Genomic DNA, 288,358 nt, shown 5'->3' with positions numbered 1-288,358 from the left:
GCCCATCCTACGTTGTAGTTTTGATCTGGACAAAAGCCACAGTCACTCTGATCGCCGTGGGTTATCTTGATTCTGGTGCCAAAGTCCTTGAGGCCCTTTCATTCCGTTGCTGCGACCGCCAACTACAGTTGTGAGATTCTCTGCGCCAAGATGTCACAAGTGCTAAAGACTGCAAGATCCATTTGGGGACTTTATGAGTGCTTCATCATCCCAAGCACTTTGGCTTGTATGCATGCCCCAAAGGCATCAGGGTCTAAAGGCCTCTCCACATGGCCTAGCTGTGCAGATGATTCAGTGGGCAGCAGCAAACGGTTTCCAGTTCTTCCTGACTCAGCTCCTCGCAGTCCTATTTTTCTAGGTAGTATCTTCCTAATGCAAGCGTACCCCCAGCATGGCCCTAGCGTACCCCCAGCACTCTTCTTCAGCAGTCAGTCCACTTTTCCCCTCAGGGAAAACTCAAGGCAGCTTTTCTACTAGCAGGTTGCAGAACTTTTTCCAGGTTCCTGGTCCCAAACCTGACAAAGGGAAGTTGGCACACATGGACCACAACCGTGGCACACAAAAGAGTTTCTGTACTGCTGCGGGCCCCAACCTCATGTAGAGGAGCCTTAGCACATTGGCACAGTTTCAGCCCCATACTTATACCAAGTTTGCAGACTGAGGGGCCTATTTGCAAGCCCCTTGCGCCGCTACTGGTCACTTTTATCACATAAAAAGTTATGCAACAGCGGCGCAGGGGGCTTGTAAATAAGCCCAAGAGTTTGTGTATTCCACAGGTCCAGCTTTGGGACCGGCTACAGGCAGTTCCTGCCTTTAGTGTATTCCTCCCAGACTGGTGGAGGCATAATCATTAGGAAGGAAGGTGTGATAGAGCGCGCAGGTCACCCGACTAACAATTTTACCATTTTGCACACTTGGGCCCATATATTTTCAATTCACCATATTTATTAATCGGGTAACCTTACACTCTACTACCAGTAACCCTGTTCCTTCCTATTTATTTCCAATGTACCCAACTTACCAATCCACTGTTACGGGTACCTATGATCACAATGGATCAGGGAGCTAGCTGTAAAAGAAAGGCAGACACCAAAAAAAAAAAAAAATACAAAATACCATTTACTCTATTTGCACTCATATAATAACCACAGACTCAGGAAGTTTTAAAACCTTTATCTAGAATTCATCAGATTCAGAAAGCATAAGGTTCACAGCAAGTAAACTGTCAATAACTAAGATTATAAAGAGCACATATCCATATAGGAAGTAAATAAGACCAACCATTTATGAGTCTAAAGGAAGGTAAGAACAGGGAACATACTAGTAAGAAATTTTAGAATTCAGACTTGGTCAGGAATAACTAAAGGACAGGAAAAATAAGGAACAATACTAGAATATCACAGTGAAGTATTACCCCTTGAAGAGGGTAGGGAAATAGAACTTTAATCTGTACTACTGAAATTTTGAGATACCATGTAGCTAAAGGGAAAGGTAAGAATGGAACACACTAATAAGTCGGTGTAATCACTTTAAATTGACTAAAGGATGAGTAAAGAAAACGGAACATCTATATTTTATGAACAGTATGTAGGACAGTACTTATAGGATGGGGAAAATTGGAACATGCTAGTATAACAACTACAATGTAGGACTTTATCATTTGTCAGCAAAGGGAGGGTAAGAAAAGGAATAAAAGGCAAGTACGAATTTTATTCAAAGCAAAGAAATGGAGAATGCAAAACGGGTTCCGTCAGATTTATATTTACCTAGAACGGTGTGGAGACCAACCCTGGCCACGGGTCAGTTAAGGACAGGAGAAACCCCAAGGAAGGATAGTCGCCAGTAGGCCACCAGGTGTAGAATGGAACCCCAGGACAGGACAGGAAGACCAGATTAGGATCAGGACAGGACCTCCAAGGTAAGACCAGCACCCGCAGTTCGGTAGCAACGCCTGCGCTCCACCCTCTTTGCAGCTATCAGTCAGAACCCCGATTGGGCTATCGAATTTCCCAGCAAAGTGCTCCCCCAGCACTTAAGGTTTCCCAAAACCCCGCTTGGGTCTATGGAAATTACGGACAGAGTGCTCCGCAACTCTCTGTATCAGTCACATATTGAGTGCGTTGGGTCAGTGACAGGTCAGCTATTCGGACAAGTCGGACAATTTCTCTAGCTAAACCTAGGCTAGTTATACTGTTTTCGGGTCAGTGTACCACCCCCCAAATGTTGCAAGTGTAAGAATCCCCAATTTCGATTGGTCCAAAGAAAGGACAGGTCAACACACCAACCAGGATTTGACTTTCTCAAGCCCCAATTTACATCTTTTGGGACCGCCTATTGAATTTGGGGTTCCCATGACATCTACAGTTCACCTAACAATGGAATATACATATTTTATTACAATTGTTTCAAATGCAGTACATTTCAGCTCAGTTAGCTGGGCTACAGGTCGATTCCCAGGAGCATCTTGACTGTGGCTGCCAGCTGGCTGGATTCCACTGGTACAAGGTTTTCTTCCCTCTGCCAGGGTGACATGCGCAGTAGGGACTTCTAAGATGGAGTTTCAAACACCTCCCAGGCCCAAAAGATTCGCCACATGAAAAGTAAAGGAAAACAATTTAGAACACAGAAATAAAAGAGTCCACTGTATACCAGGAATCCCTATATGACTCCCCTTACTTTATACTAACTATAGCATTAATATTTGTGCAAAACGAACAGCAGTGCAAAAGCTGCACGGCAAGCATCGGACATGTGAGAACATAAAGCGGCCATTTTAAAGCTAGTGCGCAAGCGCAAAGATTTCCCACCAGAACTGCGAGTACGTCACGTCACGTGAGTGTGACCAACGCATGCGCAGAAGAAATTCCCGCTAAGCAGCGGCCATTTTAGAGGCAAGCGTTTTTAGGATAAGTAAACACATAAGCAAGCGTTACTAGGACACCCCGTGTAATGTAGAAAAGTGCAATATTAATAATACAGACATATTGATTACAGTTATTAACGTTATTTGAGGTTCTTGATACAAGCAAGTCGCTTTACGTGCGAATCCTTGCTCCATCAATCCCCTCTTTGATGATATTTTATATCATCACAAATTCATGGAACCAGATGCCAACTTTTCACATTTTCCCCAATTCAATCTCTTCAAACATTCGATTCAGTTTCTCTTTAGTCTCTTTATTAGGGTGAGAATTTTTCACCCTTTTATAAATCTGATTATTCAGTTCTTCTAATTCCAGTTCATCCACATTTCTCTTCACTCCTCTCTTGTTCACAGTGTATTTCTTTTGGTGCTTTCGACATTTACAACAAATGAATACGATGAATACTACTAAACCTATTCCCGCAATTGGCATCAGTACTTTAATCAAAAAACCTTTACCTAAGTTAGCAAACCAATGACCTACGGCGGAGAGACCATCAGTGAGTCTCTTCCAGGCACTGTGAACCTCAAGTGGTTTGAGCTCTTTTCCCAAATTTGTAATGTTCCTCACATACTCTTTGATTTCCACACTTTTATCAGGTATGTAAGTGCAACAATGTTGCGCTTTCAACATTCTGCAGACTCCGCCCTCTTTTGCCAATAGGGTATCAAGAGCAAGTCTATTCTGTAAAATCATTGATCTGACCGCAACCATTCGGTATTGACCATCAGGAAACCTCCAGCAGTGTCAGTAGACAACTGATCCACTACAATTTGCAAATTCTGTGTGTATTCAGAACCACTCCCACTGTAGGTATCAGTGCACTAAAAATATCTCCTACAATTTCACCAGCACTTTCTCTTTTAGTGCGTACTAATTGATTAGTCTTTTCAGTGCTTCCAGTGATTTTCCCCACATGGTATATCTTCAGGAAGACAATATCAAAATAGCAGCTCCCGTACCAATGGTCGGGCAATTTGAAGTAAGCCTTATTTCCACATATAAAATAAATTCCTGGAAACACAGGCTCTGTCCCATCTTTGAAACCCCAACCTCCAATTACCTTGTAATTATGTTCGCATTCACTGGAACCAATAAAAATATTATTATAATAACTAGTCATTTCTCTTTTAAGACAAAGTTTCCCCTTCTTTTCGAAATCCAGCAACATCACAGCGTTAGCTCCACCATTTGAGGTGCTCCCTATACTCTCTGCCCATTTAGGAACTTTGTGGTTTTTATCTTTGGCTTTCTTTTCGAAACTTTCTCTTCTCTTTTCTACCATATCCAGAAATTATTTCTCTTTTTCATGTAAAGAACATGTCAAGTTATTTTTGTGTGCGTCATCTATATTTATTTTTCCTACCGTTAGAAAATATTCACTCATGTATTTAGCTACATCTCTAGTCGTATGTACAGGGTTCAGGTTTCTTCGAACAGGAAGTTCGGAGAATGTCACATCAGAATTTGAATAATAATACTGTAAAGGTCCTCTTTTATAAAATAAACTAGTTAGTATACTACAGGAAATTCCATAGGTTAAGGGCAAGTGGTGATAAGTCACACCTTCAGCCACAGAAGAAGGTAGCTTCATGCAGACATAACAGTCGTCTATTTCCATAGTTTCTACATAATGTACTAACAGGTTTGCGAAAACATTTAAATGAGTCTTGTTCTTTATTTTGTTAAAGTGTAATCCTTCCTCATCTGGTGCTTCTAAATCTATGCTTGTTTGTTTCAGGGTAAGTGGTTTGTCCAATGCGTCTACTCTTCGTGGTGTAATTCTAGTGTGTGTTTCTACAGTGTCATCAGGTAGGTTATTATTTGGGTACAGACTTGTGTTTTTACTCATTATAGAAGGAATAGTTATTGATAGTCCTATCCAAAGGATCAGTACTACTGCTACACTACATAAACATACTTGCCAGCATGTTTTACAACAAATTCGTCTCGGTCTCCCATTCTCAGAAGAATCAGAAATTTTGGCTCAAAAGAAGCTTCAACCCCTCTTTGTAACTCTGCACAGCTTGCTTACTCGAGTAACTTTTTCAGGGTGGTTCTGCTTCTTCTTCGATCTGTTCAACAATCAATTGTTCATCACTTTCATTGCTTTTGTCACTTATTTCCAAATTCTCAAATTCCTCCAATACAAAGTAAGTCCATTCAGGACTCGCGTATTTGTTGTTAAGCTTCTTGATACGAGCACTTCTTATCTTTTGCTTTGTCACCACTGGGTCAGTTTGACTCGAGACCTCATTTATTTGTTCAGGCTCCTCGGTTATCGTCTTCAGACGCAATCTCAGCCTTTTCACAAATCTAGGTACTGAGTCACCTTTCTTTAGTCTTTTAACTGGCACTGTGTCTTGGCCTTCTTCAAACACCCTTTTGTTTTTGTTCAGTTGTGGCACATTGGGATCAAGTTCGTCCTCTGTATTGTTCCCTAACTGACTAGGTCCAGGTCTTTCATCTGTTTCTTCTGCCTGGTCCCTAAACTGGCCTTGTTCAGGTATATGCTGATTTTGGCTTTGATCTGTTTCGATCTCTTCTTCCTGAACACAATTGTCTAATCCTACCTGTTCCTGTTCAAGCTCTTCGAGCTCTTGATTTTCTTCCGCTTGAACTTCCGCCCTAATTTCTTTCTGTCCCTCTTCAGGTGCAGGTGTCCTTGGTGAAGTGTCAATTACCTGCTCTTTCCCTATCTGGTCCTCCTCAGAATCAGATTTAATGTGGATTTCGATGATCTGAGTAGCTTCTTCTTCACCTGTCTCGTCCTCACTATCCCACTGTCTATCTAAATGGGCTTGACTTCTAGTTCGTATAGGGTCGATTGTCAGACCGATTATTGGGACCCAATCTTCTTGACTGGAGCTCGGTTGTTCTTCTTCAGCTATTTCAGGACCGATATCTTGGGATCCTTCAGCTGCGCAACCTTCAGCCTCAGTTTCGTCAGGTTCAGTCACTTTCTTCGTGTGGCTGGCATGGATCCAGCGAGGTACTCCTGCACAGTTTACAGCTGTGGTGGTTACCAGGATCACCTGTCGTGGCTTTCCCCACCTGGGTTCAAGGCAACTTTTCCGAGTGTGCTTCTTTATTACGACCCAGTCACCTGGATTCAGGGCATGTGCTGGAGTCGTTGGCCTGGTGACGTCTTCTCCCCCAACCTGGCGAGAGATAGAACGTACTTGGTCAGCCAGCTCTTTACAGTATTCTAGTACCAAATCATCAGATATGCTTATTATTTTGTATCCTGGCACCCATGCTTGCCGCATTGCTCTTCCCATCAGGATTTCATGTGGACTCAAGCCCGTGTTCCGGTCTGGAATACTTCTGAGTCCTATCAACACAAGAGGCAGAGCATCTGGCCATTCCAGCTGAGTGTATTCACACATCTTTCCCAATCTTGATTTGATTGTGCCATTTATTTGTTCTACCACCCCAGAAGCCTCTGGACGATATGCACAGTGCAGTTTTTGCGTGATTTTGAATGCTTCACAGATTTGCTTTATTATTTAATTCTGGAAATGACTTCCTCTGTCAGACTCAATTAAGACTGGGAAACCGTAACGAGGTATAAGTTCCCTAAGCAATAGTTTTGCTACTGTAATGCTGTTATTTCTACGTGCAGGGAAAGCTTTCACCCATTTTGAAAACAGGCAGACAATGACAAGAAGGTATTTCATTCCTTGACAAGGGGGCAACTGAATGAAGTCAAGTTGTAGTCTGATAAAAGGGCCTTCTGCCTTTCCAATTTTCCCTGGTAACACTATAGTTTTCTTTCCAGGGTTAAATTGTTGGCAGGTCAAACACCTCTGGCAGAGTGCTTCTGCTACGCTTCTGAAATTTCGAATTGAACCATGTTTGGCGGAACATGCGAATCATCGCATCTCTGCCCACATGTGTGTCTCCATGGATTAGCCTAGCCATAGGAGCAAGCATACAGTCTGGCAACACAGGCACATCATCAAGGTAAACAATGACACCATCTGCACTTCTCCTTCGACAACCGAAGTTTCTCCATCTTTGTTTTTCCTGTGGCTCTGCTGCTTCCTGTAAGTCTCTCACTTCCTCACATGTATTCACTCCCTCTAGCATCAAAAGTTGGCCGCTGTTTCCGTTTCCCCCAACCTTTATATTGATTGAAATTCGGTATTTTGCACAATGTTGGGCTAACTGGTCAGCATATCGATTACCTGCTGTCACTTTGTCATCGCCAGATTTGTGAGCAGCACACTTGACCACAGCCAATTCTTTTGGTAACTGGATTGATTCTAGTAAATCCTGCACGTATTTTCCATTTCTGATAGGGGTGCCTGAAGAAGTCAGGAACTCTCTTTGTAGCCACAACTGGCCAAAGTCATGCACAACCCCATAACCATACTGGCTATCAGTGTATATGGTTATTTTCAAATTCCTCCCAAATTTACAAGCTTTTGTCAATGCAACCAATTCAGCTATTTGTGCAGACTTGACTCCATATAAATAGGATGCTTCCACTGGACGCTCTAGAGTGCATACGGAGTAGGCAGCGCTTAGGCCACCTTCCTCATGTCTCAGGCACGATCCATCTACGAATAACTCATAATCTTCACTAAACAGGGGGTTCTCTTTTATGTCTGGGCGTGGTTTGGTACTGAACTCAGTCAAATCAATGCAATCATGTGCAAATTCTTCCCTTACTTCTGCTGCGAATGAGCTAGGTAGTAAGGTAGCTGGATTCAAAATGTTACATCGTTCAAGGGTCACGTTTCCTGCACCTACAAGGATTCTCTCATACTTAGTCAGCCGACTAGGTGTGAGATACTGGGTCTTTGTTCGTGTCAGCAGAATTACAACAGAATGGGGAACATACACAGTTACCGGATGTCCCATAACAATGGACTCACTCTGTTCAAGACTCATGCATGTCGCAGCTACAGCTTTCAAACATCCAGGTAATCCAGCTGCTACTGGGTCCAATGTGGAAGAAAAGTATGCCACTGGACGTCGAGTCAAACCATGAATTTGGGTCAGGACTGAAAGTGCACAGTTATCTCGTGTGTCACAGAACAGTGCAAAATCTTTTGAATAGTCAGGCATTCCTAATGCAGGAGCAGTACACAGACATTCTCGTAATTTTGTAAAAGCTGTCATGCTTTGGTCATCCCACTCTACTGGGTCACTTGCTCCTTTCTTTGTCATGTTTATCAATGGTTTTGCTAGGACTGCAAATCCCACAATCCACTGCCTACAGTACCCTACAACTCCAAGGAACATTCTAATTTCCTTCTGGGTATTTGGCAATTCCATGTTACGAATTATCCTGATTCTTTGGTGGTGACTTTCCTGATACCTCTCTCTATCCGATGCCCCATATATTTTACTGATGTGGTACAGAATTGCAGCTTTTCTGGTGATACTTTATGTCCTCCTTCACCTAAATGGTTCAGTAAGGCAATTGTGTCAGTTACATAGTCTCTTCAACTTTTAGACGCCACCAAGAGGTTGTCTATATATTGCACCAAAACTGATTTTCCGGGCAATATTAGGGTTTCAAAGCACTTTTTCAGAATCTGATTAAAAATTGAGGGGCTTTCTGTGTACCCCTGATGGACGCTATTCCAGACGTATACGTGACTGTCGAACTCAAATGAGAAAAGAAATTTGCTGTCTGGATGCAATGTAATTGAAAAGAATGCATGACATAAGTCAATGATGGTAAACCATCCAGCATTCCATGGAATTTGGTATAGAATCACAGCAGGGTTTGGCACGACAGGACAACAAGGAACCACAATTTTGTTAACCTTGCGCAGGTCCTGTACTACCCTGTACTTACCACTAGGTTTCTTGATTCCAATTATGGGCGAATTACATGGGCTGCTCATCACTTCTTGTATGATTTTTGCTTCTAACAATCTTTTTATTTCAGTGGCAACCCCCGCTTTTACTTCTGCACTCATTTTGTACTGTTTAATATTTGGGTATACTGCATTTTCCTTTATGGCTATTTTAATTGGGTCAACATTTTCCATTAATCCTACATCCTTTCCAGTAAAATCCCATACTTCTGGTTTAACTGTTTCTTGGAGCTCTTCAGGTAAGTCTTTTATTGTCAGTCTTTTAATTTCTGAGTCGGGTCTAGCTAACATTAATTTGTATATTCCATCTTCGTCTGGGGTCTGAATTTCGACGCCATTTGGTGTGCAAAAGATAGTACAATTCATTTTACACAACAAATCCCGTCCTAACAGGTTTACAGGACTGCAATCACAGACAACGAATCTATGCATTTCCTTAAAATTCCCAATTTTAATCTCCATAGGTTTTGGAACTGTGGTACTAATTAGCTGATTAGAAATGCCAACTACCTGGATTGCTTCTCCCGAGAGGGGTAGGTTTGGAGCCTCTGCTGTTCTCACAGTAGAACGGGTAGCACCAGTGTCCAACAGAAAGGTGACATCATTTCCTTCAACCTTTCCTTCAATGTATGGCCCTGTCTGGTCCACTCGTCCTCCCCCCTCAGGCACCGTCAGTAGGTGTCATCACAGAGAAACGTGTCATTTAACAGAAATTGTGAAGTATGTGGTATATAAATAAATAATACCGGATCTATTTTTGAGTGAATGAATGAATAACAGAATAGCTCAATAAATAAGAGTCAAGATTCGAGGTAGTAGGAGTATTGCAGGTTTAATACAGCATAAGGACAGGAACAGGACAACCTGCATAGGAATAGGATGACAGGGCCCAGCAGCTGCTGGGGCTGGGTCTGGGATGAGCGCGCGCTGACTTTTAATAACAATACATGAGCATATATACATAGCGCAAACACATAGCATTACATTGCAGTAGGCGTAGCAGTGGGTGGAGCAGAAGGCGTGACGCGTAGCAGTCGCGAAAGATAAGAGTAAAAAGAAGGTGTAACTCAGACATGTGATGCAAACGTAACAGAATATGTCATGAATGGGCGGAAACATAGGAGGGGGCTACCTAAGGAGCCGGGACCTCTAACCTGGTGGTGCGCGCAAACTGGTAATGACGTGTTACGAGGAGAAGCTGGGGGCTATGAACTCTATGCTAGGAGCAGAGACTAAAGTCTGGAGGGTCGGAGCGACATGTACCTAAACCCTATCTAGTATCTGATGTTTAGGGAACATGTTGATATAAACTAGAAGTCATGAGGGGAAAAGCTAACTGACTCTAAGACTGGAGCATGCATTTATTCTACATATAGTGCGTGATGAAGAATATTAAATGACCATTGAATACAGTATTTCTCTTAACATGGAGCCGCATAGGCTAGACAATGACGGAAACTATTGATGTAGTTCAGTAGCTTAGGAATGCAGAGAAGGAGGACTAAACTGATAGCTGGAATCATAACATAGTCTTGGCAGACTCAGAGGCTGAGCCAAGCTGCACCGGGCACTGCGAGGCAGGAAGTAAGTGAAAGGTCGAGGATACAGGTGGGGGCTGTATCGCTCCTCAGCGAGGGCTCAGGGGACAGGAGCTGAATCTGATGTCCGGGCCCTGTTGAGGCCTGGAAACGGGGACTTTATAATGAAATAACGTACATACTGAGAAACGTGGCAACGTAACTTTACATAGGCCTGATATTCGTAGTATTCACGAGGACTGGAAACTGGCATACTAGAGGAGGACACAACTATAATTGCGTCTTTAATCGGACATGGGGAATAACATATGCATATTGGTCATGCACACATAACATATGATGGATGACACGTAGGGACACAGAACATGGCAAAATTTACTTTTCCACATTCCCTCCTTGTCACTACGTTTCCATCAGGAAACATCAATATTCATGATACCATCTATCATTTCATACAGTACCATTTGTTCATCTCGAATTGTCTTGGAACGGGATTTAGAACGGGGCTTGGGACTAGGAATACAAGAGGTAGCACACATGCCGCAAATCGCAGGGCCACATTGTATACAGAGGCAGCAGCTGAATATGATCGCTACTGCGATACCTAGAAAGGACAGGACTTTCCATCCCCAGGCGGAAATTATATTCCAGAACCAACCGGACCATGTCCAGGTGCCTGGATCTTGGTGTAATAGATGGGCAATTTTATGGAGTCTGGTTATAGCTGAATAAACAGACGGCGCGTTATTTGGAATAAAAATGCAGCAACTAGATCCGATGACTCTACAGGCCCCGCCCCTATCGGCCAGTATGACGTCAAGGACGAGACGATTCTGGAGCACAACAATTCTCATAAAGGATTGCTCTTCGGTTAAGTTACCTAGAGCGGAGGCAGTCTCATCTACTACTGCTTCAAGGGTTCTTGTTAACCTACGGATTAGCTTACTGTTTACAACTGTACCTAAATAAGGGAACACACCTTTATCAATATCAATGAATTGCTCTGCAGCAGTTTCAGTATAATCGACAATCGGGAGGTTTCTCTTGTGTCTAGTATGTACTAGGAAGGAATTCCTATGGTAGTCAGGTGGGGCTAGGAAAACAGGTGGCAGTAGGAAGGCAATGTAACAGGTTCCCTCCCAATCGAGGGGCAGACGAACATATGCAGTTTGACCACAAACAAAATAAGAATGACGTGAAGCTTTAAAAATAGATTTCCCACTGTCACTATACTGGATAATAGTAGTACAATCACTATGTCCTACGTGTACAGAACCATAATTACGGATACATAATTCGCCTTTGACTGGTAATACTGAAATAGCAGGTGAGTCTGGAGTAGTATCAGACTGAACATTCAGGACCATGAAATTCGACGAATAGTTACCTAAATTGTACACTTCATTTTCTAGATCTAAACCTGTTCTGTGGGGGAGACCTTGCTTGTCTGGGAAACATGTACTGTTAAGAAAAGACATATCTGTTGAGGATGACGTTAACGTGGACCATGCTCCACACGAACCATTATGGGAAAAAGGATAAGGAAAGAGTGGCAGAACTCCCTTCGGTGTCTGGAAAGGGGGGAGTCGACCACACACCCAACAATTAGTGGCATTGCTGGTCTGGTGTGAATAATGTAACATGCGGATAAATGAGTTATTGCGCATAGCGAGGCGGTAGGACAGTTCATGAGGAGGCAGATCACTAAACGTGTGCTCTACTGTAGCATTAGCATGCTTATTTACATGAGGAACTGGGAAACACAGGAAAAATGCGTAACTAGTGCAGGAAATCATTATGCTGAGAAATAATATGAAACTTAGAAAAACGATACATCGGTTTGAGTTTTGACTAACTCTCTCACTATGGGGGTCTATTTTATACATGTCAGAAACAGTCTAACCGTTTCACCTAGGGGAGGACTTAGACAATCAAACTGACTGACTTATTTTATTAGACCTTAGCTTTTGCTTATACTCCTGCTGCGGAGTTTTCTCTAACAGGGGAGGGGTTGTATCAATGTCATTTGCGGGACAGTCCTTAGGAACAATGTTTTGACAAGTCTTGATATCCTGGGAAATGTTTTTAAAGACCGGCTTTAATCCGTAGAATTTCTTGACGTGCGAAAGGTGCACCCAGCCGCGGCGTCCTTCCAATTTCACAGCTGTACGGGTGGTGAGGAGGACCTGACGGGGCTCCTTCCAACGTGGCTGCAGCGGACTTGATCTGTCAAAGTTCCGGACGAGCACCATCGAACCTGGAACGATCTCATGCGGTGCCACCTCGGTATTGTCTGGAAATGCGGCGGCAACCTGTGAACGACATGAGTTGAGGGCAGACATCAAGGAAGCTAGGTAATCTGTCAGCATATTACATGAAACATCAGTAATACTTCGGGGTCTAGGAGTACCCCACATGTTAGGGGGGCGGCCGAATACGACCTCATACGGGGACAGACCTGATCTGGAATGTGCGACCATGCGCATATAAAACAAAGCAACTGGCAGAGCTACTAGCCAGTCCACACCCTTGTCTTTACATATTTTAGCAATTCGGATTTTCAGAGTCTGATTATGTCTCTCGACTAGACCGGCTGCTTCAGGATGGCGTACACAATGAAACTTCCACTGGTACCCCAACAACAGGGAAACGTGCTTCATCAGTTCAGATGAGAATGGCTGACCGTTATCAGAATATACGACTCTAGGGAGTCCATATCGAGGGAAGAATTCACGAACCAACTGCTTGGCAGTGGTCGCGGCTGTGTAATCTGGGACTGGATATGCTTCTGTCCATCTGGACAAAGCGCATACAACTACAAGGACATACTTGAAACCTCGACATCGCTCCATCTGAATATAATCCATCTGGAGGACTTCAAAAGGGTGGTCAGGAGGCTGGAATCCCCCTTGTTCCACCGGGACACTTTTACCTGGATTAAACTGACAACATATCATACAGGTACGGACTTTCTGCTTGGCTGCAGCTCGTAAATGCTTGTTAAACCAAATGTTCTGGATACTGTCTAACATTGCTTTTTCTCCTAAATGTGCTGGACTATGTGCGGTATTAATGATGACTTGAACCATAGAGTCGGGGAGAAACCATGTGGTTCTACCCTTTGTTAACCATCCTTGATCTGTCTGGACCCCTCCTTGTTCAGACCACTTCTTGATTTCATCGGGAGTAGCATGTAACTGGATATCTATGACATCTTGAGTAGGGTCCTTAGCTGTCATACATGTAGTCGGATCTGGAGTATGTGTCATGTTAACTGGACTGTCTAGAGCCTGGGCTGTAAGCTTGGCTGTGCGATCTGCTAGATCATTACCTTGAGAAATAATGTCAGTAACTTTCGTATGTGCTTTGCATTTCATGATAGCAATGGATGTCGGTAAATGTATTGCATCTAACAGAGCTTGGATAAGGATACCATGCTGAATCTTGGTTCCATGAGAAGTCATGAAACCTCTCTCCTGCCAGAGCACTCCAAAGTCGTGTACAACTCCAAATGCGTAACGTGAATCTGTGTAAACATTAACTTTCAGGTTCTTGGCGTGTATACAGGCTTGTGTCAGAGCAACTAGCTCTGCTGCTTGAGCGGACAGGGTATCAATGCGGTGTGTTTCAATAACTTCAGTGTCAGTAGTCACTGCATACGCGGCGACTAGTTCTCCTGTACTAGTTCTCATACATGAACCATCCACATAAAGTGTCAGGTCAGGATCTGGTAACGGAATGTCTGTCAGGTCTTGTCTTGGCTTTGTCGTAATGTTGACTACTTCCACGCAATCATGTGTGGCTGGATTTGAAGTAACTGATGGTAACAATGTAGCAGGGTTCAGGACGTTGCAGCGCCTAATTTCTATGTGTGGCTGAAACAGTGTCAATTCATAACCTGTTAAACGTGCAATTGTCAAGTGCTGTGTTTGTGTTCGGTTTAAAAGAACTTCCACGGAGTGTGGGACTTGTACTGTCAAGGTATGTCCTAAAACTATGGAATCACTTTGTCTGATAGCTAGTGCTGTGGCTGCCACTGACTTGAGGCACGCAGGCAGAGCCTGGGCTACAGGATCTAGTGTGCTTGAAAAGTAAGCACAAGGCTTGTTTTGTCCTGCTTGATCTTGTGTGAGAACAGATAATGCTGTACCTTCACGTTCTGTGACGAAAAGTGTAAAAGGCTTACTGTAGTTCGGTGTAGCTAGAACTGGAGCTTGGCATAAAGCTTTCTTTAACTCGTTGAAACTAAGTGTATGTTCAGATGTCCAAGGGAGAACAGTCGATACGGCTGCCTCCTGTGTCGTTAACTGTATCAGTGGCTTGGCTAGAAATGCATACTGAGGAATCCATTGTCTGCAATAAGAAGTAAGGCCAATAAAGGCACGTACCTCCTTCTGGGTTTTGGGCTGAGGAAGACTCGCTATTAACTGGATACGGTCTGGTGTCAACTGCCTACCCCTCTTGGACAGTAAGTGTCCTAAGTAGACCACTTGCTGGACACAGAATTGAAGCTTCGAAGGGGACACCTTGTGCCCCATCTCGGCTAGGAAATACAGAACCGTCAGTGACGCTCGCTCGCAGTCACGTTCAGAACGGGCTGTGATCAGTAGATCATCGACATACTGGAGCAGGGCAGTGTCAGTTGGCATGTGAATATTGTCTAGTTGTCTCTTGAGTGCTTGACTGTAAATACTAGGACTTTCTGTGAAACCTTGAGGAGCGCGTGTGAACATATAGCTCCTTCCATTTAAACAGAATCCGAAAAGAAACTGGCTGTCTGGATGAATTGGAACACTAAAAAATGCGTTCTTGAGGTCTATGACAGTGAAGAACGTGGCTTCGGAATCAATAGCAGTTAATAGGGAAGAGATATCTGGGACAACTGGGTACTGAGGAATAATACATTTGTTAAGTTCTCGTAAATCAATCACTAATCGATATACTGGGGGTGCATTTGGATCAGTACGTTTCATGACTGGAATGATCGGAGAATTGCATACATTGGAGTCAGTTTCTACAACTACTCCTTGAGCCATGAGCTCGTCAATAATTTTGGATAAGGCTGCTACAGCCTCAGGTGGCAATCTGTACTGTCTGATTCGTGGTAACACTACACCTGGTTTCAGGGTCACACGATGGGGTGTGATTTGCATGTAACCTACATCAGTTGGACCTTGCGCCCATAAATGCTGCGGAACATTAGACAGTCTTGAATCAAAATCTCGTAATACATAGTGACCCTTAAAGTCACGTAGGAACAATCGTATTCCCTCTGGGGAACAACATATAACGGCACCTAACTCTTTCAGTGTTTTAATGCCTAATAGATTTTCTGGACATGACTTAGTAAGTAACAGATCAGTAGTGCGGGACAATGGACCTACTTCTAGAGTAACTGGCTTTGAAATCTCATTAACGATAGGCTTTCCTGAAAATCCAAGGGAAACATTTCTTGAGCCTGAGAGCGGAGCCCCTGGAACTTCGGCATGACTAATTGTGGTCCTACTTGCCCCTGTATCAATCAAAAACTTTCTGTCCTTCCCTAATACTTGACTGTGAACATAGGGACCTTCTTGATCTACAGGTATCTCGATGAGAGGCAAGCCTACCTCCCTCTCTAGGCTGTTTCATGAATATGGCTGGTACTCTGGATACTCAGACTGTGCATACTGGTACATCTGTGATGTAACATGCTGGGTTGCAGCAATAGGCTGCGGTGCTGTAACTGTCTGTGGTGCATTCTGTGACTGAGGAGTCTGTGAAACTTGTTCCTGTCTAGGCGGACGTGGTCTTTCTTTAGTCTTACCAGTAGCTATGTTATGTTTCAGAACTGCACACTCATTTATAAAATGACCTGGCTGTTTACAATAATTGCAGTTCCCTTTAACGGGAGCTGCAGGATGACTGGCTTGATTCGGACCCCTCTTCTGACTGTCTTGAGGAACAGATTGTGCAACTAGCACTTTCATTTTCGTGTCTTTCATACGTTTTCTCTCGTGTTCTTGCTCTTCCCTGATTCTATTCTGGTGATACTGGAGCATCTGGAGCATCTGGGACGGAGTATTTGCTTGCCAGGTGCTTTCGACTTTCAGAACTCGGTTTCTAACTTGTGGGCTTGAATTCTCGACTAATTTAGTAACAAACAGGTGAGGGTATGACTCACTACTTGTCTTGAGGCCACTGTTGATACTAAAGCACTTTTCAAACCTAGAATAAAAATCACTAATATCTTCATCTTGTTTCTGTTTACAGGCTGAGATTGCATCCCAGTCTTCTTTTCTAGTTGTCAATAATCTGGGTAAAACTTGAATCAATAATTCTGGTAATTCTTTACATTTCTCTCCTAGACCAGTACCTGGTACTCGTATCTTATCTTCTGCTTCTAGGACTGCCCAATCTATCTTTTTCTCTCCCACCTCCCATTCTTTTTCCTTTAACTTTTCATACACCCCTGCGGGCAGCAGGACCTTTAACATTTTAATGATATCTGGGTAAGTGTATTCTCCCATACGGAGCATGTCTTTTAATTCTCTATGGAACCCTGCTGGATCTTTGTCATGACAGGGAATTAATTTCTTCATTTCGAGAAGTTCCATCTTTGTGATCGGAGTGTATACAAACACTCGTTGCATTTCGCCACCCGCTCCTCTGACTGGGTGGACTTCTCGTAACGGATTCTGTCTGTCTATGTAGAATGATTTACTTTCTGGGGGTGAGACATGAACAAAATGCGGGTTCAAGAATGTTCTATATTTGTGACGCTGTTCTAGAATTACACTAATTAAATCGGTACCTAGACCTCTCCATCTGTATTGGAGTAACTCGTTCAGGATATCATGTAACGGACCTGGATCAGAGTGCTGACCCTCATACAGAGTAATGAGGTGCTGGATCATATACATACCCACCAGTCGCTGCTCGGCTGGGGGCATTTTCAGGAACATTTGTGCCACTATTTCGTCCGGAAAAGTGGTAGGATCAGTAATCCATCTGACTGCTGACCGGACTATTTCTTGTTCATGCATAGTACTTAACTCACTATAACCGATTCGTGATCTCAGAATGTGATCGGTAGCTTGAAACACTTGTTCTAGGGAACCTTGTTCTGGTGCTGAATGATGGAAAATAGACTTGGGTTCTAGACGTAAATGGCGATCTGGAAATCTAGGTTTTCCTACATACGCTATTCTGGCAGTATTCTCATCGTCTTCCTCTTCAGGATCAGAGATACTTTCTTTCTCGCTTACTTGTGCTGCTTTACGCTGTTCGTGTATCTTTATTATCTCTCTACGAATTTTCTTGTACATACTCTCCATGGCACCAATGGTATTGTGCTTTCCTTCGGCTATATTATCACTCCACTTTGTCAGAGTTTTCATCTCTTCCGGGTCTTTAGACGGGTAATCCTGTTCTCTTATTAGACAGTTAATTAGGAACTTTAATATCATACGCTGGATCTCAGCTTTCCTTTGAGACATGGCATCACTAATACTTTGTGGGTCATCCCCTGTACGGATGAAACGATATATTCTGTCTAGATCTTCTTTCATATTGGGCAGGGTGACTAGATACTCGGTCACTCTCCTTACGCGTACGGAATATAAAACCATATTAAACTCGCCTGGAACTGGGTCATAGACACATTCGCCAAGGGTTTGCCTGATTTCTGCAACAGACTTATTACTTTTAGGAGTACGCTGTGATGCTTGAGCATGTAATTCGAGTGCTGATAAACGTTTGTATGGCGGCGGGGTTTGAGGAAGACCTCCTCCTGCAGCCCCTAAACTGGAATCATCAACTGATGCTTTCCGTCCTGGCAGGGTCGGTAATTGTAACGTGGGCTGGACTTGTATGGCGGGCTGACCCGGGGGGGCTGTTAAGGGCACCCCGGTGTCTGGAGGAGCAGGAATTACCTGGTTTACAGGGACTGGCGGAGTGCGAACAGGATTTGCATATTCGGGGACTGTGTCGTCCAGATAGGACGAAATAAAAATATCAGCTGCGGTCGGTTTGTGACGTAGCTTGGTCGGAACTAATGGTGGCGGGAAATTACTGGATGCCTCTGGGGTCGCTTTTGGCAAGCCCTCAGCAAGAAGAGGATACATACCCTTGATGAGGGCATTCCTCTGTCTGTCTAATTGCTCAGTTCTAACTCGTTCACCTATCTCGATTAATTCTCTTTCTTGGGCTCGTTCTTGGGATTCTCTACTTAGTTCTGACTTTCTGATTTCTTTTTCGGTTCTTTTATGAGCTTCTTTGCGCCATAACTCGATGGCATCTTTCTGTGATTGTCTGGCTTTCTTTCTCCATAATGCTTCCTCTACTCGCATGATGCATTCGGCATCCCATGTACCCGATACGGGCCACCTATACTTTTCTTCTAACTGTTTGGTATACTCTACCCATAAATCTAGATACAATATGGCGCTTATGCCATGTTTCTGATACATAAAGTGACCTGGACTGTCCCTGGGCGGGACGGGAACTGCTGCTTCCAGCAGACCCTTTCTAGTTTTTAACTGACATAACTTGGAAAATATGGGCATGACTGAACTGTAATCTAGACACAATACAATACACAATAAACACGATACTTATTTCCCATTCATACCACGACATTAGAATACATGAAAAACATTTAAAATAACAGTTCGGACAGAATACTACCTGGAAATACTGAGAACAGAACACGTGAATTTTCTCGAGAACAGAAACTGACTAGAACAGAAACTAGATGCACTGCTGAAACAGTACGAAACTTACCGGTCTCTTAAAGAGACACGTCAGGACCCGTATCCACCGAAGTGAACACTTCGTTTGTGGGACTGTGTACCACCAACCCACAGACCAGAGTCAATTAAATTGACCCTGTCTAGATACTACCTCAGTAACGGTACTCACCGGGCAGCAAGAACGGAAGGCCTCGGACTGGACTGGACTGCTACGACGACGAACTTCGGACTTCGGACTTCAGTTACGGGTGGACCTCCGGATACCTCGGACCTTGGACTCTTGGCTTGGGCTCTGGTCGGGACTCGCCGCGTTCCTCCACCGTCTCGTCTGGATGCTGGACCGCCTCCTCCGTCTCCTCCGTGGGCCTGAGGGATACTTGAGCAGAAATATCTGCCACTGCGCAGAAGAGTTCCGTCACGACTGCAGAGGGTCAGGGGGTCGGCGTGGCTTCACCGACGCGTGGGGAAAGGGCAAGTCCCTGTTCGGGCGCCATTATGTGGTATATAAATAAATAATACCGGATCTATTTTTGAGTGAATGAATGAATAACAGAATAGCTCAATAAATAAGAGTCAAGATTCGAGGTAGTAGGAGTATTGCAGGTTTAATACAGCATAAGGACAGGAACAGGACAACCTGCATAGGAATAGGATGACAGGGCCCAGCAGCTGCTGGGGCTGGGTCTGGGATGAGCGCGCGCTGACTTTTAATAACAATACATGAGCATATATACATAGCGCAAACACATAGCATTACATTGCAGTAGGCGTAGCAGTGGGTGGAGCAGAAGGCGTGACGCGTAGCAGTCGCGAAAGATAAGAGTAAAAAGAAGGTGTAACTCAGACATGTGATGCAAACGTAACAGAATATGTCATGAATGGGCGGAAACATAGGAGGGGGCTACCTAAGGAGCCGGGACCTCTAACCTGGTGGTGCGCGCAAACTGGTAATGACGTGTTACGAGGAGAAGCTGGGGGCTATGAACTCTATGCTAGGAGCAGAGACTAAAGTCTGGAGGGTCGGAGCGACATGTACCTAAACCCTATCTAGTATCTGATGTTTAGGGAACATGTTGATATAAACTAGAAGTCATGAGGGGAAAAGCTAACTGACTCTAAGACTGGAGCATGCATTTATTCTACATATAGTGCGTGATGAAGAATATTAAATGACCATTGAATACAGTATTTCTCTTAACATGGAGCCGCATAGGCTAGACAATGACGGAAACTATTGATGTAGTTCAGTAGCTTAGGAATGCAGAGAAGGAGGACTAAACTGATAGCTGGAATCATAACATAGTCTTGGCAGACTCAGAGGCTGAGCCAAGCTGCACCGGGCACTGCGAGGCAGGAAGTAAGTGAAAGGTCGAGGATACAGGTGGGGGCTGTATCGCTCCTCAGCGAGGGCTCAGGGGACAGGAGCTGAATCTGATGTCCGGGTCCTGTTGAGGCCTGGAAACGGGGACTTTATAATGAAATAACGTACATACTGAGAAACGTGGCAACGTAACTTTACATAGGCCTGATATTCGTAGTATTCACGAGGACTGGAAACTGGCATACTAGAGGAGGACACAACTATAATTGCGTCTTTAATCGGACATGGGGAATAACATATGCATATTGGTCATGCACACATAACATATGATGGATGACACGTAGGGACACAGAACATGGCAAAATTTACTTTTCCACAAGTTGCTGTATTCTTATTCTCCCTTACTTCCCACACTTCGGTGTCTTCACCCTGTTGTGCTTTGCTCCTATAATTTTGTCTAGGTGCACGAGGCAACTTATTCTGCTTTACCTGTTGCTGGGTCTTCCATGGTTTCTCATTCTGCGTCTGTGGATTTAAATAATTTATTTGCACATTACCATTCTGTACAGCTGGACACTCGTCTCTCCAGTGACCTATTTGTCCGCACCCGTGACATGGAAAATTCTTTTTGGCCTCCTCTCGGCTCATTTTTACTCTGGGCTTTCCCCCACCCCCGGGGCCTTGATTCTGATTACTGGTCAATTTATTTAGCTGCTGTTCTTGGTGTTCTGCTAATTTTACCTGAGCCCACATGACTTTTTCTTTTAACTCTTTACGTTTATCTGCCAATTCATCCTCGCAATATTTAGCATACTTCAGGACTTCATCAATCGGTTTAGATTGCCAGCAGATTTTATTGTCTTTGATCCACTGCGAAATCTCAGGTCTTAATCCTAGCACAAATCTATAAATGAAGTGGGTCATGTCTTTCATCTCGATGTTGTCCAGACCACTGTACGTTTTGAACACCTGTAACAGTCGTTCATAATAGGAATGCACAGTTTCATCTCTATTCTGGGTAGTTCTGTCTATTCGGGTCCAATCAGTTTCCTTTGCAGGCACTTTTCCTTTTAGATGTAATATTACCTGATTGTACTTTTTCATTACTTCTGCTGAAGGAGCCCCTGTGTTTGGGTCTCTCGGGTAATCCTCACTAGGCCAATCAATAGCAATTTTACATTCTGTCCACAAATCTACGGGAACTACAATGTCAAAGAACCCATCTAAATCTTTCCAGAGACACTTTTGCACTTTCAAGAATCTCTCAACCTGTCGGTACCAATCTACAGGTTTTTCTCGTAATTTTGGGAAGTCATTGGTAAAAGACACAATTTTCTGTTGGGACCATGGAACATGTACATACTTTCCACCTGGCACTTCTCGCATAGGATATCATTTTTCTGCCTTGTCTGCTTCTTGCAACACGTATTCAGATGTCATTTGCTTTGATCTATTATCTTCTTTTTTCCTGGCCCACCTGGCTTTCCATTTTTCTAAGTCTCCCCGTTTTTGTAACAGGTTTAGCAATTCTCTGATCTGTACCTTTTTCCCTGACACATTCATGTTTTCCAAATCTCTGTCTGAGAATTCTGCTCTGTAGGGTTTTTGCAACACTTTTGATTTGCTAATATCTATTCCCATACTAGCCGCAGTGTCCATTAATTTTTCATGGTACACTCTGGTATTTCGGGTTAAACTTTTACAAATGAATAGCAATTCTTCATCCGTCAGGGTGTTCAGTCTGTCCAACCCCACATTTCCAGCTATCAGTTCTTCCAATTCTATTCTCAATTTGTAAATATCTAATGGTTTCGGCAGAGGATTTTGTTTTTCTAATTCTCGGCTCCATCTTTCAATTTCTTCAGGAGTCACTACTGTGGCACTTCTAGTACCAGAAGCTGACTCAATCTGCACATCTCTCGAACTGAAAGGAGTGTTCTTTCTCTGTGAACCCCTTTCTGGCTCCCTTACTGGTAAATCCATCAAGGAAATCACAGATTCACATTCACTTGCCTGATCATCTACAATTAAGGGCTCTTTTCTCGGCTGTACTACCGATGGGGTAATAATTGGAGTCTTTGGACTTCCCTGTTTATCCCCGTACAGAGGAACAACTGGTCCAATAGTTACTGGAATTGTCAAGGCTTCAGGACTTGTATTTAGTTGGGAGATTTTCTGAATTAATTCTTTTCTTTGTTTAACTAGAGCTTCTGGTTCTCTTTCCTACAGTACCCTTTCGATATTAGTTTCATGCACTATTTGCGGAGTTAGGGTGGGAACATAATTCGGGGCAGTTGGATGCGTCATACTTGGTCCTTCACCATAATTAGGTTTTAGGAAGGGGTTTCCTGTACTCAAAGGTCTTGCCTCCTCCCGTAAGGAGGTCGTAGACAGGTATCTCTCGCATCTAAGGATCTTGATCCCTCCTGGTAAGCTGGTCTTAGACAGGTATCTCCTACACTTGAGGATCTGGGTCCCTCATTATAAGGCGGTGGATTCTTCATTAATAATTCCTCCAAATAATCACCATCTGAATCCCCACAGGTCATCAAATGCTTTGTTTTGTCTGTCTTTTTCTCTCCCAGGGGTGCTTCTAGGGCTATTACAGGGTACAATCCTTCTACCATCATATCCTGTCTCCATTTTTTCATTCTGTTTTCTCGGGTCTCTTTATTTACTTTTGGGTACCATTTTGTCAACCCCTTGTCCATTCTGGGCCTGAACTCGCTCAAAAGCCTTTATCTCCCATTCTTCTAAGGCCTCATATTGCGTTAGTCTGGGTCTGGGATGTAAATCAGTCATTCGGGTCCTCAAGTTGAACAGAATCCTGCTATTGAATGTACCATCTAACAGAAATGCCAAGATCCCGTCATCTTTAGTATATTCCACCCAATTTTCCAACCACACACAAGCATGGTAGCCTCTGTCAAACATCATAAATGATGCGGGAGTATTAGGTGGTGGAATGACAACTCCTTCTCTAGTTTTTATAGGCTTGTCTTTCTTAAAGTAATTCTTCACCTTGTTTACTAAGGTCATTTTCCTCTTATTTCCGTACATAATGTTGTATTTACGACCTTTCCACTGATCTTTTCCAAACCCTAGATATCTTGGATCGGGTCTAGTTTCTGGATTATATGTATGCCACATATACTTTTCCGCAAGTTACTTTGTTTACAAAAATCACTTCCAATCCAAATGCGTTTCTTATTTTTCTGCAACTAATCAAATGCGCGATTTCAAAATAATTCAACCAATGGGTGCGCGGCGTTTCTCAGAAACGAGTTCTCACGCTCTTGTGCTCACCCCTCCTTTACAATTCCGCCTCAGCTACACACCCGCTGTCTCAACCAATACCAGCGCGGCACTGAGTGACGTCAGCGCAGCTCCGCAACTGACTCCCTCCTTCGCAAGGTAAGAAACACTTCGATTTCTACCTTTTAAAGTGCAAGTGCTCTGTTAAATTCACAACGTAAACACATTCGCCACTGTACTCGAGTGTCTAGAAAGAAAAGATTTGCTTCACTGCAAGTAAACTTCTTTTATTTACTTTTCAATTACTACGAGTAGATCCCTTCTGCCTACTCTTCACACAAGCATTAGTGAACCTGCTACTCCTTCGACTCATCCACTTTGGGATATATACTAAGCCAAAAGTTTCACTAGTGAACTCCTTTGCCAGAAATCAAGCTTAGACGAACCTGCTACTCCTTCCGTGTGACCCTTACTAGGTTATATCACAATAGAAGTTTTGCCAGCGAACTCTTTGCTACCATTTATTCATACATTTATACAGAAAACCCTAATTAGTGCTTCCAGTTCTACCTAACCTGCACCAATTTTCCTTTGGTAAGTGACCTCACTTGCGACGTGGATTCTCCTCACCACTCGCTATTCTGCCCCCGGGGATTCCAGACAAACATATAACAATCACTAACGAGTTTTGTTAAAACATATATCAATATATCAGCAAGAAAAACAATTTAAAGCATTTCATAATTTTTCAAAGCAATAAAACATCAATTGTACATTTGATCGATCGATACTTTTAGCAGCAAATAACATTTTTCACTGTTAGCAGCAAATAACCTACCTACCTATCCTAACTAGTCCTACCTACCTTTAACTAGTCCCTAACCATCATTCTGCTACCAGAAAATTACTGATAGAGCGCGCAGGTCACCCGACTAACAATTTTACCATTTCGCACACTTGGGCCCATATATTTTCAATTCACCATATTTATTAATCGGGTAACCTTACACTCGCTACCAGTAACCCTGTTCCTTCCTATTTATTTCCAATGTACCCAACTTACCAATCCACTGTTACGGGTACCTATGATCACAATGGATCAGGGAGCTAGCTGTAAAAGAAAGGCAGACACCAAAAAAAAAATATACAAAATACCATTTACTCTATTTGCACTCATATAATAACCACAGACTCAGGAAGTTTTAAAACCTTTATCTAGAATTCATCAGATTCAGAAAGCATAAGGTTCACAGCAAGTAAACTGTCAATAACTAAGATTATAAAGAGCACATATCCATATAGGAAGTAAATAAGACCAACCATTTATGAGTCTAAAGGAAGGTAAGAACAGGGAACATACTAGTAAGACATTTTAGAATTCAGACTTGGTCAGGAATAACTAAAGGACAGGAAAAATAAGGAACAATACTAGAATATCACAGTGAAGTATTACCCCTTGAAGAGGGTAGTGAAATAGAACTTTAATTTGTACTACGGAAATTTTGAGATACCATGTAGCTATAGGAAAGGTAAGAATGGAACACACTAATAAGTCGGTGTAATCACTTTAAATTGACTAAAGGATGAGTAAAGAAAACGGAACATCTATATTTTATGAACAGTATGTAGGACAGTACTTATAGGATGGGGAAAATTGGAACATGCTAGTATAACAACTACAATGTAGGACTTTATCATTTGTCAGCAAAGGGAGGGTAAGAAAAGGAATAAAAGGCAAGTACGAATTTTATTCAAAGCAAAGAAATGGAGAATGCAAAACGGGTTCCCTCAGATTTATATTTACCTAGAACGGTGCGGAGACCAACCCTGGCCACGGGTCAGTTAAGGACAGGAGAAACCCCAAGGAAGGATAGTCGCCAATAGGCCACCAGGTGTAGAATGGAACCCCAGGACAGGACAGGAAGACCAGATTAGGATCAGGACAGGACCTCCAAGGTAAGACCAACACCTGCAGTTCGGTAGCAACGCCTGCGCTCCACCCTCTCTGCAGCTATCAGTCAGAACCCCGATTGGGTTATCGAATTTCCCAGCAAAGTGCTCCGCCAGCACTTAAGGTTTCCCAAAACCCCGCTTGGGTCTATGGAAATTACGGACAGAGTGCTCCGCAGCTCTCTGTATCAGTCACCTATTGAGTGCGTTGGGTCAGTGACAGGTCAGCTATTCGGACAAGTCAGACAATTTCTCTAGCTAAACCTAGGCTAGTTATACTGTTTTCGGGTCAGTGTACCACCCCCCAAATGTTGCAAGTGTAAGAATCCCCAATTTCGATTGGTCCAAAGAAAGGACAGGTCAACACACCAACCAGGATTTGACTTTCTCAAGCCCCAATTTACATCTTTTGGGACCGCCTATTGAATTTGGGGTTCCCATGACATCTACAGTTCACCTAACAATGGAATATACAAATTTTATTCCAATTGTTTCAAATGCAGTACATTTCAGCTCAGTTAGCTGGGCTACAGGTCGATTCCCAGGAGCATCTTGACTGTGGCTGCCAGCTGGCTGGATTCCACTGGTACAAGGTTTTCTTCCCTCTGCCAGGTTGACATGCGCAGTAGGGACTTCTAAGATGGAGTTTCAAACACCTCCCAGGCCCAAAAGATTCGCCACATGAAAAGTAAAGGAAAACAATTTAGAACACAGAAATAAAAGAGTACACTGTATACCAGGAATCCCTATATGACTCCCCTTACTTTATACTAACTATAGCATTAATATTTGTGCAAAACGAACAGCAGTGCAAAAGCTGCACGGCAAGCATCGGACATGTGAGAACATAAAGCGGCCATTTTAAAGCTAGTGCGCAAGCTCAAAGATTTCCCACCAGAACTGCGAGTACGTCACGTCACATGAGTGTGACCAACGCATGCGCAGAAGAAATTCCCGCTAAGCAGCGGCCATTTTAGAGGCAAGCGTTTTTAGGATAAGTAAACACATAAGCAAGCGTTACTAGGACACCCCGTGTAATGTAGAAAAGTGCAATATTAATAATACGGACATATTGATTAGTTATTAACGTTATTTGAGGTTCTTGATACAAGCAAGTCGCTTTACGTGCGAATCCTTGCTCCATCAGGTGGAATTGGGAGTCTTCTGTCAGGCAGACCTAGAGCAAAGCTCCAAAGGTAGAAGAGGCTTCCCAGTTTAACAACCACTTAACCTGCTGGGATTAACATTTCTAGGGTACTGTGAGCCTGGAGGGGGCTGGGAGTTTTTTCCTACCTTCAAAAATTGGCTCTTTTCTCTCTCTCCTTTCCTCTGCAGGACATACAGTCCGCCTCAATGGCCCCCAGGAGAGGTTGGAGCAGTCCTGCAATTCATGCTGCTGTCTCGGGCTCTCTCCAGTCTCCATTTTATGGACCTGAATCCCTGCATCACCAGAGTCACATGCAGCACACTTGATCCACACATTCTACTCAACAGGTATACATTTCACAAACATGTGTCATGCATGTCCTAAATCAATGGAGTCAAGGGCTCTGTTGCAAAGGACTGACAGACCAATTTAATATAAGAGAGGCCAAATGGTGACTCCACAAGTCAGGCGACATGTAAATTGGGCTGTCCTACTACTAGAATCTGTTGCTACCCCCTACCCACTGTTGGTCTCTTCTAGCCCAGCCAGCTGATGATTTTTCAGGCTCAGAAAAGGACGTTCTAAATAAATAAAATAAATAAATGGTGCCCATGCTATATCCCTCCAGACCACAGAGACAGGCTCTGGGTCTCATACCATGTGACAGGAAACCCTAAAGGCTCAAGCATGATTGTCATGTATGTTAGGGGTAAAAATCAAGAACACAGGTAACTTTCTTTTTTTGAAAAAAATTGTATCTAGGCAAATTTCTCAACACTGGAAACTTTCAATGGTAAACTCAAGGCAGAGGTGCATGCCATACTCAAGCCTGAGCCATGCAGGGATCTTTTACGTTCCAATGCCTTGGATACTTTGCACTTTTTGAACGTTTGATCTTTTTACCTGTACATTGTACACATTTGTGTGATCTTTTATTGCAACACTATTTTGGACTGAGAGCATGTGCGCATACATTAGTGGGTATATGTTTGGATTCTTTTGTAGATTATAGGTTTACTCATGATCTCGACTCCTCCTGTGTGTTGCCATTATTCACGGTTGCATCTCCTGCTATGCAGAGTGGTACTTGGAAGCTCTCTGAAATTTGTGGACCACTAATTAAAAAAATCTCAATAAACAAATAAACCCACGAGTTCACACTTCAGACTAGTTGTGGTCATCCCCCTGCAGTGGAAACAGTGACTGGGGTTGTCCATCGGTCCCTGCACTAAAGAGACACTCTGACACAGACCTTTGACACAGACCTTCGACCCTGCTTGCAGGCAGGTAGCCCCCACACCGCCACTCGTCACCTGTTAGCCGGATTGCCTGGTTCCTCTGCCCCTTGCTGCCTGCCGCCTGGTTCCTGGGCCTTCCCTCGCCCTGCGTGCCAGTTTCCCCCCCTGACCCCCACCGCTCCCGACCCGCCACTGCCTTCCTGCGGCCCCGCCCCCCAGCACACCCATTGGCCTCCCCGCTCCCACCTCCCAGCTGCTCCTCCCTCCCAAGCCTCCTCATATGCAGGCTGAGAAGCGGCCACGCGCCGCTGGCGCGCCTAAGGCAAGCCCGTCTGCGCCCGTCCGCGCCTGGACCGCGCCCAGTGCCAGAACCCCTGAACCCCGCGAACGCCACAACACCAGAATCCACTATGACGCCAGCACCATCCACGCACTCAACACCAGCCGAAACCACACCTGCTTCCAGGCCGCCCCAAAACTGACCCACGGACCCTTCTCCTGCCGCACCTGCAGCTTCACCTGCGATAGAAACACCAAACCTCCAAGGACTGGACCCAACCACCTCCGCTGCATACTCCTCAACACCCGCTCTGTAAGCAAACACGCCGTTGAGCTCTGGGATCTGCTCGACACCTCCGCCCCAGATGTGGCCTTCCTGACCGAGACCTGGTGGAACGACTCCTTGGCGCCCGACATCGCCATAGCCAGCCCGGATGGCTACAAGATCACCGGCAGGGATCACGCCAACGGAATCGGAGGAGGAATAGCCGTTATCCACAAGTCAACCCTCAGAGTCGCCATCCACGCAGACACCCTCAACACCGCCAAACACATGCACTTCCGTATACACACCGACCCCAACACCACCCTCAGAGGAACACTAATCTACAGACCACCCGGACCCCGGACTCAGTTTAGTGACTCCATCGGCGACCTCGCCAGCACCCACGCACTCGCCTCCATGGACTACATCCTCCTCGGGGACCTGAACTTCCACCTCGAGAACAACAACGACGCCAACTCCTCCACCCTGATCAACAACCTCGCCAACCTTGGCCTCAGACAACTAGTCACCACACCTACCCACACCCCGACCACACGCTAGACCCCATCTTCTCCACAGGCTCCCACGTTGCCTTCGAACTCCACTGGACCGACCACCGCTGCCTCCACTTCACCTTCAAGAAACCAACCACGCACCATCGCACCCAACAGCTGCCTCGCCGCTGCTGAAGCAAAGTCACCGAAGACCAGCTGCACATCTCCCTCGCCAAGATCCCACCCACTGACCCCACCAACTCTGACGCCACAGCCCGCAACCTCAGACAGTGGATCGACAACTGCGCCAACACCCTCGCCCCGCTCAAGAAACCCTCCAACAGCGACACCAGCAAGAGAGCCACATGGTTCACCAACAAGCTCCAGGCCTCCAAACGTGCATGCCGAAAACTGGAGAAGACATGGCTACACGAACGCACACCGGACAACCACGCAGCCCACAAGGACACCACACGCAGACACCACCACCTCATCAGACTAGCCAAGAGATCCTCCTTCAAAGACCGCTTGGACAACAACACACACAACAACAAAGAGCTCTTCAGCATCGTAAAGGAACTCTCCAACCCCAGCGCCAACGCCAACGACATCCCACCCTCACAAGAACTGTGTGACTCACTAGCCATCTTCTTCCACCGCAAGATCGCGGACATCCACGACAGCTTCAACACCACGACCGCCCCGACTACGCCAGACTCCACCTCCCCTGTGAAGACCACCAGCGCCAACCTCCTGACCTCCTGGTCCAACGACAACGAGACACGCAAGGTCATAAACTCCATCCACTACCGATCTCCGTCTGACCCGTGCCCACACCACGTATTCAACAAAGCAGACGCCGCCATCGCACCCCAACTACGGAAGGTCATCAACATCTCCTTTGAAACAGTGACATTACCGGAAAGCTGGAAGCACGCCAAAATCAACACCCTCCTCAAGAAACCCAAAGCAGACCCCAAGGAACTCAAGAACTTCCAGCCCATCTCCCTGCTCCCATTCCTGGCAAAGGTCATCGAGAAAATCATCAACATGCAACTGACCCGCCACCTGGAAGACAACAACATCTTGGACCCGTCCCAGTCCGGATTCAGCCGAAACCACAGCACCGAGACAGCCCTTATTGCCGCCACAGACAACATCAGACGCCAACTAGACAACGGCGAAACATCAGTCCTCATCCTCCTGGACCTGTCATCGACACGGTCTGCCATCACACTCCTAGAAGCCGGAATCCAAGAGAAGGCCCTTGACTGGACCACGTCCTTCCTCACCGGCAGAACCCAGAGCATCCGCCTTCCACCCTTCCGTTCCGAAAGCCACCAACATCATCTGCGGCGTCCCCCTGGGCGCATCCCTCAGCCCGACGCTATTCAACATCTACATGGCCCCCCTCGCACTAGTGGCCCGCCATCATGACCTCAACATCATCTCCTACGCCGACGACACCCAGCTCATCCTCTCCCTCACCAAGGACCTACACACCAAAATCAACTGTGGTATCTTCCATCCTGATTAGCCATCACCCTCCTGTCCCCTAACGCGCCTTGGAACGCTCCGTGGTGACATCACTTAGAATGTCACCACTGCGAGGGTTCCAAGGTGAGCGCCTGGAGAGAGTCCTGACCGGGAGCTTCGCGGCCGGACTCCAGCTGTGGCTGAGGTCGTGTACTGATTATCTACTACTTGTCTGTGAGCTTATTAAATGTTTTGAGACTACCATCCACGTCTCTGTGCCTGCTTTGCTGCCCACTACACTGGCGGCGAGGACGGAGAAGAAGGCACACACAACCTCAACACGAGAGACTTGCGAAGAGTAATACAGGTGAAGTCGAGAGAGAGCACAGCGTATCCTGACGGAAGAAAATATACTCGCAACATCAAGAGTGAGCTACTATCCGTGAGTAACGAGTGACACGGAATCAGCGTGCGAGCGAGTGGCAGAGGAGATGACCCACAGCGAGTGTAGTCGTGGGAGTGAACTTCAAGTAGTGCTGTGTGACTGCCTGTACGATTGGCGGAAAAACCGATAGGAATACCGCAGTCACGTGTAATCTCTCTGAACCTTAGTATTTAGCAACGTAAAGGAATTGCGAAGTGGATTGTAATGGAAGTTGTGTGGCATCGGGGATAGAAGTGAGCAAAAACAGGCGGCCACGAAGTGCGGCAGAGGAAGAGTACTGCGGGGGAAGCGAGAAAATTGTGCTGCCTCATAGTGTGATTGCGAGCGTAGCGTCGGAGGCCACCTCAGGAGTGCGACGTGGGAGGCGGAGAGCACGAAAAGAAACGAGACTGAACTTAGCTTATGTGTGGAACTGTCGGAGCGAACAGAAGATTGGCCCTAATGCTAAAGTTCATTCAGAAGCTCACCGCAATAGGCCATTGTTGTGTTAAACCACCGCGTGTACCTTTGGACAGGCTTTTCGGCCGTAGTCAAGTGAGGTGAGGAATTACCCTGAGATCACGCACTGTGTCTGTTTGAAGTTAGAGAAGTTCCCCTCATCTCAGTTAGGGCATTTCCTGTCGACTGTTCAATAACATTGAGCAATAGTAGGGAGTCTGACAAAAAGAGGAATTTTAGAACAACAGTGCCACCTTGTGGGCTCCAGAATACAGTGTCTCTTTCCTTCATATTTCATGTCAAAAATGTGTTTGGTTATTTGGTAAAGATGTTTTCTGTTTGTATATAGCGCAACCTCTTTCTTGCCATAGCCATCATATCTCTACCTAGATATCTCAGTGGGAAATATGCAAAGTGTAACGCCACCCCCCAGTTTTTAATGAATCCAGGGGACCCTGCAATACAATGGAAGAAATGGGAACAAAAAATCATGAACTATGCTGTTGTTTGCGGGCCAAATCTGGGATTAGAGAGGAAGGTAACCTTGTTAGCATAATATTTGGGGGCGGAAGGTGAAGAAGTCTTAGAGCATCTTCCAGAGCTAGGTGCACATGAGGCTAGAGGACTTAATGAGTTCGAGATAAGCATTAAAAAACTGGACCTACACTTCCTCCCTAAGACTAGCACCATCATGGAAAGGTACCACTTTGGGAAGAGAGGACAGAAGGAAGGGGAATCTATCGAAGACTTTGTGTCTGACTTGCGTAAACTTGCTGCAACATGCAAATTTTGGGGTTCAAGTGAAGAGAGAATCAGAGACCAGTTTGTGTTAGCGTGCAGAACGGAACTGGTACGGGAGGAGTTGTGGCTAAAGGATGACCCTCCACTAAGAGAAGTACTCATTGTTGCAAAACAGGTAGAAAACATGATGCAATGTTTGAGTGAGATAAAGCAAGACAGTGAGGGCAAAGAGAGCGAGGGGAAGGTCAAGGTGAGTGAGGTAGTGGCAGAAGGGGAGAGCGTAATGGAAATTAAAGGACAGAAGTTGGGTCATAAAGAGCAGAAGGAAGGCAAAGTGGGATGGTCCTTTAAAGGGAATTGTTATAGGTGTGGCAAGCTAGGTCACATGGCGAATGACAAAGATTGCCCCGCGCTCAAGTACACATGTAACAAGTGTGGTAGGAAGGGCCATTTCCGACAGTATTGCAGGAGTGGTCAGGGCTTTAAGAAGCAGACAAGAGACAACATGAACAGAGTGTGTGATGAAATCGTCCTACAAGTTGAGAGTGGTCAAGTCAACAGTCCCAAAGACAGTATTATGATTGAGGGGACCGGCATTGAGGCCATGTTCGACTCATGCCCCAAAATCACGATCATTGATGCCAAAGAGTTTGAAAGGGTGGCCAAGGGCAAGATTAGGTTGAGCAGAATGGACGTTAGACCAGGGGGTTACAGTGGGCAACCCATTAGCATGAAAGGCTACTTCTGGGGAACGATAGAGTATAAAGATAGACTCACAGTGGCGAAAGTGTACGTATCCTCCAAGGGAGACAACATCCTCGGGTGGCAAGCACAAAAGGAGTTAGGCACATACCTTGATCCTAACAAAACCCCACAAATCTTGGTACAAGAAGTGAAAGGAACCAGGGACAGCATTGAGACGGAATTCAAGGAGATGTTCAACGACGAATTGGGGTGCCTGAAGAACTACTCCCACAGGATAAAACTGGAGGAAAATGCTGTACCGGTGGTAGCCAAGGTGAGGAACCTTCCGTTAGCCATTCAAGAAACAGTCAGAGGTGAACTAGAAAAACTATGCAACCTGGGGGTCATAGCGCCAGTGGAAGCAACGGAACGGCTCGCGCCGATCGTTGCAGCAAGAAAAAAGGATGGATCGGTCCGCCTATGCATCGATCTCAGGGCATTGAACAAGGAGGTGGTCGGGGACAAGTTCCCCCTGCCAAACATCACGCAAATGATGAGTATGCTGGAAGGAGCAAGGGTATTCTCAGCATTGGATCTAACCTCGGCCTATTTCCAGATCAAACTCCACGAAGACTCACAAGAACTTACTTCGTTTGTGACTCCCATGGGTGCATTTAAATTCAAGAGAATGCCTTTTGGGTTGGTCTCCGCAGCGGCGGTTTTCCAGAGAATCATGGGGAGCATACTTAGAGGTAATCCCGGTGTCTTATGTTACCAGGACGACGTACTCGTGTTTGGCAGAGACAACGAACAACATGACAGAAGGTTGAGGCAAGTACTGTCGAGATTTAAGGACCAAGGCCTCACTGTGAAAAGGGAAAAGTGCAGTATTGGGTGCAAGGAGCTAGACTTTCTGGGGCACAAGGTGACGCCAGATGGGATCCGCCCGAAAGCCGAGTTGCAGAACACCATAACAAACTTGATGCCTCCAAAGAGCAAGGAGGAAATAAAGTCATTCATGGGAATGCTGGAATTCTACAGTAAGTTCATAAGGAACTTCGCAGGCAGAACATTTGCAATACGACGCCTGCTCAAGAAAGATGTAGTGTTCGATTGGGATGAAGAGTGTCAGAAAGAGTTTGAAGAGGTAAAGAGAGCACTGGCAGAAGCACCTAGCCTGAAAGCGTTTGTTCCAAACAGAAAGACTGTGGTAACCACTGATGCGAGTTCGAAAGGACTAGGAGCTGTCCTTTCTCAAGTAGGGGCGAGAGGAGAAGAAACAATAGTCTTCGCATTTAGATCACTACAGAAGTCCGAGACTAACTACTCAGTGATCGAGAAAGAAGCGTTGCCGGCACACTGGGCCATGAGCAAATTCAGAGACTTCATCTGGGGTACTAAGTTCACCCTGCGTACAGATCACAAGCCTCTGGTTGAAGTGTTTAACAGGAAGGGACTTGACGCGATATCGAGGAGAATCAGGCGATGGGTGGTAAACCTGCAGGAATACACATTCTGTGTTGAATATGTACCTGGAACGAAGAATCTTGCGGCAGACTGCCTCTCGCGACTGGTAGAAGCACAGGCGGAAGACGTGTCCAAAGACAAGAGTAGTGAAGACAAGGAAGACTTCCAAACAGAGAATGTGTGTGTGATCACTCAAGGGGTCATAAGTGAAGAATCTTGGAAAGAGGCCCTGGAGGCAGACGACCTATTGATGAGAGTATGTGAGAGAGTAAAAGGAACATGGGGACACGAAGATAAGCGAAGCGAAACACTACGCCCGTTTTGGATGGTCAGGGAAGAACTGTGTGAGGTTGACGGATGTCTCTTCAGAGGAACAAGGCTGATCCCACCCAGAGCGGTGAGAGAACAATTGGTGGATTTAGCGCATGACAGACATTTGGGCATCACCAAGACCTAACAGAGAATGCGAGAGGACTACTGGTGGCCGTGCATGGACCATGAAATCGAAAGAAAATTGAGCGATTGCATCCCTAGCACGGTTAGCGACAAAGTTTTGAAACAACACACACCGCCTAAGGTTTGCAGGCCACCCCCCTCGGGACCGTGGGACGAAGTGGCACTGGACATAATAGGCCCGCAGACTGGAGAATTACGCAAACCATACATCCTTGGCCTAGTGGACTTGTACTCAAGGTGGCCAGAGGTGAAGAAAGTACCGGAAATCACCACTAAAACTGTTGTTGAGTTCTTGCGGGAGCTATTCCTCAGGGAAGGATCACCTAGCAGCTTACTGACAGACAATGGAGTGCAGCTGTGCTCAAGGGAGATGAAGGACTTCCTCGAGAGTTATGGGATTGTACACAAGCGCTGTGAGCTTTACCACCCTGAAACCAACGGAATGGTAGAACGATTCAATAGGACCCTGAAAGATAGCATCCAGCCAGCCAAGACTAATGGCCTGAACTGGAAAGAAGAAATCATGAAACGTCTGGAAGCCTACCGTCTGACCCCACACCAGACGATGGGAGCAACCCCTTTTGAATTGCTCAGAGCGAGAAGACCTAACACCAAACTTTCACCTGGGTGGATGGGTTGGCACAAAGGATGGACTGATCACTCTAGAGAGGCTAAAGCGCTAGACAGACAGGGCAAAGCCATGTTGGAAAGGAAGGAAAGGTTCGATAGATTGCACTCCACCCGTGATGCGGGGTTCAGGCTGAGAGATGACATAAAAATCAGAGCACCCACAGGGAGGGCGAGTTGGTCGGAGTTCAGCAGACCTACAAAGATTGTTAAATTATTCAGGAACGCAGTGAAGACCCAGGAGGGAAAAATTTGGAACTTGGGAAGAGTAGTGAGGTATCATCCCCCAAAGGAAGTCTCTGTAAAGGGGGAAGTGAGAGTGGATAAGCCCCTGGTGCAAGGTGAACTGCCCCCTAGGAAGCGGTCTGTAATAGCTCATCCTGCCGGCAGGACTAGCCAAAGAGTGGTTAAACCGCCCAGACATCAGGAGCAATATGTGACCTAATATGCGGGATATGTTCTGATAATACTCTTGTGTTATCCTTTGTAGTTTGATGTGTAGGGAAGGGGGATGTGTGGTATCTTCCATCCTGATTAGCCATCACCCTCCTGTCCCCTAACGCGCCTTGGAACGCTCCGTGGTGACATCACTTAGAATGTCACCACTGCGAGGGTTCCAAGGTGAGCGCCTGGAGAGAGTCCTGACCGGGAGCTTCGCGGCCGGACTCCAGCTGTGGCTGAGGTCGTGTACTGATTATCTACTACTTGTCTGTGAGCTTATTAAATGTTTTGAGACTACCATCCACGTCTCTGTGCCTACTTTGCTGCCCACTACACCAACCTCCACGAGGGAATAAAGGCCGTCGCCGACTGGATGAGGAGAAGCCGTCTGAAGCTGAACTCGGTCAAGACGGAGGTCCTCATCCTCGGATCCACCCCCTCAGACTGGCACGACTCCTGGTGGTCGACCACACTGGGAACAGCACCAACACCCACCGACCATCCACGCAATCTAGGATTCTTCCTCAACTCCTCCCTCTCCATGTCTAAGCAGGTCAATGCCGTCTCCTTCTCCTGCTACAACACCCTCTGCATGCTCCGCAGGATCTACAAGTGGATCCCAACCGAAACAAGAAGAACGGTGACACAGGCCCTCGTCAGCAGCAGACTGGACTACGGCAACGAACTCTACGCAGAAATCCCAGCCAAACACCTACGACGACTACAACGCATCCAAAACGCCTCCGCCCGACTGATCGTCAACGTCCCCCGCCGCAGCCACATCACCCCCACCTGAGAGACCTACACTAGCTCCCCGTCAACAAGAGGATCACCTTCAAGCTCCTCACCCATGCACACAAAGCACTCCACAACGCCAGACCAGCCTACCTGAAAAGCAGACTCAGCTTCCACACCCCCACCCGCCAGCTCCGCCAGCCTCGCCCTCGCCGCTGTCCCTCGCATCCAACGAACGACCGCCGGTGGTAGATCCTTCTCCTACCTCGTCGCCAAGACCTGGAACACCCTCCCTACCCACATACGGCAGACCCAAGACCTACACACCTTGAGAAGACACCTCAAGATCTGGCTCTTCAAGCTGTAGCAGCACCCCCCTCCCAACCGTCCCCTCAGCGCCTTGGGACCCTCACAAGTAAGTAGCAGGCTCTACAAGTACTCTAATTGATTGATTGATTGATTGATTGATTGACTTCTACGCATGGACCAAGATTTCTAATGCACTAAATTAATGGCGCATACAGGGCAGCCTAACTGCGAACTCAGGTCAGTACTCAAGATCCTCTCAATACTCTACTGTTGAGTTTCAGATGGAACAGAAGCTGCCCTGTTTCACTGCCTTGACATGTCTATTGCCAAACCAAGGTCAAGTCCTATGAGTGGAATATGCCATCTAGAGTAATAGTCAAATACATATGCATCGTTGCATTCTTTGGGGGTCCTGGTCGAGGACTTGGGATTGATGTTCGTGCTATACGCCCCCTCGCAGTTCTGATCCCAATAAACCTCCACCCGCTGGTTGTGCAAGTGAGGGATGCTGACAGGTGACAGTTACCCCTGTCTCCTGATATCATGGTGGCCTTTACAATGGTTTGGGGCCAGGACTGCTGCCAGCTGCTGCAGCCGAGCTCCACATGTGCAAACAGAGGACGGAGTAGGGTCGGTGTACCCTGACAGCTGTAAGGGTCTCTGCGGCAGAACAAAATGTGCTCTGACATCCAACCCTCTCCTGCAAAGCAAATACTCCACAATCCATAGAAGCCTTTCGGGAAAATACAAACCTATGGCGACCAAGCACCCCCTCAAAGGAAATAATTTAGAAAAAGCTGCAGATGATTGCTCTTTTCTACATCTGTTTGCTGACAGTGGACAGATATATGTTTCTGTCTTGAACGCACTGCCGTGTGATGTGACTGGAGAGCAGTACAGTAACCTTTTATTTACAATTAAAGCATATAAGGGTGATGAAGCAAAGCTTCGCATTTGCGACTTGCTTTTGTCATGAACCTCGCTCATGTGTAACCAAGTAATAATTTGTACGTCTTACTAACCTTTATTGCATGTTTAAACGAGGTAAATGAAGCTTGCACATGTGTATTTCTAATACGATTAATTTGAGTCCGTAAAATGGCCGCTGCTTTGAAATAGCTTCTGCGCATGCGTCAGTCACACTCACGTGTCCTGGCGTGTTTGCAGGTTTGGAGGGAAATAGTTGCGCATGCGTAATACATAGCTTTGCCAGTAACGTGGTACTGCTCGTGCCATTGCTCTCGTGCCTGTGTATATGTAGCTAACATTTAGACTGCATAAGTATATTTTTAGTGATAAGTTGAAAGTACAAAACCAATGATGTGTTTTCATATCGTTATTTCTATGTATTAATTTGTTCTCGCTTACTTTTCATGTACCGCGGGAAATGGGGGTCTGACTGAGCCGAAAGCCATCTTGGAGGTCCTTACTGCGCAGGACCGTCCGCCTGGGGGGAAGTCAACCTTGGCTGGTGGAACTCAGCCAGCTGGCAGGGATGGGCAAGATGCTCCTGAGAAACTGACCTGCGAACTCAGCAGGACGGAGTCATGTGTCCCCATTCTGAAACAATGTAAACTTGTCATTGTATTTCCCTGGACTTTCTCATGAGAACCCCAATCTCGCTAGGCGGTACCCAGAGATGCAAAGTAGGCATCCAAATAGTGTGTTCTGATTGGTGTGTTACCCAAATCCTACCTTAGGACCAATCCAAATTGAGGGATTCTGACACTTTGCAACATTGGGGGGTGGTACACTGTCCCCAAACTGTATATCTACCCTGGGTTCACCTAGGGAAATCGTCCGACTTGCCTGGTTTAGCTGACCTGTCACTGACCCATCGCACTCAATAGGTGACTGAAGATACAGAGAGCTGCGGAGCACTCTGTCCGAAATTGACCATAGACTAAGGTTTTACTGAACCTTAAAGTGCTGGCGAAGCACTTTGCTGGGAGTTCGCTGACCCAATCGGGGTCTTGATCGATAGCTGCAGAGAGGGTGGAGCGCAGGCGTTGCTTCCGAACTGCGGGTGCTGGTCCTGTCCTGAGGGTTTCCTGTCCTGTCCTGAGGTCCTGTCCTGATTCCTAATCTGAGGGTTTCCTGTCCTGTCCTGGGTGTCCATTCTGCACCTGCTGTCCATTGAGGGGTATCCTTCCTTGAGGGTTTCCTGTCCTTAACTGACCCGTGGCCAGGGTTTGGTTTCCACACCAGTCTAGGTAAATATCGCTCTAAATTCTTTAAACTTGCACCTTTCTATTTTTCTGTCTTTTGCTTCAATAAAGACACACCTTTGCATATGTTGATTTTTTCCATGCTTTTGCCGCAATCATTGAAACGTAAAGACATTGCATATTTTCATAACGTGTTCCCATGTTACCCTACCTTTTAGAAATCATATTTTGCATTGCAGTTTGTCATTTTCTGATATGGTCTAGAACGGCCTTACTTAAACTGTCCAAAGAACTTTTGCCCTAAATGCATAGCGTTTCCTGTTGCATCCCATATTAGCATTTCCATGATTACCCTGACTTTATTTCTCTATAGTTATGTACTTTTCATTATCTTGATTATTGATTGTCTTATTCTTGTAAATCTAATGCTTACTAAGAACGAACTTTAGATAAAGACTTTAAAACTTCCAGTTGTCCGTGGTCATTTTACAAAGTATTGAATGTCATTTTGAGTTGTATTTGCTGCCTTTCCTTTTACAGCTAGCTCCCTGATCCATTGTGGTCATAGGTACCCGTGTCGGTGGATGGTAAGTCGGGTACGCTGAGTAACAACAGTAGGGAATTCACACAAATTGGTAGCAGCCCGTGAAGTCACCCGGTCAATGTATATGGTGAATTGAAATATATGGGCCCGAAGCCGGAAGCGGCGAAATTATTGGTTGGGTGACCTCGCGCACTCTATCAGTTTTTCTGGTAGCAGAGGTATGGTTAGGGACTAGCTAAAGGTTAGGTAGGACTAGTTAGTCTAGTCAAGTCGGTAGCTGCTAGTATATTAATGCTGCTACAAGAGCGGCCGTTCCGAGGGACCTGATCATTCTCTTGAGAATACGCTGCTTTGAAATTTATGAATTGTTTTATCATTGTTATTCTTGTTCTTATATTGTTATATGTATTAATCCATGCATTTGTAAACCGTCTCGTTCAATGTTGTCCGAACTCCCCGGGGAATTGAATGGCAAAGTGGTGAATAGAATCCATTTGCCTTGAGGTCGCAGGCTCAAGGAAAGTTAGGTGCAGGTTAGGTACAACCGGGAAGCACTAACTAGGGTTTTTCTGAATACGTGTGTGAATAAATGTCAGTAACGAGGTTCAGTGGCAAAATTCCAATAGTGGCGTAACCTAGTAAGGGTCACATCGGAAGAGTAGCAGGTTCATCGGAGCTTGGGTGAAAGCAGAGGGGTCCGCTGGGAAACCTTAGACTCGGATATATCCCGGAGAAGTGGATGAGTTTAGGGAAGTAACAGGTTCACCGATGCTAGAGTGAAGGGTAGGCGGAAGAGATCTACCCGCAGCGTGTGAAAAGTAAATGGAAGTAGTTTACTTGCAGTAAAATAACTCTTTCTCTGTCTAGACACTTGAGCACTGTGGCGAATGTGTATTCGTTGTAAAATAACCAAGCACTAGCACTTTAGAAAGAAAGAAAGTTTCCGTTACCTTGTGAAGGGAGGGAGTCAGCCGCGAAGCGTCTCTGACGTCACTCCGTGCCGCGCTGGGATTGGTAGAAACAGCGGGCGGGTAGCGGGGCTGGAATTGTGAAGGAGGGGTGAGCGCCGAAGAGTGAGAACTGTCTCACGAAGGGGCCGCGCACCCATTGTTCGAAACCATTTGAACACGTGCACCCCATTGGTCGCACGGAATTGCAAGACGCGTTCTGATTGGAGGTAACTTTGTAAACAAAGTTAAGCGTAGAAATCGTATGTGGCACTCGTATAGTCCAGAGACTAGACCCGATCCAAGAAACCAAGGGTTTGAAAGGGATCAGTGGAAAGCCAATAGATACAATATTATGTACGGAACTAAGAGAAAAATGTCCCTTGTAAATAAGGTAAAGAATTACTTCAAAACGGACAAACCGATTAAATCCAGAGAGGGCGTTATTGTCCCACCACCCAATACCCCCGCCTCTTTCATGATGTTTGATCGAGGGTACAATACCTGTGTGTGGTTGGAAAATTGGGTAAAGTATACAAAAGATGACGGAATATTGGCTTTTCCGTTAGACGGTACTTTCAATGGCAGGATTTTATTTAATTTGAGAACCCGAATGAATGAATTGCATCCCAGACCAAGACTAACGCAGTATGAGGCATTAGAGGAATGGGAGATTGAGGCTTTTGAAAGAGAGAAACCCCGGATGGACAAAGGTCTGACCAAGTGGTACCCAAGGCTGAAACAAGAGACCAGGGACAAAAAGATGAAACAGTGGAGACAGAGTATGATTGTTGAGGGTCTGTTTCCCATGATGCCAGCGTGTACCCCTTCTGCGGGAGAGAAAAAGACAGAAAAGAGTAAGCATTGGGGAGCTCTTGGGGAGTCAGACGATGAATTATTAGATGACATTTTTACGCGAAGCCCGCCCCCTTATAATGAGGGAGCCCGACCTTCCAGTTCAGGAGAGAATCCCCAGCGTCCATCTATTAAGGAAGAGGACAGATCCCTAAGTAGGGGGGGAGGTTGTCAGATACCGCCCTATTTTGAGAATCCCGGACCCGCGGAGGTAAGAGATATATATCCTAGAGTGCCCGTGAGCCCGGAGGAAAAATATTCCAGCAAGAGAGTCTTTTTCCCCAGACCTCTTTATGAAAACGAAGAAAAACCATTAAGTTCAGGAATGCCCTTTTTACAGCCTCCATATGAGGAAGACAAAAAGGTCATTTGGCACGGGAACTTTGTTCCCAAAACCAAATTATGGTGGAGGACCAAGTGAAACGCATCCTACTGCCCCGAGTTTTACCCCTCACTTGACCCCACAGATAATACCTGACAGAACATTAGGAAGGGTACTGGATGAAAGGGAGCAAGAGGCCCTAGCTAAACAGAGAACAGAAATAATTCAGAAAATCTCCTAGTTAAATATCAGTCCTGAGGCTTTGACTATTCCGGTAACAATTGGACCCGTGGTTCCGTTATATGGGAATAATCAGGGAAGTCCAAACCCTCCAGTTATTAACCCAATCATGGCCCCACCAAGGCAGGAGCCCCTACTGATAGACGATCAGTCCAGTGAGTGCGAGTCCGAAGTTGTGTTCTTGGACCTGCCAAACAAACAGACCGGGAAGGGAGTGCAGAAGAGGCATAATCCTTTTAATGCGAAAGAAATTAAATTAGAATCAACGACAGGTACTAGGAGTGTCTCTCTGGTAACTCCGGAAGAAATTGAAAATTGGAGTTGTGAATTAGAAAAACAGACTCCGCAGACGAAACCTTTAGACCTCTACAAACTGAGGGTAGAAATAGAGGAATTAATGGCAGGAAATGTGGGATTAGACAGATTAAATACCTATTCTGAAGAAGAGTTGCTGTTTATGTGTAAAAGCCTTACCAGAAGTACCAGGGTGCTCCACGAAAAGTTGACAGACACTGCAGCTAGTATGGGGGTAGATATTTCAAGATCCAAGCCCTTGCAAAAACCTTACAGAGCTGAATTCTCAGACAAGGATATAGAGAACTTGAATGTGTCAGGGAAAAAGTTGCAGATTAAGGAGTTGCTAGCAATTTTGCAAAAATGGGGAGACGTGGAAAAATGGAAAAGCAGGTGGGCACGAAAGAAAGATGAGGCTCGATCCAGACAAGCGACCCCTGAGTTCGCTTTGAGAGAAGTAGACAAGCCCGAACAGTTATGCCCCATGCGTGAAGTACCAGGTGGGAGGTATGTGCACGTTCCATGGTCCAGACAGGATATTGTGTCCTTTACTAACGATTTCCCGAAATTGCGCGAAAAGCCAGTTGACTGGTACCGGCAAGTGGAAAGGTTCGTAAAGGTGCAAAAATGCCTGTGGAAAGACCTGGATGGATTTTTCGATATCGTGGTCCCGGTAGATCTATGGACTGAGTGTAAAATAGCCATAGCCTGGCCTAGTGAGGAGTACCCGAGGGACTCTAACACAGGGGAGCCGTCGATTGAAGTGATGAAAAAATACGAACAAGTAATTCAGCATTTGAAAATTAAGGTGCCCGCAAAGGAAACTGATTGGACCCGGATAGATAGAACCACGCAGGAAAGAGACGAGACAGTACACTCCTATTATGAAAGGCTGTTGCAGGTGTTTAAAACATACAGTGGTATAGATAACATCGAGATGAAGGATATGACGCATTTCATTTACAGGTTTGTAAACGGTTTAAGACCCGAAATTTGTCAGTGGATAAAGGATAATAAGATCTGTTGGCATACCAAAAAGGTAGACGAGGTCCTGCGGTACGCAAAGTACTGCGAGGACGAGATGGCAGAAAAGAAGAAGGCTCTCAAAGAGAAGGTTATGTGGGCTCAAGTGAAGCTCGCAGAACAGCAGGAAAAACAATTGAGTAACATGACCAAAAACACTCAGAACCAAGGTCCCGGGGGTGGGGGAGGAGGTAAGCCCCGGCCCAAAATGAGCAGAGAAGAGGCTATGAAGAAATTTCCCTGTCACCAGTGCGGAGAAATTGGACACTGGCATAACGAGTGTCCTTATTTGCCTGACGATAACCCCAAAACACCTGATTTAACTCCACAGACGCAGAAAGAAAGACCAAGAAAGACTCAACCACAGGTAAAAACGATTCAGGTGCCCCGAGCTCCAAAGCAAGTATATAAGGGAAAATCCACAGAGGGTGATGAGATAGAAGTCTGGGAAAGCAATGAGAACAGAAATGCAGCAACTTCGCAGTATTTGTTAAATGATACCTTCCTTTGTGATGACCAGTACTGACGGGGCCTGAGAGGGGAGGACGAGGAGTGCGTACTTGGCGCCTCCTTGCCGGTAGACCAGTCCGGACCATACATTGAAGGAAAGGTTGACGGAAATGATGTCACTTTTCTGTTGGACACTGGCGCTACCCGTTCTACTGTGAGAACAGTGGACGTTCCAAACCTACCCCTCTCGGGAGAAGCCATCCAAGTAGTGGGTGTATCTAATCAATTGATTAGTACTCCTGTTACCAAGCCCATGGAGATCTCAATTGGAAACTTTAAGGAAATGCATAGATTTGTCGTTTGTGACACCAGTCCAGTGAACTTGCTGGGACGTGATTTGCTGTGCAAAATGAACTGTACCATCTTTTGCACACCAAAGGGTGTTGAAATTCAGACCCCAGATGAAGATGGCATTTATAAATTAATGTTAATCAGACCTGACTCAGAAATTAAACGAATGACCATGCAGGATTTGCCCAAAGAACTTCAAGAAGCAGTGAAGCCAGAGGTATGGGACTTTACTGGGAAAGATGTAGGGTTAATGAAAAACGTGGACCCCATACAGATAGCAATCAAGGACAATGCAGTATACCCCAATACTAAACCCTACAGAATGAATGCAGAAGTGAGAGCAGGTGTCACTCTGGAAATACAGAAATTGCTAGAAGGAAACATCATACAGGAAGTATTGAGTAGCCCATGTAACTCACCGATTATGGGCATCAAGAAGCCTAGTGGCAAGTACAGAGTAGTGCAGGACCTACGAAAAGTCAACAAGATAGTGGTCCCCTGCTGCCCTATTGTCCCGAACCCAGCAGTGATTCTGTATCAGATTCCCTGGGATGCTGAGTGGTTCACTGTGATAGACCTATGTCATGCATTCTTTTCCATTCCCTTGCATCCAGATAGCAAATTTCTTTTCTCATTTGCCTTCAATGGTCACGTGTATGTCTGGAACAGGGTCCCTCAAGGGTACACAGAGAGCTCCTCTATCTTTAATCAGATCTTGAAAAGATGTTTGGAAACTTTGGTCTTACCTGGGAACTCTGTCCTAGTGCAATACATTGACGACCTCTTGGTGGCGTCTAAAAGTCATAGGGATTGTGTGATTGACACCATTGCCCTACTGAATCACCTGAGTGAGAAGGGACATAAAGTGGCCCCTGACAAATTACAGTTCTGTGCAAAATCAGTGAAATATCTGGGGCACCAGATAGAGAAAGGTGTCAGGAAAGTGACATCAGAAAGGGTGAGAATAATTCAAAAGATGCAGTTACCCCGTACTCAGAAAGAGATCAGAATGTTCCTGGGAGTGATAGGATACTGCAGGCAATGGATTCTGGGGTTTGCAGTCCTAGCTAGGCCCTTGATAAAAATGACCAAGAGAGGAACACCGGATATTGTACAATGGGATGATGAAAGCTTAACAGCCTTCACCAAACTACGAGATTGTCTGTGTACAGCCCCTGCGTTGGGAATGCCAGACTATACTAAGGAATTTGCCCTATTCTGTGACACTCGCGATAATTGCGCGTTGTCAGTCCTAACTCAAGAACATGGCACAACCAGAAGGCCTGTGGCATATTTCTCTGCCACCCTGGATCCAGTGGCTGCTGGATTACCAGGATGTCTGAAAGCAGTAGCTGCTACCTGCGCAAGTTTAGAGCAGAGTGAGTCCATTGTCATGGGACATCCTGTAACTGTGTATGTTCCACATGGAGTGGTAATTTTACTGACCAGGACGAAGACTCAGTATCTCACCCCTAGTCGGCTGACTAAATACGAGAGGATTCTTGTGGGTGCTGCAAATGTAAACATTGTTAGGTGCAGTATTCTGAACCCCGCCACTTTGCTCCCCGATCCAATGGATATGCAAGAGGGGGTGGATGATGAGCATAATTGTATTGATTTAACAGAATTCAGCACCAAACCACGTCCAGACATTAAAGAAACACCATTGCCTGTGCATGACAAGGAATTGTTTGTGGATGGTTCATGTCTAAGACATGAACAAGGAGGCCTGAGTGCTGCCTATGCGGTAGTCTCCTTAACCAAAATTGAGGAAGCAGGTTATCTATTTGACGTAAAGTCTGCATAAGTAGCCAAATTGATCGCTATGATAAAAGCTTGCAAAATTGGGAAAAACCTACGCATAACAGTGTATACTGACAGTCAGTACTGTTATGGGGTTGTGCATGACTTTGGCCAGTTGTGGCTACAGAGGGAGTTCCTGACTTCATCAGGTACCCCTATTCGAAATGGAAAAGTTGTTCAAGACCTTTTAGAGGCAATCCAGTTACCAAAGGAACTGGCAGTGGTAAAATGTGTTGCTCATAAGAAGGGCATGGACACTGTATCACTGGGAAATGATTTTGCTGATCGAGTGGCCCAATGGTGCGCCAGAGATCGATATATCATAAATCCAAAACGAGGGGGGCCCGGAACCAGCTGCCAACTTCAAGTGTTTGAAGAAGTGCCTACATGGGATGAAGTGAAAGAGTGGCAGCAGGCGGCACCTTGGCAAGAGAGAGAGAAGTGGAAGGAAGATGGGTGTAGACCAAGACGTGTGGATGGTGTCATCTTGGGCCCAACCGGTATGCCTGTGTTACCTAGACACTTACTTAGCACAATGGCGAGATTGATACATGAAGGATCACACATTGGTAGGGACGCCATGATTCTAGTGTTCCAACAGACTTGGTACAGTAAAAAGTTCAGGAAAGTAGCAGAGTCCCTCTGCCAGAGGTGCCTGCCATGTCAAAGGATGAACGCAGGCAAAAGAAGTGCGGTGGAACTGGGAAAAATTGGGAGGTCAGGGGGTCCCTTTGTAAGAATACAGGTTGATTTTATCACCATGCCACGTTGTGAAGGGAAGCGATATGTCCTTGTCATGGTCTGTTTATTTTCGAAGTGGGTGGAAGCTTTCCCTACTCCCCAAAATGACGCAATGACAGTAGCTAAGTGTTTACTGAAAGAACTGATACCTAGGTTCGGGGTTCCAGTCACTATTGAATCAGATAGAGGCCGACATTTTCAGAATGAGGTGATCGACGAACTCTGTAAGGCCTTTGGAATCACACAAAAGCTTCACTGTGCGTACCGTCCAGAGGCTTCTGGAATAGTGGAACAAATAAATGGAACTATCAAAAACAGACTAGCAAAACTGTGTGATGCATCTGGTATGACCTGGGTGAAGGCCCTGCCCTTGGTCCTGATGGGACTCCGAAGTGTTCCTGACCGCAAGACAGGCCTAAGTCCCCATGAAATCCTGATGGGAAGAGTGATGAGACAAGCATGGGTGCCAGGAAGCAAACTGTTGAGTATTACTGATGATTTGGTGCTTGAATACTGCAAGAGATTAGGTGACCAAGTGCGTTCTATCTCTCGCCAGATCGGAGAAGACGCCATCCTCAATCCAACGACTCCTCTCCACAAACTGGTCCCGGGGGACTGGGTCAAGATAAAGAAGCATACTCGGAAGAGCTGCCTGGAGTCAAGGTGGGGAGAGAAGCGTCAGGTGATCCTGGTAACAACCACAGCAGTAAAGTGTGCAGGGGTTCCACATTGGATACATGCCAGCCACACCCAGAAGGTATTACCAGACGAAGAGCCTGAAGAAGAAGGGCGTCCAGCAGAGGACTCTGCAGGAGCCAGACCAGAAGTAGCTGACGACGTACAGCCCAGTACCAGTCAAGCTGCGGGATCAGCAGACGTTGGCCCAGGAATAGTTGATAACGAACTACCAAGAGCCCAGCCTGCTGAAGGGGTCCAAGAAGCTGAGCCAGAAGTAGCTGAAGACGAGCTGCCGAGCATATGGCCAGAGGAGTGGATACCATTGATTGATCTCACCGAAGACCCCATCAGAACAAGTGAGCGACTTTGGGAAGGTAGAGAGTGGACTAGAGAGGAAAAGCAAGGCACAGGCGAAGAACCTCAGGATCTTGAGATTCACATCAAAACTGAGGAAGGAGAAGGTCAGACAGGGACAGAACAAGTGATTGATACTCCTCCACTGACTCCTGATGTCGAGAAGGGACAGACTAGACATAGCGTAATAGTTCGAGCAGAAGAAAGTCCAGAGATCGAAGTGCTTGAACAGGATCAGATAGGATTAGAAGAACGTGTTCAGGAAACAGAAACAGAGACATTTGAAAAACAAACGCAAAACTGTCCTGAACAAGGCCAGATTAGTAACCAGGCAGAAGAAATAGATGTTAGCCCTGGAACTAGTCAGATAGAAGGGGAAGAAACTGAAACAGAATTGCCACAAACTAATGAGAACAAGAGGGCAAGAGAAGAAAACGAAGTCCAAGTGCCAACTAAAAGACTTAAGAAAAGAAAGCACATTGAGCCTGGCTTTGTAAAGAAATTGAGGCTAAGAATAAAAACGGTGGAAGAAAAACGTGCAGAAGAAAGGAGAAGTGCTCGCATAGCTGAGCAACAAGAAGGTACCTCCAAAAGAAGGAGTGATCGAATAAAGAGACAAAACAAAAAGTACAAGTCTCCTGAATGGACGCTCGTTTTGGAAGAATTTGAAGATCTTGATATAACTGACGAAAGCGATGGAGAACCCGTCCCTGAGTACCCTGCCGAAGAAGAAGACGAGCCACCGTGAATTTGCACAAAGTAAGCTACTTGTGTAAGGTCACAAAGAGGGGTCGAGAAACTTCTTCTGAGCCAAAATGTCTGATTCAAGCGTGAATGGTAGACCTAGTCGCAGTTGTTGCAAAACATGCTGCAAGGTATGTGTATGTAGTATAGTTATACTGATATTAGTTTGGATAGGACTAACAGTGTTCATTCCCTTTGCAGTGAGCAAAAATACTAATATTTACCCTACTGAAATTGTAAATACTGACAGTGAGGAGCTGACAACACAGACTGTAGCAAGACATGAGAGAGCACTGAAACAAACAAAACAAGACTTAGAAGCATCAGATGAGGGAGGACTACATTATCATGGAGTTAAGAACAGGACACATTTAAATGTTTTCGCAAACTTGTTAATACACTATGTAGAGACTATGGAAATTGAAGATTGCTATGTCTGCATGAAGCTACCTACCTCTGTAGCTGAAGGCGTGACATACCATCACCTGCCCCTGACATATGGAATCTCCTGTAGCATTTTAGCCAGTTTATTTTACAAAAGAGGACCGTTACAGTACTATTACTCTAACAATTACGTGATCTTTTCTGAACTTCCTATACGTGGGAACTTGAATCCTGTACATACCAAAAGTGACGTTACTCGCTATATGGGCGAATACTTTCTGACTATAGGTAATATCGACATAGGTGACGCACACAGAGATAACTTGACTTGTTCTTTGCGTGAGCAGGAAAAGATGTTCCTGAGCATGGCAGAGAAAAGGAGAATAAAAATACAAAGAAAGGCAGATGACGAAAGACAGAAAAGGCCAAGATGGGCAGAGAACATGGAAGGCACCTCAACTGGTGGGGCGGGTCCTGCTCTGTTGCTGTATTTTGAAAAGAAAGGCAAGCTATGTCTTCACCGCGAGAAGACTAGCTATTATAATAACATTTTCATTGGTTCCAGTGAATGCGAACATAATTACAAGGTAATTGGAGGTTGGGGGTTCAAAAATGGGTCAGAGCCTGTGTTTCCTGGAATTTATTATATTTGTGGGGACAAGGCTTATTTCAAATTGCCGGATCACTGGTATGGAAGCTGCTATTTTGGCATTGTCTTCCCGAAAATATACCATGTGAATGGAGTTGCTGGAAGCAGTGAAAATACTAATGGCTTAGTGCGTAGTAAAAGAGAAAGCGTAGGTGAAATAATGGGTAGTATTTTCAGTGCACTGATACCTGGAGTGGGAGTGGTTCTGAACACTCACAGAATTTGCAAATTGTCCACTATAGTGGATGTGTTGTCTACTGACACAGCTCATGGATTCCTGCTGGTCAATACCGAAATGGTTGCGATCAGATCAATGGTTTTACAGAACAGACTTGCTCTTGACACCTTATTAGCGAAAGAGGGCGGAGTCTGCCGGATGTTAAAGGCGCAACATTGTTGCACTTATATTCCGGACAAAAGTGTACAGCTCAAAAGATACGTGAAAAACATTACTAATTTGGAAAGGGAACTCAAACCACTCGAGGTTGACAGTGCCTGGAAGAGACTGGTAGATGGTCTCTCAAATGTAGGTCATTGGCTTGCTAGCTTAGGTAAAGGCTTATTGTTCAAGGTACTGATGCCAATTGGAATTATAGGTCTCATCCTATTCTTCATATTTGTCTGTTGCAAATGCCGTAAGCACACCAGAAAGCATCAAGTGAATGCGAGAGGAGTGAAACGAAGTGTGGATGAGCTTGAACTGGAGGAAATAAATAATCAGATATACAAAAGGGTGAAGAATTCTCACCCTACCAAAAATGAGAAAGAGAAGTTGAACAGATTGTTGGAAGAGATAGAGCTGTATAAAGTGTGAGAAGTTGGCATCTGGTTCCATCTATTTTGTGATGATAGTAAATATCATCAAAGAGGGGATTGATGAAGCAAAGCTTCGCATTTGCGACTTGCTTTTGTCATGAACCTCGCTCATGTGTAACCAAGTAATAATTTGTACGTCTTACTAACCTTTATTGCATGTTTAAACGAGGTAAATGAAGCTTGCACATGTGTATTTCTAATACGATTAATTCGAGTCCGTAAAATGGCCGCTGCTTTGAAATAGCTTCTGCGCATGCGTCAGTCACACTCACGTGTCCTGGCGTGTTTGCAGGTTTGGAGGGAAATAGTTGCGCATGCGTAATACATAGCTTTGCCAGTAACGTGGTACTGCTCGTGCCATTGCTCTCGTGCCTGTGTATATGTAGCTAACATTTAGACTGCATAAGTATATTTTTAGTGATAAGTTGAAAGTACAAAACCAATGATGTGTTTTCATATCGTTATTTCTATGTATTAATTTGTTCTCGCTTACTTTTCATGTACCGCGGGAAATGGGGGTCTGACTGAGCCGAAAGCCATCTTGGAGGTCCTTACTGCGCAGGACCGTCCGCCTGGGGAGAAGTCAACCTTGGCTGGTGGAACTCAGCCAGCTGGCAGGGATGGGCAAGATGCTCCTGAGAAACTGACCTGCGAGCTCAGCAGGACGGAGTCATGTGTCCCCATTCTGAAACAATGTAAACTTGTCATTGTATTTCCCTGGACTTTCTCATGAGAACCCCAATCTCGCTAGGCGGTACCCAGAGATGCAAAGTAGGCATCCAAATAGTGTGTTCTGATTGGTGTGTTACCCAAATCCTACCTTAGGACCAATCCAAATTGAGGGATTCTGACACTTTGCAACATTGGGGGGTGGTACACTGTCCCCAAACTGTATATCTACCCTGGGTTCACCTAGGGAAATCGTCCGACTTGTCTGGTTTAGCTGACCTGTCACTGACCCATCGCACTCAATAGGTGACTGAAGATACAGAGAGCTGCGGAGCACTCTGTCCGAAATTGACCATAGACTAAGGTTTTACTGAACCTTAAAGTGCTGGCGAAGCACTTTGCTGGGAGTTCGCTGACCCAATCGGGGTCTTGATCGATAGCTGCAGAGAGGGTGGAGCGCAGGCGTTGCTTCCGAACTGCGGGTGCTGGTCCTGTCCTGAGGGTTTCCTGTCCTGTCCTGAGGTCCTGTCCTGATTCCTAATCTGAGGGTTTCCTGTCCTGTCCTGGGTGTCCATTCTGCACCTGCTGTCCATTGAGGGGTATCCTTCCTTGAGGGTTTCCTGTCCTTAACTGACCCGTGGCCAGGGTTTGGTTTCCACACCAGTCTAGGTAAATATCGCTCTAAATTCTTTAAACTTGCACCTTTCTATTTTTCTGTCTTTTGCTTCAATAAAGACACACCTTTGCATATGTTGATTTTTTCCATGCTTTTGCCGCAATCATTGAAACGTAAAGACATTGCATATTTTCATAACGTGTTCCCATGTTACCCTACCTTTTAGAAATCATATTTTGCATTGCAGTTTGTCATTTTCTGATATGGTCTAGAACGGCCTTACTTAAACTGTCCAAAGAACTTTTGCCCTAAATGCATAGCGTTTCCTGTTGCATCCCATATTAGCATTTCCATGATTACCCTGACTTTATTTCTCTATAGTTATGTACTTTTCATTATCTTGATTATTGATTGTCTTATTCTTGTAAATCTAATGCTTACTGAGAACGAACTTTAGATAAAGACTTTAAAACTTCCAGTTGTCCGTGGTCATTTTACAAAGTATTGAATGTCATTTTGAGTTGTATTTGCTGCCTTTCCTTTTACAGTTAGCTCCCTGATCCATTGTGGTCATAGGTACCCGTGTCGGTGGATGGTAAGTCGGGTACGCTGAGTAACAACAGTAGGGAATTCACACAAATTGGTAGCAGCCCGTGAAGTCACCCGGTCAATGTATATGGTGAATTGAAATATATGGGCCCGAAGCCGGAAGCGGCGAAATTATTGGTTGGGTGACCTCGCGCGCTCTATCAAGGGTATGTTTAGCACTGCATTGAAATGCAGAAGCCTCTCTGATCTGTAACTGTAGATGGCATCAGAAATGACATCATCGGGTACATACGTTGACTTACACCTCACGTCACTGTTGACATCTTCAATGATATAAATCAAGTCACATGCAGCATCAATTGCTGTTGTCTCCACAAATTTGCTGACAGTGGACAGACATCTTGGCTTCATTGTCTTCATTACCAAGGCTTCACGGTGGTGTGTAGCCTTCGAACTACAGATGCTCTGTATAAGGACGTGTACTGCAAGTGGATGGAATTGCAGCAGTCTTTATTTCATCATTAGACTGATGCTGCCAGTAATGAAATCAGTGATGACATCACTGGTGATGCTGATGAAGCAAAGCTTCGCATATTTTGCGGCTTGCCAAAGTCAAGAACCTCGTTTATGTGTAATAAGGTAACAAATGTATGTTTTACTAACGTTTATGTTAAGTTTGAACATAGATAGTGAAGCTTGCACATGTGTTTTACTAAAATAATTTACCCAAGTCACCTAAAATGGCCGCCGCTTGTATTTAGTTACTGCGCATGCGTCAGCCACACTCACGTGTCCTGACGCGTCTGCAGAAGTGGAGGGAAAGTTATGCGCATGCGTAATTCATAGCTGTGCTTATCATGTGGTACTGCTCGTGCCACTGCTCTTGTGACTGTGTCAATGTAGCTAACATTTTAATGCAATAGTTTTATTTCTTGATGATGAGTCAAAAGTACAAATCCTGTGATGTATTTTCATAATGACATTATTATGTATTAATTTGTTTTTCGCTTACTTTTTATGTACCGCGGGGAATGGGGTTTGTCTGTGCCGAGAACCATTTTGGAGGTCCTTCTGCGCCTGCGCGACCTGCCAAGCCAGAGCAGACCTTGAATGATGGAACTCAGCCAGTTGGCAGTGATGAGCAAGATGCTCCTGAGAACGACCCGAAAACTCGGCTGAACCAATCACATGTGCTCACAGAGCAACAATGTTAAAGTTGCCATTGTATTTCTGCACCAGTTCTCATGAGAACCCCAATCTAGTTAGGCGGTACCCTATTATGCAAATGTAGGCTTGAAACTCTATGTCGTGATTGGTGTGCTACCCAAATCCTACCTTAGGACCAATCCAAATTGAAGGATTCTGACACTTTGCAACATTGGGGGGTGGTACACTGACCCCAAACTGTATATCTACCCTGGGTTCACCTAGTGAACCGTCCGACTTGTCTGGTTTAGCTGACCTGTCACTGACCCAACGCACTCAATAGGTGACTGAAGATACAGAGCGCTGCGAAGCACTCTGTCCGAATTTGACCATAGACTGAGGTTCTACTGAACCTTAAAGTGCTGGCAAGCACTTAGCTGGGAGTTCGCTGACCCAATCGGGGTCTTGATCGATAGCTGCAGAACGGGTGGAGCGCAGGCGTTGCTTCCGAACTGTGGGTTCCGGTCCTGTCCTGAAGAGGGTCCTGTCCTGAGGGTTTGCTGTCCTGTCCTGAGGGTTTGCTGTCCTGTCCTGAGGGTCCTGTCCTGATTCCTATTCCGAGGGTATCCTGTCCTGTCCTGGGTGTCCATTCTGCACCTGCTGTCCTTTGAGGGGTATCCTTCCTTGAGGGTTTCCTGTCCTTAACTAACCCGTGGCCAGGGTTTGGTTTCCACACCTTTCTAGGTAAATATTGCTCTGAAAACTCTTTAAAATCTTGCACCTTCTGAATTTCTGACTTTTGCTTTAATAAAGTTCATCATTGCATATGTTATATTTTCCATGCCTTTCCGCAACTATTGAAAGTCAATTACATGTTTTCCATAAGGTTTTGTTCCTATGTCTTCTCACTGGTTAGAAATTATATTTTGCATTGCAGTCTGTAATTTTATGATATGGTCTAGAACTTCATTGCCTAGATTGTTCAAAGGCCCATTCACCTTAAGTGAAGCGTGTTACTCTTTATAGGCCCTCCCATAGTTATTCATGCATAAACTGTCCATGCTTAAACATTTCTGAGATTTTATAGTATTTTCCATCTGCATTTCATATTACATTTGAATGATTACCCTGTCATTATTTCTTTATGCCTATATAATTTACGTTATCTTGGTTATTGATTGCCTTATTTTACTGTACCTCATGCAATGAAATATTGAATTTAGATAAACATTTTAAAACTTCCAGTTGTCCGTGGTCATTTAAACAGTATTTGAATGATATTGTTTGGGTTTGCATTTTGCTGCCTTTCTTTTACAGCTAGCTCCCTGATTCATTGTGGTCATTAGGTACCCGCATTCGGTGGATGGTAAGTCGGGTGCACTGAAAATTATTAGCAGGGAACACACACACACATCAACTTGGTAGAGCTCGTGAAGTCACCCGATCGATGTATATGGTGGTTTGAAAGTATATGGGCCCTGAAGCCGGAAACGGCGAAAACTATTGGTCGGGTGGCCTCGCGCGCTCTATCAGTTTTTCTGGTAGCTAGAGGATGGTTAGGGACTAGTTGAGAGTAAGGCAGGGATTAGTTGGACTAGTTGAGTCGGAAGCTGCTATTATATTGATGCTGCTAGAAGAGCGGCTGTTCTAAGAGACCTGATCATTCTCTTGTGAATACGCCGCTGAAACTCATGAATTTTTGCATTTTATTATTCTTGTTCTTATATTGTTATATGTACTAATCCATGCATTTGTCAATCGTTTAGTTTCATGTTGTCCGAACTCCCCGGGGAATTGAAAGGGCAAGTGGTGAATAGAATCCATTGTCCTGAGGTCACAGGTTCGAGGAAAGTTAGGTGCAGGTTAAGATAACCGGGAAGCACTAACTAGGGTTTTCTGAATACATGTGTGAATAAATGACAGTAACGGGGTTCATTGGCAAAATTCCCATAGTGGCGTAACCTAGTAAGGGTCACATCGGAAGAGTAGCAGGTTCCTCGGAGCTAGCGTGAAAGCAGAGGGGTCCGCTGAGAAACCTTAAACTCGGAATATATCCCGGAAAGAAGTGGATGAGTTTAGGGGAATAACAGGTTCACCGATGCTAGAGTGAAGGGTAGGCGGAAGAGATCTGCCCGCAGCGAGTGAAAAGTAAATGGAAGTAGTTTACTTGCAGTAAAACAATCCTTTCTCTGTCTAGACACTTGAGCACTGTGGCGAATGTGTATTTGTTGTAAAATAACCAAGCACTGAGCACTTTAAAAGAAAGAAAGTTTCCGTTACCTTGTGAAGGGAGGGAGTCAGTCGCGAAGCGCCTCTGACGTCACTCTGTGCCGCGCTGGGATTGGTAGAAGCAGCGGGCGGGTAGCGGAGCTGGAATTGTAAAGGAGGGGTGAGCGCCGGAGCGTGGGAACTGTCTCACGAAGGGGCCGCGCACCCATTGGCGGAGCTTATTTAGTGTCGCGCACCCATTGGTTGCACGAATTTCTGAAGCGCGTTCTGATTGGAGGTAGTTTGTAAACAAAGTTTAGCGCAGAAGTCGTATGTGGCACTCGCAGACTACAGGAACTCGACCTGATCCAAGGCACCTAGGGTTTGAAAGGGATCAGTGGAAGACTAATAGATACGATATTATGTACGGAACAAAGAGAAAAATGTCACTTATAAGTAAGGTGAAAAATTATTTTAAAACGGACAAACCGATTAAATCTAGGGAAGGTGTTCTTGTCCCACCACCTAATACTCCTGCCTCATTCATGATGTTTGACCGAGGGTACAATACCTGTGTGTGGTTGGAGAATTGGGTGAAATACACAAAAGATGACGGAGTATTGGCTTTTCCGTTAGATGGTACTTTCAATGGTAGGATCCTATTTAATTTAAGGACTCGGATGAACGAATTGCATCCCAGACCGAGACTAACGCAGTATGAGGCATTAGAGGAATGGGAGATTGAGGCTTTTGAAAGAGAAAGACCCCGAATGGACAAGGGTTTGACCAAGTGGTACCCCAGGCAGAAACAGGAGTCCAGGGACAAAAGGATGAAACAGTGGAGGCAGAGCATGATTGTTGAGGGTCTGTTTCCCATGATGCCGGCATGTCATAACATTGGAGCGGGTGAGAAAAGTACTGAAAAATGTAAGCATTGGGGGGCCCTGGGGGAATCAGATGATGAACTAATAGATGACATCTGTACCAGAAGTCCGCCACCTTACAATGAGGGAACCCGACCTTCCAGTGTAGGAGATGTTCCCCGACGCCACTTCCTAAAGGAAGAAGACAGGTCCCTGGGACTGGGAGGGGGTGGTCAAGTATTGCCCTATCCTGAAAAACCCGAACCGACGGAAACAAGGGATATATATCCCAAAGTGCCCGCGAGCCAGGAAGAAAAATATTCACGTACGAAAATCTTTTTTCCCAGACCCTTGTATGAAAACGAAGAGAAACCATCGAATTCAGGACTGCCTTTTGTTCAACCTCCATATGGGGAAGAGCGCAGGTCCTTTAATACTGGAACTTTATTCCCGAAACCAAATTATGGGGGAGGACCAAGTGAAACGCATCCTACTGCCCCGAGTTTTACTCCTCCGTTGACCCCACAGATATTACATGACACAACTTTAAGAAGGGTACTAGTGGAAAAGGAGCAAGAGGCTCTAGCTAGACAAAGGACAGAAATAATTCAGAAAATTTCCCAGTTAAATACCAGTCCTGAGGCATTGACTATTCCAGTAACTATTGGACCGGTGGTCCCGTTATACGGAAATGGTCAGGGAAATCCGATTACTCCAGTTATGAACCCAGTCATGGCAACCCCGAGACAGGAACCGATCATCATAGATGATCAGTCCAGTGAGTGCGAGTCTGAAGTTGCGTTCTTGGAATTACCAAACAAACAGACTGGAAAGGGAATACAGCAGAGGCATAACCCTTTTAATACAAAAGAAATTAAATTAGAGACAGCAACAGGTACTAGGAATGTCTCTCTGGTAACTCCGGATGAAATTGAGAGTGGGAGTCGTGAATTAGAGAAACAGACTCCGCAAACAAAACCTTTAGACCTCTACAAGCTGAGGGTCGAAATAGAAGAATTAATGGCAGGAAATGTGGGGTTGGATCGATTGAATACCTACTCTGAAGAAGAATTGTCGTTCATATGTAAAAGCTTTACAAGGAACACCAGAGTGCTCCACGAAAAACTGACCGAAACAGCAGTTAATATGGGGGTAGATATCTCAAAATCCAAGCCCTTACAGAAACCGTACAGAGCAGACTTCTCAGACAAAGATATAGAACACCTGAATGTGGCAGGGAAGAAGTTGCAGATTAAAGAATTAATGGGGGTACTGCAGAAATGGGGAGATGTGGAAAGATGGAGAAGCAGGTGGGCGAAAAAGAGGGAAGAGGTTCGCTCCCGACAAGTGACTCCTGAGTTTGCTTTAAGGGAGGTAGAAAAACCTGAGCAGTTATGCCCCATGCGCGAAGTTCCAGGAGGGAAATATGTGCATGTCCCCTGGTCTAGGCAGGATATTGTGTCCTTCACGAACGATTTTCCAAAATTACGAGAGAAACCAGTTGACTGGTACAGGCAGGTGGAGAGGTTCGTGAAGGTACAGAAATGTCTGTGGAAAGACCTGGATGGGTTTTTCGACATTGTGGTTCCAGTAGATTTATGGACCCAGTGTAAAATAGCCATAGACTGGCCCAGTGAGGAGTATCCCAGAAACAAGGAAACTGGGGAGCCATCAAAGGATGTCATGCGAAAATATGAGCAGGTAATTCAGCATTTGAAAGAAAAGGTGCCCGCAAAAGAAACTGATTGGACAAAAATAGATAGAACAACTCAGGAAAGGGACGAGACAGTGCACTCCTTCTATGAGAGGTTATTGCAGGTATTTAAAACATACAGTGGTATTGATAACATCGATTTGAAGGACATGACGCACTTTATTTACAGGTTTGTAAATGGTTTAAGACCTGAAATTTGTCAGTGGATAAAAGATAATAAAATCTGTTGGCATACTAAGAAAATGGATGAGGTCCTGCGGTACGCTAAGTACTGCGAGGACGAGATGGCAGAGAAGAAAAAGGCCCTTAAGGAAAAGGTGATGTGGGCTCAGGTGAAGCTCGCAGAACAGCAGGAAAAACAATTGAGTAACATGGTTAAGAATGCTGAGAACAAAAGTCCTGGGGGAGGGGGTGGAGGAAAGCCCCGGCCCAAATTTAGCAGGGAAGAGGCTATGAAGAAATTTCCCTGCCATCAGTGCGGCGAAATTGGACACTGGCGAAACGAGTGTCCCCAATTAGTAGATGCTAATGAAAAAACTCCTGATTTAACTCCACAGACGCAGAAAGAAAGACCAAGAAAGACTCAACCCCAGGTAAAAACAGTCCAGGTGCCTCGAGCACCCAAGCAGGTATACAGGGGAAGACAGGCAGAAGATGAAGCGATAGAGGTTTGGGAAAGCGGGGAGAACAGAAATACAGCAACTTCGCAGTATCTGCTAAATGATACCTTCCTTTGTAATGATCAGGACTGACGGGGCCTGAGAGGGGAGGACGAGGAGTGCGTACTTGGCGCTTCCTTGCCGGTAGACCAGTCTGGACCATATATTGAAGGAAAGGTTGACGGAAATGATGTCACCTTTCTGTTGGACACTGGCGCTACCCGTTCTACTGTAAGAACAGTGGACGTTCCAAACCTACCCCTCTCGGGAGAAAATATCCAAGTAGTGGGTGTATCTAATCAATTGATTAGTACTCCTGTTACCGAACCAATGGAGATTTCAATTGGAAATTTTAAACAGATGCATAGATTTGTCGTCTGTGACACCAGTCCAGTGAATCTACTGGGTCGTGATTTGCTGTGCAAAATGAACTGTACCATCTTTTGCACACCAAAAGGTGTTGAAATACAGACCCCAGATGAAGATGGCATTTATAAATTATTGTTACTTAGACCTGACTCAGAAATTAAAAGATTGACCCTGCAGGACTTGCCCCAAGAACTTCAGGAAGCCGTAAAGCCAGAGGTGTGGGATTTCACGGGAAAAGATGTGGGGTTGATGAAAGATGTGGACCCCATACAGATAGCCATCAAGGACAATGCAGTATATCCTAACACTAGGCCCTACCGAATGAATGCTGAAGTGAAAGCAGGTGTCACTCTGGAAATACAAAAATTATTAGAAGGAGACATCATACAGGAAGTGATGAGCAGCCCATGCAACTCACCGATTATGGGCATCAAAAAGCCTAGTGGCAAGTATAGGGTAGTGCAGGACCTGAGAAAGGTTAACAAAATTGTAGTTCCTTGCTGCCCTATTGTCCCGAACCCTGCAGTGATATTGTACCAGATTCCTTGGGATGCTGAATGGTTCACTGTGATTGATTTATGTCATGCATTCTTTTCGATACCCCTGCACCCCGACAGCAAATTTCTTTTCTCATTTGCCTTCGAAGGTCACGTGTATTGTTGGAACCGGGTCCCTCAAGGGTATACAGAGAGCCCCTCTATCTTTAATCAGATCTTGAAAAAATGTCTAGAGACTTTGATCTTACCTGGGAACTCTGTGTTAGTGCAATACATAGACGACCTTCTACTGGCGTCTAAAAGTCATAGGGACTGTGTAGTTGACACCATTGCCCTCTTAAATCATCTGTGTGAGAAAGGGCATAAAGTGGCCCCTGACAAACTACAGTTCTGTGCGAAATCAGTGAAATATCTGGGACACCAAATAGAAAAGGGTGTCAGAAAAGTCACATCAGAGAGAGTGAGAATAATTCAAAAGATGCAGTTGCCCCGTACTCAAAAAGATGTCAGAATGTTCCTGGGTGTATTAGGGTACTGCAGGCAGTGGATTCTGGGATTTGCAGCCTTAGCCAGGCCCTTGATAAAAATGACCACGAGAGGAATGCCAGATGTTGTAGAGTGGGACGATGAAAGCCTAATGGCTTTCACAAGACTGAAAAACTGTCTGTGTACAGCCCCTGCGTTGGGAATGCCAGATTATTCCAAAGAGTTTGCCCTATTCTGTGACACTCGCGATAATTGTGCATTGTCAGTCCTGACTCAAGAACATGGCACGACCAGAAGGCCTGTGGCCTATTTCTCTGCCACTTTGGACCCAGTAGCTGCTGGGTTACCAGGCTGTCTGAAAGCAGTAGCTGCTACCTGCGCAAGTTTGGAACAGAGTGAGTCCATTGTCATGGGACATCCTGTGACCGTGTATGTTTCACATGGAGTGGTAATTCTATTGACCAGAACTAAAACACAGTATCTCACCCCTAGTCGGCTGACTAAATACGAGAGGATTCTTGTGGGTGCAGCAAATGTAAGCATTGTTAGGTGCGGTATTCTGAACCCTGCCACTTTACTCCCCGACCCCTTGGAAATAGAAGGTGGGGATGATGATGAACATGATTGTATTGACCTGACAGAGTTCAGTACTAAACCACGCCCAGACATAAAAGAAGTGCCATTGCCTGAACATGATAAAGAACTATTTGTGGATGGTTCCTGTCTAAGACATGAACTCGGAGGCTTGAGTGCTGCTTATGCAGTAGTCTCTTTCACAAAAATTGAAGAAGCAGGTTACCTATATAACATCAAGTCTGCACAAGTAGCCGAATTAATAGCTATGATAAAAGCTTGCAAAATTGGGAAGGACTTACGCATAACAGTGTATACTGACAGTCAGTACTGTTATGGAGTTGTGCATGACTTTGGCCAATTGTGGCTGCAGAGGGAATTCATGACTTCCTCAGGTACTCCCATTCGGAATGCAAAGGTTGTTCATGACCTTTTAGAGGCCATCCAGTTGCCCAAAGAACTGGCAGTGGTAAAATGTGCTGCTCATAAAAAGAGCATGGACAAAGTATCACTGGGAAACGATTATGCTGATCGAGTGGCCCAATGGTGTGCCAAAGATCGGTATATTGTAAATCCAAAACGAGGGGGGCCAGGAACCAGCTGCCAGCTTCAGGTGTTTGAAGAAGTGCCTACATGGGATGAAGTGAGAGAGTGGCAGGAATCGGCTCCTTGGCAAGAAAGAGAGAAATGGAAGGAGGATGGGTGTAGACCGAGGCGTGTGGATGGTGTGATTTTGGGCCCAACTGGTATGCCTGTGTTACCCCGACACTTGCTTGGCGCAATGGCAAGATTAATACACGAAGGATCACACATTGGTAGGGATGCCATGATTCTGGTATTTCAACAGACTTGGTACAGTAAAAAGTTCAGGAAGGTAGCAGAGTCCCTCTGCCAGAGGTGCCTGTCATGTCAACAGATGAACCCAGGCAAGAGGACAATGGTTGAACTGAGCAAAATTGGGAGATCAGGGGGTCCCTTTATAAAAATACAGATTGATTTCATCACCATGCCCCGTTGTGAAGGAAAGCGATATGTCCTTGTCATTGTTTGTGTATTTTCAAAATGGGTAGAAGCGTACCCTACTCCCAAAAGTGACGCACTGACAGTAGCGAAGTGTTTACTAAAAGAACTGATACCTAGATTCGGCATACCATACATTATTGAATCAGATAAGGGTGGACATTTCCAGAATGAGATACTGGCTGAATTATGTAAGGCCTTCGGAATAAGGCAAAAATTGCATTGTGCATACCACCCAGAGGCTTCTGGAATAGTGGAACAAGTAAATGGAACTATCAAAAACAGACTAGCAAAGCTGACAAATGCTACTGGCATGACCTGGGTGAAGGCCCTGCCCCTGGTCCTGATGGGACTGAGAAGTGTTCCTGACCGCAAGACAGGCCTAAGTCCCCATGAAATCATTATGGGAAGAGTGATGAGACAAGCATGGGTGCCAGGAAGCAAACTGTTGAATATTACTGATGATTTGGTGCTTGAATACTGCAGAAGATTGGGTGATCAAGTGCGTTCTATCTCTCGCCAGATTGGAGACGACGGCATCCTCAATCCAACGACTCCTCTCCACAGCTTGGTTCCAGGAGATTGGGTCAAAATAAAGAAGCACACTCGATCAAGCTGTCTGGCACCAAGGTGGGGAAAGAAACGCCAAGTAATCCTGGTAACAACCACTGCAGTGAAAGTCGCAGGTGTTCCCCAGTGGATCCACGCTGGACACACCCAGAAGGTATTACCAGACAGAGGATTTGAAGAAGAAGGGCAACCAGCAGAGGACCCTGAAGGAGCCAGACCAGAAGCAACTGACAACGAGCAGCCCAGCACCAGTCAGGTTGCAGGAACAGCAGACGTTGGCCCAGGAGTAGTTGACTACGAACTGCCAAGAATCCAGCCTGCTGAAGGGGTCCAGGAAACTGAGCCAGGAGTAGCTGAAGACGAGCTGCCAAGCATATGGCCAGAAGAATGGATACCGATGATTGATCTGACCGAAGATCCTATCAGAACAAGAGAGCGACTTAGTGAAGGTAGAGAGTGGACTAGTCAGGAAAAGCAAGGCACAGGCGAAGAACCTCAGCCGCTTGAGATTCACATCAAAACTGAGGAAGGAGAAGGTCAGACAGGGACAGAGCAGGTGTTCGATACACCACCGCTAACACCTGATGCAGATAAAGGAGAGACTAGAAATAGAGTGATAGTTCGAGCAGAAGAAAATCAAGAGATCGAAGTGCTTGAACAGGATCAGAGAGGGTTAGAAGAACGGGTTCAGGAAACAGAAACAGAAACAAAGACAATCGAAAGCCAAAAACAAAATATTCCTGAACAAGGCCAGATTAGCAACCAGGCAGAAGAATTTGATGCTAGCCCTGGAACTAGCCAGATAGGGGAAATAGAAGAAGAAAGTGGAGAAGAATTACCACAAGATAAAGAGAACAAGAGAATAAGAGAAGAAAGTGAAGTCCAAGTACCGACTAAGAGACTAAAGAAAAGAAACAACCTTGAGCCTAGGTTTGTAAAAAGATTGAGACTAAGGATAAAGACAGTGGAAGAAAAACGTGCAGAAGCAAGAAGAAGTGCTCGGATAGCAGAGCAAGAAGAAGACTCTTCCAAAAGAAGGAGTGAACGAATAAAAAGACAAAACAAAAAGTACAAGTCTCCTGAATGGACACTGGTTTTGGAAGAACTTGAAGATCTTGATATAACTGACGTGAGCGACGGAGAGCCCGTCCCTGAGTACTCAGCTGAAGAAGAAGACGAACCACCGTGAATTTGCACAAAGTAAGCTAGTTGTGTAAAGCCAAAAAGAGGGGTTCGAGAAACTCCTTCTGAGCCAAAATGTCTGATTCAACAGTGAATGGTAGACCTAGTTGCAGCCGTTTTAAGACGTGTTGCAAGGTGTGTATATGTAGTGTAGTAGTACTGATAGTTATCTGGATAGGATTAACAATTTTCATTCCCTTTGCTGTAAGTAAAGATACTAACATTGTCCCTACTGAAGTTGTAAATACTGACAGTGAGGAGCTAACAACACAGAGTGTAGCACGACATGAAAGAGCCCTGAGACAAACAAAACAGAACTTAGAAGCATCAGATGAGGGAGGACTACATTATCATGGAGTTAAGAACAAGACACACTTAAATGTTTTCGCAAACTTATTAATACACTATGTAGAGACTATGGAAATTGAAGATTGCTATGTCTGCATGAAGCTACCTACTTCTGTGGCTGAAGGCGTGACATACCATCACCTGCCATTGACATATGGAATCTCCTGTAGCATTTTAGCTAGTTTATTTTACAAAAGGGGACCGTTACAGTATTATTACTCTAACAATGACGTGATCTTTTCTGAACTTCCTATACGTGGGAACTTGAATCCTGTACATACCAAAAGTGACACCATAAGATATATGGGAGACTACTTTCTGACTATAGGTAACATTGACATAGCAGACGCACACAGAGATAACTTGACTTGTTCTTTGCGTGAGCAGGAAAAGATGTTCCTGAACATGGCAGAGAAAAGAAGAATTAAAATTCAAAAGAAGGCTAATGACGAAAGTCAGAAAAAGCCAAAGTGGGCAGAGAACATGGAAGGCACCTCATCTGGTGGAGCGGGTCCTGCTCTGTTGCTGGATTTTGAAAAGAAAGGCAAGCTATGTCTTCACCGCGAGAAGACTAGCTATTATAATAATGTTTTCATTGGTTCCAGTGAATGCGAACATAATTACAAGGTAATTGGAGGTTGGGGTTTCAAAAATGGGTCAGAGCCTGTGTTTCCTGGAATTTATTATATTTGTGGGGACAAGGCTTATTTCAAATTGCCGGATCACTGGTATGGAAGCTGCTACTTTGGCATTGTCTTCCCGAAAATATACCATGTGAATGGGAAAGCTGGAAGCAATGAAGATACTAATGGCTTAGTGCGTAGTAAAAGAGAAAGTATAGGTGAAATTATGGGTAGTATTTTCAGTGCACTGATACCTGGAGTGGGAGTGGTTCTGAACACTCACAGAATTTGCAAATTGTCTACTATAGTAGATGTACTGTCTACTGAAACAGCTCATGGATTTCTGCTGGTCAATACTGAAATGGTTGCGATCAGATCAATGGTTTTGCAGAATCGACTTGCTCTTGACACCTTATTAGCGAAAGAGGGCGGAGTCTGCCGGATGTTGAAGGCGCAACATTGTTGCACTTATATTCCGGATAAAAGTGTACAGATCAAAAGATATGTGAAAAACATTACTAATTTGGCAAAGGAACTCAAACCACTCGAGGTTGATAGTGCCTGGAAGAGACTGGTAGATGGTCTCTCAAATGTAGGTCATTGGCTTGCTAGCATAGGTAAAAGCTTATTGTTCAAAATTCTGATGCCAATTGGTATTATAGGTCTTATTATACTTTCCATTTTCTTATGCTGTAAATGCCGCAAGCGCACCAAAAAGCACGAGGTAAATGCAAGAGGAGTGAAACGAAGTGTGGATGAGATTGAATTAGAGGAAGTGAATGATCAGATATACAAAAAGGTGAAGACTTCTCACCCTACTAAAACTGAGAGAGAAAAGTTAGAACGGTTGCTGGAAGAAATAGAACTTTATAAAGTGTGAAAGAAAGTTGGCATCTGGTTCCATTATAATTTGTGATGATAGTAAATATCATCAAAGAGGGGATTGATGAAGCAAAGCTTCGCATATTTTGCGGCTTGCCGAAGTCAAGAACCTCGTTTATGTGTAATAAGGTAACAAATGTATGTTTTACTAACGTTTATGTTAAGTTTGAACATAGATAGTGAAGCTTGCACATGTGTTTTACTAAAATAATTTACCCAAGTCACCTAAAATGGCCGCCGCTTGTATTTAGTTACTGCGCATGCGTCAGCCACACTCACGTGTCCTGACGCGTCTGCAGAAGTGGAGGGAAAGTTATGCGCATGCGTAATTCATAGCTGTGCTTATCATGTGGTACTGCTCGTGCCACTGCTCTTGTGACTGTGTCAATGTAGCTAACATTTTAATGCAATAGTTTTATTTCTTGATGATGAGTCAAAAGTACAAATCCTGTGATGTATTTTCATAATGACATTATTATGTATTAATTTGTTTTTCGCTTACTTTTTATGTACCGCGGGGAATGGGGTTTGTCTGTGCCGAGAACCATTTTGGAGGTCCTTCTGCGCCTGCGCGACCTGCCAAGCCAGAGCAGACCTTGAATGATGGAACTCAGCCAGTTGGCAGTGATGAGCAAGATGCTCCTGAGAACGACCCGAAAACTCGGCTGAACCAATCACATGTGCTCACAGAGCAACAATGTTAAAGTTGCCATTGTATTTCTGCACCAGTTCTCATGAGAACCCCAATCTAGTTAGGCGGTACCCTATTATGCAAATGTAGGCTTGAAACTCTATGTCGTGATTGGTGTGCTACCCAAATCCTACCTTAGGACCAATCCAAATTGAAGGATTCTGACACTTTGCAACATTGGGGGGTGGTACACTGACCCCAAACTGTATATCTACCCTGGGTTCACCTAGTGAACCGTCCGACTTGTCTGGTTTAGCTGACCTGTCACTGACCCAACGCACTCAATAGGTGACTGAAGATACAGAGCGCTGCGAAGCACTCTGTCCGAATTTGACCATAGACTGAGGTTCTACTGAACCTTAAAGTGCTGGCAAGCACTTAGCTGGGAGTTCGCTGACCCAATCGGGGTCTTGATCGATAGCTGCAGAACGGGTGGAGCGCAGGCGTTGCTTCCGAACTGTGGGTTCCGGTCCTGTCCTGAAGAGGGTCCTGTCCTGAGGGTTTGCTGTCCTGTCCTGAGGGTTTGCTGTCCTGTCCTGAGGGTCCTGTCCTGATTCCTATTCCGAGGGTATCCTGTCCTGTCCTGGGTGTCCATTCTGCACCTGCTGTCCTTTGAGGGGTATCCTTCCTTGAGGGTTTCCTGTCCTTAACTAACCCGTGGCCAGGGTTTGGTTTCCACACCTTTCTAGGTAAATATTGCTCTGAAAACTCTTTAAAATCTTGCACCTTCTGAATTTCTGACTTTTGCTTTAATAAAGTTCATCATTGCATATGTTATATTTTCCATGCCTTTCCGCAACTATTGAAAGTCAATTACATGTTTTCCATAAGGTTTTGTTCCTATGTCTTCTCACTGGTTAGAAATTATATTTTGCATTGCAGTCTGTAATTTTATGATATGGTCTAGAACTTCATTGCCTAGATTGTTCAAAGGCCCATTCACCTTAAGTGAAGCGTGTTACTCTTTATAGGCCCTCCCATAGTTATTCATGCATAAACTGTCCATGCTTAAACATTTCTGAGATTTTATAGTATTTTCCATCTGCATTTCATATTACATTTGAATGATTACCCTGTCATTATTTCTTTATGCCTATATAATTTACGTTATCTTGGTTATTGATTGCCTTATTTTACTGTACCTCATGCAAGGAAATATTGAATTTAGATAAACATTTTAAAACTTCCAGTTGTCCGTGGTCATTTAAACAGTATTTGAATGATATTGTTTGGGTTTGCATTTTGCTGCCTTTCTTTTACAGCTAGCTCCCTGATTCATTGTGGTCATTAGGTACCCGCATTCGGTGGATGGTAAGTCGGGTGCACTGAAAATTATTAGCAGGGAACACACACACACATCAACTTGGTAGAGCTCGTGAAGTCACCCGATCGATGTATATGGTGGTTTGAAAGTATATGGGCCCTGAAGCCGGAAACGGCGAAAACTATTGGTCGGGTGGCCTCGCGCGCTCTATCAATGCTACATATCTCAACACCATTAAAAAGAAAGAGGACTCGACACAGGGCGCGGCCTGGAACGAAAGACCACGTAGGCTGTATTCTTTCAGCTATGCCCTCTGCCAGGAGTCAGATGACCATGTCTAAATGTCTTGGTTTAAGGGTTCTATAACTGGTGGCAATGGGGCATGGCTGAAGACCACTATTTTCACACAGCAGTCTCTGGCGGAAGGCGGGCTGAGTATAGAGCATGGCAAAAGGCAACACCGGCTGTGTATGGCCAGAATCAATTTTCCTTCTTTTAAAAAACAGTCAAGTCTAATATGACTTTATATCAGCAAGCGCCATAAAAGTTCCCAATATACAGTCGTCTTTGAGTATCGCGCGCCTCTCCCCTCGAAATCAATGAATCGGTCAAAGCAAGAACATGTAGAGGTTGCCCCGGCTTCTTATACGAAAAAGAAGACAAGGGACACCATCCTTGCCCCAGACTTCTTTCAACTTCATAGCTGAGGACATGATGTCAACATTGAAAACATTGATAAGACACATATGGGGAAGCCATCATGGCTCCGATCTCGGTTTTGCATTAAAAAAAGGCATGAAGTTGCACAGAAAATTGCTGCCCCATGAATGAACTGGCGTTCATGGGTGAGAAGTAAGTAAAATAACATGACCCAAAAACTCTGATGATCAAGCCAAGAAGAATGGCTAATCTCCGTGTACCTAAAAAAGAAAGTGATCTTGTGCAATGTAACTGGTGCTTATGTAAAGTGCTCCAATACTTTTGGGTCGAGTCCTCACAACATAAAACTGCAATAAAAATAGTAGCGAAAGTGGATGAATGAACACACAAATAAGGGAGATTCCTGAAATAGGAGGTCAGACTGAACAATCTGCCATCTTGTCCTCAAGAAGTTTTAAAGGTAACTATGGAGGTCTTTTTTGTCTAGCGATGTGAACTCAAGCGTAGGAGTCATGAAATTGGGTCAATTATGGGTTGCAACCTTCTTAATCACCATGATGCTGCGAATTTCAGGGAGGCTATTTACAGGATTGCAGCAATAAAAAAAAAATTGAAGAAATAATTGATGTTGGTATTGTCGGTAGAAATAAAGAACATCTCTTTATTCTTATATCTAGATATATTGGGAAGTCTGACATTTCGTTTTTATTTTACTTAACAATACGTACTACCAAGACATAAATAAAGCTTTAAAGAAAACTCGTTCAGTCGAAGGGAGGCATTTACATTGTAAGGATTCATTAAATGATTCAATTCATCATCGATTTTTCAAAATGTACATTTTTAAGAATAATAGTAAAATCGATAGCTTTCTCCTAGAAATCCCCTTTTTCACACACACCAATAGAATATGTTAAATTAATTCCCTCTCCAATTGACAAGTCTGGCACTGAAAGGCACGAATTTATATTTTTAGGATAAATTAAATGAGCCAAATTCATCATACACTTTCTTAATATGTGAATATTTTAAAATAATAGTAAAATTAATTGCTTTCTCACATAAATCTCATTTATCACACATAAAAAGGACGTGTGTTATTGATTCTCCCTCGACATTACAAATCTCGAGCCACATAAAGATGCCTTTCAGTATCGAGAGCAGATAGGGGTTATAGGGCTGTTTTTCCCAAAAGTGCACTGTACAGTACGGGTATTAATTTTTAAAACTTTCGAGCTAGTTAATGAGCTGCAAACAGCCCTGCTGGAAACACAGAGCAGTAGCTGTCTCTGCCCTGATTCAGAGTTTGGTGCAGGGGGTACTCCATCACAACCGAGTAAACTCTCCACCAAACCGAAATTCCACCCGCCTCATTTAGAGTCGGAGGAACTTCAGAATGTCAGTGACGGAGACTAATCCGTATCCAACTCTGACATATACCTCCAATAACCTGACGTAGTAAGGGCCATCAGAGGTTTGGCCATTTGATTGTACGCCCGATTTAGAGTGGACAGTTAAAGGGCCAGTTTTCACTGTCCGTCATTGCCAGGTAAAACAAAATGGTAAGGGGCAGTGGAAACTATAAAATGAGCACCACATCATGGGAGACAACTCTCATGGTGCAGAGGTCATTATTTTTTTAATATTTAAAAACAAAATCCTGCTTTGGGATTTTGTTTTTGAAAATAAAGAACACAGGTTAAAAGTTTGACGACAAGTATCATCAAGTTGACAGACCCGTTCATCAAACCTTTAATACACGACAGGACCCGCCGTGACAATGATAACTACAAATGTAAGAGATGTCTGCTGGGCCAAGAGACATCTCTAAATTCAGACTATGGTAAGTCAGGGCATCAGAATATATAACTCTGTCGCCCTTATGGGTTAAATAACCCATAATCTGATATTTAAATCAGGACCTCTGTGTTTCTGAGCTGTGCTGTCTACAGCTTATGTATTAAATTGGAAACTGTCTTTGTTAACGTGTGCACTGTACATAGGACAATTTCAGGAAATACAAATACAGGCCTCAAATCCATCTGCATGGCAGCATGATAGGACCCCTGAACATTTATTCTTGAGTATGTTACCCATGCCCAATTAGGCTGATTACATTACAAGTATAGAGTTAAGCAGTTTTGCCAAAAGTAAATTTATTCTTTAAGCCCAGGAATATTGAGCCATTCCTGCCAAGACAGGAGACCGACTCTGCAACCACTCCCTAAACAATGCTCCTCACAGGCTCTGAACTTAGTTCTAGGTGGATAATTGAGGCAGAGAAATCCAAGCTAGGGAAGTCTGGAGGGGAACCAACCCATTGGAACTACATAGAGAAATGAAAAAGCATTAATAGTATACAACACCAACTCTTAGAGAGTTCCTCAGCCACATTCTGCCTGTTTAAACCAGGCAGAATTTACCTCTGCAAAAAATCCTGAATGTAAAAAAAGAATGTGGAACTTTTTATGGAAACACCAATCTTCCCATAATAGGCGCGAAACATTTGTGGTAATGCTGTGATACTGAGAATGTGGATTACTTAACATTTCAAAATTCCAATGTTTAGTGTGTAGGAATTCCATGATTCTTTAACTTAGGTCAACTTAGGCCTCATGGTCCATATTTTCATGACGTTGCTGTTTAACAAGTGATCTGAACTGCTGTTTATTCTGTGTCATAATAAAGACTCGTAGACTTTCACTAGATGAGAAATGATTTCCTGTGGCTACCTAAGCAGAGTGTACCTTCTCAAGGACGAAGCAACTGTCCCAGCCTGAATTAGATACTATGTAGCATTTCATGCACTGAGAGCAGAAGCTGTGAACACTAGAACTTCATGTATTAGAATGGGGAGAAAGTCCTTGAATGTATTTCTTTACCAATTGATGCTCTTTGCTTTATTTCTATTGGTTGTGAGTGTGTGAACCATGTACTAATTTAGTAAATGTATGAAGCTATTGTCTAAAGCCCTATAATAGGATGTGAAGTCACTATGATGGGAGGAGACCTTTCATGGCTCTCTGAAGGTGAATCTTTGCTAGACATTGACAAGAATTTCTACTACGTTTTGCTGTACTTTATATGGAATCGAATGCCTATTGATTTAGCTTTGGTGGCCCAGCTCAAGCATGTCTGTATTTTAAATCATTTAAGTGAATCTTGAACTGAAATCCTTGTCTGTCGTTCTTTACCAGAAATGATTTGTTATTGTTTTCAGTAACTTTGCCATCCCACTTACTAAGAGAGACGGGTGCAGGGGGGAGCACCAAAGTCCAGTACACAGCTCCTAGTTCAGTGGGCAAGAAGGGCATTTATGTATGGGTTTGTGTACTGACAATACTGCACCCACCACATGATATAGCAAATTCCTGTTGCTGTATTACGTAATCAGTCATTCTTAGGCATTCCCAATGAGGGCCATCGCTTCAGGGGGTGTGAAATGTATGGAGCAAAACAATCACAACTGCTGCAAGTTACTCAATCCAGGCAAAACAAGTATGTGACTACTAACAGGAAGGCAACACTAAAATAGTTAAAGGTACCTTTGTGGAGATGACCACCAGCTCTCTTGCTTGTAAACATGTTCAACTACTCTAAGGCAACTTTGTCATCATTTAATTACTTATGTACCAGTTAAGCTTCAGCTCACCAAACTTGGCACAGCTTGCGTAGACTTTAATATCTAACGAACAAGGGAGTGGCGATCCTTCTAGGAGGTCAGCAAAGTTGCCACCTGTGCATGGATGATTGTTGGAAGTAGCAACATAATAAGGTCAATAATATCTCTCTACTGGCTCACAGGCCTAACTCCAGTCTTGTTGTCTACTTTAGTGTGGAGGGGCGAAGTCCCAGGGCACGCATACCTCCATAATGCACTCTGCAAGGCAACAGGATTCTAGTTAATGCAGTCCAGCCCTGCAGAGTTGAATGGGACAACATTTCATTAAAAGCATTCAGGACAAGTCGAACACCTTTTTGGTATGATGATTGCACAATACTGTGTTTCTTGCACGTCTTAGATGGAAATACATTCCTCAATTTCAGCTCTATCGGAGAGTGCCTATCTGGGATCACAGGGTGTAGGTGTTTTCATATTATTAGCAACCCATCATAAGGTCTTATTGTTACAATCATATAGTGCAGGTCTGAATCCATATTCACATTTATAAGTCCAAAACAATACAGAACATTTTTTGGGGAAATAACTTTGGAGGCACACAAATACAATATTTTTTTAATTTCTGTTGCACACTATGTCAAATGAACGTAGTTAGTGACAACTTGTCCACAGTATCAAGCATCTGCAATAGGCGTTAATCGGTTTCGCCGCTGCATTCAGGACATGTAGCCGTTGTCAGGACAGAGCTAGTGGAATTAAAAAGAGTCTTGAGCGACCAAAAGCAGTGGGATCCATGTGAAGTGAGCTTTATTTCTTAACTATGGCTCTAGTATTACCCCCAACAATTCAGTATATATTGGTCCATTCCAGCTCCAAAATACTAAAATCTAATGAGAGAAATTAGGGGCATTTTAATGTTGTATATTTTGTAACCATTTGTGCACAAATTGCTCAGTATATTCAGAATCAACCTTAGTTACTAAAAACCCATCTTTGTCACAAGGTTTCACTAACATTTTTCAGATCAATAAACAAAAAACTCCTGACAGCGGCTGACCCAAGGTTCAGCACATCAATCCCTATTCACAGACATTCAGAGTCCTGTGCATCCACTTCCGGAACCTGCTGCCGTTGAGCTCCAATGGAATCCAGAAAAAAGCCAATTCTTTGAAAATGGAATGTGCACCAGGAATGGAGTCAAAAGTGTATATAAAGTTCACCAGTTTTCTATATTATTCATAGAAGTAAAAACTGGCCATCAGCCAACGCGTTTCGTTCCTTTGAAGGAACTTCATCAGGGATTCAAATATTGCGTAGAGTATTCAACACTTTCAAAAAATGATTTGAAATCAACTTGTGGCAACTCGGGAAGAAACCCCACAATAAGGGTCAAGCGAATCCAATCTAAGCTCGTAATCTGAGTCTTCTCTTTCCCAAAAATCGACAAGTACGCCCCGTCCAAAGTTTTGAGATGTCACTCTAATACTCCAAAGCAAGAATGGTCAGAACTCATCTAACTACATATTTTGCAACAAGAAATAAAGCAAAATTGTATCAAAGCAACCTGGGAGCTATCTGCGACTCTATTTGTTAACTGTAGTGCACCCATTTGGGATCCTGGTGATACTAACTCTTATGACACAGCCTATTTTACTTCCTGGTTAATCTACAAGTTTACCTTGGTGTTGTGAGTGGCAAAACCTTTTCACTGCAGGCGACCCTTTTATCGCAGATTGTATTAGCACTGCCATGGTATGTGTTTTTGAAAGGGCATTCTTGGCGTCTTTACAAGGGCGTTCCAGTGTGGTAATTCTGCAGTTCCTCATCTGAATTACTAATGCTGGGAGCATCAGTCATTTCTTGATGCAGAAATAGAGGGCCAGATAAATAGGGTGTAACCATGGAAACCTGGGTCACTACACAGACTGTAGCTGGTTGGTCCTTATTTGGGCTCGTTTCCCACCTGGACATGTTGGCTGCTTTTTGCATCTGAAATACCCGGGAATGGCCGGACTGGTCAATGTGGGATTATCAGACCAATGATGATGAGAACTTTAAAGGTGTTAAAAATTGAGGGTAGGCCTGGCTAAAGTTTGTTCTGGAATTACACACATGGATGTGACCCAGAGCCGTCCCACACTTACTACGGCAGTGGCACCAAACAACATGCTTTATGTACTCAGTATCAATGAAAGGAGAACACTGGCATGGGCTAACCGAGGGAACTTTCCATTCATTTGACAATGTTTGCACTTTCAGTAATAAGAACATATATGTTTCCCTTTATATGTAAAAAGGATATATGTGATTCCATGTGTGAAACTGACGTCGAACTGGTCTAGATATGATTGAGAATGTTTGCTCAATTTGTTGAATTAATATATCGGTCATGAAGTTGTGAGGCTGCTTCTCGGCACCAATAGAATCATACATAATACGATCGCAAATATCATATACCATTGTATACATGTTTTTAATGTGTTCCAGTATCAGTTTTTATTAGATTAAATTATGAATGGTAACATGAGAGTGTAAAGCGCCCTAAAACACTCTCTTGATTCTTTAACTAGTTTTGTGGCTGACCCACAGATGTGGGGGAGGCGATCTTTACTTATAAAGAGCGATGACGTCTCCATGGACCTTGACAATTGTATTACTGCCGAGAGATCTATACAAATGTCTGATATATACATATATCATATATGTATGGTAAATAATTGAAGTCACAGCCCCAATAATCTCATTGCCAGGCTGCACAGATTCCAGAATCAGACTGCCAAAATGTAGCTTACCCTTAGTAAAGAGAGAGAATGTGGCGAGGCTACCAGAGGTGCCGACTATGGCCCTGGGGAAGCAGATTCGAGTCTCGGCGAAGTCTCAACATCCTGTGATTCTGGGCAATTCATTTAATGTCATTGTGTCTTTGGTTCGAGTTCGTGCAATATAAGGATGCACAAAAAAAATCAAACCCGCCTTCTATGCACTCTATTGGCAGTGGAAGCTATGTTTACATTTAAGGTCTTCTACGCCAACGGGGGCGAAGCTTTTCTCATGTGCATAAACCAATACACCCCAACGAGGGCCTTTGATCAAAGTCTGCTTGTCTGATTACCTAACGATCACAGAAGAGGATTGTTAGAAATGGGATCTCTGGTTGGCTAAGGCTTGGGCCAAAGCCAGGCAGAGACCACCACTCTAGTTAGGGCAAGGGCGTTACACGCCAAGATAATCCCTGCTCACCCCCTTGGTAGCTTGGAACACGCAGTCAGGCTTATCCCAGAGGCAATGTGTAAAGCGTTTGCGCAACAGACACACACACATCAGCAACACACTAGGCACACCACAAAAGGAACTCCACACAAGGTTATATAAACAAGCATTGGCATAGCCAATAGGTCTCGCCTTTGGGACCTTTTAAGTGTTTAACCATGCAACAGTTAATGTTGTTGCACCAAGGATATTGTGTTGCATAACTAAATACCTATAAGGTCCCAAATGCGAGACCTATTGGCTATGCCAATACTTGTTTGGTTTGTCATCTGGGTCCTTCAGCATCACTTTGTAAAGATTAACTCAATCCAGGGGCAAAGGAAATGCACACAGCAAAAGTTATGGTCAGAAAATGAACTGCACATGCAAAGTCTTCTCTGCCTGCCCAGCAAGTAAAAAGTGAGCCGCAAGGCTGCAGTTTTACTAAAACTATAATTTAGTCGTACCGTGCTGCAGCCAACCCCGAGGTCAAAATGGGGAGCGTAATAAAGCAAGACCATCCTCACAAAAGGTAATCGTAGAACAGGTCTGCTGTCCAGAAACCTGTGAACAAAGTGCTGAGACAGTCTCAGAAACGGGATAACAAAGTTCCACTCGTCAAACAAGCCAAACCAATGATTTTTCCACATAAAGCAAGATTCACAGTAGTATTCAGGATCCAACATTTTTCCGTCAGCTTGGACTGCTTAAGTGCCCAGGGACATTTAAGTCTATTCAGAAATGTTCAGGGTATGCATACATAGCAAAAATTGTTGACCCCAGTAAAAGTAATGGACAAGAACTGTTGAAATAACATTTTTTGTCATACCTCCCACATAACGGTCATCAGAAATGCTGTAAAGTATAGGAGAGGACCACCCTGTAATTATATGGAGTACAGTAGGTTATTAACACTGCCACAAAAGTGAACAAACTATGGCAAATCCAATTTGTCTGGCCTTAAAAAGCATTCCATTTTCACAAATGTAATACTTCCCAAACATATGCAATGTTTAAAAAAAGAAAAAGGCAAACAAAAAATAGATCAGTGGCCCACAACTCTGGCACTTAAGAATACCCCTTTTCAGTTATTTATGGGCATGTGACCAAGCAAATTGCTGTCACTGAAAATGCAAGGCAGTCTATGGATGAAGTGGCATGACCCAGTCCCTCATGCAGTATGCTCTGACGGACAGAAGTAAAATGCGAATTGACTACTGGATGAAGAGGGCCGACTCGACCAGTTCACTGGTGCACATCCAGGCAGAGCGCTGCTCAGCAATTGCACAGTCTATCAACAGTCGCCAGCCAGCATGGCAGACAAGTGAGTTTTTATCCTCTTCACCCAGATAACCATCTATTCTGCCCGCCTGCGGGCTAATGCATTTTTCTTTGACTCTGAAAGGAGAGGGAGCTGGCATGAGCCCTGACTGCCCCTGGCTATGAGACAGATCTGGTGCCCTCCAAGTCAGCGCACAGCAAACACTCAGCAGCAGATGAACCCACAGTGCTCTGTCCAGCAGAGCATGCAGTGGTTCCAGGAAGAGGCTGGAAAATTGAGAAAAGAGGGCGGAGGAAGCACGGGAAATTAAAAACAAGCGGCTGCCTTTTGTTTTTGTGAGAGTCTGCGTGTGTTTGTCGGCAAGTGAGTGGTGATTATGGGAGCCTTTGTGAGCAAGACTCAAATCAGAGGAGGGGGCGTGGGCAGGCAGTCAGGGGTGGAGGATAGGCGGGGGCATGGCTGCATCTTGGAAAGAAGCCACAAAACAGACAAGACGTATCTGTGTGTCGGAGGCTGAGTCCATTCATGTTTTATCACTAATTGGAACAATGATCAAGGGACCAGCTAGATCGTGCTGGAAGGGAGGCAGATGGCAGCTGCGAGCATGCACGCTCGTGTGAACGCAAGACCTAGGCCACCAAAAGCCTGTGGCAGCACTTTGAGAACCTCGATACTAAATGTCTCGGAGAAGCGCATGCGCTGGCTCAGCGAGACCTAAAAAATAGCCTTTGTATTATCAGAAACATATTAGAGTAGTAATCACACAATATACACTGTGCCAACTGGCACCAGGCAGTATTTACAGGGAACTATTAACACACGACAGGGCCAATAGGGCCACTGTCAAAACCATCACAAAGCACCAATTGTAAATGTAGCACAAATAGTAAATGTAGCGCACAACCAGTAACTACTGGTAAAGCTAGGAACTTAGCATGAGATCCTGCAACGTAAAACATAGAATGCACAAGCCATATTACACAGGAATCTCATCAGGCATAAAAACCTATTAGGGGACAACCTCAGAAACATAAATGACCTGAGGTATCAAATCACAAGATGCAATGGACATCGCAAACCTAACCACCTTAGGCAATAATTTAGCATAAAACAGTGAGCCCTAATTGGGGGCACAATGCACTTAACCTGGCCCTAGGCCAACTGGCCTCTCACAGGGGCTCAAATACGCAATGTCCAGAATGTCCGGGCTCGCTGTGCATGCAGCAGAGTAAAAGTGCGCAGCAGATCAGGCCTAAACGTGGTAGCTTCCCACTACTTGTTGGGCAGCTGTAGACATGATCACAGGCACCTGCTTGCCCCCTGAGCCCCTCTCTGTCACCCAAGCAAATGCATCACTTCCAACGCAGTCAGAGTTCAGCTGCCAATGCAGCGGTCACCAAAGTGCGCAATGCGCTGGGAGGGCCTCTCACCCCTTTCCTGCTAGAACCACTAATGTCCCCAAGTCCCACTTCGGGACTTCTAGAGATGATCTGGCCCCCAAACATGAAAGGACACTGGCACCATCGTCCACGCTGGAGCCCCACTTTGCCCACAACGTTGCAGCGGCCCGCAACTGCGGCGCCGCTGTGGAGTAACAGAAAGAACACTGGCACTTCTGGTGCCCCTCCAGCCCCAATGCTGCTCTCCTCCCGGCCCCGCTCACCAGGTTCTTCAAGTGGGAGGCACCCTCCATAGGCAAAATCAAGCCTCACTCACTGGGACTGTCTCAGGTGTCCCTACACTGGGGCTGTCTCCTCTCTTCCTGGTGTGTCCGGAGGCAGGGTAGCCTCCCGCTCCTCCTTTCCGCCCACACTAACTTCTTCTGGCTGGCCTTTCCTCAGGCCTTACATCACGCTCCCTTCCTGGTGCCGGCTTTCCCCGCGACTCCCTCGTTGCTACGGCAACTAACGGGGGAGCCCTGCTTGGCCTCAACAGCAGAGGTAACCTCTTCCGGGCTGATTCCAGCCCCACCCGCAACCAGGGCTTCACTGGCTACATCCGAGTCGCCGCAGGCAGTGTGGCGGCTCACTTGATTGCGGGTACATGAAACCGCGGGTTGGGCTCCCGCTTCAGTTTAGGAAACATAAAGCAATAACGCGGGGTGGGCACCCTCCTTCCTGAGCACCAAAAGGCGGGGTGGGCACCCACCGACAATACCTCACACGGGATGGGCACCCGTCCTCAAGGTGCCGATGCGGGGTGGGCTCCTGCTCGGTTTTGTAGCATAAATTAGCGGGGTGGTCTCCCGCAGATTTTCTAAAAGGGGCATAAAAACGTGGGGTAGGCTCCCGCTGAAAACCAGCAAAAACACGGGGTGGGCTCCCACTCGAGGAGGCACAAATGCGGGGGAATCCCCTTTTTTTAAATGCTCGCAGATTTGTGCTGCAGTTAAAAATAGAAGAGCTGCTCCTCATAGTCAAAGTCTGCATAAAAGCGCTCCCAGGCGCTAGGTGTCCACAAAATCCTTAGACAGGCAGATTAGAGGATCTTTGGTGCTGGGGAGACCCCAGCAAAGCGCAGCCAGGCAGGCCAGTACGCAGGGACCCACAGGAAACAGCAGCTGGGTCCCGCGGCGGTTCCTCCTGGCAGGGTGTCCCCTCAAGAACACAAGCACAACAGAACAACTTCATTGGGTCACAGCCCCTTCATTTATACACCCTTTTCCTTAGTCTGTAAGCATAGGGCTGGGGATACCAGTTAGGACTGGTTTGGGGGAGCTTTGGAGCACTTTTTTTGCTCAGCTCCTCTCTCCTTTGTCAGGTGGGGGCTCAGGGATCAGACGCACCACAGGGGGCGGAGCCAGCATTGTGGAGGGAAGGCACAGCCCTATTCAGGTCCCAGGAGCAACTCCTCCCTCCCATCTAGATGCAGATCTCTCTATTCACCACTGGGCTGACCCACCCTATCTCTTGGAGCCACCCACACCTCTCAGCTCCTGTCAATCTCAAGCCAGAAATGCAATTCACATCATGCAGGCAGACACACAGCACACAGAAATGACAACTTCTAAAAGTGCCATTTCTCCACCAGCCACCATAAATCTGCGCACACCATTGTGCAGCATTTATTCTCACGAGTTCATACATACTAAACTCGACCCTGCACTCCTCTCACACCAGGGATTACCAGGGGCACATATATCCCCCATGCATTCCTATGGGAGGGCGGGCCAATCTCACCACATGCACTCAGGGTGCGCACACACTTTACACTGGGCCACAGTGCTAAGGTGCGCAGAGGCCAAAAACTACTGCTGTCAGGTCACAGAAAAGGCAAAAAGTTTTAAGGGTGCACCTGCCAAAAGGGCCAAGTCCAACACAACCCCCTTCCAGCCAAAACGCAGGGCAGACCAATCACCCCATGATGGACTTTGCTGCTTGGGGCGATAGAACATGAACACGGGCCCACAACTTCAGGGACACCCTCCTGTTCTACGCCACGGTGAACCCATGAGGTTCCTTCTGGAAAAGCTGTCCGGAGCAACTGGGCTACCCCACTGGTACTCCCTAGCTGTCCGCAGCCAAGACCAGGCCCTAGGCCACCCAGATGTTACTGGTCCTTGCCCATCCACAGAGTGGGGGGTAGTAACCCCTGGCGCACTGTGGCCATTCTCTACTCTTCCCCTCATCAGGGCAGTTCTAGACTGCCACTGATCCTCCACCTCAGGGTCCGCACCCTCAGGCTGACCAGAAGTCACGGGGAGGCTCTCCTCCCCCTACCTCTTCTTCTAGGGTTCCGCGCTCTTCTCCTTTGAGAGGCACCCTCAGACCACAACTCTCCCACCAGTTCAGGACCTCTCTTCAACAACTGGTCTTCTAACCTAGGGCCTAACCCCCCAAGTTGCACCGGGGTCAGAGGCGAGGACTCCCTCCCTCTGCACCCCCTTTCAGAGTTCTGCACCCTCCTAACTGGAGCGGTACCCCTGGAAGATGAACCGGTCAGGACACTGGTTACAGACGTCCTTCCCTCCAGGTCAGGCAGATCCTGAACCTGGCCTCCCAACCTTGGGTCTAAACCCTTTGGCGGAGTACTTGCCTGGCACGCCAGGACTTCTGGGGACTCACACAGTATCCCCCCCGAGGGTAACACATGACTTATGCGTTGTGTGACAGTCTGCCTGGCGGAGATCTCCCGTCCCCTGTCCACCTGACAGTGCGCGAAGATCCCCCAGAACAGAAGTGGTGTCACCATGGTCACTCCAAGGGGACTCAGCCCTTCTGGCTGGTCCCTGACCCACTGGGGAACACATCCCCCTCTCACCCCTCCCAACTGGAGCGGCACCGCCAGACACCAGAACCACTGGAGCTCTATTAGCTCTCCCTCAAAGGATCTAACAGTACAGCCTAGGCCCTCAACCTGGTGTTCCCTTAGGGAACCCTCCAGGTCCTGAGACTGGGTTTTGGGCACCTGGGGACACACAGTCCCACACTCACTCCTGCTCCACCGAGACAGGACGTGAGCCCCTACACCCCTCCCACAACACTGGGCCTAGCTGGGCTACTCTGAACCTCTTCCCAAATACAAGACTGGAAGGTCCCTGAGACACTACTTTCGGGATCACTCCCCAATGCCTCTTCAGAACCTTGGGCACTTTCCCAGAGGTCTGCTTCTTCTGCAAGGTCCCATGGACTAGCGAACCCACACTCCAACAGGTGTTGGCGCAACCTTGGAAAACAACAACTGTGCAGCTGCTCTTTGATAACCAGATTGAACAGTTCTTCAGAATTCTGTTCCGTGTTAACCCTTACTCAACCAGTGCATCATTACATTCATCCGCAAACTCCCCCGAAGACTGGCGAGACAGTTTCTTACTGCCCCTGAACTTCAACGTGTACTGCTCTTTTTGGGAACAAGGTACCATACTCTGGGAACTGGGAATGGGACTTCCTGCACTGGACTCCATTTGCTGCCACCACTGGACCCCACCCTCACTGGTGAATCCAGAAAACTACAACTACACTCAGGGGATAATCTACCCTCCAGAGCTAATTTCTCCCAGGCGAACTCCCTCTCAGCCTCCGCCATCCTCTCCTGCGCTAAGACCCTCTCGGTCTCAAACTTTTTCTCCTCCACAACCAGCTGCGCTATCTCCTTGATTTGCTCTAACCTGAGCTTCTCCAAAGCCAGCTGATGCTCCCTTTCTTCCCTCCTATCTAACCACTCCTCTGGGAATAGGGAAAGGGATGGGGCGCTGCCCTCGACACTGGACCCAGCAAGGGACTCCCTATCTATGGGGTCCTCACTATCTACTGGTGTCCCTGTCCTGTCACTTTCTTCCTCCTCTTCAGACTCCTCCTCAGGGCTCCCTCAGACCCACCACCCTCTTGGTATTTGGCCCGGGCCCTCTCCTACTCATCGCGCTCACGTTCCCATTCATCCTTTTGCCATTGGATCAGGATTTCCCTAAGTTTGGACTGGGTGTCTGACCCACTCACTGCTATGTCTCTCCCCTCACAGAACTCCACCAACTCCCACATACTGTATCTAAACAGACCACAAAAATTAAAAGCAGACTCCATTTTGGCAGGACACTCAGAGACACGTGCAACACAGGAGACCTAGGTGTCTGAGCTGAAGCAAGAGTACACAATCTACAAATGACACTTTTTAGGAGAAGAATTAAAATAAAACTCAGAAACAATAATCCCCAAACACATGAGTATCTAAATGCAGAGCTTGTAGTGCAACCAGTTGTCGCTGTGGTACTGCGCAAACGCAAGTCCTATCCTCACCGCTGACAACCAATGTTAGAAATGGGATCTCTGGTTGGCTAAGGCTTGCTTATTAAATCAATAGGAGTAAAGGGGGAAAGAGGTAAGGCCGCCCCCCACTGAAGCCACTATAAACAAAACACGCCTTACCTACAGTTGACACATCCACATGTAGTGACCAACAGGGATAATCTGATGAACCATCTAGATCCTCCAGGTGTGTTAAATACCACTACGCTCATGGGTCAAGGCAGTAGCTTTAAAGAAAGGATAGATACAGGTTCCCACAACCAAGAATAATTGTGTGAAAACAGAGAGAGTGCCTCACGGACGTAACTTCCGAGGGGGTTCCTGGTTAACAATGCCCAGTATACCCACTTCTCATCATCGGTCACTCTCTCTGTGTGTAGTGTGCAAAGATGACCAACAAATAACGACAACCAAGTGTATAAATAATGGCAGTGGTATGTAAAGAAAATAGCCAATACCAAAATGCACCTGTGTAAATAGCAGTGCACATATGACCCCAACAAAAATAAATATAAACATAAACAAATGTGTAGATATGTAAAGTGCAACCAAAGTAGGTTTAAAAGGTTTTTGGTAAGGGTTGCTAGCTCTCAATCTTTATTCTGGTGCTGCAAGCCTTCCATGTTAAAAATGGACTTCATATACCATACAATTTCAAATTGCCGACATGTTTCATTGCTCTCTTTTCAGCAATTTCATCAGGGCAGTCTGGGGTTCCTGATTCGTTGTCATCACACTTACATGTGTATCGGACCTGTATCAAAGAATAAAACAGAACACAGAGGTAAAATCTAAAGCACCCCGCGGGCGGGGGTTCATATTGGCGGTCACTCACACATAACCATACAAGGGACCTCGTGTCATCCGATCATGTGTCCTTCGGTAACTTGGTATCACAACTCAAGCCCGCTAAGAGAAATAAGTGTGTAAAAAGGGGGGGGGGAAGAGCAGTCATTTATGAGCCAAAAGGTCCCAGTAATACTTCAACCCACACACCTGTGTTTTGCGTACAGGGCGTCCCATTAATCACGGCGTGTTTGCCTTTTGCCATTTGTTTTGCAGAATCGCTCATTTGAGAACTACCCCGTACTCGTAGTGGAAATGTTCGAAAAAATGGTATCAAACTCGAGGAGAAAGAACTCAATCCTCCCCGCCCTTCTACCCCGGTATGCTTCAAACAGGGTGAGGTGGCGTTTCGAATTACAGTCCCACATTCAGGCAAGATGACTAAAACATAAAAACAAACAAGCATACTGCAAAAGCGTAAGGCCCTCAAGTATCATATGGAATCCTTACTATTGCCACGTCCCTCCGGCGCTTCCGACGGTCCCACAACCATCTTGCCGTGTAGTCGCGGAAGTACCCAATGCTACAAGCCACGCCCTCCATGTTGCGTGACACGGTACGCCAGCAGTGACTGCGGCGACCATTTTGGGTCGGGTTAAGTTTTGTCTAATAAAATGACCACCACATCATTTCTATCAATGAAGGAGTATGCTTATACCGAGATGAAGTAAAAAAGGGTGATGTTAAAAAAAGGCACAAATAGTGCTAATGTAAATGACCTGCTGTGATCCTATTGGACCATCAAAATATGTATATAGCCTCCAATCTAGGGCACAGGAGTTTATGGTACGGACATTCAACTGTCACCAGAGTCTTCATATTAGCAACACTGCAAAAACAGAGAGGGCTCAGTTAAATCAAGAGTAGGCTAAAGAGATGCTGGATATACATCAAAATCAAAAGAGCCTACAAACTCATATCCTGTGTAATGAGCTGCTATGGTAAACAAACACAATGAGGGGTCCTCACATGGGTGGTAGAGGGTGGCTGTGATTACCTCCTACTCACTTTATTCCACTCAATGTTTCGTTCAGCCCTTCCCGGTCAGCCCTTTCTGAAAAAATCCACTTTGCCTCTTTGCGCGCCAGGATAAGATCTAAGTTGTGTGTGTCTCCCACTACTTTCTCTAGAACAGTCCATGTCAGATCTTTTTGGTCATGCCCCTTCTCAGTGAAATGTTGTACTAAGCGAGTGGTCAACTTTTTAGCTCTTATTGTGCTCAGATGCTCTTGAACGCAAATTTTTACCTTGCGGGAGGTCAGGCCAATGTAGTGTAGCTGACAACTGCAAGGCAGCCTGTAAATAACATGTGATGTATTACAGTTGCTGAAGCGGTTAAGGAACCATGTCCTCCCACTCTGCAGAACAACACTTTTCGTAGCTGCGGTATAACTACAGACAGAGCAACTGCCACATGGATAATGTCCATTGGGAACAGTGCTTGACTGGGCTACCACAGGGCAACGAGTTTGAACCAACTTGTCCCGTAGGTTAGAAGCTCTTTTGAAAGCGAACCTAGGTGTCGGCATCTTGCTCGTTGGGGTGTCTAAGATGGACCAGTGCTTTCTAATAATTTATCTCATCTTAGTGGACAAGGGGTCAAAGGAAGTAACCACTGGAAGACAGACCTGTTTCTCTTTGACATTTCTCTCCAACAGAGCCTCCCGTGGGGTGTTTAAAGCCCTCTTTCTTGCATGTTTTATAACTGTTGCCGGGTACTCTCTATTCTGGAGTTTAGTGGCAAGCTCCTCCGATTGACTTATAAAGGTCTCAGTAGTGGAGCAGTTACGTCGATATCTCAAGAACTGCCCCACTGGGAGGTTGTCCCTGAGTGCTCGAGGATGGAAAGATTGATAATGGAGGAGGGAGTTCCTATCAGTGCTCTTGTGGTGTACACTAGTAATCAGTTTATGGTCAGACACAGTGATATCCACACCAAGATATACTGCAGACCTGTTGCTGATGGTCCAGGTGAACCTAAGACTGATATCCGCTTGATTTAGCCACTGCAAGAATAACTGAAGTTGGTCCTCTGCACCTGTCCAGATGCAGAGGACGTCATCGATGTATCTTTTCCATACTGCAATATTTGCTACGTATGGATTGGATGGATGGTATACCACATTCTCCTCGAACTGGCCCACATATATGCAGGCCAGACTGGGGGCAAATGTGGCTAAGGCTTGCTCCAAAGCCAGGCAGAGACCACCACTCTAGTCAGGGCAAGACAGTTACACGCCAAGATAACCCCTGCTCACCCCCTTGGTAGCTTGGCAGGAGCAGTCAGGCTTATCCCGAAGGCAAATGTGAAAAGCATTTGTGCAACACACACACACACAGCAGCAACACACTAGGCACACCACAAAAGGAATTCCACACAAGGTTGTATACAAAATAGCCTTTGTATTATCATAAACACAGAGTAGTAATCACACACTAAACACTGTACCAACTGGCACCAGGCAGTATTTACAGGGGACCATTTACACATGACAGGGCCAATGGGGCCACTGTCAAAATCATCACAAAGCACCAATTTTAAATGTAGCACAAATAGTAAATGTAGAGCACAACCAGTAACTACTGGTAAAGTAAGGAACTTAGCATGAGATCCTGCAACGTAAAATATATAATGCACAAGCCATATTACGTAGGAATCTCAGCAGGCATAAAACACATTAGGGCCAGCCTCAAACATAAATCACCTGAGGTATCAAATCACAAGATGCAATGGGCATCGCAAACCTAACCACCTCAGGCAATAATTTAGCATAAAAACAGTGTGCCCCAATCGGGGGCACAACGCACTGAACCTGGCCCCAGGCCAACTGGTCTCTCACAGGGGCTCAAATGCCCAATGTCCAGAATGTCCGGACTGGCTGTGCATGCAGCGGAGTAAAAGTGCGCAACAGATCAGGCCCAAACATGGCAGCTGCCCACTACCTGCTGGGCAGCTGTAGACATGATTACGGGCACCAGCTTGCCCCCTGAGCCCCTCTCTGTCACCCAAGTAAATGCCCCACGTCCAGCGCAGTCAGAGTTCAGCTGCCAATACAGCGGTCACCAAAGTCTGCAATGCGCTGGGGGGCCTCTCACCCCTTTTCTGCTAGAACCACTAATGTCCCCAAGTCCCAATTCGGGACTTCTAGAGATGATCTAGCCCCCAAACATGAAAGGACACTGGCACCATGGTCCACGCTGGAGCCCCACTCTGGGACTCTAATAATAGACTTTGCCCACAACATTGCAGTGGCCCGCAACTGCGGCGCCGCTGTGGAGTAATGGAAAGAACACTGGCACTTCTGATGCCCCTCCGGCCCCAATGCTGCTCTCCTCCTGGCCCTGCTCACCAGGTTCTTTGGGTGCTCCCTCTAGCAGGGAGAGGCACCCTCCATAGGCAAAATCAAGCCCCACTCACTGGGACTGACTCGGGTGTTCCTGTACCGGGCCGTCTCCTCTCTTCCTGGTGTGTCCGGAGGCGGGGTAGCCTCCCGTTCCTCCTTTCCGCCCGCACTAACTTCTTCTGGCCGACCTTCCCTCAGGCCTTACGTCAAGCTCCCTTCCTGGTGCTGGCTTCCCCAGCGACTCCGTTGTTGCTACCGCAACTAACGGGGGGGGCCGTGCTCGACCTCAACATCAGAGGCAACCTCTTCCGGACTGATTCCAGGCCCCGCCCGCAACCAGGGCTTCACTGGCTACATCGGGTCGCCGCAGGCAGCGCCGCGGCTCACTTGATTGTGGCATAAACATAAAGTAATTACGCGGGGTGGGCACCCGCCTTCCTGAGCACCAAAAGGTGGGGTGGGCACCCGCCGACAATATCTCAAGGTGCCGATGCGGGGTGGGCTCCTGCTCAGTTTTGTAGCATAAATTAGTGGGGTGGGCTCCCGCTGATTTTCTAAAAGGGGCATAAAAACACAGAGTAGGCTCCCGCTGTAAACCGGCAAAAGCGCGGGGTGGGCTCCAGCTCGAGGCACAAATGCGGGGAATCCCCTTTTTTTAAAATGCTTGCAGCTCCGCGCTGCAGTTAAAAATAGAAGCGCTGCTCCTCATAGTCAAAGTCTGCATAAAAGTGCTCCCAGGCGCTATGTGTTCACAAAGTCCTAAGACAGGCAGAATTAGAGGATCCTTGGTTCTGGGGAGACCGCACCAAAGCGAAGCCAGGCAGGCCAGCACACAGGGACCGCCAGGAAACAGCAGCTGGGTCTCGCGGTGGTTCCTCCTGGCAGGGTGTCCCCTCAAGAACACAAGCACAACAGACCAACTTCATGGGGTCAAAGCCCTTTCATTTATACACCCTTTTCCTTTGTCTGTAAGCATAGGGCTGGCGATACCAGTTAGGATTCGTTTAGGATAGCTTTGGAGCACTTTGTTTGCTCAGCTCTTCTCTCCTGTGTCAGGTGGGGGCTCAGGGATCAGATGCACCACAGTGGGCGGAGTGAGCATGTGGAGGGAAGGCACAGCCCTATTCAGGTCCCAAGTGCAACTCCTCCCTCCCATCTAGATGCAGATCTTTCTATTCACCACTGGGCTGACCCACCCTATCTCTTGGAGACACCCACACCTCTCAGCTCCTGTCAATCTCAAGCCAGAAATGCAATTCACATCATGCAGTCAGACACACAGCACACAGAAATGACAGCTTCTAAACGTGGCATTTCTCCACCAGCCACCATAAATCTGCGCACACCATTGTGCCGCATTTATTCTCACGAGTTCATACATACTAAACTCGACCCTGCACTCCTCTCACACCAGGGATTACCAGGGACTTACATATCCCCCATGCATTCCTATGGGGGGCAGGCCAATCTCACCACATGCTCTCAGGGTGCGCACACACCTTACACTGGCCCACACTGCTAAAGTGTGCAGAGGCCAAAAACTACTAATATCAGGTCACAGAAAAGGCAAAAAGTTTTAGGGGTGAACCTGCCAAAAGGGCCAAGTCCAGCAAGGATGAAACCAAAGGCCGGGATCTGCGTGGAAATGTCCTTAACCAGCAACTGGTATCTGAAGCCGACCACAAGCAGCTCAGGACAGTTTTGAAAACTGAACTGTTCAGAATCGCCAACAAGTAAACTCAACACACAACAGGGTTTACAATAGAAGGCAAGGTAATTTGCCCAACAAGTACTTCCCCTTCTAACCAATACCTTGTTATTTCTTTTCCAGCGCTTTACAAAACCCCTCCATAAACATGTTGATTTGACTGTATGTCCATAGTGAAGGTGGAGGTGTGGTAGGACGTATGTTGCCATTTTTCGCCTCGAGCAGCAGACATCGAAGGGCCAGCGCTACATACACTGCTCTTACTATGTGAGGATAAGCGGCTCACTAGTGATTGTGCTACACTACATCTAAGAGATTTCCTACGTGGCCAGATCAAGGTTGTGGGGCCTTGGGCACAATAGGAACATAAGAGGCCCCTCTAATTTGCATAAGACGTAATACCACAGGAAGTGACATCATAGGAAATGTCAATTGACCATTAATTTTCCTTCACTGTTGAAGCAGCTTTGCAAGGGGCTACTTTTCTGTGTGGATATCAGTGAGATGGCTACAAATACAAATAATAAGGCAAATAAAATAAGCACAAATATTTTAAAGCTCTACTAAGTGGAAATACAATACATCAACTGGGTTGAAAAGCTAGGCCTAGGTCTCTCCAAAACCTACATTTTTACTCCAATGTTTCTATACAAGTGCATGATTAAAATAATAAAGACAGATTGTCCCAGAGCTATACTCTCTCTGGTCTTCAGGTGACTCCCTAATCCACCCTTTATGCCAGTGAAGTTCAAGGTTAAGGCATATGGTTTTTAGCAGGCATGGGGCATCAACACAAAGGGATACACTCTGCCTTGGGAGAGTGACTGGCAAGTACTCCAGCAAACAACAGAAAACAACGATTGTAGAAGATACGAGGATGTGAGGGCACAGATGGCATACACAGGTGGGGCGGCAAATATATTAGCAGGCAGGAGCACCAGAAGCTGGACCACACCTTTAAACCAAACACCTAAACACAGTAATTACTTGCAAAGTCCATTTTGACAGATGCAAAGAGCTGAACTAACTTAAAGATGTAAAGCTAAGATGGCTAGAAAGGGGAAATTATTTGTGTCCACGGAAAAAAACTCCTCAAACCACTGTGCCTGCCCTTACAAAAAGGTGAACAGGCCCACCTCTTGGTTATTTCAATTATTCTCAGTAGTGGGTGTGTCTTACTCCTACTACCTGTTTCAGTGTCTCATATCACTCTCTGTTTGGATATTCATATCTAAAAACAAATGTGTGTGTGAAAACTAGTTCCCTGTGCTGTTCTAATATCCTGCTCTACCCTTCTCTAGTGGAAAAAAGGGGAGGGGGGTTGGCAACGCCTCACGGGAGTAACCACCAAGGGGGTGTGTCAAACTGGTACTCGCTTGACTCCCCGCTATATCATCATCAGCAGTTGCCAACCTTGAAAGTAAAGGGGATAAAACTGTGCACAAAAGAAACTCAGTGTAGTTATGTGAGTGACCCACCTAAGTGATAGGACCTATCCTCCAAAGTATGAGTTATAGGACCTACTCGGTTAAAAAGAACTGGGCTCCACTAGCACTTCCCACTTTATTCTTTGCCGTGTGCCTGTTCTAATAAAAAACCAACATGTTTCATCGCCGCGTTATACATTACCGGCGATTTCATCAGGGTTGTTCTGGGTCAGCGTAATTCTTGCACTTATGTTATTGATTTTCTCCCTTTATTGTACCTAAATGCACATATGGAAACAAAAAGTGTAACACACACACATATATTTCAGTTCGGCCAAAGTGTCTCAAATGGGTATGTTCTGCCACCGTTGAGAATATCTTTCTTATACATTACCAGGTCGCCTTATGTTATGGTGCATACCAGGCTCCCGTAGAAGAAAATGCTTTTAAAAGAACCCCTTCTATCCGTATGTGGGTTCGTGTGTCCGCCCTTTGGTCGATATCTAAAAAGTCGAGTAAAATATAGGTATTTTTGTTGTTTTAATTATCATGCTGTTGAATTCTCATGAGTGTTCCTCTCGATATTTATCAATAGCACCTTTTGATGTTTGTCTCTGTGCTCTTCATATTTCTAGTTGTGAAGCCCTTGCCCCTCTAGGTGCCGGTTGTTCTGTACCATAAACGCGTGTTCCTTTTAACCCCCGCTATTACTTGTTAACTGACAAGGACATCATAAAACATCGATGTGCGACGGCCGGCACACTCGGCATTCTACAGTATTGTTACCCATTAAGACTTCCTCATGTCTATCTCCCTGTCTCACCCACAGCGTCTGTGTGCTCCTTACCGCTTGTGCAGTCTGTTGTGGCCTCCGCTCACCCTGCTCGTTCACGTTAATCGTCGGAACGTCTGTTTTTTTAACAAACCCGGCGGAACTTCCTGATCACGTGTCTAATGCATTACGTAAAGGTGACGTGATTTTCTATACTAGCGGGTCTGCCATTTTTGAGTGGATCCCTGGGTATAGTGTTTATCTGTAGTTCATGACGATGTCTGGTTTGTAACTTTATTAAACCGTGTTATTATTGGGGACATGTGGATTACTTCTGCATTAATGGGTCGATCTTTCTCTTTTATGTCAAAGTGTTGTGATTAATGGTAAAATAATCATTCAGTGCCCCACTCTTATGTTCTATATAGTGGGTGCTTCTTGCTCTTGTGATTATAAATATCGACCTCATATTATGTGATGGTTTAGATTTTGTCTATCGCCATTGGTGTTAAACACGTAATGTGTGCGTCCCTCCTTCACAATTTTTCATTATGATCTGGTACATTTTTGTCGCTGCTATGCACACTGGCATAACTGCTTTAATCAAGTTGAATGGAATTTATGCCATTCAATAGTATCATTCAATCCTCGTTCGTCTGTAAATTCTTCAAAAATCCAGCGGGCTTCTTTTTTGTGGAGTATATTGTCCATGTTGTGCTGGTCCCCTCGTACTGTTTCAATTACAATCCAACGCAGATCCCTGGGTTGGTGTTTTTGATTCACGAAATGCTGTACCAGCTTGGTCGTCAATTTTGCAGTTTTCAGGGTACTGAGATGCTCCTGAATCCTGATCTTTATTTTTCTTGAGGTGAGTCCAATGTAATGTAGATTACATGGGCAGGTAAGTCTGTAAATCACATTGGTTGTGTTGCAGTTGCTAAAAGTGTTCAAGTGCCATTCCCTGCCACTGGCTCTGGTAAATGATTTCACTTTACTTGTAAACCCACAGACTGTGCAACTGCCACAGGGATAATGCCCTGGTGGAATATTGGATTCTTTCAACGCTGGGACTGGGCGCGAGTGGACCAGCCGGTCTCTCAAGCTTGAAGATCTTTTAAAAGCGAACCTTGGTTGTGGCATCTGCTTAAGACTGGTATCTAGTATGTGCCAATGTTTCTTGATTATTTGGCGAATCTTAGTAGATTGCGGACCAAAAGTAGTGACAACAGGTATACATTCTTTCTTTTCTCTAGTTTGTTTCATAAGTAAGGCTTCTCTTGGGGTGTTCAATGCCCGTTTACGTGCTTGTTTCACTATTTTAGCGGGATAAGCACGGGAAGTTAATTTTGCTGCCAGATCTTCTGTCTGCTCAAGGTAGCTGGCTGTCGTAGTACAGTTTCTCCGGTACCTCATGAACTGTCCTACCGGGAGATTATCCCGGAGGGCCCTTGGATGAAATGATCTGTAATGCAACAATGAGTTCTTATCCGTGGGCTTCTGATGGACCGTCGTTATCAATGTGTTCTCTGTTGCGTGTATGTCCAGATCTAAATATGTGGCCTTCCGTCGGTCTATGTTCCAAGTGAATCGCAAGCACCGGTCCAGATTGTTAAGCCAGATTAGGAACTGGTCCAATGTGTCCGCAGTACCCCTCCATATACATAGAATGTCGTCAATGTATCTCTTCCAGAGGACAATGTTCCTCTGGAAGAGATTAGATTCATGATGGATATAATTTGTCTCGAATTGCCCGACGTAGATACACGCCAGGCTTGGGGCAAAGGTGGCTCCCATCGAGGTCCCCGATGTTTGGAGGAACAGTTGGTCTTTGTAAGTGAAGAAGTTGCGAGTAAGTGCAAGTTCTATGCACTGGAGCACGAAGGTTGGTGCCGTGTCGTAAAACCATTCACATTGCCCCAGGGTACGAGCTGCTGCCACCAGCGTCGCCTCCTGGGGTATGTTGGTGTAAAGTGACAATGTCAATCGTCACTAGGAACTGTTCCTCAGGGTTGTAAGTTGTTGTTTTCAGGTGCCGTAGGATGTCCGTGGTGTCTTGCACATAGGAAGGTTGTGTTACTACGCATTCACGTAAGAAAAAGTCTGCGAACTGCGATAGTGGCTCGAGTATCGAATTTATACCCGAGACTATCGGGCGCCCAGGAGGTGGCCGCTGAGCTTTGTGGATTTTTGGCACTATATAAAAGGCCGGAACCCTGGGGGAAAAAACTGCCAAAAGCTTTATTGGGAGCGAGTCACTAAACAGACAAGTAGTAAATTAAAGCAACAAAACATGAAGGATTTACTTTAGCAGATTCCGTGCAGTTTTCTCCGATAAGGAAATGAAATCTAGCAGCGTGGAATAGGTTGGGGGAGGTGGTGCTTGACTTTCCCAAAAAATCCCAGTGATTCGCAGTTTTAAAGTTTTTATATCACATCCTTAGTATCTGAGAAGACACTTGCCAAACTGCGAGGCTGCCAGACTCATGTTGCTCGACTCATATTAAGCCTAAGAAGTAATACACAAATTACACCTGCTCTCGGATAAATCCAGTGGCTCTTGGTTAAAGTGATAGCGGAATGCAAAACCCTTGAAGACCATTTCCATCATTCACAGGTTAGTCCAGTCATGCCCCAGGCTACTTTTGGTCCTTCCAATCGGCAATACAAGATTTGCCACCCTGAACATAGTGACTACCTGCACACATAGGCTCAATGATTGGCTGATCATACCATGTGCATTGATGTACTCTATGGAATGACCCCCTCCACAGCCCCCTTCTACCATACACTCCCTGTCTCATCACCTCCCCAGCAAGGCCAGTTCTTACTGTGCTGCTGAGAAGCAGCAATTTCCCCAGCTTTACTCTCACTCCTTGAGGTTTGGGATAATTTGATGTGGGTGTGGTAGTTTAGCAATCGTTAGATTAAGCATTAGCAGAAGACAGTTGGTTTCTCGATCTATCTTACCCGCTTTACGGAATCCATTTTGTCTTTCGGTCGGCCATTTTGAATGCCATGTGCTCTGTCCTACCTTCCTGTCAACTGCTCTTGAAATCTGCCTAGAGATAAGATATGTTTAGCCTCCTTCAGTTTGCACATGCTCAGTAGAACATGCAGCTGTCTCTAACTTGAAAATGTTAAGATGTATCCACCAAAGTTAGCCGATTGTCAGACCTTCCAACTTGTTGCTAGCACACTATCTGTATGACCTTATATGTACCTCAAACCAATACTCTGTGCTTTGTACCGCCTTCATTTCAGCCCCTGTGTGGGTATAAAAGGACCAAGCTCCTTCTAGTTAGTATGCTACCTCATGCTATGCCGAAGGGTGTTGTGTGAATGTAGTTCCACCTCATGAGGTTTAATAAACTCTGTCTTTTCTATTCCAGTTTCTGTGCCAACTTCTTGTTATTTGGTCTGAGGACTCTGTGTAGAGAAGGGAGACTCCCTTGCACTAGTAGGCCTGGCTGAGGCTTGCTACTACATGGGAAGAGGTGTACATCATCTTGTGCTTGGCAAAGCCTGCCCGTTCTCATTCTGCACTTGACAGTGATCCAGCTGCCTTTGTGAACATGGGCAGACAGACCCTGTGCAGCAGCCAGGTGTTGTATTTTAATAAACTTTGGGATAGTGTAAATAGTGTGTATCATATATGATGCACTCTAAAACAAGCTGGGACAGATACCCAAAAGGACTATTTTTACAAGATATTTGGGCTTCTTTAACTTCCCCTTTCCTCTGGGTGGCTTTTTAAAAGACACCAAATTGTGCAGCTTATGCACATTTCTTTAGGGATTGTTCTTTTGAGAGATGAATGAAAATACCACTCCAAGAGGGTATCTGGGCGCTAAAGCAATCTCCAAAGGCAGGATGCAGACTGTCCTAATGTAAGGAAAGGCCAGTTTTAAATTTTTTTCTCCAGAATATATAACATATACGATTGCTCAAGCGGGGGAGATGCCTAATCCTGTGCTGCTAGAAAAGAGAAGGATCTGCGTCCAATAAGTTCCCTCTTAATTTTAGGATAACAGAGGAGCATGGCTGTTGCAGAGTGTAGGATTCTGGAATGAACAGAAGGAATAATATGATGCTGAAGAAAGAGAGGACCTTTTTATGTGCTGCACATTGGCAAATGGACGGATAGTTTGGTAACGGGAACAAGCAGAAAGGTGAATAGAAATGATATAGCATCTGGGCAGTCTCAAATGAGAATCCTGGCACTGTTCCCAATGCTCTGAAGGGTACCAAATGCAAAAGGTGGGAATTCCAATTCAGGAAATATTTGTGTAATCTGCTTGTTAGAAGATAATTGACTGTACAACAGTCTTGCAACAGTGACAGGTATAAAGGGTATGCTTTTGTGTTGCATATGGATGTACTAAAAGTAGGTAGATGACACACTGTTCAGGCAAGGAGAGAAGATGTTGGAAAATGATTCCAAGATTTTTTTGCTGACTCAACCAAGGTGGTTGATCGGCCTAACTCCAAAGGCCACTAAAGAAAACTGTATATGGTCCATTAAAGATGAAGACCCTGATGTTTTAATGATTTTTTCTTTATCCAGAGAGCAACTGATTGAATCCAATATCAATATGCATAAAACATCAGCAAGAAATATAAGGATTGTATAAATAAGGCTTACTAGGTAAGATAAAGAATAAATAGCGGCGGCCCAAAAAATTTCAAAAACCAGACGTTTAGTATATCACTGAAATTGCAGGGGAGAGGATGGATGGCTTTTGACCTCTTAGATAAGATAAAGGTACGACACGCCAGAGGAATACCTTAACTTTCAGGTTGTTCCAGTTGATTCAAAAGCACAGGATGGGAAACTGACAAATGTGACACCATAATTTTAGTAATATCAAGCGTCCTCTACCTTCCTGATCAAAATTCAGGCACAAATTGTTTAACACAACAAGAAATGCTACTTCCAACTCATGGGGAGGTCAAAAGCTGACTGGCAAGCGGTCAGTAATATAATGATTTTCTATGAAGGAGATGTCAGTTGCCTTCTTTTTCAAGGATTGTTGAGAAAAAGGCAGCAACGAGATGTCAGAAGACGCTGAGAAGTTTTGAGCCTGATGAAGGATTGTTGAGCCGAGAAACGAACACAGCTTTTTTCGTTTTTTCATATTGGTAGGATCCGATGACGAAACAAGGGGAGATATGGGAAAGGGAGGTTAGGGCAGGGGCTGTGATCTCTAGACATGAATATGTTTTAGCCTGCTGTTCCACATTGTTTAAAGTCACTTAAAAAAAACGCAATGATGCAGACAGCGCAGGCCTTGTTGTAGTGCTTTTTTTTTTAAGGAGAGGTAGGACAATAAACTTAACATGGGGGGTGAAGAGACTCAGTGTCAGCTCAACATCCTGTGATTCCAATCTTTCAGTAACTTTCAGCCATGCTGAACAGCATATATACTGCTAGACAACATGGCTAAAAGAGATTCACATTAACAAGGCCAATAGCTTAGGCACTGCCAAGACCTATTGGCTTTGCCAATGCTTGTTTCTGTTGTGAGCCCTGCCGGACGCACTGCTTTTCACTCATGCAGGGGTTGGGCTCACTCCACACCTCAGGGGACTTCAAGCACCTGTCTAATCGCTGTTACCATGCAGAGATTGGCCATTGAGAGGTACGAGCAAAGTGAAGTAGATACAAAATATATCTAAATGTGTTTAGCTGAAAAGGTCTTTAGAAGAGCGATTTAAATACGTGCAACCGAACTGGAGCACCAGCCAGAAACCCAGCCCAACCCACACCAGTCTGCAGTCGCTGACTGAGATGCAGGGGTCATTTTGGTGTTCAGGGCCAGCTCTAGGGTGGTGCGATAGCACTGGGCGGCGAGACCACATCGGGCGTTGACTTTGGGTGGGGTGTGGTGTTTGCAAGTATTTTATGGTTTTAAAAGCACCTGCTGTGACGTTCCAGGCCTCCAGAAATTTTGAGGCAACAATATAAATGTCAATATAACTCCAGTGATTAAAGTTTTTCCTAGAGAGATATAGGAGGTTTGTCTAGTGGTAAGGTAGCACAGAGGGTTAATATGCCTACTGTATGGAACGTTTACCATGCAGATCACAAAATGCATATAATGTAAACAGATCAGTAGGTTACTGTGTTTGTCTGAGAGATCCTTTTGTTACTTCCAGTTTATACTATTAACTGCCCTCAAAGAGCTGCATGCAAACTGCAAGGCACAGATGGGAGAGTTATGTTTTTCCCCACAGTCTTTCATTTACCGAATGTCGGAAAAAGAGTTCATTTGGAAAGAAATCAATTCTGATTACTAAAGAGAACCCCCAACCATGGTGTTACATTTTAAATTCTTAGTTTGTGCTTCTCCAGACCAAGCACTCTTAAACTATACTGCCTACCAGTATGGATGACAAGTGACTCCTACCCCTTGTAGTCCTCGGTCTTATGTAAAAGTTCCTATACAATAATTTACACACCTATGATTGAGTATCTCTGTGTAATGTGTGTGTGATGTAAAGTGCTCTTGTAGGGTGGTAGAGAGGGAATCCGTGGGAGGTGGTCACTGGGTGCTGCCATTCTCGCACTGGGCGCCATCAGCGCTAAAGCCGGCCTTGTTAGCCCATGGCTGCAGGACCCAGGAGACTGTGGGTTGTGCTTGGGTCTCACACAGTGCAAGTCCCAAGGGAGGGGGCAGCCCACCTGGAACTGGCGAGTAGATATATATATATATATACACACACACATATATACGCATGCTCGGTTTCGCAATACGCTCATTTTTTGCTTTACCAGGTAACGCGTTTTGCCCACGAATAGCCTTATTCCAACAGTTTGAGCTGGACTGTACTTATGAGGAGCAGGCTCAAGTCTGGTTTCATAGGGCTGGGTCCTAACTGGTTTGGCATTGTGAGAAAAAGAACAATGGATTTAACCCAGATCTCTTGAATAGGGGTGAATGTCTGATTTATTTAGCATTCCGTCCATCACTTGTTGCTGCAGCATTTTTCGATTTAAGTGGGATGGGTATGCCCAGAAGTGGGTCCCTTGCACGCTGTGCCACTGGATTCAAGCAAGCCTGGCTGATGAATGGTGATACTGCAAAAGCAGTCCCTGGATGCTAGTTTCATTTCCAGGGAAGACCCGGCTTGGCAGTTCAGGCTGGACTGTTCCCATGAGGAGCAGGATCAAGACTGATTTGCATAAAGATTGGTCCAAACTGGGGTGGTGGTGTGAGCAAATAAATGATCTTATGACTGGGGGTGAATGTTTGATTTATTCATCATTCCATCCATCATTTGTTGCCGCAGCATGAAAGTAATGCAAAGCAGCGCTTTGTATTACTTTGCATCTAGGGGGCATTCCATGAGTGGTACATGGTAGTTTCCATGCAACCATTCGTGGTTTATGACAGAACCCCTATCTACTAACAATAGTGCACAGGGTTTTGTGCCAAAACAATAATGCGGTTTTGAGACACACAAAAGTAAACAAAAAGTGATGGATGGAATGATTTAATTCATCTCGGCCACTGGTAGTTACTCAGGGATGCATCCCAGTTGATCATTAGTTTGAACACTATGCCACGTCAGTTTGGACCCAACTATATGCAAATCGGTCTTGACCCTGCTCCAGTAGGAACAGTACAGCCCTAACTGCAAACCCAGTTCCTCTCTGGACCGGAACACAAGCAACCCAGGACCTGGCTGATGAGCCTTTATCAAGGCAAAACTGGTCCTAGATTGCTTGTATTCCGGTTCAGGGAAGACCTGGCTTGGCAGTTTGAATTGGACAGTTCCCATTTGAGCAGGATTAAGAATGTTTTATATATGGCAGGATCCAAACTGAGGTGGCATGGTGGGTGAAAAATGATGGATTGGAATGCCAGTCGCTGAGATTAATTCAAGCACTTTATCCATCAGCTTGTTGTTGTTGCAGTTGACACCTTAAGTGTGACTGGTATGCCCAGACGTGTGTCCCGTGCTTACTGTTCAATCAGATCAATCTATAACTGGCTGATCAGCCCTAATCACAGCAATACCGGCCCTAGGGGCAAGCTCAAGACCGATTTGCATATGGCTGGGTCCAAATTGAGGTGGCATGGTAGGTGAAAAATTATGGATTTAGATGCAGCCCATGGGCTGGCTGCCAGTGGCTGAGATTAATTCAAGCATTTTATCCATCCCCTTGTTGTGATCTTTGAGGCAGGCATTTAAAATGGGAAATATTTTAGTTTTTCCAAACTTTTCCGACTTTGCAAGTGTGCTGTACTGAACAGAAAACACCCCAAAAGGGAAACATTTTAAAGTTTGTCTAGGTATGGTGTTTTGTACTAGAAGGGTATCCTTCCAGTACATAATCTATGCTAGATGTGATTCATGCACCTTTCCACTAAAGTACACATGTGTGTGTGGTGCTAGGCAACCTAATTGTGCTTCAGTCGAGGGACTGGGACAGCACCATATCTTAGTAGCTGTGGCGCTGTCCTGTTCTCTCCCTCGTGAAATGCAGTGTAAGATGTTATTAAATCTAACTCATCCACTCTGCCCCAAAGCTGCTTTCCACAGCAGACTCATAAATGAACAGTTCTCCTCCCAAAATCCACTGTCCTTAAATTAAGCGTGAGATAAGGAGGTAGGAGAGATGTTATGGGTCAGACAGTGGTCCTTAATAGTGAAGGAACTCAGGAGGTGGGTCAATTGTGATTAGCGAGGAGGGGCTTGGGACAACACAAGAGACGGTCCAGTGGTGGGAGGACAAACAAAATGGGAATTGGGAGACAGTGGGACTCAGAGAATGGTAGGAGAAGTGGAAAAGGTAAACACAGAAGGAATGCGGGGAATCTTCTGAAATATAACCTTCTTGTGAACATCCGAAATCAGGTTCATGTCCTGTTAGGTATGCCCACGTGGCCCAGAGGCAAACTTCTGATCAGGTTTAGCGATCCAAAACTCTCCAGTTTGGCTTGCTATAGTGAAGGTATGTCTATGATTATTTCTGCCATATCTTTTTCTTTACCAGCATAATTATCAATCTTGCTAGACCCATGGACTCTGCTACCATGTATGGCTGCCCAAGCGATGCTGTCATATAGTGCGTTTCCATTATTGCTGGAAGGGATGCACCAGGGTCTGCATTCCTCCCTGTGACGGCTCATGACTCCATGCTTCCATGTCTGAAGGTGGCTGCCCTTAGTGTGGAGCTCATTTTCCCTCTCCCAGCCTTGCTGTAATTGGGTTAAAAAATGTCTTACCCATGGTGGCCAAGAGAAACATCGTACGACTCTGGGGAATGACTTGATACCAACAATAGAGGAATGGGAACGAGATATGGACTGGTGCCAGAGGGCAGAGAAAGTCATCTATAATAGTTGAGGCTGCCCCAAAAAATTGGAAAAGATATGGAAGGCTTGGAGGAGGTACAGAGGGGAATGGATGGATACCCCAGATGCTTCCCCGTAGGGGTCTCCCCCACTGAGCACCACACACTGTATATATCTGACACACCCACTTCCTGGGAGGCCATGAGCCTCGGCTGGTGGCAGGTTCTGAACACACCGTGAGGGGGCTGAGGGGGGAGGGAGGAAGGGGGGAGGGCTCTAGTCAGGGAGGGGGGGCTAGGCAGGGAGGTGGGGGCAGGTTAGCGGACCCACCTGCAATTTGTTGGGGCATGACCTGGGGGTAGACCGTTACTATGTCTGCTGACGGCTGGTTTATTCTAAACATTTACTGTGTAAGTACCACTGCACTTCCACTGCTACCTGATGTGTCTTTTGATGGAGCTGTTTTGTTTCAATAAAAAGAATTTAAAAAAAAAAAATGTCTTACCACTCTGTAGATCTTTTTGCCCCCCCCCCAGTTGCCCTGTGATTTGCTGTGGATAAATGCTTTGGGTGGTGCCTCTGCCTGACCTTTGGCACCTCCCAGAGCATCCACCTACTGTATGTGTGCAGGATTTGTGCTGTTTGCCACAACCGCCTTTGAGTTTGCATCAGGGAAACCACCCATGTGATTTGTAGGCATTGTCACAATTGTAGGGTCCTGCCCTTTTGTGTTTCCAATGGTCACATTGGCATATTCTCTAATTCGAACCAGTGAATATCACACTAGAAATGTAACACATTGCATAACAACAGCACTTTTATGCTCACCATTTGGTAGCTTTGCAGACGATTTGGGACGAAAAAGTTTTGTATGTTTAGCGATTTCCAAATCGGGATTTTTTCAGAATCGCTATTTGGTAATCACTATTCTTAATGTATTAAACTTTTATTTTTAAATTAACAATTCTTAGTGGGTTGCAAATCAAGCTACCTCATGAATATTAATGAGGTGGGTCACAAATTGTTGCCCAGGATCTCATGAATATTATTGAGGTAGGTCACAATTTGCGACGCATTAGAAATGACAGCCATCACAAGGAGGGTGGTCTGCTGGGGTCAGGAGACCACCATGTCTAGGATTGCTTTTAAATAAAGCATTTTTATTTTTTATGAATATCCGTTTTCCTTGAAGGAAAACGGGATGAGTTTCTATTAAAAAAATGAACCGTTTAACTTTTATTTTAAAACATTGTCAAAGGGTAAGGGGTCCCTCCAGCAGCCCTTCCTGTTAGTGAAGGGGTAACCACCTCATTTGAGGCAGTTATAAATGATTACTGTTTACCAATCAGAATTCAGTCACAAAACATTAATACATACCATAGGGAATCGCTGTTTGGAAGGGACCCCATAAACACGCCCTCACCAAACAGCATTTCATTATGATTTCCTAACCCTTTAAGTGAATTTGTAACATGGTTCTTGACTCTAGCTTGTCCTTTTTCTGTAGTTTCTCTGGTTCTCTTCTCCTTTTGCACTTCCTCATCATACATCGCCCAGTATTATGGGATGCCCGTTCCCAAGTAGCCCCCAGGAGGAAGCAATCCTTCCCTTGTTGTTGGCGTCCTCGGCAGTCTCCATGAAGCACGCCATACCTTATCTCTAATGAAGCGCCACACTGAGCTTTTACCGCATGTAACGCACTTTCTTTCATATGGCGATCGTTGTAAACAGGCGCCGCTTTAGTCCTATAAACCTTCCACTTAGCAACACTGCAGCGCTACTGTTGGATGTTTCAGCTCCTTTAACATACTGTTTGTTAACTTCAATTTGAATTGCAAAAGAATAAAAAACACACCAGAGCAGGTGCCCGGAATTTAACCTGCGCCATCGAGAACGTAGCAGGACCATTACAATAAATACAACCGCAAATGGACTCAATATGGATGCTGAAATATTCTTTCTGGCCAAGCGACCGCCATGCCTTGGCTCTGTCAAACGTGCTGGCTTTTACACCTCTAAAATCACAGCCATTAACATGGTGCCGATGATGACGCTGCAACTTGTGCTGTGCGTGTTCACTGCTCCCACAGCGGCGCTGTCCTTACTTGCACATCATCAGGCATTAAACAGTTTTTGCTCAGTATGAACAGCATCCACAAAGGAAGCACCACCGTCATGTAGCACAATGATTCATTAAGAACACAAAAACGACAAAACTCCCACCTTGTGGTTGAACATTACATTTTTGCAAAATATTTCTAGATGATGAAAAAAGACATCTGCTCAAGCCAGCTGGAGAGCTTTTATTATTTCCATTAAAAATAAACTCACATTTGAAGAAATAATCCACAAAGGAGATAAGAGTACAAAATATACACAGATCTAATAGAGAGTGAAAACCCGTTGGCAAGCTTCATGTGTAGAGGTTGCTTTGAATTTCTTCAGATGTGACTATTTTCTTCAGTATTTCTATGCTATTAGAGGTATCCTGTAAAGATAATAAAACAGGTCGCTTAAAAATACAGCTATATTGCAAAGGTTGAAACAACATTTGTATATTATTTAATTTAGGTTTATTTTTAGTAATAGTTTTTTGCATACAAAATAGGTTGCAGGTTTAAATTCGGTACCTTACAAGTATTGCGCACAGAAATCAATCCTTTTCTCGTTTTCTCATTACAGCAGACAGCACCAGTCCAGCACATACAGATGCAGAGCAGTCACGTGCACACCGACACTGCACAATACAGAAAAGCCAACAGCACACACTCACACATACACAACACAAACCGCAGTAGAAGCCTCAATCACAATAGTACAATATTGTAAGATGGAAATGAAACAAAACAGTCAAGCAGTAGTGTAACTGAGCAGCCAGCTCAGCATTTCTACAGGGCAAACTGTGGGTACTTACAGGGCACCTCAGAGTTTTTATATAATCTCCAGAAAGGCTAAGGGGGGGCGTGGCCACGGCGCGACCGGAATGGCTGCTTCGCTTTGAAGCTCCTCCATGCGGGCTCCTGTAGGCGGCTGAAATGCTGTGAAAACCGCTCCTCGGCCCCACATCGGCATTACATCCGGCAAGTAGAGCCGCCCTGCCCATCTGGGTGGCTCCTGAGAAGCGGGAACAGTCTGGTGTGGACGCTTCGGCGGAGGGGAGCTGAGGCCGGTGGGTCTCGGCGCCATCTTTCCCTTTCTGCGCCGGATTTCGGGTGAGTGCCGCTCTGGGCTGCGCCGCTGACCCTGCGGGCCCTCGTTGCTCCGCCTGCGGGCTCTCGCGTTCGCTGTGGGTGCTCCGTGGGCTTTCAGGTGGGGGCTCCTGGCTCTAGGGCTAAGTCGGGGCTTTTTCAGGCCTGGGCGCGCTCTGTAGCCGTGGCCTCGATTTGGAGGCTCGCGGTGGGGCTGGCGCGGCGGACGGGGGTGCTCGCTTGGCGGTGGGAGGGGGCTGTGGGCGTTGGTGGTGGGGCTCCGGGGAGGCCTCTCTGGGATCGTTGGCGGCCCGCCCTAGCGACACACGGAGAGACTGTGTATTTCCCCCCTGTGCTCCTGCAATGTTGGTGACAGTTCAGGCTGTGGTGATGCCTACGTTATACACTGCCATTTCTTGCTGAAGGGGTGTGCTCCCTTCTGGTGACCTGCTCCTCGGACGGCTGCCCCCTTCATGCCGGGTCCCTGACGGGTGAACGCAGCAAGTGGTGCTCTGCAGATGGACGCGTGGTCGGAAACGCTCCTTCCCCTATTATTGAACTGCGTGGCCTGGTATAAAACTGCGCGCTATAACAATCTGGTCCTACGCTCACACACAAACGTCTGGGCTTGAATCCTGGCTGTACTCCACTTGGTTGCCTGCCACACACGAGATATATACTCGCATCGCGCTTTTCATAGTACTGCGCTTTCCTTGGGCTCTGCCATGGGGAAAAGAGATCCCAACCAGAGGAAACTGAGTTTTGATAAAACTTCTCTATTGGCGGCGGACCCTCCGCCCAGTACCACTGCCGGGGCGGCATGCACGCCGGAGGGGGGGAGATGCCGCTGCTATGGTTGCCACCATGATGGGTGAAATGCGCGCGGGCTTCAAGGCCCTTGTATGCGTTTTGACACCCTCGAGCAAAAACTTGCGGATATGGGCTCCAGGGTGCAGGCCCATGATAGACGCCTGGATGTGGTGGAATCCAGGGTTTCGGACGTTGAAGATGGCGCGGCCAAAACGCTTAAGAGGCTGGAACGTCGTTGAGAAAATTCTTAAAGATGTGGCCATAAAAAATGAGGATTTGGAAGCGCGCAGCCGACGCAACAATCTACGCATAATTGGCGTGGCGGAGACAACCGCGACGGGGCGTTGGGACACTTTTGTTGAACACTTGCTCATTGAATTGTTCGGCAGAGACACATTCACGGATGGCTTTGTAGTGGAGAGTGCCCACAGGTCACTGGGGCCTAGACCTCGTCCCGGACAAGCCCCGCGCCCCATAATTGCCAGGATCATGAACTTCCCCGACCGAGATGCCGCGCTCCGCGCCGCGCGTGAGGCTGGAGAAGTGAGATGGCAGGGTGGCACTCTGTCCTTCATCCCAGACTTTACGATGATGGTGCAAGACGCAAGTACAACGGCGTCAAGGCGACTCTGCATAATCTTGGTTTAAAATATGGAATGCTGTATCCCGCAAGACTGAAAGTGGATGTGAATGGCAGATACCGCATTTTTTAATCCCCTGCAGAGGCACAGGACTTTTGTCAAGACTACAGAAAACAGGGCTCGCCTTCGGCCTCCAATAATGCACCACACTCCCCTCCTCGAGTTGACACGCAGAACAGTGTGGACCTTTTTGCAGAAACCGGTCAGGGCTGACGACCTTCGCATGCTTAATGGCTTGACTTTGCTGATGTTGTTTCACAATTGATGTGGTTTACCAGTGGATAGTTAACTGGCCGATACCAATCGGGCCGCCTAATAGGGTTACCCGCATGGGGTAGCGTTGCTCGCCCCTATGGCTCATGCCTTATTGTCTTACTTTATTGGGGTCTTCTTTTGTTGGAAATGTTATTGCTTCACGATATGGTTATTGTTCTCAAAGTTTCGCTGGTTACGATCATGCACACATGGGGATTGCCTCTCCTGGGCTGTTGGGAGGCTGGGTGGTGGGTGGGGGGCGGGGTATGTAATGCTTTAGGGGTTATTTTGTTTGTTTGAGTAATTGCGTGGAGGTTGGGAGCGAGATGCTGGGACCATTGCTACTGGAAAGTGTTATTGATTTTGTGCGATGGCCAGGATAGGTAGGCAGTCTGGTCCGTCCAGACTTACATTGATGTCTTGGAATGTTCGGGGCTTGAATACCACACGGAAACGCAAACAGGTATTGAACTATGCAGCACGACACAGGGTGGATGTCCTTTTTCTTCAGGAGACGCACTTGGCACCGTTGGCTGACGTCTCGGTGGCTAGGAGTTGGGATACACACAGAATGTTTTCTAACTTTAGCAGTTAGCTAGGGGCGTTGCAATTTTTATACATAAGCGTGTTCCATTTGTGCTAACTGGAAGTGTCACTGACAGGGAAGGTAGATACGTGTTACTGACTGGAGAGTTGATGGGGTACAAGATCGCCATGGTGGGAGTTTACGGGCCGAATGTTGATTCCCCCGCCTTTTTTCAGGAGCTTCAACTGACGCTGCTTAATTCGGACATAGAACTGTTAGTGATGGGGGGCGATTTTAATGTGGTGCTGAACCCAGACAGGGATAGTACTTCCACCTCCCCGGACTCCAAAGCCCGATCCAGCCGTGTGCTCGCTGATATTTGCTCTCACTTCTCCCTGATAGACATAGAGGCCAGGATGCACCCCAATGCGCCAGAGTTTACACACCAATCTGGGTTCCACGGAACTAGCACTAGAATAGATTATTGGTTGCTTTCCCCTGGAGTCGCTGGATGGGTGGATACACTTTCCACTCTACCGCAAACTTTTTCGGACCACTCCCCCATTGTACTGAACTTGCTCATTCCCAGACAGGGTGGATATGAGAGACAGTGGCGATTTCCAGGAAGGGCCCTGCTAGTCCCGGTTTTTAATGAAAAGATCCGCAGCGCTATTGAAGAGTACTTTGACATAAATACCGGTTCTGTGAGCACCTGGGCCACGCTGTGGGAGGGATTCAAAGCCACCATTCGCAGGGTGTGTATCGATAAACATGTGGGTGCCCTAAAAGAGATTCGGGCCACTCTAACCCGTCTTGAAAAAGACATTGCTAGGATTGATGGGGAGGTGTCTAGTGACCCGTCCGAGTCGACGGAGGCCAAACGGCTGGAGTTGCTGTTGGAATTCAGGGATACCGCTGACAGAGCTGAAATTCATGGGTAAATATCACACGGCGCGTCAGTACGGGGAGGGAGACAGACCAGGGAAGCTTCTTGCGCAACTGCTCCGCCCCCCTCGACAGGCGGCTTACATCACAGACATAGTAGACACTCAGGGCTCCCGACATCACTCCACTCCTGCTGTATGCAGCACCTTTTTGTCGTACTACCAAACTCTTTACACGTCGACACTTACAGGCGAACAACGCAACTCCGGCTCCTACTTAAACGAGATTGCCATGGTGTATCTTGAGAAGCATATGCAGGAATTTCTTGCTTCTCCAATCACCCCAGACTCTATAGTGGAAGCCATTGATTCCTTGAAGGGCTCTTCGGCGCCGGGACTAGATGGCTTTTCCGCTGACTTTTACAAGGAGTATAAGGAGGAACTGGTGCCAAGACTGGTCGAGGTCTATGCGGAGGCCCTAGAGGCCGGAATGCTGCCTCCAACGCTTAGAGAGGCGGTAATTGTGCTTCTCCCAAAACCAGGGCGCGACCCTTCTTCTTGTGGCTCCTACAGGCCACTGTCCCTACTGAATCTGGACTATAAGATTCTTGCCAAGGTTCTTGCGATACGCTTATCGCTCCTGATGGAGTCCATTATTTCCCCGGCGCAGTCCGGATTTGTCCCTCATAGATCCACCTCTTTCAATTTGAGGACGTTGTTCTCTGTGATACACAGGATGGATCCATCTCTCCCTACTGCAGCGGTGTTTCTTGACGCAGAAAAAGCGTTTGACACTCTGGAGTGGCCCTTTTTTTTGTCGATCATGAGGCGAATGGGGATGCCTGAGATGTTTGTGGCTACGGTTGAGTTATTATATACCGCACCTACCGCACGAATACGTCTGAATGGCACCATCACGGACAGTGTTTCTCTCTCGCGAGGCACCCGTCAAGGATGCCCATTATCACCACTGCTGTTCATCCTAGCGATGGACCCTTTGGTGCGGCATTTTCAGGAGAAAAATTTGCACAGAGGGCTTCAGTTTCATACTGGTCCTCTCCTCGTCTCGCTTTATGCAGACGACACGATCCTGTATGTCCGTATGCCACAGACAAATCTGGAGCCACTGTTGTTGGAGATCGCCCGTTTTGGAGAATATTCGGTCCTCCGCATAAATTGGCACAAATCGGTAATTTTCCCGCTCACTCCCTCCACCTCCGAATGGACTTGCGCCTTTCCTTTGGAATGGAATACGGACTCTGTTAAATATTTGGGGATTCATGTTTACCTCGACACTGTCAATTGTCCGCTTAAATTATGGGCGCGCTCTTGATTTTTTAGAAGATCACATGGAGCGATGGCTTCGCTTCCCTCTATCTATGGCGGGCCGGATCGCCATAATAAAGATGATCGTGTTTCCCGGTTTTTGTACTTATTCAACAATATCCCGATACCCCTTACCAAGATTTTTTTCACGCAACTTCGAACACTGTTGTTGAAGTTGGTATGGGGCGGCAGGAACCCTCGGGTATCATGGCACGCCTTGACGCTCCCTTATGAGCGTGGCGGATTCGGCGTGCCCGATTTTTACCTGTATTATTTAGTCGCACAGGCCTCATATGCCTATTACTGGTTCCATCCCGATGCCAGAATTATACATTTAAAGCCAGAGGCGGACCTTGTGCTGCCAGTACCTCTTAGGACACTCCTCCCCAAAGGCTTTCCCCGGGACCCGCTAGACATACAAACTGTGTCCACCACGTGCTGGGCTTGGGATAAATTACGCAGATTGCTACACATTGCTACACTCTACTCTCCCGCCCTTCCTCTGCCCAATTCCTACTGGCTTCCTATCACCAACGAAAAGGTGGTGCAGCGCGCTCTATCCAAATTCCACTTAGACACTATTGGGGATCTTTTCCCGGAGGGACATGTTTTCTCCGTAACAGAAGATCAGCGCTTTACTGACCGTACCTTCATGGACTCTTTCACACTGACCAGACTTAGATCCATGCTCCAAGCAGGATTCAGCACATTCCCACTCCCCCCTGAAGAAGCTGCGATACTCGCATTCATAATACAGAGTCAGACGGGATCACATGTTGTCTCTAAACTATATAAGTTATGTCTTGCCGCTTTTCCTTCGTAGGATACAGCAGTACGCGCTGCATGGGAAAAAGATCTGGGTAACCCAATTACCGACGACCAGTGGGCAGCGTGCTGTGTGGTCACTAGGGACGTGTCTTTGAATAGTAGGCATAAACTTATACATTTTAAATTCCTGAGACGTATCTATCACACCCCTGTTCTAGCTCACAAGATTGACCTAAGTGCCGGGCGCCGCAGGCTGACTTTGCCCATCTTTCCTGGACATGTCGGCGATTACATGACTATTGGCTTCAGGTGCACCGAATGTTGGGGGATATGTTGGATCTGGAGTTTAGAATCCGTTCCTTTTCATTGCCCTCAATGCAACTTTACTCTCCCGGCCTACCCTTTTCATTTGCTTTCTCATCCCTCGCCGCAGCTCCCAGCATCTAACCACCGGATGCTGAAAGCAGGCTTGGTTAACTGCCGGTCTCTCCCCCGTCATGCCAACGACATCTGGATGTCGATTTCCTCCAACGAGTGGGATATTCTATTTCTCACTGAGTCCTGGATAACTGATTCCTCCTCTCCGGACATCTATCTGGCCATCCCACCAGGCTATGACATAAAATGTATTAACCGGGCTGGGGGTAAATCGGGAGGCGGACTAGCAGTCATCTTCAAATCTCATCTTCAGCTGACCACCACCAAACTTACCAACATTGGTATAATTGAAGCCCTATACTTCTCTGTATCCGATTCTGCGGCAGTTATACTGGCTGGTTCACTAATCTATAACCCCCCCACGGCTGCTTCCCTTTCTCTTACCGCTCTCACCCACCAGTTGGCTGATCTATCCCTTCAACATCAATGCTTTCTAGTTTTAGGTGATTTTAACCTTCACGTTGATAACCCTCTCTGCGCGAAAGCGAATAATTTGCTAGAAATCATGGATAGTCTTAATTTCACTCAACTTGTCACCGGTCCTACTCATGTGGCTGGTCACACCTTAGATCTTATTTTCGCCAATTTCTCCACTATCACTGTCTCCCCTTCCCTTCCCCTTACGTGGTCCGACCACTATCTCATCCCCTTTTCTTTGGCCTTAGACCGGAAATCTGTCCCTCCTGCGTCCAGGAAAGAGCTGGGAAGGAAGTGGCACAAAGTAACATGCGCCACCTTGGACCCGGTATTCCACTTCCAGACGGTTCATCTATCCTCTGATATTGATGCTAATATCGCCAAGCTTAATACCGCCCTCATCAATGCTATTGACCTCATTGCCCCCCAGAAAATCATTGCCTCCACTAGATCTCGCCCCTCCGCTCCTTGGTTCTCCACCCCTCTCCGTGAGGAAAAAAGCAGATGCAAAGTACTCGAACGGAAGTGGAGACTAAATTACGACCCTGAAGCTAAGCTTGCCTACAAAGCTGCCCTGAAAAAATTTCGCAAACATAAAAAAATCACCATGAAAGATCATTTCTCGCTTCAAATTACCAAGGCCAAAAACTCTTCAAAAACCCTCTTCTCCATCGTTAAAGATTTCATCAATCCTCCGGCCAGGACCACTCAGAACTTAGCTAGTCAGACCCTGTGCGAAGGACTTTCGGACTTCTTCCTCGAAAAAATCAACAAGCTATGCATCTCCTTCCCTATAGGGCCAATACCCCGGCCTCTGTCCACAAGTCCCCCGGCCTCACCGTCCTTTCTTGCCTTTAATAAACTCACCCAGGAGGATGCCATCAGACTACTCATCCATTGCAAGTCTGGTGCACCCTCTGACCCTGTCCCTGCCAAACTCATGGGTGAACTGGCCCCCTCGTTAGCCGACTCTTTCCTCTCCATCTGGAATGCCTCCCTGCACCATGGCTCTTTCCCTACCACTTGGAAGGAAGCCTTGGTGATCCCCATTCTAAAAAAGGCAGATGCTGATCCCACTGTTTTCTCCAACTACCGCCCCATTTCCCTTCTCCCCAAACCTGCAAAGGTCTTGGAAAAAGCCGTGCAGTTGCAACTCACGGAGTACTTGGAAAGCAACTCACTACTGCACGACTCACAATCTGGATTTCGGGCGGGATACAGCACAGAGACGGCCCTGTTGGAAGTATCGGAGACAATCCGGGAATGCGTGGACAGGGGCGAGGAGGCCATGCTAGTCCTCCTCGACCTGTCCGCTGCATTCGATACGGTCTCTCACCCCATCCTCCTTGACCGACTAAAACAGACTGGCATTGGCGGCACTGCCTTTAGCTGGATCGAGTCCTTCCTCTCAGGAAGAAGTCAGAGGGTATTGCTGCGGCCTTTTAAATCGGAGGAAAAACCCCTGTCTTGCGGTGTGCCACAGGGCTCTGCCCTCAGCCCTCTGTTTTTTAACATCTATCTTGCCCCACTGGCCGGCGTGGTGGAGTCCAGCGGAGTCAGGGTGGTCTCCTATGCTGATGATACCCAGCTAGTGTTTTCCTTCAGAGACCACTCTGACTCCGCGTTCTCCAACTTCCGCCTGTGCCTCAACAACATCAGTGGTTGGATGTCTGAAAACCATCTAAGACTCAATGCAGACAAAACAGAGGTGCTGTTTTTTAACCAGAAAAACTCCATCCCCTCCTCCTGGTGGTGGCCCGCGGCACTTGATCCCGCCCCCTCTCCCGTCCACTCGGCCCGCAACCTGGGCTTCCAGTTTGACGACTCCCTTTCATGCAAGACTCAGATTAATAAAGTGACCTCTGCCTGCTTCCTGAAGTTGCGCATGATTAGAAAAATACTCCCCTATCTTCCTCTGGACTCCCGCCGTACAGTTACCCATGCCCTCATCACGTCCCACCTGGATTATGCTAATAGCCTCTATGCTGGTGCTCCCCAATACCTGATTGACCGGCTGCAGATTGTGCAGAATGCGGCGGCCAGACTGATTGGCAATATTCCCTATCGTCAATCAGTTGCCGCATATCGTAAGGAACTGCACTGGCTACCTGTGGCCAGCCGTATCCAGTTTAAGATTCTCACTCTGACTCACCGAGCCATCAACGATCGCGGTCCAAACTACTTGAAAAAACGTGTCTCAATATCCCGTTCCATCAGATCTCTGAGATCCAATGACCTATGCCTTCTGATCTCTCCCCGTTTCAGACTATCCAGAATGGGTGGCAGAGGGTTCAGCGTCATTGCGGCAAAACTATGGAACGCGCTGCCAGTCGATCTTAGATTCTGTCCCTCCGAACCCATTTTCCGGGCCAGACTCAAAACTTGGCTCTTCTCTGGACTCTGATTTACTACGCTACTTCCCCTTCTTGCTCCTCTCCTCTCCTCTGGAGGTTCAGGTTCTAGCGCCGGGACACCCCTTCGGGGGTAGCTGTGCGCTCTACAAACTACATAAAATAAAATAAAATAAATGCCCACTCCTGAGGTAGCTCTGCTTGGCTATGTTGTCAATTTCCCACGTTCTACACGCAAGCTGGCTGCCATTGGCTTGCTACTGGCAAAGAGAGAGGTCGCATTACTATGGGGAGCCAGGCGGGCTCCCAGTGCGCAGGCTTGGCTCCGCAGCATGTCGCACTGCAATGTGAACAGTGTGGAATACTCCGAACAGATCCCTGTAGCCTCCCGGCCGCTTGACATTTGGGGGCCGTACCGCACATACATCGAGAAACTCACACAAGAACAGCAGATACAGGTGATTAACTCCATAGTACAAGAAGGGGTGGGCTAGAATGTTATACTGGTTGCACTGTGACGAAGTACACCATTGACATGATGCTGGTTAATTGTCCACTGCATGCATCGACACAGAGATTGTAATTGTAATTGTAATTGTAAAGGTATTTATTAAGCGCGGTTGCTGCCCGTAGGCGTCCAAGCGCTGGGTTGAGGCAAGGAAGCAGGGGAGGCTAAGGTACAAGGGATTTGGCAAACAACAGTGTCTTTAGATTTTTCCGAAAGGAGAGGAGGTCGGGATTGGACCGGAGTGAGATGGGGAGAGCATTCCAGAGCCTGGCGGTGTTCAGAGAGAACAGCCTACCCCCAGATCTGGCTCGATTCACTCTAGGGACAGCGGCGAGGAACGCCTCCATCGACCGTAGGTTCCTGCTAGGGTGGTAGGGGGTGACAAGGTCGGCGTTGATGGCTGGACCTGTTTTCCAGAAGGTGCGGTGCGCCACGCATAGCGCCTTGAAGGCCACTCTCTGCCTCACTGGTAACCAGTGAAGGCTTTATAGAGCAGGTCTGGCTGACTGGGTGCGTGGGATTCTCAGCAGGGTGCGTGCTGCACAGTTTTGCACAACCTGCAGTTTTCGGAGGGTCATCTCAGGTGCCCCCACGTATAGGGCATTATTTGAGTCTAGACGAGACTGGATGAGACCCTGTATCGCCACCTTTTTGGCCTCTAAGGGGAGTAGGGGGAGAACCTTCCTCAAGATCCTAAGTAGGCCAAAACAGGTGGCGGACAGTTTAGTGGCCTGGGTGGAGAAGGAGAGTTTGTTGTCCAACCACACTCCTAGGCTCTTAACACTTTCCTTGGGGATGGGGGGCGGGCCTAGTGTACTGGGCCACAAGGAAGTGAAAGGCACAGGAGAGGTTGGGCCTAGGAGCATGAGCTCCGTCTTTTCTCCGTTTAGTTTTAAGGAGGAGTTGGACATCCAATCCTTGACGTCCTCTAGGCATTTTAGCAGGTCGGCTGGGGAGTGCTTATTGTTCTCGGTGGCCAGTGAGACATTGTAGGCATCGGGACGGATGGCTGTTCATGAGGTTATCTGTGATGTGTTTGGTATTTATGAGGCCGCTGGTCCTTACAGGCCCCGAACTCAATGCGTCCTGGCTTGACACAAACCGTGAAATTGCTTACACCCCCTGGGTGATGGTATTGTGATTCTGTATTTGATGTACCGGCTGAACGGCTCTCTTATACTCTCCTCCGCTTGCACGCTTACTTAGGGGTTTTATTTATTTGGTATTATTTATTTTTATGTATATCGGTTCTGACACTCGAATACGTTACAGTGAAATTTTTCTTGATTTGTTTTTGGGGAGAAAATTTGGAAACGTAAAGGATGCTGCATTGTATTTAATATCACTCCATGAGAATGATTGTGATAAAATGCACTTAATTTTGTGGCAAAACGTTTGTATATGTGCTACACATGTTACTTAGTGGAGAACATATTTGGGAATAAAGAAATAAAAGAAAATAAAAAAATAAAAAATCTCCAGAAAGGCTACTGTGGCCAGATACATCTGTCACTTCTGATGCATGTGAAGCTCCTCTCTAAAAAATGTCTGCACCTGCATTGAGCCAGCCAGGGTCGGTGCTATATCCAGTGTGACCCAGGTAGATGATGACCTGTGCCACCAAATATCATACCAAGATGATGCCAAATGACAACAAAGGACCTAAAATCCATATTTCTAGTGTAGTGGGGAGCGACCGAACGACAAAATATAATTGGAATACAGAAAATCATTGCAACTCTCAGGACACCAAACTCTGTAATAGCCAATAGATCTGACTTTAATATGCGACTAAACAAATAGCATTTGTGCATGCCTGCGTTTGCATGAGTCAGCACACTTGAACCAGACCGAGTGGCTTTGCCAGTGATTGATAATAAAGGTTTCTCCATATTCTGCTTGGGAGAGGTGTGGCACAGCAGCCAGAGCGACTTACAGAGCGCGGGCTCGCGGATCTATCCCTGGCACCACGGCAGCTAAGCATCACTTGACTCTGGGCAATAGCTCACTCAATCTTCCCGAGGCCCCCCAGCGCCTTGAAACCCTTAAGGTTCGCGCTTTACAAATAAGAATTATTATTATTGGATACAACTGTGAAATCTACGGTTAATACAGTGCATATAACAGCAGTGTTAGGTTAGTGGAATATAGATCCAGGCAATTATGCTCATAACTAGCCCATAGCAGACATGAGGACATACGCAGTAGGCAAGGGAGAAAAAGGAGGGTAGAGGCTAACAACTAGGGGCAGACGTGCTACAAGGTAAAGTAATGCTATTAGTGGACTTCTCACGTGCCCCTTGTACACTCATTTTTAAAGGCAGTTGTCTATGCGAACATCTGTCACTGAGTGGTTCGACCTGTAGTTATGAGCGGGATTACAGGGATAAGGTGTTCCAATCTGAACATTCCAAGGAATGTGCTAATGCCTCAAATTACATGCCTCCAAAAATCTCCATTTATGTAGGATGCAAATAAATTTGCCCGATCACTCCATATCAGTGGGACAAACGTTTCCAGTCCAGACTTTCTTTTGATAACCTCATGCTTTCTGGGAAGTGCAGTGTGTTTTCACTTGAACTAAGTCAACTATACTAACACAAATGCAATCAACAATGGCAAGTTAAAGCCTTCAGAGTCGTGGCTCTTCCGATTTGTACTTGCCAAGCCTAAAAAAACTGCAAAAGATACTTAAAAACTGCTATTTGCCATTCAAAAGAGGTCCACAGAAGAGAAAGTTATGCATTTATAAGAAAACAAGTTACTTACCTGTAACTACAGTTATCCAGTATTGGTATCTTTCATAGATTCACATGCCTGAATCATTCCCCGTCGTCGAGGCGGGAGTCCCACGGTAAATTATATATATAATAGCAGTGCCTAAAAACCATTAGTAGTAGGCTAGAAAAGGATATAGGCCCAACTAGGCCCAAAACTTAGCAGCCTATCTACCTCATTATGTAAAAAGAACTGAAAATGTAGCCTCAGCCAATCAGCCAACCTCACCCTCTAGAACCTTCCCAGCCCAGGCAGTTCTCCTCAGATTTTCCCAGCACAAGTGAGAAGTAGTATCCATAATAAGAACTGCCCTGCCGGGGAGGAGGGTGGGTGCATGTGAATCTATGAAAGATACCAATACTGGATAACTGTAGTTACAGGTAAGTAACTTGTTTTCTTATCCAGTATTGGGGTATCTTTCATAGATTCACATGCCTGAATCAGAATAGCAAGCAGTAATAACCATATCTGTCGGTAGAGGAAGGTGGGAGACAATCCAAAACCATATATCCCCACACAACCTGGAAGGTACTAGAGCAAGAACATATTTCAGTACATATGCATAATCATGACAATACCTTCATATAATATACAGTGTATTAAAACAGTATTTTAGAACAAATTTAACAATAGAAAACGAGAAAAAACCATAAAAGTCTAACCTCAGTGAAGAAGATGCTGCAACACTGCTTCTCCCACTGACGTATCTTCATTTAGCACCGGCTGCAGGCAATAGTGCTTGGTAAAAGTATGCACACTTTTCCATGTAGCAGCACGGCAAATGTTTTCCAGGGTCACTCCTGCAAATAGAGCTGTAGACGCTGACATCATCCTGGTGGAATGCGCCTTAACCCTTCTTGTCAGGGGTTTGTTCGCTTTCTCATGACAGAAGACAATGACAGAGGAAAGCCATCTGGCTATAGTTGCCTTCGTCACAGCCTGACCACGTGTAGCTTGGCCATAAGCTACAAACAGTTGGGTAGATTTGCGCAAATCTTTTGTCTTTTGTAAATAGAATTTGAGGCATCTTTGGACATCCAAGGAATGCAGCATCCTTTCAGCTGGAGTCTTGGGGTCTGGAAAGAAAGTTTTGAGTTTCACCGGTTGATTGATGTGAAACTGGGTTGGAACTTTGGGAATAAACTTAGGATGAGTTCTAAGTGTCACACAATCTTTTGAAAATTGTAGGAAAGGTTCCGATATAGTGAACGCTTGTATCTCACTTACTCTCCGGGCTGAAGTGAGGGCCAACAAAATAGCCACTTTCCAAGTCAAGAATTTAAGTTCTGATTTATGAATTGGTTCAAAAGGCCTTTTCAGCAATTGAGATAACACAATATTGAGATCCCACTCAGGAGGAGGAGGCCGCACTGGAGGGAAAACTCGAAATAATCCTTTAAGGAACTGTTTAATTAAAGAGGAAGAGCACAACGATGGTTTGTTGTAACTCTTTCTGAATCTGGATATGGCAGCAAGGTGAACTTTGATAGAAGAAAAAGCGAGACCTGATCTGGCTAGAGACAGCAGATAAGGCAGAATCTTCTCCGGAGGAGCCTGTAGTGGATGGACATCACGCTCTCCGCACCACAAACAGAATCTCTTCCATTTGAAGCGATAGGTTTTGATGGTAGACTGTGCACGAGCCTGAGATAGAACAGCTCTACAGTCTGGAGAAATCTCAAGGTCCTTAAACTCTAGGAAGTCAGGAGCCAGGCGTGCAAGTGCAGCGACTGAGGATCTGGATGCAGTATTTGTCCTTCCTCCCTTGTCAGCATTGAAAGTGTCGGCTTGAGGCGCAGTGGAGGTTGATGGGAAAGTATCAGAAGCTCCTGGAACCAATACTGTCTCGGCCAGCGAGGAGCAATTAGGATTAGAGAGCAACGCTCTCTCTTCATTTTCTGTAGAACCTTTGGGATGAGAGGAATCGGTGGGAAGGCATACGCAAAGATTCCGGTCCACCTCATCAACAGGGCATTTCCTCTCGATCCTTGCTGGTGGAACCTGCTGGCAAAGTATATGCATTTGCTGTTCTGTTGCGTGGCAAACAGGTCCAGCGTTGGTGTGCCCCAGAGCCGGAAAATTGTGTCCACTTGGCGTTGTTCGAGTTCCCACTCGTGACATCCTGTGAACGATCTGCTGAGATCGTCGGCCAGAGAATTCTGAATTCCCTGAACATGCTCCGCTCTGAGGGAAATTTTGTGATGGAGTAACCATTCCCACATTTCCTGCGCTTGGAGAGACAGGGCTAGAGATTTTGTGCCCCCTTGCTTGTTTACGTAAAACATGCTGGTGGTGTTGTCCGTGCGCACCAGCACTGCAGAGCCTGCAATTCTTGGCAGGAAGGCTCGCAAGGACAGAAAAATGGCCCTCAACTCGAGGCAGTTGATGTGTTTGTGCTTGTACTGATGGGACCACCGTCCCTGCACTTGAAGGTCTTGGAGATGGCCTCCCCAACCCTCCATGGAGGCATCTGTCGTCAGAGTAAATTCCGGTAGGGTCTGAAGAAAAGTGAGCCCCGGAGACAAATTGTTCTTTGCCGCCCACCATAGAAGAGCCTGTTTCATCTTGGGCGTGACCTTGATTCGGTCTTCGAAAGATCCGTCTATCTGCCGCCACTGTCGATGCAATTCCTCTTGGAGAGGCCTCATTCTGAGTCGAGCCAGTGGGACTAGATGGAGTGCAGAGGAACACATCCCTAGCAGGGAAACAAACTGTCGGACGGAAAGAGACTTTTTTGACCGTATTTGACTTGCCAGCTTTGTGATCTTGTCCTGACGAATTTGGGTCAAGAAGGCCTTGCACTGAGAAGTGTCCAGTACTGCTCCTAGGAACGTCAGAATTTGTTTGGGTTTCAGTTGAGATTTTTTGACGTTGGGGGTCAGGCCCAGATTTGAGAACATTGATAGAGCACATTTGACCGATTGCCTTGTTGAAGTTTTTGTTGGACTCTTTATTAACCAATCGTCGAGGTACGGGAATACTTGGATTCCCTGTGACCTCAACGCAGCTGCAACCGGAACTAGAGTTTTGGTAAAGATTCTCGGTGCAGATTTCAGGCCGAAAGGGAGCACCTTGAATTGAAAATGGACACCAGCCACTGTGAATCTCAGATACTTGCGGTGGTTTGGATGAATGGGAATGTGGAAGTAAGCGTCTTCCATATCCAGGGAAGCCATGAAATCGCCTTCCATGAGGCAATTGAGGACATCCGTGAGCGTCACCATGCGGAAACTCTGCTTTTTCAGATATTTGTTTAAGTTTCGTAGATCCAAAATTGGACGCCACTCTCCTGAAACCTTTTCCACAAGGAAGAAGCGAGAGTAAAACCCCTGATTTTTCTGGGATGTTGGAACTTTTTCTATCGCATTTTTGTGCAGCATCTTCATGGCTTCCATGTATAACAAATGAAGACGAGGAGGGGAGGGACCCCTGGGCGGTGACTTTGGAGGTTTCTGCAAGAACTCCAGAGTGTGTCCGTGTTTGACTATGTCCAGAACCCACTGATCTGAAGTTATCTTCCGCCACTGTTGATAAAAGGCGGAGATCTTGGCGCCCACGGGGAGGGAAGGAAGGGAGGATGGTGTCCGGCAAAACTCACTGGCGTTTATTTGAATCGCGTCCCTGGTAGTTAGAACGTCGTTTCCCTCCTTGACGAGAGAAACCCGCTGACGATGACTGCCGATAGGACTGTTGGTAGTACGGCTTATTCTGAGGTTGATACTGGCGGTTTTGCTGATTTTGATAATGTCCTCTGGAAGAAAAACCACGGCCTCTTGCTCCTCTGAAAAAACCTCGCTTATACTGTAGCGTACCAAGCGATTTGGCCGTATCAGTATCCGTTTTGATCGCAAGCAATGCTTCATCTATGTGCTTGCCAAACAATAACTCGCCATCATAGGCCATGTCAAGTATTTTGGTCTGGACTTCAGGTCTGAAAGAAGTCGCCTTGAGCCATCCTTGCCGTCTGAGAACTGCCGCTCCGGCCAATTGTCTAAAGGCTGTATTAGAGACATCGAGGGCGCAATCGATAATCTCCGAAGCCGCCCGCTCGCCTTCCATGACAACCTTCCGGACCTCTTCTACACGGTCCTCGGGAACCAGGTTGATGAATTCCGACAGATCTGACCACATTTGTCTGTCATAACGTGCTAAAATTGCCAAAGAATTAGCAATCTTAACAGTAGCAGCGGCATTAGCTGAGAACTTCTTCCCAATCGCATCCAATCTCCTGCCCTCTTTGTCTGGAGGTGTTGAAATTGGTGCCGCCGGATTCTTGGATCTTTGTTGAGCCGCTTGTAAAATCACTGAGTCAGGTCGTGGATGACCAATCAAACATGAAGGAGTATCCGGTGGTGCTCGGTACTTCTTGTCGACTCTTGGAAGAACTGCCGGGATGGAAGCTGGCGTCTTCATTATATTAATCCCTTCTTTCCAAATATATTCAATGATAGGGATAGATCTGGATACCCTTCTATACCCTTCTTTGAAATCATGAAGAAAACAGTCAGTCTGCTCAACCGAAACTGTAATTGCAAATCGAGCAGCTGCCCGGTGCATGATGTTATGAAAACCTCCTATGTCTTCTGGCGGAGAATCTGAAGGTTGTGGCAAATTAGGAGAGGGCATAGGAATGATGTAATCATTCCATGGTTCCGTAGGCGTGGAATCCGGAAGTTCACCATCCTCATCTGGAGAGGAGACGTCAACATCATGACCTCCAGTCCCGGGGTCAACATCCTGCCTTGGAGAGTGTGAAGGATGTGGCGGGGAATTTATCGGCATGTCTACTGGCACAGGATTTGGAGTAGGCAGAGTTGGTGGAAACCTCTGACGATAATCAGCCAGCATGGCCTGCAAATCATGAATTAGAGAAGACGGAAGATGAGCCGTGTCTTCTGCGTGTTGTTGCTCCTGATGATAAGGAGTAGCTAAATTCTCCTGATAGTAATGAACCTCATCATCATCTTCATCCTTTTGATATTTTATGTGTAACTGAGAAGGGTGATGGGCCACTCCAAAAGGCTCTTCATCATCCCCTTCATCATCAGAATCTTCCTCCACGTAGTTTTCCAAAATATGCGAAGGCAAGAGGGGAGACAAATGAGAGTAACTCTGTCTCTGAAATGACTTCATCTGGAAATGGGTATACTGTACCCTTACTGGAGATGTGGGCAATAAATGCGTAGACGGCACATTCAAAGAGGCCAGCGCTGTCGACGGTAGAAGTGCAACAGATGTGTGCGTTGCCGGTATTGTCGTCGACGGTATCGTCATTGGTGTTGTAATCGTCGACGAGGACTTTTTTGAAGCCGTCCTAGTAGACGGATCCGTCGACGGACTCTTCGTCGTCGAGCGAGTCGTCGATGGAGCTGAAACCTTCGTCGACGGGCTCGTCGTCGACGGGCTCGTCGTCGACGGGCTTGTCGTCGACAGGGTCTTCGTCGACAGGGTCTTCGTCGACAGGGTCTTCGTCGACGGGCTTGTCGTCGACGGGGTCTTTGTCGACGGGGTCTTCGGCGACGGGGTCTTCGGCGACGGGGTCTTCGGCGACGGGGTCTTCGGCGACGGGGTCTTCGGCGACGGGATCTTCGTCGACGGGATAGTGGAAACCTTCGTCGACGGGGGAGCCGTCGACGAGAGCGTCGACGGAAGCGATGACGAATGCTTCGTAGATGGTGATTTGGTCGTCGACGGAAGACTCGTCGACGACGAGCTTTTCTTCGTTGATTTTTTATCAGAAGAAGAAACCATGACGGACATCACAGGAGAAGTAATTGCTGAGGTGGTAACAGTACTTGAAGAAATAGAGGACGTAGAATAGGTGGTGACAGTGAGAGAGGACACCAAAGAGACAGCTTTAGTGCGGACTGTACTCACAGTAGAAGACTCTGTTGACGCAGCACTCTTTGTGGACTCAGAGGGTTTATGAGAGAGTTTAGGTTTCTTCAGTCTCTCAGGAGAACACCTCTCTTTGGAACTGGCTCTCTTACTTGAGGTAGAGGCTCTGTCCTCGTCATCTGTGGCAGACGACTTCAGCCACAAAAGAACTCTTGCCTCTCTATCCCTGATGGTCTTAGGAGGGAAGGTTCGACATATCCTGCAATCCTTCACAACATGTGAAGGATGCAAACAATAAATACAATCAGAGTGCTGGTCGTCCACATGTACCCTCTTCTTGAAGCAGGAACCACAAGCCTTGAAAAGAGCCTTCTTTTCAGACATCTTGAAGAGAATAGAAGAAATTTTGAAGAAAAACTGAGTAGGCACTCAGGGAGACTCCCTTACACACGAAGTGCGGTGAAAATCTGAGGAGAACTGCCTGGGCTGGGAAGGTTCTAGAGGGTGAGGTTGGCTGATTGGCTGAGGCTAAATTTTCAGTTCTTTTTACATAATGAGGTAGATAGGCTGCTAAGTTTTGGGCCTAGTTGGGCCTATATCCTTTTCTAGCCTACTACTAATGGTTTTTAGGCACTGCTATTATATATATAATTTACCGTGGGACTCCCGCCTCGACGACGGGGAATGATTCAGGCATGTGAATCTATGAAAGATACCCCAATACTGGATAAGCACAAATAAGCAGGTGCAACAAAACATATGAAGGCTGTGCTGTATTCCAGCCACTGCAGATATTTCTTGTAGTTCAGTGTCAGGGGATATAATGGTTATTAAAGGCCCTGAACCAGAGTTATAGGTCTGAGCTGCAGGCAAGGGCCTATAACATATGAAAGGGCCTTTAACAACCAGTGTAGCCGAAGACAGACGGGCTATTAGAACATTCCATCAACCGAGGGTATAATGTTTGACAATAAAAAAGGAGAAACAGAAAGACAAACATTAGAATGTTGAAGCACATGGTTAATACCAGCCATCATTAGCCCAAAGCCACTTCATTGTCTTCACGGAGCTCCCAACCATCTAATGTTCTAACTTGGGATAAATTAGGCATTCCTGTTAGAAGCTAGGTTACCATACAACCCTGATTGCCTGGGAGAAGATTCATGAACGTATGGCGACAATGAAAATGCAGACTTCAAAGAAGTGTTCAATGGTGAATTAGGATGCCTGAAGAATTACTCGCACAGGATAAAACTGAAAGAGCAAGCAGTACCAGTTGTAGCCAAAGTTAGGAACCTTCCGTTAGCAATACAGGAAGCAGTCAGGGACGAACTGGAGAAATTATGCAATCTGGGTGTCATAGAACCAGTGGAGGCGACGGAATGGCTGGCGCCAATTGTTGCAGCAAGGAAAAAGGATGGATCGGTTCGCTTATGCATCGATCTCAGAGCACTCAACAAGGCGGTAGTAGTCGACAAATACCCGCTCCCAAACATCACACAAATGATGAGCATGTTAGAAGGAGCAAAAGTGTTCTCCACACTTGATCTCACATCTGCATACTTCCAAATCAGACTCCACGAAGAATCGCAGGAACTTACAGCGTTTGTGACGCCAATGGGAGCGTTCAAGTTCAAGAGGATGCCTTTCGGGCTAGTCTCCGCTGCATCCGTATTCCAAAGGATCATGAGCAGCATCCTAAAAGACATCCCTGGTGTCTTGTGCTACCAAGACGATATATTGATATTTGGCGCGGACAACGAGCAACACGGCGCTAGGTTGAGACAAGTATTGGCAAGATTTAGAACACAAGGACTCACCGTGAAGAGAGAAAAATGCAAGATCGGTTGCAAAGAGTTGGATTTCTTGGGACACAAGGTGACACCAGCAGGCATCCGGCCAAAAGATGAACTTCAAAACACAATAACTAACTTGATGCCGCCAATAAACAAAGACGAAATAAAGTTGTTTATGGGAATGCTGGAATTCTATAGCAAATTTGTGCGGAACTTCGCTGGAAGAACATATGCCATACGCCGGTTGTTGAAGAAGGATGTAGGGTTCGAGTGGGATGAAGATTGCCAGAAAGAATTTAAAGATGTGAAGACAGCACTCGCAAGGGCAACCAGCCTAAAAGCATTCGTACCTAGAAGAAAGACTGAAGTGACGACCGACGCAAGCTCGAAAGGGCTTGGAGCTGTACTGACACAAGTGGGAATGCAGGGAGAGGAGACGATCGCTTTCGCATCAAGGTCTCTGCGGAAGTCCGAGGTAAACGACTCGGTGATTGAGAAGGAGGCATTGGCGGTACACTGGGCCATGAAAAAATTCAGGGACTTCATCTGGGGAACGCAGTTCGTTCTACGAACGGATCATAAGCCGTTGGTCGAAATCTTCAACAAAAAGGGCCTCGACGCAATCTCGAGCAGAATCAGGCGTTGGGTCGTGAACCTGCAAGAATATACATTCTGCGTTGAATATGTGCCAGGGACAAGAAACCTAGCAGCAGACTGCCTCTCGCGACTGGTTGAAGAAAAAGAAGAGGAGGATGCTTGTGATGACAAGGCTGAAGACAAAGAATATTTCCAGACCGAGAACGTTTGCGTGATTACGCAAGAGGCCATTGGAGAAGATCGTTGGAAAGAAGCTGTGAAGGAAGATGTCCTACTCGGAGAAGTCTGCGAGAGAGTCAAAGGAAAGTGGAGACACGGTGACAAACAGGACGAAACCTTGCGCCCATTTTGGATGGTCAGGGACGAACTGTCCGTCATAGACGAATATCTGTTCCGAGGAACAAGACTTATTCCACCCAAAACTGTGCGAGAACATCTGGTAGACTTGGCTCATGATGGACATCTCGGCATCACCAAGACCAAGCAAAGGATGCAGGAGGACTACTGGTGGCCGTGTATGGACCATATAATAGAAAGGAAAGTAAGGGACTGCATCCTTTGTACGGTCAGCGACAAAGTTTTGAAACAGCATACACCTCCCATGCTGTGCAGATCACTCCCTACAGGACCGTGGAAGGAAGTGGCATTGGACATAATAGGCCCACTGACAAGGGAGATACGCACGCCATACATCCTAGTGCTCATGGACCTATACTCAAGGTGGCCAGAAGTAAAAATAGTAACAGAGATCACCACGAAAATAGTCATCGAGTTTCTAAGGGAGTTATTCTCCAGGGAAGGATTGCCAAACAGCCTGTTGACAGACAACGGGGTGCAATTGTGTTAAAAAGAAATGAAAGACTTCCTCGAGAAACATGGTATTGAACACAAACGATGTGCGCTCTACCACCCAGAGACCAATGGGATGGTCGAGCGGTTCAACAAGACGATCGAGGAAAGCATCCAGTTAGCGAAAGCAAGTGGAATGAACTGGAGGGAAGAATTAGGGAGGCGAATCGAAGCCTACCGTTTAACTCCACACCAAACGACAGGGGCGACCCCTTTTGAATTGCTCAGAGCAAGAAGACCCAATACAAAGCTCTCACCGGGGTGGATGGGTTGGCACAAAGGATGGACCGATCACTCCAGGGAGTCAAAGGGGTTAGAATGACAGTGCAAGGCCATGGTTGAGAGGAAAGAAAGATTTGATAAGGTACACTCCACACAAGAGGCTGGGTTCAAGATAGGTGATGATATTAAAATAAAAGCGCCCACTAGCAGAGCAAGTTGGTTAGTGTTCAGCAAACCCACAAAGATCATAAAACTATTCAAAAACGCAATGAAAACCCAGGAGGGCAAAATTTGGAACCTGGGAAGAGTAGTGAGATACTATCCACCCAAAGAAGACGCTATCTTTGGGGAAGGGAGAGTAGATGGACCCCAGATGTGTGGTGAACTGCCAGTCAGGGAGCGTTTTGAGGTATTCCACCCTGCTAGCAGAACCAGCCAAAGAGTGACTAAACGTCCCAAAAATTTGGAGCATTATGTGAACATGTAATTCATGTAACCATGTAATTCTGTATTAGCATTTTGTTGTTTCATCTCAGTTCTTCTATTTTGTGGTGTATGGAAGGGGGATGCGTGGTATCGTCCTCATGTAACTCCCCACCGCCCCTCTCCCATTGTACGCCTTGGAACACTCGGGTGTGACATCACTTAGAATGTCAACACCGTGAGCGTTCCAAGACAAGCGCCCTGAGAGCGGGGGATTTGACAGCCTCCCTCGGACAGCTGTGGCCGTTTGTACCTGTACTTCAATAAAGTATCGTATGTCCACTTCCTATTGTCCCTCTTCATTAAGGCGATTCCACACGCATGCAACTAAAATGTGCACAGATGCTCTGTATTGATATGCTGATCTTGAAGAACTACGTTTGTCTAGCTAGATTTGTACCGCCACCTCCGATGACGTTATGTTCTAATAGGGCGCATTAATATTAAAGTTAGGGGCTAGTTCTAGAATGGTGGCATTAGATGATGTTGTATAATTCTGTATTGTGACTTGTCAGTTTGTTGTAATCTTTCAAAGCAGCTGCATGCGCTGCTTAATTCTATTTCCATGGTTACATTCTATGTAAGAGAGTTTGTTCCAGTTGAACTGCAGGCTGGCAGCTGTAGCTGGTGGCTAGTGCTTAACTTAATAAAGACTCTCAAAAGACTTACCTGCATGAGTCTTTTCAACACTGGCGTCGAGGGAAACTTGCAGGGGATAAGTTGCCACCAGCTATCCCCATTCCTGACGAATCCACGGCTTCTTCATGGATGACTTCACTTCACAGCGCCTATTGGTGAGACTAGTGAAGCAGTGCGGATCAGCCATCCTCGACGACCCTTTTGCTGCAATTCCTGACTTTCTCTGTTGCTCCGATTCGATTTTGGGTAATTTTAAGTTTTTCCTGAAAAGTGGTGAGTGTCTCGAGACGAAGACGTAGCCCATGAAGCTTTGAACCGCGTCACCCGGCACTCGCCATCACTTGGTCATCACGTACGCACGCACTCTCGTCATCACGCATGTTATTTTGAGTGTATTCATCTTCTAGACATCGACTGAGTTCTTTCGGATCATCGCTCATTTATACATTGAATTATCTTTGTTTTCAGGTACAATTTGACTGTTTTTCATTTAAGCTGCCATTCCGCCTGTACCAAGTTTACCCTACAAGTGATTTTTCATGTACCTTTGCGAGATTTTCACTCGTTTTGTGGATTTATCTGCTTGGCATAATTATTATCTTTCAGTTTACTGTACATTTCAACGAGGGATTTTTGCACCTTTTCATTGTTCGGTTGCCTTCATAAATGACTTCTCTATTTTTGACCATAATGACTGTTTTTGTTCGTACTGATTTTCAAAACAACGCTGACATCTAGTGGCATATTTACAGTTGTGCTCTCCTCATAGTACCTGCTTAGACTTCTCTTGGGGAATTATACTGTTTTTAAAAAAAATGTATTATTATTATTATTTCATTTTAAACTTTCTACACTTCACCATGTCCACCACCAGTATGAGCCAACCACCTCCTTTTCTGTGTGAAAAAGGTGAACCACTTTTGCCATGGAAACGTTGGAAATTATTTGACTCCTATCTTGTTGCTATTGGAGGTGAACAATTTTCAGCTTACAGGAAACAAGCAATTCTCCTCCACAATTTAGGGGTCGAAGGACGCAACCTTTATGAAAGCATCAATGTAATTACTATTGGAGAAGGCAGTGGTGATGCTTCTGATGTTTTTGATATGTCCATGAAAATGTTGGAAGCTTATTTTGGACCTCGCATTAAACGTTGTCTTAGAAAGACAAATTCTTTATGAGGGTTCAAGAACATATTGAGAAAGATGGTAACTATGTAGCATCCCTTAAAACTCTAGCTCGCACCTGTGAATTTGGGGATTTGACTGAGTCATTGATTCGAGACCAACTTGTTAGATGTACTAACAGCCCTAGAGTCCAAGAAAAACTTCTTTCCAAAAATTCTTCCCTTAAAGAGGCTTTAGCAATAGTTGCCGGAATGGTTGGGTTAAAGAGATGCAATTACAAAAATCTACTCCGGACGACACTTTGACACCAAGTAGCATTCATGAAGTGACTCAAAAAGAACAGTGTCCATGTTCTATTCATTCACACGACGATACTGACAACGTTTCCAAAGTTATTTGGGGGCCTAAACCTAAGACTATTCCAGATTTTTCAAAAATGAAATGTTATAGGTGTGGTAGTAACAACCATTCGTCTCATTATCCTCAATGCTATGCCAGAAATAACACCTGTTTAAAAAGTGTAATCAAAGGTCATTATGCTAGGGTGTGTAAGTCAGGTGGTAAAATACGTTCTGTTGATATTTCACATGAGGATGCTGGCACTAGTGTTTCTGCCAAAACAACTATGTTAAGTGTGAGGAATGATGGTATGGTAGATGCTGAACAAATTCACATGCCTTAATGTGATGTTCTGATTGGTGAAAAATAATTTTTTGTTTTGGCTGACTCTGGATCCCCTTTTACCATGATTGGTAATGAAATTTGGGACAAGACTTTTCCAGAGCTTGAGCTATTTCCTCCTGATATTAATCCTGCAAGTTATGGAGGATCTCACATTGATGTTACTGGTTTTGTCATTTTGAAATCCCTAACAACAGGTCATGTTAGTAGATCATAATTTAGCTTCCAGTAAGTTTTTTGAGGAATTTCCTCAAGTTTTCACAGATGATTTGGGTCTTCTTAAAAATTTTGAACATCGAATCATACTCAATGAAAGAGCCGTACCGGTGGTACATAGAGTCAGAAAGGTTCCTAATATGATGTTAGAACCCCTGGAATGTGAACTTAAAAGACTAGTTTCTCTTAACATCATTGAAGAAATCGAATCTTCAGAATGGTTGGCCCCAGTGGTTTTGGCCCCTAAGGATGGAGGGAAGGCTATTAAGATGTGTGTTGATTTGAGAAGCCTTAATAAATGGATATGGGTGGATCGTCAACCACTTCCTAATATTTCTGAATCGATCACTATTCTTGATGGTGCGAATGTTTTTAGCTTCCCAGACTTATCTTCAGCCTACCATCAGGTTCCCCTCCATCCGGATTCCAGACATCTCACATCTTTTGTCACACCACTTGGGGCCTTCCGTTTTCTCAGAATGCCATTTGGGTTGGCCTCAGCGGCTGCTTGCTTTCAACGTATAATGAAATTGGTCTTAAAAGGGATCCCCAATGTCATGTTTTTTCAAGATGACATTCTAGTTTATGGGAAGGATGACCGTGTCCATGATTTAACCTTGAGAAACACCCTTAGTAGGTTGGCTGACAGAGGTTTAACTGTAAATCGCAAGAAATGTAAGATTGGTGTATCTTCCGTAACGTACTTGGGACATGTGATATCGGGGAGGGCATTCAGCCAAAGTTGGATTTAGCAAAATCTATTGTGGATGCTCCTGCTCCAACAGACAAGGAACAAGTCAGGTCTTTTCTAGGCCTCGCTGAATTGTATTCAAAATTTATTCAGGGTTTTGCATCTATTGTTGGACCCATTAGAATGTTACAGAGGAAAGGGTGTGGTTCTGAAATTCTGGACCCTGCTGTTATCCCGGTATCGAGATGCAACACTCGTGCCAAAAATATCAACGTACCATGACGAATTTGGTGTCGACGGACCGGTAATGATTAGGACATCATCCCTATACATTTGCATCATGATTAAGGGATGCCAACACCCCTAAATCGTAGTTTCCGTCCCCGACCCCTTAGACTCCATTTTGTAAACGACATCCATCTTGTGTCTTGCCCTCATGATAAGTCAATGGAGTAAGGTCGAGCTTGATCTAAAAGGACACGTCCACCTTCCCTGACTTCCCCCTGACCTGTCCCAACTGACTCCATTGCCTCCAGCCGAACCCGTTTGGGCAGCTCCTCGCCCAGTGGCCGAATAAGATAGCATTAATGCATAACATGCCACAAACCATTCACTACGTACAGAACATGTTTTCTACACACACACACACCTGTCCATGTTCCTTGTTTATGGCCAGTTTTATGACTAGGAGGTACCCTGCTTTATTGGGGCTTCATCGATATCGGATGGGAGTTCCGGGCCTGGCCGGGTAATCCGTCACGAACTGGACGTCTGAAATGTGGGTTGGTCTACATGACTTCGCTCTTTGTATTATTGTAGAAATATGTGTATAACCATATCGTAAACTCAAAAATTCTTGCCTGCAGCTATTATTTCTGTATATAAGGAGAAAGCTGGTTCTGTAAAAACGAACAGTCTCCTGGGAATACGCGACCCGGGTTGTCGTGTTTCTAGGACACGTGTTACTTGGTAGCTGCCAATAAAACTCGATCTCTGACATCAGCTAGAAGACTCCGTGTTTCTGTGGTCCGGAACAGGGAGAACTCAGAGGTCTTCGGGTGTTATCCCCTGGCACCACCGGGTTCCTAAAAACCCGTTACCTCAGTTGGCGCCCAACTCGGGGCGGTATCAAGCGGCGACGGTCCAAGCCAGATGTTCGTGAGGAGCTTCGTGTGAAAATTCCAGAGGACGGCCAGCCACTTCAGCGACCCCTGTATGTCGACGTGGTTCCGAAGGTCTTTGCTGCGAGGTTCCCCGCGTCCCGACGGCTACGAAGGACTGCTGCCCTGACTATCGCCTTGTTTCGGACCCAGTGATCCTTGGTAGAGCGAAACGATAGACGAGTCTTCTAGTGACGTCATCGATCTTCAAATACTTCAGTTAAGTATAAGTGGAGCGTCTCGCAGTCCTTAGTTTGATCCTTAGTTTTTGGTATCCTTGAGATACGTTTTGATTTGGTACTTGCAAGCCCCAAAGCCGAAGGACTCGTGTATTCACGAGAAATATCGTGATCGATAAATCCTTTGAAGTTTGAAGCTAGACTAGTGAGCAAAGATGCCTGGTTTTAGCAGACTTGGAAACTTGTTTTGTCTTGGTTGTAGTAAGGACTCCCGATTAGAGGATTCTTGTCCAGTTCCTCCGATTGGAACTCCAACATATGAGTTATACGTAAAACATGGCGTAGGTCCTATCACATATAATGAAGTGTGGATAAAATACACCCGCAAGGATGGTGTTTTAAAATGGCCCCAATATGGTAGTTTTGACTCAGACATTTTAGATAACCTCGAGGTCAAATTGTTCAAGAAAAAAGCCCGGCCGGCGATGTTTGACTCTTTTCGCTTATGGCGCAAAGAAGCCAAACAGAAAGAAATAAAATTAGCAAAAAGGAATAAAAGAGGTATGTCGATGGTGCAAGCTGCCATTGCATACAAGGATAACGAGGAAGAGCAAGAAAGCGAACAAGTGCTTAGGAGCAAGAAACTAGCAGTAGATAAATGCTACCCAATGTTACCTCATAAGGGACAAGGTCAAGAGGAGAGATCCGAGAAAGATCCATTGATGTCCCACCTATTAAACTCACCACCGCCGTATGCGTTAGACGCTACCGCACCCCCAAAGCATTTTATTATACCGCGCCCCGGCGCACGAAACACAGCTCTTGCACACACGCCAGCTACTCTTCAGCTGGTTCCTACTTCTCCGGCGCAGCCTTCTCAAGGGCCGCCGCCTCTGCTACATACTCCATCTACTTCTACTACTTTGCCTACCGCTCCAACTGTTCCCTATGATACTACGTCTGCCACTGCTTCAACTTCCTCTGCTATTGCCTCGATTTCTTCTTCGCATCAGCCTGTTCTTTCTGACGCATCTGCCCCTCCGCAAGCTTCTCCTTCTATTAGACAGAGAGTGGCAGGTACTGTCACTGGTCTGCTTTCACCTTTCTTTGGGCCGCCTAAAACGACCCCTAAAACAGAACGTAGACAGTTACGTAGTCAGCTGCCTGATTACGAGGAAAGAGAAGTGCTGAATGAGCTAGCACGCAAATGGATTACGGACACTGTTAGATATGATGTTCAGTCTGTTATGGAAGTTTTCCGTCAATGGGATGCACCCACTCAGAGATACGTATTCGAAGAGATGTGTGTATATCTGTGTGAAGACTTGGAGACAAATGATCCCAAACGCAAAATGAACGAACTATGGCGTACGCGTTTTAAGTTCCATGAAGGTATGATTATAGGTGCCGAAGTTGAGGAAGCGATAGATTTATTGTTCTCTTATAGGAGTAAGGGAAGCGTCTCTAGATCATTGTACGAAGACGACGTATCAGGTAGAAAGAAAGCGAGACAGTACCCCATGAGAGAGGTTCCTCCTGTTTGGAGGGAAGGTGATGCGAATGTAAACCCACCAATTCTGCCACATTTCCAGCGTGTATGGGTACATGTCCCCTGGAAAAGATCCAAAGACTTAGCACTCAAGCAGACATTACCTGATCCCCGTAAAAATCCGACTGGGTATTATAAGGAGTTATCGCAGACTGCCAGCTCATGTATAATGAATTTAGCGGATGTAGATATGTTGTTTGGGAATGTTGTTCCACATCCTTTATGGAGTAAAATGCGTCATACGGATCATGATCAAGAACTAGGTGACTCATGGGCTAATATTACCACTATAGATGCTAGACAAATAGGTGGTTCGAAACCTGAGCCGTTAATAGCCGAACTTCCCGGTAGGATTATCGCGTACATGAAAACATTAATGCCTGAATTACGCGTAAATTGGGACAAGCTATCTGCGTGCAAGCAGAAGATGAGAATGTGTCTGACTTTTTCACGAGATTTGAGGAGACTTTCACGGATCATAGTGGTCAGGATATGGCTACCGAGGGTGGTCAAAGATTGTTTGTAGACAAATTTGTACATAATCTGCTTCCTGAACTGTGTAATAAACTGAAAGATTCAGAGAGTGCTTGGGCTGTCTCTACGTCAGCACAGATTTTAGCTACAGCCCAGTACTATGAAAATAGGCGCAAAGACGAGCTAGATAAGGTAGACAAAAAGACGAAAGATTTAAAAACTAAAGTTCTTCTCCAGCAGGCCTATCCGCCTCGTACGGCTAGTCAGCCTAATTATCACCAACCGCAGCAGTATTCGAGAAACGCGCAAGGAAACGAGTTTTCCCATCAGCGTCTTCCATATGGCCCGAATCAATGTGCATATTGCAAGGAAGAGGGTCACTTTAAAGGTAATTGTCCGGCTCTTGCGCGACGTTTAAACGGTATTTCAGGTATAAGGGGTAGAGGTGTTCAACATGCTCCTTGGGGTAGGGGCCGTGGAAATTTCCCCCAGAATACAACTTCTTTTCCGCCTCAGAATTCCATGAACAGCTTTGACCAACAGAATAATGCACCGTCTAGGTCAGCTCAGTACTATGCTGACGACTATTACACCGAAAACGAGAATGAGGGAAATAATTGCTAGGACAGCCATGGACAAAGAGAGGGAGTTGTTTCAGTTCCAGTAGATCAGAATGGACCTTATGTCGAGGCGATTACCTCAGGAGTATCAGAGCCATTTCTGCTGGATACTGGTGCTACAAAAAGTTCTATCATGCACTCGAAACTTCCTGGCGCACCTTTGTCTGGCGAAATGAATGTTTCAGTAGGTTTCTCTGGCGCCCCTGTTAGAAACCCGATCTCTAGTCCCATGTCCCTTTCTGTTGGCCCATGCGAATTAGAAGCACCCCTCATTCTTACAACAGGTTGCGGTGAAAATTTGTTAGGTTTGGATTTGCTAAAGAGGTTATATGCGACTTTGTACTGTTCTCCCTTGGGAGTACAACTTACTTTAGGTAAGAAAGTCATTTCTCCAATGTATTTGTCAAAGGAAAATATTCCAACTGAATTGTCATCTCTTCCGGATATACTCTGGGCTAATGGTTCCAATGATGTAGGCCGTTTAGAGATAGCACCGTATGTCATAACATTGAAAGCCAACGTTAGGTTGCCACGTATTCCCCAATACAAAATATCTAGCGAATGCGAAAAGGCGTTGTTGACGATTATTTATGATCTAATCGAGAAAGATGTCATCGAAGAAACAGCAAGCAACGTTTGTAACAGTCCAGTTTTGCCCGTTTTAAAGCGTACCGATCCTTCACAGCCCCCTGTGTACAGGTTCGTGATCGACCTCAGAGAAGTAAATAAGGTGGTTATTCCAAAGTTTCCAGTTGTCCCCGACATTACTGCCTTGTTAACAATGGTTCCAGCGTCAGCAGCTTGGTTTTCGGAGAACGCTTTCTTCAGCATCCCGATTGCTGAGGAGAGTAGAGATATTTTTGGCTTCAATTTAGGAGGACGAAGCTTCCGCTTCAAGTGCGCTCCTCAAGGCTACTGCGAAAGCCCATCAATATTCAGTCAGGCCCTGAAATCACAACTAGACACAATTATTCTAACTAATGGGTCAACTCTGATTCAGTATGTCGACGATCTGCTGATCGCTGCAGACACTGAAGAAATTTGCAAGCAAGCTACATTGTCCTTATTGCGTCACTTATGTGACATGAAGCACAAAGTCTCCCTTTCGAAACTGCAATTTTGTCGACAAGAAGTAACCTACCTAGGTCACATCTTATCGAAGGAGGGAAGGAGACTGACACCAGAAAGAATACAGGCAATTGCAGACCTGAGTGCCCCAAGGACACAAAGAGAGGTTCGGGCCTTCTTAGGCATAACATCTTACTATAGACAATGGATACCGAATTTCTCACTACTAGCTAAACCCTTGCTGGCACTACTCTGTAAAGACACGCCCAATCCCATGCCCTGGTCTGAAGATTGTCAGACAAGTTTCCACGAGTTGCGTGATGCATTATGTTCGGCTCCTGTGTTGGGAAACCCCAACTACAGTAAGCCTTTTACATTATATGTCCATGAGAAGGAATTATCAGTCCTAACACAATACTTTGGGGACAAACAGCGCCCATGTGCATATTTTTCGGCAACTCTAGATCCTGTGGCTAAGGCACTACCAAGTTGTCTGAGGGCCACCGCCGCAGTGGCTGTCTGCATTCGACAGTCCGCTGGGTTAGTCATGAATAATACTCTGATCGTTATGGTTCCGCATGCAGTAGACATTTTGCTAAACAGGACGAAGACACAACATCTTACTAGCGCTCGACTATCCAGTTACGAACTAACACTATTAGCAAGTCACATTCACATAAAGAGGTGTGATACACTTAACCCCGCTACGCTACTACCCATCCCGGCAGAGACAGACGAGGTTGAAAAACATGACTGCTGCTTTAGGACAGAAGAAGAGACCAAAGGGAGAGTAGACTTACAGGACACTCCCCTTCCTGAATGCAATGATACTTTATGGGTTGATGGTTCATGTTTCAAGTTGCCGAATGGGGATACGACTGCAGCATATGCCGTAACGACATTACACACCATTATAGAGACCGCGCGCATTTCCCACAATTCCGCACAAGCCGCAGAGCTAATCGCACTTACAAGAGCATGTGTGTTGGCGAAAGGAAAGCGAGTGAATGTGTACACTGACAACCAATACGCCTTTGGCGTGGCTCACAGTTTTGGGAGATTATGGCGTGAACGTGGGTTCCTGACGTCGCATGGTGCAAAGATACAACATGGTCAGCTAGTTAATGAGCTCCTCGAGTCACTGACCTTGCCACTACAAGTTGCAATTATAAAATGCAGTGCACACAGAAAAATTCAAGACGATGTTGGCCGTGGGAATGCATTTGCAGACGAGGTTGCGAAAGAGACTGCAAGGAACACAATGAGTCGGATGTATGTTGTAGGTCCCGCTAGATGGATTACTGATGTGGGGATGTGTGAGGACACCATCGAAAGCGTGAAAACTATCCAAGCTGAGGCCACCGAGAAAGAGGTGAATGAATGGAGAGAAAGCCAGGGTAGATTAGATGCGAATGGTTGTTGGGTCGAATTGTCAGAACACCAGCGATGGCTATTACCTAACGCATATGTACTTGCAGTGGTGACAATGGCCCATGGAATTGCGCACATCAGTACGAAAGGAATCTGTAAACTATTGGCCCCAGTATGGCAGAATAGTAATATCCCAAAATGTGCAGAGAATGTGGTCAGAAACTGTATGGTGTGTTTGAAGCACAATCCCGGTAGCGGAACCCCAACTCCAGCTGGTCATTTTGCGCCTCCAACGTATCCGTTCGAGGTTTTGCAGCTCGATTTCATCCACATGGAGAGGTGCAACAATCTGAAGTATGTGCTCGTTGTTGTTTGCGCTTTCTCCAGGTGGGTGGAAGCGTACCCCCTTAAGGACAACACCGCCTTGTCAACTGCCAAAGCCCTTGTCAAGGAGTTCTTCCCTAGATTCGGTATGCCTAGAATCGTTTGGAGTGATAATGGAAGTGAATTCGTGGGACGTGTGATGAGGAGAGTGTGCGAGTGTCTAGGCATACACCAGAAATTCCACGCTGCAAATCACCCCCAATCAGCTGGATTGGTGGAGTGCTACAATGGCACGTTAAAACTCAAACTAGCCAAGATCCAAGCCAGTACAGGTCTTAAATGGCCTGACGCCCTGCCTCTAGCACTCCTGTCGACCAGAACGACTGTCCATTCCAGATTAGGACTTAGCCCCCATGAAATAGTGTTTGGCCGCCCAGCCAACGTCTGGGGCGTGCCAAGGCCAAAGAAACTCAGCGAAATAGAGCACCCCGTACTGCTTGACTATTTGTGCGAATTAACAACTAAATTGCGTGTTTTACACCAGCAGGTTCACAGTTCCTCTCCGCCAGCCTCTGATGATCCAGGTCACTCCATCGAACCCGGCACCTGGGTGCTGGTGCGGAATTTTCAGCGCACGAACAACGAACAGCCCAGGTGGACCGGACCATACCTTGTTCTTCTGTCCACGAGATCAGCCGTTCGGGTGGAAGGAAAGAAGAACTGGTTCCACGGGACCCACTGTAAACGGGTCCCTCTGCCCCTTCCATACGACCGGTGGGTCAAGGAAGGAATTGCCGACTCAGAGACAGAGTCCATACCTCGCTACATCCCTTTCAGCGATGCACGTTTGAAAGGAACTGGTACAGAAAAGGAGAGTGATTATATTTTACAAGGACTTGTGCCACCGTCAATGCAGTTGGACACTACAGAACCTGAGACATTGTTTAAAGACCACACCGTACATGGGAAACAACGATATAATCTAAGGTCGAAACAAGAGACTAATAAAAAGGCAAATTAGTGAGATTTTCCTTTCTCCCAAGAACTATTTTTGATTTTTCAGCTCTCTCGCCCAGGAAACTTGCTCATTTTTGATTTTCGAACCGCCATCCGGTTCTGCTGCTAGGGTCGCGGTTGAAGTCTGGGGAGTGCAGCTGGGGACGTTTAGGTCAATGGTTCTGGTTGGTCCAAGGGAGTTACCCCGGACTGAACAGAGTGCACTCCCTGGCAGAATCAATCTCCCACCGCGGGCAGCAACTAGAGGATGGGGTTTCCAAGGGTAGAGAGACCTACCAGATTCACAAACTTTGAAAGGCAATTGTGCACAGTACTGGCCAGAAAAAGGTTTCTGATAATATGTATTTTAATGTTGTGCAGCATAACGATGTTCTTGATTGGCTATACTCTATTCGTATTTCAAGTTACCTTTGCAAATGACACTCAGCCAACACCTCCTCCTACTATCTCTCCACACTCCTTTCACCCTCTACCTGAACACGAGTCTGCCAGAAGACTCGAATTTATAAATAACTCATTCATCCAACTCCTACACCAACACCAGTCCATAATGAACACTTCGAACTGTTGGATATGCGGACTCATGCCGCACACAACTGATAAGGGTATCCCATACTTCATCCTGCCATTCAGTTATTATGGTTCTCTGTGGGCTTTCCAGACTCTGTTCCTGTTCGCCCTAGAACCATACCCGCCCCGTTCCACTGAGAGCGATTCCAGCAACAAGGCACTAGTGGCAGGGATAAGAAATAGGAGTAGGGATATTGACGCATATCAAGCGATTCCCAAAGATGAACTCACTCCATACAGTCGTTGGAACGTAACTAAGTATGGGGTTTCCTTGAGTAAGGGCCAGACAGCGAAGAAATCCCGCCCAGTATGGATAGTGCCCCACCGAGGTCACGTATGTCTGCGAGGTATCGGCAGGGATCCTAAAGCACAATTAGGAAAGAGCATATGCACAGAAACATATGTATTTGCTTCCCGAACTTCCCCTCTATTCTTGGCAGCTAAAGGCACCTATTTCGTCTGCCATGACCAAGCCTATACATGGTTGCCCCCTGACTTCTCGGGCACGTGTTTTATCTCATTTCTGCTGCCACCCACCTACACGGCCAGGGCAGATTACCATCGGACAAGAACAGCTAGGGGTGTCGTGAGTAAAGACGACACTGCGTGTCAGGAATTTGCAGACTTCGCAAAGGGTTTTCATCCATTTTGGGGGCCTATGGTGAACAGCAGGAACATTTGCCAGTTATCAAGGATAGTTGAATCCGCCGTGACTGAAACGGCCGGAGCCCTTGGCAACTTAACGACTGAGCTTCAGTCAGATCGACTTATGACCCTTCAAAACAGGGTTGCCCTAGATATCATACTTGCAGACCGTGGTGGTGTATGTAGAGTGATCCAATCCAGTTGCTGCATTTTCATCCCTGATAATGCACCAACAGTGTACCAGGCCATCTCTAAGCTACACGAAATATCTGGTTCCCTTCACGTAGAAAAGGGGGATTGGTCTCTGCTAGGGTGGTTCTGGGAACTGATCACTGCCTGGGGATGGAAAACACTGATCTTCATTGGGATGATCTTAGCGCTTCTGTTTATGTTCTGCCTGTGTGTACAGTGCGGTCCTGCACTATGTGGCCTCTGTGCTACTCCATGTGTAAGGAAGCCTGTGTCAAGGGATGAACTGAGCAACAGAATGATGCTACAGCAGCATCTCCACGAATTCATTTATACAGATTTGGACTCATATTAACGTGAGTTATTGCCTTATATGAGGGCAAAAGGAGGGTCTGTGGTTCTGAAATTCTGGACCCTGCTGTTATCCCGGTATCGAGATGCAACACTCGTGCCAAAAATATCAACGTACCATGACGAATTTGGTGTCGACGGACCGGTAATGATTAGGACATCATCCCTATACATTTGCATCATGATTGAGGGATGCCAACACCCCTAAATCGTAGTTTCCGTCCCCGACCCCTTAGACTCCATTTTGTAAACGACATCCATCTTGTGTCTTGCCCTCATGATAAGTCAATGGAGTAAGGTCGAGCTTGATCTAAAAGGACACGTCCACCTTCCCTGACTTCCCCCTGACCTGTCCCAACTGACTCCCTTGCCTCCAGCCGAACCTGTTTGGGCAGCTCCTCGCCCAGTGGCCGAATAAGATAGCATTAATGCATAACATGCCACAAACCATTCACTACGTACAGAACATGTTTTCTACACACACACACACCTGTCCATGTTCCTTGTTTATGGCCAGTTTTATGACTAGGAGGTACCCTGCTTTATTGGGGCTTCATCGATATCTGATGGGAGTTCCGGGCCTGGCCGGGTAATCCGTCACGAACTGGACGTCTGAAATGTGGGTTGGTCTACATGACTTCGCTCTTTGTATTATTGTAGAAATATGTGTATAACCATATCGTAAACTCAAGAATTCTTGCCTGCAGCTATTATTTCTGTATATAAGGAGAAAGCTGGTTCTGTAAAAACGAACAGTCTCCTGGGAATACGCGACCCGGGTTGTCGTGTTTCTAGGACACGTGTTACTTGGTAGCTGCCAATAAAACTCGATCTCTGACATCAGCTAGAAGACTGCGTGTTTCTGTGGTCCGGAACAGGGAGAACTCAGAGGTCTTCGGGTGTTATCCCCTGGCACCACCGGGTTCCTAAAAACCCGTTACCTCAAGGGGTGCATTTTTCTTTGTCCCCTGAGTGTGCATCTGCATTCAATATCGTCAAACAATCTATTGGGAAAATGCCCACATTGGGTCATTTTGACTCCAACAAAAAAACTATTCTCACTACTGATGCCAGTTTGAGTGGTATTGGGGCAGTTCTTTCGCAAGTTGTATGTGGTGAGGAAAAAGTTGTGGCATTTGCCTCTAGGACCTTAAAGAAACATGAACAGCATTATTCGTGCATTGAAAGGGAAGCCTTGGCTATAGTGTGGGGTGTCAAGCATTTCAAGTTCTACTTGTGGGGCATAACTTTTGTGGTAAGGTCTGATCATCGACCTTTGGTACAAGTGTTCTCCTCTATAGAGAGTGAAAGACTCACTCCTAGATTAAAGCGTTGGAGTGAAGGCCTTGAAGAGTTCAACTTTTCGGTGGAGTATCTTCCTGGTTTGGCTAACAAAGTGGCAGACTGTCTGTCTAGATTGCCTATTAAAGAAACTGAGAATTTGCTTGACGTTGATACCTTTGGTGTTGCATGGGTTAAGGAGTCTTCCATTCCGGAGTGTGAATGGGAAGGTGCTAGGCAGGAGGATCTGTTGCTTCCATCCTTAACCAGTCTGGTTGATAAAGGTTGGCCAGACAGGAAGAATGTGGACTCTGATTTGGTCCCTTTTTGGGTGGTCAGGAATGAGCTTACTCTCTCTCAGGGACAACCTATGCGCGGTGAGAGAATAATTCCTCCAGTAGCGCTTACATCTCGTTTAAATAATTTAGCCCATGAAGGACACCTTGGCAGAAGCCTTACCAAGACTCGTTTACAAGAAAGATACTGGTGGCCAAGAATGGATGGAGAAGTTGAGGTGGTGGTCAAAGAGTGTGATGAATGTAGTTCTTCTGACACATCACGTGTGGTTTGTAGTGCTCCCTTATTTCCTGTCGATGTTCCCAAAGAACCTTGGGTGAAACTGGGGTTAGATTTAATGGGTCCTTTTGAGTTATTGGCTCCTGGTGACAGATTTGTAATCATGTTGGTGGATTACTCTTCAAAATGGGTTTCTACCAGGTGTGTCAGTTCAGTAAGTACAAGAACAGTAATTGATTTTCTTAAGGATGAAATTGCTACAGAGGGAATCCCCAAGTACATTGTCACAGACAATGGTCTTTAATTTGTTTCACAAGAAATGCTTGAGTTTTTGAATGAGTATGGTATAACACATCAGTCCACACATTGGAACACGGCGACCCGGGAGACATGAATGCGGCTCATACTTTCTCCGCAACTATACTTTACTGCGAGTGATCCCCTCCAGTATTCATCGAACTGCAGCAACTTCCGGGCTTTCCATATTGGATAACGCCTCAAGAGTACGACCTCTACTCTAGTCGCTCGTTTCAGCGCCCATTCTGGATGACAACTACCTCACTTTAGATTAACCTTTACCGCCTACGCATTGTGCGACCTTTACCCGAGTCGCTTCTTTCAGAATCGAATTTTGGAGAATAGCAACCTTACGTCTAAGTTACTTTAACCCCGAAGACTCTGATCATCACTACAACCTAGACGTCAACTTGATCTGGTTACGTGCCCTGCCGGGGCGGAATTATCACCGGTGGAGCGACCTTTCAGTCTTTTAGACACACGCCGCAGCCCTGAGGAGTCGCGTGAGAATTGTTCCAACGCGACAAAACACGTGTTGGCTGGTTGTTGAACCATTAAAATACTCCGAAATCTACACAACGAATGCCTCCAAATTCTGATTACTTTTGTTGTCTTGGACTGTGTATAATCGTATCTACATAATTTTTTCACTACTGTGTACCTTACTCCTTGTGTGTGCATAGGCATATCTTTGATCTACATTGTTGCATGTCAGCTTCCCCTGGCATACTTTTGAGTGGTTAAAAGGTTTTTCCACTCGCCAGTTGTACCACACCCAATTCCTCGCCTCCATACTTTTGGCGCACACTTTAGGCAGAGCGCCCTTAAATACACTCTGTGCTTCCAAAACCCTGTTCTAGTCATTAGTTAACACATCAGAGAACTGTGTTATATTCGCTACAGGCTAATGGACTGGCAGAATGCATGAACAGAGTGGTCAAGGATTGCGTGCAAAGAGCAGTTATGTCGAGACTTCCATTGGAAGGAATTTTAAGAGATACATGGTGGGCCCATCGTACAGCTGTTAACTGTGTTTTACAAAGGTCTCCTTTTCAGATTTTACGTGGCAGGGTTGCTTCTTCGAAACTCAACCCCAATTGGTTACCTCCAATTGAAGGCCCCTTTTTGAATGAGGGGGTAGTGAGTGAAAGGATAAAATCATATCAAGATTCATATAAACTAAGGTTTGATGAGAAAAAATCTACTAAAAGTGTGCAGTGGGAAATTGGAGATTGGGTTTGGGTTAAGAAACCACGCTGGCACAAGAAAGGTATCTCTGATTTCATGGGACCTTCTGTCATTGTGGCTGTTTCTAAGAATGTGGTCACAGTACATGGTGGTGGTATGTGGAGTATGTCTCGACTGGTAAAGTTTCATGGTGATAAATCCAGGTTTCCATCTTGTCCAGATTTATCACCTTCAGATGTTTCACCTCCGTCTAAGCAGCTTCTTAGTGGAAGTTCCTCTTCTTCCTATTTTTTACCTTCTTCTTCTTCTTTTCCTTCCAGATCTCATCGTCTTCCAAAAAAATATGAGGACTATGTAATGTCTTAAATTTGCATTTCACACTTGGTACTTTTGTTAAATGAATTTTAGGTTTTACAGTGTTTTAAGTAATGTACTGGTTTTGACCAATTTTCTCTTGGTTCTTTTTCTATTTTATTTACTGTAATTTTCTTTTGTTTTCTCAGTAAAGGGGATGTGTTGTAATCTTTCAAAGCAGTTGCATGTGCTGCTTAATTCTATTTCCATGGTTGCATTCTATGTAAGACAGTTTGTTCCAGTTGAACTGTAGGCTGGCAGCTGTAGCTGGTGGCTAGTGCTTAACTTAATAAAGACTCTAAAAAAACTTACCTGCATGAGTCTTTTCAACACAGTTCATTGCTACATTTGCTCACCCTATGAGGCCTGTGTGATTTCCACTGACTTCTACGGAAGATTTGCTTATAAAAATGACTCATTTTGGAGGTAAGCCAGTCTTCTGACCCCCCTGACTTAAGAGGCTGCACCGGTGTGGTTTTGTCTCATACTTCGAATGCTTCTGCCTTGATGCCAGGACATCATTTTGCTGCATTTGATTGAGCCTTAAGCTAATTCCCTATGTATTCTGGCTGACTATTATTTTTGCCTTTTGCAATACTCTTCAATTATTCTTAATCAACCTTCATTTTACGAGAGGTTACCTTGCATTACATGGGGGAGGGGAGGAAGTGAGCTACCGATGTGTGGAGAGAGGTGTGGGGGATATAATAAGTAAGTCAAATATCTCAACGAAAGCTTGCAATGAAACCCATACACTTCTCAATAAATATTGTATCTCTCAAATTATATCAAATTATATGTGTATTCTGTTTAGACAATTACCTCAGGCAAATCAAATTTGTACAAAAAGGCAGAGTAGAAACCGTAGACTGTATTAAGGTAGTTACTTAAAACTGTCAAGTTAATAAGTGGAGAAGTGTGGCTCACCGGTTAGAGGCGGCAGACCCAGAAGCAGAGGTCGGCCCGGGACCAGGGTTCGATTCCCGACGCGGCATGGTACGGAAACAATGTCAGCGGGCTCGATAAATCTCGCCTCGGTGCCTCTCTGACCATGGGGTCCTACGCTGCAACTCTGGGCAATAGTTGCTTAATCTCCACTACGGCGGCCCACCCGCTGCGGGAGGCCTGGCTTTCACCCTGGGGATACCCAGTAGGGGTTATCTCACAGGGAAAAGCCAGGACGGGTTCCCAAGGCAAGCGCCTTGATGCTTTCGGGTGATACATGCGCTATATAAGTCGCAATACATTTACATACAATAAAAACATTCTTACCGTGGAAAAACAGCGAAGATTTTGATGAGACAGCACAGGCTTGAACGCATCAATGGTAATGGAGTCTAGTTTGATGGCATCCGTGTAACACTGGTACAGAACTGCAGGAATCTCCCATACCTGGCAGTAACTCAGAACTGAGGAAAGGAGCAGAAGGAGAAACAAAAATACACTGTTTGATCTTCTTGGATTAAATCGGTCCCCCTTCAGCATGCCAGGCCTAAAGAAGAGTATGCTAGCCCAAATACGGCTAAGTCTACTATCGCGACAGAGTCCAAGCATAAAGCACAGACAGTAATGTAAGCAATTCTCAGTCTGCACCTACTTTATAAGCCAAAAAATATTGCAAACATACTTTAACAATTCTTCTACTAATGGTATCTCAAATGTAGTCTTTTCCAGAGTCAAATGTTTAGATTTTCATTACATTATTATAGTTAACTCTAAAAAAATGTCAGTGGCAAAATTCAAAACTGATCAGCTGTACGTAGACCTCTGTGTTGCGTGATCTAATTCGCAGGTCTACTTTACCGGCTCACTACAGCAGAGCATACTATCACAGTGGCATGCGCATACATTTACATAGTCATTATTTTACTCCCCTTCTCTGTATGGAGTGATACTTCCAAACAGTCCAAACATTGGCTCAGTTCCTTATCACAACACCAGTAGACCAAGCAGTGTATCTCAAAACTGTTAAGAGATGACTGGGTGACACAGTGCTAACCTGCCTACAGCACAACAACCAGAAATCACACTTACAAGCAAAAAAACTGTAACTGGCCTCGCCTGTATGGTGTATGCAGGTGCTAGTTACTGGAATACACAGACGAACCAAAACCTGGGACGGGGAGAAGCTGTGCAGGGCCTCCTTGCGAAACATGACATCAGTCAAGGCATCAATAGTCCTACAGTGGCTTGGGACTGTATGTAGAGATGCCCCTCTAGGAGCCCTGCAGTTCTTCTAGTTGAGTGGATTCCTTTTATCTTGTGACATGCATCCCAGCCTCTATCAGAATGGGCCTCAAAGTCTGTACAGAGCAACACAAGATTTTATAGCAAGGCCTGGAGGCCAATATTTTGCATAATCCTTTATTGCTCTCAAACACAGCAGCAACATCGAAACTAGAATTAGAACAACAATAAAACTCTAAAACACTGAACATACTTATAACATCAGAACAGGCAGCCATCTTCCTCTTTTGTTGCTGCTCAAGCACAGGTAAGTCCATTCATATCTTTTGAACTTGAAAATGTTTGTGGTATGTTTGGCTTGGAGAATGTTATTATTTTGAGAGTTAATTAATTTGAGATGTGTGAGAATCAAATTTGTTGGAGGTTATATGTATTTAAGGATTTTTATGACAAACCCAAATATCGATTTAGGCTGTTCTTAAAGGTAATAATAGCTGTAGGATTCATTAGTGAGCGTCTGGTTTGGCTAGGGTTTTTACAGCGCGTATTGAGGAGGGATCGACGGTTAAGAGGTTTCATACATAATTCTATGTCAGGACAGGAGGCTCCGATTATGCTTTCTCATTTCTTTAATGAAATGCTCAGCAGCCAATAAAAATAACCAAAAACTACATTTCCCATGAACATTAGGGAATGACCATAGAGACTACAGTATAAAAGGTCCCAACATTAGTCCTTCTTCCTCTTTCTTTGCTGCTCCGCAGCCAGTTAAGTGCTTTATCTATATTTGCTTACTTATTGCTGTGTGCTTGCTGTGCCTTTGGTGTTTATTGCTTGGGTTTCAGCTTTGGCGTCTTGTAGCGCGCTGTGTTCACGCTTCATTGGAGCGCTCCCGGCTCCGACTGTTTGTTGTACAGTTTTCGGCTTCTTTCGCCTGTTCGGCGTATTTCGTCTAGGAGCGTGTGTGCACCTCCGTTTCTGTGTCCGGGCGCCTGCTTGTTGCCTGCGGACCTTGTGGAGCGGGAGTAGGGGTTACAGGCTCACGCGGAGAGCGCGAGCGCTCTCGAGCCGGGTATTGTGTCGGGCGGCAGTGTCGCGCGTGTGAGCTGAATCATTTCCGGTTTCTGTGTTGTTCTCCTCACAGCGCCGGTTGAGTGACGAGGTCGTTCCTTAACGCCCATGCCCACAGCCTGTTCCAATTTAACCCCGTACGACGCTGGAGTCCTGTGAGGGCTTCGGTTGATACTTTATTGCATAGGCACTGCCTAGAGTGTATTTTGACTGTGCAGACTTTGCTCCCTCCACGTTTTACATCGTTTGGAGTCAGGTTTGTGCCTGCTCTTTTGGAAGCCTGCTGTGGGGTTCTCACACTCCCCCTTGCATTGTGTTTTTTTTGACACTATATATCCTGTAGTCATCTTGTGGGCTTTAATTGATACACTTGTGTATCATAGCAGGATACTATGACGCTGATGATGACTACTATTATGGGGATGAGGATGAAGGCTCTTTGGAGCATAATTTGGTGGAGGAATTGGACAAAGGGGTCCAACACTCTGTCAATAAAGCACTGGTGCGTGCAATTAATCCTCTCAAGCGTCATTTAAATATGTATGCGCAGCAGCAGGGATGGTTGCCTGCGACTAAAAAATCCACGAAGTCTCCTGTTAATCCCCATAAATCTGATTTCCAGAAACTGGCTAAGACATTGGCGGCTGCGCCTTCCAGATCTTCTGCACCTCAGGATACCGACGAGTCTGACAATGCTCATTCTTCTACTTCTTCGGACCATAATTCTCCCCCGCCCAAAAAGGGTGTCTGCAAGGAGCATTTTGTTGACGCTCCAGAACGCCCTCCTGTGCTGACTTTTGAGCCCGCAGATATCTTGCATCCAAATTCATCTTCCTGGTTGCCCTCGCCTGCAGTCGCTGCCTATATTCAGGCTCACATTCGTCAGCCTTTTGATGCAACTGTTCGTGCTAGACTCCGTTCTTAATGCCCGAGGCCTGATCTCACTGATCATTTGGCTGAGACGCCGGAAGTCGATCCCATGAAGGTCACCTACTTAAAGAAATATGCTAAGGACCCGAAAAAGGGCCTTGACCGGTCTTGGAGGTCTTGCCAAGACAAGATGCTGGATATGCTTGGACCTCTTACCAAGATTCTGGATCTTGGGTTCCAGGCGAAGGAGGCCTCAGCCCTTGTGGATCCAGACGAATTGTTTGAATGGGCACAGAGGGCGGTCTGTCAATTGGGTAACGCCAATTGTGCTGTGTCCGCTGAACGACGCAGGTCGATTATTTTGAAATTAGACCCGAAACTATCAGAGCTAGCGACTTCTGAGTCTGGTCTGGAGGCGCAGGGTCTCTTATTTGGGCAGCCTTTCTTAAAGGAGCTTACAAAGTTTGTTTCCACCTTCAGTGGCATTGACAAGGCGCAGGCGTCATTGCGCCGGGCTATGCGTCCGGTTTTTGCCAAGGCCGGACGACATCGTGGACGCTCGTTCGGCCGTGGCTCCGCTCAACAGTCCCACCGAGGTAATACCTATCCTCATCGTGGAGGAGCACACCACTCAGGATACTCCACCAGAGCCAACTTCTATCCCTCCCGCAAGGGGAAGGGACAATATGGAAAAGGTCGTTCCGGAGGACAACAAGGACACTACCAGAACTCCAACTCTGCAGGTGAGCCTGATTCATGCTTGCGATGTGATGTTGGGGGGACGAATACATTTTTTTCTCGAAAACTGGCGCATGATCTCCAACGATGCATGGGTGCTAGAAACAGTACAGGGGTTCAAGATAGAGTTCTATCACCCTATGCATCAGACCCGTCCTCCCCCTTGTTTAAGTTTTTCCCTTCAAGATCAGGCTTGCCTCTCCGAGGAAATAAATGTTCTTCTCCAAAAAGGGGCGATTCTTCCAACCGACCGTCATCCGACGGGGTTTGCCTGCTCAGTCTTTCTGGTCGAGAAGAAAGGAGGCGGATCTCGCCTAGTTCTCAACCTGAAAGACTTCAACGGCGGAGTGGTCTACCGGCACTTCAAGATGGAGGGCATCCATCTCTTGCGGGATCTCCTGCGCGAAGGGGACTGGATGGTCCGCCTGGTTCTCAAGGACGCGTATCTGTCGATACCAATCTTCAGGCCCCATCGTCGGTTTCTCCAGTTTCAGTGGCAAGGAGTTTGGTACGAGTATCAGGTTCTCCCGTTCGGCCTTTCGTCCGCACCATGGTGCTTCACGAAACTACTGAGACCGGTTGTGGAACATCTGCGAGCTCGGGGTGTCAGACTGATTATTTATTTGGACGATATTCTCCTTATGGCGGATTGTCCGTGCGGCTTCTGCAACATCTGGAGTGGTCCATCGGTCTTTTGCAATCTCTCGGGTTTCTGATCAACATTCCGAAATCAGTCTTGACTCCCACTCAATCTATAGATTTTCTGGGTTTCAAGATAGACTCCGTTGCTTGCCAGCTCCTCTTGCCCGGCCAAAAGATTCGTTACATCAAGAGGGAATTGACATCTATTATTTCCAGACAGACTGTGTCATTGAGATCGTTGGCACGTGTGGTCGGTCTGTTAGCGTCTTCAATTCAGGCGATCTTTCCGGGTCCTCTACATTACAGAGCAATGCAGCGTCTAAAGATCCAACATCTCCGGAAAGGTCTCGGGTACTCGGATCAGATTCCTCTGACGGAGGAAGTGAGGTGGGAGATGCAATGGTGGCTAGACCACATGGAGGCCTGGAATGGTCGAGCCCTATTCGGTGCGTCGCCGGAACTAGTGATAGAATCTGATGCCAGTCGATGGGGTTGGGTAGCCCGTTGCGGACCTGTCTCGACGGGGGGTCGTTGGTCCCCTCTGGAGTTGTCTCTCCACATAAACTGTCTGGAACTCCTAGCGGGTTCTTTTGCGATCAAGTGTTTCTCCCCCCTTCAAACCAGTTGCTGCATTCTTCTCCGGATGGACAACGTGTCCGCAGTCCGCTATGTCAACAAGCTGGGCGGGACTCGGTCCAAAGTGTTGGCGGAGATAGCCAAGGATTTTTGGCATTTTTGCCTGCAGCAGAGGATCACTGTTATTGCGGAGTATCTTCCGGGTCGCAACAATCAGATTGCGGATTGGCACTCCAGACATCTTCGGGATTTCAGCGACTGGAGGCTTCACCCTCGAGTGTTCCGTTCCATTCTTCGGCGTTGGTGTCAGTGTCGCATAGACCTGTTTGCCTCTCGCCTCAACACGCAACTTCCGCTATTTTACAGTTGGAGACCGGATCCGTTGGCTCTAGCCATGGATGCCTTTCTCCAGGTTTGGCCATCGACTCTGTGCTATGCGTTTCCCCCATTCATGATGCTCCCCAGAGTTCTAGCTTACACCAAACGGTTTCGAGCGGATCTGATTCTGATTGCTCCGCTCTGGAGGGCTCAAGCGTGGTTCCCGGTTCTCCTGGAAATGTGTTGCGAGCCTCCTCTCCCCAGAAGTGGAATCTTTTGCTGGATCCTCTCGAAGGTCCGCATCCCCTAATTCTGTCAGGTTCTCTCCAGCTGCTGGCGTGGCGGATTTCGGGGATCGCTGGACGATCCCGGGCATTTCTAGCGACGCTTCCAAATTCATTAGTGAGGCATGGTCTCCCAATACTCACAAACAATACAAAGGTGCTTGGAAGCGGTGGTGTGATTGGTGTGCTCAACGGGAAGTTGATCCCGTTTCAGCGGATATCTGTTTGATCATTAACTTTTTGGCGTCCCTGGCCTCTTCAGGTCTGGCTTATAGGACAGTCAATAATTTTCGTTCCGCTATTTCAGCTGGCCACATCCAGATTGATGGCAAGCCTGCTGGTGAGCACCCCTTCATTTCCAAATTGCTTAAAGGTATTCGTCTCTCGAAGCCTCCCACTCCTAGGTATGTCTCTTTATGGGATGTTTCCATCGTCCTGCGGTTTTTGGAGGCCTGGCCTTCCAATCCATTGTTGTCCCGTAAACAATTGTCTGCTAAGTTGACCATGTTGTTATGCCTTGTGTCTTGTAAACGTGTGTCGGATGTCCGCGCATTAGATCTTGCGGGCGCAGTTTCACGCCTGAGGGTGTTACTTTTCGTCTTTCTAGACGGACTAAATCTAATACTACTTTCATTACTTATCCGTCTTTTCCCCGCTCATCCCAACCTTTGCGTTGTGCAGTGCCTTAAGGATTATGAGGTAAGTACTGCTTCTTTACGTTCAGATATGCAGGGTCAATTGTTAATTGCCTTACAGAAGCCATTTCGCCCTGTCACTCCTGCTACTCTGGCACGCTGGGTGCGTTGTCTTATGTCCGAGGCGGGCATTGATGTATCTGTGTTTGGTGCACATTCTGCACGTGGAGCAATGGCTTCTAAAGCTTATTCCATGGGTGTCACCCTTTTTGACATTATGAAGGCCGCAGATTGGTCTTCTGATTCAGTTTTCAAAACGTTTTATTACAAACCAATTGATAGCATTGCTTCTGTGGTGGTGGCTCAGCTTTGCACAAGCATAATCGGAGCCTCCTGTCCTGACATAGAATTCAAAATTTGCAAACATACGTGACAAGAATTTCCAATTCTATTAAGAACAAGGAGGCGAGGATTATCCCACCCATTGTACTTGATTTACATTGTTATGTACTGTCATCTGTTTTACTGCTGTTGCAAATCTCTCTTATTCCTTGTTCCCCCCCCCCCCTGGATTGCATTTGACTCTTGCGTTATTTGGATGTTACGGCTATGTGTCTCTTTCAGGTTCAGACCCGAAGTAGAGTTTGCCGACTTCCTGAGTTTCATCTTTCTCCTGGTTCACGGACCCAGAGTTCTTCTATTGCCTGCTTCCAGTTCCTTTGGATTTCTGCAGCGTGTTTGGTGTTGCTATTGTTGTTCTACATTGGATTGCATTCTGGAATTGAACTGTTTCCTCGACAAAGAAAGAGGAAGAAGGACTAATGTTGAGACCTTTTATACTGTAGTCTCTATGGTCATTCCCTAATGTTCATGGGAAATGTAGTTTTTGGTTATTTTTATTGGCTGCTGAGCATTTCATTAAAGAAATGAGAAAGCATAATCCTCGCCTCCTTGTCCTTAATAGAATTGAAAATTCTTGTCACGTATGTTTGCAAATTTTGAATTGAGCACTTCAGGTTGTTACCGTTGGCATGCGGTTGTTTGAAAGGCAGCGTGCTTTTGAGCGTGTGGGGTGGCTGTGAAGCGCGAGGCACAATCGGAGCGTGGAAAGCGCTTGAGCGGGCATCAGCATTCTTTGCTGGCGCTCGAGCGCGTCTGTTTCCTCTCACGTATGAGCTGTGATGCGCGAGAGGGGAACGAAGCATGATAGGCGCTCGAGCGGAGAATAGCAATCTTAGCTGGTGCTCTAGCCCGTCTGTTTCCTCTTGCGTCTCCTGTATTGTGGAGCGCGAGGGAAGGAAATATTGAGCTTTGGGTGCACGAGGCTGCCGTACTTACGCTACGTTCGGCAGCCATCTTTGAAGCTTGGGGAAATTGGAAACAATTTATTTGAAGTATTGGCGGCCATATTTTGGGCAGGTCCGTCGATCGGAAACGGACAAAACGCTTGTCAGTTTCGGTCACTTTTTAGTCCGGAGTTCAAGAGGAGGTCGGTTACATAGCGCAGTGCGAATACTTTTGGGTATTTGTCTTTGGGAAGTTGCAAAGATTTGTAAGTGGTTTAGAGTAATATAGTTAGGTTGTGTTAATTTTTATAACTTAAGTTAGGTGTTTTTTTACTCTCAAGATAGATTGTGTGTAAGGAAATAATTGTATAATATTAAGATGGAAAATAGTGAAGCAGGATTTGAGGAAAGGATGAAACAGTATATGGAGAGAATGCTTGGAGAGATGTCAGCTTCAATTGATAGAAAGATAGAGTAGTGTGGAGAAAAGTTTGCAAATTAAAGACTCTAGGAAGAGGTCTGGTGAGTATGAAAGTTTTTGGACAACAGAAAAAGTGGAGGTTGTTGCTGGAGGATCAGGTCAAGGAGTCAAAAAGGCGCAATAAAGGAAAACTGTAGCGAGACAGAGGAAGGAAAAGGTTCCTGAATGTAAGGTTCAGGTGTTTGATGATGCTATAAAAGGCATAGAGCGGCGCTATAAAGGCGCAAAAGAGAGCCATAGTGTTGTGGGTTGCGACTCGTCTTCTGCCAGTGGGGATGTAGAGTTGACTTTCTCAACAAGTTTTGATGAATCAGAGGAGGAAGAGGTTCCCCATAAAAGGAGGAAGGTAGCAGAGAGCAAAATTAAACTGGACATGGGAGAATTTGTGGATCCTCAGGGTGAGGATAGGTTTGATCTTCTTTTGATCCAACCGCCTTTGTCTCCTCAATAGACTACTGCGGAGCATGTGGTAAGTATGTGAGATACTGGATTTGGAGGGAGATTCCTAAGGAGGTGCGGACAAGGTTGAGGTCCGAGTGCCCAAGACCAAGTTTGGATGGCAAGGTGGCATATACACCCGAATTGGATTCTAAAATGATGACTTTTTTAAATTAAGATGTGGGTGTACCGTGCTCTCCATGCCACTGGAGTCAAGCTATCCTGGCTGATGAGGGGGATGCTTGGTTCCAGTCCAGGGAGGACCTGGCCTGGCAATTCAGGCTGGACTGTTCCCATTGGGCACAGGGTCAAGACTTATTTGCATATGGCTGGGTTCTTACTGGAATGGCATGGTGAGCAAAAAAACGATGGATTTAGGCCCAGATCTCTGTACTGGGGTGAATGTATGACATTGTTCGACATTCTGTCCATCAATTTTTCTTTTTGACTTTTTAAATAAGTCGGGAAGAGATCCAAGAAAGGGTCTAGATAAGGGTCTGAAGGGATGCCAAGATAGGCTGCTTGACGTGCTCAGTCCACTAACAAACGCACATACGAACAATACAAGAGTAGATGTTGTGGAGTTACGCCAATGGGTGCAAAGGGCAATTTGCTTTCTTGGAAATTTAAATGCAACCTTGTGTGTAGAGACGCGTAAGAGCATCTTATTAAAGTTTGACCCTAAATTGGCAGACCTGCCAAATAAGGAATTTGGATAGCAAAGCGAAGGTATGCTCTTCGGTGAGGAATTTGTAAAAGACATGTCAGGTACGTTGGTACCTTTAATTCTTTACAAAAGGCTCAAAAGGATATCCGGAAGGTTTTTGGCACGGCCGGGAGAATGTGGTGTCCATTCCCCGTCCGTGGTCAAGGGATTACCAGAGGATCTTTTGGTAGAGGTAATATACCCTATGGTTCAAGTTTCGGATATGGTTTCTCTAGATCAGAACAGGGTAGTTTCTACCCACAGAGGCAAAGGTCCAGGTCTCGTGGAATGTGGGCTGGGAGAAGAACAAGAGGTTCATCAGGTAAGATCTTTCACAGACCCTATTTCTATCCATGTAAAATTGGGCGGCAGACTAGCCCAGTTTCTTTCAAGGTGGAAGGAAATAACTCGGGATCCGTGGCTCTTGGAAACAGTGGCAGGATATCATATAGATTTTATGGAGACACCAGTTTAAGAGAGGTGTCCCAAAGGAACTGGAGGATCTAGATACAAAGGAGGTAGAAGCATTGGCAGAGAAAGTGGCAACAGAGGTTGCGAAGGTGGCGCCAGGGTGTTTCTTGAGCAATATATTTTTTGTGGAAAAAAGGAGAAGGGTATGAGACCTTTTATAAGCCTCCGATAGTTGAACAACTGGGTGTGTTACAATAATTTCCAAATGGAGGGAATCCACATGTTAAGGGATTTGTTGAGAAAAGGGGATTGGATGACCTGTTTGGACTGTTCCGATGTGTGTGGAGTAAAGGGATTTCCTTCAATTCATGTGGAAATGAATTCATTGGAGGTTCAAGAGTCTCCCATTCGGGTTGACGTCAGCTCCTTGGTGCTTTCCCAAAGCAATGAGACCAGTAGTAGCATGGTTACGGTCCAGGGGAATTCGATTGATTGTTTATCTGGACAACATTCTGATTATGGCAGAGTAGAAGACTTTCCAAAAAGAGCAAACAGAGTTTGCAATAAGGGTCCTGGAGGATCAAGGTTTCGTTGTTAACAGGGAGAAGTCGTGTGTGGTGCCAATGCAAGTGATGCAGTTTTTAGGTTTTCAGATTCTGACATTGGAATGTATGTTGATTTTGCCTATGGAAAAGGTGAAAAAGATTTGAAAGGAGGTAAAGATAGTGAAGAGTGCCGAATGGTTCACCTCAGTTGGCAAGGTTGCTGGGCCTACTTTCAGCGTCTATTCAAGCTATTTTTCCCGCTCTCCTTCATTACATAGCATTGCAGAGGTTGAAGGCTTTTCATTTGAGGCAAGGGGCATCGTATTCACAGAAAGTGAGGATGAATCAGGAGACTCAGGAGGAGTTGGATTGGTGGTTAATGAGCCTGGAAGCATGGAATGGAAGAGCAATATTTGGAGAAGTTCCAGAGGTGGGGATAGAGACTGAGGCGAGTCAGTATAGTTGGGGAGCAAGGTTTAGGACACTGTCAACTGGGGGACAGTGGCCCTAAGAGGAGAGGGAGCTTCACATAAATTGTCTGGAGCTCCTTGCAGGATCGTTTGCAGTCAAGAGTTTTGTTGGACCTGGCCTCGTGGCGTGGTTCCCCCCCGTTCCTCAGCACCCAGTTAGCCTAGCCCTGCACCCAGAAGCCCCTTGTTGTCCTGTTCCCTGTACACCCAAACTCCCTGCACAACCCCGCAGCCGACGACCAGTCCCGCCTAACCCCGTCCTCCTTCCCGGCTCCGAGCGCCCAGAACCTGCACCACCCCACGGGGCCCCCGGCAGCCATTTTCCCTTCCCCAAGCCCCTGACTCCCTGGGCCTAGCGTGACCCCGGCCCCAGCGAAACTTAGGCTCCAGGCGCGCCAGTCCCGGCTGGGGGGTAAAGGGCTCCCCGAGTGAGATAAGACAGGGAGTTTCGATTGCACCTCCGGCCTCCCCTGGGAGCTGGTTTCTCTCACACCTCTGGCCTTCCCCTGAGGGCCGGTATCGATCGCACCTCTGGCCTCCCCGAGAGCTGGCTCCAGACCCTGCTTGGCGTCTGGGAATTCCCGGGCGCATCTTCAAAAGGATCAAAGAGCCAAACGACGGACCTCTCCAACGACCAGTCCCCAAGGCATGAGACCTCCGCCTGCGAGGGTCCGGACATCAAAGGGCCACTGGACTATAGCAAGGCCCGCCCGAGAACTAGCGGGCAGTTGTATCCTGGACAAGAAAGCGGCAGAACAGAGTGTCTGAATTAAGCAGACCACTCTTACCCAGTCCAAAGATCAGGGCTTGATCCATCACCGTTTCGGACACTCTGTTCATCACCACCCCCTTTTCTGAATCGTTTTTGGCCACTATAGGTGTGGCAGGGTATACTCAGACATGAGTCCCTTGCTCACTGCTCCATCAGGATTCAAGCAAACCGGGCCGACGAGGCTGAAATGCCAGAAACCGGTCCCCGGTAGCTTGTCTCCTTTCTGGTGAAGAATTGGCTTGGTAGTTTGGTCTGCCCTGTTCCCATGATGCACTGGGCCAGGGACAGACTAATTTTTTTTTCAAAACAATTTTTATTATTTTCAATTAGGGTGTCAAGACATTGCATAGACGGCACTACTCTCCGTACACCAGAGACATAGTGTGCATAAAATAATCATCATCATCAAGCAGTATAAGCAGTATTCAATAGGAACACCCACTGCCAACTCCCTGCCCCCCCAACTCCCATCCCTGCAGACTCCCGCCCGGATCCCACCCACAACCCCTCACAGTGTCAACATAGTCCGAAAGCTAAGAACGATTCATTACTCATGTCCGTGCGTAGATCCGTTCACCCCAGGTCCACAAGCGAATGTCCTGCATCAGCATCCTGACACGCTGGCGGTTCCAGCCACAGCCCTCTATATTCTGCCCATCTTTTCCAAATCTTAAAATGCTTTTGGGGGCAGCCCCTGGCGACAAATACCGGACGCTCTAGTCCCATACAGAAGTCCAATCCCTTTTTCCACACCCCTAGCAGGGGAGCCCTCGGATCCTTCCAGGCCCGGGCGATATCACGTTTGGCCACCGTAAGCCCCAAAAGTAATAAGTGGCGTTTGTAGATGTTGCCTCCCACCTGTTCCATAACATGCAAAAGGCCCAGTTGTGGGGAGCGGGGGAGGTCCCATCCCAGCACCTCAGACAGGCAGTCCCAGACACCAGTCCAAAATCTCACCAGTTTATCACACGCCCACACCGTATGTACAAAGGTTCCAATCTCACGGCCACACCGCAGACAATCCGGGGAGGCTATCAGGCCCGCCCTCCACAGTCTATCTCTAGTATAGTAGGCTCTGTGTAAATATTTAAACTGAATAAAGCGCAGACGGACCGCTATCGCAGCCCCCCTCGGGACTTCCAGGGCTTCCCTCCAGTCCTCCTCTTCCAGGGCTCCTATATCTCTCTCCCAAACAGACCTCAGGGTATCCAGGGAAGAAGAGCAATGCGTGACCAATGTTCGATATATACTGGAGATTTTTTTCGTGGCTATCTCACCCATAAAGACCTTAGCCTCTAGCGGGCTGAACTCAGGCAACGAGTCCAGGCCAACCAGGGACGGGGACAAGGCATGCCGGAGCTGTAGATAGCGAAAGAACTGGGTTGATGGCATGTCGTATTCCTCTTGCAGGGCTTGGAACGTCTTAAGAGTTGTGTCTTTCATTACATGGCCTAGGGCCGATATACCTATTGCGTCCCAGCCACTAAAACCCCTCAGGGATGCCAACGCCGGCAGCCGCCCATTGTGCCATAGAGGAGTTTCTCTCGTAAGTCTGTTCCACCACCCCATGCGACGCAGGGTCCCACGCCAAACCCGAAATACCACCTGGGTGACCTCCGGGAGCCTCCTCCGCGCCGCTGCCGAATACAGAATGGTGTGCAACGTTGCCGGGTCCATCAAAAACCTTTCAAGGGCATAGGCCGGATCACTCCGATCACCATACCACCATTCGTTGAGGGACAGACTAATTTGCATATAGCCAGGTTCTGAGCTGGGATGGGGCAGTGAGCTAAATAACTGTGATGGATCAAGCCCTGATCTTTGGACTGGGTAAGAGTGGTCTGCTTAATTCAGACACTCTGTTCATCACCACCCCCTTTTCTGAATCGTTTTTGGCCACTATAGGTGTGGCAGGGTATACTCAGACATGAGTCCCTTGCTCACTGCTCCATCAGGATTCAAGCAAGCCGGGCCGACGAGGCTGAAATGCCAGAAACCGGTCCCCGGTAGCTTGTCTCCTTTCTGGTGAAGAATTGGCTTGGTAGTTTGGTCTGCCCTGTTCCCATGATGCACTGGGCCAGGGACAGACTAATTTGCATATAGCCAGGTTCTGAGCTGGGATGGGGCAGTGAGCTAAATAACGGTGATGGATCAAGCCCTGATCTTTGGACTGGGTAAGAGTGGTCTGCTTAATTCAGACACTCTGTTCATCACCACCCCCTTTTCTGAATCGTTTTTGGCCACTATAGGTGTGGCAGGGTATACTCAGACATGAGTCCCTTGCTCACTGCTCCATCAGGATTCAAGCAAGCCGGGCCGAAGACGGCTGTAATGCCAGAAACCGGTCCCCGGAAGCTTGTTTCCTTTCCAGTGAAGAATTGGCTTGGTAGTTTGGTCTGCCCTGTTCCCATGATGCACTGGGCCAGGGACAGACTAATTTGCATATAGCCAGGTTCTGAGCTGGGATGGGGTAGTGAGCTAAATAACGGTGATGGATCAAGCCCTGATCTTTGGACTGGGTAAGAGTGGTCTGCTTAATTCAGACACTCTGTTCATCACCACCCCCTTTTCTGAATAGATTTCTTTATTCAGCTCACTTGTGCAGGGGCAAACCTAAATTATCTTGGGAATTTAAAGCCACTTCATAACCTCATCAATCGCAAGCATGAAGCAAACAATGTTTTATAACAGAAATTTAAAAAATTGGATGGATAAAGACTGAAAATTCTCACAAATGTTAGAATAGCCAACAAAGACAAATTAGCATGGCTCAAATTAAATAAATCTGACAAAAGAAGGGAAACGAAAACGCAACATGGGGCTTTAGGCTAAAATTAATACATCATATGTGTAAGAAGGAACTTTGGATAGGACTCTCTTCGTTATACCCACAGTTAGTTTACATGTTATCAAAATCTCCATTATGATTTAATGTGGGTGCCATCAGTCAATGCAAAGTTGCCGAGCTGTGGCACAAGAGGGATAATGCATCCTTTTGCCTGAGAAATTATTTTATTATATTACCGTTATATGAAAGTGGAAGAAAACACATATTTAATGCTAGCTACTGCTAGCAACAATTGACGGAATTTGGTGATTGGAGGGGGGAGGGGTTCAGGGTATTCTTTAAAGACCTTTTGTTTCAAAACAGGTAATAATTATGGTGAAGCTCATCCCTTCCCCACACCCATCTGCAAATAACCAGTTAAGCATCTACAGCAATATATTATGGACTTCAAACGAGATAAAGTCTGAAACATTAAAAGTGATATCATGAGGTTGAAAATAAATTTAAAATTAAACAAACTTACGAAAATGACTGACTTTGCCTACTGATACATTAAATATTTTATACTTTTAGAAAAAAAAGCACAAAACTCTACCTGCAGCGGGAAGGCCATCAACAATATTGGGCTGCTCCAGCGGTGAACAAGAAGCATCCTGGGTAGACTCCATGGTACTCAAAGCTTTCAGAAATGGGACTGGAAGTGTGAAAACTGATTCAGTGGTTTTATAACTGGCGACGGGGCAAGTTGACAGAACAGTCACTTTTAAATGTGTCTTCTCCAGGCAACCGAACACCTGCAAGTGAAAACATTTGTAAGGTTGAAGCAAACCGTGAATAAATCAGCAGTGTCCAGGTAAAACAAAATATAATCAGTCATATTTGAGAAAAGAATATACATATGTTGTCAGAGAGAAAGCAATAACGCTTTGACCTATACAGACTAAAGGCTTACCTTCTAAAAATGAAAGTATTTTTGGGGTAATGCAACAGCAGACACTGACACTGTATTAGGTTTGTCTGAATGTTGCTTCTGATCCCCATGCTACTTTGGAAAGTTGTGAAGTCTGAAGACAAGATCAAAGCCTCCACTAGGAGAACCTTTCCATGTTCCCTCTCTCAAGGAAATCTTCATGACCCTCACCATAACCATACCATTATCAGGGTTCAATCCACGAACCCAAGAAATATGAAACAATTTCCCAACCCCTCTGAAAATTTGGTCGCCCCATATCAGATCTGCCGTATCCTTACAAGACCGTGGAGAGCAAAGTTATCAGACAGCTTCAGAAATATACAATACCACTGCAATCTACTCAAAATTCAAAAGTTAAGTGCCAACCCTCGAAAAGAACCAAAACCATACTGCACAGCGTCTAAGAGAACTTCCTGCACCGAGGAATGTCGTGGAGGTTTACACCGCCTTTTTCACACAGTGGCCCAAACATGCCAGTAAGGTGCCTTTGAGGGTAGATGAGTCCCCTAAGCTGCAAAACTTGGATCAGTTTTAATTCTGAACCACACTGAATCCTTGAGGATAGGCTCCTACCAGTTGACCAAGAATAGAGGTGATTGCGGGACAGTCGATATTCTAATCTGGCGCACCCAGACCGTTCTTCAGCAGCAGGAGAGAAGGGGCTGCCTGGAAACCATTTCATCCCACATCCATTGTTTTACTGCCATGACATCTGCATTTTTAAAAAAACATGCTAGTCATTTGCGCCGCAGAAGAATGCTACTGAGGCGCATTTATAGTTGCCACATGAAGCCGTCCCTCCCTTTGAGACAAAAAAATCAGTACCTTTCAACAGAATGGAAGCAGCTCAGGACTGTGAAAGGCACATATTTAAAAAGTGCCAACAAAGTTAACTTGCCGTTTACTGCAAAAGGTTTCCACTTTGAGCGAGTTTTAAGTTGAACTATTCCTTGAGCACTAAAATAAACGCATGTGACTTGCAAGCGATGAAAATGACAGTTAAGTGTTTTTTCCACACTTAGGTGTGTGATACAATCCAAAATGTGTGTTGCTTTAATAAACCGCTGTAAGAACAGTAATATGAAAGTACCATGATAACAAACCTCATACGCATGTCATTCATTTTCTTCACATCACAGGCATTATTCTGATTAGTTTGAAAAGTATCTTTATGAACACTGAGACTGATAGCTTCTTGAAGCATCCTTTGTGATTCATTCACAGAAGTGTGGCTCAATGGTTAGAGCGGCAGACCCTGATGCAGAGGTCTAACCCGGGACCAGGGTTCAATTCCCCACCTCGGCGGGTCTTGGGCTCAAAATTCCACGGACCTTATAATTCTCGCCTCGGTGCCTATTCCAATCATGGAGTCCCGCTCTGCAACTCTGGGCAATATCTTGCTTAATCTCCACAACGGCCCCCACAATGCTAAGGATGCCTGGCCTCCACCTTGGGGGTGCCCAGGAGTGGACACCTCACAGGGAAAGCCAGGATGGGTTCCACAGCGGTATTCGTACAAGCGCCTTGAGACCCTTGCGGGTGAGTAGTGCGCTATGCAAGTATCAATTTACATTTACATTCATCTGTGTTTCATCATTGCCAACAAATGTAACACTGGCTTAGGGTAGGCTGCAGTGATAGGTTTGCTCGTAGAGTTATGTAGTCCGAATCTACAGTGCCAAATGTATTATTGCTGATGGTCTTAGTAAAGGTACAAAGTAAGTGTTAGATAAAAAACACACTTATTTGTTGAAGTGTGCAGACATGCCAGGAATGGTATGGAATGATCAGCGTGAATGAGTATATTCACGTAAAGCAGCAAAACATTTTAATGTAATAACAGCTAAATAGGGACCTCTCAGAGGAAATTGGCTTAAATATTTCAGGATGGAATCACTCGTAATTAGTACTGGCTTTACTTGGCAAAATAATTTTATTGAGTAATGGAAAATATGTAAGATTTTGAGATGCCCTTCTGACTTGCTTAAATTCAAGAATAGAAATCAAAGTTACTGAATGATTTCTTTGTGAACAGGTGTCGTCACACAAATGACATCAACTATTTTCTAATTAATAGTTATAAATTAGCTCAAAGCTAAATGTACTTAGAAGAGTAGTCACACACAATTCGATCAAGAAAGAGCTGCAGCTGATTTTTTTTTTAATCTTCCTATCCATCTAACCTATCAGTTAAGTAGTTAAGAACTTAAAGAACAGCTACAAAGGTAAGACATATTTTAAAATGTGTTAATCAAAGATAGAACTTAGTATTACAAACCCTAAAAAATAAAAACACAAAGCTTTTTTGGTCATTTATAATAAAGTGCAAAGTTCATAAACTCAGACCGGGAGTAGCATAACGAAGGGGATATGCAGACTTTTATAAGCAAGTTAATTTGTAAAGGATCTAGGACAATATATGCTCTACCATATTGGTCTACCAAAGCTAACAGAACAACCTAACAGAAGAGCACAGCATTATAACAGCTGAAATGATCAAGGGCAGCAAGTTCACGCTGGGTTGTGAAATTTGTTATTAAAAGTCAATCTTCAATAGTGTACTATGTATTTGACTTTGAATAACCGCTTGCACTTCTTACATAGAAATCCTTACACACTCTATACAAACGGAAGGCACATGGGATAACCAGGCTTGCTGATGTCGTAGAAGAAGAGGCGATGGACGGAGAAAGAGAGGGGACCGCACAAACTTCACCTGGCGGAAGTGACGACAGACGCGGACACTGAAGTAGTTCAGACTGTGTGCGGACTGTGGTGGAGTTACTGCGTGCTACTAGCGAGATTGCGATTTTCAGGGGGTCGCAAAGCCTCTACAAGCCCCCACAAGGCCACCGCAAAGAGCCGCATGAGCCACAAGAGCCGCAAGACCCTCTTGACCGCCAACGTGGCGACGGAGCCAGGGCTGCGGCAGGCGTGGCAGCCGCGGTTGAGAGCCGCAAGATCCTCTGTGAAATCCTCTGTACGGTAGGAAGCAGGGGGCCTCAATGATGCAGGGGCCGCATGCAGCGTTCTTGATCGCGGAGGAGTGGTGCTGTTGAAAGCGATATCCTCAGTCAATGCAAAGATTAATGGGAAATATACAAAAAGATTGACCACCTCAAGTATAAATGGCAATTTCAAACCTCCAAGAGGTGAGCCTCTCCAACGTTCAGTCAAAAACGAAATATATATCACACACACACACAAGCATACACACACATACATATGCAAAAAAATATTAATATTTGATCTCGAGGAATGATTCCCCTCACCTTTTGCTAAGGCTTAATAATTTCGACCACCATTCTGTTGGATAGCCACCTTTACAGTGACTTATGATTAGCAAATGAACCTACTTCCATTTGGTATTTCTTAAGTTTTAGTGTTAGAACAAAATTATTTAATGTGTGCCAATCCATACCCCAAACCTTTGCCTAAATGTTTTAGCACTCTCTTGATGAACTCATAGACCGACAATTGTAACTTATGAATTCAGTGGTGTGATGAGCAATAATTGTAATGGGGCTACAAAAAGAAGGGTTGTTTTTTCATGTAAAAGGTTGCCAGGATAAGATTAACAAACACTCCCAAAGCCAATAGGCCTCACCTTTGGGATCGCATATGTTTTTAGCCAGAACTATAGACTTTGCTAATGTGTTTAAGCTAAGTTGTAGAGTAGTGTGGCTTGTGTGCAGCATCTTGCAAAGTTATAATAAAAAGTGTTATAAGCATTTGTGTTACTTTGTCTGTAATTAAAATGAGATTATTGTATAAGTGAAGAAACTTGGGGGCTTCTGCCACAACAATGTAAAAACCATTCTATTCACTTGTGCAGCGGCACAGGACGAGACTTCCTGCTGTTGCCCGATGCGGCGCGAGCGAGTGGCTGCAGTTCCTGAGAACAAAGTTGTAGAAGGCTGCGGTGGCAAGGAGCGCTGCTCGCACCCCAGGAATTGTTTTTAAAAATGTGATCCTTGCGACCGGACCCACCCGACCCAACCCCACGGATCGCAACGAACCTCTGGCGCCCCGAGGACACCGTTGTGCCGCTTTGCTGCTTAGCTGTGAATGAATCATGCCCGGGCGGCTTGGTTTGCCCCGGGAGTCATTGCAGCCACGAGGCGGCTGTGCCGTATCGAATTACCGCTCGCCTCGAGTCAGTGCCTGGAGTGAGGTAACGGTATCTCTCACTGTGCTAGTTTCACATCAAATAAAATTTTACTTTTAAATTTTAACAGTACTTTCTAGCGCCTAGCACGCTGTCATGATCTTCAACTGGCTGCTCTGTTACAGCTGTAGTTTTGCAGTCGATCACAGCCTTTGCCTGGTGAGCCACCGTAGTTTTCACCGAGCCGCGCCACATACAGCCACACTAAAATCGTGTTGGGACGGTCGGGGTCCCCGAGTCACACTGTATACCTAAAGTCAACAGAGCCTAGTGTAGCTCTGACAGCATGTGGGGGTCATGGTGTGATCTGTGCCGCAGGCTGCGGGGCTAGGCAGATGGAGGCGGGCACCAACTGGGGCGAACCTCTCTGGGTTAATGATTTTTATTAGGGTTAGAGTTCCTTTTTGAAATAATAGTTTATTCAGGTCAAGCATGTTTCCCTCGTCTTCATTGCTTTATGTTGATCTTGTAAACGTGTCACTCATTGTCATTGAAATGTCACTCAATTTCACTGAGATTATGAAATATCACACATAGCAGTCTGAAACCTTGGCAACTATGCACAGGGCTGGAGGAAGTTTTGTTACAGCAAGGGTGCCTCTTGTATAGTCTTTCACCCCCGGCCTGTCAGCCCACCACTCAGTCAATATTGCTCCCCAAGATAACATATACTACACAACTTTTACTATAAAAGCCCCGGGTGAAGTTGCATATGAGAGGAGAGAAGGAAACACCTGTATTAGAAATTGGGTAGCCAGTTCTACGGGGAGTAGCATGGAGCAGAGCGGGCAGGCCAAACTCCTGAGGACATGTGTGAAGCATCCACGCAGTACGCCCAGACGACACACAAGGCACACCACAAAAAGTGACACCAGTTTTGGTGGAAAAGAATAACTCATGTATTGTCTCCAACCTGCAACAGAAATCACAGTAATCACAGTGGGGCACCAACGGGCACCAGGGCAATGGATACCAGGGGATTATTTACACAGGTAATGGGGAAAAAGAAGAAAAAGGTTAGTCTATTAGTTTCCAGGGCTGAAATAAAAACAAAGCATTATCAATTGACATGAAACCTCAGGCACAATCATCTGCCCTAAAACCTCGTAGCAGGACGTCCAGCACTAACATCAGGCACAGATCTAAATCAAGGGGCAGAAAACTCAGTGCATATCAACAAAGAGAAATGGCATAGAACATCAGCAATGTATCAGTGAGGGGAAGAACCACTAGGCATCAGCCTTGGGGCAGGTCAGCATAGGATAAAACATTGGGCGTGAAAGCACATCATGCATGAACTCATTAGGCCGGTAACACTGTGCAAATATAAATGACATCAACGGCATTAGCAACAGGAGGTGCACCTAAAATATATCAGACATAGATCACATTTAACATGGGGGCGGGGGGCGTGGCTTGCTAGCCACGATGGAGGACGGCTGAAGCTGGAGCTCCGGAGGCGCCTGGGGGTTATTATCCTAATTAGCGCTTCTGGAGGGTCCCTGTTTGCGACTGCAGCACGAAGTCAGCGGCGGAGCCCCCGTGCGGGGACGGACAGCACACGAGGCTGCGCGGTGCCGGTGCAGAGTTTGGGCCAGCTGCGGCCTTCCCCTGAGCCTGACGCCGGGGGCTGGAGTGCGGGCTGGGCCCGTATCGGCCCGGAGGAACGTGGCTGGAGGGGCCGGTATCTGGCCCGGTGGCTCCGTGGTGGAGCACAGTGTTGCGGAGGCTTGCCTACAGGCACTACTGGGGACTGAGGCGTGGGACCTGCCCGGAACTGTGGGAAGCGGGCAATAATCCTGGACGGCTGACCCGGAGGGCTGGAGGAGGCGTGAACACTCGGCCTCGTGGGATCGGAGAGCTCCCGCGTCGCTTTTAACATTCAGCGGGCCCGAGAAGCAGGATACAGAGGTGAGGAGGAAGAGACCGGCGATACTGAGGAGGGGGGGCTTCTCCATCCCTCCCCCCCCCCTGCCCGCTCCGCGACATTAGTGGACCCTGCGCCCGGAGGGTGGCGCGGAGACGGCCATTTTGAGGAGGCAACTGCCCATAGAGGGGTAATAGCGCGGCGGCCATTACGGGCTACGCTTGGGAGATTCCCCCCCCCTATGATACGCGGTGGTGCACCCTGACCCCTTGCCAGGCAGTACCCGAAGAGAGAATAGGTGGTCCTGAGAAGGCGGAGTGTGGTTTCAGGGCCTAGGACATGTGGAGACGTCTCCGGAGTGGGGCGGAATGCCATAGCGGCGGCGCCTTTGCTGGAAACTACGCTGGGCCCTGCGGGCTGGTGGGACAGAGCTTACGAAGTGGTGCAGGGAGGTGCTGTACCCCACGGAATAGCTCCTGCTATAGGGCCTGTGCTGGACAGCACGCACGTGAAAAGGACCAGACAATCCTCGATATAACTGGCCATGGTCCGGAAGGGGGCGAAGGCGCTGAAGGGCCGGGAGGGCCCGGCCTCTGTGCAGCGAACTCAGGACGCCGAGGATGGAGGGGCTATTTCGGGGAATGCGGAGCTGAGCCCTATTGGAGAACAACAAACTGACAAACTGGACCTGATCCTAAAAGAAATTAGGGATTCCAGGTCAGCCATGGAGATGCAACTCGGGGCCCTTACCACCAACCTCTCCCTGCTTAAAGCAGATCATACTAAACTGGCTGACAAGGTTAAGGACCAGGGCCGGGAGATGGCAGACCTCGCCCAGACGGTGGCAGATCATACTACCTCTATCCAGCGGTTGCAGCAGCAGGTTGTCTCCCTGATGGACCGTGTGGAGGATGCGGAAGGCCGCAATCGACGCAATAACATCCGCGTCATTGGCCTTCCGGAACGTTGTGAGGGGACCCACGCGGAGGACTTCATGGAACAATGGTTCCGAGACCACATCACCATGGACGGCTTGTCGCCACACTTTTGTGTGGAAAGAGCACATTGCATCCCCACTGGGAGGCCTAGATCGGGCCGTCCGCCCCGCCCTTTGATCGTACGGATCTTAAATTACCGGACAGGGATGTCCTTCTGCAAAAGGCGAGAGAGAAATCCCGGATACAATTTGAGATCCGTTGAATATCGCTATACCCGAACGTGGTGCAAAAACAAAGATCTTCATATCTGGAGGTGAAGAAGAGACTTCAAAGAGCCAAGTTGAAGTATGCGCTGCTGTTCCCGGCTCGCCTGAAGATCGTGTATGACAAGAAAACGCATTTCTTCGAAAGTCCAACGGATGTGGAAGAGTGGCTGGAAGTGATGGGCATTGAGGGCAGTCAGATGGCGACCCAGGACGCATCTGCTGGCGGATCGAGGAGAGGTTCGGGCCAAAACGACGGAGGCTCGTCTGTCTCAGGGAGGAGGTCGGGACCTCACGGACCTCCGCGGGAACAGCAGAAGGAAGATCAGCTGGGAGCTGTTGCACTGGTGGGCACCTTCCGGGACGATCAGGAGAAGATTAGTACGGACATGGACAATAGTACGATTCACTCAGACTCGGACCACAGCGAGATTTTATTCCCTACTGTCACACCCAGGGCGGCAGACGATATGCTGGACAACAGAGGCCAAGCGACATGGTCTAAAGCAGATGGATCGCTCAAAGACTGTTATCCTTTTGTGACATTTGCCTTAAATTTGTCATTATAGTATGCGGGGCGGTACCGGGGGGACCGGGGAATTATATTTATTGTTGATGCATGGAACGGCGTCTAGTGGGGTCTCGACTCACGGCTGAATAGGAGATGGGAGTGGGGCAGGTTTGGCTTGCTATACCCCAAAGGATTTTTCTGTCCGACTGTCTGGGTCCTCCAGAGAGTGGCTAAGTATAAGTTCCTGATTAGTACCGCCAGGTCGGCGTACCATTGAGCCGGCGGCATCCGGCACAACAGTTAGGATGAAGAGAACAGTGCTTGGCCACCCCTCAAAGGCGCATGCACCTGTGTTTGGATTGTTATGTTTCTAATTATCTCGTTCGGCTCAGCAATGTTAATATGCTGCGCCAAGTTAGTTTTGACATTGGGAGGGACATAGTACGTCTCCTGGTTACCATTTATATTACGTCTCAGAGGAGGCATTGTAACACTTCGGGATAAGAGCGTAGGGGATTATGGCTGACATAATAGGGTCTTATAACTTAGCTACCTGGAATGTCCGTGGGCTAGTTGCACTACAAAAGAGACACCGGATTCATGCATTTCTATTACGGCACTACACACAGATCGCATTCTTGCAGGAATCTCACCTAACACCATCCGAGGGTCTTACACTGAGGAAAAGATGGAGAGGCTCTATCTATTCCATGTCTTACTCTGCCTTTTCCAGGGGGGGCAACCATATGGGTCCGCCACGGGACACCCTTTGTAGAGTTAGAGCGGAAGGTGGATGATCAGGGCAGGTATATCATGGTGAAAGGCACACTGGATGGCACATTACTGGTTCTTGGCAGTATCTACGCCCCAAACTTTGACCAAGATACATTACTTTGTAAGGTGGGACGGGCGTTATTTGACTGGGTGGATATCCCCTGGATCCTGGGCGGTGATTGGAACATGGTGCTGGATGTGGGTTTGGATAGGTCGCACTCCCCTCTCCAGATGGCTGGGGTGACCAAAATGGCCGAGACTTTAAGGCCTGGGCTGAGGGTTGGGGATTGGTGGACACTTGGCGTGAATTACACCTGGCCTATCAAGAGTATTCTTATTACTCCCCAGTACATAACCTACACACACGATTGGATAGATTCCTGTGCTCCAGGTCCCTGTTGGCCAAGATTAGTACCTCGGAATACTTGGCCAAAGCTTTCTCTGACCATAAGCCCCCGACACTTGGCCTCCTGTGGGGTAGGGTGCCGTCTCCGGTGCCCACCTGGAGACTTAATCCATTGCTCTTAGAAGATGCCCCTTTTCGTACTTCCCTGTCTGACACCTTAAACAATTATTTTCTTGAAAATTGGGACACTGCGTCGTCTAACCTGGTGGTGTGGGATGCTATGAAACTAGTGGTGCGAGGTGCCGCTAGGTCAACTGGTGGGGGCCAGACAAGAAATTCATAAGAGACTCTGTGAAGTTGAAATCAGATTGAAAACAGAGGGGGAGGTAAGTGTGGACCCAGGAAAGAAGGGAGAACTGCAAGCAGGGAATATAGATAATGCAGAATTATTAGAAACTCTGAGGACCATTGACCATAAAGACTACTTACGCCGGCAACACACCGAAGCTGACAGGTCGGGCGCCTTACTGGCCCGACTGGTGCGGGACAGACCAGACCCCCGGTGATTACACAGATCCGTGACGGGTCGGGCGACATAGTACATACGCAGTCCTAGATTAATAGGGCATTCCATGATCACTTGCAGGCACTGTATGCTCCTCTCCCCACGGAGGCCCTGGATCGGATGGCGGAGTTCCTTCGATACCTGCCATTCCCAGCCCTATCACAAGAAATACAAGAAGAAATAGGTGGGCCCATCACACAACGGGACATTCGTGCTGCTATCCGGTCCCTCAACCGAGACAAGACACCGTGTATGGATGGGCTCCCAGTGGAGTTTTACCAGACATACTCTGACACCTTGGTGCCCGTCCTCGAGAAAGTCTGTAAGACAGCATACGAAGGTCACCTACCCGTGTCGACGATGCAAGCCCTAGTCACATCCATCCCAAAACCCGGAAGAGATACGCTCGAACTGACTAACTACAGGCCCCTTTCAATGCGCTCAACTGAGTATAAGATACTTAATAAGGCTATTGCTTTACGGATACAACCCCATCTCCCCACTCTGATACACCCGGACCAGTGCGGCTTCCTCCCAGGTAGGAGTACGTCACAAAATACGCGGAGACTTCATGCCCTTATGTTAGCCACGCCACAAGACCTTCTTCAGGCCGGATGTATAGTGCTGGACCTTAAGCAGGCCTTCGACTCTCTGTCATGGACATTTATGTTCAAGGTATTGCGGCGCTTTGGTGTTCCAGACTCCTTGCTAAAATGGGTACGCCTACTATCTATAGACGGATCCATCGGCCCGAGCGCGTACATGCCGGTACATCTCAGATCGCTATCCGGTATACAGAGGTACCCGGCAGGGTTGCCCCTTATCGCCCTTATTATTTGTTATAACGCTAGAGCCCCTAGCTATAGCCCTTAGAGCTCGCGAGGAACGAATGGGTATCTCGATCGGAGGGGCCCATAATCTGATTTCCATATACGCGGATTACATTTTATTATACTTTCGCGATATGGAAGGATACCATTCGGTTATAGCGGACATCTTTAACTGCTTCGAGGAAGTGTCCGCTCTTGCTATCAACCCCGGAAAATCTACTGGCTTTTACTTCAGAGATCTACCACACCCTCCTCTCCAGCAGTTTGGGAGATACCAGATCCCGGTGGCCCAGATCACGTTTAAATACCTGGGTATACAAGTATATAGAACACCCGATGACCAGATTGAGGGTAATATTAAAAGGGCCATCGCTGGCCTCCGGGGCAGTGTAGGGTTCTGGACGTCCTTACCCCTATCCGTCATGGGTAGAATTGCTGTTTCGAAGATGGTTCCGCTTCCCTGCATGCTCTATTATTTTGTTAATTTGCCGGTCGTCCTCCGACAACAGATATTCAATACATTGAATACGATATTGACAACTCTTATTTGGGGGTCTGGGCGGAGACGTATCAGCTTCAGATTGGGACTAAGATGGGTGGCCTCGGGGTGCCCGACCTACGCGGATATTACTACGCTAGTCAGCTCCAGTGGCTGGCGCGTTGGGTAGCGGGCAGGAATTTACACGAGATTAATTTTACAGCGGCTCAACTGGCACGTGGAGAATTGCATTCTCTGTTGCTGCCCAGGACTAGGATTGCTCCGGATTGCCATCCTCTCCTGCGCACAGCACTGACGTGCTGGAGGAAGACGCTAGCATATACGTCCAGGACTGTGCCGTTTGCAGAGAACGTTCCATTGTTGGGTATTCCAACACCACAGGGTAAACTCAGTCAGCGTAGGTTGCAACCCTGGATAGAAGCTGGGGTAGAGGATGTGGGAGCCTTTTTTGGGGATGACGCTCTACTGGATCACAACTCCTTTTTACAGGCCACGGGGGCTCCCCAGCGATTATACCTGCTACACGCTCCAGTGTCGCACTACATAAGACACACCTGGGCTCCACAGAGGCTTAAACCTGCACAACATGAATTAGTTCACTTACTCTACCATATGGGAACGGGTGACCATTTGGTGCGCTGGCTTTATGTCGGGATTAGGGAACATGCGGCTGCTCCACTCACTGCACTCAGAGATACCTGGGCACAGGACACCGGGGAAGCACTATCGGATAGGGCCTGGCAAGTTGTTCTTGAACACCCCAGGAAGGTGTCCAGGAACGTTAAATTTAAATTCATCCAAGTAATGGTATTACATAGGGCGTACCTTACCCCCCAACGGCTGCATAGAATGTTCCCAGTCTCTCCCCATAATTGCCCTCGTAAGGAGGACGAGGCTGGTTTTCTCCACATGCTATGGGCCTGCCCTCGAATAAGAAGTTACTGGAGGGAAATAGGTCATATACTCTGTACAGTCACGGCCTTGCCGGTGCCGCAAGATGCTCTTTATGGTCTGGTGGGGCACCGTAAACGTCCTAAACAACGTAAGGCTCAATTGAAATTCTTAGACTTGGCTCTGTTATTGGCAATCAGAGTCTTAACAATGAGATGGAAGTCCCCCAGACCTCCTGGAATATCAGTGTGGCATTCTGAACTGTTGAGATGGGGTAAGGCGGAGGGAGCGGTCTTGAGGCGGGAAGAGGAGAGAGGGCAACGGAAATATCCGATTGCGCAAGAATGGGAAATTATGATGTTAGAGCTGGAAGGGATGGAATTGGTACCATCACAGATGGATTGAATGTGAAAGTGGGCGGAATGTGGGGAATGTCAGCGCGGGTAGTGTAGGAGCACAAGATCCCACAAACGCACAGATTTTGTTTTTAGTAAATCTTCATTATATGCCTAGTTAGCTCAACATTAATGTTTGGAAGTGTTATTCCTTTTGAATCAGTATGACCAGGAGAAGTACAGGGTAGGGGAGGGAGGGTTACAGGGAGAAGGACAGTTTAAGAGATCGGCTTACGATAATTTCACTGTTGTCAGGCTTATTGGACAAGAGGTCCTGCATAGTGATGCTTGCACAAAGGACGTGGTTGGACGACATGTATGTGTAAACAAGAATATGGGACTTTATGCTTTTATACTCTGGTTAAGCAATGATAAAGATCAAGCCGTAATAGCCTCAGGCTGATGGAGTTAAGTTGGGGAGAAAAGAAAGTTAAAAAAGGACTGTAATATATGATATGTAAATGTGATGTGCTAAGTGGCATACTGTGCAGTCTGAAATAAAGAGTTTAAAAAAAACCCCAAAAAAACATTTAACGTGGGGGCATATACCTTTGCAACCTCAGGCCAAAGTACAGCGGGGTAGGCCTGGCAGCACCTAGAACATCGTGCTTCAGCGTTGGGCATGAACACAGTCACCAGGGGGAGCCTAACCCAGTACCATGACCACAGGTAACATGGGGCTGTATCATCAACACAACCCCATTGGCACCCACATCAGGGGCAGCAACAACCCTTTAGAGAACCCTATGGCCTTAGATACCGGGGGCCCTATACATGCGGCCCTGTGTCCGGGGGATAATGGACCTCTCCAGCTGGCAAAGTCTGCTAGGGCCCCTGACTCCGCTGGGGCCCAATGTTGCAGGTGCCCGCTGCCAGACGAGGCACCTGGAAAGGTAACTCAGTCCCCGGGGCGGGCACCGATCCTGTGCCCCGACACACCCCCCAACTCTCACACAGTCGAGCCCCCACTCACCCGGGATCCTTGCGATGCCTCCTCGTCTCTTCTGGGGCTCGGTATGTGCTGCAGGGCTCGCTCACCACCTGGAGCCCTGCAGACGTCGGGCCGCTCTCTTCCGCGGCAGGCGCGGGGCTTCCCTTCCCACCCGGGAGCCCCGCGGGTCACAGTCCGCACTTGCTCTCCTGCGGAGGTTGCGGGGCTCTCACTCCAGTTCCCGGGAGCCCCGCCTCTCTTCCCGCTACTCCGGCTTCACCCGGGTCCCTCTCCTGTCTCACGGGGACCCAGGACTTCGAGGCAGCCTCCGCGGGGCTGCCGGGCCAGCGCGGGTAGGCTCCCGCCTGCCTCCTTTTTCTACACGGGGCTCCCTCGTTGCCACGGGGGCCCCGCAACGTCACCTCCTCCTTTCGGTCTTCACCCGGGTTCCCTCCTGGGACCCGAGGCTTCCGACGGCCTCCTCTTGCTTCCCGGCCGGGCGGCCAATCAGCGCACGGCTTCCAGGGGCGTGGCGGCAGCCGCCAATCCGTGTGCAGCGGCTGGGGGGCGCGGCCGGTGACGTCGCCGGTGCCCCAGCCACGTGATGCCGGTGGCCGCTTCAGGGCCTAGCGTGGCCCAACTCTGTACTCTGGCGGCCCTCCCCTGGCTCCGGGGGCTGCCGCAACGATGCACCTCACAGCGGGGACCTCTCCAAGCAAGCGCCAGGCCGCGGCGGTGACAGCGAGGCCCAGACGGCATTCGAACACCAAGGGGGCAGTACCAGCAATATCCCAGGCCTCGGCGCTGATAGCGGCAGACTCCAAACGCACGGTAGGCACCCGTTTCTATTTAAACTGGGGAGCAGCAGCGCGTCCTCACGCGGGGTAGGCACCCGCTTATAAATTACTCCCGAAGCAGGGTAGGCACCCGCTTCTTCTAAGCACAGCGTTATGGGGCACACAGCGCTTGGGAGGTACAGCGCTTCCCAGTAAAACAGTTCCTTCAGGCCAAGCAGCGCTTCTGCAGCACAGCGCTTGGGGGCACAGTCCTCCTAATACAGGGCTTAGGAACCAGCAGTTCAGACAGTAGCACCTCCAGCAGTGTAGTGCTTCACAGGCCAGCAGCATCTTCACGGCACAGTGCTTTAAGATTATAGCGCCTAGGGGGGAGGCAGTCCCAGCAGCAAGTCCCAGGGTAACGCTCCTCTCCTCCTGGGAGCGGGGTCCAGTCCAGCCCCAATATGGCGCTCTCCTCTGCTTCAGGGGCTTCTAGGCGCATCGCTTGCGTGGCGCAAGGTCCCAGCAGCCTCAGGGACCTAGTCTGGCACTCCTTCCTCAGGGGCCAGGGAACCGAGCAGCAGGCACTACTGGGCCAGGTCAGCAGTTAGTGGGAACTCATCAAAACAGGGCGGTAGGCTTTCACCATCCTCCACTGTAGCGTGGCCCTCCTCCTACACAGCTTCCTGAACTCCTGCAGTGGGGCTTCCACTAGCCATGGGGACAGCAGAGGGCCTCTAGATGGGTGCAGGGTCCAGCACACAGGCCCAAGTGGCGGTATCTCCTGGCAGCAGGTCCCCTCACGTTCCTGTCCCAACTCTGTCTCAGCACATGGTGGCACATCCCCCTTATTTATATGCCCCTCACACGTGGGTGGGGGGTGGTTCAAATGAGAGGGAGTTATGAAAAGCGAAAAACTGCAATGTAAAGTATGTTAAATGCCCGCACATGTAGAATGTACATACTGTTAATGGACATGACATGACAAATTTATATGTTTGTGGTAATGATGCAGAAATAAAAATAAAAAAATAAAAAAAATAAAAAAAATTATATGCCCCTCACCCCACCTTCCAGGCAGTGCCAGAGCCTTCTAGAATTCTCAGGGGAACTAGTTCTAACTGGCTCAGGGGGAGGAGTAGAGCACCCCTGGTGCCAGGCTTTCCCTCCAAAAGCAGGGAGGGCTGGGTACCTAACATCTAGACCGCTAACCTACTGCAGTCAGGTGGCACAACACATAGCCATGGCATCCATTTTAAGTACAGCATTTCACCAGGGTGCATTTCCACAATGGGGGGTTAATAAGTACACGCACATTTGCATTACATTTTCACATTACACAGGTCTCATACCACACATGGCCTATACAACTGTATTTACCATCGGTGAGACATCCTAAATTAGGGGGGCGAAAAGCCAAAAATATCAGGGAAAAGGGCCAAGTCCAACAACCTGTTTCCAGCCTAAGAAGAAGAAAAACTATAGACATAAAAGGAAGACAAGCGGTGGACCTTACGTGGCCATGTTGCACGGGAGCTTGCTCACAGAGAAGTTAATAAGGTTAACCATTAATTAAATATATAAGTATTTACTAACAAGGAGAATTTTTCAATCAGTTTTTTAGATGGATTTAACTACTTTTGTAAGGTTTACTTATTTTAATTATATTATATATTCACAAATGTAGCACTTTGCAAATTATTATTTAAAAAGTATTTTTCTTAAATGTTTAATTTTGCATTACATTTGGTAGCTTTTGGAAGTGGAAAATTGAATTTTAGCATGGCCACTAAATCATTCGGTCTACAGCAGCTGTTGAGCTGAGCTAGTTTTCGTGTCTATGGTCTGCTTGAACTCTGCCTGCTTGAGTTTTCGTGTCTATGGTCTGCTTGAACGCTGCTTCCTTGAGCTCACCGCTATTTTCTGAAGCCTGCTCTGTTTGCTGGGGGCGGGTCTACGGGCGCCGTGTTGTGTGAAGAAGCGATATGTGAAGCCGCACTAAGCACAAATACAAACTTAAACAAGCATTTGCAATGCAATAGGTCTCGCATTCAGTAGGTTTGAGCTATTGGCATTGCTAAATATTGCAACACCAATTGCAACAAAAGTCTACTGCGATTGCTACAATAGTTAATTGTGGATGCGTTAACAATTGATGTGTGCACTGATGGCTGGTGGTGTGTGTGCCTGTATAAATTCCGCACTGATGGCTGGTGTTGTGTGTGCCTGGTGGAAGTGTGCACTGCCGGCTGGAGGTGTTTGTGCCCGGTGAAAGCATGCACTGAGGACTGATGGTGTCTGTGCCTGGTGAAAGTGTGCACTGATGGCATGGTTGTGTGTGTGGTTGTGTGTGAGGTTGTATGTGTGGTTGTATCTGTGGTTGTGTGTGTGGTTGTGTGTGTGGTTTTGTGTGTGTGTGTGGTTGTGTGGGGTTGTGCGTGTGTGGTTGTGTGTGTGGTCATGTGTGTGGTTGTGTGTGTGGTTGTGTGGTTGGTTGTGTGTGGTTGTGTGTGTGGTTGGTTGTGTGTGGTTGTGTGTGGTTGAGTGTGGTTGAGTGTAGTTGAGTGTGTGGTTGGTTGTGTGTGTGATAGTGTGTGGTTGTGTGTGTGTGGTTGTGTGTATGTGGGGTTGTGTGTGGTTGTGGGGTTGTGTGTGTGGTTGTGGGGTTGTGTGTGTGGGTGTGTGTGTGTGTGTGTGTGTGGTGGTGTGTGTGGTGGTGTGTGTGGTGGTGTGTGTGGTGGTGTGTGTGGTGGTGTGTGTGGTGGTGTGTGTGGTGGTGTGTGTGGTGGTGTGTGTGGTGGTGTGTGTGGTGGTGTGTGTGGTGGTGTGTGTGGTGGTGTGTGTGTGGTGGTGTGTGTGTGGTGGTGTGTGTGTGGTGGTGTGTGTGTGGTGGTGTGTGTGTGGTGGTGTGTGTGTGGTGGTGTGTGTGTGGTGGTGTGTGTGTGGTGGTGGTGTGTGTGGTGGTGTGTGTGGTGGTGTGTGTATGTGGTGGTGTGTGTATGTGGTGGTGTGTGTATGTGGTGGTGTGTGTATGTGGTGGTGTGTGTATGTGGTGGTGTGTGTATGTGGTGGTGTGTGGTTGTGTGTGTGTGGTTGTGTGTGTGTGTGGTGTGTGTGTGTGGTGTGTGTGGTTGTGTGTTTGTGGTTGTGTGTGTGTGGTGTGGTTGTGTGTGGTTGTGTGTGTGTGTGTGTGTGTGTGTTGTGTTTGTGGTTGCGTGGTTGTGTGTGTGCTTGTGGTCATGTAGGCGAGACCTAAAAATGAACCACAAGCTCTCAGCACAGCAACAGGCAGCGACCCCCACACACAAATGCCACCCCCAACCACACGACACCCCAAGACCCTCATGCCAGCCGCGCCACCTGAGTGCCGTGCTAGCCACCACTGGTTGTTGCTTCACCAGGGCTCTCACCCCATACAACCAACAACCCAATTTTTCATACTGGCCACACATGCGTAGAACATACACCCTTGCCTTGGTCTTTGGGTATTTATGTTACATCATATGTATTCTGGGATTTTTCCATGCATTCAGTATACTTTTAGAACAAGCAGAAATTGTGTTAGTGTTTCTATTTCCTAAATATCTTCCATAACATTAGGCCCAGGTTCTGAATACCTTGCTAAGCCCACATTGTGCTGTGACCTTTATTATGACTCATCCGGTAACTTTATACCAATCCGGCAGCATTTCCCTGCTCACATTCTGCCAAGTAAAAACTGATTAAACTTCTGCAGGGTGTCACAATGATATTTCAAAATGTGCAGCTAGAAACGTGTATTGTATTGAGGCATTACCGCTTTTCGCCCTTTCTGCCTTATTTAATGATGCGGTAATAGCACTCCAGTGTAAAAATTAACCCCACAGTGTCAATAAATTAGTGGACGGTATTACTACATGATTTTATGGGGCACTCGAATAAGCCTCAGTCTGACAGTGGCAGAAAACCCAACATCATTTATGACGGGCCCAGAGATTTCATGATTGCCGCTTTCTTTCAGCAAACGATAAGCATCAAGGTGAGAAAAGAGAGTGGAGGCCAGACTCGCTAGATGCAAAGGTCTCAGTTTCATGCCGTCAGACAGGCTATGTCAGTTTCTGACAGGCAGCCAATTGCGCGCTCATAAGGACGCTGCCCGCCCTTCCTGCTGCCGGGCCTAATTTGAGAGGGAAATGGCAGCTGAACCTGAGAGACTAGTAAAACATGTTCTTTTCCCCAATAGACTGTCAAAACCATTTGCAGAAGTGTCCTTCTCTTGGTGTCTTTCCCGCCAATCCTTTTGACGAGAGGATCTGCGTGCACGAGCGCATGTGACCTTCAGATCCACATTACACCTCCACTGTACAGCCATGATTATTTAAGCGATGCATAACATTAGGCCGTACAGGTTTGGGGCTGGCTTTAGGCGCTACAACGGCAGTGCTTTTTACATTCAGAACATTTTTAATGCAGCCTTATCAGATGGATGAGTGAGACACTAAAAAAAACAGCCTTGGTCAAGTTACCTGGTGACAAAACAAGCAAAGGCTCCAAACTCACCAGAGCACTTTAAATCTAACATAAACCAGATGCAGTGAACATTAACTTTTTATGGGCTGGGATTCGTGTCCTGAATTCCAGGCGAACCGAGGCAGGCTGCTCTAAGGACAAGGACTACACTTCGGAAAGAAAAAAAAACTCACAATTTGTATTAAAAATACATAAAACATACACTCTCATGCCTGTGACTTAACAAATGGAACTTATTTATGTATTTACAGAACAGCATATCGGTGCAACACTTACTGTCCCGCCTTATCCTCTGCTCCTGTTTGTGAAGCGCTTCGGAATGTGCAAGCAAAACAGAAAGCAGCTTGACATCAGGCCCGGTGAGGAGACCTGGGACGGCGAGGGCTGCCCTCGCATGCGCTGTCCTGCAACTTCTGCGTGCCCTGCGTCTCATGCAGGCAGCGCCTGGCCCCTTCCGGGGTTCTCGTGCTAAAAGAGAGCCGACCCGGGTGAAGAGCAGGACATAGCAGTGCGGGGCTCCCATGCCTATGGAGAGAGCCCTGTGTTGTGCAGCCAGAACTGTAGAAGAGCTGTAGAAGAGGTGGCCACCCCCCGCAGACCGGATGAGTGGGGGATTGTCCATTTGTGCAGATGAAGGCACACTATCAATGTTTATTTGCTGAGCGGACCCGCTATTGCGGGCTGCTCCAACGATGGCCCGAAAGTTACACTGTATGCTGGCCCGCCTGGGAAGCAGGACAGGAAATGTGCGCGTGGCTGTACGCGCAAAAGTTAAACTATGCTGGCGTGCCTGCGAAGCGGGACAGGCGATGTGCACGTGGCTGTACGTGCGCGTCCACAGACCACAATCGCCAAAGCCCTGCGCGTGCCCCGGTCTGTACCACTTCGCAGGCAAGTCACAGAAAATAGATCTCGCTGGCGAGAGCGCTTTCGCGCTGCATCGCCAGGCGAGACCTAAAAAGGTAATGTACCTAAACAAAATAAATATCCTAGAGTGACCTGATCCATGTAACAGGGTCAGTCTCTAGGATGGTAAAAAAACACCCAAAAGACTGTACAAATGTAAAAGATGTACCACAGAAAGGAAAGTAGATACAACATGTCGAGACACAGCGCATACGCGCTGCCTAGGTGCGACCTAAAAACGAGACAGATCATTTTCAATGGAAATATCTGGAATGAGATGAGAAAATTTACAATTTAGGCACTATCTGTACTAATAATTTTGAACTCAGTCATTGCAAGATTAGTGACACTTTCGATAATGTTCAATATATTCTTTTTACCTTTTCACACCATTGAAACTGCTGATCCTCTGCTACATGGCTGGTGCACTGGCAGACGAGGGTCTGAAAAGCAAACATGAAGGTATTAGCATTTTTTGTAACATTATGTCCATGGAAGTGCTGACCAAAAGGTTACCATGCTATGCTTTAAAGCAGAACATTCCAACTTAACAGTTCAAGGGTTAACAAGCTGTATTGCAATGCTATCAAATTAATGTATAGGGTTTGGTGGCATGCGAAAATAGAATTCAGAACTGCGAAGTCAGTCTACATTACAACCTAGCTTTCACTTTTTAAGAAACAAAATAACTATCAAACTTTTGTTGAATGCAATATAATTGTTTCACAATGCGAAACCAAGTATAGTGCATTGTGACATTTTACTATTACTAACTGGTCATAAGGTGGACATTTTAAATTGACCACATTAATTCCCATGGTTGCCGCTTCTACCTCTGTTCTCATAACATCATCGGGAGGTGACTTTCTCTGGGAAATATTTGCCACAGCAATAGGATGTTTTATTTGCATTTAGGCAGTATGAATTATATTTTACCATGACCCCTCTTTCATTACAAATTACATACATGCCTTTTTGATTTATTTCCAATGAAATACCTTTTCTGGTCAGCCCATCTAATGTTCTCTGTTTTACTCATCATCTTGCATTTTTCTTCTGTTTCATTGCTTCATTTTGCCCTCATGTATCACACAAGAACCCTTGTTTTCTTTTGCCAGGTTTCAACCATCGATGGCATTTCCTTTAAACCAGCTACTGAAGTTCAATACAGTCTGCTATTAAACATTGTGTTCATTTGTTGGGAGCCCTGTGAAAACCCTGGATCTACTAACTGCTTTGAGGAGGGCTGAAGATTCTGGGACCTCTCAGCTTGATGCAATTCAATTATGATTTAGCATTTATGGAGTAATGATATTACTAATGTGCACCACAGCGGCTATATCCTGCATAATTTCCAATGCCTTAAAGGGTGTGATGATTGCACCAATGTGACATTTTCCCTTTTTAGCATAATTAGGCAGTTAGACACTACTGACGGCCAATGGAAATGTCATACCTGTAGAGTATTTGAGTGACCATTTCCATGTTTGCCACGGTGTACAGGAAGACATACCTCATAATGTGGCCCAGGAATATCTGTTTGATAGAATACTTGTTCCTACAGATAACCTCAATAAAGCAGCCATCCTACAGGTACTCCTTCAAGACAATACAAGTAACATTGCACGTGCTGCTTAAAGAAATGAACAAGTTACTCACTTCTGGTAGAGGCTCCATCTAGCTGAAGATTCCTTACCCTAGAATAATCCCCCAGTGTCAGACTGAATCTAGGAAAGATTTTGTGATCAGTATGCCTATGTGCAGGTAGGTGAAGTCATTCGGCTCCGCAAGGCATTGTCTGTGCCATAAGTGATGTGTGCAGTGCCTATATAGATGTCACCCCAGAGTGCTGAGATCAGTTTCTTCTCTCAACTTTCCACGCCAGGAGCGAGGAGCCACAAAGAACACTGACCACTATTGAGTGGAACTAGGGACCTGAAAAGGGGTCTGCCCTATACCTAAAATTCCGTTCTCAGAGTGGGGAGGACACATAGGATCTGTGGCTAGATAAAGTCTCTACCAGACGAGGCATTACCAAAGGCAGGTAAATTGTTCATCTGAGAGAGACTTCTAAAGGTAAGGAATCTGCAACTAGAATAGATACCCGAACAATACACCCCAGAGAAGGGTCTGCAAACCTGGTTTATACTAGAAAGTCCTGCAGGACACAGGATCGAACAGGAAAAGTGCCCATCCCAATGAACCTGACTGTCAAAGCAGTAGTGGTTGGTGAACATGTGCAACAAAGCCCACGTTGCAGCCTGACAGATACCCAGAACTGGAACTATGCATATTAACGCAGTGGTCGCAGCTTTTGCTTTGAAGGACTAAGCATGCAAGCCCTCCGGGGGTTGCCTCTTAGCCAAAGAAAAGCAGTTCTTAATGCAGCACACAATCCATTGGGAGATGGTTAGTTTCAACACAGCCTTACATTTCTTGGCTCCAACATACCCCATGAAGAGTTGATCGTCCCACCGGAACAGTCGTGTGCAGTCAAGTTAGAACGACTATGCTCTTTTTGTGTCCAGCCATTGAAGTCTCTTTTCCTCTTCTTCCCTCAGAAGGCAGTAGGCAGGGGAAGGACTGGCCTATGTGGAATAGAGTTACTACCTTCAGCAAGAAGGAAGCTTGAGTTTGAAGGACCAATTTGCTAGAGTAAATAGAAATCTAGAGGGGCAGAGATGACAGAGCCTGCGGTTCACCGACTCTCCAAGCAGATGAAATTACCACTAGAAAGGCCATCTTGATGGTGAGCAACCTAAGAGGGAAGTTATGAAGTGGCTCAAAAGGAGCACACATTAGTAAATTAACCAAATTGACATCCCACTGAGGCACAACGAAGGGAGCTGGAGGAAGTGTGCTGAAGACCTTTAAGGAACCTATTTACAATGGGGGACTTGAAATGGGACAGCTGATTTGGTACCAGCAGAAAAGTGGAGATAACAGGCAAATAACTCTTCAACATGCCCAATGCAGAACCCTGCTGGGCTAGGGTAAGGATAAACAAAAGGACTAGGGAAAGAGATTCAAGATAAAGGGTCGACCTGGTGAGAGGAGTTGGCCTAATGGCTAGGGCGGTCGACCTTAAATCTGGGGAACTGGGTTCGAGTCTTGGCAATGACGCTGAACATCCTGTGATTCTGGGCAAATCACTTAATCTCCCCGTGCCTAACAAAAATGAATTTGTCCTCATGTAATGCAACTGGTGCTATGTAAAGCGCTTGGATACACGATTCGGGTCAAGTATGCGCTAAATAAAACTCTGTAAAATAGAATAAATTAAAAAAATTAAAATAAGTATGCCTATACACTATGCAATAAAGCTACTTCAATAGCCAGCATATACAGCCTTGGTGGAGGCACGCTGAGTTGACAAAATAACATTGCAGATTTCAGGAGGAAGGTCAAAAGCTGTCAACTGTAGCCACTAAATCCCCACTTTTGAAGGCGGAGCATTGACATATTCAGGTTGATAACCATCCCATGCTGCTACGACAGGAGATCCTCCCTAAGAGGCAGCCTGATTGGAGGACCAATGGCCATACTCCACAGCTCAGGATACTAGACTCTCCAAGCCCAGTCCAAAGCCACAAGGGTGACTTGAGCCCAGTCGATCCTGATCTTCTTGAGAACTCTGGGCAGGAGTGGTATTGGCAGAGAGGCGTACAGAAGGCCAGAGCTCCACCAGAGATGAAAAGTGTCTCAGAGCGAGAGCCAGCTAGGAACCGCCAGTGCTCAGAACTACTGACATTGGGCGTTCTCAGTGGTGGCGAACATATCTAATCAAGGAACTTACCATTGCTGAAAGAGATCTTACACCACCCTCGGTAGGCAACGCCAATCGTGATCCGCTAGGCATCTTCGGCTGAGTTTGTCCACTCCGGTGTTCAGAGACCCTGCCAGATGCTGAAACAACCATGGAAATGCCCTGACATTCCAGCCATGTCCAGAGGCACAGGGACTCTTGACAAAGGGTCCACGACCCCCCCTACCTTCCTAACCCCCTCCCCGTTTGTTGCAGTACCACATGGCAGTTGTGTTGTCCGTGAACACAAGCACAAGCCTACCTTTGTTGGAGGGTAGAAAGGCTTTCAATGCCAGCCAGACTGCTCGGAGCTCCAACAAGTTGATTTGGAGCCCCGATTCTGACAAAGACTATAGTCCTCTGATCTACACCTCTCTCAGATAGCTGCCCCTGCCCAAGAGTAAGTAGTCTGTCACTACAATCAGCTCTGGTTGGGGAAGGGAGAGGGGTCTGCTGCGGACCTAATCACGGTTCATCAGTCACCACTGCAGATCTTTTGCATTGCCCTCCGAGATCTGGACCATGTCAGAGATTCCCCATATGCTGCACCCACTGGAACTTTAGGTCCCACTGCAGAACCTACATATGCTATCGGGCATGCGTCACGAGCAGGATGCAGGAGCCCCAGCAGCTTCAGAGTCGGTGTCACCGAAATCCAGCATAGAAGCTGAAACTTCAGTATTATATAGCCCGAATATCCTGGACTTGTCGCTTGGAAGGATAAGTCCAGAACCTCTTTAATGAAAGGGAGCACCTGAGAAGGGATCAGGTGTGACTTTGGCACTGGATAGCGAACCCCAGCTATTGCAAGATGTTCGCTGTAGTTTAGAGGAGAGAGATGACCACCTGGGGTGAGCCCACCTTCAACAGCCAGTCGTCGAGTTAGGGGAAGACTCGAAGCCCTGATCTTTGCAAATGAGCTAAAACCATTGCCATCACCTCAGTGAACACCCGAGGGGCGCAGGCAAGGTCAAAATGGAGCAGGGCAAACTGAAAGTGTTCATGGCCCACCGTGAACCGCAGGTAACGTCTGTGAGCGCTACCATCCAGTTTCAAGGTTTTAGTGCAGACAGGACGAGAGTGAGCATTTTGAATTTCTGCTGTTTCATGAAGAAATTCTGAGGGCTCATGTCTAGGATAGGACGAAGGCCTCTGTGCTTTTTGGCAACTAAAAAGTTGCGGGAATAGCAACCACGACCTACTTCTTATGGTGGCACCCTCACAATGGTTCCCTTCGCCAAGAGAGCCCGCACTTCGTGGTGGAGTAATGAGATGTGCTCCTACGCCAGCCGGTCACAAGTAGTTGGCGTGGGTGGAGGGGAAGTCACAAAGGAAGGGAGTAGCCCCATTGGACAATCTGGAGAACCCAGTGGTCAGACGTTATAGACCTTCAGAGGGGCAAGTGATAGCATATCCTGACTTCCACTGGGTGCCGATGGTGGTCAGAGTGCAAACTAAAGGGGCTTGGAGGCTACTGCTGTCCGCGGGTGGTGGAGTGGCCCGACCTCTGGCTACCTGATCCACTAGGCCAGTGGGTGCCACATCCTTGGCCACACAAAGAATGAGAAGTCTGCTGGCCGTGTTGGTTGGGCAATGGGAGAAGTGTCTGGAAGCCTCTTCCGTGATCACAAAAGGAGTGGAAGGCGGACTGTGGTTGGAGAGGAGCCACGGAAACGCCCAAGGACCTGGCAGTAGCTCCGCTGTCCTTGAAGCGCTCCAGCGCTGATCCCGCCTTGCCTCCGAAGAGATGAGAACCATCAAAGGGCATGTCCATGAGTGAGGCCTGGACATCCCCAAAAAAGCCAGGCGTGGCGCCATAAGGCCACCGACAATGAAACTGCTCTGCCTAGCAAGTCAGTCCTAACCAGCCCACTGCGTAAGGCGAACTTAATTGCATCTCTCCCGGCAGCAGTAGCTGAGAGAATAGGGCTCAGCCCTCCTCCGAGACCATAGACCACACCTGCTCAAACAAGACCCAGAGCGAGTGGTAGTATGAGCCTAAAAGGTACGCTGTGTTCACAGACAGGAGTGCCAGGGTAGCAGAAGAAAATATCATCTTCCCCAAGGTATCCAGCCTCTTGGATTCCCTGTCCAGGGGAGTAGTAGGGAATGATCTAGGATGTACTTTGGAAGTGGAGGCTTGGACCACCAAGTTCTCAGGGTTAGGGTGTGTTGTCAGGAAACTGGGGTCTGCTGGGGTGGGACAATGGCGGTATCAATCAACCTAGTCGCAGGAGCTCCTGTGCATGGCTTGGATCAGGCCACGAGTAAGACATCCGTAAGGGCTTCGTTAAACAGGAGAAGTGGTTCAGATGTGGTGACTCCTGGCTGAGGTATCTCAGTCAAGACAATCGTCTTGACAGCCACAGTGGGTAGCTGAAGGGCTAGGATCTCAGCAGCCCTCCTCACCACCATAGCGAATGAGGCTCCTTCCCCCATAGTCACAGTGGGAGTAGAAACTGAGCCAGTATCTGGGGAGGTATCCAGTCCACAGGCATCTGACAGATCCTCACACCAGGAGTCCTCGGTGACATCTAAGGGCTGGTATTCATCAAGGTCCAGCGACCCCTCCCAATCATCCCCAAGTCCTAGCCCAAAGGAATAGGTCACAGACTCGACCTAGGTAGTCTGCCCCTAATCGGCGCCAGCGTCGTATCAGAGTCAAAGACTAGAATGGTGACTGCGCCGCCGGTGAGTGCCAGAGATGCCGGGGACGTCTGCAATGGAGCCAGCACCAGGATAGGCCAAGGTGTCTCAACTAGTGCCAGTTTGGATTCATCCATGGATCCAAGGGGCCCGACTGGCACCGGGGGGGCATACCCACCGGCGGAAAACCAGAGGGGACTGTTCTGAGCCCGCAGGGCCCAAAGGCTCTCCAGCATGGACAAGCCGCCTGAAATGAGGTGCATGGCCTCAAACTTCACAAAGTTTAGCGGGGGTCTCTCCGGCTCCTGGAAAGTCGAGAAGCACTGAGACGGTCCATGTGCAACGCAGACCCAGGCCTCAAATGCCGATGCTCCCTAGTCTCGTCGGAAGACTTTTACGGACCGCACAAAGTCAAAGGCCTCTTTGACTTCTTGCTCTTCTTCCATTTTTGAGACTTACCCGAACACTCTGACAACTTCAACTGTGACGAAGAGCGCTTCAAGCGGTTCCATGATCAATCCCTAGACCTTCTTGTCGACCTGGACTGAGACCTTCGAGGCTTTGCACGTCTAGCAGCAAGTAGCTTCAGGGACTGTCCCCTTAAGGCCATCGGATACATGTTGCATCAATCGACTCAGGTCTTGGCGTTGTTGTCTCACTTGAGGCACTAAAGGTAGACGAGGTGTGGATCCATCACCAACATTTGTCAGTGACAGGTGCCACAGGACTTGAAACGAGTCTTCCTTGTGGTCATCCCTGCCACACCAGAAGACAAAATCAGAAAAATCTTCCACAAAAGGGTTGAAAAAAGGTCAGTCAAAAAGTGACTGGAGGTAGCTCTTCACCGGATCTGCACCGACTGCCGCAGAAAGAAAAGAACTGACGTCAGCAGGCTGGTGTGGTGTCACCACGCTTGTCCCTTCAGGGACGGATGACGAAGGTGATGCCACGCCGAGCCGAAAGATGGCAATGACCGAAGCACTGGGGTACTGCTCATGAAACATTTGCCGGATCCAGTCTGACACCTGGGGATTATTCGAAAGTAAGGAATCTGTGGCTAGAAGCCTCTATCAGATATAGTTAGATTTAAAGTAAAGAAAGGTGCCACACATTTTCAAGTGCAGGACTTGGCTGAAACTCATTTTGGTGTACGCCCAAAGGAGAACATATTTCAAGAAAAATCTGAATGCTTCATCAGAAGTGAGTGTTGCCACTGAGGGTGACACCAAAATAAATAGACCTCCGCCTAGAATGGATAAACCCACTGAAAAGACAGGTGAAACCAGCAGTGAAATTAGATCTGAGGCAGCTTCCACAACAAAGTATGTTTTACCCCAGGACATGAACATCAGCCAACCACCAGGCAAAAATGTAGGAAAACAAGGCGAAGTCAAGGAAAAACCAAGGCAAAATTTGAGGAGTCAAAAACAAACGCAGTCATAAACATCTCGTCAGTTGAAATTATTAAGCAACAGACAAATGTACTAAATAAAGGTCTAGGAGTTGTACCTACCTACCACACCAATCCTTTGGAAATGGAGGTCGACTTTTTCAAGTTCATGACAGTGTTACGTTTGAAATACTTTTTTTCAACTTTGCCCACAGAAAGCATTGAGCAGACAGAACCCGAGTTTATTGATTTCAAACCGAAATCTACGTTTCAGGCTCCAACATCGCACAAAATATTAGATGCATTTGAGAATTTGGTCCTCAAAGATCTAATGAAAATCAAAACCCGCAACGGTATTTCATCTAATCTTACTAGACATGAAAAACAAACATTGCAATCCCTAGCGATGGATACCAGGATTTTTATACAAAAAGCTGACAAAGGTGGCGCAATCGTCATTATGTATCGACATTTTTACAACGCTAAAGTTGAACACATTTCGGGCACCGATTTATTTGAAGTTGGATCATGATCCCATAAATGAATTGTCATCCACTTTGAATCAGATTTTGGAACATGCACAAGATATGGAATGGATTTCATTGAAAACAAGACGTTATCTCACAGTACAGAACCCAAAAAGACCAGGGTTGTACATGCTGCCTAAGATTCATAAGGACCATACCAATCCACCTTGCAGATCCATTGTCACTGGGTGCGGCACCATCTTCGAGCCTATTGGACACTACATCGATTTTTTCCTACAACCTTTTGTTCAGACTTGGTATTCGTACACGAAGGATACCACTCATTTTTTACAAAAATTGGCAGGCATAACCTTGAAGGATGAAGTGATTTTGTCTACCTTGGACGTCAAGGCTCTTTATACCTCCATCCCCCATGAGGGAGGTATTGAAGCAGTAGAATGGGCTCTTCTTAAACAAGACAACATGAGAGCGGACAAAGTTTTCATTTCGGAGATGCTACACTTTTGCCTCTATCATAGTTATTTTGAATGGGACAACACATTTTATTTACAACTAAGAGGCACGTCAATGGGCTTCGCTGGGGCGCCGGCGTACGCCAATACGTACATGGCGAGATTTGAGGAGATGTATTTGCTGAATGACGCAGATTGGTCTAACAACATCCTGCTTTATTGTAGTTATATTGACAATATCTTTTTATTTTGGCACAACAGTATGGAATTGTTGGAGTTGAAGATTACTGAATTTAACACCTACGATGACAACATCCAGTTTACTAACACGATTGATCATAGAATGATACATTTCTTGGATGTATTGGTAAAGATTGAGAATGGCCGAATTCACACTGACTTGTACCACAAATTAACAGATAAAAACACAGCTTTATTGTATACCAGCTTTCATTCAAGAGATCTGATCAACAATCTCCCTTATTCACAGATGCTGAGAGCCAAAAGAATTTGTTCAGATGATACGACGTTACAAACTAATTTGGACATCATCAAGCAGAAATATGGAAATAAGAGTTATCCAACTACACTCTTAGAGGAGACAGTTAAAAAAACACAAGAATACTCGTAATAGCCTGTTGGACACAAGAGTCAAGACCACAACGAATAGACAAGTATTTATTTCAAGCTTTTCCACCAGCTCTAACCAAATCAAGAAATGTATCAACACGCACTGGGAGATACTAGCCAATTAAAGCGACTTTAATGATTTATTTGCAAGCAAACCTATTTTCGCCTAAAAGAGATCACGCAACATTAAGGAGATCCTTAAGTTCAGTCATACAGACACGTCGGAAAGTTACAGAGGCACAAGAAAGTGACAGAATTGTGTTCATTGCAACAATGTTATAGTCAGCAATGTTATCAAGCACCCACACACTGGAGAAACTGTCATTACCAAACATACTGCAGATTGCAATTCCAGCAATCTAATCTATGCAACTAAATGTCCTTGTGGCCTATTATACATAGGCAAGACTGAGCGCAAGATAAAGATCCGTATCTCCGAACATAAAAGTACTATTCGGAATAATATTCCCAACAGCAGTTTAGCAGTGCATTGGACCACAAATAGACATACTATAGCCCAGTTAAAATTTCAGGTTCTCGAAGTGGTGAGCCCCGCACCTGGAAGGGATATGACAAAAACTCTTCTCCAGAGAGAAGTGTACTGGATTAGACGTTCAGAAACCCAAGATCCCAAAGGGATTAATGATAGAGTTGATTTAGGCTGTTATTTATTTTATTTTTATTTTTATTTATTTTTTACAGTATAAGGCTTCGTTTTATTGTAATATATTTGAAAATGTAAAATTAATTGTATCTTGTTTAATTTCCATATCTGTTAAGGCACTGTTCTTTCGGGGAAGTTTTGATGACGTTTTGGAAAATATTTAAATTGTCTGTTATTGTTTAAAGTCTATTTTAACACTTTATTTTATTCTTCCTCTGCAATTGCCTAAACATGTTTTATTTTTATTTTTTTTATTGGAGTTCATGGTGCAATAAGGAAATACATAAGTACATAACCATAAGCAACGTATAAAGAACATCTGATACATATATGAACAATTAAAGAACACAATATTTTATATGGGGGTAAAAAATTATATAAAGATCTGTCAATAAATATAGCAATACAGTACATTTCAAATTCTTATTCTATCGTCCATCCAATTCTTAACCGGGGCCCATAATCGTCTTCCCATTTCTCGTTTTTTAACACCTTTAAATTCATAGAGGGCAGACTCAATATTGTAAATGGCCAAGAATCTGGACATCCACATCTGAAAAGACGGGGCTGTTACATCCTTCCAACCGGCCGAAATAATGATTCTAAGCACGGCGACCGACATAAAAACCAAAGCAGCCTCGTCATCTGTTAGAACCAATTTAGAATCTGAGCCAAATAACATTAGTGTTGGGGATAGATCGATCTTATGACCTAGCAGCCCCTCCCAGAATTTTGTTATTCCATCCAGGGCGGGGGTCAATCGTTCACAAGTAAAGAACATATGTAGTAGGTCAGCTTGTCTCTTATTGCATCTCGGGCAGCAATCATCATTCCTAACACCCCAAGCAAATAATTTAGCCGGTGTATGGTACAGATTAAAGACTGTTTTAAAATGTTGTGCTCGTAAGTTGGACGCCCGAAAAATCTTTTTATTCAAGCTTAATGCTAGGTCCAAATCTACATCCGGGTTTCCCAATTTAGTTGCCCAATCACTTTCTACTTTTCCTACATCGTCCTGTAATCTGGACACCAGCATGTTGTAAATATCTTTCATCTTCCTACACCTTCTTCTCATGCCCTCAACCACAGGGAAGTCTACGAGGGGTTTGAGCTTTGGTCTACAAGCCTGTAAGATACTGGAGATTTGCCCATATATAAGCCATTGATTTGAGGGGAGGCCATATCTCCTTTGCATGTCCTCAAACACGCTTATCCTATCTCCTACCATTAGGTCTCCAATAGTCTTAACCCCTACGTTCCTCCAGACCCGTAGGATCCCATCATTGCTTAAGTGAGGAAAAAGCCTAGAATTAACCAAGAGGAGAGAAGGGTTGACTTTAGGGATATGAATTTTTTTTAGAATTGATTTCCATACTTGCCATGCACCTAGCAGGATCTTAAATCGTGCCTTTCTATAGAACCTATATTCCAGTTCCGTCAGCAGTAATCCCGTAGCTTTCTCCCCCATTAGTAGAATGAAGATGGGAGGGGGACCCTGGTTGTCTGTAATAGTTGCATCAGTGTCGCATTGAAACAGGATTGACATCTGGGTTAGGAGACAGGTCCAGTGATACAATCTCAGGTTCGGAAGTGCCATCCCACCCCTTTCCCACGGAAGGGACAGAAGGGTCGTTGAACGTCTAACCTTGCCGTATTGCCATATAAACTTGAAAAGACAGACTCTAATTGCTTCAGAATTTTCTCCTCAATATATAGGGGAATGGCTCTAAATAGATATAGCACCCTTGGAAACATCGCCATTTTTACAACATTTACTCTCCCGACCAGCGAAAGATGAAGGGCATCCATCCTTTTCAGTTCTAGCTCTATGGATTTAATAAGGGGAAGGTAATTCTCTTCCACTATCTTACCCACTGTAGCATTTATCTTTACCCCTAAATATAAAGCAGAATCAACATACCTTGGGTCGGGTCTTGGTATGTTTTTAGAGCAGATTATCTGGGTTTTGGATTCATTCAGAAGATATCCAGAACCTTGACCAAAAAGTTTAGCCATCTGTCCCAGTTCTGGGAGTGCCTGCTGTGGGTCTGTTGTGATAACCGCCAAGTCATCAGCGTAGGCTAAGATCTTGTTTTCATAACTATTATAAATCACAGGAGATATTCTAGGGCACTCTAAAATCTTCTGAATGAACGGATCAATGTATAGAGCGAATAGTATGGGGGAGCAGGGACAACCCTGCCGTGTCCCTCTACTTATCTTAAACTTGTCTGATTTCTCTCCCATTACCGTAATTGTCGCTTCTGGGTCTATATACATAGCTTTAATAGCCCTAATAATATTTGGACCAAAACCCCTCCCGGCCAAAATGCTCCAGAGGAAGCTCCACTCCACCCGATCAAAAGCTTTTTCTGCGTCGAGCAGGATCATGGCCATCCCTCCCCCCACGGCTTCCTGGGCATCAAACAGAGTTATTGCTCTAGATGTGTGATCTGTCGTACCAGGCGGTTACCTCTAAATTCTGCACCACAGTATCTAGACATGTCAGGTCTTAGGTTGTGATCCAATAATAATGCTGGTATGAAAAATATCAGCTTTGTGCATTTATACTACGATTCACAACGGAATCATGTATCTAATGAATATGATGTGGACACACTAAATGTGCATCTACTGTTTTCCTTTCATTCCCTCCTTTATTTTTATTTTCAAAAAATGTTTTGTTGATAGTTCCTATCGATAGCGTTTTTTTAGCCGGTGACCACCCTTTTTAGGTTTTGCCTGGCGAAAAGATGCGCTCTGCGCATCTTTTTCGCGCAGGCGAAAACCTAATGAGAACTGTAGTGTGGGTTTGGGTCGGCCCTCGTCATTCATTGGCTGGCTCCATAAATGGAGCCTAGCCATTGGACGAGGGGCCTGTCCGTCAATGCCGGACCAGATTCGGGGGCGTTCCCGAGATTCTTTGGCTTTTGCCGACGTCACGCTACGTCAGCCGAAAGCCGATTCTCGGGAACACCCCCGAATCTGGTAAGGCACTAGTGGCACCCCGAGCGCTCGGCCGCCTCCTACTACGGTGCAAACGCTGCCTCCCTGATTGCCGCCGCTGCCCGGGGCCGAGAATAACTTGAGGATCTTGCCGGGGCCGCGGAGAGCAAGAACGAAGGAGGCTGCCCTCCCATTGGCTGAGGCGGTCGAGCCCCCTCAGTGCCGCCGCGCTAGAAGTGGTTATTGAGCCGCCACGTCATCGCTGGAGCCGCGCTGCGATTGGCCGCAGCTTCGCCACCATCGGAGGCTCGCCCTGAGAGCGGCGCATCCATCGGGAAACTTCGCCGCCCGCCTGCCTGAGCTAGAGACGGGCCGCCGCGCTGCCCGCGGCGACCCGGAAGTGACTAGCCGGCCGGCCAATCCTAGCGCGGCCGGCCGGAAGTGCCCGCCCCCCCCTCCCACCCCCCCCAGCCCGGGGGAAGAAGGAAGACGGCAGCCCAGGAGGAGAAGAAGTATGGCGGCCCACGCGGGGCTCCCGTGGCCTGGAGGGAGCCCCGGGAGAAGCGGAGGACGTTGCCGGTCTCCCATGCTGAAGAGGGAGACCGGAGAAGTGCCCAGGAGATTGCCGCCATCGCAAGGAGCCCCCGCCAGGACGGCGGCCCAGGAGAAGAAGTACGGCGGTCCACGCGGGGCTCCAGTGGCCTGGAGGGAGCCCCAGGAGAAGCGGAGGACGTTGCCGGTCTCCCATGCCGAAGAGGGAGACCGGAGAAGTTCCCAGGAGATTGCCGCCGTCGCAAGGAGCCCCCACCAGAGTGCCCAGTAAGTTAAATGGGCTACCGAGCGCAGCAGCACCACCACCAGAGGCTTGGGGCTCGGAGCCGCACCATGGTGGACCTGGGCGGCTGCCCCAGGAAACACCTCTGTGAGCCCCTGCTGCCCCCCGCCCTGCTCTGCTGGGCCCTGCTGCTGCTCTGCCAGCATTTGTATGGGCACAATACTCACATTCCGAGATAGCACACTTGGTAAGAGCGAAAGTACAGTGTATTCCCGCAGTATTCCTAAATAGGAGGCGCAGAAACCAGAATACGTTAAACCCACCCCTGGGTAATAGGACACCCATAATATCTGTATTTACCAGGTGCGGTATTACCGCACCAAAATACCGAGGCAGATCTAACGAGGCTCTTAGTAGGGCCTACGCCTGATAGGGGAGAGGCAGGTGTAAATCACGGGTGTCATCCTAAACGCTTTACATAGTGCATAACAGAAAGAACCCCTAAATCATTCTGTATCCAGTGAAGAAGGCCAAGTTAGATCCAGGCATACAATGTACAGCGCTGCGAGGCGTCCTATTATAAACTAGGCTCTTTATAAGCATACACGTGAGAGGGCCTGGTGGTCTGTCATGAATTAGAGCACCTGGTGTATCTAGCACAATCTATTAGTGGGATAAGGCGAAGGAATGCCATATTTCCTCTCAAATGACCTAGGCTCGTTCCTCACAATTAGCAATGCACCGGCTGTGCACGAGGAGCTAAGCAGCAGAATGAATGCAAACAGTTACCATGACAATGTGACATGGCATTCCCTATTGTTGTCATTATTGTTTTCTTTACAATGTTTGTCTTGTTTTCCGCTGACTGGGCTGAGGTCCCTGGCTGTGTTTGCTAAAAGCCACTGTCAGGAATAACAGCTGTGGCATCTGACAGCCTTAGACGGGTGTCTGAGGTCCCGCCTGGGGAGCAGTGTATCTGACACGTCACAACGAGAGAGAGGGCGAGGGAGGGAGAGAGAAAAAAGAGGGACAAAGATGGTGAGACATAAAGTGAAAGGGAGGGGTGTGTAAGTGAGAGGACAGAAAAGAAGCAAGAGGAGGGATCAAGATAAGTGGTGCATGTGAGAGAAATAATGAGGGAAAGAAAGAGAGCGGAGAGAAACGAGACAGAAAGGGAAAATAAATATCGAGAGGATGTGGCCTAATGGCCAGACCTGGCGATTTTGGCGCCGGTAAACCAGATTCGTGTCTCGGCTTCGGCTCAACCTCCAGTGATTCTGGGCACATCACTTAATCTCAACTTGCCTACCTAAAATGAATGCGTCCTTGTGTAAGGTAACTGGTGCTCATGTAAAGCTCTCCAATACCTTCTGGTCGAGTTCGCACTATATAAAACTGCAACAAAAAAAGAGAGAAGGGGACAAAGAGGTGAGTAGGTGAGTGAGGGAGTGTAAGAGCAGGGTTAAAGAAAGAATGTCAGAGAGAAAAAAGAAAGGAAGAATGATAGATACAGATCAAGAGAGGGTCCTGTTAAAGAGAAACACAGAGAGAGGTAGAAAGAGGGAGGAGAGAGAAAGGGAGAAGAAGAATGAGAAGGAGAGAGAGAGAGAGAGAGAGAGAGAGAGAGAGAGAGAGGTATAAGGAACAAAAAGAAAACGCGAATGGGTGGGACAGGTAGAAGGAGGGGGAAGAGAGACAGACTGAGACGGACTGAAAAAGAGAAAGAATGAATGTCAGGTAGCTAGATCGATCAATAGATAGGTCGATAGATAGATAGATAGATAGATAGATAGGAAGATAGATAGATAGATAGATAGATAATGCGGAAAATTCAGGGAGAAAGAGTGAGAGCAAAATAGACAGAGATAGACACAGAGAACAAGACAAGGAAAAGGAGCAAGAAGGAAGTTGGAAATCTCCCAACAAGCATTTGTATTTTGCTGAAGGCTGCTTGGTTCTGTGGTAGGTTTTAATGACATTCTGCACTCCAGCCTGCAGCACTCTTCACCGATGCATCAATGCTCTGCTGGTAAATGTACCAAGATGAGAAGAGCGTGGAGAAATCGGTCGGTCTGCTTAAGGGATTTGATCTATATATGGATGAAACAGAATCAAGTTGACTCATAGTTCAAGATTTAGGTTTCTTGTACAGGGAGTGCTTTATTTACTTCTTTATTTTAGTTAACATACTGGACATTTCTTCATAAATATACACTTGAAAACCTACAATAATATTTAAAATTTAAAATAATCAATCGATAACAGATCTAGTCGTCAACAACCCTCGTAATCACACTATGTATTTTCTCCTGTGTCTGCAAATCCCTCTCTCCTGATTGGTCACATTAACTTTGATCGTTGGGCATCTAAAAAGAATAAATTGCACATATTCTATCTCCTGTCACACAACCTACTCATCTAGTTTGCATACTTGAAAGCCACCCCAGAACCCTCAGTTTCACGAACTGGAATCAATCCCAGTGGGTACCAGGTACAATCATGTTGCTTCGACAGAGTGGGCCATTCAGAGCAGAGAACATGAAATAACTTCTCATGATTATATTTTTACAAGATGGTCAATGTTTGATGATGAGCCATAAAATAGCAACTTGTCTCATTAGCAATTTGCAGCATCCTCCAAGTTATACCCAAATCGCAAGACCCGATCAACCAAGGGTGTCTTACAACACCTAGTACTCCTTCACTGCTTGTTTGCCACCATGAGCCATAGTCTCTTTCAACTAGTAAACACGTAGGCGGCTATTGAGAATTTAATTGTATAAAGACAGGAGATGCTGCACCACCATTGTTGTACAAGAAGTGAGTCCCTTTTCAGATCGAATCAGGGCACAGCTGGTCTTGCGTTGCTTCTTTTCCAGTTCGGGGAGTACCCGTCCTGGCAGTTCAGGCTGGACTGTTCTTACTGATTTACATATAGCTGAGTCCAAAATGAAATGGCATGATGAGCAAAGAAGGAACGATAGATTGGGATGCAAGCATTCCTCCCATCATCTTTGGTGTGTTTATTTTTGGTTACTGGCATTAGTATTGTGCTCCCAAGGAATTACTTTTATGCATTTGGTCCTGTTTCCTAGTGGTAGATTAGATTAATAGGCGTTGGGTGTGATCAATAGTGGGGGTTGTGTAAGGTCATGAATATGGTTGGTGGGATGAGTAGATAGGATGGAGATGATTATGCACTGTAAGAGTGCAGGATATAGTCCCCAAAAGGGGGTGGTTGAAGGTTTTCAGCCAAGTTTACATTTTTATGCAGGGTGCCTCCGTGTGCCCCTGTTGCCTGCTTGTGCTGTGTGGGTGTGTGTGGAAGGCTCTGTGTGGTTGTGTGGAGGGCTCTGTGTGGCTGTGTGTGTGGGGGGCTCTGTGTGTGTTTGTGTGTGTCATTTGCGAGAGATAAAGCTAGTGGGATTGTAAATGACAATGCCATTTATTTATGTTAAAAAAAAACAAATAAAAATAATGTCAAGAGCAATGCCAATAGCTCTAACTTTAACAAAGGCAAAACCATTGCATTGTAAATGCTTGTTAGGTTTTGCCTGGCGAAAAGATGCGCTCTGCGCATCTTTTTCGCGCAGGCGAAAACCTGATGAGAACTGTAGTGTGGGTTTGGGTCGGCCCTCGTCATTCATTGGCTGGCTCCATAAATGGAGCCTAGCCATTGGACGAGGGGCCTGTCCGTCAATGCCGGACCAGATTCGGGGGCGTTCCCGAGATTCTTTGGCTTTTGCCGACGTCACGCGACGTCAGCCGAAAGCCGGGAACGCCCCCGAATCTGGTCCGGCATTGCCGGCACTTCTGCGTCTCTCCACCCCCCTTTCCCGCCCCCTCCCGCTTGTTTCCTGATGCTGGACTGCCTCTCACCAGGGTGCAGAGGGCAGTGTGCGCACTTTAGCGTCGGGGTAGTAGCGGCAACATTGCGTTTCAGGGTAAATTCCTGTGCAAACTCGGGAAGATCCCAGGCACTGGATGGGTGCTACGCACCCCCAAACACACTCGGGGGTCCCAGTCACGCGCCCTTGAAGCAAAGCAAAGACGTGCCTGCAGTCGTGCACTGAGAAAAGGGGGGCTTCCAGAGCGAGCACCTTTTGCGCTGAATAATAAATGGCCTTCAGAGACTTTGCGCCCCTTTACCACGCTTCGCTCCACTTTGCACCACGGCCATGGTTCAGTTCATTTGAGCCACTATGTTTTGCAAAGGTCACTTTCTACTTTTCGCCCACATAATCTTGATCTACTTCCGGATTCTATATCTTAAGTAAATACAGTCTCTGTCCCTTCAGTCATCTTACACTCTGAACGTGTGTATTACACGTGATTACCTATTCTCTCAATGCATGCGCAGCGCGACCCCTGACTCTGCATGTGATTTACTCTCTGCGTGTGTGACGCGTGGTTTGGGCAGCTCAGCACCCGGAGCACGCGCTGCAGGGAGCATGGGCAGCTTTGAGGTAAGAGACCATGACACGTGTGTCGCTGTCAGCTGTGGAGATCTGTGCTCTCGCGGATTTGTAAAAGGAGTGAGAATGTATTGCAAGAGTATTTTTTATAAAGTGCTTAGATATCGCAAAGGGGGAGTAGTGCGCTATAAAGTAAAGCTTGCATTGAGTTTTATTCTATCAACACACGTTCTTTCACACTACATAAGAGTACCGATTGGTATGGTTATTGCTACAGTATATAAGTGCCCTTATTGCGGTATTTCTCGAAGAATGTCTGTGACAGTATGCCGGGCACAGTTAATAAGATATGCACACATGTACGCGTGGTATGTTAATAAGATATAAGTGCAAGTAGCCTTGTCACATGTGCTCTATATCTATAGTGCTATTAGAAGTATGCTAACTGGGTACACGTCTTCGTATCCATTAATACAGCATCCGGTATTAGCCTATGTAAGTACATATTTTATGGTAGATAGTATTATACTACGGAGGTGCTTGTAATAGCAGCTGCTGTTGTGATACGTGCAGATATTATTGTATGTAAGGACAGATCATTTTAGCATAGATGAGAATTAATATATTTACTATTATTATTATTATTATTATTTCAACTAATTTTATTATTGTTGTTATGATTGTTATTGTTATTTAGGTAACTATTATTGTCCTAAATAGAGACAACAATTATTATCTTTATTATTACCATTTTAATCAGGGCTATTGCTGGACTAACCACAGGCAGACATTGTTATTAAGCTACTACAAAATATTTTTTCCCCACAGAAGCACTGCAATTTTTTTCCAGCGTCATAGGTCAAAGTATTAGTAGAAAGTGAAAGTACAGCTGTTCTTGTGATTAAGTGAGTGTGAGTTAGTGGCGGGGAGTAGTGAGGGTGAGTAAGGGGCTGAATCGTGTGCGAGAGAGAGTGAGGGGCGGAGTGGGTGAATGTATTTGTGATACACACTTTGAGGTAGTTTAAAAAGCGCCGATTGAATTCTTGCAATACTTCGGGGTGCTATAGCGCCTAGTTATGAAAGGAAAATGTTTACTGTTGCCATGCGCCTATATATACACGCGGCCCAGACAGCCGAGATTGCTCGTGACCCTGCTCTGCCCCGGGTGTGAAAGTGCTAAGTGCGGACAGTGCATTCCTTTCTCCGGGGCCAGTGACGTCCAATTAGCCGCTAGCACAGCGCCTCGCTGCCAACCGTGCCGGCCGGTGTCTCGCGGAGAGGAAGCGGCTCTGATCTCTGCCCATCCGCGCTCACCGGCCTCTATTCTTAGCCTGCAGACCCCTGTGCTGGCGCCAGGCCGTTTAGGAGCTGTCAGAGCCCCTCATATTTCCATCATGTCACATCCCCCCTCACTTGGATCTGCGGGGCTGCGAGCGAACACAATTTGCTCGTCTCCGCGGCTGTGACCTCAGCCAGCAGGGCTGCCGGTGTCCTGTCCCGGCCACTTAGACAAATTGCAAGTGATTGGTGAAAAATAACAATTCTCACAGGGGCCCCCTCCCCCTCACGGGCGGGGCTCGGTGGGGATGAATGGGGGCACGGAAGCAGACACAGGAGTGGGCACAGGCCGTCCACCCCTCTGGATCAGAGCCCCCCAAAAACAGCACCGGGGTACCCCTCTCGGGCGGCCGAGGGGGCAACGCTCATGAGCGGTGCACGCGGGGCGATCGAGCCCTCCAAGAGCCCCCCACCAACCCCAACCCCAGAAAAGGACACACCCCCAGCAAGGAAGGCCCCCAGTGCCAAGGCCTGGAACTGGGAGGGGCTTGCTGCAAAATGAAAGGAAATGTGGTTGTAGGGGTGTAAAATACCTCTGCCCCCTCCCGTGACTCTCTCACGGGCAGGGCTCGGTGGGGATGAATGGGGGCACGGAAGCAGACACAGGAGTGGGCACAGGCCGTCCACCCCTCTGGATCAGAGCCCCCCAAAAACAGCACCGGGGTACCCCTCTCTCGGGCGGCCGAGGGGGCAACGCTCATGAGCGGTGCACGCGGGGCGATCGAGCCCTCCAAGAGCCCCCCACCAACCCCAACCCCAGAAAAGGACACACCCCCAGCAAGGAAGGCCCCCAGTGCCAAGGCCTGGAACTGGGAGGGGCTTGCTGCAAAATGAAAGGAAATGTGGTTGTAGGGGTGTAAAATACCTCTGCCCCCTCCCGTGACTGTGTGCTCCCACCTGCATAGGTGTGCGTGGCTGGCTGTCCGTGTGCGTGCGCTATACCTGTGTATAAGTGTCCGTGTGTTTTGTACACGTGTGTGTTCGCGCCTGTGTGCGCTTCGGGTGCGCTGCCAGTGTGTAAATAATGTCCGTGTTCCAATATCTCACGCGGAGAGCGCGACAGGTCACCCCTCCCACTGTGTGTGTGTGTGTGTGTAGTGGGGGGAGAGGGCGTGGGGTGAGGGTCGCCCTCCGAAGCTACATTGATTGACAGGGTGACAGGCGCGTGCTGCTGCCGGTAATCTGAGACAATCGGCAACAACCTTCCACCTATCGATACGGTACATATGGAATCTGTAAAACATTGAACAGGGCCGCTGACAGCGCCCTGGTCAAACCACCGGTGGGCGGGAGGGTTTATTAAATTACATCTGTGTAACAACATACACAAGCATCTGAAACATCCCACGCGGACCCATCTTAGAAGCAGTATTTATTTTTTTAGTATATTTTAAAGGCCCGGTTGAGCCAAGGTCGCTAGCATCTCCCATGGCTTTCTCCTGCAGTGCTGCTGGGTTACTGCTGGTTTGAGTCGTCATTCAGCAGGGACCCGGCGCTCCGACCAAGGAATTCACCACAAAGTCCTGGTGAATCTGTCTGAGCAGCTTAAATCATGACACCGGCCTTGGGTGCGCTGCCCCCCGGGGTAACGTGTGACAAATAAACAGGGCGAGCGAGGCGGTGCCCTGAGCCGCTGGAGGGGGTGAGAGAGACTGGGCACACCCCGGGCACGGCAGGTGTGGTGCAAGAACCCTGCTCTAGCCCTTTAAGAAGCACAGGGGCCACCGACCTGTGCAGCCACTCACCCACGGAACCACACAGCGCCCACATAAACCAGACTGCACCCACCGAGCACCCACAGAAACCAGACTGCACCCACCGAGCACCCACAGAAGTGTGCTTGCCCAGGAGCGGCCCGTGCAGGTTAGAGCGGCGGGGCCGGGTTGGGGGAGATCGACAGACGACCACAAGGGGAAATTAAATGAATAATTAATACTCCCTCGTCTTCTGTCGAAATCCCAACCAACCCCCACTCGACCCTACAGCCCACCGCTCTTACCTGCACATGCCGGTCCTGGCTCGCGCACAGTACACCTCATTCACAAACCTACCTACCTAACTGCATGCCACACACCGCACCCACTCAACTGTGTACCGCACAAACCACAAAGCACCCTCAGAGCGGCGCACCACACTACATCAACACAGCACAGAATGTACTGCGCAGCAAACAAACCCCATTGCATCCACAAATCACCCTCAGAACTGTGCTAATGCACACAATTCATAAACCTGCACACCACACCATACCAACAAAACTGTGCATCCCAAAACCCAGCCTGCATCCACGGAGCTGTGTTCACGCACAGCACACTGCACTTACAATCTTGCACAACACACAGTACTTAAAGAACTGAGCACACGCAAACCACTCTACATCAACACAGCACCAACCGAACTGTGCACCAGACAAACCACAATTCATCCAGAGAGCACACACAGAACTGTACCCACTGTCCACACACAACACACTACTTCCACTGACTCTGGCACCGCACAAACCACCACAACCAACGGTGTCCCCAACGCAATCCACCTGCCAATCTGTGCTTCCACATTGTGCACTGCAAATAGTGAACCGAACCCACCACACGCCCACATAACTAACAATGTCTTAAACATGCAATAACACCCCAGGACTGTACCCCATTCACACTGCACCCACAAACTGAGCACCACAGAAACGACATAGCACCCACAGAACTGTGCATTCACACACCGCCGTGTGCACACAGACTTGTTTCTCACACATGCCACAGGGCTTAAATGTGCCAAAAACACACGCATTGCACTGCAACTAAATAATTCTGCCGTACACATCACATACGTTATCAACAAAAATATGGCAAACGTACAACACGCTGCACACACAATTATGCCACACACCAGAGCGCACCCACGGAGAGTTAAAAAACACATGCCACACTGCACTCACTAAACTCTTCCATGGCATACACATCACACTGCCCCCACTGAACTGATACCTACTCAAAATCCACACTGCACACACAGTATCTGCCGCACACACACCAAGCTGAACCCCCACACACCACTCTGCTTGCGGGTGTTCTGCGATGGCGGGAGGAGACGAGGAGCGGAGGTTTTTTGGGACATTGGGAGGGAGAGCGGGCCGGGTGGTGTAGACGCTGGCATTCGGGGCATTTCAACCGAGGCCGCGTTTCGAAGCGCTTGGCGAGCCTAGTGCGAGGTATGCATCCTCCTGTTAATGTGTCTGATTGGCCGGGAACGCGGTCGTTGCTTTGGGTTGGCCTCGCTGATGGAAGGCATTTGCAAGTTTCTTTGTTCTATATAAACATTCTTCTGGGGCCTGTGCAAGCTATCGTCGATGGCTGCCATCTCAAGGTCAGGCGGTAAAACTGCCGGGTTGTCAGTTTAATTGGTCACGCCCTTATACTAACGGAGAAAATGACAAACTAGAAAGCATTTGCCTGACTCTAACATGGTTATAGCGGTGGCGCGTATCCACGTCCATATGTGCAATCTGGTTTGTGTAGTTCCTGTCACAGTTCTCAGAAGCTCTGCGCGTTCTGCTGTAACCCCGCCCCCCTGCCTCCCTCATCTTCCTCCGCTGCTTCCCGGCCCCGTTCCACAGCCCTAGCCCCGCTGCCGTCTCCGTCGTTCCCCACCAGCACCATGCCGGCCGTGTCCAAGGGGGACAGAATCCCTCAAATTTATAGTGTGAGACCTACATGTATCCTGAGGTACAGTGTTAGACTGACCATGCTATTTTGTATCTGCTTCTACCGAATTAAACTATTTAGCTATGGTTTCCTGAAATTTGGTTGCAGGTAAATTTCAGTGTTCTCTTAAATTGTACTGTCTCATTGCTGGCTTGTAATAAGGTTTTCAACTTGGACATGGGAGAGAACCTGCTTTATTTGATGCTGTGGATTAAATCTGCAGTACGTAGAAATTGGTTGCCTTGGACGCTGGGTTGTATTTAATCTCTTTGATGCAGTTGGTCGCGGGTGGCTCTATTAAAGTTTGTAGCTAGAGTTCAGTATATCTTTATGAAGTGGTTTGCTTGTGCCTCCGTGTGCCCCTGTTGCCCGCTTGTGCTGTGTGGGTGTGTGTGGAGGGCTCTGTGTGGCTGTGTGTGTAGGAAGCTTTGTGTGGCTGTGTGTGTGGGGGGCTTTGTGTGGCTGTGTGTGTGGGGGGGCTCTGTGTGTGTTTGTGTGTGTCATTTGCGAGAGATAAAGCTAGTGGCATTGTAAATGACAATGCCATTTATTTATGTTAAAAAAAACATAAATAAAAATAATGTCAAGAGCAATGCCAATAGCTCTAACTTTAACAAAGGCAAAACCATTGCATTGTAAATGCTTGTTATTATTGTTGACTATATGGGAGCTTTTGACATGAGGCGCGCGACTGTTTAGGTTATGACGGCCGATTAAACATGATCATTGATGGTGTTCTCGGCGCTGTTAAAATAGCGGAGGTAGTTCTCGTAACTAATCCGCGGGTTGTTTAAATGGTGCGGGCATAGTCTGTCGTTTGTTTCTACGGTTTGTTTTATACGCATGCGTAGCGTTTTGGGATTATGTTTCACCACCGAGGAGTACCGAGAATTAGACGTTGGAATTGGTTCACCTTTTTGGTTACAGGTACGTTGGAGGTTATGTTTTCGATAGATTGGGCCGGTCCGGGCTAGTGAGTGTGAACAGGTTCTTATTGAGGCTTTTGTTTGATTGCAGAAGTTGAGCGAAGAATATGGCCAGTCACTAACTCCTCTGCTGAAGCGTTTCCCTTGTTTCCGTGAGGAGGCAGTCTTTGAATTGTTTAAGGAGTAGCAGTCATCCGATACATAATAGGAAGGGTTGAAGGTTGTTCATGAGAATGTGGAGAACCGTGATAACCGTAGGATGGATGGTTATTTTAGACTCTGTTGTCTTGCAGTTACTGTGGCCGTTCGAAGAAGTCGTTGACACTTACATTTTCATTGTGCCTTTTGAACAAGTATTCCTAGATTCACCATCTTATTGAGTCATCAAGGTTAGTATATTAGTTTGCGTTTTCATGCTTAGGGAATACTGAGACAGTTTGGCCCATTTTTTGAAACAGTGTTTGCATTTTTCACAGATGCTACAAGTGACAGATGCTCGCGACTCTGGGCACAGTTCTTTACATTAAAAAAAATTTTTTAAGTGGGTTATACTTTGATATCACGCTTGTTCATTACATTGATGGCATGAGGAAGTTCACTCATATTGAACTATTGACTTATTGTTTTTTGAGTTATTATATCTTATCTCTTCTATCTTTCTCTTTTTTTGTTGTGGTGCACTGATTTACATTGTTGACAGCTGCTATATTTATGTTTATTAGCACTATTTGTCAAAATGTCATACCATTGGAGTCACAATGTTGTACATTGAAATTTTACGGTACATGTATTAGTCTGCTTCTTGGAGATTGGAAGATCTATGTAGTTATATTTGATTTATTTTTTATTTTTTCAGGTTGAGCTCCGGACGAAGGGCCTCGTGGCCCGAAATGCATAGGGCAATTCTCTAAATATGTGATGGATTTCAAGGGCCACGGATGAACTTGTATGGAATATTATGTTTGTGTATTATACTACATGAGTAAAAATTACCAGTTGATGGTTCACTACATTCATTTGAGTTTGAGTTGTTGATTATAACAAATGCATTGTTTGTTTTTGTATATATAAAAATTTAAGAATTTCTGCCACTAGAGAGTGGATTAGCAACAGTGCGCCAAGGCCAAGTGGTTCCACTTGATTTGGTTTTGAAACTCATTTCAACCATCTCATAATGCTATCCCTGGTGGCAGTGTGTCAAATCGTATGGCACTAAAAGTTTCTAATTATATTGCCTTCATTATTTTGGCAGTGTATCATTAAATTTGGATGAGCAACATTAATCTATCCACTGCTACCTTTGCAACAGTTTAATCAAGTATGTAGCAATTAAGCAGCTTTAATCTCAAATGGGCCTTCGGAACCTAAGTCATCGTCAATGTGTTGGGACTGCTTCCGCTGTTTAGATTGTGACTATCACAATCCCTTTCGCACCTTGCCTATACAGACAACATAGTTTTAATCAGGTTGAATAAAATTGGGCTCACGAGGTTACTGACGGACCTCGCAGAATTTCTGACGACAAATAAGCTGGAAATTAATATAGCAAAAACAAAAACAATGCTGATCATTAACCGGACAGTTCGCCCGTACAACATCAACTTTACAGGTAAAGTCTTGGAAAACATCGCAAGCTATAAATATTTGGGATTTTACCTTGACAACAAATTTAGCCAGCAAGCTCAGAAAAATGACACAGCTCAGCGGGCAACCACATTAACTTTTTCTTATAAGACACTGGCTAGGAATCTAAGGGGCCCCTCATTCAAACCACTGATTACAGTAATAACGGCTAAAACATTACCAACGCTAACCTACGCCAGCGTAGCCTTCCAAGGTAAAGATGCAACCATACTCAATTTAACAACTGGCATTTTTAAAAGGGTTTTCAGCTCCCTCAAATGGCATCTCCAGCACAAGTGCGATTAGAATTTGGTTTACTGAATGAGACAGTTGGAAGGCAATATTCAACAATTAAAATGTGGTACCGCAGAATGCAAAACACGGTGGGCTCTAAAGTAAATGAGGCTCTGTGGTCAGAGCAAGAGAACGGTCCCAATACACCACATAAGCGCTATTTGCAAAATGCTCTCAAATCCACTTGCCCTTTGGACCTGTGGAATAAAAACCTGCCTTATGTTACATTTAAGTCCACAAATAATAAAGTTGCAAAACTGCACTCGATTTTGCTTGACAAAAATATTTTGTGCCAGAGGTCCCACGCCTGGGCTGTTCTTAACAACTACGAGGTTCTTAAACCAGCAGCATACCTAGATTTAACATACTCGGTCCACCTAAAAATACAGCTAATGGCACTACATTTTGGTAAATATCCTTCACTGGCAGATGCCCCAAAGTGGAAAAATACGTAAGTAAAAAGCTGTCGTCTATGTGGAAGCCCTACAGAAGACCTCATCCACTTACTATGCATTTGCAAGAAACTTAGGCCTGCACGAGAGACCTTATTAAGAAAGGCTTTTTTGGATAGAGGAATACGAACATGTCAGGAGGCTATAATTAAAGGACTTGATCCATATGATCCCCAGATGAACTGTAAATTGATTAAGTTCCTGCGCATACAGCAGCAGTTCCTTGGTACAACTAGTAGCGACAGATCCTTTATGCTATGATGGGTGATCAGTGGATTGTTTCAAATTACAATAACATGAATAGAAGTGAACTAGAGTTTGAAAGTTAATGCTGTTTCAAGGTCTTACCGTGGGATCAGAAACCATGCAGTAGAAAACACAAGAAGAATCTGTTGAAAGTGAGCCAGGTCTTCGATTCGACTTTGTGCACCTTTCATTCCACACCTTTGCAGATCCAGCTACTTCCCACCTTCCAGAATTCAGAATGTAAGTCGACATAAAACCTTCAGACAAAACATGACATTTTACAATAACGGCACTAAGAAATACACTTCAATGTTTTACTTTGACTTCTGACATATTGTCCCCTGCTCCTAGAAGCACACTTCATCAGCCATGCGAATTAAGGGGTAAAATTGTGCAATGCACTGACTGAGATGGTCTAACTATACATCATTTTGACTAATTACATTTTCAGAGTCTCCCTGTTATAGGTATGTGTTTAGCTAGTCTGGTAGAGAGTTTTGCAGGGTCAGGTCTACTTCTGACAATGCTCTTCATTTCATTGATCTCTGCATGAATCTACACCAGTATAGCAAGAAGAAAGAAAGGATAGTCTTCAAGTATAATAGAGTCAGAGATTCCACATCTACCAGTCCCAAAAACTAGCAATGCAGTGGATTCTTGTGCAGACTCTCTTGAATAACAAAGCAAGTGTTAAAGCACAAGGTTGGACCCCAGTCAAGCACAATTCCAGAACACAACATGTTTCACAGCCTAAATGGGCTCACCGTAAAACAAAAGAAGAACAGAAGAGACAGCAACTCAATGTGAAGGTAAAAGAAAAGGGTATGACTGAATAAAAGATGATGATGATTAGGGGGTAGAAGGAAAGGGGGAATGTTAGCAGTGGGATCCAACGTGACTGGGAGTGTAATGACCAATGAGGCCTCGGGGTAGGAGATATCAAAGGGGAGAGGGATTGAGGGTCAGATGATGTCAGTCTGGAATCTATATCCAAGATCATATCAGAGATAAGAGCCCTATTATTGGTCGGGGGCAGATTGACTTAGCCTGCTCTTATGCAGCTGCTATGCACTGCGCGACGAATGCCTTCCCAGGTGATATGTAAAGAAAGAAACTGCTGGAGCCATGTGCCTTTCCTTTCCCACTCTACCAATGAGCAGAGGAGGCCTTCTCAGAGACAGTAGGGCACTAACCAACCAGACTAAAGGACAAAGAAAAGTCAGTCACATACGACTGCATGGATAATGTTCCAAAAGTGTGTTTTACACTGATGCAGCGGAGTCTATTACGGTGCTGTATTTTATGACACTTTCGCTGTACTTGCTTAATTTGACTGGTCCCCACAAATAGGTTAGGAAACTAACAAATGCATGTATCCTGTATTAGCACCCCAGGCCTAGCATATTCTGTTTTACAGATATATGTGATAACAAGGGAATAGGAAAAGAAAACACTTCATGCCACTTGCATTGGTGAGTTCTTCATACCATTTTCAATGGATGTTGAGATTCCATCACAGTATTTTTTCAGAACATCATTGGGAAATGCTACACTTTTAATCACATTCATGCAGTAGCTTGGTCATTGTTGCGAAATGAAGACAGTGCATTTTAAATACTTACTGGTTGCAAGCTCGATGCAAAATAAATATAGTAACTGCCTGAGCAGAATGGGGGCATGGGGCAGGGTTACTAGAACATCACAGAGACACTGTACTAGTACTAGCCTTTTAGACGAGAAGCACTGCATTCCGGAAGTTGTAGGCTTTGGTGAATTCAGCTGAACTAATTTGGCTAACACAATTACCCTTTGTTCAGAAATAACAGTAATTAAATGAGCTGTCTTAGTTTATTACCAGCTGTACTTATTGCTATTTTCTCTGGCTATTTCCCTGCAGTCTGATATAAGTTATTTGACGTTATTTTCTGTGATGTTATTGTCAGGTCAAATGTCATTTCATTAACAAAAATTCAAGCATGAACCGCTTGACCTGACGCGCACTGTTGCACTTCCAGCTGGAGTATTACTATTTCTATAGTATACTTGTGATACACATTCAGTAAACAATATAATTTTTTAGTAATCAAAAAACCATCATAGTGTAATAACTTTCATGATTATTTACTTTGCGTTTCCAACAATTAAGCATTTAGTAACCAATTGTAAATAACATTGAGTTACATGTTGAACATTTCATAATCATGACATTCGTATTAAGATCAGTTTACAATGCCCGCCCTATGCATTTCGGGCCCCTTGGCCCTTCTTCAGGGGGTGTATCTGGAAGAAATCAAAATAAATTTTGTTGTAGATTGCGGTCCTTCATTCATGCAGAGTATACAGTCTACCAATAATTAACAATCAATCTGTGCAGAACTATTTATAAGCATATTGTGAGACAAAGACTTAAAGTATCATAGAAACCACGTGCTGAATTCGATAAACCATGTGTTGATGTATGTGAAGAAAGTTACAAAGTGAAGGAAATCAAGAAAAAAGCGAGGGAAATCAAAAAAGAAGCCTGGTAAAACGCTCGGTCGCCTTATAGCCAAGAGTAGATTAATATACACCCGTGTGTTACACTCGTAATAAAGTGTATGACAATATTCACCTTGACTGACCTGAATTCTTTAAGCGGTCTCGGGTTGATAATATCGCACTAAGCGAAAATGGGATTCAGGGCTGGTTCTGAAAAGTGGACACCAGTACATAATAAATTATCCACAAATTACCATGCTGGGTACATTAGGAGCCAATTAAACAGAACATTTCGTACCTATATTTTCGCTTGTTGCTCGTGGACATGTAGAATAGGTTAACCGCTATTACGTGTGGAACCGCTGCAAGTGGTACTCCACGTGCTATAAGAAGTAGGAGACTACGTTTTAGCGTTCAAAGTTGGTTACGTAAACGAACAAGGACTTTAACGGTATTCAGAATGTGACTTACCAAAAAGACTGTTTTCCGATAGCCTAGACTGCAATACGCCAGGGTTCTGACCAACTTCTGGGAGGAAGGTCGCGCTTGCGCATACTCTACATGTAGTAGCGATACTAAAAACGGACTAAGGGGGATGTAAGAGGTTCTAAGGTTCAAACGCTCGCCATCTCGGACTAGCCGACGGTTCACTGAGAGAATAAGGGGATGGATAATTGAAAGGGGATAAAGGTGAAAAATGAATGGAAATAAAAGGAAGTAAAAGAATAAAATGAAATAGTGTGAGAGAATGTATAAACTAAAAGTGTTTATAGAAAACATTAATCATTGTCATGGAGCATGACGGCATTTATATTTTCCACCATATGACTGTGCATATAAAATAATGATCGCACGCAGGCGACTCTTGAGCAATAACTATAGGTAACATCCTAGATCTACTCGGTCATTGATCCCTTTAGGATCTTGAGAATCTAGTTTCCTTATCCAAAAGATTTCCCTTTGTAGTAGTGTTTTAGTAAGGTCCTGCCCTTGGGTGGGCTTGACTACCTCAAGCACCTGGAATTTTAACTGCGCTATGGTGTGCCTGTGGTTAGTCCAGTGTACAGCCAGGCTGCTGTTGGGATTGTTATTGCGTATAGTGCTTTTATGTTCAGATATACGTGTTTTAATTTTTCGTTCTGTCTTTCCAACATACAAAAGCCCGCAGGGACATTTTATAGCGTATATCAAATTCATGGTGTTACAGTCTGCATTATGTTTGGTTTTGATGGTTTCACCTGTGTGGGGGTGCTTAACATTGTCGCTTACTATAACATTGTTACACTGTACGCAGTTTTGGCATTTCCTGGTTCCTCGAAAATTTTCTTCTGAATTCATTGATGCTGATTTCAACATTTCTTTAATGTTTCTAGATCGTTTGTATGCAAAGATGGGTTTCTCTTTGAATTCTCCTTGGAAATCGCTTTCATTACTTAGTAGATCCCAATGTTGATTGATACTCTTTTTGATCTCTCGAGAACTGGTGGAATATTTTGAGACAAAGACTTGACGTTTCGCTTGTGGCTTTGTGGTAGATGATAGTAATGATTCTCTGTTTTTTTTTGCTACTTTAAGTTTAGTGTCCTCCAAGAGTGTTTCAGGATATTTCTTGTCCATGTATTTCTCTGTGATGATTTCTAAATTTTCCTTCAGTGTTTGCGTGTCTGTACATATCCTTTTGGCTCTTAACATCTGTGAGTATGGTAAATTTTCAATTAAGTTTCTCGGATGAAAACTGTTGTACATCAGTGCTGTGTTCTTGTCAGTTGTTTTGTGATATACCTCAGTTTGAATTTCAGTTCCATCAATTTTTACTAGCACATCCAAGAAGGGAATCATTTTGTTTTCTATGGTTTGAGTGGAACTGAGATTCAAACTGAGGTATATCACAAAACAACTGACAAGAACACAGCACTGATGTACAACAGTTTTCATCCGAGAAACTTAATTGAAAATTTACCATACTCACAGATGTTAAGAGCCAAAAGGATATGTACAGACACGCAAACACTGTAGGAAAATTTAGAAATCACCACAGAGAAATACATGGACAAGAAATATCCTGAAGCACTCTTGGAGGACACTAAACTTAAAGTAGCAAAAAAAAACAGAGAATCATTACTATCATCTACCACAAAGCCACAAGCGAAACGTCAAGTCTTTGTCTCAAAATATTCCACCAGTTCTCGAGAGAGATCAAAAAGAGTATCAATCAACATTGGGATCTACTAAGTAATGAAAGCGATTTCCAAGGAGAATTCAAAGAGAAACCCATCTTTGCATACAAACGATCTAGAAACATTAAAGAAATGTTGAAATCAGCATCAATGAATTCAGAAGAAAATTTTCGAGGAACCAGGAAATGCCAAAACTGCGTACAGTGTAACAATGTTATAGTAAGCGACAATGTTAAGCACCCCCACACAGGTGAAACCATCAAAACCAAACATAATGCAGACTGTAACACCATGAATTTGATATACGCTATAAAATGTCCCTGCGGGCTTTTGTATGTTGGAAAGACAGAACGTAAAATTAAAACACGTATATCTGAACATAAAAGCACTATACGCAATAACAATCCCAACAGCAGCCTGGCTGTACACTGGACTAACTACAGGCACACCATAGCGCAGTTAAAATTCCAGGTGCTTGAGGTAGTCAAGCCCACCCAAGGGCAGGACCTTACTAAAACACTACTACAAAGGGAAATCTTTTAGATAAGGAAACTAGATTCTCAAGATCCTAAAGGGATCAATGACAGAGTAGATCTAGGATGTTACCTATAGTTATTGCTCAAGAGTCGCCTGCGTGCGATCATTATTTTATATGCACAGTCATATGGTGGAAAATATAAATGCAGTCATGCTCCATGACAATGATTAATGTTTTCTATAAACACTTTTAGTTTATACATTCTCTCACACTATTTCATTTTATTCTTTTACTTCCTTTTATTTCCATTCATTTTTCACCTTTATCCCCTTTCAATTATCCATCCCCTTATTCTCTCAGTGAACCGTCAGCTAGTCCGAGATGGCGAGCGTTTGAACCTTAGAACCTCGTACATCCCCCTTAGTCCATTTTTAGTATCGCTACTACATGTAGAGTATGCGCAAGCGCGACCTTCCTCCCAGAAGTTGGTCAGAACCCTGGCGTATTGCAGTCTAGGCTATCGGAAAACAGTCTTTTTGGTAAGTCACATTCTGAATACCGTTAAAGTCCTTGTTCGTTTACGTAACCAACTTTGAACGCTAAAACGTAGTCTCCTACTTCTTATAGCACGTGGAGTACCACTTGCAGCGGTTCCACACATAATAGCGGTTAACCTATTCTACATGTCCACGAGCAACAAGCGAAAATATAGGTACGACATGTTCTGTTTAATTGGCTCCTAATGTACCCAGCATGATAATTTGTGGATAATTTATTATGTACTGGTGTCCACTTTTCAGAACCAGCCCTGAATCCCATTTTCGCTTAGTGCGATATTATCAACCCGAGACCGCTTAAAGAATTCAGGTCAGTCAAGGTGAATATTGTCATACACTTTATTACGAGTGTAACACACGGGTGTATATTAATCTACTCTTGGCTATAAGGCAACCGAGCGTTTTACCAGGCTTCTTTTTTGATTTCCCTCGCTTTTTTCTTGATTTCCTTCACTTTGTAACTTTCTTCACATACATCAACACATGGTTTATCGAATTCAGCACGTGGTTTTTTATGATACTTTAAGTCTTTGTCTCACAATATGCTTATAAATAGTTCTGCACAGATTGATTATGTTAATTATTGGTAGACTGTATACTCTGCATGAATGAAGGACCGCAATCTACAACAAAATTTATTTTGATTTCTTCCAGATACAGCCCCTGAAGAAGGGCCAAGGGGCCCGAAATGCATAGGGCGGGCATTGTAAACTGATCTTAATACGAATGTCATGATTATGAAATGTTCAACATGTAACTCAATGTTATTTACAATTGGTTACTAAATGCTTAATTGTTGGAAACGCAAAGTAAATAATCATGAAAGTTATTACACTATGATGGTTTTTTGATTACTAAAAAATTATATTGTTTACTGAATGTGTATCACAAGTATACTATAGAAATAGTAATACTCCAGCTGGAAGTGCAACAGTGCGCATCAGGTCAAGCGGTTCATGCTTGAATTTTTGTTAGTATAGTACATGCACGACAGGGACATCGTGCCAACCTACGCAGCACGCATAACATAAACAAGTTTAATCAAGCGCAACTAATTTGGATACAAAGGTGTGCCCAGCCCCTATCACATAATTCAAATGTCATTTCATGCCATTTCCTGTTACATCATCGTTTAGCTAAGTACCACGTTTGAAACCGGAAACATCAAACCTCTTCCTAGTAAAAAAAAATGGTAGCAAGTATGAGGTTGTGTACAGGCCTGACATGGACTGATTCATGGGCGACCTACTGGGCACCCACTAAAAGGAGCATGAATACACTACGGGTCAAGTAGGAGTTATTTACAAGCATAGAGAAAATTGTTGTGCACCACAGAGCACATTCAGAAACTAGAGTGATGTAGGAACTCTATGGGAGAAGCGCCTTAGGAAAACTGAAGCATGGCAGAGGTGAAGGCTTGGAACAGGCTCGGTCATGAAGGCAGACTGAACAAGCATTGAAAATGCAATAGGTCTCTTAATAGAAGAGTTTGACATTTTTCGTTTTGCATATAGATGAGTGGCGTTGCGTGGATGAGTGGCGTTGCGTGGATGAGTGGCGTTGCGTGGGTGAGTGGCGTTGCGTGGCTGAGCGGCGTTGCGTGGCTGAGCGGCGTTGCGTGGCTGAGCGGCGTTGCGTGGCTGAGCGGCGTTGCGTGGGTGAGTGGCGTTGCGTGGGTGAGTGGCGTTGCGTGGGTGAGTGGCGTTGCGTGGGTGAGTGGCGTTGCGTGGGTGAGTGGCGTTGCGTGTGTGTGTGGCGTTGCGTGTGTGAGTGGCGTTGCGTGTGTGAGTGGCGTTGCGTGGGTGAGTGGCGTTGCGTGGGTGAGTGGCGTTGCGTGGGTGAGTGGCGTTGCGTGGGTGAGTGGCGTTGCGTGGGTGAGTGGCGTTGCGTGTGTGAGTGGCGTTGCGTGTGTGAGTGGCGTTGCGTGTGTGAGTGGCGTTGCGTGGGTGTGTGGCGTTGCGTGGGTGTGTGGCGTTGCGTGGGTGTGTGGCGTTGCGTGGGTGAGTGGCGTTGCGTGGGTGAGTGGCGTTGCGTGGGTGAGTGGCGTTGCGTGGGTGAGTGGCGTTGCGTGGGTGAGTGGCGTTGCGTGGGTGAGTGGCGTTGCGTGGGTGAGTGGCGTTGCGTGGGTGAGTGGCGTTGCGTGGGTGAGTGGCGTTGCGTGGGTGAGTGGCGTTGCGTGTGTGAGTGGCGTTGCGTGTGTGAGTGGCGTTGCATGTGTGAGTGGCGTTGCGTGTGTGAGTGGCGTTGCGTGTGTGTGTGGCGTTGCGTGTGTGTGTGGCGTTGCGTGTGTGTGTGGCGTTGCGTGTGTGAGTGGCGTTGCGTGTGTGAGTGGCGTTGCGTGGCTGAGTGGCGTTGCGTGGCTGAGTGGCGTTGCGTGGCTGAGTGGCGTTGCGTGGCTGAGTGGCGTTGCGTGGCTGAGTGGCGTTGCGTGGCTGAGTGGCGTTGCGTGGCTGAGTGGCGTTGCGTGGGTGAGTGGCGTTGCGTGGCTGAGTGGCGTTGCGTGGCTGAGTGGCGTTGCGTGGCTGAGTGGCGTTGCGTGGCTGAGTGGCGTTGCGTGGCTGAGTGGCGTTGCGTGGGTGAGTGGCGTTGCGTGGTTGAGTGGCGTTGCGTGTGTGAGTGGCGTTGCGTGTGTGAGTGGCGTTGCGTGGTTGAGTGGCGTTGCATGTGTGAGTGGCGTTGCATGTGTGAGTGGCGTTGCATGTGTGAGTGGCGTTGCATGTGTGTGTGGCGTTGCATGTGTGTGTGGCGTTGCGTGTGTGTGTGGCGTTGCGTGGGTGAGTGGCGTTGCGTGGGTGAGTGGCGTTGCGTGGGTGAGTGGCGTTGCGTGGGTGAGTGGCGTTGCGTGGTTGAGTGGCGTTGCGTGTGTGAGTGGCGTTGCGTGTGTGAGTGGCGTTGCGTGTGTGAGTGGCGTTGCATGTGTGAGTGGCGTTGCATGTGTGAGTGGCGTTGCATGTGTGAGTGGCGTTGCATGTGTGAGTGGCGTTGCGTGTGTGTGTGGCGTTGCGTGTGTGTGTGGCGTTGCGTGTGTGTGTGGCGTTGCGTGTGTGTGTGGCGTTGCGTGTGTGAGTGGCGTTGCGTGTGTGAGTGGCGTTGCGTGTGTGAGTGGCGTTGCGTGTGTGAGTGGCGTTGCGTGGCTGAGTGGCGTTGCGTGGCTGAGTGGCGTTGCGTGGCTGAGTGGCGTTGCGTGGCTGAGTGGCGTTGCGTGTGTGAGTGGCGTTGCGTGTGTGAGTGGCGTTGCGTGGCTGAGTGGCGTTGCGTGGCTGAGTGGCGTTGCGTGGCTGAGTGGCGTTGCGTGGGTGAGTGGCGTTGCGTGGTTGAGTGGCGTTGCGTGTGTGAGTGGCGTTGCGTGGTTGAGTGGCGTTGCATGTGTGAGTGGCGTTGCATGTGTGAGTGGCGTTGCATGTGTGAGTGGCGTTGCATGTGTGTGTGGCGTTGCATGTGTGTGTGGCGTTGCGTGTGTGTGTGGCGTTGCGTGTGTGTGTGGCGTTGCGTGTGTGGCGTTGCGTGTGTGAGTGGCGTTGCGTGTGTGAGTGGCGTTGCGTGTGTGAGTGGCGTTGCGTGTGTGAGTGGTGTTGCGTGGGTGAGTGGTGTTGCGTGGGTGAGTGGCGTTGCGTGGGTGAGTGGCGTTGCGTGGGTGAGTGGCGTTGCGTGGGTGAGTGGCGTTGCGTGGGTGAGTGGCGTTGCATGGGTGAGTGGCGTTGCGTGGGTGAGTGAATGGTTAGCTGTTGCTTATGCGACGTATAGCACTTAATACTAAAGTAGGCAGACCTTCTTAGCCTTTGTGAGAATAATAGCAAAATAAAAATAAAAACCAGATCAAGTCAAGGACGCAAACGGCACCATGCTATTGTTTATTTACTCAGATGATTTGCATAAAAATGTAACTTGTGAGCACGTTTCTCTAACTCTCCAATAATCCCATTACAACACTTTGTACAAATGAGATTGGGACTCATCCTTCCGAAGTCGAGAAAAATGTGCAACGCTGTGTTGAAGTTAATTTTTTCAATTAACAAAATGCAAATAATGTGGAGAGATTTCAAGTGATTCAGGAATGGGCGCCCTTGTAAAGAGAAAGTACGGCCGGCCTGGGCAGTGATAGGGGAGGAGGGAGGAGAAATGCGAGTCACGGCAGCAGCAGCCTTTGATGTGCCTGCCGGCCGGCCGTGAATAATTAGGGGGTGAGAAATGCGCTCGGAGGGCTGCCTTTGATGTGGTAATGCGAGGCAGGCAGGCAGGCGGCTGGTGGCATTGTGCACGCGCTTTTTAGGGCTTGCGCAAGCGCAATGACCTAAAAAGCACATGCACTTGAAGGAATCGCCAGTGGAATCGCCAGTGGATAAACACTGGATAAGCCCCTATAGAGCTTCGCCAGCTATGCGCTGAAGCGCATCAGCAGGCGAGCCCTAAAAATGGAGCCGGTGACTGTGATGGATTAATTAGGCACCTACCTGATGAGGTGAGTGGCCTAAGGGACAGACTGACTTGCAAGCTAGTAGGAACAAGAAGCAACTGCCCATTAAGATCTGGGGGCATATTACGGAAGTGCCCCGGGAGGGCAATGGGCGTTAGCACCGGCTTTGCGCGCCCCCGGGGCACTTTGGTATTGAGAAGCAGTTCCAGAACCTTGTGCGGCCCCTTCTGTAATACAGATAGCGCTGGTACTATATGAGCGTTCCCTCATTTGCATGGGGGTGTGGCCACATGCAAATGAGGGAATCCCTTTTCCTCTGTGCCCACTTCTGTAGCTGAAGAAGCTGTCAGGAGGCACACTCTCAGTGCGCCCCTAACGGCAACCCTCTAGAGGGGGAATAGGGGATCATATGGACACTCCCCAACACATCCCCTTGCAGGCATGTGCAGTCATTCACTGCACTTGCCTGCAAGGGGATCTCGCTCCCCTCTTAAAAGTGCAGGAGGGTTGTTGCCTGCATAGTGAAACATGGAGTGGCTGCCTCAAAGCCGCTCCATTTTTCACTTGAATTCGCTGCCCCAAAGGGCAGCATGAGTTTGCGGATGTCCTAGGAGCAGTGTATTAAAAGTAATAGTGTGAACTTTCCCTGTTTGTGCCCGGCGCACCTGTTTTAAGGTGCGCCATGGAACAAAGAGGGAAAGAGCACCCTATCTAAAATACGGCCCCTGGACTTCAAAAGAAAGCAAGCCAGTTTGGGATGAGAAGGTACCAGAACTGACGAAAGTACTTGTGGACATAAGATATACAAAACAAAAGTTAATACTGAGGTTAGGCATACTGGGAATTCTTGAGACCTAGGGCCGTATTATGGAAAGTGCCCCAGGGGAGACAAGGGGATGTGCACCACTTTGCTCCCCCTGACGCACTTTGGTTTCACAGGAAGGGTCGCGGATGCTTGTGCGGCTCTTTCTGTAATACAGATAGCGCTGGTGCACATATACCGCCAGTACGATCACCAAAGGGTTTTCCGTAATTTGGATGGGGGCATAGCCTCATGCAAATAAGGGAATCCTTTTGCCACTGCGCCCACACCGTAATAAAGATGGGGGGTGCAGAGGTAAAGAAGCTGTCAGGAGCCACACTGATAGTGAGCCATCAATTAGGTAGCGCACTATCAGAACCCCCCCCTATAGCAGGGAGGGGGGAAAGGGGGTCCAATGGACCCCCTAGACATCCCCTTGCAGGCGGGTTCAGTCACTGAGTGCACCCGCCTGCAAGAGGATCTCTAATCCCTCTTAAAACGCAGGCAGTGGGCCATCTACACAGTGAAACACGTAGAGGCTGCTTCAAAGCTGCTCTGCATTTCACTCAAATGCGCTGCCCCCAGAGCAGCACGACTTTGCGGCTGCCCTGGGTGCAGCGCATTCAATATAATACGGCACATTCTCCTAGTTTGCGCAGGTCACATCTTTTGAAAGGTATGTCCGGCGCAAACAAAGAGAGCACACCATATTGTGTAATATTGCCCATGGACCCTTACTCCGATGTCTGATGGAAGTCTCACTTGAGTTCCACTTATTGTTTTTTTCTGGCAGTGACAAAATATATGTTTCGAGTGCGCTGTGGCCTTGGAACATATGCGAGGTTTGTAATGAGTGAAATTTGTATGGCAAGAATATGCTCACTAGGAAGTTATGATGTTCTGGATTGAAATTGAAATGAAGCTAAACTTTCAACAAAAAACTGTTTTCCAAACACAGTGGTGTTACTGGAAGAAATGCATATAGCAGTGGCCCTACAGCCCCCACCCCTCCAATCTGGGAGTTCTACGCACGTTAGAGTTGCACTCACCTATGATATACATTTGCCCCAGACAAAGAGGTTTTAGAGGATTGGTCTCTATTTGCATGCACAGCTGCAAACATAATAAAATCATAATGTAATAACTGCGAAAGCAACGGAATAATCCAGGATCTGGAGTTGCAAAAACAGGGAATGAAAAGGAGAGACACCATGTGCTGAATCAGTTCTAACTGGTCAAAGAAGCCAATAAGCAAGGTTTCTCATCTGTGGCACATATGAAGACACTTACAAAGAAGTAAAAAAAAAAAGAAGCCCACTAGCCTTACCATGTCTGCCCATTGCTCACACACTCAAACTTACTTTTCTTGCAGTTCATTTACATCACATTGTTTACACTACCATGTTGCTCCACTTCATACATATAACCTCCACGAGCCCTTTCGAGCATAGACCACAGTTATGATGTAGACTCTGCACCACCTATTCTCTGCAGCTGTCAGGGGAGCCCTTTGTTTTCTCTATATCCCCTCCTACCTCTTCCAGGCACTTCATGTATGTTACAACCCTAGTTTGCATAATTGCCATGTACTTTTATGGTGTCTTTTTAAGTGCTGAATAAAGATTTATAATTGAATTGAATTGAAATTGAATTGCCATGTCTTGCTGTACAACTAAGCAGAAATACTATGGAGGGCACCGGAGACATGGTGCACTTACTATATTTTCGCTTCCTATAAACATGTAAATACCTGCTGCATTGTGTCCCACGGCCAGTACAAAATTTGAGCAAGGGAAGAGCTTATCGCTGGAGGTTCCCGTTGATGGGCTGATTTCAGAGTTCCACGACACATGAACCTCCCTGTCAAAAAGAAAGAAATCACATGAAAAAAAATTACTAAGACACCGATAGGAAGACTCTTTTTTTAAAAAGGTGTTTATTCGTTTTCAAAGGAAAAGGCAAACATAACACCATATGCGCAGCCCCATGGGCAATAAGGAGACAGAGGAGGAGGGCAACATACATTACAATTACAGCCATTAACAACCTGAGGCCTTCCCAGAACCGGCTGCCGGTAAATGTTCCTATCCATAACAGGTCCCCTTCTGGTCCTTTTCTCCCTCTTCTTTTAGTCACATCAGCATACGGCTCGGCACACCTGCGCACTTGTTATGGTCCAAAAACAAGGTCCAATAGATGGCTCCCAACATACCTCCCTCCCCCCCAATTCCCAAACACCCCAACGATTTCCCACCCCATCCACCCCCTCAGGCATGCCCGTTGGCCCATTAAAATATTCAATCTGTCTCCTAACACACTTGCATCATACATCCGGGGTCCTGCTGCACAGCGCTCAACCTAAGGAGGTCCAATAGCCCGGAGGGATATCCTTGTCCGGCCCTCTCCAATTCTGTCTCCTTCTAACCCCTTCAAGCATCAACCGCTACCAATAGGAAGACTCTTGTCCAGGCTTTCATCACCAGCTGCCTAGACTATGGGAACGCTCTGTTGACATCAGTAAACAACACCTTGCTGTCCAAGCTGCAGGTGGTCCAAAGCACTGTCGCATGGCTAATCTGCAATCTTCCCTCTCGCTCACCCTCTTCTCCGATTCTCAGGAAGCTTCACTGGCTGCCGATTAGAAAGCGGGTCATTTTTAAACTGTTTTTAAACTGGCTATGCCAGTCAGACGACTGTTCCAGGGATGGACAAAGCCATGTGCGGCTTGGATAGGGGAAGATGCTGTGTTTGAGCTCATGGATCTCTTGACTGATTTTCATATGGGATCCAATTTGTCATATATCTGGAATAGATAAAGCATCTAGAAGACGTGATGAAGGGGACAGACATTCACGATAGTTTTCTTTTTTTTAATCATGCCTGACAAAACGAACCATTGAAATAAATGCGATGTTCATTACAGTCTTAGGTATAAGTGATGGACTAATGTGCTTTTTTAACTTCTGGGGTACAATAGGGTAGCAGAAGGTACACCTATTTTTTGCTAAGGAGTGATAAAATAAAAAACTGAAAAAATTCTAACGTGCATATTATATTTTCATTATGTTTATCGTCTGCGTGGGGATGGTGTTTAGTAAATGTGGGGAATATAGTCAAGTATTCCCTGAAAAAAACATTAACAGACCCGAGCATGTCTATTCGTCAGTATGTAGATGATACAAAGTACTGGAAAATATCCATACTTGCAGGACGGTCTCAGTTACATCATATTCATGTGTGTCTGATGTCCTGTCAATTACTCATAAAATCCAGCGAGTCTAATGTGGCGGGAGGTCACCTTGGGAATCACAAGTATTAAAAAATCTATCAATCAATCAATCAAGAGTATTTGTAAAGCGCGCTACTCACCCGCTAGGGTCTCAAGGCGCTGGGGGGGGGGGGGCTGCTACTGCTCGAAAAGCCAGGTCTTGAGTTGCTTCATGAAGGAGAGATGGTCCTGGGTGAGTCGTAGGTGGGTGGGGAGGGTGTTCCAGGTCTTGGCCGCCAGGTAGGTGAAGGATCTTCCTCCGGTGGTGGTTCTGCGGATCCGTGAGACGGTGGCGAGGGCGAGGCTGGCTGAGCGGAGCTGGCGGGTTGGCGTGTAGAACGTGAGGCGGTTGTTGAGGTATTCGGGGCCCAAGTCGTGGAGAGCCTTGTGTGCATGTGTGAGGAGTCGGAACGTGATCCTCTTGCTGACGGGGAGCCAGTGCAGGTCCCTCAGGTGGGCGGAGATGTGGCTGTGTCGGGGGATGTCGAAGACGAGTCGTGCTGAGGCGTTCTGGATGCGCTGGAGTCTTTTCTGTAGTTTGGCGGTAGTCCCAGCGTAGGGCGTTCCCGTAGTCCAGACGGCTGGTGACGAGGGCCTGGGTGACCGTTTTCCTGGTTCCAGTGGAAGATCTTACGGAGCATGCGGAGTGTGTTGAAGCAGGAGGAGGTAACGGCGTTAACTTGCCTGGCCATCGTGAGGGAGGAGTCAAGGATGAAGCCGAGGTTGCGTGCATGGTCCGTGGGCTTGGGTGGGGGGCCCAGAGCAGGGGCCACCAGGAGTCGTCCCAGGCGGAGATGGATGGGCCGAGGATGAGGACTTCCGTCTTGTCTGAGTTCAGTTTCAGGCGGCTGAGCTTCATCCAGTCTGCGATGTCTTTCAGTCCGTCCTGGAAGCTGGCTCTGGCGGAGGTGGGGTCGTTGGTGAGGGAGAGGATCAGTTGGGTATCGACGGCGTAGGAGAGGATATTGAGGTTGTGCTTGCGTGTGATGGCTGCGAGGGGGCTCATGTAGACGTTGAAGAGGGTGGGGCTGAGCGAGGAGCCTTGAGGTACGCCGCAGATGATCTTGGTGGCTTCTGCGAGGAAGGGCGGGAGACGGACTCTTTGGGTTCTGTCGGAGAGGAAGGAGGTGATCCATTCCAGGGCCTTTCCTTGGATCCCGGCGTGGTGGAGGCGGGTTGTCAGGGTGCGGTGGCAGACCGTGTCGAACACAGGTCGAGCAGGATGATGGCGGCGGTTTCTCCGTTGTCCAGCAGGGTACGGATTTCGTCGGTGGCCGTGATGAGGACGGTCTCGGTGCTGTGGCATTAAAATCCTACACACCAGACCAGACATGGGGGAGCACTCTGTGAGCTTTGATCCTCTGTTGAATTCTGCAAATCGCTGCCACTAAGCATAATGAGGCAGATCGCCCTCACCAAGATGGTGATGCTACCTAGAATGCTCTACTACGTTAGCAACGTACCATCCATTACCGACAACTAAACACATTGGTCATCTCCCCGTTATCGAATGATGATTGGAGCATAGTATGATTTAAAACAATGAAGTTGCCACTAAGCAAACAGGGACTGGAAGTTCCCAGTTATGGCAGCCCAATTTCAATGGTTGTCAAAATCGTTGTTAGAGGAACCAGTGGAGAAGCCACTTGGATTTAGCCTCACAGACACCCGGACGAGAAATTGCACCCCTTTTTAATCCCACACGTCCCATCATGAAGGGATCATTAGTCTTAGCAAACTCTTTGATCCTACTGTGGAAGCAATATAAGCAAATACAGGTAATTGCGAGCCCCTATTCACCTCACATCCTCCTGAGAGGTTTGTTTACGGAACCAAGGTTTAATTCACAAGAACTGACCCAATGCATAACTGGAACAGTGGGCGACTTATATGATGCCACGATATTACATATATTCACTGATCTCTTGGAGACTTACTGTGTACCGGCTGGTCTCTTTGTTGCCCTTGGAGGTACGATGGGGAAACTGCACGAATCATGGGGCCCTGTGACATCGTCAGAGCAGGACTACAGCCATAAGGTCAACACCATACTGACACTGGCTAATGGCCGCAGAGCTATTACACAGATATATAGAGCACCGCATAACAACTTTGATGGGGGGACTTCATTGATTACAAACCAAATTGTTGACTGACGCTGGAGATGACTTAACGGTCAGGAAGTGGGACACAATATTAAAAATTCCCTCACAGGTTTCCAGGAACCAAAGATTTAGACTCCGCCAGTTAAATTTTTTGCATAGGGCCTATATGACTCTCAAACTAATTGGTTTGATGGACAAAATGGCACAGGTACTATGAATGCCTCAGATGTAGACCTGGCATGGCTGACCTATCACATTTTGTTGGTCCTCCTCAAAGGTTGGATCGATTTGGGGGTTTATGACCGGCCAATAAAATGGTATATACAACTGGTGGAAGGGTGCTTCTTGGTCTGAAATGCTGCCTGTTGCGAATATGTTATTGACCCAAGAGACCTAAAATGGTAATGAGGTCCTTGGACCTCCCATTAATATTATCAAAAACGTGCATAGCCACTCCTTGGAAATCCGCCTAAGGTCCAAATAGGCTAAAATAGTCATCCTTGATGGATCAATGGGTTGAAACAGAATTGAAAACATTATGATCGGACAATTATAAAGGAATAGGCAAGCGTGAACGCATGCAACAATGAGAGGTATATTTAGAGCTGAGCCTGCTGCTTAAAGCCCTTATGCTTCTTGAATATGTTTATTTTCCACTGTTATTGTATCACCTCGCAACACCTTGCTTCTTTATTCATGCCTGATCTGTAACGTACTTGAATTATTTTGTGGGATCATCCCATAATTAACGATTGTTCATCATTCTTCAACTAGCAAGTTTGATTTGTTTATACTTTTTGTTTCAGTACTTTCTCTATATTCTTTGGAAAAACAAAAATAAATCTAATAAAAAAGTCAAATCCAGCTAAAAATGTGTTTTTAATATTTACACTCCTCTTCTTTAATTCATTCGTACGTCACAATACTTTTCTCACTAGCTCGCTCTCCCACGCTTATTTCACTGGCCCATTACTTAGGTTACCTTGTGTACTTTATACTTTCTTTTCATTTTTTTATATTCATGTTTTTCAAAACTGACATAGTTGTGCTTGTTTTAGATGGCTTTATTGGGCAGAATTGAGCCAGTTTTCTGCCACCCAGTCTTTTGTCATCTCCAGTTGGGCCAGAGGAAACAAACTTCGCATTAATTTTCCTCAGTCAACCATCACGCAAGTAAAAGCTATTTTTCATTTTGCAGCACATTTGGTGCAAGTACATTTGACCACATTAAATCTAATTTCTATAAATTATACTGGCCATCTGTAGAATCAGAAAGCAACGTAAGTTCTGCTACACCACTTTCAATGACCATATTCTCGCAACTACATCTTAAGAAATGAAAAGAAAATCAGGTTACTTGCAGATCCAAGAACTAAACATAGCCAATGTTCACCAGACAACATTTTCAAATTAGGCTTTTTCATTAGCAGTTCCAGGACTAATACAATGGTCTCCCATCAAGATCAGCAGTAGGCTTACACGGTTATCTTCTCACAAGACTCTTAAAACACATTTTTAAATGGCCATTTCTGTTTACACTTGCTGCTGTGCATTGCCAAGATAATAAAGTCGACCTCTGGCCCAGTGTGTTGTTGTGCACGTATAGCAGCAAATGTTACTCCTATGTAGAGGCCTCAGGAACTTTAAGCAAATATTAAACGAACACTTAAAGTTCTGATTAGGTTTACTTTATTGTTTTCAATAAAATCCAGTTAAATTCGTAAATATTTTGTTATATTCAAAGCATTAAGACAATGCAGTATTGTAATGCTTTGATTACAGCAGCCAATGTGAATACAAGTCAAAGCAAAGTACAATCTAAGGAACTCAAGGATCTACTTTAGAATCAGGGGCTGGGGTGTTTTGACACTAAAAAGGATCCCACTGCATGCATCAAACAAAAAGAGGTATTATTAGTGCAAGGCGGAATAGTGAGGGGAGGAAATGAACCATTGAATAAAGGAACCTAAAATGGGTTAAGCCCACAGCAACATATACTGGAGAAACAAAAGCTTAATTCTAGCAAACTATGAAAGTACACAAAAAGAGAGACACAGACAGTGGCAATTAGAACACTAGAAGAGAACAGTCCTTACTAACCAAAAACAGGGAACCAGGAGTTAGGCAAGTCACTTAACCTCCACATTCAAGTATTAGAATAGGTAATTCAATTAGATTCCCAGCTCCGGGATCAGCCAAAGACGGTCTACACTATCAATCATCCACACCGCGACCATCAGCTCAATCGCGCAGGAGGACAGTGTATCACAGAGACAAACAAGACACCAAACAGACTACACCTCCATAACTAACACAGGCGTAGGGGAGGGTCAGTTGAGCTGCCCCCTCCACTACGATAAACCCCACAGAACAATCTCCCAAAATACATCAACTCTGCATGCTTTTTGGCAGCAACTGACTATACTCCCTCAAGCGATGGAATTAAATCAGAGAGAAAACTCAGCACCCACGCTACAGTTGCTCAGCCATTTTGGCAAGGGTTGTCGCAGTAAGAGAGCAAGTAAGTGGAAAACTTGACCTGTCCAAAAACAAAGGTATACTAGTATCATAGGAAGTGCTCTTTAGCAGTGTCTTGTAGGCACTACTCTGATTGGAGATGAATAGTTGTGTGAATTAACGTGAGAATGGTTAGGGAGGAGGTTACGGCAGATAAAGAAAGACAAGTGGAGTGGTGACGTTGGGAAGTGTGAGGATCATGCTTTTAGGAAGAGAAAGGAGGGTGAATGATACAATAGAGGTCAAGAGTAGCTGTTGAAAAAGAGTAGAAAGTGTGAGACACAAGTGAGAGCCGGTGCAATTTTTGGGTAAAAGAATACTACAAGAATGCCTAAGTTACCACAAGTCGCAGTGCCATATTACCAGTACAAGCATCAACTGTGGCACGGTTGCTATAGTGGGTGGTACTGATATGTTTTCTTGATCAATATTCCAGAAAGCGGCCTGGGATAGACTTTTTTAGATGGCCTGGCAATGAGAACTATGTCAGTGTGCCAACCCCAGACAAAGCCAGTTGGACTGCAACCACCCCCCAACTCATTAAGCAGAATCTAAGTGAGATGCATTTCAAGTAACAATCAGATGTGTGTGATATCACATGGATAATTAGTGGACCCCAACCCCTTTTTCATAATAGAATGGCACACTAAAGAACACAAGGAAACAATGCATATATTTTAAAAATGTATTTTAAAGTCAAAACCCTATCCTAGTGTATACAATGCGAATACTACCTATGAATAAAAAAACAAACAGAATAGCAGATGCAACATTTAAGAGCATTAAAAACAGCAAAAAATACTGCAACATGTGGGCTAATGTAGAAATCTTTTTTCATGTCAGTATTTGCAATCCCACCCTCACCTCTTTGGCTAACTAAATTAGTCTTCGCACCCAAGAAAACGCCAAATTTAAGTTTTCAAAGATGGAGCACACCTCCATGTCTGTTTTGAACAAGGAGGCTAATGTTCAATGTAACAGCATTGCTGCTATCTTGTCTGTGTTGGAAGGTAGGCCAGTAAGCCCCCCAGCGTGGGCTAAATGCGCCTCCTGTTAGCCTCAGCAAAAGGAGGTGATGTGATTCAGCATAGCTGTCTCAGCCTTCTGCCATGATGTTCCTCTATATCCCAGCACCTTCTGTTCTTTAGTTTATGTAACAATAGCTGGTCATTGTTGAACTTTTTAAATTAAATATTTAGCAAAACAAGTTACCACTAACTTATTACTTATTTCCATTTTGTGAAATCATGCCCTTTAAATATTAACAACAATTAAGCAATGAAACTATCCCTTTTTATGGAGGTCTTGTTCATAACTTAAAACAATTATGAATTCAATGCATATTGAATACCGTTAATATATTCAAGCAGACGTGATTATCACATAGGAATAAGTAATTCTGCTAATAGAGACGCATTCTACATTTGTCACTTGTCTCTAAATAAGCAACATACGTAGCTCAGAACAGGAGGTATCTATATGGAGAAAAAAACATGATGATTATAGCATTGCAGAAAAATGTATCTTGAACTACTTTAGCAAAAACCCTTGGGCCGGCTATGGAAAGTAAAGAGTGAGCTACTCGATCAATCAGCATTTCTATAGCGCAGCACTATCACCCCTAGCTGTATCTTGGCGCTGTGAATGCAACCTCTCCATATAAAAGCCAGGTCAGAAACAAGCAGAAAGATGAAAAACAAAAAGGTCAGAAATTAGCAGAAAGAGGTCAAATAACGGGCAGAACAGGCAGAGACAGGTAAAAATAGAGGACAGATGTGGGGAGAGAAAGGCAGAAAAACGAGCAGAAAAGTAGACAGAGCAGTTGAGGCACAAACCTAAGGCAGCAGCGGTAAGCGGACTACAGGCATGCTCGACAGGAGAACTGTTGCAGAGGTAGCTAGCACGAGGACCTGCTTGTATCTAATAGTTGAGAGACTGAAGTAAGAGAGGGTAGGTGAGAGACAGACGGGGTGAGAGGGGGGGGAAGAAAAGAGGGTATAAGTATAGCAGATTAAGTTGGAACAGAAGAGAGTGAGAAAGAGGCAGATGCACATGAAGAGTGTGAGGGAGTTGAGGGCATTAAAAAAGTTCAAGAGTGTGAAGGAGTTGAGGGTATAAGAAACAAGTGAATGACAATGAAGGTGAAACGAGGAAAATGAGAAGACACTGAGAAGAGAGAGAAACGTAAACCAGAGAGTTAAACATGAGAGTGCTGGAGGGAAAGAAAGATTCGAGGGAGGGTGGGAGAAAATGGACAATGGTAAAGAAAGGGTAGAGAGGTAGATATCTAAAAGAGAGAGGGGGACATAGAGACAGAAGAGGCACAGGGACAAATGAGCAGCACAGGAGGTGTAGTTTGTATTTAGACTCTTGTACACCTCTCGATCACTTTTCACACCATGAGTAGGGAAGGTCTCTGCATTGGTATAGCACGGGCCCAGCCCTGAACATCTAAGGTTTATTGACAAAGTATGTGCATAGTTGCAGCTGGACATTAAGAAAGAGCCCATATCAAGACTGCATAATATGACAAGACTAGTTACAGCAGTTCTCCAAGAGACAGGAGCATGCCTTTCAGGATGCGGACCTAGAGTTTCACCTGAGTGAGACTGGTGTCAGAACTTGCATATTCACTCACTCATCCACCTATACATTTCACTCAGTAAGTTAAGCAACCGCTCCATAGATCTGTCTACATGTCACTCATGCTTTAAGCATGTTATGTGAGCGATGAAAACGTCCGCCAGTCTGCCCTGCTACATCTGCTATGCAGTGAATGAAAGACTGTACTTCCTGCCTTATGTGAGAAAGGGAAAGTTGCATTGTACATGCTAAGCTGTACCTGATTTGTGAGAAATTAAATCGTGCACAGCTGCTGCCCGATTTGTCCATGTCCTGTGATGGAGAAAGGTTGCAATGCCACTGCTTTAGCTCTATCTGTATTCTGGAGGGGGGGTGCTTGCACTGTTTCTGCCTAAGGTGTACCGGTTCTATGAAGAACGCCTGTTTCCACTGCTGTTGCCTCATCTTATGAAAAAACAAAAGATATCTTAAATGTACTTATATAACATGCCCGATGATGTACCAGGGGCTGTTTTGAGATGTAGGGTAGTCATGAAGAAACAGCTGGAACCTACAGGGGAAATATTCGAGCACCAAAACATTTTGATGGAAAGGAGAAGCATAGTCTTTTGCTAACCCTCCTGTTTTTAGGTCTTTACCATCCTTTTGATTGGAAAACTTGTATCCATCCACTGCTCACAATCAGGAAACTACTTATATATTTTTCCATTCATCACTCAATGAGAGGGCATTTGCTTTCTGGCGTTATACCTTGTGTGTGGCTCCCTCCCCCAAATACACATTCCCCACCATGTTGTTTTGCAGAGTTGCTCCACGCTTCCAGCTTTTCCGTAAATGTGCAGCAAAAGGTATATCTTTGCTAGGGTATGCCTAAAAATCAGAAATTAAGTTTTTTTTTGTCTTCTCTCTTCCATTCCAATATTACCTGAATGCATATGCATCAACACACAAAAGCTTTTATGGTGCTGGGAGAGTCGAATGTGTCTTTACCATGACTGAAAAGGAGCTGTGTTTTCTCCTGGAGGCCCATAAATCTCCTCACTGAGCTACTACAGAGAACTAAATGACAGGAAAATGTTTCAGATCCGAGTCCTGTGGACAGTAAACTAAACCTTAGCAAGAATTATTTTCTTTTATACTCTAGGACTTCCTTTTTCTTTTCAAATTCTATTCAGACTGAAAATATTGGATAGAATTACAGTTTTGTAACACCTTAAAATGAGTTTTCTTTTCATCCCATATTGTAATGTTTCTTTGTAACTTTATTAAACAATGCTAGACAAACAAGCATTCGTAAAGTTAATAGTTTGGCACTCGCTTTATAAAGGCGAAACTTACTGGCTTTGCCACTGCTTGTTAATCTGCAGTAGGAGAGACCTGTAAAACAGTTTGAGCTTACCCATACAAAATTTTAGTAGGTCAGACATCTGAACAAAGGGAGGACAAAAGTTGACACCCAAACTTGGGAGCCCATAATCAGAAGGCTGTACAACCAGTGAGCAGTCATACTCTTGTACTTTCCAGTGCTAGATGTCCCAGCCATGTATAAAGAAACAATCAAACTATATATATTTTTCTGTGCCTCCTTTTATGTGATAATCAGATCTAAGAGCACCTAGAAAAAATTCCGTTCAGGACACGCATTGTAAAAATCCTCTCCTGTAGATGCTTTAATAGACCCTGTGTTGCTCGACCTATAACAATAAAGGCCATGTATAGGAGATTCAAGACAAAAACTTGCCTCATGGGTCAGTAATAAAATTATCATGAGGGCAGAAGGGGAGAGAATGCAATAAAGAAGATCTGAACTGCACAACGTCTAATCAGGAAACCTGTTTTCAATTACAGCATGACCTTAACTGTGTGACCATGGGCATTTACTTTTTCCCCCACTGTGCTGTCTTTTCCGTAATTATTGTAGGAGATTAGGGTCTGCTTTCCTATGGTCACCCCACTTTTTGCTTTTTGCTTCACTGGTTTTCGACTTTAATGTGGCTGTTGGCCTGCTAATCAGACCCACAGCCCAGCTGTTCACGCTCTAAATTCATACCATGTACTTTAAGTACATCACCAATTGGGAAATGGGTCACCCGTATGAGTCCCTGTACAGTGTACCATAGGTACCCAGGGCATAGGTGCACCCAAGGCCTACCGGGGGCTGCAGCATATCGTATGGCCATCCAAACTGACACAACTGGCAGATCACTCAGCTGGGGTAAGGTCGTGTAATCACCCCTTGCTTAGGTATAGTATTCCTATACCTACCATTATATATAGACAGATATATACCTATAAGTCACTCCTATGGCAGGCCTTAACAATCCTGAAGGCAGAGTGCTTGGTTTTATGTGAGATGAGGCTCTAGCATGAGCTGAGCCTGTCTGCAGCTTTCGGAACCATGTCCTTATAGCTGTTCTATGATATAGCCATACCATATACACTTAAGTGCATTATAATCCTCGCGGTTGAATGCTAACTTTGGTTTGGCTTTATCAAAACATGTCATGTAAGGTGTCATACGCTTTGGAATACTACCCCCTTGCCAGTTCTGGCGACGGGGGTAGCATTCTACCCTTCTAGAGGGAGAAGACATGTTGTTCCTACTAATCCCGGTTAAAGTTAACCAGAGCCTCAGCATCACAAAATGGATGCTGCTGCCACAGACACAAGTCTGACCTCCTGCTGCTGGGAGTCCTTCCAGCGAGGGAGGCTTGGACAATAGGTTTCCTGTCTTGGGAGGTGCTAGCACCACCCCAGACAGGCCATAGTGTATTGGGGCAGGGAGGGCTGAATGAAATGAGACACTGCCTGTGGCACACAAGGTGTCCCATGCATAGTCCGGTTCAAACCGGTGCTGGGGCCCTCCAGCCCCAGCTCTGGCACGAAACTGGACAAAGGGAAAGGGGTGTAACCACCCCCTTACCTGGTCCCACCCATTGGAGAGACCTAGCAGGTAATCCAGCCCCTCAGATTAGTATATAGGTAGGAGCTGAGTCAAGAGACTTTAGATTTATCCTGAACTGAAACTTGAAACGAAACTCTGGACCTTCGACGTTCTACTTGAAGATAGAAGACTGAAGAATCTCCCTTGTGGTCAAGGAGTGACCACTCAGGCACCATCCAGCAATCTGCGGTTTACTTTGTCGACACTGCCGCCGGTGCCCCAGCACAGAGTCGAACAAGAGCCAGACTTCCAGACTTCTCTGACCCCGATCCACAGTCCGTGCAAAGCTGAGACCCGTAGAGGCGACGAGAGACGTGGGACCGGCCATCTTGAAAAGCCTACTCCTTGCTACTTGTGCAGCTTCTGAGGCACCCTCGAAATTGTGCATTAGGGATTGAGAAGCCCCAGCCCCGAGCATCAATTGCACCGAAGATCAGCACTCCACACTCCACGAGTTCTGCGTGGGGCCCTTCTGCATTTTCCTGCTCGACGCGTCTGTCCGGTTACTTGCCCGTTGGCTAGTGGCCTCTGTGACGACGAACCTTTAAACCTACACCATCTGCCTGGTTGCACCAGGTGGGCCCCTGCTTCCCTGCAAAGGAGAAGCCCCATAGACCTTGCTGGTCTATCCCGAAGCGACTATTCCTGTGTGGGTTGCATTTGCCAAGGCCTGTTGACTCCAATCCGGAAGCCGACGACGCCAACAGCGAGATCCTTTGTGGGACAGTCCGTATCCAGCTCCTGGTCGTCGTCGACGCCTCCTGGTCCACGTGGCTGCAGAGTCAAGCTTCACGACATCACCTGATTGCTTCGCAACATCGCCTGGTTCCTTCCTGGTTCCATCCTGGTCACTGGCTAGTGACCCAGACTCTGTCCCCTCTGCTTTCAGGTACTCTTCATCCTCGATCCGCCCTTTGATCTACCCGGACACTTCTCTCCTGGTCACCGGCAGCATTTTCTTCACGGCTTCATAGGATTCAGCGACGAAACCCGACACACTTTGACACCTATGCACCCGCTTCCTGTGGGTGAGGTAACTTCGAGTATTTCGGTACTCCAGTGGGTATTGACTATCCTAGTGTCTAAGTTTCAAGTAGCTTTCTCCTAGTCCATCCGGAAGTGTCCTAAAAGAACTAGTTTCCATTTCTTTCGTTCCCATTCTAACTCTATGGTAACTCGCGTGTGTGTTAAGACACTGCACACGCCTCCCGTGGGTCTCCTGCTTCCTAACCCTTGGTAGTACAGCGTAGCCCCAGCGATTCCCTAGGCCGATCCTTTGTTTATGACGTGGTCCTTATACCACTATTTTAGTATATGGTTTTACGTGCCCCTAGGGCTCTACTATATTTTGTGCAACTTATTGTATGAATATTGAGTATCTTGTTATGTGCTTATGCCTCTGACCTCATAAAGAGTTCAAAGGATTGTGTTAGTAATAAATACATATATATTTGTATATATAACCTGTGTGGTGTCCTTTCACTTGGTATTAAAGGGGTTACATATGGTAAAACAGCTGGCTTTACATGCCCTCTTCAGTTTAGCCTAAGACTGCTTTTTCCATGCTACCACTAGGATAACTGGTCTATAAGGTTGACTTTACAACCATCACCATAAGGGTTGTTTGGACTGATACAGGGTGCCCACTAAAATAGTGAACATCACATATCAGGCCAACTTCTCACATTGGTGTGTAGCGGTTGGGATAAGAGCTTGCTGTTGTTTTACCAATTGTAATCTTTGAGATATCATTTGAAAGATCACATTAGGTACCATAGGTACATATAACAAGACTTATAACACTTAAGTTCTACTGAACTTAGTTGTTGTAGACCAAAGGGCCTAGCACACCCTGACTACAACTCCTAGAAAGGTTTAGTAGGAAACACTTAGTGTAGGTAGGTGCACACACCACACCTCACTAGATCATGTCTCTGAGAGCAGAACCAAGTGGATCTCTCCCAGTGGAGGTAGATCCTTTAAGGATACCTTCCAGATATGATACCCTAACCTTCCAAGAGCTAAGGCACTTGTGCACTGGTAGAAGGTTAAAACAGGGTTCTCGCCCTACCCTCAGACACCTGATTGAGCTCATGGAGGAACATGATGTTCTTAAGGCCTCTAAAGGCGTGTCAATCAATGGAGATGAGGTACTGCCCTCAACAGAAGATGCCCCCGACCCTACTGTCATAGATGATGATGAGGTTGAGGAGGAGTAAGATTCTAGGGGAAGAGGTAGACAGCCAGGTTCAAGTTAGGAGACTTAGCCAGGCTAACCTAAGCCTATTTGGGCTGAGAATGGGACAGCCCCATTCAGGCTTACAAGTGGACTTAGCCAGAGGTATAGGAGGGAAAGATCCCACTCCAGGGAATCTCTCCACTCCAATGCTTCAAGGGGTTTTCAGAGGGGAATGACTTCTCCTCAGAGGAGAGAACACCAGGCTAGGATGACGGAAGTCCAACTCAGGATTGAGAGGGAAGAACTTGCCCTAGCCAAGGCAAACCTTGCTCTTGCAAGAGAGCAAAAGTTAAGTGGACTAGAGTCCACTGGTGGCAGCAATATCCCTAAGGATAAAGACAGGTCCTATGACAATAGACACCTGAGTAAGATTGTGCCCCCCTACAAAGTTGGGGATGATATCCACAAATGGATAACTGCTTTGGAGAGGGCCTGCAAAGTACAGCAGGTACCCCAAAATCAGTGGGCAGCAATCTTGTGGCTCACCTTTTCAGAAAAAGGAAGAGACAAGCTCCTCACAGTGATGATGATGCTAACAATTGCCTCGTTCTGATGAGTGCTCTGATTGATAGGTTTGGCCTAACCACTGAACAGTACAGGTTGATGTTCAGCGATACCCAGAAGACACAGACTCAGGACTGGACTGATTTTGTTGATTGTGCCACTAAGGCTCTGGAAGGCAGGTTGCTTCGAAGTAAAAGTTAAGGACTATACAGGATTGTATAATTTGATCATGAGAAAGCAAATACTTAACAATTGTCAGAACCAGTTGTTGCACCAACACCTGATTGACTCCGATCTGACCTCTCCCCAAGAATTGTGAAAGAAGGCAGACAAATGGGTCAGAACCAGGGTTAAGCAGAAAAACCAGGTCCAAGGTGGTGATCAGAAAAAGGCAGACCAAAAAGGTGGGGATCAGAAACCAAAAGACCAGAAGTCATCATCAGGCCCCCAAAAATCTAATGAAGGGGGGTCCCAAAACTCTAAGAAGAAGAAAGAAGGTCCGAAGAAACCTTGGTGTAATTATTGTAAATCTGCCTCTCACTGGTTCAGTGAGTGCACCAAGAAAGGTAAAGCCCCTACCACTGTTGCCCCTAAGGCACCTGCACCCCCTAGTACAGTTAACAGTGGTAGTTCCCAACCCAAGGCTATAGTGGGGTTAACCATGGGTACTGAGATGGATTCTTGCCTAGTCAGGATTCCAATTCAGGCTGTTCTTGTCTGTAATGTGGACATGGCTATGTCCTCAACTGTGAGTCCCAGTACTCTGGGCAAGTACAGGCAAACACCTTTGATTAATGACAAAGTGGCTCAGGCCTACAGGGACACATGTGCCAGTGTCACCATGGTGACACCTAACTTTGTGGACCCTGGACAGATTGTACTGGGTGATAATTACCTGGTGACCAATGCAAGCAATGTCACTACTACACATAGTGTGGCAGTTGTTAACTTCTCCTGGGGAGGGGTAACTGGCCTCAAAAGAGTTGTGGTAAGTGCAGATCTCCCAGTGGAGTGTTTGTTGGGCAATGATCTTGAATCCTCAGTAAGGTCAGAAGTGGAGTATAGGACTCATGCAGAGATGTTAGGCATATCAGCTCATGTCCTTGCTGTGATCAGGTCACAGGCCAAAAAGTGCAAAACTGAACAGGTCTTGGATCATGTAACTATGGACCAGGTACCACCCAAGAGAAAGAGCAGTATGGTTAAGGCAGTGCCTTTCCCCCTGCCCTCAAGTGAAGATCAGCCTTCTCAGGAAGCTGATTGTGAGACCCCTGAAGGAACTGTCCTAGAATAACTTGCACCTGACCAGGTTGAGTTTCTTGGGACAGGGGGACCTTCAAGGGCAGACGTGAGGCAGGCACAGTTAGACTGCCCCTCTCTTGAACCCCTCAGACAGCAAGCTGCTTCTGAGGCTGCTGGGAATGCTACAGGTACCCACAGAGTTTACTGGGATCAAGGACTCCTTTATTCAGAGGCTAGAGACCCCAAGCCTGGTGCTTCCAGGAGGCTGGTCATACCTCTGGCATTTAGGGGTTTCCTTCTTACCTTAGCCCATGATATTCCCTTACGCTCCTGTGTGACCTGCCAAGCCAGTGGCAAATCAGGTGGCACAACAAAGGCCCCCCGTATACCATTACCTGTGGTGGGGGTACCCTTTGAAAGAGTAGGGATTTACATTGTTGGGCCAATGGATCCCCAAACAGCCTCTGGGCACAGATTTATACTGGTGGTAGTGGATCATGCCACCAGGTATCCAGAACCTATTCCCCTAAGGACTACAACAGCACTTGTTGTGGCAAGAGCCCTCCTGGGAGTTTTCTCAAGAGTGGGCTTTCCAAAGGAGGTTGTCTCAGATAGATACCCAGACATGAAGTGTGCACCTCTAAGTGCAATGTGGAAGGAGTGTGGTGTAAATTACAAATTCACTACACCCTACCATCCACAGTGCAATGGCCTTGTTGAAAGATTCAACGAGACCTTAAAGGGTATGATCAAGGGTTTACCTGAAACGCTTAGGCAAAGATGGGACATCCTTCTACCCTGCCTTCTGTTTGCTTACAGAGAGGTCCCACAAAAGGGGGTTGGCTACAGCCTTTTGAACTTCTGTTTGGGCATCCTGTAAGGGGACCCCCTATGTCTGGTGAAGGAAGGATAAGAGTTACCTCTCAAAAAGCCTAAACAAGACAAGTGGACTATGTACTTGGTCTCCGCTCCAGGATGGCTGAGTATATGAAGAAGGCTTCTAAAAACCTTGAGGCTAGCCAAGAACTTCAAAAAGCTTGGCATGACCCAAGGCTGTGCTGACTGAGTACCAGCCAGGACAGAAGGTATGGGTGTTGGAGCCAGTGGCCCCAGCAGCACTCCAGGATAAATGGTCTGGACCCCACACAATTGTTGAGAAAAGGGGAGAGGTCACCTACCTGGTGGACCTTGGAACTCCCAGGAGCCCCCACAGGGTGCTCCATGTCAACAGACTCAAAGCATATGTTGACAGGGCAGACATGGGCTTGCTCATGGCTACAGATGAGGGGCAGGAGGAAGAGAGTGACCCTCTCCCAGACCTGTTGACTCAGAACCCTGATGATGGTTCAGTTGATGGTGTGGCCTTAGCTGGCAGCCTCACTGGCCAGCAGCAACAGGACTGCAGACAAGTTCTACAGTCCTTCAGACATATGTTTTCCTTAAAACCTAGTCAGACTAACTGGTGCACCCATGAGGTGGACACTGGTGACAGTCTGCCTGTGAAGAGTAAGATCTACAGGCAACCTGACCATGTCAGGGACTGTAGAAAAACTGAGGTAGAGAGGATGTTGGAACTGGGAGTCATAGAGCCCTCAGAGAGCCCCTGGGCCAGCCCAGTAGGCCTTGTGCCAAAACCTCACACCCAAGATGGTAATAGAGAGATGAGGTTTTGTGTGGAGCTCTTGTCCACGCCGGAATCCTGTTGCTGTATTTTAACGTGGCCCATCTGCTGGGGACTCTGCAGACTTGCTGTGCGCTTGGCCAGTGAAGCGCTACCTCCAGGGCACCCGGTCCCCGCCGCCTACCAAACGCGGCCGCTGAGCGGGGGGACTACTGCCCCCATAAGCCACTCCTAGTCCCGCCCACCTACGCCATTGGACGCGCCCGGAGGCGCACAAAAACAGCTGCGCTCCGCTGAGGGAGCGGGAGCTCTTGTCCACGCCGGAATCCTATTGCTGTATTTTAACGTGGCCCATCTGCTGGGGACTCTGCAGACTTGCTGTGCACTTGGCCAGTGAAGCTCTACCTCCAGGGCACCCGGTCCCCCCCGCCGCCGCCTACCAAACACGGCCGCTGAGCGGGGGGACTACAGCCCCCACAAGCCACTCCTAGTCCCGCCTACCTACGCCATTGGATGCGCCCGGAGGCGCACAAAAACAACTGCGCTTCTCCCGCGGGGCGCGCGCGTGAGTAGCCCGGGTGAAGCCCGGGTCAAGGGCGGGGCCGTTTTGTGGCCGTTCGGGGGCCGAAGGAGGCTGGGCTGGGCCCCCTCCCCTTGGTTCCGCGCCAGGTCATTTCTGGACAACTCTACTGAATACAGTAAGATCTTCACATAGACTGCTTACGAATTACTAACTGCTGCATGTGAAAACTTTACTGCTGATTCGCCCCTATTTTTCATAACATCACTGGGATAACTTGGTTTCCTCAAAGTATAGTAAAATGCCTGCCCCACTTGGTAAGAAACAGTCTAAACCTACACTGCCCACTCTGACGGCAATTGATCGTATGCTCCAAAAGACTATTGGAGTGGTGGTAAATGCCATCGAGCATACAGAGAGACGTCTCTCTCTTCCTGCCGGCTCTTTTCCCCCTCCTTCATCAGTTAACATGTCCATGACTACAAACAATTCCCAAGATTCATATCTTGCTCCATCCTTTGTATCGCTCCCACGTACTTACCCCTCAATAGATACGCAGCTTAAGCATTCTACTATTGTCAGTGTCCCCCTGGAGCCACAGTCTCTGTCTTCTAGATTACCTATGTCCCCCTCTATGTGTAATAAGCGTTCCTCCTTGGGGCGATTAATGCAGCTAGTCCCCCATTAGAACGGGCTGGGGGGCAAACTTATGAGGGTGATACTAGCATCCCATTCCAGCTAAGGGACCAGGACAAATCGGCTGATCCTACTAGAGATCTTTCGCAGGTAGAAACACCATTGGAAGTCTCATCTGAAGAGATATCCTTGGTGAACCTACTAACATCTACACCCCCAACTGCAAAACAGGATCAGATTACCAGAAACAAAAAGAGGAAACGTAGGGGTGGCATTCTGCAAGGCAGAAGTGCTAAGCTTCTAAAAAAAACGCACACTTCCCTGAGGACCGGTGGAAACCTGCTGAAATCTCCCCCGCCGTCTGGAAAAATTGGGCTGGAAAATCAACCATTGCATCTTTCCTTTATGAAAGAACTAACTGGGAATTTTGAACACTTAGTTAAATCCCTAATACTACCCATTGTACATAGGTTAAAAATCATATCGGAGAAATTGGGCGAGTTGGAAGCTACAACACAGACAAACGCAGAACAGACTAGGGAGCTCATAAAAAACATTTATAAAAACAATAACTGTAAGAAAGCGTTACCAGTACCCCTTCCACTAGGTAAAAGTCACACTAAGGAAAATAAGACTCTTACTAAAAAAGGTAAAGGGCACTTAAATCCCAACAACACTAGCATATAAAATAACACTGTACAGCATTCGCAAAACCTGGTGGAGAACATTCAGGCCCTAACCCCAATAAATAGTCCATTGGGGCTAGAGAGTGTTGGGGGAAAAAGAACTCGTTCTGTGCTACCCGAGACTCTCCCCCACTAGAGTGAATTGTAAAAGGGCAGAGGGCACTGTGGGAACCCAAAACGCAATAGCAACATCCCAACATAATAATTTAACATCTCAGATAGATAGTGGCAGCAATATCCATCCGAACCTACAAATCAATCTCCCTCCCGAATCAGCCCCATACGTTGCTGTTTTGATTGGGGTCCCTGAGCTAACAGCAGGGCAGTTTGAAGATTATAGGAGCCTTAAAAATAAAGTCATTTATTGGCTAAAAATTAATAGACCCCTACCCCCCAATATTAATGGGGATATCCTGCTGGTGAGGAGAGCGAAATGGCTGGGCCAGAGACCAAAGGACACTAAAGGAGCTGTGATAATAATTAATTTTAAAGACCACAGGGTCACAAAGTGCTTAAACGAGTGGTATCAGGAAACTGGGAACCTGGGGATACAGATCTGTCAATTATATTATTTCTACCCTAGGTCCTTAGTACTCCCCCAAAAAGCAGCAAAATATCCCTACCATGGAGTTCAAGGGGCGGGCAACTACTTAGTCCCAGTAGTCAATAGATTCGCTGCCCTTACAGGGCTAGACGGAATAGAATGACTTGGCCATGGTGACTGTCCTAATACACCCTTTCAGAACCAAACCAATGAGCCATACGATCAATTACCAACAAACGGCCAATCTGTTATTGACTCTATGGTATCGACTCCTCCCCCCGTAACAAATATGCAACTTTGAATCTCCCTTATTGCTACCGAGTGAACTAAATCTTTTGCCCATTTCCGAAAATCCTGGAACTGTTATAACTTGGAATGTAGCTGGCCTTACTGCAAAAATTAATGACGCAAGCTGGCAATCATTGACTATGACCCATTCCATTATATGCCTTCAGGAAACTTGGGCAACTGAAGAGCTCCATCTCCTAGGCTACAAAACTTATTTTACCCCGGCACTACCAAGTAAAAGAGGTAGACATAAGGGAGGTCTATCCCTGTATATTTCAATTACCACTGGCCCCTCCGTGCTTAAAAGTGTCACTGACAATAACTTTTTTCAAATTTTAATTACATCATGGGGCCCTTTAAAAAACTTTGTTATAGTAAATTTCTATAACAATATCCCCACAGCGCAATTAGAGAATGTTATTAAAACATTCTCAAAAGCCCTGACTAAGATAGAAGAAAGTCTACCAGGAGATATGCTCCTGATGTGGGTAGGAGACTTCAATTGTTCCCTTTGCCCCCGGAGCACATTGGGTGTGTGTGGTCTGGAGGAAGATAACCAGGGCTTCATGAGTCACTTCTCTCATACTAAGTTAGGGGATTTGCTTAATAACATACTAGCCGACTTTTCTTTAGGCTTTATAAATGAGTTATGCAGTCCCCCAAAAATATTTAGTCCTACTTTCAATGGAAGAGGGGCAAATTCAATTATTGACTTTACTGTATTTTCGATGCGTTATGCCTCGCTGGTGACTAAATGGGAGACAGTCCCCGTAACTTTTAATCTTAAGTCTGGTCAAAAAAACCTCGCTAAATATGACCTGAATCCCATTCTCTCCCAAAATAATGGGTTTTGTATTAAATGGGAGAAGGTCACACCGGCAAACTTCTTAAAAAATCTGGTTACTAATACCCAAGAGGAAATTAACATCTGTTTGACATCGGAAGAGGATCCCCATCTTATTCTTGGATCCTTTATTAAAATTTGCTCCTCCATAAAACAGCTCCTGGTTAGAACCCCACGCAATACAGCTAAGGCCTCCCCTGGTTGGTTCAATGCAAATTGCACCAGGGCACTTGCGGCACTCAAATCAGCCCTGCACTCCTCACCACAATCCAGATTAAACGTACAAATGGCAAGGAGTACATATCGCACTGCCCTAACAGCCAGGAAGAAAGATTTAAAACTGCAAGCGTGGTCAGCTCTCCACGCAGCCTCTGAGCTAAAGGATAATACTGCTTTCTGGAAGGCGGTAAACGCCTCTTTTTTTCAAGACCGCCAGGGCCCCAGGATAGATAATGCCATTTCATCACAGGAATGGATGAATCATTTTCAGGCCCTATATAGCAATTTAGTCCCCTTAGAAGGATTTTCCTCTGTAACATCTACCAATGAGGACTCATGCACTTCCTTCCCACTGGATATACAGTTTCAGTTGGAGGAAGTGTATAAGGCTCTAGCATAAAGTCCAGCGGCTAAGGCCCCGGGTCCTGACTGTGTTCCCATTGATGTTTTTAAAAACCTACCGGACCTCTGGGCCCCAATTCTTACTAGAGTCCTGAACTCCTCAAATAAAATCGGCTTCATTTCCACTTGGTCAGAGGCAGTGGTGGTCCCGATTTACAAAAAAGGGGGGACAGGAATGATCCTGTTTGCTATCGCCCAATATCCCTCCTTGATGGCCTCATGAAGATAGCGGGCAGGATCATTCTTGCTCGATTCCAGGACTGGTTAGATGAACAACAGATATTATCTAATCTACAATATGGGTTTAGGAGAGGAAGAGGGACAGTTGAGCAGGGCCTAAACCTATCCCTAATAACATCTAAATAGATCCATTTAAAAAAAAAAACAATTTGTACATAACATTTGTAGACCTCAGTTCTGCATTCGATTGTGTAAATCATGACATATTGTGGCAAACCTTAAGGGACATCGGCCTGGATCATCGCATACTCACCTTTATTAGAGAACTGTACAAAGGGGCAGGTGCTCGTGTAAGACACGGTAGAATGGGGGAATGTTCAGACTTCTTCCGCATTCATAGAGGAGTAAGACAGGGGTGCATACTTGCACCCCTGCTTTTTAACTTATATATAAACAACGTGGGATCTTCCCTTTCCAATCAATACCACGATTACCCCACAGTAAAAGGGAAACATATCCCCATACTCCTTTATGCTGATGATGCGGCTATTCTCTCGCAGACAAGGGTGGGCCTCCAAAAAGCAGTGCAAAAATTCTCACACTTCATGAAATCATGGGGTCTATGTGTAAACGTTTCTAAGACGTTTACTATGTCATGCGGGCCAAACAAACGCAGAGCACCATGTTTGATTACATTGGACGACAAGCGGGTGGAGCTCGCGGACATCTTTTGCTACTTGGGGGTACATTTTGAAAGAAAGGGCTCATGGAAGCCTGCGGTAAACGCTAGGGCTTTAGCACTTACCAGAGCAACAGGCGCACTACTAAATTTTGCCAAAAAGTTAAAGAGCAGGCCAGTCAAGGAGTTGCTACAAATATTCAAGGCTAAATGTGTCTCCACCGCAACCTACAGGGCGGGCATCTGGGGCTCTGAGTCAGCAGACTCTATCCAACGCATTGAGAATCGGTTTCTGCGATACCTACTGGCCGCCCCAAAGAGTACATCAACCTATGTGTTGCACGCTGAAGTGGCCCTACAACACGTTACGGACATTATAAAATCTGCCCCGGTTTTACTCTGGCACAATGTCTGGACAAATCCTGCCACAACTCTTAAAAGAGATATAATAGAGGACTGCCGGGCATCAGATGGAGCCAAAAACATTAAATGGCTTACCTATATTAAAAATTTCCTTCGTGAAATTGGGCACCCGGAATATTTTACCAACCCAGACACCATGGAGTTATTGTCAAGATCTGCTCTAAAAAATTACCTTCGAGAATGTCTTGAATCCAAAAGATGGAAGAACAAAGGGCAAAGAAAACTGTCATGAATCATGACGTGGTAATATTACATCAGGGCATCCAGCGGTATCTTGTGCTAGACCAACCTTTTTATCATTGTATGCTTCTCACTCTGTTCCGGCTGGAGACGTTCTACAGGCTTGCAACCTTACCGCAGTGCAACGACTGGTCGAGGGAAAAAAAGAATTTGTCCTTGCAATGATGTGTCTACTCAATCGAACATTCATTGTATCCTCTTTTGCTCCTTTTATACTTATCCAAGGAGGAAATTGTTGAAACCCCTTCTTGTTTTATGGGGCTTAAGATCACCCAGAGAGGCTTATAATAAGTTAAGAACTTTAGGCGATGAGTACACCATTAGTACGGTAACATCCCTCCTGAGAGCAATTCTGAGGTTTAGAAAGACTATTTAACTTGAATATCCTCGGAATGTGTAAATGCTTGTCTATAAAGATCCAAAAACCTTTTTAAAAAATGAATTCTTATCAAATTTTAGCTTTTAATATTTTACTTGTATAGTACAAATAGTGACCACATTATGAATATAATTGCTGTTTGTTTTTTAATGTGATTTTATCTTGTATGCTTTTATGAATTTGTTCATTCAATTCGAATAAAGCTTGTTGAAATTGAAATTGTGTGGACTACAGAGGCCTCAATGCTGTCACTAGGACAGATGCACACCCAATTCCAAGAGCAGATGAGCTCATTGATAGATTGGCTTCTGCCAAGTTTCTGAGCACATTTGACCTGACAGCAGGCTATTGACAAATCAGGTTAGCTGAGGATGCCAAGGCCAAAACTGCTTTCTCAACCCCAGGAGGTCATTACCAATTTGTGGTGATGCCCTTTGGCTTGAAGAATGCACCTGCCACTTTCCAAAGGTTGGTGAACCAAGTCCTCACTGGGTTGGATAACTTTTGTGCAGCTTATCTAGATGATATTGCTGTCATCAGCTCCACCTGGGAGGATCACCTGATCTACCTGAATAAGGTTTTACAGGCCCTGCAAAAGGCAGGCCTAACTATCAAGGCCACAAAGTGCCAGATAGGGCAGAGTAAGGTTGTGTACCTGGGCCACCTCGTAGGTGGGGGTCAGGTTCAACCATTGGCGAGTAAGATCCAGACCATCAAGGACTGGGCTCCTCCAACCACCCAGACACAGGTCAGAGCTTTCTTGGGCCTGCCTGGTTATTACAGAAAGTTTGTTAAGAATTATGGGTCCATTGTGACACCACTTAATGACTTAACTTCAAAGAAGATGCCAAAGAAAGTTCAGTGGACAGTAAGCTGTCAAAAGGCATTGGATGACCTGAAGAAGGCCATGTGCTCTGCACCTATTCTGAAGAGTCCGGACTACTCCAAAGAGTTCATTGTCCAAACAGATGCTTCTGAGTTGGGGGTAAGAGCTGTACTTTCACAACTAAATGTAGATGGTCAAGACCAGCCCATTGCTTTTATTAGCAGAAGGCTGACCCCTAGAGAGAAACGTTGGTCAGCCATTGAGAGGGAGGCCTTTGCTGTGGTTTGGGCCCTGAAGAAGCTGAGGCCTTACTTGTTTGGCACTCACTTCAAAATTCAGACAGACCATAAGCCCCTCTTGTGGCTAAATCAGATGAAGGGTGAAAATCCCAAACTGCTCAGGTGGTCCATTTCCCTACAGGGGATGGACTTTACAGTGGAGCACAGACCAGGGACTGACCATGGCAATGCAGATGGTCTCTCCAGGTACTTCCACTTAGAACATGAAGACACAACTGGTCAAGGTTAGTCTAATGTCCCTGCATTTGGGGGAGGGGGGTTATGTAGGAGAGTAGGGTCTGCTTTCCTATGGCCACCCCGCTTTTTGCTTCACTGGTTTTCGACTTTAATGTGGCTGTGGGCCTGCTAATCAGACCCACAGCCCAGCTGTTCTCTTTCTAAATTCATACCATGTACTTTAGGTACATCACCAATTGGGAAGTGAGTCACTCTTGTGAGTCCCTGTACAGTGTACCATAGGTACCCAGGGCATAGGTGCACCCAAGGCCTACCAGGGGCTGCAGCATATCTTATGCCACCCCTGGCGGCCATCCAAACTGACACAACTGGCTGATCACTCAGCTGGGGCAAGGTCGTGTAATCACCCCTTGCTTAGGTATAGTATTCCTACACCTACCATTATATATAGACACATATATACCTATAACTCACTCCTATGGCAGGCCTTAACAATCCTGAAGGCAGAGTGCTTGGTTTTATGTGAGATGAGGCTCTAGCATGAGCTGAGCCTGTCTGCAGCTTTCGGAACCATGTCCTTATAGCTGTTCTATGATGTAGCCATACCATATACTCTTAAGTGCATTATAATCCTCGCGGTTGAATGCTAACTTTGGTTTGGCTTTATCAAAACATGTCGTGTAAGGTGTCATGCGCTTTGGAATACTACCCCCTCGCCAGTTCAGGCGACGGGGGTAGCATTCCACCCTTCTAGAGGGAGAAGACATGTTGTTCCTACTAATCCCGGTTAAAGTTAACCAGAGCCTCAGCATCACAAAATGGATGCTGCTGCCACAGACACAAGTCTGACCTCCTGCTGCTGGGAGTCCTTCCAGCGAGGGAGGCTTGGACAATAGGTTTCCTGTGTTGGGAGGTGCTAGCACCACCCCAGACAGGCCATAGTGTATTGGGGCAGGGAGGGCTGAATGAAATGAGACACTGCCTGGGGCACACAAGGTGTCCCATGCATAGTCCGGTTCAAACCGGTGCTGGGGCACTCCAGCCCCAGCTCTGGCGCAAAACTGGACAAAGGGAAAGGCGTGTAACCACCCCCTTCCCTGGTCCCACCCATAGGAGGGACTTAGCAGGTAATCCAGACCCTCAGATTAGTATATAGGTAAGAGCTGAGTCAAGAGACTTTAGATTTATCCTGAACTGAAACTTGAAACGAAACTCTGGACCTTCGACGTTCTACTTGAAGATAGAAGACTGAAGAATCTCCCTTGTGGTCAAGGAGTGACCACCCTGTACCTACAGGCACCATCCAGCAATCTGTGGTTTACTTTGTTGACGCTCCCGCCGGAGCCCGAGCACAGAGTCTGACAAGAGCCAGACTTCCAAACTTCTCTGACCCCGATCCACAATCCGTGCAAAGCTGAGACCCGTGGAGGCGACGAGAGACGTGGGACCGGCCATCTTGAAAAGTCTGCTCCTTGCTACCTGTGCAGCTTCTGAGGCACCCTCGAAGTTGTGCATTGGGGATTGAGAAGCCCCAGCCCCGAGCATCAATTGCACCGAAGATCAGCCCTCCACACTCCACGAGTTCTGCGTGGGGCCTTTCTGCATTTTCCTGCTCTACGCATCTGTCCGGTTACTTGCCCGTTGGCTAGTGGCCTCTGTGACGACAAACCTTTGAATCTACATCACCTGCCTGGTTGCTCCAGGTGGGCCCCTGCTTCCCTGCAAAGGAGAAGCCCCATAGACCTTGCTGGTCTATCCCGAAGCGACTATTTGATTGCTGTGTGGGTTGCATTTGCCAAGGCCTGTTGACTCCAATCCGGAAGCCGACGCCGCCAACAGCGAGATCCTTCGTGGGGCAGTCCGTATCCAGCTCCTGGTCGTCGTCGACGCCTCCTGGTCCACATGGCTGCAGAGTCAAGCTTCACGACATCACCTGATTGCTTCGCGACATCGCGTGGTTCCTTCCTGGTTACATCCTGGTCACTGGCTAGTGACCCAGACTCTGTTCCCCCTGCTTTCAGGTACTCTTCATCCTCGATCCGCCCTTGGATCCACCCGGACACTTCTCTCCTGGTCGCTTGCAGCATCTTTCTTCACGGCTCCATAGGATTCAGCGACGAAACCCGACACACTTTGACACCTATGCATCCGCTTCCTGTGGTTGTGGTAACGCGAGTATTTCAGTACTCCAGTGGGTATTGACTATCCTAGTGTCTAAGTTTCAAATAGCTTTCTCCTAGTCCATCCGGAAGTATTTTGTGCAACTTATTGTATGATAATTGAGTATCTTGTTACGTGCTGATGCCTCTGACCTCATAAAGAGTTCAGAGGATTGTGTTAGTAATAAATACATATATATTTTTATATATATAACCTGTGTGGTGTCCTTTCACTTGGTATTAAAGGGGTTACATATGGTAAAACAGCTGGCTTTACATGCCCTCTTGAGTTCAGCTAAAGACTGCTTTGTCCATGCTACCACTAGGATAGTTGGTCTATAAGGTTGACTTTACAACCATCACCATAAGGGTTGTTTGGACTGATACAGGGTGCCCACTAGAATAGTGGACATCACATATCAGGCCAACTTCTCACAATTATCACATGAGAACACCTTGAAAAAATTCAGTTTATGATGTGCACTTTTTGATCCGGAGCAAGAGAGAGAAAACCACAAAAAGGGGAAAGGAGGAGGAAAGAGAAAAAAGGAACAACAGTTCCAAATGGTGAAAGAGATGAAAATGATCTTGCAAGAATGAGATAAAGAGGCAGGGAGTGTCTCGTAGTAGATTAAGGAGGTATGAGGTGCAATCAAGATTATGCATCCTAGGTAGTCGACATCCCAACCTTCGATAGAACCGGTCACAGGCTTCTGAAGAAAACTTTAGGCCTTGGCACTTATTCTTTTCTAAATAAAGCACAGATTAAGAAACCTAACCTCACCCAAACTAGGCGATTGTACAACAAATGAAGAATAGTACTCTTGGATGCTTCCCAGAGCTATTTCGAAACCCACTGATAAAGTATACCACCCTAAGTAGGTGAGAGTTGTCATCCTACAGGAGGACATAAACGTATGACAATTCTATAAGAGGTATGGCTGCTTCTTCCAGGAGTTTTGCACCTCTTGCATGTCCGTGTCTGCTTACAGAACGAGTACAACAAACCATACGCCTCTCACTCCTGCTTTAGTGTGTGAGCTGCTTCTGTCTTACCTGTCCCAGACCTGCCACCTCACACACAGCCACCGTTTGACACACAATATTGGCCCCCTTCACCCGGTCACCCGGCGGGGAACCATTAGGACACAGTGGCCGTGAAAACTAGCTGAAAACCACTGCAAACAGTGGATTTCCACTTTGTTTTGCGAGACTTTGAACTGTCAACGTCCATGAACCCATTCAGTGCATCACAGTGGGCGTGTGCGGAGGACAGCCAAAGGCCATCTGAAACACGCCCACTCCAGGAGTGTGAAAACACCTCAGGAATTCTGCACAATCCTCATCAATTGTTTTGTGGGGGAGGCAAAAGGGCCTCTTAGGTGCTTCTCGGCATGAGTCCCCCACCCATCCAAGGCCCAGCACCTCCTCACACTGTGAAATTTCTGTTTTAGTTGGCATGTCTGCTGTCCTATATGTCTGCGAGAATTGTGTGATGTTCCTTCTGCTACTGCCTCCTGTCCTTTATTTGGTCATTGAGTTAGAGAAGGTTGTACTGCTGGTGTCCATGTTGTAGCTTTATTGGGTTGTGATGCGTCGTATAAAACTTCACTACACAAAACAATTTGCATTGACAATGCATATTCTATTGCAGGATGTCAGTGAACACTCCGAAAATAAGGGATCTGAGTTACTTTTGCTTTTATGTGTAAAGCTATCACTTTTGAAATGACTACACAACTTTGTAAAAAAATGTAATATATGTAAAGAGAGGCTCCAAATCAATTATAACACCATCTGCCAATTCTGGCATTTTAGCCAATAGCACTTTGCATGCTGGGATTCGGGACCATCATGAAAGTGTTAAAAAGAAAACTAAAAGCCCCACAATGCAGCAGGCGGTTGGTCGAAATACCTTGACTGGCTGGTGGAACTGCTTGTCAGAGACACTTTTCAGACTTGTGAAACCCAAAATAAAACGCAGCTCCTTACTTCTGCATTTCCTTCTGCTATGTCTTGCCCGCAATTACAAATTAACAGCCGAGAGGGTGAGAGGACAGCGATAGCCTTTCAAATGCAAATCTATGCAAGGCACTGTACACGAGGGACGGTGTGCGCAATATACTCCCATCCCATGCTTACAGCGCCAAGAGGCCATACTAATTACCATGCGAGTACTATATAAAATATTTTCAACAGGACAATAAAGGGAATTAACTTTGTCAGATCACAATATGCGTTCGTGGGGAAATTAGGGTTTGACACTCGGAGAAAATGAAGCAGTGTGCAAATCGTGTAACAGCGTGACACAAGCGTGTATGCACTGCTGAGCACGGCCTTCCAGGCAACAGTGAATCAGCATGCACGCGCGTCCATGGCTGGGGAGCGGGTGCATGGTGATTCTGTAGTTCCCCAGTCACCCTCGCTGTACCTCTGCCTTTCTAGTTCTCTTCGGATAGCCAGGTCTTCCTCGTTCTCATCCGTCACTTCTTCTTCCTCTTCTTCGTCGTCGTCGTCATCATCTACAGCCCGCGAGAAAACTGGCACAACCTCTCCGAAAAACGTGGCCATGGCCGCTCCGTATTGTGCGGGAGCCTCGTTCAGCAGCTACGGCGGCCGCGGTGCCAGGAACCCGGGGGCGGATCCTACCCAATCCCCCTGCTTATCGCGGGCCTTCTCGAAGACCGCCTTGTAAACGCCGCGCTGGCCTTTAGGTGGAGCCAAACACTAGGAAATGCTGCCAAAGAGCACAGCTTTTTTTTTTTTTTAGTTCAAATAATTCTTTATTGGTTTAACTAAAGCCTCTTATTGTGACATCTGTCTGCAGCATTAAAGAACATACTGCTGTACCTTGAAAACGAAACACTGTACCTGTAGTCCCAGGAGTCACTTATCATAGAATACAAGTGAAATATTCTCGGAAACTGCCAAAGTCTGAATTGTAATATATCTTTACAGTTGCAGAGGCAGGTTCTGGTGCCAGAGAGGACGAATGTTTTTTCAGAGAGGACGCCAGTTCAGAGACATTTTCTCTACCTTGTTTTGATATCTGTAAATACAGATGTGTAGAATTTAATGTGCTATTTATTACTATTTGTAGAGAGCCACTCGGGCGCTCCCATACAATGTATCTGCACCACATGCATACCTACACCCCTCGGGGCGGGCTCGCTCCTGGGGTATAAATAAACAGGCGGAAGACCGCTCGTGTTCTACATCGAGAAGAGGAGCTGCGGTGCCCACCCGCGTCGCTCCGTGTGCTGCCTGCTGTGGCCGTTCGACGCTGCCGGTTCAAGCCCGCCCACGCGTCTCCCTTCTCCTCGGGAGCTCCTTCAGCTGGCGGGACTCACTAACAGCGTGCTGGTGCCTGGGTGAGTGTTTAGCCGCCCCGCCCTGCCCGCGGACTGCCCTGCCTGCGCAGTGGTACCTCAAAGCCTACCTCTCCCTTCGATAGCTCCCAGCGCGAGGCCCTGCTCCAGGCGTCTGCCCTCCTCCCTGCTGCAGGCCCGAGTGAAGCCGAGAGACCGGGGGTGTCAGGAAACTGCTGCGAGGCCCCGAGATTGGGTTGACCCCTCCACTGCCTGCACCTATCCTCCCACCTGCCGCCTGCTCGAGGTACAAGGGTTTTCTTTGCTTCTGGTGAGGAGAAGCTAAGGGTTGGGACGCCCTGAGAAGATAAGGGTTGGGACGCCCTGAGACAGCCATCAAGCATTGGCGCATTCAAACGCTCCTGCACCAGTGAAGACACGTGCGAGCTTCCTCGAAGACTGCGAGCGGGGTGGTGCTGCGGTAGGAGAAGGAAGGATCATCAGGGGAGACCTGAAGTGGATAGGCCCTCACACAACTCCCCTGCTGCCATGACACCTGAAGAAGGGGCAAGCGACTCCGTCGCTTGGCGAGGACATCAGGCCCACGTGTCCGAGAAATGCCCCATTGCTGTGCACCTCGACGCAAGCCGCACCAGTGCACTCTCTAGCACTCGCGCCCAGGCACAATGAGCAACCCCGCTCCAGGGGCGGCAGCGGCCCCTCAGCAAGATGGAGGATGTAATCAAGCTGGCGCTACGACTCCTCAGCCGCCGGTGCACACGCACACAGCGGTGGCGCCGTTACCCCCATTCAGCGAAGCCACAGATCCGGCCATGGCGGCACCCAGATGGAAGGCCTGGGTCGGGAGACTCAACCACTACTTCAAAAGAACCAGAGAGACCGACGGGACGGTCAAGAGGTCACTCCTTATCTACTATGGTGGACCCGAAATATACGATCTATTTGAGATGCTCCCCAACACCGGGGAGGATGACAACTAGGAGGCGGCGGTCACCGCGCTCAACAAGCATTTTGATCCACAACTCAATCACGACTTTGAGAAGTTCAAATTCAAGAGAGCATGGCAAACCGAATCAGAGTCCGTCGACATGATCTATGCGCGGCTGCGCCGGCTGGCCAGCACGTGCCCCTTCGCAGAGCCGAGGGACGAAATCAGAGACCAGATCATCCTCGTATGTCGCTCGAAACGTTTACGGAAGCTCATCCTCAGACAACCGGGGATCTCGCTAGACGAGATCCTGATCCTGGCTCGGTCCCACGAACTATCAGACATCAGAGCGGAGGAGATGGAGGCGGCCCTACACACCCCAGTGGCCGCACCGTCATCATCAAGGCTCTTACCGGTCAAGGAGGAAAAGGTGGACACCATCCAGAGAAGGCCTCCGACGGCCCGCCAACCACCTAAGCCTACACCGGGGAACCAGTGTGGGTATTGCGGAGAGGACACCCTGCTGCGGCCACATGCGGGGCAAAAGGGAAGACATGTTCCCGCTGCAGAAGGCTGAACCACTACGCCAAAGTGTGCCGCGGGGGAAGATTTCGGTCGGCGATGTCCAGACCCAGAGGCCTGCCACAGCGCATCCGTCATATCTCCCTGGATAATCCGTCACCCCCGTCTGACGATCAGCCCCAGGAGAGGCGCCCCATGTACGAAGACGATGACGAAGTGTTCGTCGTGTCATATGTCAGTCGATAGGGGGCCAAGCGAAGACCACCCCCCATGTGCTCCGTGTGAGAAGTTGGCCTGGTAGATGATGTTCACTATTCTAGTGAGCACCTTGCACCAGTCCAAACAACCATTATGGTGATGGTTGTAAAGTCAACCTTATAGACCAGCTATCCTAGTGGTAGCATGGACAAAAGCAGTCTTAGGCTAAACTCAAGAGGGCATGTGAAGCCAGCTGTTTTACCATATGCAAACCTTTTAATACCAAATGAAAGGACACCACACAGGTTATATATTCAAAATATATATGTATTTATTTCTAAATAGATCCCCTTATCTCTTTATGAGCACAAGAGCACAAGCATATAACAAGTAACTTAATATAACATACAAAAGTTGCACAAATATGGATAGGCGATGGTGGCCCATAAAACCATATACTAAAATAGTGGTATAAGTACCACATCATGAACAATGGTAAGGCCTAGGGCCTAGGAAATTGCTGGGGCTACACTGGACTAACAGCAGTTAGGACGGGGGAGGCCAACAGGATGCGGGTGCAGTGTCTAAATGCACACGCGTGCACCTATAGAAGTCAATGGGTGCCTAAAGTTAGAAAGTTGCAGATTTGGAAGTCTTCCGACTACACTAGAACTTAACCACTTAAAACTAGGATACTAGGAGAGTAAACCTACACAGGAGCACCGGAGCACTCGCGTTACCTCACCCACAGGAAGCGGGTGCATGGGTGTCAAAGTGCGTCGGGTTTCGTCGTGGAGTTCTATAGAGCCTTGGAGAAAAGATGCTGCAGGCGACCAGGAAAGAAGAGTCCGGTTGGATCCATGGGTGGATCGAAGACTTAGAGTACCTGAAAGCAGAGGGGACTGAGTCTGGGTCACTAGCCAGTGACCAGGAAGGAACCAGGAAGGAACCAGGCAATGTCGGATTGCAATCAGGTGATGTCGTGAAGCTTCTCTCCGCTGCCACGTGGACCAGGAGGTGTCGACGATGACCAGGAGCTGGGCACAGACTGTGCCGCAAAGGTTCTCGCTGATGGCGGTGTCGGTTCTCGATTCGGAGTCAACAGGCCTTGGCAAATGCAACCCACGCAGGAATCGAAGATGGCTTCTGGATCAGACCAGCAAGGTCTGATGGGCTGCTCCTTTTCAGGGGAGCAAGGGCCAGTCTGGAGCAACCAGACCAGCGTTGAAAATTTGAATGTTGGTCGTCACAGAGGCCACTAGCCAACAGGCAAGTGACCGGACAGACGCGTCAAGCAGGAAAATGCAAAAGGGCCCCAAGCAGCACTCGGTGAGTGTGGAGAGGTAATCTTCGGTGCAAAGTGTTAGAGGGGGTGATCTCAGAGGGCCAGGTTGTGCTCACCCGGTCACCCCAAGATCCACCTCTCCCACAGAACTTGCCGAGTCTTGATTGGGAGGTCCCCACCGGGGAGGACTTCGGGTCTAGGATCGTACACACGGAGCTCACACCACACTATGAACAGACACCACACCGTTGGATTCTGGTAACAAGTTCTTTATATAGCAAATAACGAAGGAAGCACTCTTATATACACTGTGGTTGAGGGACCACAAAGTCTTGGAGGATTCGGGAAGGGGGAAGCGGGACAGTCTTCTAGTCTCTGGGTCAGTATGTGGCGTACCCTACGCACAGCTCTCAATCCTCGAGCCAGGGGGTACGGGATGATGGTCGTACTGGCTGCCTCACCTCCGTCGAGTCGGCTCAGTCGTGATGGTGGTCTCGATGGTCCAGCCGGACCAGAGTACTCCTCGAGCCGCGACGAGGTCAGCAGGGCTCGATCGGGAGAGATTCGGGAGAGCCGCGACAGCGTCAGCAGGGCTCCGGTGGTCTTAGAGGTCGAGCCGCGACAGCGTCAGCAGGGCTCCGATGGTTGCAGATTCAGCTTGAGCCGCGACAGCGTCAGCAGGGCTCCGATGGTTGCAGGTTCAGCTTGAGCCGCGACAGCGTCAGCAGGGCTCCGATGGTTGCAGGTTCAGCTTGAGCCGCGACAGCGTCAGCAGGGCTCCGGTGGTTGCAGGTTCAGCTTGAGCCGCGACAGCGTCAGCAGGGCTCTGATGGTTACACGTTCAGCTTGAGCCGCGAAAGCGTCAGCAGGGCTCCGATGGTTGCAGGTTCAGGATGAGTCTTCTTAGGGTCAGCCGCGATCAGATCAGCCGGGCTTCAGGTCCAAGATATAACTGCCCGCTAGTTGTCGGGCGGGCCCAGTTATAGTCCTTTTTTTCTCTTTGATCTCCAGACCCTCGCAGGCAGAGGTCTCCTGCCCGGGGGCTGGTCGTTGGCGGGGTCCGGCGGTCGGCTCTTTGATCCCTTTGAAAGATGGGTCCGGGATTTCCCAGACGCCAGCGGGTCTGGAGCCAGCCCTCGGGGAGGCCAGAGGGGTGATCAAAACTGGCCCACAGGGGAGGGCCAAAGGTGTGACAGAAACCAGCCCCTCAGGGGAGGCCGGAGGTGCCATCGAAACTCCCTGGCTTATCTCACTCGGGGAGCCCCTCACCCCCCAGCCGGGACTGGCGCGCCTTTGGAGTCTGGGGTTCGCTGGGGCCGGGGTCACGCTAGGCCCAGGGAGACAGGGATGACGGGAAGGGAAGATGGCGTCCGAACCTTGTGGGGCATGCCATGTTAGGTGCTCGGAGCCGGACGGGGAGCGGGAACGGCAGGCCTGGTCGAGGTTCTAGGGGGGATCTTGGCTTAACTAGAGTGGGACGACCAGGCTCGGGGTGTAGGCTACACTAGCGGGGAGGCTGCGCAGGGGACTCGGGGTACAGGCCTACGCTCACAGGGTGTGGAGGGACAGAGAAGGACCACGCCACGAGGCCGGGTCCAACACGCGTCCCCCCCAGCTGAAGGCGGGGAGAACTACCCATCCTCTTGGGGGTTCTCTTCGCTGAGGCGGAAGAATCGGGACAGGCCGTCTGCGTTTGCGTGGTCAGAACCAGGCCGGTGCTCAACAGTGAAGTCCATCCCCTGGAGGGAGATGGACCAGCGCAGCAATTTGGGATTTTCCCCTCTCATCTGCATTAGCCACCGGAGAGGTCGGTGGTCGGTCTGGACCCGGAAGTGAGTACCGAACAGGTAGGGCCTCAGCTTCTTCAGGGCCCAAACCACCGCGAAGGCCTCCCGCTCGATGGTGCTCCACCTTTGTTCTCGAGGGAGTAGCCTCCGGCTAATGAATGCCACGGGTTGGTCTAGGCCGCTCTCGTTCACCTGGGACAGGACGGCTCCGATGCCATGTTCGGACGCGTCCGTCTGGACTACAAACTCTCGGGAGTAGTCGGGGGCCTGTAGGATGGGGGCAGTGCACATGGCGTCTTTTAAAGTTTCGAACGCCTCTTGGCAGGCAGAGGTCCAGCTGACTTTCTTCGGCTAGTTTTTGGAGGTTAACTCCGTGAGGGGGGCTACGATGCTGCCGTACCCCTTGATGAACCGTCGGTAGTACCCCGTGAGCCCTAGAAACGCCCGCACTTCCGTCTGGGTCGTGGGGGCCTCCCAGGCCACGATGGCATCGATCTTGGGCTGGAGGGGGGCTACGAGGCCGCTTCCGACCTGGTGCCCGAGGTAGACTACGGACCGTTGTCCGATCTGGCACTTGCTCCCCTTAATGGTGAGACCTGCCCTTCTCAGGGCCGTCAGTACCGCCCAGAGGTGCTGGAGGTGCTCGGGCCAGTGGGAACTGTACACTGCTATATCGTCCAGATACGCAGCGCTGAACTCCTCCAACCCTGCCAGTACCTGGTTCACCAGCCGCTGGAAGGTGGCGGGGGCGTTTTTCATCCCGAAGGGCATCACCCGAAAATGGTAGTGACCATCCGGGGTGGAAAACGCGGATCTTTCCTTTGCTCCTTCGGTGAGGGCGATCTGCCAGTAGCCACTGGTCAGGTCGAACGTGCTAAGGAAGCGAGCAGCCCCGAGGCGATCGATGAGCTCGTCGGCTCGGGGGATGGGATGTGCATCAGTTCTGGTGACTGCGTTGAGCCCGCGGTAGTCAACGCAGAACCTCAGCTCGGGAACAGCACTGGGGGCGGCTGCCTTCGGAACCAGGACCACGGGGCTAGCCCATGGGCTGTCAGAGGCTTCGACCACCCCGAGAGCTAACATCTTCGATACCTCGGCCTTGATACAGGCCCGGACTCGGTCAGGGACGCGGTAGGCTCTGTGTCGTACTGGGGGGCTGTCCCCGGTGTCCACGTCGTGGACGCACCAGTTGGTGACGCCGGGGGTGAGGGAGAAGAGGTCCGAGAACTGTCCCAACAACTGGCGACAGTCCTCGCGCTGCTCGGGAGAGAGGGAGGAGGAGAGACTCACCCCCTCTACGGAGCCATCTTTTTCTTTCACGCACAGGAGATCGGGGAGAGGCTCCGTTTCTTCTTCTTCTCCATCGTCAGTGGCGAGGAGCAAGCTCAACTCGGACCGGGCGAAGTGGGGCTTGAGGCGGTTCACGTGAAGGACCCGCAAGGGGTTCCTGGGGGACTCTACATCGATGAGGTAGGTCACCTGACTCTTGCGCTCCACTACCTTGAAGGGCCCTGTCCACTTGTCTTGCAGGGCACAGGGCTCCACGGGGGCCATCACCCAGACCTGTTGTCCGGGCTGAAACTCGACCAGAGTGGCATTCTGGTCGTACCACCGTTTCATTTCTTCTTGACTGGCCTCGAGGTTGGCCTCGGCCAGTTCTCTGAACTTCCTCGTCTGGTTCCGGAGGGCCAGAATGTATCGAAACACATTGGGAGGGGGCTCTGGGGCCGCCGTCTCCCACCCTTCCTTGACCAGGGTGAGGGGTCCCCTGACGGGGTGCCCGTAGAGGAGCTCGAAGGGGCTGAACCCCAGGGACATCTGGGGGACTTCGCGGTATGCAAAGAGGAGACAGGGAAGGAGGACGTCCCACTTACGCCTCAGGGGTTCTTCGAGACCCATGATCATCCCCTTGAGGTTCCGGTTGAATCGCTCAACCAGACCGTTACCCTGGGGGTGATAGGGGGTGGTAAATTTGTACGTCACCCCACATTGTTGCCAAAGGGACTTCATGTACTTGGAGATGAAGTTGGTCCCTCGGTCGCTGACGACCTCCCGGGGGAATCCCACCCGAGAGAAGATGGCCATGAGGGCCCGCCCCACCACGGGGGCGGTCACCGTTCGGAGGGGAATGGCTTCGGGATATCGGGTGGCATGGTCCACCAAGACAAGGATAAAGCGGTGACCCAAGGAGGTCCGGGGGTCGAGGGGGCCCACGATATCGATTCCCACTCTTTCAAAGGGGGTACTGACCACGGGGAAGGGCTGGAGGGGAGCCTTGCGCTTCCCCCCGCTCTTTCCGCTGGACTGACACGTGGGGCAGGACTTACAGTGGGCCTCCACATCGGAGCGCATGCCCGGCCAGTAGAAGTGGGTGACTAGGCGGTGATACGTTTTGTCTTGGCCCAAGTGTCCCGCCAGGGGCACATCGTGGGCCAGGTTCAGGAGAAAGCCGCGGAAGCGTAGGGGTACCACCAGTACTCGGGCTGACCCTAGCTTGGCGGATTTTTGTTCGCTATACAAGAGGCCGTTTTCCCAATAGACAAAGTGGGAGCCGGACTGGTCACCGGCGGCCTGGGCGGCGGCCTGCTGCCGCGGCCCAACCAAGGATGGACAGGAGGTCTTTTCTAGGCAGAATTCTTCTCGGGACGGTCCTCCTTCCTGGCACCACTGGGCCAGCTCAGGAAGGTCGTCTAGGCTCGGGGTCGGTTCGACGCCGGGGCCTAGGGGCCCTGCGTCGAGGGTCTCAGAGGATTCCGGGACCTCAGGGTCCTCGGGGGTAGCTGGTGCTGCCTCTAGGGTCGCCCTTTCGGGGGTGGCCTCTCGGGCGGTCATCGACCGGGTACTCACACAGGCCCACTCGGGCAGGCCCACCATCTCCAAGTGGGTCCTTTTCTCGACCCGCTGCCATGGGGAGCTCTCCAGATCTTTGCCGAGCAGGCAGTCCACGGGCATGTCTGAGCGGACCGCTACTCGTAACTCTCCGGAGACGCCCCCCCATTCGAACGGGACTTGAGCTATCCGGCAGGTGCGGATGGAGTTGTCGGCTGCGATCACCCTGCAGGAGATGTGGGGAACAATCTGGGCTTCGGTGACTAGGTGCCGTTTGACGGCGGTGATACTGGCCCCAGTGTCTCGGAGCGCCCCTATGTGATGGCCATTGACAGTCACCTGTTGTCGGTACTTCTCGGTGTTGTCGGGTAGGGGGGCTCCTGGAACCATCTCTCTATCACCCAGGGAGACTAGCATCATAGCTGCTGGATCAGCCCACTTGCTGTCCAGGAGGTGCTGCCGGAGTTCCACAAAGCAATTCAGGGACAAATGTTCATACGCAATGAGGTCGATGAGTCCCTCAAAGGTGGATACTTTGCTGCCCTTGATCCACCCTTCCAGGGCCCGGCTGTAGAAATTGACATATTCTACCCATGTGGTGCCGGGGATCTTCTTGCATTCTCGGAAGCATTGGCGGTACATTTCTGGGGTGGGCCCGTACCTGGTGAGGAGGGCCTCTTTCATGTGGCTGTAGGAGGTCTGTTCGGCAGGCGGTAGGTCGAGTAGGGTATCTCTCCCCTCACTCAGGAATCGACCCCACAGCCCGGCTCCCCAATCTTTCTGCGGAACTCGATGGGAGGTCATGGCGACCTCGTAGGCCTTGAACCATTGCTGGATGTCATCGTTTTTGTAATATTCTTTGACCACATCCTTGGGGATGTGGACCTTGGGTTCCACCGGGGGAACGGACTCTCGGGTCTCTGCGGTTGACTTCGTTCCGGGCCTTTAGTTCTATTTCCAATAGGCTGCGCTCGTGCTCCAGCTGGAGCTTCTTTCCGTCATGTTCTCGCTGGAGTTTCTTCTCCTCCAGTTCTCCTTGCAGCCGCAGCTGCTCGATGGCTAGCTTCTTCTCGGCCAGCTTGAGTTCTCCTTCCATTTTCAAACGGGCCAGTTCTAGCTCGTGGTTTCGGTTGCGTTCTCGGTCGGTCATCTCTTCTCGAGACAGACCTCTCTCGGTGCTGTGAGTCTGCGTCGGGGACTCTGCTCTTTCTTGCTCTGGGGTGTGGGTTTCGATCAGGGGTGCTCCCCCTCCATCGGCTTCTGTCGGTGCTGGAGGTTGGGCTCCGGTCTCCACCCAGGCTGTTAGAGCTTGTTGGAAGTCCTCTTTGGTGTTTAATCCCGTTGACGGGATATGGAGATCTTTGCAGAATTGCTTGAGCTCACGGTGTGAATAGTCTCCCAGAAGCTCCATCTGGAAGGTGGTCTTGTCGCTCGTGATGCTCATTGTTGTTCTTCGTTTGGGTAGTGTGTCAGTGCTGTACGATCCCTAGACGTAGGTTCTTATCGCGACGCTGCCACCAATGTTAGAGGGGGCGATCTCAGAGGGCCATGTTGTGCTCACCCGGTCACCCCAAGATCCACCTCTCCCACAGAACTTGCCGAGTCTTGATTGGGAGGTCCCCACCGGGGAGGACTTCGGGTCTAGGATCGTACACACAGAGCTCACACCACACTATGAACAGACACCACACCGTTGGATTCTGGTAACAAGTTCTTTATATAGCAAATAACGAAGGAAGCACTCTTATATACACTGTGGTTGAGGGACCACAAAGTCTTGGAGGGTTCGGGAAGGGGGAAGCGGGACAGTCTTCTAGTCTCTGGGTCAGTACGTGGCGTACCCTACGCACAGCTCTCAATCCTCGAGCCGGGGGGTACGGGATGATGGTCGTACTGGCTGCCTCACCTCCGTCGAGTCGGCTCGGTCGTGATGGTGGTCTCGATGGTCCAGCCGGACCAGAGTACTCCTCGAGCCGCGACGAGGTCAGCAGGGCTCGATCGGGAGAGGTTCGGGAGAGCCGCGACAGCGTCAGCAGGGCTCCGGTGGTCTTAGAGGTCGAGCCGCGACAGCGTCAGCAGGGCTCCGATGGTTGCATATTCAGCTTGAGCCGCGACGGCGTCAGCAGGGCTCCGATGGTTGCAGATTTAGCTTGAGCCGCGACAGCATCTGCAGGGCTCCGATGGTTGCAGGTTCAGCTTGAGCCGCGACAGCGTCAGCAGGGATCCGGTGGTTGCAGGTTCAGCTTGAGCCGCGACAGCGTCAGCAGGGCTCTGATGGTTACACGTTCAGCTTGAGCCGCGACAGCGTCAGCAGGGCTCCGATGGTTGCAGGTTCAGGATGAGACGGTCAGCTGCGATCAGATGAGCCGGGCTTCAGGTCCAAGATACAACTGCCCGCTAGTTGTCGGGCGGGCCCAGTTATAGTCCTTTTTTTCTCTTTGATCTCCGGACCCTCGCAGGCAGAGGTCTCCTGCCCGGGGGCTGGTCGTTGGCGGGGTCCGGCGGTCGGCTCTTTGATCCCTTTGAAAGATGGGTCCGGGATTTCCCAGGCGCCAGCGGGTCTGGAGCCAGCCCTCGGGGAGGCCAGAGGGGTGATCGAAACTGGCCCACAGGGGAGGGCCAAAGGTGTGACAGAAACCAGCCCCTCAGGGGAGGCCGGAGGTGCCATCGAAACTCCCTGGCTTATCTCACTCGGGGAGCCCTTTACCCCCCAGCCGGGACTGGCGCGCCTTTGGAGTCTGGGGTTCGCTGGGGCCGGGGTCACGCTAGGCCCAGGGAGACAGGGATGACGGGAAGGGAAGATGGCGTCCGAACCTTGTGGGGCATGCCATGTTAGGTGCTCGGAGCCGGACGGGGAGCGGGAACGGCAGGCCTGGTCGAGGTTCTAGGGGGGATCTTGGCTTAACTAGAGTGGGACGACCAGGCTCGGGGTGTAGGCTACACTAGCGGGGAGGCTGCGCAGGGGACTCGGGGTACAGGCCTACGCTCACAGGGTGTGGAGGGACAGAGAAGGACCACGCCACGAGGCCGGGTCCAACACAAAGGATGCTCGGGGCTGGGGCTTCTCAATCGCCAATGCACAGCTTCGAGGGTCCCTCAGGAGCTGCACAGAAAGCACTTCGCTGGCTTTCCAAGATGGTCTCTCGTCGCCTTCACGGGTCTCAGCTTTGCTGTGGCTGTGGATCAGGCTGTTGGATGTTTGGAAGTCCAGTTCTTGTCAGGCTCTGTCGTTCGAGCTCCGGCGGGAGCAACAACAAAGCAAACCAGTGAGCGCTTGATGGTGCCTGCTTGCACAGGGTGGTCACTCCTTGACCACAAGGGAGATTCTTCAGTCTTCTACGTCGAGTAGGATGTCGAAGGGTCCAGAGTTTTGTATCAGAGTTTCAGTCAGGATTATCTAAAGTCTAAGGACACAGCTCCTACTTTTATTCCAAATCAAGGGGCTGGATTACCTGCTAGGTCCCTCCTATGGGTGGGACCCAGGAAGGGGGTGGTTACACCCCTTTCCCTTTGTCCAGTTTTGTGCCAGAGCTGGGGCTGGAGTGCCCCAGCACCGGTTTGAACTGGACTATGCATGGGACACCTTGTGTGCCCCAGGTAGTGTCTCATTTCATTCAGCCCTCCCTGACCCAATCCACTATCTCCTGTCTGGGGTGGTGCTAGCAACTCTCTGTGACAGGAAACCTATTGTCTAAGCCTCCCTCGCTGGAAGGGCTCCCAGCAGCAGGAGGTCGGACTTGTGTCTGTGGCAGCAGCATCCATTTTGTGATGCTGAGGCTCTGGTTAACTTTCCCCGGGATTAATGAAAGTAACATGTCTTCTCCCTCTAGAAGGGTGGAATGCTACCCCCGTCCCAGAACTGGCGAGGGGGTAGTATTCCAAAGAGTATGACACCTTACACAACATGTTTTGATAAAGCCAAACCAAAGTTAGCAATAACCGCGAGGATTATAATACACTTAAGAGTATATGGTGTGGCAATATCCTGGAACAGCTATAAGGACATGGTTCCGAAAGCTGCAGACAGGCTCAGCTCATGCTAGAACACCATCTCACATAAAACCAAGCACTCTGCCTTCAGGATTGTTAAGGCCTGCCATAGGAGTGACTTATAGGTGCATATGTGTCCAGATATAAGGTTAGACATAGGTATACTATATCTAAGCAAGGGGTGATTACACGACCTTGCCCCAGCTGAATGATCAGCCAGTTGTGTCAGTTTGGATGGCCAGCCAGGGGTGGCAAAAGATAGGCTGCAGCCCCTGGTAGGCCTTGGGTGCACCTATGCCCTGGGTACCTATAGTACATGTGAGAAGTTGGCCTGATATATGATGCTCACTAGTTCTAGTGATCACCTTGTATCAGTCCAAACAACCCTTATGGTGATTAGTTGTAAGTCAACCTTATAAACCAGCTATCCTAATGGTAGCATGGACAAAGCAGTCTTAGGCTAAACTCTTTTGGCATGTGAAGCCAGCTGTTTTTACCACATATAACCCCTTGAATACCACATGAAAGGACACCACACAGGTTGTTATAAAAATAAACAGTATATTTATTAATAACAAACACCTCTGAACTCTTTATGAGATCAGAGGGCTAAGCACATGACAATCTCTTAGGAAAAATACGATAAGATGCACAAAATTACAATGGTGCCCTAGGGGCACGGCAAACCATATACTAAGTAACTGGTATAAGTAGAACGATTTAGAAAATGAAGATGCCCAGAGGCTGTAGGTTCGCTGGGACTACCCTACCCTAACCTTAGGTAAGTATCAGGAGGCCCACGGGGCGCATGTGCAGAGTGTGAACTCGCACGCGAGATGCGGAACAAAGTCAATGGGCAGAACAAATTACGAAAAGGTAAGTAACAGACAGTTCCGACTAGTTAGGACGAAAACGACTGGATATCTGGACACTAGGAGAGTCAATCTACCTATGAGCACAGAAATGCTCTCGTTACCTCACCCACGGGCTGCGGGTGCATAGGTGTGAAAGTGTGTTGGGATTCCGCGTTAAAGTCAACGGAGCCTTGAAGAAAGATGCTGCAGGCGACCAGGAGGAAGATGTCCGGTGCGATCCAAGGGTGGATCGAGGAAGAAGTGGACCTGAAAGCAGAGGGGACAGTGTTCAAAGTTACTAGCCAGTGACCGGTGTGGAACCAGGAGGGAACCAGATGCTGTCGTCGCGATCAGGTGAAGTGTGGACGCTTGTCTCTGCAGCCACGTGGACCAGGAGGTGTCTTCGACCAGGATGGAGGCACGAGCTGTCCCACGCAGGCTCTCGCTGTCGGTGGTGTCGAATCCAGATTTGGAGTCAACAGGCCTTGACAAAGGCAACCCACGCGGTGAGTGGAAACGGCGTCTGGAGTGGACCAGGAGGGTCCGGGGTACTCCTCTTTTGGAAGGGAGCAAGGGCCAGTCTGGAGCAACCAGACCAGCAGTGTAGATTTCGTGGATTGTCGTCTAGGAGGTCACTAGCCAGCCGGCAAGTGACCAGACAATGCTTAGAGCAGCAATCAAGCAAAATGGCCCCACGCAGATCTCGTGGATGCTGGAGGGCTGGTCTTTTGTGCAGGAGCTGCTCGGGGCTGGGGCTTCTCAATCGCCAAAGCACTTACTCAAGGATGCCTCAGAAGTCGAGCTGGAAGTGAAGTGCAGTCTCTTCAAGATGGCCTGTCCCACGTGTCTCGTCGCACCCACGGGTCCCAGCTGTGCTGTAGATGTGAGTAGAGGTCAGAGAGGTCTAGGAGTCCGGGTCTCGTCAGGCTCTGAAGTCTGGATCCGGCAGGAAGGACGACAAAGTGGACCGCTACGATGCTTGATGGTGCCTGCAGTTGCAGGGTGACACTCCTTGCCCACAGGGGAGATTCTTCAGTCTTCTGTGGAGCAGAACGTCGAAGTCCAGAGTTTCTTCTTGTAAAGTTGTTCAGGATAATCTAATTTGGAATGGGACCAGCTCCTACCTTTATCCTGCTAAAGGGGGCTGTACTATGACTCAGTCCCTCCTATGGGTGGGACCAGGAAGGGGGTGGTTACACCCCCTATCCTTTGTCCGGTTTCGCGCCAGAGCTGGGGCTGGAGTGCCCCAGCAACTGGTTTGAACCGGTGTATGCACAGGGACACCTTGTGTGCCCCAGGCATGTCTCATTCCTTTCAGGCCTCCCTACCTCAATACACAAAATCCTGTCTGGGGTGGTGCTAGCACCTCCCAAGGCAGGAAACCCTTTGTCCAGGCCTCCCTCGCTGGAAGGACTCCCAGCAGCAGGAGGTCAGACTTGTGTCTGTGGTGGCAGCATACATTTTGTGATGCTGAGGCTCGGGTTAACTTTAACCGGGGTTCACAGTTACATACATGTCGTGTCCCTCTAAAAGGGTGGAATGCAACCCCCGTCGCCAGAACTGGCGAGGGGGTAGTATTCCAATTCGTATGACACCTTACTCGACATGTTTTGATAATGCTATACCAAAGTTAGCTATAACCCTGAGGATTATAATGCACTTAAGAGTATATGGTATAGCGTTATCATGGAAACAGCCAAAGGACTTGGTTCCGAAAGCTGTAGACAGGCTCAGCTCATGCTAGAGCACCATCTCACATAATTCCAAGCATTCTGCCTTCAGGATTGATATGGCCTGCCATAGCAGTGACTGATAGGAGTATATGTGTCCATTTTGGGGTTAGATATAGGTATACTATATCTACAGCAAAGGGTGATTACACCACCTTGCCCCAGCTGTCTTAGGCGCCAGTTGTGTCAGTTTGGATGGCCAGCCAGGGGTGGCATAATACATGCTGCAGCCCCTGGTAGGCCCTGGGTACACCTATGCCCTGGGTACCTAAGGTACACTGTACAGGGACTGATAAGGTGACCCAGTATCCAATTAGATATGTACCTAAGGTACATGGAGTCCATTTTAACAGAGAGAGCAGGAAGCCTGAGGTCCTGAATAGCAGGATCCCAGGCCAACTAAGTCAAAAACCAGCAAAACACTAGGCAAAAAGTTGGGGGTAACCATAGTCAGATATCCACCTTCCTACAGTACACTGTACAGGGGCTCATAAGAGTGACCCAAATCCAATTAAGTATGCACCTAATGTTATGTTATGTTATGTTATGTTATGTTATTTATGTTTTTAATATAGCGCAACGGATACTCAAAAAGAGTGTCCCGGCGCTTTGGGTAAGGGGAACAGATTCAGAATAACATAACGCAATTAAAAAGAACACAAAAAGACAACGCACACACAAAGAAACAAAAAAGAGCAGCTAGTGAGGCCTACTGGGTGAACAACCAGGTTTTAAGACCTCTCCTGAAGTCCAAAAGACTAGTCGCTCCCCGAAGTGAGAGTGGAAGCGCGTTCCACATCTGTGGGGCTAGCAGACTGAAAGAACGGCCGCCCCGGCGAGCTCTCTTAATGCGAGGGACGGCCGCCATAAGCAGCGATTCAGACCGCAGAGAGCGGCCCGGATGGTAAAAGACCACTCTCTTCTGGAGATGTTTAGCTCCTACTGCGTGGAGTGCCTTATAGGCCAATATCATGGCCTTAAAAGCGATCCGTTTACGGATCGGAAGCCAATGCAAAGTCCTAATTAACCCAGAGGCACTGGCGCGTCTGTTTAGACCAAAAATGGCCCTGGCCGCCGCATTCTGCGCGACCTGAAGCCGCTGCAGCAGGTACTCAGGTAGGCCCAGGTAGAGAATGTTGGCATAATCCAACCTGGAGCCTATCAGGGCCTGCACTGTCAGCCTCCTATGCTCCTCCGACAAAAGAGGCAGGAACCTCCGCAGCATTTTTAATAGGCCGAAGCAGGTGCCGGTCACCCCAAAAATCTGGGCTTTCATTGACAGTCCCTCATCCACCTTAACCCCCAAGTTCTTAGCCACAGGGGAAGAGCCGGACGGAGGGAACATGTCAGTGGGCCACCAGGCCTGCCAGCTAGGCTCCGCATCGCACCCGAAAAAGAGTACCTCGGACTTATCGGAGTTGCACTTGAGGCTGTGCAGTTGGAACCATGAAAACACAGCCCCAAGGCAACTCCGGATACTCTCCCCGTCAAAGTCAGCCCCTCTCTCGCAAGAGAAGAGGAGCTGGGTGTCGTCGGCATATGACACGATCCGGACACCGAAAGACTCCACGACCGCCGCCAAGGGGGACAGAAAGATATTAAAGAGGGTCGGGCTCAAAATAGAGCCCTGAGGGACCCCGACTCCCAATGGCGGCATCACAGCGGTGTCAGGCGGCGTCCAGATCGTTTGCCGGCGGTCGGCAAGAAAGGATGAAAACCATTTGAGCACCGTCCCCCGCAGGCCAATCTCATAGAGTCTTGCGAGAAGGCCATCATGGGGGACGGTGTCAAAAGCCGCCGACAAATCCAGCAACACCAGCATGACTTTGCCCCCGGTATCCAACACTCCCTTGATGGTTTCAGAAACCTCAAGGAGCGCGGTTTCGGTACTACGATTAGTGCGGAAGCCAGACTGGGAGTCGTGCAAGATCTCATGAGACTCCAGGTAATTGGAGAGCACCGACTGGACGTGCTTCTCCAGGATTTTAACGAGGGCCGGCAACAGCGAAATCGGTCTATGATTGGCTGGGACCTTCGGGTCGAGCCCCGGTTTTTTTAGCAGCGGGATGACCATCGCCTGCTTCCATCCTGGCGGAACCACTCCCTGACTCAACGAAAGATTGAGAAGAGGGTTCGCCAGTGGGTTAACCACCTCCGCCAACTTACCCAAGAGCTTAGCTGGGCATGGGTCAAGTGGCGACCCCGATTTTAAATTGCCCATTAGTGCTAAGGAGGCACAGGCCGGCAGAGATGGAAACTCGGCCAAAACGGCGCCCTGCCAGGCGGGAGAGGGAAGGCCAGCCGCGGAAATAGACGATGTTTCCTCAGGCGCTCCCGATGGAAAAGAATCCTGAATAAGCTTTATCTTGGCCGTAAAAAAACAGGCAAGGTCCGCCGCCCAGGACTCTAGGGGCACCTCTTCCGACGTGACGGCCCGGGGAGAAGTAAATTCTCTCACAATAGTAAAGATTTCCTTACTAGAGTTCGATGCTGCGTCGATTCTGTCCGCAAGATAAATTTTCTTTGCAAGGCGGATATCCCGATGGTAATCATTCACCACGCGTTTGTAGGCAGACCTGTCCACAATGTCATAGTGTGCCCGCCAGGCCCTTTCGGCAACCTTGCACTGCTGCCGCGTAGCCCGCAGTGCTGCAGTAAACCAAGGGGCCGAGACCCGCTTAGATGTTAAGCGGGGAGGCAACACCGGGGCCAGATCCTCAAGCCTATCCGCAAGCCACTAAGGTACATGGAGTCCATTTTATGGAGAGCAGATAGCCTGGGGCCCTGATTAGCAGGACCCCAGGCCAACTAAGTCGAAAACCAGCTAAACACAAGGCAAAAAATCTGGGGTAACCATAGTCAGGTATCCACCTTCTTACACAACCCCCCCCCCCCCCCGGAAAGTAAATAAAGGCTATCCTTGTCCAGGTAAACCTATATTGCCTCAGTGGCCATATAAGGAAATACCTGCACTAGCATGGTTACCCCCTGTCTCATGGTCCACTAAGCAATCCCTCACCCTAGGGGTATCAGAGGGTCTCCACCATAGGGAATCTGTACCTGTGGTGTGTTTGGCAAAGTAAAAGGCTGGTGTTGAGATGGAGTACTGAAGTGAGGCTCCACTAATGTAGGGCTCAGCTTCCTCCAATCACTATCCACCATGGATGCCTTTCTTTCCATGACTGAGTTGCAATGTGCTCTCAGTGTCAACCTCTGTCTGCCTACAGCTGGAGGCTGGATCCCTTTTGGTGGCTTACTGGAGGGACAGGTCAGGTTTGGGGCCTTTGGGTCCCAGGTTTGGCTGTGCCCAATAGTGTCCATCTGGGGGAGGTTCCTAACTAAGTGTAAGGGAGATCCCTCAGGAGTTTTTGAAGTTTTCACCTTGCTAGGGCTGCTAGCTTTGGTGCCCCATATCTGCTGATGGGGTGCTCTGGTGGACAGGGGGCCTTTTGGGGTCCACTGATCTCCCTGACCTCTACAGCCCTGGGCTGACTGAGGCAGGGTAGAGAGGGGCAGGTTACCTGCTCCAGACTGGGTTCCACCTTGGAAGGGTCCACTGACATCAGGGGCTCTGCCAGGCTAGGCCTGACTACCTCTGGGGCAGTTCCTTCACAAGGGGTAGGGTCAGTTCCCTGAGGAGGCTGACTCTCACCTAATGTCTGGTGGGAGGGAGACTTTTCTTTCTCCCCAATGCTCTCTGTCTGAGTGGAGTGATCCATAGTTTTAGGCTTCACAACACGGAAATCTGTCTGAGTTTGGGCTGTGGCCATCACAGCCCCACCAACCTTTTCAGGAAGGGACTCAGTTTGGGTTTGGGCTGTTACCATTACAGCCCTGTCAATCTGTCTAGGGAAGGAGTCTGCTTGAGATTGGGCTGAGACTAGCACAGCCCTACCAACCTTTTCAGGGAGGATATCCTGAGCTGGGGCTGTGGCCATCACATCTCCACTAACCTTTCCATGGAGATTTACCATTTTAGAATGGGTTTCTTGTTCAACCTCAGCCCAGGCTGAGATCTCCAGATAATTTCCCAGTAGACAATCTACAGGCAAGTTTGTAGACACTGCCACTCTTTTGGGGCCAGTGACACCTCCTCTCCAGCTGAGATTAACTACTGCCATGGGATGATCTTTCTGTACTCCATCAATGTTGGTCACCTGGTATGTGGCTCCAGGTAAAAGTTGCCTTGAGGGGACTAGACTCTCAGTCACCATAGTGATGCTAGCCCCTGTGTCTCTATAGGCCTCAATTTTCTGACCATTGATAAGGGGCTCCTGTCTGTACTTGCTCAAAGTGTTGGGACAAGCAGTGAATTGGCAACCCCCATGCCATCCTTACAGACAAGAGTAGCTGGTGTAGGGGACCTGGTTAGGCCAGAGTCCACCTGAGTTTCAAACGTAAACCCAGCCAAATTCCTGGGGGCACTCCCACCACCTGGGGGACTACTACTAATAGTAACAGGAGGTTTTGGAGTCATACTTGGAGGAATATATTCCTTATTGTTGTTCCTTGGGCAACTGCTATCAGTCTTCCAGTGGCCAGGCTGTTTACAGACATGGCAATAAGGTTTCTTGACAGAGGAGGTGTTTTGGGACCCACCCCCACCATTGGAGTTTTGGGGCCCTGTGGAGGACTTGTCTTTTGATTTATCCCCACCCTTCTCTTGAGTCTTGGTATTATCCTTCTTTTGGTCACCACCCTGATTTTTAGGCCTAATCCTGGTTCTGACCCATTTGTCTGCCCTCTTACCCAATTCTTGTGGAGATGTCAGATCTGAGTCCACCAGGTGCTGGTGTAAAAGCTGGTTTTGACAATTACTAAGGATCTGCTCCCTCATAATCAAATTATACAATCCTGTATAGTCATGTACTTTACTGCCCAGTAACTAACCTTCCAGAGCCTTAGTAGCACAATCTACAAAATCAGTCCAGTCCTGAGTCTGAGCCTTTTGGGTATCCCTGAACAACAACCTGTATTGCTCAGTGGGTAAGCCAAACCCATCAATTAGAGCACTCTTCAGGACAGTGTAGTTTTTAGCATCCTCATGTCCAACAGTGAGGAGTTTGTCTCTTCCTTTTTCTGAAAAGGAGAGCCACAAGATTGCTGCCCACTGACTTTGGGGAACCTGCTGTACCATGCAGGCCCACTCCAAAGCAGTTATCCACTTGTGGATGTCATCCCCATCTTTGTAGGGGGCACAATCTTACTCTGGTTTCTAGTATCATAGGACCTGTCTCTATCCTTAGGGATATTGCTGCCACCAGTGGAATCTAATCCACTTAACTTTTGCTCCCTTGCTAAAGCAAGTTTAGCTTGGGCCAGGGCTGTTTCCTCTTTCGCTATCTGAAGTTGGACAGCTCTCATCCTAGCCTCATGTTCTCTTCTCTGGGGGGAAGTCATTCCCCCTTGAGAACCCCTTGAGGCATTAGAGAGGAGAGAATCCTTGGAAGGAGATCTTTCCCTTCTATTGCCTGGGAGAAGTCTACTATTAGGTCTGGAAAGGTGAAACCCTTCTCCATTCCCATGTAAACTTAGGTTAGCCTGGCTAAGCCTCCTGACTTGGACCTGGCTATCATCTCCATCTGAATCTTCCTCCACTTCCTCACCATCTTCTGGGGTTATGGAGTCTTCTTCTGTGGAGGGGACACCTTCACCTGTATTATCTGGGGGGCCTGGTTTAGAGGCCTTCTCAAGATCAGCAGCCTCTAGGACTTCTATTAGGTGTTGGATGGTAGGGTTGGAACCCTGGTTCAACTTTCTGGAGGTACACAATGACCTCATCTCTCGGAAGTTGAGCATCTCATATCTGGATGGTGCCTTGGGAAGGTCACTTACCACAGGTAGAGAACCCGAGGGTTCACCTGTGCCAGACATGTCTCGTGAGGCGTGGTGTGTGCACCTACCTACACTGAGTGTTTACCTACTAGAACCTCTCTAGGAGTTGTAGTCAGGGTGTGCTAGGCCCTTTTCTCTACAACAACTAAGTTCAGTAGAACTTATGTATTTTAAGCTTTGTTATATGTACCTATGGTACCTAATGTGATATTTCAAATGATATCAAAGATTACAATGGTAAAACAACAGCAAGCTCAAATCCTAACCGCAGCACACCAATGTGAGAAGTTGGCCTGGAATATGACGTTCACTATTCTAGTGAGCACCTTGCACCAGTCCAAACAACCATTATGGTGATGGTTGTAAAGTCAACCTTATAGACCAGCTATCCTAGTGGTAGCATGGACAAAAGCAGTCTTAGGCTAAACTCAAGAGGGCATGTGAAGCCAGCTGTTTTACCATATGCAAACCTTTTAATACCAAATGAAAGGACACCACACAGGTTATATATTCAAAATATATGTATTTATTTCTAAATAGATCCCCTTAACTCTTTATGAGCACAGGAGCACAAGCGTATAACAAGTAACTTAATATAACATACAAAAGTTGCACAAATATGGATAGGCCCTGGTGGCCCGTAAAACCATATACTAAAATAGTAGTATAAGTACCACGTCACGAACAATGGTAAGGCCTAGGGCCTTGGAAACCGCTGGGGCTAAACTGGACTAACAGCAATTAGGACGGGGGAGGCCCACAGGATGCGGGTGCAGTGTCTAAATGCACACGTGTGCACCTATAGAAGTCAATGGGTGCGTAAAGTTAGAAAGTTGCAGATTTGGAAGTCTTCCGACTGGACTAGATATTAACCACTTAAAACTAGGATACTAGGAGAGTAAACCTACACAGGAGCACCGGAGTACTCGCGTTACCTCACCCACAGGAAGCGGGTGCATAGGTGTCAAAGTGTGTCGGGTTTCGTCATGGAGTTCTATGGAGCTTTGGAGAAAAGATGCTGCAGGCGACCAGGAGAGAAGAGTCCGGTTGGATCCAAGGGTGGATCGAAGATGTAGAGCACCTGAAAGCAGAGGGGACAGAGTCTGGGTCACTAGCCAGTGACCAGGAAGGAACCAGGCAATGTCGGGTTGCAATCAGGTGATGTCATGAAGCTTGTCTCCGCTGCCACGTGGACCAGGAGGTGTCGACGACAACCAGGAGCTGGGCACAGACTATCCCACAAAGGTTCTCGCTGATGGCGGTGTCGGTTCTCGATTCGGAGTCAACAGGCCTTGGCAAATGCAACCCACACAGGAATGGAAGATGGCTTCTGGATCAGACCAGCAGGTCTGATGGGCTGCTCCATTTCAGGGGAGTAAGGGCCAGTCTGGAGCAATCAGACCAGCATTGAAAATTCAAAGGTTCGTCGTCACAGAGGCCACTAGCCAACGGGCAAGTGACTGGACAGACGCGTCAAGCAGGAAAATGCAAAAGGGCCCCATGCAGCACTCGGTAAGTGTGAAGAGGTGATCTTCGGTGCAAAGGATGCTCGGGGCTGGGGCTTCTCAATCCCCAATGCACAGCTTCGAGGGTGCCTCAGGAGCTGCACAGAAAGCACTTTGCTGGCTTTCCAAGATGGCCGGTCCCCCGTTTCTCGTCGCCTCCACGGGTCTCAGCTTTGCTGTGGCTGTGGATCGGGCTGTTGGATGTCTGGAAGTCCGGTTCTTGTCAGGCTCTGTCGTTCGACCCCCGGCCGGAGCAACAGCAAAGCAAACCATTGAGCGCTTGATGGTGCCTGCTTGCACAGGGTGGTCACTCCTTGACCACAAGGGAGATTCTTCAGTCTTCTACTTCGAGTAGGATGTCGAAGGGTCCAGAGTTTCGTATCAGAGTTTCAGTCAGGATTATCTAAAGTCTAAGGACACAGCTCCTACGTTTATTCCAAATCAAGGGGCTGGATTACCTGCTAGGTCCCTCCTATGGGTGGGACCCAGGAAGGGGGTGGTTACACCCCTATCCCTTTGTCCAGTTTCATGCCAGAGCTCGGGCTGGAGTGCCCCAGCACCGGTTTGAACAGGACTATGCATGGGACACCTTGTGTGCCCCAGGCAGTGTCTCATTTCATTCAGCCCTCCCTGCCCCAATTCACTATCTCCTGTCTGGGGTGGTGCTAGCACCTCCCTGTGACAGGAAACCTATTGTCCAAGCCTCCCTCGCTGGAAGGGCTCCCAGCACCAGGAGGTCAGACTTGTGTCAGTGGCAGCAGCATCCATTTTGTGATGCTGAGGCTCTGGTTAACTTTAACCGGGATTAATGGAAGTAACATGTCTTCTCCCTCTAGAAGGGTGGAATGCTACCCCCGTCGCCAGAACAAAGCGTATGACACCTTACATGACATGTTTTGATAAAGCCAAACCAAAGTCAGCAATAACCGCGAGGATTATAATGCACTTAAGAGTATATGGTGTGGCAATATCCTGGAACAGCTATAAGGACATGGTTCCGAAAGCTGCAGACAGGCTCAGCTCATGCTAGAGCACCCTCTCACATAAAAACAAGCACTCTGCCTTCAGGATTGTTAAGGCCAGCCATTGGAGTGACTTATAGGTGCATATGTGTCCAGATATAAGGTTAGACATAGGTATACTGTATCTAAGCAAGGGGTGATTACACAACCTTGCCCCAGCTGAGTGATCAGCCAGTTGTGTCAGTTTAGATGGCCAGCCAGGGGTGGCAAAAGATATGCTGCAGCCCCTGGTAGGCCTTGGGTGCACCTATGCCCTGGGTACCTATAGTACACTGTACAGGGGCTCATAAGAGTGAACCAAATCCAATTAAGTATGCAACTAAGGTACATGGAGTCCATTTTATAGAGAGAGCAGACAGCCTGGGGCCCTGATTAGCAGGATCCCAGGCCAACTAAGTCGAAAACCAGCTAAACACAAGGCAAAAAATCTGGGGTAACCATAGTCCGGTATCCACCTTCCTACACTCCGTCTCCATCGAAGGCACGGATGTGCAGGCCCTCATTGACACCGGAGCCTCAGTTAATGTAATGGATACTGATCAGTATGAGAGACTGTCGCCGAAGCCTCCCCTCGCACCATCTGGTGCAAGAATCTATACCTATGGAGGGACTGATCCTCTACCGCTGCGGGGCGTCATTGAGACTACCATCGTGAGTGGGAGCTACTCCACGGAGGTGAAGTTTCACATGACTGAAGGAAAGAAGGGGACTCTGCTCAGCTGTCACACTGCGGAGGACCTCGGACTCGTCTTCTTCGCGAACCAGGTGCACGAGTCACATGCAGAAGCTCTGTTGAAGGAATTTCCAGCGCTCTTCCAAGGTTTGGGTAAACTAAAGGGGAAGAAGTTCCGACTCCACATCGACACCTCTGCGCGGCCCATGGCCCTCCGGCACCGGCGTGTGCCCTTCAAGCTACACCCACAGGTGGAGGAAGAGCTCCGGAAGTGAGAGGAACTGGGAGTAATCGAGAAGGTGTCCGGACCCACACCATGGGTGTCTCCGCTGGTCGTGGCACCAAAGCCCAAGCAACCAGGAGCGATTCGACTCTGTGTCGACATGAGACTGCCTAACATGGCGGTGAAGCGAGAGCGGCACGTCACCCCCTGAATGGCCGACCTGAATGGTGCAAAATGGTTCTCAAAACTAGATCTTAATGCGGGGTACCATCAATTGGAGCTGGAGCCAGAAAGCCGGTACATCACCACCTTTTCGACGCACGTGGGTCTGCGCCGGTACCGGAGGCTCAGCTTTGGCGTGTCCTCAGCCGCCGAAGTATTCCAAAATCCCATTTGTGAGGTGCTGTCAGGGCTGCGGGGAGTAATCAACCTCAGCTATGACATCCTGGTGTATTCGGACACGCTTGAGGAACACCACTCGCACCTGAGGGCGATGTTGCAATGGCTGGTGGACTGCGGACTGACCCTACACGAGTCGAAGTGCTCTTTCTACCAAGATGGCATTGATTTTTTTGGTTACACCTTCACGCGAGAGGGACTCCGGGTGGATCCAAAGAAGGCCGAGGCCATCCGTGCGGCGAGCACCCCACGAAACCCCAAGGAGGTGAGGAGTTTCCTTGGCATGGCTACGTATTGTGGCCGATTCATCCCTAATTTGGCGGCGATGTCAGAACCCCTGCGGGCGCTCAAGCGCCAGGATCACAAGTGGGAATGGTCTTGTGCAGCCAACAAGGCCTTCCAGGACATCAAGGTGAGCCTGCTCGACAAAACCGTGATGGCGTACTTCCATCGACAGCGCAAGATGGAACTGGTTGTTGACGCTAGCCCCGTGGGCCTAGCGGCAGTGCTCATGCAAGAACATGGCCCGGAGATGTGGAAGCCGGTTGCCTATGCCAGCAAAGCTTTGACCGACACTGAGACACGCTACGCTCAGATCGAGCGAGAAGCGCTGGCCATCAAGTGGGCATGCCAACATTTTCATCTATATCTGTGCGGCCAGGAGTTCAATGTGGTGACCGACCACAAGCTGTTGCTTCCACTGTTTGCAGGATCGTCCCGGCTGGCTCCCCCACGGATTGAACGGTGGGCCATACAGCTGCAAGGGTATAACTTCCAAGTCCTCTTCTGCCCTGGGGCTCACAATCCGGCAGACTACCTGTCCCGACATCCGGACGTGGCAGTGCCAGCACGCCCTCCGGCTGACGGCTGCAGCGAGGAGGCCTTCATCCACATGGTATCGCAGGCGGCGTGCCCAAGGCCATGACGCTGAAGGAGCTAGGCCAAGCCACCCAGGAAGATGCCACTCTGTCTCGGGTCCGGTAATCCCTGGAGAACAACAGCTGGGCTCACTTTATGGATAGGGCTCGAACCCTCCGGCTGGAGGTTGGCTATGCACGGCAACAGTTGTGGCAAGTTCGGAATGAAGTGTGGGGGAAGAAGGAGTCATCCTTAGGGGATATTTCATCGTGGTCCCCGAGAGCCTACAGAAGAGGATCCTTGCCTTAGCCCATGTGGGACACCAGGGAATGGCCAAGACCAAGGCAAGGCTGAGGAACAAAGTCTGGTTCCCAGCCATGGACACAATGATGGATGAGATGGTGCGGTCATGCCATGCCTGCACGATCACCGGGGGAGACCCCACGCCAGCACCAGTGATCACCGAGGGACCGTGCAGTACCCTGTGGACACATTTGAGTGTAGACTTCGGAAGTTTCCCCGACGGTCATCACATGATGGTCATAGTCGACTCGTTCTCAAGGTTTCCCGTCGTTGAGGTCATACCATCGACAGCCTTCCCTCAAGTAAAGAAAGTTATGGACCGCATCTTCGCCATGATGGGATTGCCTGAAGAAATCAAGTCTGACAATGGACCCCCCTTCCAGGGACGAGAATTCCAGGACTACCTTGCGAACCTGACAATACGACACAGGAGGATCACCCCATTGTGGCCCCAGGCAAACGGGGAGGTAGAGAGGCTGATGAGAACCATCAATCGTGCACTTCGCATTGCAGTAGACAGCGGGGATGATCCGGAGACAGCCCTTGACCAGTTCCTCGGTGCATATCGTCAAACTCCTCACAGCACTACTAGCTGCGCCCCCGCTCATCTACTGTTCAAGAGAGCTCCCCGAGACAGCATCCCGTCGGATCCAACTTGGGTGCCCTCGGCACGGGATGACGAGGCCGTCCAGGCGAGAAGAGAAACCACGAACCGTAAAGCAAGCGAGGCTCGTTGAGCTCAGTAGCCGAAGCTCAAAGTGGGAGACCCGGTGGTGATCAAAGACCGACACTCCGGGTGGAAGTTTCGAACACCCTATGAGCCGGAGGTATGGATTGTAGAAAGGGTTCAAGGGACGATGGTGACGGCCCGGAAGGGGCAGCACCTGGTCACCCACAACATGTCCAGCTTCAAAGAAGGCTACGGAGACGGAAGCGGACCCTGAGGCCGTCGCGGATCAGGACATGGCACCAAGGACACCCCTCTCGGGGTCACCAACGGCGTGGAGTCCGTCAGCGGAGTTGTCCTGGCCATCGGGCCAAGGGGCAGGGGGCAGTCCCCTGTTGACCAGTCAGACCAAGGACAACAAGCTGGCCGAGGGAACCCCGGCTGGGGTTGCCACATCTCACTGTGGCCGAAGCCAAAGATACAGCCTCTGGCCTAACCCTGGCCCAAGCAATGGCTCTGAGACTTTGCCTGTGCATCCCCATGAACGTGGTGAAGTCGGTGTTATCGGACTAAAAGGAAGGAGGGATGTAGAGATCCACTCGGGCGCTCCCATACAATGTATCTGCACCACACGCATACCTACACTCCTCGGGGCGGGCTCGCTCCGGGGGTATAAATAAACGGGCGGAAGACCGCTCGTGTTCTTCCGGCCAAGGATATATCACTGTGTCCAGCATGGTCTTTTGCTGGTGTTTCTAGGGCCCAATATTACATAGGCCCCGCCGCACCACACTATTGTTCAGTGTGGAAAGAGGGAGGCCATGACTCCCGTGAGGCGAAGCCTCCAGTTGATTTTCATGCCCTCCTCATTAATGGCAATAAACAGCATATTATACACTCTGCACATCGGCAAATCTGGTTTATTCAATTATTTTTATGTGCACTAGTTTTACCAAAAGTTATGTAATCAAAACGAGGATGGAAACCGTGTGACAATCAGGAGAATTACTTTCTGTGTAAAGTAATTGTTCTGCAACCTATGAAGCAGTAGAACGTGTTTTTTTGAATGTCAGCTGTGCTGTGGTAATAAACTGAAATTTGACATTTGCTACAGTGCATGAATGCATAAATGTGTGTTTATTAATATAGTTGCTCTAAATAATGTGGAATTCTGTCACATTAATTTCCACTGCAGTGCCATGGCAGTGAAAATAAATGTGTCCGACGGCACAAGGTATTGCTTAAGCCTTTTCAATTAACCAAATTCAAGTGAAAAACTACAATGGCAAAAACCATATATTCAGATGCACAAAGAAGTGGGGGTTTTCAGTGAATTTCGGTCCTTTTTTCTGAAGTGCAGCATTCACCTTTAATTTCAATACCCTCCCAAGCACAGCCTTTGGTCATGCATAGAGGGGATTGGTCGCAAGAGTAACTGAGTTATGGTTCTGGCTCAAATGCGGAAAACCACTGAAAATTTCCATTTATAGTTACCAATGCACACGCCATAACTCTTGCAGTCCACAATGTTAAGTAGATAATATTGTATTTTGCTTGATTAGTTAAAATCTTTGCAAATGCATAACAAAAATATTCCCATTGGACACAATTAGATACAATTAAAACATTTAAAAGCTGCATAATGTAAAAAAGATCATCAATTACATATTCCTGATTTGTACAATAGGCAGTCCACAATGTTCTTCTCTTAATGGTTCTTTTATTTGTTTCTGTACCGTTGGCAAAGTGGTGTTTTGCACATGGTGGGTTGTGTGAGTTATGTAGTGTACATTGGTAAGCATGAGTGGAAACATTTAAATGATTTTCCAATTTTGAATCAGAGCCATAACCCAGTTTCTAACTGTGTGTTTTTGAGTGAATTTCATTTTACGATGTGCTTAATTTCCAACCTCTGCTGCCCACAGCATTCAACCATGTGGAATAGGGGTTAGCCCCAAAGACCTGGCCGGCAGTCAGTCTCTGTGCCTAACCCACCCCAGACAGACAATCCTCATTGCACCCTGCCCAGTTTATAGATCTCTAAGCATGACAGTGAATTTAGATAATTATAGCTCCAAACTTTTTAACAAATTTTCACCAATGTCAATTGGTTAATGAACATTTTATTCACCGGCAGAACCCAAAGGATCCGTCTCTCACCATACACCTCGTAGCCCAAGAAGATTATCAGCGGAGTCCCCCTAGGATCATCCCGCAGACCCACTTTCTTCAACATCTAGGGGAGCCGCCCCCCCTTCGGGCTGTCACCATCAGATCACACTGACTCAACATCTTCTCCTACGCAGACGACACCCAGCTCATCATCTCACTGTCCGAAGATCCATCCACCACTAAAGCCAACTTCCACAGATGCATGATGAATGTTGCAGACTGAATGAAGCACACCTGTCTTAAACTCAGCACGGACAAGACAGAAGTCCTCATCTTTGGAAATAACCCCTCACCATGGAACAATGCCAGGGTGGCCCGGCGATCTCGGACAACCCCCAACCCCAACAGACCACTCCAGTAACCTTGGCATCATCCTGGATAGCAAACTTACCATGAAGAAACAATTAAACACAGTCTCATCTGCTTGCTTCCACACCCTTTGCATGCTACGCAAGATCCTCAGGTGGCTCCCTGTAAACACCAGAAGGACCGGCATGTAAATCCTTATCTCCAGCAGACTGGACTACGGAAACGCGATCTACGTTGGCATCACCGCACGCCTCCTGAAAAGACTCCAGATAATACAGAACTCAGCAGCAAAACTCATACTAGGCATCTATACAAGTACCCACATCAAGCCCCATCTCAGGAAACGACACTGGCTCCCAATCCAGGAGAGATGCCAGTTCAAGATGCTGACTCACATATACAAGGTCTTGCACAACGCAGGACCAGCATGCATTAACAAACGCCTGATCTTCCACCAACCGACCAGACTTCTTCACTCAACTTACCTCTCCCTCACAGGCACCCCACCAATCCGCCGAGCCAACAGCAGAGGACTCTCCTTCTCGCACCTGGCTGCCAAGGCCTGGAACAACCTCAGGACTGCAAGTCGCTCCAGAAATTCAGAAGAGATCAAAAGAACTGGATGTTTGAATGATCAAACCTCCATGCAGCAGCAAACAGCTCCAGCACCTTGAGACCCCTAGGGGTGAATTCTTCTCTCTTTTTACTTCATGTAACCATGCATTATAGCTCAGTATTTCACTTGTCATTTTCAATAAAATTCCCACTTAAAATAAGTTTTTTCATAAATGCCAAAACTAAACATTTAATATAAAAATACATAATGGGTAGCGTGTAATATGATCCTAAATAGTCATCTTGGGGTTCTGGTGGCATTTACAAACCACTTGGCCCTCAGCTTGGGGTTTATGTCATCAGAACCGGGGGCACAACAAGTGTTTTAAGCAATGTAGGTGGAGATATCTTTATAGCCAACATGAGGGAAGAGAAATGCTAAACTGTAGTTCAATAGTATTAGACAAACACAATTTTATCATGAGTGATAGACTGGTGTCAGTATTTATCCCTAGATTAATCCCTTAGGCTCAGTTGTTTAGTGGTGGGCCTAATTGCTGAGGCCATATTGTTGATGGGAGGTGTTTGATCTATTTACTGCATATGGATATTTGGATTTGTGATGTGTTTATTTTGCTGTGGTTACATATCATCCAATATTTGACTTTGAGATATTGTCCGACTGAGTATGTGTCAAAGTCAGATGAGTTTTTATACTTACGTATGATTTGTTTATTATCTGCTGAACAGTAATACTTGAAATTGAAGGAGCCGATTAGGTGCAATATACAGCTACGGTAAATGTTAAAGATGGGGTAAAGATGTGTGGTACATTTGTTGCGAATTAATGGAGCTGACCTGAAGGTGGCAGTAAGATGATGAGCTGTCTGATAGAAAAGATGCAATCTGCTTCAGTTAGAAAGATCTCTTGGCTCAAAGTCTGTTTGGTTTATGGAGTGTTTTATGTAAGGCATAAGGCATTTAGAGTTTCTTTGGGAAAATACCTATATTCAATGATTGTTGAGCATTCTGACTGCATTGGCTGCAGAGCTAGTCGTTGACGTGGGTCTGCAGGCGATTCTGGTGACCCACAAGCATTTGCAGTATTTGAAGGTTGGCCAAAGCCTTGATGAGATTAAAGGTGACTGAGTGTTGATGGTTTTTCTTTTTTTTTTAACTGGTACACTGTATCAAGCTTTGGTAATTGTGGTTGAGCAGGGGGAAGTGATGCAAGAAGAGTGAAATTGATGGGCGAGACGTAATGCAGGTTTCCTTCCAAACAGCAAGGGACAGTGGTGAGGAGGACTTCAGTTGTTCTAAGGTACTACCACTTCAGATATTATGGCTGGTAGACCCTTTTTCCTCTGAAACCATCTAGTAGAGCTGTTTGTGACCTTGAGACCTCTCATCAGGTCTGTAGGCACCTCAAAAGCACTCTGTATTCAAATCTTCTGCCCTGTGTTAAAGGCTCATGGCTACTCTTGGATCTGCAGGCTGTAGCTAAACTCTCCAGGACATATGGCAGATCTCCCTTGAGCAAGGCAGCCACCAGGTCACAAGGAATGGTAACTTTACTGGCTGCAGTCAGCTTTCATTGCTACCAACTCCTCCTTCTTGTGAAGAAAAGAAAACGTCCAATCTAATCACCATTTAGAGGGTGAGCGGCAGTTATTCCTGCATGTGTGCCCTCTGTAGAGACGGACAATGAACTCAAATAATGTATGTATACATAAATGATTATGCATGGAGACACAAATATGCATGTGTTTGATATCCACAAAATAGCATATTTATATGAGTCAAGTAAACATATATGTAGTGGAAAGACCGTAAAATAAGGCATATTAATTTAGGGAAAACATAACTTTGCCTGAGCATGCTGTTGGACTGAGAATGTTCCCTGTGGGGTATGCAGTCATGTTGCCATGCTCTGAGTGTTTGACTGTGATAACATGTGGAGTGAGAAGTTAGCCTGGCATATGTTGTCCACTATTCTAGTGGGCACCTTGCACCAGTCTAAACGACCCTTATGGTGATGGTTGTAAAGTCAACCTTATAGACCAGCTATCCTAGTGGTAGCATGGACAAGCAGTCTTAGGCTAAAACTACAGAGAGCATGTGAAGCCAGCGGTTTTACCATATATAATCCCTTGAATACCAAATGAAAGGACACCACACAAGGTATATATATATCAAATATATATGTATTTATTACTAACACAACCCCTCTGCACTCTTTATGAGGTCAGAGTTCGAGATACGTTACAAGTTACTCATTAAGCATACTATAAGTTGCACAAATACAATTCTGCCCTAGGGGCCTCACAAACCATATACTAAGTAAGTGGCATAAGAGCCACTTCAGGAAAGGTGAATAGGCCTAGGGAATCGCTGGGGCTACACTACAGAACCAAAGGTTTGGAAGTAGGAGACCCACGGGAGACGCGTGCAGTGTGGGAACACAGACGCAAGTTACCATTGACTTACAATAGAGAACGAAGAAGTCACAAAGTAACTGATTAAGGACACTTCCGGGTGGACTACAGTGAAACCCCTTTAAACTAGGACACTTGTATAGTCAATACCCACGGGAGCACCGGAGTACTCGAGTTACCTCACCCAGGGACGCCGGGTGCATAGGTGCCTTTTCGTGTCGGGTTTCGTCAATGCTTTCAATGGAGACCTGCAAAAAAGTGCTGCAGGCGGCCGAAGGAAGATTGTCCGGGTGGATCAAAGGTTGGATCAAGGAGCTGAAGAACCTGAAAGCAGAGGGGACAGAGTCTGGGTCACTAGCCAGTGACCAGGATGGAACCAGGATAGAACCAGGTGATGTTGCGATGCAAACAGGTGAAGAGGTGAAGCTTGTCTCCGCAGCCACAAGGACCAGGAGGCTTCGACAAAGACCAGGAGCTGGAGTTGAGCTGTTACACGAAGGATCTAGCTGCCTGCGGTATCCGTATCCGGATTTGACCCAACAAGCCTTGGTAACCGCAACCCATGCAGGAAATGAAGATTCGCTTCAGGTCAGACCAGCAAGGTCTGAGGTGCTTCTCTTTTGGAAGGAAGCTGGAGAAAGCCCAGAGCAACCAGGCAAGCATTAGAAATTCAAAGGATCGTCTTCAGGGGGCTCACTAGCCAACGGGCTAGCAACCGGGAAGATGCATCGAGCTGAAATGCAGGAGCGGACCGCAAGCGGCACTCGTGGTGTGTGGAGGGCTGAGCTCTGGTGCAGATGTTGCTCGGGTCTGGGGTTTCTCGTGCCCCAATGCACAACTGCGAGTTACCTCAGGAGTCGATGCAGTTAGCAATTTGCAATATGTCCAGGGAGTCTGGTCCCACGTCTCTCGTGTCTGCCACAGGTCTCAGCTTTGCTGTGGATGTGGGACGGAGTCCAAGAAGTCTGGAAGTCCAGTCCTGAGTAGCTGAGTCGTCGGGTTCCGTCGGGTTCCGTCGGGAGCGTCGACAAAGCAAACTGGCAAGTTACTGGTGGTGCCTGCTTGAACAGGGCGGTCACTCCTTGACCACAAGGGAGATCTTCTTCAGTCTTATAGTCAGCATAGAATGTCGAAGTCCAAGAGTTCTGTTTCGTAGTTTCTTTCCAGGGTAATCTGATGTCTCTAGACACAGCTCCTAACTTTATATCAAACTAAGGGGCTGGATTACCTGCTAGGTCCCTCCTATGGGTGGACACTGAGAAGGGGATGGTTACAACCCTTTCTCTTTGTCCAGTTTCGCGCCAGAGCTGGGGCTGGAGCAGGGCGCCCCAGCAACTAGTTTGAACCGGGCTATGCATGGAGCACCTTGTGTGCCCCAGGCAGTGTCTCATTTTGCAGCCCTCCCTGCCCCAATACACTAAAAGCCTGTCTGAGGAGGTGCTAGCAACCCCCAAGGCACGAAACCTATTGTCCAGGCCTCCCCTGCTGGAGTTTCGTCCAGCAGCAGGAGGTCAGACTCGTGTCTGTGGTAGCAGCATCCATTTTGTGATGCTGAGGCTCTGTTTAACTTTAACATGGTAAAGCAGTAACTACATGTCTTTTCCCTCGAGAAGGGTGGAATGCTACCCCCGCCGCCAGAACTGGCGGGGGGGGGGGTAGTATTCCAAAGTGTTTGACACCTTACACAACATGTTTTGCTAAAGCCAAACCAAAGTTAGCATTAACCGCAAGGATTATAATGCACTTAAGAGTATATGGTATGGCTATATCATAGAACAGCTATAGGGACATGGTTCCGAAAGCTGCAGAGGTGCTCAGCTCATGCTAGGGCACCCTCTCACATAAAGCCAAGCACTCTGCCTCCAGGATTGTTAAGGCCTGCCATAGGAGTGACTTATCGCCTCCATGACAATCATTTTGCTAAAATCAGATGGGGCAAGCAAGGAGAAGTTACAGATTCCTTTCCAGTAGAACGAGGAGTGAGGCAAGGGTGCGTCCTAGCACCAACACTATTCTCAATCTACATAAACGGAATTGTTGCCCATTTAATGAAATCCCCAAGCGATGCTCCAATCATAGCAGGCTCCCACGTCCCCGTCCTAATGTTTGCGGACGACACGCTCTTACTTTCACGCACCCCGAGCGGTCTCCAAAAAGTGGTTGATGCCTTTGGCGAATTCTGCGATAGTAGGGGCCTTGAATTGAATACCACCAAAACCAAATTCATGTGCCTAAACTATCAGTCCTCTTTCAAAGGTGTAATTAATTACAAAGGTACCCCTTTAGAGAAAGTGGATGCTTTTACTTATTTAGGCATCACCCTTCAGGGAAACATGAAGTGGAAATCGCATATTAATAAGACATTATTGAAGTTTAACCAGCTTGCTGGCGCAGTAGCCTTAAAACATCGCAAATCGTTAACAAAGCCGGTTAACTGTGCACTTGAAATATACAATATGAAAGTATTGGGTGCCTGCTTATATGGATCTGAATTATGGGGGTTTTCAGACTTGGGAGAGTTGGGACGTGCGGAAAACAGATTCTTACGAGGGCTTGTTATGGTTCCCCAAAGCACACCCACAATTCCGTTGAAACTGGACCTTGGTAGAAAAAATATCGAGGATATAGCCAGACTACGGCCACTCCTATACTGGAGACGTTTGATGGTCACCCCAGAGCTGAGCCATTATGCGGCAGCTCTGGAAGATGTTGTTGAGTTCGATCGTTTTCATTGTATTGAATGGCTGAAAGAACTACGGGGGCTTCTTGTATTGTTAAAGCTGGAACACCTCTGGGGCAACCATGATGTGGCTAGTTTCCCTTCGAAAACGAAATTGAAAGATTTATACTGGGAGATGGTCTATGTAACAATGTTCTGTAAAGGTTCCCAATCAAAACTGACAACTCGCTTTTGTGATATTAAAATGTATCCATCATGTGAAACATATTGGGACATAATAGAGCGACCACATGATAGGAAACTATATTTCCAATTTCGTATAGGAACCTTACCAGTGAATGCATTTAAAAAACACTGGTCTCCAATGTGGGATGATCATTGCTACTATTGTAAAGATCAAATAGAGCACATTTCCCATTTGTTGTTCTGTTGCCCATTATATGCTAGCCCTAGACGTAAATGGCTGAAGCCAGTGTGCCTAAATATCGGCACCCGCAGCCAATCGACAGCCCTTAGAATACTTGAATCTGATTGTTCCACACCATTTGTTGTTGCTGTAGCTAAATTTCTTGCCTGGGCATGGACAATTCGCACACGCACTTTAAAGTCAAATGTAAATGAAATAGTGTTGCCCTAATCTAATCTAATTAGTCTATTGTATGAATTGTTTTTAAAAGAAATATTTTTAGAAATAATTGGAAATCTTTTGTATTTATTATGTATAATATTCGACTGTCATTGTTTAATATGTGTTTTAGAATTATTTTTAAATGTAGTATTTATTGTAATAGGGCTAGGAAGGATGCTTTTATGACAAATGTCGAATAAAGCTTTGAAATTTGAATTTGAGTGACTTATAGGTACATATGTGTCTATATATAAGGGTAGATATAGGTATACTATATCTAAGCAAGGGGTGATTACACCACCTTGCCCAGGCAATTTCTTTCAACCCACCCTGCCCCAATACACTACAGGCTGTCTGGGGAGGTGCTAGCACCCCCTAAGGCAGGAAACCTATTATAGAGCATCATCTCACATAAAACCAAGCACTCTGCCATAGGAGTGACTTACAGGTATATATGTGTCTATATATAAGGGTAGACATAGGTATACTATATCTAAGCAAGGAGTGATTACACGACCTTGCCCAAGCTGAGTGATCAGCCTGTGGTGTCAGTTTGGATGGCCAGCCAGGGGTGGCATAATACATGCTGCAGCCCCTGGTAGGCCTTGGATGCACCTATGCCCTGGGTACCTATGGTACACTATACAGGGGCTCACAAAGGTGACTTAATACCCAATCAGGTATGTACCTAAAGTACATGGTATCAATTTAGAGAGAGAAAAGCTGGGCTGTGGGTCTGACTAGCAGGCCCACAGCCACACTAAAGTCGAAAAAACAGAAAATCACAGCAAAAAGTGGGGTTGACCATAGGAAGCAGACCCTACTCTCCTACACAACACCCCCCCCCACCACCAATGCAGGGACAATAAACTAACCTTGACCAGTTGAGTCTTCATGTTCTAAGTGGTAATATCTGGAGAGTCCATCTGCATCGGCATGGTCAGTCCCAGGTTTATGTTCCACTGTAAAGTCCATCCCCTGTAGGGAAATGGACCACCTAAGCAGTTTGGGATTTTCACCCTTCATCTGATTTAGCCACAAGAGGGGTTTATGGTCTGTCTGAATCTTGAAGTGAGTATCAAACAAGTATGGCCTCAGCTTCTTCAGGGCCCAAACCAGAGCAAAGGCCTCCCTCTCAATAGCTGACCAACGTTTCTCTCTAGGGGTCAGCCTTCTACTAATAAAAGCAATGGGCTGATCTTGACCATCTTTATTCAATTGTGAAAGAACAGCTCCCACACCGAACTCAGAAGCATCTGTTTGGACAATGAATTCTTTGGAGTTATCTGGACTTTGCAGAATAGGTGCAGTGCACATGGCCTGCTTCAGGTCATCAAATGCCTTTTGACAGCTTATTGTCCACTGAACTTTCTTTGGCATTTTCTTTGAGGTGAGGTAATTAAGAGGAGTCACAATGGACCCATAGTTCTTAACAAACTTCCTGTAGTAACCAGACAGGCCCAAGAAAACTCTGACCTGTGTCTGGGTGGTTGGAGGAGTCCAGTCCTTTATGGTCTGGATCTTGCTCTCCAGTGGTTGAATCTGACCCCCACCTACAAGGCGGCCCAGGTATACAACCTTACTCTGCCCTATCTGGCACCTAGTAGCCTTGATAGTTAGGACTGCTTTCTGCAGGGCCTCCAAAACATTTTTCAGGTGGATCAGGTGATCCTCCCAGGTGGAGCTAAATACAGCAATATCATCAAGATAAGCTGCACAGTAGTCATCCAGGCCTGTGAGAACTTGGCTCACCAACCTTTGAAATGTGGCAGGTGCATTTTTCAGACCAAAGGGCATTACCATATATTGATAATATCCCCCTGGGGTTGAAAATGCTGTTTTGGCTTTAACATCCTCAGCTAGCCTGATCTGCCAGTAGCCAGCTGTCAAGTCAAATGTGCTAAAAAACTTGGCAGAAGCCAATCTGTCAATGAGCTCATCTGCCCTTGGTATTGGGTGGGCATCTGTCCTAGTGACAGCACTGAGACCTCTGTAGTCCACACAAAACCTCATCTCTTTCTTACCATCTTGGGTGTGAGGTTTAGGCACAAGGACTACTGGACTGGCCCAGGGGCTCTCTGAGGGCTCAATAACTCCCAACTCCAACATCTTTTGACCTCTGTCCTGATACGGTCCCTGACATGATCAGGTTGCCTGTAGATTTTACTCTTCACAGGCAGACTGTCACCAGTGTCCACCTCATGGGTGCACCAGTTTGTCTGACTTGGAGTCAGTGAAAACATATGTCTATAGGACTGGAGAACTTGTTTGCAGTCCTGTTGCTGTTGATCAGTGAGGCTGCCTGCCAAGGCTACATCATCAACTGACCCATCGTCAGGGTTCTGAGAAAGCAGGTCTGGGAGAGGGTCACTCTCCTCCTCCTGTACCTCATCGGTAGCAATGAGCAAGCCCATGTCTGCCCTGTCAACATATGCCTTCAATCTGTTGACATGAAGCACCCTGTGGGGGCTCCTGGGAGTTCCAAGGTCAACCAAGTAGGTTACCTCTCCCTTTTGCTCAACAATAGTGTGGGGTCCAGACCATTTGTCTTGGAGTGCTGCTGTGGCCACTGTCTCCAACACCCACACTTTCTGTCCTGGCTGGTAAACAGTCAGCACAGCTTTTTAGTTATACCAGGTTTTTTGGAGTTCCTGGCTATCCTCAAGGTTTTTGGATGCCTTTTTTATGTACTCGGCCATCCTGGAGCGGAGACCAAGTACATAGTCCACAATGTCTTGCTTAGGCTTTTTGAGAGGTAACTCCCATCCTCCCTTCACCAGACAAAGGGGTCCTCTTACAGGATGCCCAAATAGAAGTTCAAAAGGGCTGTAGCCAACCCCCTTCTGTGGAACCTCTCTGGAAGCAAACAAAAGGCAGGGCAGCAAGATATCCCATCTTCGCCTAAGCTTTTCAGGGAGTCCCTTGATCATGCCCTTTAAGGTCTTGTTGAATCTCTCCACCAGACCATTGCACTGTGGGTGATAGGGTGTGGTGAACTTATAGTTCACTCCACACTCCTTCCACATAGCAGTCAAGTATCCAGACCTAAAGTTTGCACCTCTTTCTGAGACAACCTCTTTCGGAAAACCCACTCTTGAGAAAACTCCCAGGAGGGCTCTTGCCACAACAGGGGCTGTTGTAGTCCTTAAGGGCTGTTTGGGGATCCATTGGTCCAACAATGTCTATCCCAACTCTTTCAAAGGGAACCCCCACCACAGGTAGTGGTATTAGGGGGGCTTTTGTGGTGCCACCTGATTTGCCACTGGCTTGGCAGGTGACACAGGAGCGACAAAATCCCTTGGCATCTTCTGACATGTGTGGCCAGTGAAAGTGAGGGACAAGCCTGTCTTGTTCTGGCCAAGATGTCCTGCTAAGGGAATATCATGGGCTAAGGTAAGAAGGAAGCCCCTGAATTTCAGAGGTATGACCAACCTCCTGCAAGCACCAGGCTTGGGGTCTATAGCCTCTGAATATAGGAGCCCTTCATGCCAATACACTCTATGGGTACCTGTAGCATTCCCAGCAGCCTCAGCAGCAGCTTGCTGTCTGAGGGGTTCAAGAGAGGGGCAGTTCAGCTGCGCCTGCCTCGTATCTGCCCTTGAAGGTCCCCCTGTCCCAAGAAACTCAACCAGATCAGGCTCAAGCTCTTCTAGGACAGTTCCTTCTTGGGTCTCACTATCCGCTTCCTCAGAAGGCTGATCCTCACTCTATATTGACGGTATCCTCCTTGTTTGGATAGGCACTGAAACCGAAATAATGGAATTTTACACCTTGCTCAATATGAAATCTAAGGATATCCAATTCACCATCAAATTTGACAAACATAAAATAGATTTCCTTGATCTCTCCATCGTCGCTGAAGATGAAGTACTACACACTACTCTTTACAGGAAACCAGCCGAGCGGAACTCGCTACTGCAATACTCTAGTCATCACCCAAGAGGCCTTAGGGACAACCAGCCCTTTGGTCAGTTTTTAAGGATCCGCCGCAACTGAAGCAAGAAGGATGATTACATGGAACAATCAGAGAACCTAATGAACCGCCTCACTGAACGGGGCTATCCTAAACGTCTAACCAAAAAATCTCGGAAAAGAGCGTGGTTCAATCCACGAGAATCTCTGCTTCAACCAAGTGAAAGAAATAACGAGGTTGACCGACGCCTGATATGTGTGACTACTTACTCCACTAAGAGTAATGCAATCAAAAAAGCTAATAATAAGCATTGGGACATGATTACGGAGGATCTAGACAGTAACAGCTTACCTTTCCATTCCTTCAAAAAGGCAAAAAACATTTGTGACCATGTGGTATGTTCATTTTTGGATACTACGACTGAACCAACCCTTACCTCACTTTGGAATCTGCCACCTATTGTGGGACATTACAGATGTGGCAACTGTAAAGCCTGTCCATCCGCTATTCAAACAAAGGAATTCCGGCTTAAACATCACTGCATTAGTTTAAAATCACACACTAACTGTAATACCACGGACGTGGTCTATTGTGTAGTTTGCCCGTGTGATCTAATATACGTTGGCCAAACCCAACAGCGCGCTAAAGTGCGGTTTCTGCAACACTGTAGCCGCATTAGTTGCAAAGTAGCTGGGGCGCCGATGGTTGAACATTGTACAAAAGAAAATCATCAACATGAGAGCCTTAAGTGGGTTGTACTGGAACATGTTAAAATGGGCCCAAGGGGAGGTAATATAGCTCCCATCCTCAATATCAGAGAACTTAAATGGATTGATTACTTTGACTCTGTGCAAAATGGTCTTAACGAGTTCGAGAACAGTTTTGCACAACTTGCCAATCTGTAATCCTTTTCTTTATGACTTTCTTTATCACTTTCTTCTGGCTTTTACTACCACTACTACTAGCTGCGATAACGTGTGTTTTACCACCATGTGCGGTAGGTACACACACGTAGCTCTAACGAATTGTACTTGCTGTTTAATAAAAGTGCCATGTGTTATACCACCATGTTGGGTAGGTACACACATGTAGGTAACTGTATTTTACCTCTATTACCTTTTAAACGCCTCTTTTACATGCCTGTCTTTCACTACGCTGTATAATGTAATACATGCACTGTTGTTTTAATGTGGGCAACATAGGACCTTTGTTTTTCTGTATTATTCTTATGTGAATTACTAGCCTGATAAGGCTTCTTTATTTTGACAACTGTTAATGGAGATTTTTCTTGAGACATTAAATTACTTTGACCATAGCGCATTAAGGGCCAGATGTAGGTAAATAATATTTACCGACCTCTTAAATACCGAGTCATACCGACTCGGTATTACCGAGGAGGAAAATGAGATGTAGGTAACAATGACGGTATAAAATACCGACTCGGAACCTGTCGGTACTCGGAAACGGTATTTACCGACTCGGAATATACCTACACGGTAAAATCCGAGACGGAAAAACCAAAACCGATCCACCGGTGCCATGGCCCATAGGAATGAATGGCAACTTCCGACCCGGAAAATACCGAGTCGGGAAAAACCGACCCGGTATTTACCGTGTCGGAACTATCCGCCGAAGAATTTGAAACTGACAAACATGTGTGCCTGTGAACCAATCAGGTACTTCAACCACACCCAAATTCCAAGCCACAGGGGAACTAACCAATCAGATCCAAGCACCACACCCCAGTACCTGGGACAGGCCACGCCCATGCAGGTGCAGAAACAAACAGTCAGGAGAGCAGGAGGACAGAGTGTGGAGCAGCCTTTCCTGACACAAACTACACAGCAAGATGGAGAGCCAGGAGGCACAGAGAGAAGCTGCTGAGCGCAAAAGGAAGCAGAAGTTCAGCCAGGAGGAACTGCAGGTGCTGATTTCGGAGGTTGTCAGACATTATGGGAAAATATTTGGAAAGCAAACTCTGCATGTTGCTGAATCAATCAAGCGCAGCACCTGGTTGGACATACAAGGCAAGGTAAATGCCATTGGTGTCACCCACCGTGACCTTGAAGACCTAAAAAAACGGTGGTATGACATCCGCATAATCACCAAAAAAAAGCTTGCTGCCCACCGCAAGGAAAGTGCTGCTACAGGAGGCGGAAGAAACAGAGCCCCCAGACTCACCGACATTGAGGAGATGGTCGCTACAACCCTTGAGAAGGAATGTATACACGGAATAGGAGACGCAGACAGCTCAGCAAGAGGAGCAAAGAAAGCAGGTAAGATGCAGGAACAATATCATTTACCCTTTTACCTATTCCCCTCACAGGATAAATCAGACTCCACAACAGGTTTAACTAATGTCCTGCAATGCATCCTGGGAAATGTAGTCATGTGTAGATACCTCAGAGCAGTCAGCGTGCATTGCAGCAAGGGGAGCAACAGACAAGTAGCATAGGCAAATGAGAGACAGGCAAATGTGCAATAGAAGTGTATTTAATCTCATGACACAGGTGAACAACATTACTGACACAATGTCCATGTCTGTCCACAGGAGAGTCAAAGCGCAGCACAGCTGAGGTCAGAGAGAAGAGGAGGGAAGGAGCCGGACCTAGCACTTCTCACGGAGGGCAGGACCAAGAGCAGGCTGCCCCGATACCTGAGGAGGCAACTGCTGAATATCCACGTTCCCCTCTCCTATTTGGTAGTCAGGACACAGGAGCGGCAGAACTATCACCCACCCCCACATCACCATCCCCAGTGCTGGGAAGAGTCAGGAGCCATGATGTGCCCCCTCGCAGAATACTGCAAACATCATCGGAGGAGGAGGAGGTGGAGGGTGACACACAGGACAGAGGCAACACCGAGCAGCAGCCCAGTCCCAGAGTCACGCGGGCCAGTGTCCGAGGGCGACGGCCACGGGAGGTAGAGGATGTGCGGCAAGTCCAAGGTGTCTTCTGCGGACTGGAGGCCACCATGGTGAAGGTGCAGCGCCTGCAGGCAAAAGCAATGATGGGGGTTCAGAGGCACGCACGCACAACTAACAATAAACTGGAAGCAGTAGGCAAGGGCATAGGGGACATGGCAGAAGGCATACAATCCATGGCGTCAGGAATTTCAGATATCACACAGTGCATGACTGTCCTGTGTGACAAATTGGACAGGGACCATTTGGAGAGACGCAAGGCCCGTGTGGATGTGCGCCAGCAAACCAAGGCCCTGAACAGGTTTGCAACTGCTACCACTCTGCTGTGCAGACGGTCAGTCACGATGCAGGATGCCATAGTGCAGTGCTGCACCAATTTAAGTGAAGGTATGGCCAGGATGACCACTGCCATGGAGCTAGTGCTCGCGCATCAGACTGGCACTGGAGGCGACACTTGTGCTGCCGAAAGCGAGGGGTCCACCAGCAGGAGTGGTGCAAGCACTCCTGTGCATGACTTACGGAGGAGTGGCAGGCGTGGGGGAAGTTTGACAGGCCAGCGTGAGGACATAGGCTCACAGCCACAGCAGCCCCGCCCTGTGGCCCGTGGCCACAAACAATGACTTTGCACTCCACCCAAGGCTGTAGTCACGGTGGTGTGAACCGTGACAACACACTCATGGAGTGTTAGTATTAGTGAGCCCAATGTGAGCTAACAATGCTGTGGCGTAGTGATTATTAAACTACTTACACAAAGTTACATTCATGCCTGTGTCTCTTTACTCACTCAGAAATATTGTTGTGTAACCTCTGCCCGTCTCAGTCTCCCATCTGTAGCTGCTGCTGCCACTGTGGCTTGGGGCTCTGCCACCTCTGGGTCGTCATCAATGTCCTCATGAAATGTGAGCTCCACCTCAGTGCCTTGCTTGGTGGCGAGATTATGCAACATTGCACAGGTCGCTATTATTTTGCAGCAGATGATTGGGGTGTACTGCCGTGCACCTCCACTCTTATGGAGGCAGCGAAACCTGCTCTTTAGGAGTCCAAATGTGCGCTCAACTACGTTTCGTGTGGATCTGTGAGCCACGTTGTATCGCCTTTCACTCCTGGTGGATGGGTTGAGGTAGGGAGTGAGCACGAAGGACCGCAGGGCATATGCACTGTCGCCTAGGGGGAGAAAGATAGACATTAATTGCAAGTACTTGAGACGTAGATCTGATGTGAGTGTCAGGGTGTGTCAATGTGATTTACCTAGCAGGTATCCATTTCCAAATTCTCCGGCAAGTAGGCGTGTGTATATTCCACTGTTCTGGAATATGTATGAATCATGGGTACTTCCGGGGAACTTGGCTACGATGTCAGTGATGAGGTTACCTGCATTACATATGACCTGGACGTTGATGGAGTGCGTCGATTTGCGATTCCTGTATATGTGCTCTGTGGCTGCAGGTGGACAGAGTGGGACGTGGGTGCCATCGATGCAGCCGATCACGTGAGGGAAGTGTGCCAGTTGATAAAAGTCAGTCTTGGTTTTGGCTAAATCTGCCGGTGTAACAGGGAATTTAATATAATGCCCCATCCTCTGCATCATGGCGTCAAGAAACCTCCTGAAGAAGCGGGACAGGCAGCCCTGGGACACGCCACCCACTACAGCTATCACACTCTGGTAGCTCCCTGAGGCCAGCAGGTGTAAGCTACATAGCACCTGGACATGAGGTGGGATGGCATGGGCCCTGGGTGTTGGGTGGTCCAGGAGAGGGTGTAGGTCCCTGATCAATTGCTTGATGGTGTCTGGGTGTAGCCTGTACCTCTGCAGTATTTCAGGCTCTGTCAGTTGGAACAGTGTTATCCTCTGCCTGTACACTTGTTCCTCCCTTAGCCATTCTCTCTGTCCTGCTGCCTGTAGTCTCTGCCGTCTTGCTATGATGTAGAAAGCCGCCATCATGGGTCCTGAGGTGCATTTTGGGACTTTTTTTATAGCCCTCCCTTGGTTACCACCTGC

At 47.1% G+C, this 288,358-nt stretch overlaps 1 protein-coding gene and 1 long non-coding RNA gene across 2 annotated transcripts; both read right to left on the bottom strand.

Annotated features, from left to right (window-relative positions):
* Positions 1 to 101,333: 101,333 nt before the first annotated feature.
* On the bottom strand, positions 101,334 to 244,496 carry PSMG1 (proteasome assembly chaperone 1). The gene is made up of 7 exons (XM_078656842.1): positions 244,239 to 244,496; positions 215,034 to 215,143; positions 202,480 to 202,634; positions 175,967 to 176,029; positions 156,040 to 156,238; positions 141,499 to 141,635; positions 101,334 to 101,532 (listed from the first exon to the last, which is right to left on the bottom strand). Exons 1-7 carry the CDS (start codon positions 244,376 to 244,378, stop codon positions 101,458 to 101,460), a joined length of 879 nt encoding a protein of 292 aa, XP_078512968.1. The 5' UTR covers positions 244,379 to 244,496; the 3' UTR covers positions 101,334 to 101,457.
* A 41,417-nt stretch (positions 244,497 to 285,913) lies between these two features.
* On the bottom strand, positions 285,914 to 287,448 carry LOC144771529 (uncharacterized). Its single transcript, XR_013599329.1, has 2 exons — positions 287,144 to 287,448; positions 285,914 to 286,427 (listed from the first exon to the last, which is right to left on the bottom strand). It is a non-coding gene; the product is annotated as an uncharacterized LOC144771529 (long non-coding RNA).
* Between the last annotated feature and the right edge of the window lie 910 nt (positions 287,449 to 288,358).

Source organism: Lissotriton helveticus, chromosome 8, assembly GCF_964261635.1.
Source record: "Lissotriton helveticus chromosome 8, aLisHel1.1, whole genome shotgun sequence".
Taxonomy (NCBI): domain Eukaryota; kingdom Metazoa; phylum Chordata; class Amphibia; order Caudata; family Salamandridae; genus Lissotriton; species Lissotriton helveticus.
Note: the sequence above shows the minus strand (reverse complement) of the source record. Positions and strands in the feature narration are given on the sequence as shown.

Excerpts from the sequence above, each read along its gene's own strand:
- PSMG1 (XM_078656842.1), bottom strand. The coding sequence starts at position 244,378 with ATGGCCACGTTTTTCGGAGAGGTTGTGCCAGTTTTCTCGCGGGCTGTA. Across the intron at positions 176,030-202,479 it reads GCATGGTTTCTGATCCCACG|ACCCTCGTCTGCCAGTGCAC; the intron begins GTAAGACCTTGA and ends TTTGCTTTTCAG. Across the intron at positions 156,239-175,966 it reads AGTTTCAATGGTGTGAAAAG|GTGTTCGGTTGCCTGGAGAA; the intron begins GTAAAAAGAATA and ends TTTCACTTGCAG.